Below are 268,927 nucleotides of genomic sequence, written 5' to 3'. Positions count from 1 at the left end.
TGGTGCATTTGCTTATTTATTTATATAAAATTGTGTGTGTGTGTGTGTGTGTGTGTGTGTGTGTGTGTGTGTGTGTATACACACACACATATATATTTTTTTTTAAGACAAGGTCTTATATATAGAACAGTCTGGCTTGGATCACACTATGTAGCACAGATAGGCCTCAAGCTCACATAATGCTCCTGGTAGCTGTTGGTGAAAGGTGAGGTGTTCTAGAGGCTTACTGTGCCACATATTGCTATGCACTTCTGTATTCACTCACGACATATGTGGACTGGGTGTTGCTATGGGATCCCTGGAAGGCAAACTCTGAAGTGTAGACTGGTGGGCAGGAGATTACTTATTTGTTTTTTTAAGTTTTATTTATTTGCGAGCAGAGACAGACACAGAGAGAATGAGCATACCAGGTCTCCAGCCACTGCAAACGAACTCCAGATGCACATGCCCCTTGTGCATCTGGCTAACGTGGGTCCTGGGGTATTGAACCTGGGTCCTTTGGCTTTGCAGGCAAATGCCTTAACCACTAAGCCATCTCTCCAGCCCCAGGAGTTTACTGATGAAAGGTCTCAGAAACCTGAGCTCTGAGGTGGAAGGAAGTATAAGTCCCAGGAAGAAGCTGGGCTGAAAGGCAGTTTCAACAAAGTTCCTGTCAGTGGGCTTGGGGCTGAATGGCCTTTGGAGTGCTTCAAGTCAAAGAAAATGGCATGTTTCTACTTCTACATCAGATAATCATTGGATACAAACTGATCCCAGAAGATAGCATGACCTTGTCATGACCTTGAACTAGGCCAAGAGCCAGTAGGACTAGAGTGTGTTTCTTGGTATTCTGCGTTGCCCAGAGAGGACCTTTTGCAGTGGGCTGTTCTGCCATTCTAATGGCTTCACCGTGGCTCTTGGGAAGGGGACAAAAGTTTGGGGAGCTATCTCCCTCTCCAGATATGCCAAGCTCTCCACTACGAAGGGGCTGTTTTGTCTTCAGAAACCATCTGGGGCTTCCCCACTAGAGGGTGCTACATTCTTACTGTAAGGTCCTGAGAGCCTGAAGCTGCCAGCCACATGGGAAAAGGATCTTCTTTGTGGCTTCCTAAAACACCCCTGGAGTCATAACAAAGGTAGTATGTGACAGAGGCCTCACCTCCCCACCCAAGTCCAGCCTGACTGTGTGTTCCTTCCAGTGTTTTTAAATACAAATACTACTGAGCTCAGTGCTGGTCTTAGAGCAATGAGTATCATAGTCTCTACTACCAAGACAGGCCAATGGGAGAAGACAGACCCACAAATAGGCCATTACAAGGTAGTTCCAATGGAGGCCACGGGTGACGATTAACAGCAGAGATTGCTGTGACCCAGTCCTGGCTCGGCCACTTGTATGAATGACTTTGGGTAAGTTACATGATGTTTTCGAGCCTCAGTTTCTTTCTCTCCAGGATGGCAAAAATAACAATCGCTACTTTTCAGTGTTGCCCTTGTAAAGCGTTTATCAGGGCACCTGACATATAGCCATCAATTGTAAAGGCCGTCCAGTGACATTATTGGGCTACAGGTGAAGGGCAGTCAGATTTTCACCAAAGAGGTGACATTTCTCCCATGCGCTGACCACTGATCCTTCTTGGACTGGTGTCTTTGCTGTCTCCTCTAGATTTCAACCTCTGTTGCTTTAGGTATCTGCTCAATTACCTACAACTGGGTAAAGGTGTTGTTAGGTCATCTGACCGCCAGGGGGCAAGTGTGCCACTTAATGAGCAAACTAAACCCAACAGAAACAGTCCTACCTGTTAGGGGGGGGAAAAAAACTGAAACGCATCCACCTGTGGATTACTACTGCCCAAATTCTTTCAGTTATGTTCTTTCTTCTCCTATTTCACTCCCCAACCACACACCCACGATACAAAAATACAAACAAGAAAGAAAAACAAGAAACGACCCTCTGGACTGCACTACATGTGCATTACTGATCCTGTTTAAGAAAGTGGCTATAGCTAGGTGTGGTGGTGCACACCTTTAATCCCAGCACTTGGGAGGTAGAGGTAGAGATCACAGTGAGTTCGAGGCCAGCCTAGAGCACATAGTGAATTCCAGGTCAGACTGGGCTAGAGTGAGGCCCTACCTCGAAAAACCACAAAAGAGAAAGAAAAGAGGCTAATACTCGGAGGAAGAGAATCTCTATGTGCTTGAGAATTGGAATTGATCCGTGGGTTTATTGTGTCACTCTTTCACATTCATCTGTCCCATCACATAGTACAGCCCTGCTTCTCTGGTGCAGTGTAAACCCCACCATGATCTCTTCAGTGTCCTGTGTGTCTATACCAGACAGTAAAACTCAAGCCACCTCTGTGTCCAGTCACTCGCAGGTCTCTGAATGTATGTCTCAGAACCTGCCTCTCAATTAACAATCCTTAAACGTCCAGTCTTAGGACTCCTTTACCCTCTTAAAAAATTCGTTAAAGAGGGATGGAGAGATGGCTTAGCAGTTAAGGCACTTGCCTGCAAAGCTTAAGGACCCAGGTTCAACTCCCCAGAACCCACATAAGCCAGATGCACATGGTGGTGCATGCATCAGTTCATTTAGTGTTAAACATGGTGGCATGTGCCTGGAATCCCAGCACTTGGGAAAGGGAGGCAGAAGGAGCAAAAGTTCCAGGCCAGCCTCAGCTACCCAGGGAGTTTGAGAACAACCTCAGCTGTATGAGACCTTGTCTTAAAATAGAACAAAACAGTACAAAAAAGATGTTATATCTAGGAAAAGTTTACCATGTTAGAAACCCAAACTGGAAATTTAAAGTACATATTTATTAAATTTCTAAAAATAGTAAAAATGGATTTATTAGATGGTAACATTAACCAATTTTTTATTATTTATTTATTTGAAAAAGAGAGAGACAAAAGAGGCAGATATATAGAGAGAACTGGTGTGATAGGGCCTCTAGCCACTGCAAACGAACTCCAGGCACATGTGCCACCTTGTGCATCTGGTTTTAATGGGTCTTGGAGAATCACACTGGGGTCCTTAGGCTTTGCAGGCAAGCACCTGAATGGCTGAGCCATCTCTCCAGCCCAACATTAACCAATTTTTATTAACAACAACCATTCTCCAAAGCAGAACTAATTTAATGACAAGAGGGTACTGTTTTTCAAGCCTCTTTAGTGTCTGATGTGGTAGAGGGTAGCTAGATTTTCCTATCAGCTTCAGCATTCAACCTGGCCTGAACATGTCATCATGGAGCCTCTGCAAAGCTCCACTGTACACTTGGGAGAATGAGACTAAAAAGGCAAAGAGTATCTTGGGTTATTGTTGCATGACTTAAAAACAGCTTTGATCTTGCAGGGTGTCAGAACAAGACCCATAGGAGTGCCTAGACTAGACTTTTCTACAGGCCGCCTTGGCCCAAAATGCTCTTTGCCCTTCATCCTTTAGCGTTCTCAATAAGACAACCTCCTGTCACTCCTTAAATTTGCAGTTTAGCCAGTGTGGTAGCACACACCTTTAATCCCAACCCTCAGGAGGCAGAGTTAGGAGCATCACAGTGAATTTGAGGCCACCTTGAGACTACATAGTGAATACCAGGTAAGCCTGGGCTAGAGTGAGACCCTAGCTCAAAAAATCATACACACACACACACACACACACACACACACACACACAACTGCAGCTTAGACTTCACGGTGGTCACACATTCTTCCCTGACATTCACCACCCTGTACCCTCTGCTTGCCCAATTTGGGTAAACTTTCACTCTTGTTCTATTGTAGAATGCAGCATGGTGTATGTTTTAAGTTTCCATTTACCAGACTGGAACAAAGTATTGAGATTCCGTAGATGCAGCCAAACACCTGGATGGATGAATGCATATGACACAATGTGCTGCCCGCTTCTGTTACCCTCTCAAAGATCTGCTCTTCACAATGAACAACAAATTCTTTTAAAGTTCTGCTGGAAGCCAGATATAGTGGCACACACCTGTAATCCCAGCAAATGGGAGGCAGAGGCAAGAAGATCCCAGGGTCCAGACTAGCCTGGGCTTCTTACTAAGACTCTGCCTTAAAACAAGCAAACAAGCAAGAGTTGCTGGGGTCCCTGCTAGGAAATGAGATGGAAACATTTATGCAAATATAAACCTTTCCCTTGAACTTTTGAAACTGAGTAGTTTAAGTCCATGTAACTTCAGAAGCCACACGCTAACTCTGCTCCCCTAAAGCCTCTGCCACATCTCCCCCATTCTCTACTGGGCCAATTTGTTTTTGTGGACCAAAATGCAGAACTTATGTATACCTACTCATATTTATCTGACTTAATTTATTACATGTTAAGCTACTCAGATCTCTCAAGTCTTCATTTTGTCATCCAATATCCATCATTCCTCCTGGCCTTGCATCTTCCAAAATTTAGATCTTTATCCTATGCTCTAAATTGAATGAGACAGAGCCAGCCAGGGTCAGCTGTCCTGCAGGTTAGCCTTAGCACATTAGCCGCAATCTGTTTAGTTCAGTGTTGAAAACCCCTTGGTGAGGGAGGGAAAGAGATGGGTAAAGAAGAAGGGGAGTCTCAGATAAAGAGAATGATTGAAAAGATTCAGCTGTCTGCAGGAATGTGGGGAGCTGTTAAAGCTCTCAGGACCCAACGGTCACACCCCAAGTCTGAGCAAATGTCTGTAGAACTAGAACAGATCAGAGCCCAGGGTCAGGAATCCCAGGTTATTAAACTCAGGAAGGAAAGGGATCAAGTATCAAATTCCAAGCTGCAAATCCCTTCTGAGCTGGACCCAGGGAGAAGGCATGGCCTCCTAGGTCCTGGTTGCTGAAAACAGGAAGATAGACAGGAGTTGCAGGCAGACTTGAGACACTGGGCAGAGCTCTTCTTAGGTATCCAGACTTTGGTGGGGAGGGGAGAAATCAAATACAGCCAACTTCATAGCCCTTGTCTTACTTTATTTTGGGTTCCCTTCTACAGTTTTAAATATTTTTTTATTTTTAAATCTTTATTAGCATTTTCTATGATTATAAAAAAAATCCCATGTTAATTCCCCCCTCCCCCCATACTTTTTCCTTTGAAATTCCATTCTCAATCATATTACCTCCCATTCACAATCATTGTACTTACATATATACAATATCTACCTATTAAGTACCCTCCTCCCTTCCTTTCTCTTCCCTTTATGTCTCCTTTTTAACTTACTGGCCTCTGCTACTAAGTATTTTCCTTCTCACGCAGAAGCCCAATCATCTGTAGCTAGGATCCACATATGAGAGAGAACATGTGGCACTTGGCTTTCTGGGCCTGGGTTACCTCACTTAGTATAATCCTTTCCAGGTCCATCCATTTTTCTGCAAATTTCATAACTTCATTTTTCTTTACCGCTGAGTAGAACTCCATTGTATAAATGTGCCATATCTTCATTATCCACTCATCAGTTGAGGGACATCTAGGCTGGTTCCATTTCCCAGCTATTATAAATTGAGCAGCAATAAACATGGTTGAGCACATACATCTAAGGAAATGAGATGAGTCCTTAGGATATATGCCTAGGAGTGCTATAGCTGGGTCATATGGTAGATCAATCTTTAGCTGTTTTAGGAACCTCCACAGTTTTAAATATTTTTATTTATGTATGTATTTGTTTGACAGAGAAAGAGGGAGAGAGAGTGAGAGAATGGGTGCTCCAGGGCCTCCAGTCACGGCAAACGAACTTCAGACACGTGTGCCCCCTCATGCATCTGGTAATGTGGGTCCTGGGGAATCGAACCTGGGTTGGCTTTGGATTGCCTCTGCAGGCAAACAATGCCTTAACCACTAAGCTATCCCTCCAGCCCTCCCTTCTGCATTTTTGTACCTGCGCTCAGAATCCTACTGAGCCTTTGCAGAGGCCTTGCTACCCAGACCCAGAGCCATTTAATTAAAACGGTGAACACTCTTTGCAGCCAGGTGAAGGAACAGCAGGTGCTCCACTGTGGTCAGCACCTGATCCCATTTCTCCCACTGTTTCCAGGATGCTTCGATAGATCAAGCTATCCCCGTGGTAGGCATCAGGAAAGGTGTGGAAGGACCGCAGGCAAGAGGGCCGGGGATGGGAGGCAAGTGTCCTTCCTGTTTCCTCTGCTACCCGCCCCCAGTCCCACTGATTTACATGCCTTACCCCCTCCTACCCAGGAGACTCAGGGGCGCAGGGGGAACGGATCCTGAAGCAGCCCTGGGTGATAAAGAAGGGATGGGGGAGAAGTGATTAAGGAGCTGGGGAGAAGCCAGCTGCACTTCCTCCTTGATAGGGGCCGCACCCACGGGACTCCCGGACTTCTGCTGTGTTTACAGGAAGGTGGCAGAGGAGTGAATAAGGAGAGCGGTGAGCAGATTATCAATGGCTTTGGCAGTGTTTTGTCCTGGAAGATGACCGTTCATTATTCGTTTGGTTGTTTATTCATTCACTTAGCAAACATCCTTAACTTCCACTACCACAGACCCAGCACGGTGCTGGGTTGTGAGGACCACCTATGCAGATCAGCTCCGTGGACCTCTCCACCCCCTCTTCCACCTGCCTCCCCAGCCTTGAGTGGAAAGGCCAACTAGTGAATAAGTACACGGGCTTCAAAAGTTGGCCATCTTGGGTTCTAGTGGTGTCTCTTTGGCCAGGTAACCTTGGGGAAAATGGCTGGAGCTCTAGATCTGTTTCCTCATCTGTGAATGACAAGGCAGGATCTGTAAAGATAACACAAAGAAGGCTTTTCAACATGCTGCCTGGCCTTGTCTAGGGTGGCAGTTATGGCAGCAGAAACAGTTTCGCAGGAGGAGATTGGGGCTGTACAGTGCACATTCTGTGGCTTTTCTGTGATGAGTGCCATTATTGTCTTTGAAAAAGGGTACCGTGAGGACTAAATGCAGAATGCGCCTGGCTCATCAGCCAATGCTAGCTACCCTTTACTGTTTTGTTCTCAGTGTCCTCTGGAGAGCCTCAGCTCTACCTGTATATGCTCTCCCAAGCCTCCCCTGCCCCTCTGCCAAGCTGGGGTTACAGGAGGTGGGCGCTGGAACTCACAGGTTAACGTTTCAGACCCTTTCGTGTTAAAGTGCCAAGTGGGCACGCAACCAGGTCTGAGGACTGCAACTCACCCAGGGCCAAGCCTTGTGTCCCCAGCCCTGCTTGCTCTCCAGCACCAGAGCTGAATGGCAGCTTCTGTGGAGGAAGGAGGATCTGGTGGTAGAGAGGCAGCTTAGGGCCACCATTATCTTAATGCCATTATCTCCTCCTGGCAAAGCCCTCTCCACCCATAACCCCCAACCGAGATGACAGACCCACAACTGTCTCCAACTGCTCTGACTCAGGATAAGGTTAGACCCTGTCCTCGCTGCCACACACCCTATGGCCACCTCTTCCTCTGCCTCTTTGGGAGTGAAGGAGCCAGGGGGTCAGGGCCTCCCTGGAGCCGGCAGGCCGAGGACCAGGGTGACAGGGGCCTCTGACAGATATCTGGGGGTTGTCCTCTCTCCTACATTCAGCCTTAACATTGCTGCCTCTCTCTTCTGCAGTGTCTCCATTTCTCTCACTCTTCTCTTTCCCCACCCAACAGCCCCCAAGCTGCACACCTGGCTCCCACATCAGATAACCAACCACAGGAGCTCTTCTCACTCAGCCTGCTCTTGGTAGCTTGTTACCTCTCACCCTCTTCCTCCCTGCCTCCCCCACTTTCTAGCTCTTGATGCACCTAGATAGGCCTGGAGAGGATCAAGGAGGCCAAAGCCCAACAGGGGAATGAGTGTGAGAAGCAAGCCTTCCAACACAGGGCCTGCACACATGGCACCAGAGGCTGGAAACGCTATGTGCCTTGTGTCAGTTGGAAATAGTGATGGGCGGGAGGGTGGGGTCCTGAACCAGGCCTTAGGGTACGACGAAAACCCAGCCTGATGAAATGAGGGGGTGGGGACTCTCAGAAAGTCACAACCTCGGGGGCTAAGGGTTCCACAGCATCTTTTGTTGGGGGGGGGGGAGTAAAAAAATGCCACGTCCTTATTCCAGAGCTTTCCACTTCATGAGGCTTATCTCAAGTCCAAAGGCTGATGGATGTCCCAGCAGAGCTTCCCACGACCAGGGGTGGGGCAGGAGTAGGGATGTAACCTTGACCAGCACCAGCTCCGTCCCCCTCACCCCAACAGTCAGTAGAGTCGTGTAGAGGAAGGGGGGCTACGGCAGGGCATGTTAAGAGCTGCAAAGCACTGTGGGAAGGAGGGTCCCAAGACTTAGGGAGAAGGGATGGGGACTAGTGGATGTCTGGGGGCTAAGGTTGGAGGTTTTAATGCCTCTTGATAACAAATGAATCATAGGCAAATGATGTGGAAATGATGCCGTAAGTGAAGATGTGTTATTTCAAGGTCCCAGGGGTGGGGAGGACCCCTGAGGTTGCTGGGGCCAGATGATGCCTATAGGTGGGGCCCAGGTTAGTTCCTGCAGGTGGTAGTAGAGGTGACAGGCACTCATGTCTCCTGTCACCTGCAGGGAGACGTGGAGTAGGTAGCCAACCCTAGCCTGCCCATGCTCTCCACAGAGCAGTACAACCCTCACAGCTCTTCGGCTCCTTGGCAATACACCAGCCCTTTCCTTTCCTAACCTTGCTGTGGCCTCTTCTGCATACACAACAAACACTGTTCCTTCAGTGTGCATGCGTGTACACACACACACACACACACACACACACACTTTAAACACAGTTTCCATCACAGGGCATGCACAAACCTATATTTTCCCATGATGCTATGATACCTTCATAAACATCTTTTTAATGGTTGCATAATTTTTTAGTCAGTGGAAATACCATGCCTTCCTTTACCATTTTCCCATTGTAGGTGTTCAAATTATTTCTAATTTTCAATATGACAAATAGTGTAATGGTGAACCACATCGTGCCCATATTCTAACCTCATCCCTAACCTTTAACTACAGAAATCTGGCTTAGGGCACAATAAGTAGGGTTACTAAGCAAAGAATAAAAGAATGTTTCGTACTTCGTACTGTTTATTGCCAAGCAGACTTCCAAAGCCGCTTTGCCGTCACTAGCAGCTTGCCCATGTTGTCTCCCATTCTCACTGTGCTTAAAGCAGCGCCCACCTTGCCTTTTTTTAATTGGCAACACTTTGAGTACCTTCAGATGGTACATCCCCTAACTGACTTACTAGCTATGTTTCCTCTGATTCTGAAAAGGCTTTTTTCTGTATTTTGAGCTTCATTCTACTCATGCCTTAAGGTTATATGTCAACTTGTGTGTGTTCTCTGGGAGAAAGTCCTTCAAGGCTTGTCAGCTTGTCAGTTGCCATAACGGTACATCTCTGCTTCTGGACATTCTCTTACACTTTAGATCCTGACAGGGAACTTCTTGATTCATTAAATCCCTCACCACAACCTCACAGACTTCTCCAACTTCCAACTCCTCAGCCTATCTGAAACCACAGCTCACTGGTGATCCCATTTATTCTTCCCTCCCCTCTGGAGCTTCCCTCTGCATCTTTTTTTTTCTTTATTTTGCAAGCAGAGAGATAGAAAAGAAACACACAGAGAGAATGAGTGCACCAGGGCCCCCACCTGCTGTAAATGAACACCAAGATGTATGCACCACTTTGTGCATTGGGCTTTATGTGGGTACTGGGGAATCAAACCCAGGCCATTAGGCTTTACAGGCCAGTACCTCAACTGCTAAGCCAACTCCCCAGCCCCTCTCTGATTCTTTTGTTTGTCTTCCCAGCACCTCAAACTTTACTTGTTTATTGCTTGATGCTTTATTTCCTCCAAATTTGCTGATTTTCCCTAACTCCACCTAAATGCCTTTGGATTTAGAGTTGGCTAGGGAATCCTATCACTCTTCAGCTCAGAGGACTAAGTCAGGGAAGGAGCTGAAAAGACAGGCTGAGGGACAGAATATTGCTGTGTGACTCAGTTGCCTTGCTTGCTTATAAATTAGAACTGATTCCAGATCTAGAGATGTTTGAAAGCCAAATGGGTAGCCATCCTCTTGGGAAAATCCACCTTTGATATTGATCTTGGCTTTTTCCTCCTGGCCTCTTGGAGCTTCTTCAATCTATTAAGAAGGAATGAAGAATGAGTTTAGCTAGAAGTTATAATACTGGATTGTCCTATCCCTACAGTAGCCAACAGGCTCATAATGGCTGTTGAACTCTGCAAAAGTGGCTAGTCAGCACTGAAATATGCTGGAAGTATAAACATACACCCTGGATTTCAAAGACTTGGTATTAAAAAAAAATCTTAATTTTCTGCTTTGGAGCTGGAGAAATGGCTTAGCAGTTAAGGTACTTACTTGCCTACGAAGCCTAAGGACCCAGGTTCCATTCCCCAGTTCCCATGTAAGCCAGATGTTCAAGGTGGCACATGTCTGGAGTTCATTTGCAGTGGTTAGAGGTCCTGGCATGCCCATTCTCTCTCTCTCTAATAAATAAATAAATTAAAAATATTTAATTTTCTGCTGCGCATGCTGGTGCATGCCTGTGGTCCCAGCTACTCGGGAGACTGAGACTGGAGGATCGCTTGAGTCCAGGAGTTCTGGGCTGTAGTGCGGTAGGCCCATCAGGTGTCCACACTAAGTTTAGCATCAATATAGTGACCTCCCGGGAGCTGGGACCACCAAGTTGCTTAAGGAGGGCTGAATCAGTCCAGGTCAGAAACAGAGCAGGTCAAAACTCCTGTGCTGATCAGTAGTGGGATCATGCCAGTGAATAGCCACTGCCCTACAGCCTGGGCAACATAGTGAGACCTGATCTCTGAAAATAAAAGAAAAAGAATATTTAATTTTCTGCTTTGATCATATACTAAAATGATATTTTCAATACGTTAAGTATATATATTATTTAATTAATCTTTTATTTGTTGTTTCTTTGGTATGGCTACTAGACAATTTCAAGTTGCACATGTAGCTCTCATTCTGTTTTTATTAGACAGTGCTGGTCTAGATCCACTCAGCAGGGGCAATGCGGGTACAGGCTGAGCAGGCAGTGACAGGCCATGACAGATGCAGGTGCCAAGCTTCCTGGAGGTGTGGGCCATCCAAAGCACCAACCAGATGTTGGCAGACTATTAGTGGCAAGTCATCCCTTGGCAAAGCAGAACAATTATTTTCTGGATAATTCTTCAAGCCTTCACTTCACCAAGTCCTCTGATCCTATGAGCATATCCTATGTGTAGATCTGAGTCAGTGGTCCCTGAGGACCCCCCAGTATTTTGGCCCTCTTCGCTTCAATAGCCCACTGGGCAGTTCTCCACCATTCCCTTTGAGCCAGGCCTGGCCCACTCTCACAACTTCTCCAGAAGGTTGGAAGCATCCTTCCTCCTGCCTAGAATCCGCTCTCCCACCTTCTTGGGCTTAGGCTCAGCCCACCTGCCGCATGGGAGGGAATGAGAGAGCAAAGTGGGTTCATCTTGACCTTGGACCTCTAAATACACTGCCTGGGTCTCAGGGACATTTTGTACTGTGTCTAAGGCCTAACCTTCCCCATTGTTCCACTAAATGGGAACAGAAAGGAAAGAGGAAGGGACAGGAGACACGGGCTCACCCCATCGGGCTGCCCTTTTCTGTTCTCCCTTTCTTGCATCCCCGCTGAGCCAAAGGAGGGTAGAAACGCGGCCCATCTGCCTGCGTGGGCCTGCCCCGCCCTCCTGTCTAAGTAACTCCACCTCTCCCAGGTCCAGGCGGGTTTCCTAAGGCTCCAGGCAAGTGGGGGGAGGGGGAGCCACTCCTACTTTCCCAGCAGCTGCCACTGCCTCTTCCTGTTTTGCTAAAACTCTGGCTCTGGACCCAAGGGAGGAGGGGGACCTGGCCTGTAGCTCCCACCCTCCCGAGGTTATCCTCATCCCCCCCTGTTCTCTGAGCTGGTTATTTATAGCCCCCAGGCCCTGCCTAGGAGCTGGCCCTCTCCTCCCTCAAATGTCAGCAGCTGTGGCCATTGCCTCAGGGATGCAGCCAGATGTGCAGATCACTCCAGCTGTGCAGTGCCAGGATTTGAGAGAGGAGGCCGGGCTTTTCTGAAGTTCGTCTGACATCCCCAGCAGCCTGGTCCAGGCTCCCCTCAAGGCCAAGACAAGCCCTGAGTATCTCAGGAGGACAGAAAAGGTTGTGCCAACTTTCCCATTTTCCCTAGCCTTGACAGGCTGCCCTACGCACCCTAGAAGCGTGTTTGGACTCTGTAGGCCAGACTCGTTCGCTTGCATAAATTAGGTCAATGCTCATCTTGGGACTGAATTTGTCGAGAAGGAGCAGACAGGAGCCTGATTCTCTTCTACTCCTGATGCTGGCATCCGTTCGCCAGCCCTAGCAGTGTGTCAAGCACTGTGCTCAGCACTGCACGTCCTGGTCTCGGGGGCCTCCCTGCAGCCCTAATATGGCAGCACAGCAGGCCCCAGTCTGCAGACATGGGAACCAAGCCTCCTCCAGTTTAAACAACTTACCTAGCATCCTGCAGTGAGGAAGCAATGCATTCCAGCCCAGGACTCCTGATCCTTGCTCTTCGCCACAGGGCAACAACACCTCCCCCGTCCGTTCCTGTGTGACATGTCTCTGGAGTCTCAGGAAGAACTCTGGAGCCCTGGCTGCAAGACTCCCAAGGAAAATAGGTGTTGACTGCACTAAGTCTTCCCTCTGCTCTCCTACTCACCACCCCTAGATTCGTTGTTCTAGGCTCTCTTGGATACTTGGTGAAGGGAAAGCAGAACCCCTGCCCACCTCACAATGGTCTGATGATCTGTGGAGCCCCCTCCAGTTGGGAACTTTGGGGTCTCTATAAGTTACCTCCTTTGCAACCCATGTTGCTGGAGTACCTCATTCAACAGTTTTCGGAACTCTGGGTTCTCTTCTTGGATTGTACCCCATTCCTTGGGAGATGCTAGGTCCCTTCATGGTAGAGATGGTGGCTTATCTTGTCTCTGCTCGGGAGCCTGGTATGGTAAACCAGGCCAGAGCAGGTGCTCATAAGGACACACAAAAAGTAGTGTAAAGGGGCCAGGCCTGGTGGCACACACTTTTAATTCCAGCACTTGGGGAGGCTGAGGTAGGAGGATCTCTGTGAGTTTGAGGGCAGCCTGAGACTACATACATTCCAGGTCAGCCTGGGATACAGTAAGACCTTACCTCAAAAATAAAAATAAAGAAAGAAAGAAAGAAAGAGCGTAAAGGGGAGTCTTCATGGGTGGGTTATCTTATCAGCTTAACAAGGACACCCCCACTTACCTCAGCTTGGCCACCCTCTAGCCCATATCCCCTTCACTTCAGCCCCTTGACATCTTTGCTGCCTCTACTCCCCACCCCAGTGTATAGAAGCATAACTCAAAGAAACTCTAGAAAACACTCCTGGGGGAGAAGAGCATGTCCTCAGGCCCAGGCCCAGGCCTTCTCTCCTGAACACTCTAGGGCTGAAAACACAAGCCCTCAAGGAGGAGCTACTGAGATTGATAACAGAATGGGCTCCTTCTGTAGTCAGTACAAGCACTGGCAACGGAGTCCTGCTGGGAGACAGGGCAAGGCCAAAGTGAAGCAGGCCAGTGGGTGGACCACAACATCCCTACAGGGGCCCACTGGAGCGAGTAATCTAGAGCTGGCTGCAGAAAAGCATTTTGCAACTCAGATGAATTTCTTCTCACTCATGATTAGAGTATGGTCCAGTGGCTGCCTCCCTGACCGTAATCACTGCTGGCACGGGCATCTCGGGCTGGGCTACTGGGCTGTAGAAGGAGCACTGACCTAGAAGTCTGGAGGGCCGAGTCCTCTGCCTGCTCTCACTGCTGATTAACCATTCACCTCAGGTAAGCTATTTCTCCTCATGTCCCCAGTTTCCTCATCTGTAAGAAGGATGGTGTCGATTAGATCGGGGGTGCAAACCTTACCATATAGTAGAATGACCCCATAGCTTTGAGATTATGTCAGTTTGGGGGACCCTGTAAACTAGATGACCTTATAAATCTCTTGCAGATTCTAGTAAACAAGATGGCCACAGGCACGAGGGTTGCTTCTCTAGGGCTTATCAAAGAGCATCTTACCCATGATTATTATTTTATTGCTGTGCTGTCATAGAAGGATGTGGTGGTGCCCCGCACTGTCTGTTCCTGGGTGGAGGAGGGCCTGGCTTCAGGGGTCCAGGCATTCTTCAGTGCTGGGGGTGGGGCTGGAAGAGCAGAGGAATGGGAAGCCTTCCCTGGTGGGTGGGGCCTTTTGGCAAGAGAAGCTTGCTCTCCTCCTGGGTGGAGTTTGGCTAGATGTGCTTTGGCATCAATTTCTGGGGCTGAGAGAGTCTCTCCCCACCCACCTTCCTCCCCCACTTTCCCAGCTTAGCTGCTCAGCCCCAGGGACTGCCCCTTCTACCCTTCCTTTCCCAACTTCCTGCCCAGGCTCCCTCCAGCCCTTGCCAACCTCATTCTTCAGCCTTGCTAATCTGTTTGTCACCCCTCTGCTTCCTAGCCTCGCCCTTGCACATGCCATTCTCCCTACCTGGAATGTCACCCCCCCATCTCTACACTCTCCCTACCTGGAATGTCACCCTCCCCCCATATTCCTGCGCTGATTCACACTTCTGGGCTCCTTCAAAACTAGCTCAATGCTCCACATCTAGCCCATGTTCTATACCAGTCTCAAGGCTCTCCTCTTTGCCATATATTCATTTATATTTAGAATGACAGAATCAGAAAATGACTTTAGACACAGAAAATGTAGAGATGCTCAAAATCAGTCCCCTCCTCTTGTCCCTGTAGTAGAGAAGAAAACTGAGGCCAGAGGCTGTGACTGGGCCAAGATCACATAGACCAAGAAATATTTTAGATAGTTGGCTTTCTAAGAGGCTTTTAAGTATGGTATGTGTTTGTTTGGCTTCCTCAACACATTGAAATCAATATGAGGGCAGCCCTGTATTTTTGTTTTTATCTTTAATGGCTTTTTAATCTCCACATTCCTCTCTCTCTCTCTCTCTCAATCTCTCTCTGTAGGTGTGTGTGTGTGTGTGTGTGTGCGTGTGTGTGTGTGTGTGTGTGTGTGTGTGCGCGTGTGTGCGCGCGCGCTAACCAGGAGCTACCGTAAACAATTGATATTTTATAGGCTATGAGGACATTGATTCCAAAGCTCATGGTGGTACTATTCAAGCTGCGGGAACACACAAAATAAGACAGTGGTACAAACATTTGCCGATATTTCTCATATGATTTCTGACAAGCTCTGTGAATTAGGTAGCCAAGATCTTACTGTTTTACAGAGCAGAAAATCAACACTTAGAAAGGTAGCACCCAGGAAGTTCATGACAAAACTGGGCCTAGAACTCCAGTTTCCTGATTCCCAGCCAAGAGTCCTGATACCCACAAGGATTCTTTTCCAATTCTTTTCTTATGCACCTTATTGGGGACCTGGGGTCATCAAGTAGGTGACTTCTGCCAACGTTTGCATTAATTACATCTTCATCTTGGGGTTGAGGGTACTCTCTGCCTGGTTTCCTGCCCCTCCCCATCCTGTCCCAGTGTCTTCTCCTTGTCTGTCCCCACCACATTGCTGGCACACGTGTACACACACACACACACTCAGAACTGCAGGTGTCTAGGGCAACAGACCACAGGGGAAACCACATCACCTTTGTTGACTCTGAAGGGAGGTGAGGAGATGGGAGAAAAGACTGAGTTAGTTCTTCACCTGACCCATTCATTCCCCATGGTCATCTCTCCTTCCAACCTGAGCCCTCTGGGCTGGTAGTTGTGGCTGAAGCATTTTCTTGATCTGTTCATTCAGCTCTGGCCTAGAACCATGTGCACTTCTTGTCTCAGATCCTGAAATCATAGAGAGGTGTCTACCTGCCTGCACCCCAACGCCATATCCCCAACTCTTCCCAAAACAGTTATACAGTTGGTCTTACCTGTGCAATGCAACACAGAAAAATGGAGGACAAAGATGAGATCACATGGGTCTGTGATGCAGAAATGTGGTCTCCAGAGTGATATGCATAGATCAACAGAGGCCTCAAGAACCCAGGCTACTGTGGAACATAAGACTCTGGCTTAGCTTTTCCCCTTTGGACCAGCTCACAGAAATTACATATGGGTTCTGAGTCAGACACACTATAGATCAAGCCACTTACTGACTTTGGTTTGGGCAGATCATTTTTTCTTTCTTTCTGGACTTGTGTGTGCTCACTAAAACCATGGGGATAATAGCGAGACAAGTGAAAAGGTCCCAAACAGCATGTAAGACATAGGAAACGCCTAAATTTTCCTTCCCTCCCTCACTTCATTTCCCCCCTTCTGTTTCTTATGTCTGGTCTCAGGAAGCTTTCTATTTAGAGTTAAGGACTTAACCTCCTCTGTTAATCTGAAAGTCTATGACTTGGCATTTGATCGTAGATCAGAAGGTGAAGAGTAAGGCCCAACCCAATCCCATGCAATGCTGTCCCCTGACATCACTCTGACCTTGGGGAATGAGTATGATCTGCTTGGCTTTGTGGCTATTGTAAGAACATGTGCAGGCTGGGGGCAGACTTGTGGCTGTAGCTACCACATTTAGGAGATTGGGCCAGACATGGGCTCAGAGTCCTGAGATTCATTTAGAATTGACGTCTTTCTGGAACTTTGAATTCTGGCCCCGTGTAGATTCCCAATAATATGTCTTGAATGAATGAATGGCCTCTAACTTACTTGTGTAACTTTGGTCAGCTTTCTTCACTTTTGTGGACCATATTTTATTCATGAGTAGAGTAAGGATTATTGTTAAGAATAAGTGATTTGAGGGCTGGAGAGATGGCTTAGCGGTTAAGCGCTTGCCTGTGAAGCCTAAGGACCCCGGTTCGAGGCTCGGTTCCCCAGGTCCCACATTAGCCAGATGCACAAGGGGGCGCATGCATCTGGAGTTCGTTTGCAGTGGCTGGAAGCCCTGGCGCGCCCATTCTCTCTCTCTCCCTCTATCTGTCTTTCTCTCTGTGTCTGTCGCTCTCAAATAAATAAATAAAAAATAGACAAAAAAAAAATTTGAAAGAATAAGTGATTTGAGCTGGAGAAATGACTTAGCAGTTAAGGTGCTTGCCTGCAAAGCCAAAGGATATAGGTTCGAGTCTCCAGGATCCACATAAGCCAGATACACAAGGTGGCACATGCATCTGAAGTACATCTGCAGTGGCTGGAGGCCCTGGAGCACCCATTCTCTTTCTGCCTCTCCCCCTCCCCACCCCGCTGCCAATCTCTCTCTCCTTTTTACTTTCTCTTTCTCAAGTAAATAAATAAATAAAAATATTTTAACAATTAGTGATCTGATATTTGTCTAGGGGCTAGCCCAGAGCTAATACTGGCAAACACTTGGAATAGGTAGATCAAGGAAAGAAGAGAAAGAGAAGGTAGGCACTGAGTCCCAAAGGGAAGCAGAGAGAAGCACTGCCAGAAGATCTCAGGGAAGACTTGAGGAAGCCAAGGCAGGTCCTCTGGGGCCAGTTTCTTGTAACAAGTGTCTAGTTGAGCAAGCTGTGAGAGGTCTGGACTCAAGAGCCTTTATAAAAAGCCTCCCATGGTAACCAGCATAGAGGAGTGAGGAAAGTAGCCGACATTCTTCTGCTTTATGTCTCTAGGGGTTCCTGGAAGATCTCTAACGTATCTCAGCAGGGAATATGTGACTTAGAAACTGGCTTAGGACTCCACTGTGGGACAGGAGGCCAGTGGAGTGGTGCATAAGATTGGCCATGGAATGAGGGACCCAATTCAGCCTCCAGATACAGGTTGCACATACTGTGCTCCTTTCTGCCTACAGTTTGGAGGCAGGGAGTCCTGGTGTGTGTAGAAAGCCACAAGTTAGGGGCTCTATGAACACAGAAAGGGTGTCAGACATATCTTTGTTCTAGTCTTTTACCTAGTTCTGAAGTTAGTGATCAGGGTTAAGAAGAAAAAGCAGATTCACAAACAAATACATGAATGATGCACCTGGCAGAAATGAACAAACAAGCACAGAGATAGCTATAGAGAGGCAGAGGAGCATAAGGGGCTACAGGAAGGAGGTGGCAAAGGGGCAGGCTGGGGGGCTTCAGTAACCTGTGGTTTCTTTTTCTTTCTTTCTTTTTTATTTTTCTTCTGGAAGCTGTAGGCATCAAGGAGGGACTTGGAAGGAGGATGATCTGGTTTGATGGGGTGCTGAGGAGAAGAGAGGTGTCTTGCAGAGGAAGCGTGAGTAGTCAGTCACTGGACAGAGTATTGAATAGGATTAGGGGTGTTAAACTGGAGGGTGGTTTTTTTGTTTTGTTTTGTTTTTCGAGGTAGGGTTTCACTCTGGCCCAGGCTGACCTGGATTTCACTATGTCATTTCAAGGGTGGCCTCGAACACATGCGTATCCTCCTACCTCTGCCCCCTGAGTGCTGGGATTAAAGGCATGCGCCACCACCATGCCTGGCTCTGGAGGATGATTCTTAAAGGCCCTGCGTATTTGTCCTAATACAGCAAATAACATAGAGTTAGAATCCTGTGCAAAACAGTACAAGAAATGCAACCACTGCTTTCAAGCGAGACATCTGTTAAATGTTCACGAGGGAGAAGAGATTGGGACTAGTAGAAACAGTGCTGGGATGGCAGCGCGCAGTGGAAGAGGCAGTTCCTCTAGCTCTGATATCAGAAACCCACTAGAGAAGACAGTGCAATCGCCAGTCTAGGGGAGTAGGAGGACTGCAGCAGGAGAAGGGGACTGAGGAACAAGGAGGGGAAATGACAGGCCACGGTGGGAGGTATGAAGTCACGGTGGGGAAGAGCTAGCAGCCAGCTCTGGTGAATTAGCAACAGTAACTAACACCACTGAGCACTAAGAACCAGAAGGCACCGGGCAGCAATGTGTGGGTTTAGGGTGGTAACATGTCGTAGGAGAGCTTGGATGCCAGGGGAGAAGTCTGTGGTATAAGGTAACATGTACAGAGGGGTTAGGGTCAGCCGCTGAGTATCACAGGGAGCTGTGACCGAGGCAACAAGAAGTCTGTGGTCTGTTCATCAGCAACATGGCTAAATCTTTCGAGGCCACTAAGAACTGGTAGTTCCAACATGACCTGGCTCACTTCGGGGGTCTGCCTCAGCTTCTCTTTCTGAGTGACAGGGTGGGCTGCTTTCCTAGGCACGTCACATGAGAGGGAAGCCCAGCGTTCCTGCATAGACCACCTCGCTCCTTCCCAGTTTTCTGACACGAAATGGATTGCTCGAGAAGACACACTGATGGGCTCCCTGAAGGAAGCACTCCAGGGAGGTCCTTAGCCTTTGACCCTTGAATCTGACCTTCTCTTCAGCCTAAAGGGGGACCAGGGGAGAGGTGGAGAGGGCAGCTGTGCAAAGCCAGCCCTGAGCTGAGTTTATTAGCTGAGGGAGGGCTGGAGGCGGCTGCATTCCGACTCACGGACTGGAACATTTCTGTGATCCACTGTAATGCACTGGGGGACACTGGGCACATTGCTAAAGTTTGACTCATAGGGACCAGGAACGGGGAAGGGGGGGCCATTGTGGAGGGTGAGGAATGGAAGAGAGGAAGAGGAGAGAACAGGGAAGGAAATCCCTTGAGAAATTTCTTTAAAAAAAGAAAACTTTCAAAATCCGCACCACCCCCACCCCCTTTTTCTTTTAATAGGAACAGGCTGGACCCTTCTGTTCCCCTCAGCAGGCATGGGGGGAGGGGGTGCCAGTTGGGGAGGGCCGGGCAGTGATTCAAATCAGATCCTGGAACTTTCTTGAGGCAAGTCCTGCGTGTGTGTGTGTGTGTGTGTGTGTGTGTGTGTGTGGTGGGCGCGCACGCTTCCTTGCATGGGACTCCACGCGTGTCCTCCTCTCCCCACGTGTGGCCATGTCCGTGTGGACCTAATGTGTACATAGGTGTAAGCGGGGGGGAGGGGAGGCCGTCCCCCAAGTGTGTCTGCGTAAATCGCCTTGGCCTGTGTAAACATGGATGCGTGCTCGGGTACGCCGTGTGTGTCTGCGAGGGTGCGTGCGCTCAGGTATCTGGGTTTCCGGGAATTGTGCGCGGGTCGGGCCGAGTCCCGCGTTCCGGGTTTGGCGCTGCCTTCGCCCCCGCCCCGGGGCGCCGGGATCCGGCCGCGCGCGGTGCCCGCCGCCCGCCGCCCGCCGCAGCGCCGCACCGAGCCGTGGAGCGGTGCCTGCCGGGGTGCCGAGTCCCCGGGCCGCCTGCGCCGGTCCCCTCCCTCCCCTCCCCCTTGGCCCGCTCTCAGACTCAGATAAAGCATTTCCTTCCATTGTCATCCTACCCGGCCGGCCGGGCTGCCAGGGCCCTCCCCCTTTCGGCCCCCTCCCTTCCTCTCGCCGTCTCAGTCGCTCTGCAGCCTCCGGCGACCGGGGGGGATGTGAGGCCGGAGCCCCGGCCCCCCACCCCACCATGAGCCCCCCGCTCTGAGGGCCCCGGCCCCTTGGATGCACAGCCCCGGCGCTGGTGAGTACTGCGCGGCCGCCCCCGCCCCGCCCTGCCCGCCTGCGCGCGGCACCCTACGCCAACCGCCCGAGCTCGGGCTCCGGCTGCAGCTCGGGCTCCGGCCCAGCGTGCGTCCTGCTCGACCGCGCCCGCGCCGCCCGGCTCCGCGGGACTCGGCCGGCTCCTGGCCCTTGTTGGTTCCGGGACCCGTGCGCTCGGGCCTCCCCCGGGGCGCCAACATCCGCCCGCCCCGGGGCAGCGACCGGCCCGAGGGAGGCTGTCGGAGGCCTGGGGCCGCGGGTGAACGAGCCAGGCTTTCCATCACCGGCTTCCCGGGGATGATCAGCCGGAGGTTGGAAGGGGGGGTGGACCGGGGAAGGCAGGGACGGCCGCCGAGGCTCGGGGAGGGGGCGGTGCTCCGGAGCCGAGGTTTGGTAACCGGAGGGCAAAGGGCTGGACCCACTGAACTGGGGCCTGACTTGTGCGGCTGGACATTAGCGCCCCCATTCCACAGAGCCGGGCTGGGCCCCGTTCAGATCCTGTGGCTGGGGATGCTGTTCCCTTGGAGCTGGGAGGGTCCCCGGCTGGGAGGTTTCCTTGAATCACCCTCCCACCCTTGCTCACTTATCACGGTGAAGTGAAGAGACACCTGTACCCAAGTGAGCTGTGGAGGGCAGTGCCAGTAGGGGTTCGGGAAGGTAAGGGGCTGTAGACAGTGTACTGAGAGAGGTGGGGATCTGCCCCCCGACGCCCGATCCGTTAGTTAATACTGGGGCTGTGAGAGCGGGGCAAATCTGGCAACCAAGCTGGGTTCCCACTATGGGAGTTTCTCAGCTTGCAGGTTGAGAGAAAGCCTTCTGGATTCTGCAGGTCACCCGGCGCTGCTCCCACTGGCTTCCCTCTAGAGGTCTGCCCATTTGGGTCTGCCTTGTGGCCAGCCGTTGAGGCGCTTCAGTCCTTGCCCTTGCCGGCTGTCCAGCATTCTCACAAAGGCCGCCGGCATCTGGACGCCGGCCTTCTTGCTGCTAACCATCCCCACCCACATCTCCAACTGAACATCTGTTTGAAGCCCAGCTCTCTGCCTACCAGTTTGTAGGACGAGGATGAGGCATTGGTCCTCAGTGATCCTGATGGGAGCTTAACATCTGGAAACAGACCCAAGTTCTCCAAACTTGAACTGGGTCCTGTGGAGACCTTCCTTAAGTCCTCTATCTAGCCATCAGGATAAAGGAGACTGACTGTGGCTGGTTCCCTCCCACTAGTGGGTACTTGGGTCATCCATTTTTTCTCCCACAGTACCCCAGAGGTTGCTAGGTGGCCAGACATGTCTCCCTCCTTATGCCAACTGTCTAATACCTTCCCAAGCTTTTCTCCAGCTTCTGCAAACCGTCTCTTCACTCCTCCCTGGACTCTGTAATTTTTTTTTTATTTATTTGATTTATTTGAGAGAGAGAGGGGGTTGGAGAGAATGGGCTTGCCAAGGCCTCCAGCCACTGCAAATGAACTCCAAATGCATGTGCCCCCTTGTGCATCTGGCTTATGTGGGTCCTGGGCAATCGAACCTGGGTCCTCTGGCCTTGAAGGCATGTGATTTAACCGCTAAGCCATCTCTCCAGCCCTGTGGACTCTGTAATTTAAAAAATATTTTTATTTATTTACTTCAGAGAAAGAGAGAGAATGGGCATGCCAGGGCCTCCAGCCACTGCCAATGAACTCTAGATACATGCGCTGCTTTGTGCATATGGCTTACGTGGGTCCTAGGAAATTGAATCTGGGTCCTTTAGCTTTGCAGGCAAATACCTTAACCCCTAATCTGTCTCTGCAGCCTGATATTTTGTTTTTAATGTTTGTTTATTTACTTAAGAGAGAGAGAGAGAGAGAGAGAATGGAGGAGAGAATAGGCATACCAGGACCTCCTGTCACTGCACACAAACTTCAGATGCATGTGCCACTTTGTACATCTGGCTTTGTGGGTACTGGGGAGTTGAACCAGGCCCATCAGGCTTTGCAAGCAAGCACCTTTAACCACTGAGCAATCTCTCCAGTACTTTTTTTTTTAATTGTGGAGAAAATTTTAAAACTGTCTTACATGTTTTCTCCCCTTTGATCAGAATATGAAACTCTTAAGTATAAATGATTATTCTTGACTTGGATTATAATGACTCAATAGTGTTGTCCATCCAATAATACAGGTACCTTGCATTATCTCAGATATATAAAACTGATATGGAAAAAAAACTTATATAAGACCCCTCAATTACTAAGTGTCTTCTCTGCAGTCATGGCTGATGGAAACAGAGGCACAGAGCAGTTCTGTTGTGTGGTACCTAGAAAACCAAGACTAGATCAAGCCCTAGACCCACTTGGAACTGTTTGCTTACCTTTAGTTCCTTGGTTTCCCTCCGAAGTTGGAAGCATAGTCAAGTTCAGAGCTGCCTCTTGGTGTTTTACCTGGAATGGCTGGGGGCAGTGTATGCACCTGAACCTCTATCCCTTAGCGAAACCTGCTGGGTGGGTGTCTCCCACGGTCTTAAGCTGGGATCCTGAGGCAGGGAAGGTTACATCTCTAAGCAGGTAGTGACCACTTTGACACTTAAGCTTGGTTTTCTACAATTAACATGGGAAGAAAATGCCAAGTCCGCTTCCATGAACATCGAACAGGAGGGCTAACCACAAATGAGTCAGTGTTCAGTGTGTGTATGTGTGTGGGGGGGGTTACAACCTTGTCTTAGAAATAATGGACCACATCTTTAGTCCTTGGTAGCTTTTAGGCACTGAAGGAGAGGAGAGTTGGAACTCTCTCAGTGAGAAGGGCCTGGAGAGTGAGGACCTTCTTACAACTGTAAGTGCATTGCAGGACCTGGAAGATGGCAGCCTTTGCAAACCACCTCCTCTTTCTTTTCTTTCTTCTGTCCTTTCATTAAGAACTGGTAGTTTTGAAGTTGGAAGAGGCCTGAGCAGAGATGACTTGATGCAGGGTCCAAGATCATCTGCCCAGGGAATGACAGCAGTCAGACCTTGTGCCTCTGCCTGTTCTCCTGGCCTGGACCCAATATGGGCTTGGGGCCTCCAGTGGAGTGGAGCATTGCGGGCCCCAGAGCCAGAGCAGAGCCCGTGGTTGGGGGAGGGCCTGTCCCCCTGGAGGGGGAGGCTCCGGGGGACTGTGAGTTTGTGTATGTTGGATTTGTTCACTAGATGGGGCACTTCCTCTGGGGCAGGAAGCCTGATTTCCTGTGGTGGGGGGTTGGTAAGGGACTATGAGTGGGGGGCTCAACTCTGGGCCATCTCTGTTGTTTGGAACTACACTGGGGCAGAACTTTTGCTTAAGCCTGCTTCCCCAACCGAGAGGAGGCAGGAAGGAGGGTGCTGGCTAGGAGGCCCAGGCTAAGGATAGAGAAGGAGGCTTGAGTGCCATGAGGTGGGGGTGGGCCACACAGCAGGAAGCCCGGTCAGCAGGTGACCCTGCCGGGTATTGTGTTCCTTGTAATATTTTCCCTGTTTCTGTGGTAACCTTCCCTGGGGGCCTTAGGACTGCAGGAAGGTGCCCCAGACAGCCTTTTCCTTAGTGGCCCACATATTAGGAGGAGTCCCTAGATCTAGCTACCCCCTAACCCTTTGGTTCCCAAGGACTAGGTCCTGGGAATATAGGCAAGTGGTCTGACTGAGGAGCACTGACTTGGGAGCTGGGCAAAAGCCCCTTGACATCTTCTTGGGGGCAATGGAAGAGAGGTGAGCTGGGTGTGGGGAGGGCTTCAGGAAACTTAAGATACCAACTTCAGCATCTGCCTCCTCTCACCCCATCTTTCTCGACACTGCCCTCCACCAGCCAGAAGATGTTGGACATTGTGCTACTGGGGCCAAGGAGAATGGGTGGTAAATGTATAAGAAATACTTTCCTTGGCAGAGCACAGCTCCTTGGAGTCTGAACTTATTCCCAGAGGCAAAATAACTTCACAGTAATGTCTGTCTAGTGTGGGTCTCCGTGTGATATGTAGGCGTGTGCACTGGGAGTGTGGTGGGTGTCCGTGTTTGCCTGGGGCTGTAGATGGCGATGCGGTAGTTCTGTGGCAGTCTGTGATCCATGTGGTGGCTGTGTGTTGGGTGCTTGGGTCGTGTGCACACATGTGGTACAGATGTGCATCATTGCTGTGGTGTGCACCTTTGCAATTTATGGCTCTGTGTGGGGTGTACAGAAGTTGTGTACAGGCTTGGGGTGATGTATACCTATGTAGCAGTTGCTCTTTCATAGAAGTCCAGATGTTGCTTTGTAAAGCACCATCCATGGTTTTCAAATGCCAGTTATTGGACCAGTTGCTTCCAGATCACATGGGGAATGTGTTAAAAACATCCTTGGGCCCTGTTCCCACCATCTGTCAGAATCTTTAGGGGTGGACCTAGGAACTTAGACTTTACTTGCAAAACAGGTGGCTCTGGTACCAAGCTGAATTTGAGGAGCACCCAACTGAGCCAGCTTCTGAAGTTTTTTCCTGTAGAGGAGAAAGAGGCTTGCAGAAGGTGTGTAGTTTGTCCAAGATCACAGGACTGTTCAGAGGAAGAGCCCAGACACAGCACATGCCTTTCAAGACTTGTCCAGGATTCTGTGCCCACTGGGAGTCTCCCTGTGTGCACATGCGCACCTGTACACACATCCACACCCCCTGCGTTGAAGGGGACCAGTGAGGATTGACATAAGATGCTGCCTCAAAGAGGGGCTGACTTTCCCTTGGGGGTCTGGTCATGCTGACTGTTCTGTCACACTAAGCTTCCTCTTCCTCGGAGAAGCATGTTGAGTACCAAACCTTAATGATGGGTATTGGCAGCCAAGGAACTTTGTTACGGGCATGATCCCTCAGCAGTGCATCCACTTGTTGGAGGCTTGCTGAGCACTTCTGTGTGCCAGGCACCGGGCACAGATGTGCAGAGCACACAACAGTGCGTGACTGACCTCAGGAAACTTCCACTCTAGTGGAGGAGACAAGTAGGAACAAGTAAGCAAGTAAAGGAGTGAGTAGATGAATAGTTACACATGGGGTTACATCCTACAAGGAATGAACTGGGTGCAGCAATACAACATAACCAGGTGGGACTTCCGGAGGGTGGCATGGGAGGCTTGTCTGAGATGGCACCAATGCCTTCTGTCCCGGACTGGAAGTGAACCTCCAGAACTTGCTGATCCACATTCGGGGAGCTCCCTGGGTCCAGGTGAGGGATCTAGGTTGAATAGTAGCTGGGGAGCCAGACTGCTGGCCCCTCCTGGCATGGACCATAGCAGACACTCTTTTCTTCCAGCAGCCCCCACAGGTGGGCAGAGAGGGAGAGAAGCAAGTATAGCCAAGCAGGGCTAAACTTCAGCTAAAAAGTTGGTCTCTTGCTTGGGGCTCCCTGAAGCCGTAGTGAATCTTGGGAAGAAGCAGTCTCTTTCCAGGAGCTCCCAAGCCCGGCCCATTCCTGACCCTCCTGCTTACCTTCCTCCCACAACATTCCCTTCCTACCTCCCCACCTGGGGAACTACTGTGTCAAGTCCCTCCCCCCTGGGTCTAGCCTGGTTGCCTCTGTGGCTACTGGATTTATTTATCTGACTCAGGAGTCACCAAGGAGAGGGTGGTTAAGTTTTGTGAGGACTTGAGTCCTGGAAGAGAAGATATAACCGGAAAGGAGTGCAGTGGCAGGAGCCAGAGGGAGCATACCTGGAGAGAATACTGTTCACTATGGAAGAGTGTGGAGAAAACTTGAGCCCATACAACCCTCTACTTGGGCTCTCTGGAGCCTCTTTTGTGCCTATGGCATTTGTTCCTCAAGCTGGATGAATCTGAGAGATCAGAGGGGTCTGGTTCAAATCACCTGCTACACTTCCTCTTGAAGGAAGGGCCCCTTGGGTCCACCTGCAGTGTCCATCCCCCTCCGGCAGTGGGTTAACTTTCACATTGGCAACATGGGCCTAACCTTCCTGCACTCTGCCCGCACCCTCTCACCTCCTGCCTCTGCTGCTATGAACGCTTTCCCCTGGAAGACCCAGAGCGGCCCACTGGCAGCTGGCACAGAAAGGTGCCTTGTTCTTAGAGACCAGAGGGCGTCTAGGAGCCCTCCAGAAGAGAGGAGGTCTACTTTCCTTCACTCTGCATGTTGCCATCCTTCACCGGGCCTCTTTTCAGGGGGCTCAGTGCCCTCATTCTTGGGCCCCTACTCCCCCTCCCTGGTTTCCCTGCTCTAGCTGTAGACTCCTAAATGAAGGAGCGCATTGGGCCCTATTCAGTCCCCTCCCTGTCTCCAGGCCACTTCCCTTGCCCCCGGCCCTTGCTTGTAGCAATGGGAAACCCTGGTGGTCAGAATCCATGGGTTTTGAAGGCCAGCCTCACCAGCTGGCATTAATCCCTCTCCATGTCCACAGCCCCTAGGATGGCCAGGAGGAAGGAGCACGGGAGGTACAGGTTTGGAAAGACTCCGAGGTGGGGGAATTCGGAGGCGGCCTTGTTTTGCTCGCCCCACAAACCTGCCCTTCGGGACATCCGCTGTGCCCGCTCAGGTTGTAGGACTGCTCTCAGAATGACAGACTGGTGGCACCCGGTTGGGGCAGGGGTTGGGGGTGAAGGGGGAGCCCCAGGCAAGGGGGAGCTGGAGGGTTAAAAATAGCAGCAGCCGGGTTTCGGTTAGCAAATGTGGAGGCGGGGAGCTGGAGGCGGGGCGCTGCAAACTGGGCAAACAGGGCTGTGTTTCCCCTGGGTCCCTGGTGAGTCACAGTGGAGAGCTGATGAGGTGCACAGCACCCCCACTCCTCGGTGGGCTCGGGGCCCCAGGGAACCAGAGCCAGAAGAGGTGTGTGGCTTGCCCTTCCAGGCCTCTGGGCTGTCATGAGAGTTGTTTCAGGAGGGTTGTATGACTTGGAGAAACAAGTGTGCCAGAAAATTCTGAAGCCTTAGACCTGGTTTGAACGTTATCAGAAAGACTGTTTGATGAGACTGCTGAGTACACTTGCGCTTTGTCTTTTTGTATTTTCTCATTCGAGAGTGTAAACACTTGGTGGATTTGGAGGCACCCTCCAGATGTTAATTCTCACCTCAGACTATCCTTTGCTTGTGGCAAAAATCTGCAGGAGCACTTCCTGTAACAACCAGAAAGAATCAGTGGCCTGGATGGAATCCCCGTTTCTCCTGCAAAGGCTAAGCTCCACCTTGGGCACTTTCTTCTCTGTGCCTCACTTCTTCTTCCTTTTTTCCTCAGTCATGTGAAAATGATTTTGTTTTCAAGCTCATGGAGTTACTGCAGAAATTAAAGGAGATCATGTAAGTCATGTTAGCATCATGCCTGGTAGGAAGTCAGTGCACACTGAACACTCATCCTTGTTATTGATGTTGTTATTCATATTTTTGAAGGTCAGGGATAGTGAATGCTGAAGATTTGACAAAAACTGGGACCAGCCCCAGTTCACAGAAAAAACAAAACAAAACTGGTGTTTTACAGGCCAAATTCCCTGCTCCAGATTCCCCCACCCATGAGGGCCTAGAACAGCAGGAGTCTGTAACCAGCAGTGACAGGGTGGACCCCAGTTTCTCTTGTTCACTCCCTTCCCTGAGAGGCAGGGTAAGGAAAGACCCCAGCCCAGGGAGAGCCTGGGACAAGCCCTCCCCTCTCCCCCATGGTCCCCGAGGTGGAGTGCCTTGCCAGCATCTGTTGTGGTGACCTTTCTTTTAGCTATTCTCTGGCAGGTTTTAAAAGGACTGTGAAGCTGAGGAGAGATGGGCAGGTCAGTGACATCAGCAGTGAGTATTCCCAGCACAGTGGCCCTGAAGAGGCATGAGACATTGCTTTCAGGAAATTGTCATTATTAAACAAACCAACAGGCATTCATTAAGTAAGGTCTGACTTTATGCCTAGCCTGGACTAAGCCCTTGGCATGATCACAAGAGGCAGAGATTGCTAGGTTGTAGATAACATGGATCCTGGGCCCAAGAATATGTGGAGGACTTACATGAACTATTTCTCAAGAGACCCTTAGGCCAGTCTTGAGTCTGCTCCCAGGAGCAACCTGGCTTCGCATATGTGTTCGTGCGCGCGCGCGCGCGCGCGCGCGTGTGTGTGTGTGTGTGTGTGTGTGTGTGTGTACACACTGCCTTGTTATTGCCGAGGTGCTTCTTGTGCATCGTAGAAACAGACAGTGCAGAGCAACGTGTTTCCGCGGAGCTCCCTGCTGTGGGCCCCGCTGCTCACCTTGCCCTCCCTCACACTTGTGTGCCCTTCGCAATGTCCTTTTTTTTTTTTTTACCTGGATGAGGTCACACTGCACTTGCTATTTTTCCAGTCAGTGACCTCAACCTTCCAGTGCAGAATTGGCATCTCATTCAGTCCCCAGTTGGCCACAAATTGTCCTTGAAGTTACTTTGTTTAAAAAGCAATGCTCAGAACCTTCCTATCAATGGTAACTGTGGCTGCAGAAGGGAAGTTAGTCACTGCAGACTTCTGCCATCTTCCAAAAGTAACAGACAAAAAGAGGGGGATACTGAGGCATGACTGTATTTGAAGACCTTCTGGTACCTATGATCAGTCAGATTGAATGTGGTATCTCCATGAGGGCCAACATTCATAGCTTGTTGCTATTCACAGATTGAGTACCTCCCGTGTGCTTAGTTTGTACCAAGTGTCCCATCCCCAGGCCAAAGTGATGCCAGGGTCTGGGCAGTGCCCTCTGCCTTCCTCACCCAAGCGCTAGCTTGGCTGCGGACCCGGTCCACAGTAGTCTGCCCTGAAGGTGGATGTTTCCCTTTGAACTAGTGAGTGCCTCACCCTTCCACCTGCCTGTGGCCCGCCCACGGGTGAGACCTGAGGGTGACCGAGGGGCAGCCTCCTTCCATGGAAATTCACACTGAGTGCCACTCCACCAGACCACTGGCTCTGGTTATGCAACTGGAATTTTCTACGGGGCTTAACAGTTTCCAGAGTGCTCATTCACAGCCTCTGATCCTCCAAGGCAGCCCTGGGAGGTCTGCTTGTTTAGTTATACCCTGCTGGAGGCAGCTTGCAGGAAGCACAAGAAAATGGTAAAATGAGTATTCAAGAAGCAAGGGAAATACAAGATGAATGAACAAGAAAATGGAGATGGGGGAGCCTCCTGGAGAGAAAGGACAGTGAGGGACACAGGCAGAGATGTGATCTTTTCATTTTTGCTATTGTTGATGGGTTTGGGATAGAACATAGCATGCTTTGTGGGAACATGCTGATGCTGGGAGTCACCTCCTAGGACTGTACTGTGTGTTGTATGTCCCCGTGGTGGCTTCACTTCAGTACCTACTAGGAGGTGTCCACACCAGTGATTGTGAGCTTAAGTTCTGTAGTTCTGTAAACCCAGAATACCATCATACCCACATACCGTCCCTGTAACCTCAGATAGTATCCTCTTTTTCTCTCCTCTTCCTCCCCCACTTTGCACCGGGAGCCAAACCCTTGGCTTCTGTTGTGCTAGACAGACTCTCTATGATCAAGTCAACCCTTGTCCTCTGCAACTTTCTTAACCTCTCTAAGCCTCAGTTTCCTCTGTAATGACATCTACCTAATAAGGCTTTTTTTGTAGGACTAGATGAGATGTTACATGAGTGAAATTCTTAGCACAATAGCCAGCACTCTGTCTGCATTAACACACGGTCATTGATCATTATTAATATTATTAACTAAAGATTAGAGTACTATGCCAATTCTTACTAGTATAACTTGGACCTTTTCCCTACAGTCTCAGTGACAGGCTGAAGGGCCAGTGGGCAGCACAGGCAGGAAGAAGTGCTGGAAAGACCTCTTTCCTGGTATACCATACACAGGCAGCAGAGCGAACAGGAGTAGGGTGTACAGACAGGCCCAGCTGGGCTAGCAACCTTCAAGGGGAGAAGGCACCACCCCGCGAGGCAGCCCTGGGGTGGTGACTGTGCTTCCTGCTGGGGCAGGCACTTGAGATAGGCTGGCAAGGACTGGCTGCTGGTCGAAGTGGGCACCAGCCAGGAGGTGGGGAGGGAAGAGACGAAGGCTGAAGCTGATAGATCCTAACCTTGTAGCCCCAGGTTACAAATGGGACCTCCAATCTTGCCTGCTAAGGTTTTCTTTAATTTTTTTCAGAATTTTATTTTACTTTCATATTTTTATTTACTTGCAAGCTAAGAGAGAGAGAGAGAGAGAGAGAGAGAGAGAAAGTGAGTAGGGGCTCACTAGGGCCCCTTGTCATTGCATTTAACTCTAGACATATGTACTACTTTGTGATTTGGCTTTATGTAGGTGCTAGGGAATTGAACCCAGGCCACTGGACTTTGAAAGTGAGCTTTTTTCTTTTTATTTATTTACTTTTTGTTTTTGTTTTTCAAGCTAGAGTCTCATTCTAGCTCAGACTGACCTGGAATTCACTGTGTATTCTCAGGATGATCTCCAACCCACGACAGTCCTCCTACCTCTGCCTCCCGAGTGCTGGGATTAAAAGACGTGTGTCATCACACCTGGCTTGGAAAAACTTTTGATCATGAGCCATCTCCCCAGTCTTAAGGATAGTTTCTGTAATAGGAAAAGATAGTGGTCAGACTTCTATGTGTACTTTCTATCCTAGGGATTAGAGCCACTGGAACATGGGAGTTGTGGAGAAGGTGGAACTTCTATCCGAGGGCCTTCAGGACCTCACAATCCAAGGCTAGTCCAGACTGAGAAGCTTGTCTACTGAGGAATCCCCTAGGTAGGCTGGGCAGTGCAGAGCAGGCCAAGCCCCAAGGTAGTCCCTGGTGATGGGAAATGGATGCAGGCTACCTGACCTGCCACCCGAGGAGGTTGCAAGACCTACAGGTTGCCTACTGGTCTTGGAAAAAAAAAAAGTCTCTCTGGAGTGTGATGCCCACGAGCCTCAGCCATGTGCAGCCCAGAATGGCCTGGGGTGGAAGACCTGGGTGGGTAACAAGGAGACAGGGCAGGGGACATCGTCCCACCCCTGGGGAAGCTTGGTCTACCATTGCCACAGTTACGTCTGCTTCCTGTTTGATTCATCTCAAACAGCAGAAGTTGGAGGGGGGTAGACACAGACTCCAAGCTCTGGCCACCACTATGTGGGGCTGTTTACAACAGCCACATGTGGGATTCCCAGAAAGAGACTCCAAACCGGACATCCTGCGGCTGCAAAATACCCAGGTGTCAAGAACTAAAAATAGCTGTCCCAGAGCCCCAGCCACCCAGAGGTGACAGGGAAGGGGCCTGTTCACTGTGTAGGGAGGCAAGAGGGTGGCCTGCAGCCTGCATCCAAACCCCTACTCTTGTGGTGCCCAGTTCAAGCCTTGCAGCTGACCTCAGGCCTCCCTCCAGGCAGGCAGACGTCCCAGGCTGACTTACCTACCAGCTGATCTCCTGCCAGTCTCTAGAACCTGTGCAGCTTGTTCTGGGATACCCGTGAGAGGCTGGGGTATGAGCCTAGGGAAAGGATGCAGGGGTGCCACTGAGCAGGGAAAATGGAGCTCTTCTGAGACCCCAAGCCGTGCCAGTAGTTCTGGTCATTGCTTGGTCTCTACCAAGTCCAGTGGCAGGTTATCTCCACAGTCAGCCAGTGGTAAACAAGGTGTCCTCTAGCCTGTATAGGGATACTATTGTCTCATTGTGCTTTGTGGGCTGTGAGCTTTTCCTGCCTTGTGCTGTCCCACCCTGGGAGAGTGGAGGTGCTAGGGCAAGCACAGGCATGTGTTAGTTGAGAGCAGGATTGTAAAGCTACTATATCATGTGGCCTCAGGTTATTTGATGCTATTGGGTCTCAGTTTACTCATCTATATAATGGGGATAAAAACAGTAACTACCTCATAGGCCTGTCACGAAGGTCAGGTAAGGTAGCAGATGTAAGGCACTTGGAACAATTCTTGGTAGTTCACAATTCAGGTAGAAGGGAGAGGGAAGCCATGAGTTGGGAGAGGTGGAGAGAAACTGGGGCTAGGCTATGCCTGGGATATACATCTGTGGTGGAAGAGGGAAGGTGCGTAGGGACCAGACTGATACTCTCATGTTTGAAGGGATCCTGGGACAAGTGAGGGGCAGACAGGAGGAAATAGCAGCTGTGGCTATAGGCATGGCAGCCTGTAGGCAGTCTGATTGGCGGGGAGCAGCTGAGGAGAGCCAGGTGAAATCTTATTTTTGTTCTCCTTGCCTGCCTTTAAATCAAAGTCCTCAGTACTGCAGACCCTCACTCCCTTCACAGTTTGTGGCCTGCCAGGCTTCCTGTGGTGGGCGTTTCAGGACGCTGTTAGCCCACGGGTTCTGGATAAATCTCAGCAAGAGGCAATTCATAGCCAAGATAGTGATGGAAAAATTTCTTGAAAGGGGCTGGAGAGACGGCTCAGCAGTTAAAGGCACTTGCTTGCAAAGCCTAATGGCCTGGATTCAGTTCCTTAGTCCCCAAGTAAAGCCAGATGCACAAAATAGTCTATGCATCTGGAGTTTGTTTGCAGTGGCAGGAGGCCCTGGCACACCCATTCTGTCTGTATCTCTCTCAAGTCGATAAATTTTAAAATTTTTGGAAGGAGATACAAGAAATTGGTAAAAAGAGTGATTCAAGAGAGGTTCTAGGGAGTTGGGGAGGTGTGGGAGACATATTTCCAGGCTTTTTTAGGTGCTCTATTAATTTTTGCTTCTGTGTATAATGTATGTATATATGTATGTGTATATGTATGTGTGTAATGTGTGCATGCATGTATGTATGAGTATGTGTGTGTGTATGCATGTATGTATGTGTATATGTATGGTGTACAGTGATGCTCCATATGCTTGCCTGTGGCGGAGGGCACTTGCCTGAGGTGACCAGAGCAGAATGTCACATGTCCTGCTCCATAACTCTTCTGCCTGGTCTTTATTCTGAGCCAGAGTCTCTTTACTGATTCCAGAATTCTCAGGGCTCCAACAGTTCTCTGGTCTCTGCTCCCCTGAGCAGTCAAGCATGGCCATACCCCGTTATTTACGTGGGATCTGGACATTCAAGCCCTGGCGGCCTCAGGCTCCTGCAGACCCCTGTGCTTGTGCAGGACACACAGCTAACCACTGAGCCATCTCTGCAACCCTAAAAATGATTTTTTAAGCCTGGCACATCTCGTGCATAGAAATATATGTTCCTTTTAATACTTTAAATATTAACTTAAAAAATTATTTATTGCCAGGTGTGGTGGCGCGCACCTTTAATCCCAGCACTCAGGAGGCAGAGGTAGGAGGATCACCACGAGTTCAAGGCCACCCTGAGGCTACGTAGTGAATTCCAGGTCAGCCTGAGCTAGAGTGAGACCCTACCTCGAAAAACAAAAACAAACAAAAAGAATTATTTCCAAGAAGAGAGATACAGAAAAGAGACAGACAGAGAGAATGGGCATGCCATGGTCTTTAGCCCTATAAATGAATTTAAAAATCAACTAAAGGGCTGAGCCTAGTGGTGCATCCCAGTACTCAGGAGGCAGAGGAAGGAGGATTGCTATGAGTTCAAGGCCAGCCTGAGACTACATAGTGAATTCCAGGTCAGCATGGGATAGAGTGAGACTCTACCTTGAGCCCCTTAACCCCCCAAAAATTAAGTAAAGGAGTATAGGGACCTCACAACTATAGTCTCAGCACTTCAGAGGCAAAGCCAGGAGGATCACCGTGAGTTCCAGTCTAGCCAAGCCTACCTAGTGAGACCCTGTATAAAAAACAAACAACAAGGCTGGAGAGGTGGCTTAGCGGTTAAGATGCTTGCCTGCAAAGCCAAGGACCCAGGTTCAATTCCTCAGGACCTACGTAAGCAAGATGAACAAGGTGGCATATGCATCTGGAGTTTATTTGTAGTGCCTGAAGGCCCTGGTGTGCCCATTCTCTCTCTCTCTCCCTCTCTCAAATAAATTAAAATTAAAAATATTAAAGAAAAACAAGAAAATAAACCTTGAAGAGCCAGGTGTGGTTCTGCACATTTGTGATTGCATCACACAGGAGGCTGAAACAAGAAGATGGAGAATTAGAGATAGCTAGAGCTACATAGATTTAATATTGTGAGCTCTATTTCGTGGGGTGTTTGTTTTTGAGAGAGGGGGTCTTCTTATGTAGCTCAGTTAAGCCTCAGACTCTCGAGGACCTCCTGCCTCGGCCTCCTCAGTGCTGAAGTGCAGTATGCACTGCCATGCCCAGCAATGTAGGCTATATTTGAAACTTCTTGAGAGTGGGAACCAGGTTTCATTCATCCATTCGTCTCCTCAGCCCAGAGCTTGGTGGCCTCTATGAAGGAGTCAGCTCCTGTATTTGGGATCTGCTTCTCATACTGGTCTAGACTGGCCTGCTTAGACCTCCTGCCTGCTGGGTGGATGTGACCTTGCACCCTCCTCATCTTCCCTCCTCTGCCGCGATAACTTTGGCCTGAGTGGTTACTAACACCCGGCAGCTCCTAGTGTTACTCAGAGATTCTGGTAGCCCAATACCTGGAAGAGCTGTCTCTCGGTGCTCAGCCCTCACCACCTTAGAGGTCTGACAGCCATGATACTCCTTCTCCTCTTCACATATTTTTGGATCTTCCTGGAGCTGTCACCTTCTCTGCCAGCCTTCACTAGGAGTCAGGCTTTGCCCGCCAGTGTGAAAGATAGAGACTCTGAAGCTGCGGCCCTGGGTGTGAAGGGGTCAGCCTTGAACCCAGACCCTGGCCTCCTACTTCTGCCTGTTCTCCCCTTGCAGTTAAGGCCCAGCCTTCTTGTAGCTTCATTTTTAGCTAGAAGTCGGGACCAGGGAGCTGGGAGTCGTTTCAACAAGCACATCAGAGATGCGGGGAACAGGTATCTGGGTGGCAGTGATCCTTAGAAGCCTTGTCTCTTAACACAGGAGAGAGGAAGAATACAAAATACCACAAGGTAACAAACACCACAAAGCTTCTGGTTATTAATTTTCCTCCTACGTAAAGAGCACATGGTGTCCAGAATCTATGGTGACCAGGGGTACAAGACACACAGGATCTAACAGCCCCCAAACATAATGGCTACTGACCAGCCTTTAGCCAGGAGCAAAAGAGAAATGAGAGCATTCCCAGTAAGCAGAGGACTGTACATCTGTGGGAGAGGTAGTCTAGAAACCTCTCAAAGAACTAGGTCCCACAGGAGAAATTAGAGACTTATCATTCTTGTGGAAGGGAGTATGCTTTGGAAATAGGTATTCCTCCAGGATCACAAACCTTGAGAAGTATTCATGTCTTGGGTGAGGGTGGGGGTCAAGAGAGAGTCACTAACAGGGTCCACTATCATGTGCCCAAGAAGGAGCTAGTGCAAATAGGAAGGTTGACAAATGACACCATAGAAACCCTGATTACTGACATAGTGATTGTATGGGACATGAGGAGTGAAGAGGTCAGGATGACCTCACACTGCTTGAGTGGACCTCGAAGGATAGACAGAGTTAATAAGTAGCTGCCATGTCCCCAAGGAACTCTGTCAACTGAAGCGTGAGTGCTAGTGTTTGAGGCCATCAGTAGGAGTCCCTTGTGCCTAGAGCTGCCTGAAGCATAAGGCTAGAGAGTGGCACCTGCCACTTAGCCTTCAGAAGGTAGCCTTCTATATCAGGTCCGGCCTGAGAAGCTTCTGTGTGGCCACCAAATGCTATTTCCAGAAAGCCTCCCATCACATGGCCCTGAACTGGGACAGTAGGAGGGAAACGTGTACACTATAGAAAGGTGATCTTAGAAATCACCTCTGCTTCCAGCCTGCCTTGTGTTCTCCAAGTGTCTTTTTGTTGCTGACAAGCCTGAGGTCCTATTCTAGTTGTTTATGTTATGTGGGTTGGGGTGCGGCCGTGGTGTTGGCTAGAGGCCACCCTGGGTTTCCCCTCACATGTTGTCCACCTTGAGTCGGGGTCTCTTACTGCCCTGGAACTCACCAAGAAGGGTAGATTGGCTGGCCAGTGAACCCCAGGGATCCATCTACCTCAGTCTTCCTTCTCCTTAGTGCTGGGATTAAAAGTACATACCACGGACTGGAGAGATGGCTCAGCCATTAAAAGTGCTTGCTTGTAAAGCTAGCTGCATGAAGTGGCGCATGTGTCTGGAGTTGATTTGCAGTGGCAAAAGGCCCTGGTGCATCCATACTCACTGTCTGTCTCACTCTTAAGTAAGTTAAATTAATTAAATATTTAGAAAAAAAGTGCACACTACTATGCCTAAGCTTTTTTAACATGGGCTTTGGGGATCAGTCTCAGACCCAGCCACTTCTCCGCTGCCACCAGATCCCCTTGATGTGCCTCAGTGACCCAGTCCCTCCCTGCTATGGAACCCATTCCTTCTGTTCCTCTTTCTGCCTGGGAGGTTTCTGAGCAGAGGCTCCCCTTCCCAGGCCTGCTCTCCCCAGCTCCCTCCTGACCTCCCAAGCCACACATTTCCCTTGGGCTATTGGAAGCCTTCTTTGGCTGCCCAGGGAAGATGGTATCAGACCACATCAGGGGGAAGGCTGAGGGCATTGTTGGTTGAGCTGGGGCCTCCGTGGCTTCCTGCTGTGGACTGGGCCCAAGCAGCTGAGTATTTGAGTTATTCAGTACTTGGCAGAGGAAGAGGGAACCAAGGATCCCTCTTAGACAGTGTGGAGTGGCAGCGAGCCTGCCTAGTGTAGCCTTCTCCCCTCCCTTAACCCTCTCTGCTGCCTCTTCACTGCACCTTTCTCCCTACAGATGGGACCCAAGTGAGCCCGGGTGCCCTCTGCCCCAGTTCTCCTGGCACAGGTAAGAATCAAGCCTGAGAGACGCTGGAGGGTGGAGGACAAGGGTGAAATAGGCCCAGAAAGTCTGAGGGGTTGGAGAAATGAGGGTCTACCTGGGTCAGAGTTGGGAGGTTGGGGTTCTAGGGAGGGGACAAAGCTGGAACTCTGGAGGGATGGGGTCAAAAGAGGCGCCTTTGGATTCAAGCTAAGAAGCATGACAGGAGAAGGAAAGCCAAGGTGCCCGCTTGTCTTAGTTAGGTGCAGTGAAACAGGAAGGAAAGTGGAAAGCTAATATTTACACTCAGACCCTGCCCCACATGAGGTAGGTACTGGGCACGGTGTGCACTTGTTTTCAAGTCATTCATCCTTCTGTGGACACAGCAGCTCTTGCAGAGTGGGTAGATGTCTCCTGCTGATCTGGCAGGAGAGGAAGTACCCTGCCCCTCACAGCCCCGTCGCCACCCGTGCCTGCTCTGCTGTCAGGCCGCCTGGGGCAGGATTGGAGTAGACTTGCTGCTTCTGCTTAGGGTTAGGACATACCCAAGAGCTGGTCTGTACTGGAGGTCTGAGGCCTCCCCTCCCCACCTCCTGAGGGCCTAGTGCTTCCGTGTGGCAGGGCTCCTTGCTTCAGTCCTAGTTAGCCAAAATCTTGGAAAGATGACCTGCAAATAAAAGAAGAAAGAATGGTAGAATGCAACATGTGACCAGTGCTAAATGAGTGGAACCTTATTCGTGAGTTTAGACATACATTCAGGAATCATTAATGAACCCCATCTGTGTGCCAGACCCCCCCCCAGCATTTAGGAGGGACATCAAGGTTTGTTCACCTATTCCATGTTTATTAGTTACACTATGCCAGGTTCTGTTGGGAATCAGTGGGCACACCAGAGCTTAGCCCACCTCAGGGTTTATTGCACCATAGGCAGTCAGTGTGAAGTCCCAAGAAGGGATGCTGCGTGCTGGCCCGGGCCCAGGTAGGGGAGATTCCAGCTGGACTTTGAGCAATGGGTAGAGTTTAGAAAAGTGCATTGTAGGAGTGAGAAAAATACTGGCAAGGAGACACTGTGAGCCCAAGTCCGGAGGATAATTCCCTGCAATAGCCTTGCCTCCCAGCATCCCAGCATCCCTGGCCTGGCCAGCTGGCTGCCCTGGCATAGCCCCTGGTCTGCCGGTGAGCTATAAATAGCTCCTGCACCTACAGCCTTGGCAGGGTGCTCCCAGTGTAGGTGCTGACGACACTGGAGAAGAGGCAGCCCAGCCTGCTGTTCTTGCCAGGCTAGGTCCAGAGCTGCCTTGGAAGGATACCAGGAGCAGGTTCTACAAGCATGGAGTGTCCGCGAACTAAGGAACCTGCCTTGGGAACAGGGCCCTCTGGGCCCTGGTTGTCTGGCCAGGGATGGCTGTGAGCTCCAGGCATCACTTCTGACTGAATCCTAGGACCACAGCAGGATAGAGTGCAGACAGTGACTGAAGGCCTGGGAAGCTCATGGGGCTGGAGGCTGAGAAGATGGGCCTATTTGCCGGCCTGACGGTCCCCTCTAAGCCCTGCTCACCCCCTCGGGAGTGATGAAGGGAAGGAAGTACAAAACCCAGGATGGCATCACCATGTCACTAAACCCTGTAGCCCTCAGCCTTAGGTCTGTGGAGGGGCATGGTGAGGGGAGGTCACCATGCTTACAGTCAGATGGCTCAGTTCAAGCCACCACTGACAGGGACAGCCCATCTGTCGTCTGCGACCTTTCTCACAGGTAGAATGGAACCCACACCCACAGGACTGACTTGTAGGACTCAGGGGAGGAGTTAGTGAGGAAAAGGCCCCCTGAGGGTGTTCTGCTGGTGTTGAGTCAGCCCAGAAAACTTGTTAGGCTGTGATCAAGTTCCTGCAGACCAGCCTTCCACCTGACTCTGTTCTGTGTCCTAGGCTGCCCCACACTCTGTGAAGACACGCCGGGACCTCAGCCCCAGCCCATGGACCTGCGAGTGGGCCAGCGGCCCACCTTGGAGCCCCCACCCGAGCCCGCGCTGCTGAGCCTGCAGCGCCCCCAGCGCCTGCACCGCCACCTCTTCCTAGCAGGCCTGCAGCAGCAGCAGCAGCAGCAGCGCTCGGCTGAGTCCATGAGGGTAAAGACCGCTCCTCTCACACCCCGGCCATCCGCCCTCCCCAGTCTGTCAGACCTTAGCTCAGTCCTTCACTCCTGCCCTTCTGAACTGCCAGCCCTGCCCACAGCTCTCAATGGACCCACCAATGCCCGACCTGCAAGGGGGCCGGCAAGAGCAGGAGCTGCAGCGACTACTCAACAAGGACAAGAGCAAGCAAAGTAAGGGCGGGGCCTGCCTCCCGGAGCTCTCCTGGGTGTCCACAGCCCACCGTGGGCCTGGGAGGAAGAAGTGGGAGGGTCACTCATCTGCTAGGATGCCCTCTGCTTGCCTAGCTCTTCCTGTGAACAGAGGCAGGCACGGGGGTGAGTGGAGGTTTCATAGGAACGGTGGGCCGTAGCCCTTAGCTCTGTTGCCTGAAGAGTTGCTGGAACACCGTGTGCTAGAAATGTGGACCAGGCAATGGACAGAGAACGTGCCCAGGAGGCCACCTATCCACCCACTCGCAGTCCACTCAGCTCTGTGCCCCTTAGGTGCTGTAGCCAGCAGTGTGGTCAAGCAGAAGCTGGCTGAGGTGATCCTGAAGAAGCAGCAGGCAGCTCTGAAGAGAACAGTGCATCCCAGTAGCCCCAGCATTCCATGCAGGTAGCTCCTTGTCCCCACTGTCCCTCAGGTCCTTGCTGTGCCTCCTCCTTCCACATGCCAACCTGACACTTGTTTCTAGGCATGAATGCCTCCAAGTCCCTCTCAATATTGCTGCTCTCCTCTGACTTAACTCTCTTCCCTCATTTCACCTGAGGCTTATTCATATAGACAGAAGTTCCTGGAACAGACTCCTATCACAGGAGACACAGAGTCCCCAGTGGGGCTCAGAGCTGTACATTAGCATGGGCGGCCATTGCTGCCACTTGGAGATGCCTCCATTCCAGCAGCTGGCACACTGCCCCAGCTCTGTTAGAGGCCGCCTCCCCACAGGCATGTTCAGGAAAGCTCCCCACAGAGCAACGACTCAAAGCCTTTGGGTATCCTGCTCCTCTGAAGTGGCCTTGACACTCACTCCACAGAACTCTCAATCCCTTGGACACGGAGGAAGCTGCCCGCTCCATGCTCAACAGCTTTCTGCTTCCTGTGCCCAATCTGCCCACTGACCCCCCTGAGCACTTCCCCTTGCGTAAAACAGGTGAGCAGGACACATAGGCAGGGACCTATGTGGGGAGGATTATGTGAAGACCCTTGGATTTGGGTCAGGAGTGCGGGGTTGGGGAAGACTGGGACATGGGACAGGAGGCACATGGTGGTGTTCTCCTTTGTTCTTCCTCTTCTCCTCCTCCTCTTCCTCCTCCTCCTTCTTCTTTTGGTTTTCCAAGGTAGGGTCTTGCTATAGCCCAGGCTGACCTGGAATTCACTATGGAGTCTCAGGCTGGCCTTGAACTCACAGTGATCCTGTACCTCTGCCTCCCGAGTGCTGGGATTAAAAGGCGTGCACCACCACATCTGGCATGGTGTTCTCTTTTTACCCTCCCTCACTTTAACCCACAAAGATGACTTGGGGGGGGAAAGGGGATAAAGGGCAGAGGCAGACGTGGGGTGGAGTGACATGAGTGCTCCCCACAGTGTCTGAGCCCAACCTGAAGCTACGTTACAAGCCCAAGAAGACCCTGGAGCGTCGCAAGAATCCCCTGCTCCGAAAGGAGAGTGCCCCACCCAGCCTCCGGAGGCGACCAGAGACCTTTGGAGGTGAGAGCCAGCAGGGCTTCAGATCTGCTCCCACACAAATCGGGGTCCCCCCAAGACCATCGTGCATGATGTATGGGGTGCATCCATACACATTATGGGGTGAGTTGAGGCTGAAACCCATCCCCTGCTGGGGTGGCTAAGATGACATGTGCTCAGAAGAGGGCACTGTGAAAACAACTACCCAGGGATGATGTGGGTTTGCTGGCAACCTGCTCTTCTGGGAAGAGCGCAGAAAGCAGAGGCGCCTTAGAAGGAAAGAGGCTGTGCCTAGGGATCCTGCCCGGGGGACCTGGCTGCACCTCCTGCCCTGACCATGCCTCCCTTTCTCCCTACCCCTCAGACTCCTCCCCCAGTAGTAGCAGCACACCTGCCTCAGGGTGCAGCTCCCCCAACGACAGCGAGCATGGCCCCAACCCTGTCCCAGGCTCAGAGGTAAGGCTTAGAGGTGGGGACTAGGATCTCGGGACAGTTTTGAGGTTTAACCTTTTTTCCAGCAAGCGTTCAATCTGGCCTGCGGCTGCAGAGTATGGGCAGTCCCACCAGGGCCTCCTGGGTGATCTGGGGATGGTATGCCAGGGGTAGGTGTCTGGGACCTAGTGACCCAGTGCCCTGCTCCTCATAGCAGGTGCTCTTGGGCCAGCGGTTGCGGCTTCAGGAGACTTCTCTGGCCCCATTCGCCTTGCCAACAGTGTCCTTGCTGCCTGCTATCACGTTGGGGCTGCCCGCCCCTTCCAGGGTGAGTGGCTGGGGAACCTAGAGCCCACTCCAAGCTCTTCCAGCCTCTTTCCTGCTCTTGTCCTATCGCCTCATCTTCACTGGCCTTGGCCATAATCATCTCTCCCCTGATTTCTCTCCTCCTCTCCCCCAGGCTGATGGTGACCGCAGGACACATTCGACTCTGGGTCCTCAGGGTCCAGTCTTGGGAAGCCCCCATGCACCCCTCTTCCTACACCGTGGTCTTGAGCCCGAGGCTGGGGGTACCTTGCCCTCTCGCCTGCAGCCCATTTTCCTCCTGGATCCTTCCGTCTCTCATGCCTCCCTATTAACTGGTGAGTTGCAATGCCTCTCCTAGAAGGGGCCATATTTTTGCACTCTGCCAAGGGCCAAGCTTGTGGAGAGACCTGCCTCCATTCCATGACCCTGACTCCTTTTATGGCTCCCATAGCGCCTTCCTTATTCCCACCCCATTTCTTTCCAGTGCCCAGGCTTGAGCCCCTGCCCTTCCACTTTGCCCAGTCCTTACTGACCACCAAGCGGCTTTCTGAGTCAGGCCACCACTGGCCGCTGAGCTGGACCTGCTCAGAGCCTCTGCCCCCCAGCACCACTGCCCCTTCCCTGTTGGGTTCCCTGCAGCCATGCCAGGAGCAGCTCAAATCTCACGTGCAGCTGATCGAGGTGAGGGGAACTGGGTGAAGGAGGTGCTGAGGCAGTACTGTAGTGGACTCCTGGGAGTTGAAGGAAGAAGGGGGATTGAGGAAGGGCAAGGACCTGGCAGGCAAGAGAGAAGGTAGCTGGTGGAGTCCTGGAGAGAGAAGTGGTGGCCTCATCCACTACACCACCTCCCCCATCCCATGTCTCAGCCAGCCATCTCCCCTCCCCAGAGGCCAGCCAAGACAAGTGAGAAGCCTCAGCTGCGGCAGATCCCATTGGCTGAGAACCTAGAGACAGACAGTGGGAGAGTGGGGCCGTTGCTGGATAACAGCCCGGAACACCGGGAGTTGAGCCATGGGCATCCTGAGGGCAGGGGCCATGTTCCTCTACAGCAGCACCAGAAGGTAAGCCATGCCCCAGGGCCCTGAAAAATGGAGTCACTAAACCTGGGGCTTGGCACAGGATGGGGAAGGGAGGGAGATATGATATAATTGCTCTAAGGCCCATGGTTGCCCTATCAGGTCCTTGAGTGCAGAACCACACCACAGCCCTGTGCAGGCATGTGCTTGTGGACACACACACACACACACACATTTATACACGTACACATGTACACATGCACCCCACCCCAACAGCCTGTCATCTCTGGGTGGAACTATGTTCCTTTTCTAACTTCTTGGCTTTCACAGAGCCACACATGCTCCTCCCCTCATATCCTCCCTGTGACCCCTTGTTTTGTATCCGAGGTGGCTAGGACAAGGGGTAGGACAAAGCCAGCTCCCCTGCACTTGAGCCAGATTCATACTGTGAGTCAAGACACACACTAGCTAGTGTGGGTTAGTTGTTAGGGCCACTGTGACAAGAATTACGCGGGTTGTTTTGAATGGCAAGAATTGATCACCTCAAAGCTCTAGATGTTGTGAATGAAATGAAGGTGTGGGGGTGGGCCGGGGCGGGGTGGGGAAATCTTCTGAGGACAGTGGGGAGTAGCTGCTTCAGGGCTCTCTCTTTGGCTTATTGCTGACTTGTCCCCGTGTCTTCATCTGCCAAATTTTCTTTTTATAATGACAATAATTTTTTTTGGATTAGAGCCCACCCTAATTACCTCAACATAACTTGGTTATCTCTGCCCATCTCCAAATTAAGCCCATTTTGGGGGCGCAAGGGGTTAAAGCTTTAAGCATATGAATTTAGGAGATGCCATTCTGCCTGTAACACTTGGTAACAGTCCACACATGTGTAGTGACTCACATAGGTCCCCATGTTTTTGGCCCATAGCACAGTCTTTGGAGATGAGGACGTCCTGGTAAGAGTGCACCCAAGGGCCTGGGGAGCATTGGTGGGACAGAGTGCTTAGTCTGGGTGCAGGTCTTCAAGAGGCTGCTGGGAATAGGAGACTCAGAGTTAAAGGCCTACATGGAAAGCGAAGCTGGGTGCATCCTGGAATTTCTCCAGTAAATGGGGCCTGGCTAGAGATTCCTGAAGCCTTGGGCAGGAGTAGACTGAGCAGATCTGAAAAACCGGACACTGTGGCCCTGTTTCCTTCAGATGTTGCTCTGGGAGCAGCAGCGACTAGTCAAGCAACTTCCCCAGAGAAGCACTCGGGACTCGGTGCTTCCTCTGACCCAGGGCGGACACCGGCCCCTGTGCAGAGCCCAGTCTTCCCCAGCTGCACCCACTTCCCTGCCGACCTCAGAGCCCACCTGCCAGGCTCAAGACCCCGCCCGCTCCGAGACCCCCTTCACCACAGGTAAGACCAGAGTGAGACCAGTAAGAAGACACGGGGAGTGGGGGTTGGGAGCCTGAATCCATGTCTGTGCATGGGGCTCTTGGGCGAGTGTCGGAGGACACCGAGCCCTGTGTTGGACCCCACAGTGCCACTGAAGCAGGTGATTACACCAAAGTGCAGGAAACCCAAAGTGGTAGTGACCCACTTGTGGTCACATTGCATACTGGCATACAGGCCAGATTGGGAATTCAAATGACCTTCCACTGTGTCCCAGCCCTTTAAAAAAAATGACATTATTTACTATTACTGTGTTTGTAAAAGGAGCTCAAAAATATTTTGAAAAGTGTAGGAAAACATCAAATTCAGATAAAAATTACCAGCTAATACTCTGTCACCTCTTGAGTTTTATTGTATTCTAATTCAAGCTTTGTCCTAACCATTTGCCTCAAGGATGTTAGCTACACTTAGTATCACTTTTCGGTTTTTTTGAATCAGGCTCTCACTCTGTAGTATCAGCTGCCTTTGAATCTGCAAGCAGCCCTCCTGCCTCCACCTCCGTTACTTCTTACTCGTTGGGCATTTGGATTGTTGTTGTTGTTGTTTTTATTTTAATTTTCTATGTCTAAGACTTTACTCATGTCTGGGATTATTTCCCCAAGGTCACTCTTAGAGAGTGGTATTTGCAGATGATGACCTGCCCACCAGTGGTATGTGCAAAGCCCACCTCCAGGAGACTGTACCAGGACAGGCTGAAATACAGCCCAGATACCCACAGAGGGTTAGCTCTAGGACCTTACCCCATAAGGGAACCAAAACCCACAGATGCTCAAGTCCCTCATGTAAACTGACATTGTATTTGCATATAACCTGTGCCCATCCTCCCACATATTTAAATCACCTCTCTTTCTTTTAATAATGAAAACAATGCAAATGCTATGTTAATAGTTGTCATGCTATTTGCATATTGTCTGGGGAATAACGAAAAATATTTCTGAGTATTTTCCTCGTGTAGTTGGGAGACTATGTAGGCTCTGTCTGGAGCTGTGTGTGTCTTGTCACAAGGCCCAGTTGCATTGTGGGTGTCCCGCCTCCCAGTCTTAGAATTCCTTTGGAATTGTTTCTCCTCTCACTGCGTTGGGAATCTCTGGGTTCGTGACATCTGCAGGAAGACATCCTGTGTTGAGTCTCCTCGGGTGTACAATCTGAGCCCTCAGATGCTCAGGACATGTGCTAGGCCACACGAGCAGTCAGTGCGCTGGCAAAGCAGAAGCCACACACACCTCTGTGAACTGCTACGGTGTGTCCATCAGACTAAGGCCACTTAGAGAACCATGTGCGTAGGGAAGTGCGGGACAGGCTGGGCAGAAGGACAGGAAGGGAAATGCAGACACGCGTGGCTCCGTGTGGGTCCGTGTGGGGGCAGGCTGTGCTCCGTCGGAAGCCATGGTGGAGCCTTCCCGGGATCCTGGCCCTGACCTCTGCTCCCGGCAGGCCTGGTCTATGACTCCGTGATGCTAAAGCACCAGTGCTCCTGTGGGGACAACAGCTGGCACCCCGAGCACGCGGGCCGCATCCAGAGCATCTGGTCCCGGCTGCAGGAGCGGGGCCTCAGGAGCCAGTGCGAGGTGAGGAGGCGGGGCACCGGAGGGAAGAAGGGCCGAGAAGGCCAGGGGCCAGCAGATGAATGGGTGGGTGCTGGTGGTAGCCGGAGGGCAGGGCTGAGCAAAGCTCAGGAGCTCTGTGGACCCTTCCTCAGTGTCTCCGAGGCCGAAAGGCCTCCTTAGAGGAGCTGCAGCTGGTTCACTCCGAGCAGCATGTGCTCCTCTATGGCACCAACCCGCTTGGCCGCCTCAAGCTGGACAATGGGAAGCTGACAGGTAGGGCAAGGGGCAGATGCTATCAGTCCCTGTGTCCCCCAGGCTTGCCCACCTCACCCACTTCTGTGCTCTCTTGACAAACCTCTCCAGCTTTCTGGACATCCCCATGCCAGCTTGCTGCCCTGGTCCCACTGCTGACCACCTCCACCTCCACCTCTTGCTGCACTGTTCCTCCCTCCACACCCGCCCAGCCCTCCTCTCAGGGCTTCCGTGCGCCTCACTCACATGGCCTGGGCCTCTCCCCACAGGACTCCTGAAACAGCGTGTGTTTGTGATGCTGCCCTGTGGTGGGGTTGGGGTAAGTGTGCCCAGGAATCTCCAGCAGGCATGGCCATGGGCTCTCAGCTCTTTTCCCTTCAGTTCTCCAGAACCAAATCCGTCCTGCCTGTTCTTGTAGTTCTTATAGCCTGGGTAGGGACTCTGCAATGATACCTCTCTGGCTGGCTGGAAGCTCCATGTGGACAGGTGTCTCCCAGAGCCATCAGTGTCCCCTAAGTGCAGTGTCAATGCCTTGCACTTAGAAAGCCTTCAGTAGACATTACGTGAGGCTCAGAGGGCAGGGCCATGTTGGGGCTTGGGGTTATGTACCTTTATGAGACCCCAGTGGCCTGATAGTGACCATTCTGTGTCAGCTTCCCAAGCTGTTCTACTTGCCTTTGAGTGGGCCTCTTGGGCACTGCAGGTGTCCCTACCTGGTCCCGAGATTTTGGATGCTTGGTGTGGGGCTGCAAGGGAACTTCCCATGTCCTTGGAGATTCAGGACTCCCCCGCCCAGGACACAGCCCTCCAGCTCCCTAGCTTTGCTCACCCCTCGCCTTTGGGTGGCTTTCTGCCTCCTATGGCATGGCCCTCTCTGTCTCAAGAGGTTCCCCACCACAGTGTTAGGTAAGGACGTGGAAATGGGTGGAAGCCAAGTTCAGGAGGGCAAGTGGGAACTGTCGTGGGGGGCTGTTTGGGAGCCAGTCAGTGCCCTGTTCACAACTCCCCATTTCTTACCACTTTCTGGTTTTTCCAACTGTTGTTGCTTCTGTTTTCTCCTCCCTCCTCTCCCTCTCTGTCCTTCTTTCTCTCTCTCTCTCTCTCCAGCCTCTTGCGACTCTCTTTGCCTTCTTCGCCTCTCTTGGTCTGCCTCGCCCTCCCCATCTCCCCATCATGCCCTCCCGGCCCCTCCCTAGCCTTGAGGCCCAGGGACTGGGTTTGGGGGGCCTCCAAGCCTGGGCTAGGGGCCCTGAGTGGAAGACAGTGGTGCAGACGGCCCCTCCAGCTCCGACAGTCCTGCAGGGCCTGAGCAGAGTCAGCTGGGGCTTAAAACCCCTCCGGGCCCAAACCCCAATCCCACCCAGGTAACGCCATGCCCCCTCCCCTGACCAGGGAGGCAGGCAGAGTGCTGGCCACACACATGGGCTGGTGCTGGGACTTACGCTGGGAGCAAGTCCTGCTGGGATTGGGGGACACAGGAGGCCTTGCCTTTGGGCGGTGGGGCACTAGGAAAGGCAGCGCTGTCTGCCCAACTCCCTGCCCCTGGGGTCCTGGCCGTGGGGTGGGTACTGCCTCACTGGGCTCTGGCTCCTGTGGGAAGACTTAAATGATGTGGGTCCTGACTCTGGCTCCCACAGGTGGATACTGACACCATCTGGAATGAGCTGCATTCCTCCAATGCAGCCCGCTGGGCCGCAGGCAGCGTCACAGAACTCGCCTTCAAAGTGGCATCTGGAGAGCTGAAGGTAGTAGGGTGCTTGGGTTGAAGGCTATCAAACCACAGAGAAAGTGCTAGGGGTTGGGGCATGGTGGGTCCAGACCCCCGACTCCCAGACTTCTTGCTATAGCATTTGGGGAGGGAAATTAAAACCTCTAGGGACCAGGGTATGAGGCTTAACTCAGGAAGTTAAGGCACTGTGTCCATGGGCTCAAGAAGACACAGGATCCTGACCATTCAGGATCATTTAAGACCTACTGTGTAGCTGTAAGGGCATCATAGCCTTGTACATAGGCCCTTTGGCTCCTCCTAGGCCTGGGTTGATGTAGAGCAGGCTGTGGTCATGCCCATTGCTCTGGGATGGGCACCTTAGAGAAACTTGCCCTGTTGTCTGGGAGCTTGTTGCCCAAGGCAGGCGTGGTGTCCTCAAGGTCAGAGGGCTTGGCAGTACTTTTCACTCAAGGTCACAGACTGTTTTCAAATCCTGGCTCTTTTCATTGGCACCTAGGTGACTTGGGATTAAGTTGCTTAACTCATGTAGGCTTTGGATTTCTCTTCCTTTGTAAAGTGAAGATGGAGACAAGTTTATGCTGTGGCAATATTGTAAGGATGAAATGCAGTATTTATACAGTGCTCGGTACAAGGTGGGCATGTGGTTTTACATATTAGTCAGAAGTTGTCATTGCTGAGTGATTGCAGCCAGGTCACACCAGAGAGGGGTTCTGTGTTCAAGTCCAGCCTAAAAGCCACAGGCATCCAACATGGAGGCCAAGGTCTGGACATTTCAGCTCCAGCCTAGACACAGTGGACATGCTGATAGCTATTTCCATGTCTTCCTTCTCAGAGAAGGAGGCTAGAGTGGGGAGCAGGCTTAGGCAGGTATAGGTCAAGGGCTGTTTGGTTGATAAGAGCACTTTCCCATTACAGAATGGTTTTGCTGTGGTGCGGCCCCCAGGACACCATGCAGATCATTCCACGGCCATGTAAGTCATGAGGGAGGCCTGGGTGGGGGGAGGTGGGGCGGTCCTAGAGCCTTCCTATAGCCCAGAACTCTTCTGGGAGTGGAGAGGCAGGAGCATAGGGAGGAAAAGAGGCAGGACCTTCTTTCTTTCTCCCAGGGGCTTCTGCTTCTTCAATTCAGTGGCCATCGCCTGCCGGCAGCTGCAACAGCAGGGCAAAGCCAGCAAGATTCTCATTGTTGACTGGGTAGGTACTGGTTCCTAGTGCCTTCAGACCCCAAAGCCTGAGGAAAGAGCCCTGAGCTTGAGAGATGCAGCTGTACGTCTTAGTTCTGCTTGTTCACCATGACCCCAAGTTTTCCCTTGTGCAAAATTTGGGTGAAGACAACACCCATATCACAGAGCTGCTGGGAGGCTCAGAGAAGATGGTTTATGGAAAGCCCCCAGTATTAACAAGCTTCTGCAGTCAGCAGTGCGGGAGCTCTCATTGACTGCTTTTAACCTCTATTGGTGTGTGTTTTTTTTTTTTTTGTTTGTTTGTTTTGTTTTGTTTTTGAGGCAGGGTCTCCCTTTAGCCCAGGCTGACCTGGAATTCACTATGTAGTCTCAGGCTGGCCTTGAATTCACAATGAACTTCCTACCTCTGCCTCCCAAGTGCTAGGATTCAAGTCTACCACGCCTGGCCCTACCTCTATTGACTTCCTTTGACATTTCCCCTACATGTAGTGACCATGACAATAATAGCAGAGAGCATCTGTCACATCCAGGCAGTGATAATTTTCCATCTGACCTGACTATGACCCATTTCATAGATGAGGAAAGTGTGTACAGAGAAGTTAAGGAACTTGTATAGTGATTCACTTGTGAGACAGGAGCCTGGGTTTAGAACCCAGCCATGCTTACCCTAGAGGACACACATTGAAGTGCTAAAACCATGTCTGTTCTGCATTGACAGCTGTGAGAAGGGCATCTCCACACAGACTTTGAGAACAGTTGGAGAACTTTGCACCTTGAACCTGTACAAGGTCCTGTAGTCAAGCGCAAGGTCCAGCTCTTTCCACGAGGGACTGTGCCTTGTGTGCCTGCTCTCTGTAACTGAGCTTTGTCTCTGATAGTTTGCACTGCTTCATGATTTTGTACAAGATACAGTAGGAGGGAAATTATATATATATATACATACACATACATATATATATATATACATACATACATACATACATACATACATATATTTAATTTTTCATGACTCATATACATATGCAGAAAATTTCTACATGAATCATACATGCATATATATATGGAGAGAGAGAAAGAGAGAGTTTTCATATGGAAAGATGCCGATCACTGCCAGGCAGAATACCTGGAGCAATTCAACCATGTGATTCTGGGAATCCAGTTTCTTGACTCACTCCTTTAATAAATCTCAATACTAGACTGGTCCCTGACTTGAAAGCCTTCTGTATCCTGGCCTCCACCTCTGCTTCTGTCCCTCCCCTAATCCACTGTTTACTGCCCCGCACAGGACGTTCACCATGGCAATGGCACCCAGCAAACCTTCTATAAAGATCCCAGTGTGCTGTACATCTCCCTCCATCGCCATGACGACGGCAACTTTTTCCCAGGCAGCGGGGCTGTGGATGAGGTAACTGCATGTTGGGTCAGCATCTTCCAGCCCGCTGACAGTCTTCCACACTCTCTGCCCCTGTCACGGTGGACTGTGGGTCCTCTCTCAACCTCCCCATCTGGACGTGAGGAGGCTCGGGGAGCCAGTCATGCATCTCTAGCATCTGTGGGCTCTGCTATCATGTCTTCCTTGCATCTTGTTTTTCAGGTGGGGGCTGGCAGTGGTGAGGGTTTCAACATCAATGTCGCCTGGGCTGGAGGCCTGGACCCCCCCATGGGGGATCCTGAGTACCTGGCTGCTTTCAGGTAAGTGCTGTGAGGGCCCAGATGAGGCTAGCCCAGCACCACCTCCTTTCCTGTCCCTTTTCCCATAGCCCAAGGTTAGAGGTGGTCAGTCAGCTTGCTAGCCTGCCCCTGCTTTATTATTAGACATTATAGACCAGCCCCCAAAGAAGGACAACACACACCAAGAATGAGAAGGTCAAAGGGTGCTTTATAAAGTCAAACGTTACCAAGAGCCAGTGTTCAAGCCAGTACTGGGGATAGCGGGGTGGAGTGAGTAGAACTGCCACCTTTAGTCAAAGAACGCTGTGTGGAAGGGATGGGCCTTGAGAAGAAGGAGAAACTTAGAAGGTATCCTTCAGAGGTGTTCACAGTAGGAGGGAGGGCTAATTCAAAGCCAAAATACCACTCTGAAAGGGGTGTTAGGCTCTGGTAAGGCATTCTCACCTTCTTCACAGGTCTCTGTACTCTGTTTAGGAATTAGATCTAAAAGTCCATTCCTGGAGATTGTCTCTACTAGAACTAATTCTGTAGGAACTCTGGACAGGACTTCCTGGCATCTGTACCTACTGCCCAGGACTTTGAAGCAAACAAACTGGATGCTAGAGTTGGGTTGGGGGCTGACTGGAGAAAGAAGATGAGAGAAAGGAACTCGATGACCCAGCACTTCAGATCTAGTTACCCTGGTCAGCTCTCAGGTGGTGAATAGTGTGATGTGATCAACTAAGGCCAAAGTGCCGAGCATTTCTGATCCCTGAGACTTAGTGGTCAGAGTCTAGTTCAGGTGGCTATGTAAATGTGACATCAGACACAGTCACAGCAATTCCTCTTTTATTCCCTCTCATAACACAAGGTGGCTGAATACTCAAGGCAATGGACTGCTCATTCCCTCCTGATCCTTGCTTCCTTTTTGTCTCTTGCTAGTTAAGTTCCCCACATGGCTGAGTCTGAGGCTGGCATGCTAGGGCCATAGGTGAAGGAAGTAGGGGGTTCTGCTAAGCCTACTGGGAGCTTGAGGGTCCTGGAGTCATGAGGCCAGGTACCTCCAGCAAAGTTGGCAGGAGGGGCTGGCTGGCAGAGGCCACACCGCACTGTGTTGGACCCTGGGTGGTAACATCTGTCCTTGCAACCTCAGGATAGTGGTGATGCCCATCGCCCAAGAGTTCTCTCCAGATCTGGTCCTGGTGTCTGCTGGGTTTGATGCTGCCGAGGGTCACCCAGCCCCACTGGGTGGTTACCATGTCTCTGCCAAATGTAAGAGGACTCTAGCCAAGGGGGGAGGTATGGGGAATGAAAGCCAGGCTGTTGGGGTGAGGACGATATTGCCTGAGTGAAAGGGGAAGGCTCAGAGCCCAGTGGGAGGCTTGGGCCCTGGAATTCCCTTGAACTTACCAGCCTGGAAGAGCCCAGGTCCTTTCCCAGGACCAGGTCCGTTCTCCACAGAGGGCTTGAGCAGGTCAGACCACTGGGAACTTAGTCTGCCAGATGGAAGCCCAGTTGTAGAACTCCCCAACAGCTGTGTGGTTTCCAGGCTGGACTGTCAGCTACTACAGAGGGAGGAGGGAGAGAAGCAGTGTTCTCATAACAGAGAATGCATGGGGACAGGTAGTGTGGCCCAGTGAGAAAGACTCAGGTTGGAGCCAATGCCCTGTATTCAAGCGCCAGCCATTCTGCTTACTAACTGTGGGAACTTGTGTAAGATCCTTAACATCACTAAGCCTGGGATGAAGCAACAAATGGGTTTTGTATGGGGTCCCATCTCTGAGTCACTGTTCGTAAAGACACAGGAAAAGCAAGCAGAAAAATGACTGAGATAGAGACAGACCCACTTCTCCAGCCTCCTACTCTTTCTCCTCCTGACCATCTAGGTTTTGGGTACATGACTCAGCAGCTAATGAACTTGGCAGGAGGTGCAGTGGTGTTAGCCTTGGAGGGGGGCCATGATCTCACAGCCATCTGTGATGCCTCTGAGGCCTGTGTGGCTGCTCTTCTGGGCAACAAGGTGAGCTCCCCCCACCCTCAACCACCCATCCGTCAGTGGAGGCAGATGAGCTCAACTCTCACAGGTCTGTCCCTAAAATCAGGTCGATTGGTGGGATGGGAAAGAGGAAGGAGCAGTGGAAGTTTTCATGCCTGGTGTGTAAGCTGGGCCTGGAGGTCCTTGAGGGACTGGTGTCTGATGGGCTGTGTTCACTAGGTGGATCCCCTTTCAGAAGAAGGCTGGAAACAGAAGCCCAACCTCAACGCCATCCGCTCCCTGGAAGCCGTGATCCGCGTGCACAGTGAGTTTGTGGCTAGGACACCTGCTGGGCCTAAACTTGGCAGTAGTTCTGCGGTCCATGACTCTGGGGACCGAGGTCCCAAGAATTTCATTGCCAGCCAGTCAAGGACACACTGTTGGTCTGGAATAGGATTTCCATGAGTCACCTCAGTACTAGTGGTGGGTAGCCTCTGAGCCCTCCAGATGGACCCAGCAGCACAAGACAGTGGCGTCCTTTAGGCAGGGACTGGCTTCCCATCTTCAGCAGCCAGGCTGATAGCGACATTTGAGCCTTGTTTACCAAAGGCTTGCTTTGCCTGTCCTCAGTGCTGCTTACAGGGATGTCTGGAGAGTGGTTTGCTGGGAGCAGCTCTCTAAGACTGTGGCCACGTAGAAGGCCCACATTTGGGAAGCACTAAAAATTCAGCTTCAACTCAGCACCCATTGAGAACTTTATGTTACAGTTCCAGGTCCTATGCCGGGATATGAAAATGAGTAAAATAGATTGCTCTGTATCAAGGGTTTGGTCTGAGAGGCCTGTGTCACTACAGACACAGCTGATAGGACTCATGGGCTTGTCCCTCACGTCTCACAACAATGAGCAGGATGAGTGCTCCCGTGGTCCAGGTGGGGCTGTGCCGAGCAGTGGTGGTGATGTCGCCCACCCCGCCCCCATGCTCCCTCTTCCTTGTCTCTCTCCCTTCCTTCCCTCCATGCTGGGGACTGAACTCAAGGTCCTACATGTGGTACACGAGCATTGGACACTGAGCCATAATCCCAGCCCACTTTTTGTTTGACTGTTTATTCACATGTGTATATTTTTTTTTTTATCACATTTACCCTCCATTACCTTCTCTTGTTCCCTTCCCTTCCCATTGAACCCCTTCTTTCTCGTTATCCCTGACACAGACATATTTTTTGGTGAACCACTGAATTTAAGCAGGGTTGTTTGCATGAGTGAGGGTGGAAGGTTGCTTGCTGAAGCAAAGGCACCTTACCAGTGGCTATACCACTGAAGAAAATGTGTTCCCTTCCCTCAGCAACTGTTAACTGCCAATAGCTCCTCAGAGGGGTCAGGGCTTCATGAATCCTCCCGCCACCCATGACAGAATCTTGAGCAAGTAACCACATTCTGAGCTCACGAGTACAATGGCCATGTTGGGTCTGGAAGACTGCATTCCACAGCACTCTTCCCCATCCTTCCCATTCTTGCATTCTTTTTTAAATTTATTATTATTATTATTATTATTGGTTTTTCAAGGTAGAGTCTCACTGCAGCTCAGGCTAACCTGGAATTAACTATGTAGTCTCAGGGTGGCCTTGAACTCACAGTGATCCTCCTACCTCTGCCTCCCAAGTGCTGAGATTAAAGGTGTGTGCCACCACGCCCACCCAGCTCTTACATTCTTTCCATCTCATTTATGCAGTTTTCCCTAAGCCTTGAAATGAGATGTCCCAACTAGGAGAGAGCAGTCAACATTCTCTTATTCTCAGCACTTTGACCAATTATAAGTCTGAAGTAACCACTTCAGCACTAATCTCTGGGCATAAATAACATAAATAAACATAAATATGTAAAAGGCAGCTAGGTAGGTACAAAATGTTCATTTAGTAAAACAGTAGTAGCTTCCTTCTTAGGACCTATGACCTCCAGTTACAGACTTTTGATCAGGTTGGCAGTGCCACACACGCATTCCTTCCTGGGGAGTGGGCCTCTAATCCAATCAGATCACTTGGTTGCTTACCCCTGTCACAGTCATGCCACTATTGCACCACTGAGCACATCTTGCCTAGCACGTTGGTTTGGTTGTGTGGTGTGTGGGGTCCATAGCTGGTTAAGACTGTTGCTGACTTTTTCTCATGCAGTAGCCTGAACAGTGCCTTTTTGACACAGTGCAAGCTAGATAGGAAGGAGAAAGCTTGTAGCTCAGTACCATTTTGATTTCTCTGTGTCCTGCAAACAATGCATGTGGTGTCTTCAGCAATAGGGTCTTAACCATCTAGCTTTGATGGGCATCCAAGAATAGTGACAATAACTGGTACTGTTTTGAGGGCCTTAGGTGCCTCCCCATCCAGCAACTTACAGGGAGGTATCCCACCCCTGGCACTGGGGTTTTTGGTGAATAATGTATGGCTTCTAGGAACAGTATTATCTACACACACAGGGTCAGCCCTTGGGTTTTTGATAAAAGGTCTCACTGTATAGCCCAGGATAAACTCTACCTGTGATCCTTCTACTGCAGCCTTCCAAGTTTTGCAGTTACAGGCACGCGTGACCAAGCCTGGTCCACACTGTTCTGTACTCGGGGTGAGCTAGCCACTATGGAGGAGGAGGCCAGGGTTCAGGGCTGTGTGAGCCACTCTGACACAGGCTAGTGGCCCTCCTGGTGCTCTCAGCATCCTCATACCCGTGGGAATGTTCAGAGGTGGCATTTCAGCCAAAAGAGATGAAGATAGGCTTGGGAATCGGTGAAGATGCCCTGATAGCCATGCTGAACCTGCTCTGTCCACTGTTTCAGCCTCAGGAAAGAGTTGTGCTGAAAGGTAAAGGCAGCTAGTAGCTCTGATGCCAGATTGAGGACACAGCCACTATTCTGGGCTCTGGACCTGAGTCACCAGCTTCAACATTGGTTTAAGATACAGGTTCAAAGAGCTGGTCTCCCCCAACCCTTCTGACCTTGCTTCTGGCCTTAGGTAAATACTGGGGCTGCATGAAGCACTTGGCCTCCTCTCCAGACTCTTGGTTGCCCAGGGTGCCAGGAACTAATGCAGAAGTGGAGGCTGTGACTGCACTGGCATCCCTTTCCGTGGGCATCCTGGCTGAAGACAGGTAATGCCAGACCCTCAGCCCTAGGCCCTCCAACCCCTTTGGTTTCTCCTAACTTGAAGATCCCAGAGCCCCCTCTAAGGAGGACAATGAGGGAAGCTCCACTAAGGCCGAGCCTGCAATCCCTGGCCCTCCAGCCTGCAACCCTTGTCCCACTTCAGGCCCTCCGAGCAGCTGGTGGAAGAGGAGGAACCTATGACTCTCTAGGGCTTCGGGATGGGCCACCTGCCTTCCGGACACAGCTTTCCTCACATCTGCCACCAGCTCTGTTCCCAGTTCTTCAGAGACCCTGTGGGCAGGTAGTCCAGGTCAAAGCCCAGCCTGCCTTGAAAGCCACCCCAGGGAGCTTGACAGAAAGCCCCTGGGTCTGAGATGGGGATCAGAGGGGAGCCTGGGAGGGAGACAGGCTGGGCACCAGGGCCCATTAGGCTCTGTTCAGAACAAATTGTAGCCCTCCCATGTCTAGGCCCCTAGCTGTGGCCTCCATCCCTCAGGACTGCACAGAGGAGGACTGGCTCAGGCAGGCCTACCCTTAACCACTATTCTTGGCTCGGCAGACCCCAGACTTTGCACACCGCCCCAGGCTCCATGCAGAAATGTGAACTTGGCCTCAGCCAGGATGGCCCTTCCTGAGTTCTGAAGGGCTGGAGGAGCTGGGGGAGCCAGGGGGTCCCCTATGCCCAAGTGCAGGTAGTCTCCTTCTCACTTCTTTCCTTGGATGCCGCTGGAGGCTTCTCCACACCTCTGGGCCCTGAGAGCCGCTCTGAGCTGCTCTCCCCGTGGGCAGTCCCTTGCAAACTTCTCATCTATCTGGTCGCCGCCCTGCCAGAAGTCGCCCCTTGTGGACCATCTCAGTGCCCTGGTGCAGGAGACAGGTGCTTGCCAAGTCCCGTGCTTCCTGACCTAATGGTGCCAAACCTTCATCTCCCCTCAGAAGCACAGCACAACCCCAGGGATGCCTCGCCACTGCCCCTCCATGAGCCTTCTGTTCGTGGGGTCTCCTTCACCCCAGCTTTGACTCCTACCCCACATAGGGACTAGCTTTAGCTGAGGGGAAAGAGGTGGGAGAGTAAACTGCGGTGGGGAGGGGAAGCCACCCCAGCAGTCTTCAAGGCTTTTGAGGTCCAGGCCTGGGGCCAAAAGTGTGTAAGTGAGCGTGTGTGTGTGTGTGTGTGTGTGTGTGTGTGTGTGCGCGTGTGTATGTGTGTCTTCCCAAGACCCATCATACCTTGTGTATGTATGCATGTTTTTGTAAAAAAGAAAAAAAATGGAGAAAAAAAACCTGAACAATAAATGTTTTATTTGCTTTAATGACCCTGTGAGAGCACTTCCTGGAGGTCAGTCCTAGATCACCAGTGGTGTGCAGGTTGGCACCATGCGATACCCCAAGAAGGGACAAAGTTGTGCTTGGTTTGGCTCCTTCTTGCCCCTTGACCTTCTCCAGCCAGGAAGAATACCCTGCAGCCACTGTTTGCCCCCCTTACGGGAGGAAGAAGGCAACTCGGGGTTGACCCTCCACAGGGTCAGAGGGTCTGGGCAAGGGCCAGCGGAGCCCAGGGAGTGGAGACAGGTGCTCAGACGCAGCTCACCAAGGCCCCTCAAAGGGTCTTGAAGCAGACACTCCTGGCTTAAGTCCTACTTGGTAGATCAGTGACGTCCCAGAAACCATGGCCTCTGTCAGTAAAAGCTCCAGACGCAGCCGTGGTTTCTGGTTCTTTCCTGTTCTAACGTGCCATAACATTTATTTTAAGCATATACTGTGATGTAAGAGAACGGATGAGGCAGCAGGCCAGGACAAGCTTATCCAGCCCAAGCACAGGGAGGTGCCAGTGCCATCAGTGCCTGCCTTTCTGGTTCCAGGAGTTCCCAGCCTGGTTGCCAAAGACCTGGCTCTAAGCCTGGAGCGGTCTGGCCTAGGGGAGAGAGAAGAGGTGCTTTCCTGTTTCCCATCTGCCCTGGCCTCAGTGAACTTAGGGGGTCAGGGTAGATGTAGAGGTGTCTGAGGCTATGCCTGTGGGCATCCTAGCCTTGCCTGGGGCAGGCTGGAAGAACTAGAAGAGGGCTGATTTGGTTGGTTCCCCATGCCAAGAGGCCCAGAACATGAGAGCCCCCCCCCCACCCTCCACTCCCACAGTCCCATCCAAGATGCCCAGCCCCCAAGAAAACACTTGAGGCTGTTGATACAAATGGCCGCTGTATTTTTGCTAAAGTGACAGTGGCACAGATAAGGCAGAGAGCTAGGGGAGGACACAGGGAAAAGTGACGTGCAAAATGGCAACTTAATGTAAAAGGATACATGTAACATAGGTCCCTCCCCGCCCCAAGTTAGATGTGGCATTGGGCCAGTGTACTCGCAGAAGAGCAGAGGCTGTCCTTCCGAAGGGAGATGAAGAAGATAAAAGCTCAAGCGGGAGGCAGTGAGGAGAGCTGGCATGGGGAGGAGATGCCTCATGGTGGGGTATCTGGTGCAACGAGGGGCAGGTGGAAGTGCAGGGCTGGAGACCCACAAGTACCCAGAGCCCATCCCAGGGCAGGAGTACGTGCCCCTCGGTTCTCGGTCTGGCCTCATTCAAAGAGTCTGCTCTGGGTGAGTGACCATATGTGCCACTCAGGAATGGCTGGCTGGCTCTAGCACCCTCAGGAGAGGCCAGTTTTGAGTGGAAGGTGGGAAGAGGGACACTGAAGTTTGCACAGCTCCCCTATCTTGGGAAAAGAGCCAAATGTCACTTCCCTAGAATCAATGATTTCAGCTTCCTGACCCTGGGGGACAACAGGATGGGGTTGCTAGGATAGGATCAGAACATCTCTACTAGAGATTTATTAACTTGATTTGACTTGCTCAGATGCCCACTCTAACCTCAGTGACAGGTCCTGGGGCAGCAGGGACCAAACCTGTTATGAATCTGGGTCACTAGGCATAGGTCAAGACCTCACAGTCCTTATCCCTTGACCCCTTAAGTTCATAACCCTGGCCCATCAAGTGCTAAGAAAACAGATCCATTTGGAAAGGCCTAAGCAACACTCCAGCCAAGCTGATGTGCAGCTTAGCAAGAACCCCTTCCATGGTACCAGGTCTTCCCCAAAGGGGACCAGACAGCTTCCTGGGAAACTGAAGTGGTCCTGCAGTGTATCTGGAGTCTGGGCTTGGAGAAAGGCCCACTTGCTGACTCTGGAGCCAGGTCTTGGTGTCGAGGCCCCCAGGCCACACAGTACCCTCACTTCTGGGTCAGAAGTCGCTGAGGATGCTGATGTCGGCAAAGTCGGCCCGGTAGCGATGGGCATAGAGGCAGAGCAGGAAGGCCCACTTGAAGGAGATGAAGCTCCAGACACAGGACAGGTAGTAGCTGGTGGGGTCTGTGAGGCCTGCAGGGGAGAGGAGCCCATGGTGGCTTGAGAGCCCAGCCCTTGGGCTCTCAGCTAGCCACAGGCTAGGCCCACCTCCCTACCCCACATCCCTGCGGCCTCCTGGCCACTGCATCAGTGCTACCAAGACAGAAGCAGGATACAGACCTCAGAATACTTCAGGCATGAAGGAAGGCCAAGGGTGGCCAGGCGCAGGTCTGTACCAGCCATTCTGCTTTTGTGGCACGCACCTCAAGCCACTTCATCAGACTTAAAGGGACTGAGGAAGACCTGTGGCCACTTCCCGTCACAACCACAAGAGGGCTCTGCCCTCAGTGCTGGCAGTGACTAAAGGTACCAAAATCATTTCATAAGCCATGCTCAACACTTGCTAGTAGTCAAACTGAATCCTCCCAACCCCTAGGAGTAGAGACTTCTCTCCATTTAACAGGAAGAAACCTAAGGCACTAGAGCTCAAATGATCTGTCCAGTCCCTTGGATAGAAGCTATAAACCAGGACTGGAACCCCAGGGTCCGCTCACAAACTGCACCCCCCCACACACACACACACATAGCCCTTCTCCCTCCCTCCTCTCCTGGATGATCCTCACTCTGGTGTCCGGTGATGGCCAATACAAGGGAGGTGCAAAAGGCCGCAATGGAAACGACGGAGAAGAGAATGGCCACGAAGAAGAAGCCCCGCAGCCCCTTGAGCCAGGTCCTCCAGTAATCTTGCATGTACATCACGTGGGTCACCAGGACCCACAGAGCCAGCACACCTGTGGGGATAGATTCAGTCAGCAAGATCCTGCCAAAGGCCTACCATGCTGCAGTCCCCTTTTCCTCACCCTGCCTCTAGCCCAGTGATCCCAGGGTTCTTGAGGATCACTGGGCCAGATCCACTTGCACAATGACACTGAGAAGACTGGCCCTGATGACAGTGATGTGGAGTCTTCCGTGGAGCGTGATGACACCTTGAATGTGGAATCATAAGACTCTAGCTGCCTTCCAGAGAACGGGCATCAAAAGAGATCTGTGAAAATACAAACCATGCCATTCTTCTCCCTAGTTTTTGCTTTTTTTTAAAATAAGCAGTTGCATGATTTTTTTTTTTTTTTTTGAGAAACAGGATTTCAGGTAGCACAAGATAGCTGTGAACTTACGAACCTCTAGCCTTAGCTACTCAAGTGGATTACAGGTGGGCACTACCACACCCAGCTAGAAAATGTTATTTTTTTTGTTGTTTTGACTTTGGGTTTTCCAGGTAGGGTCTCACTCTAGCTCAGGCTGACCTGGAATTCTCTATGTAGTCTCAGAGTGGCCTCAAACTCATGACTGTCCTCCTACCTCTGCCTCCTGAGTGCTAGAATTTAAGGCATGCACCACCACTCCCAAGAAAATGTTATTTTTAATATTTTAATTATTAATTTTTTGTTCATTTTTATTTATTTAATTGAGAGTGACAGAGAGAGAAAGGGCACGCCAGGGCCTCCAGGCACTGCAAACAAACTCCAGATGCATGTGCCCCCTTGGGCATCTGGCTAACGTGGGTCCTGGGGAGTCAAACCTCGAACCTGAGTCCTTAGGCTTTGCAGGCAAATGCTTACCCACTAAGCCATCTCTCCAGCCCTTAATGATTATTTTAAATGTTACTTAAAATGCGTAGAAAGTTCTGTTTTAATTTCTAATATGGTATATGTTGATAGAACATACCTAAACAAAATTTGTTGTGAATTTCATTTCAAGAGTTTTACATATAGAAGTCCTAAAACCAAAAAGTTTGAGAGTCTTGGTAGTCCAGCATGCTCTTTGGGAACATACCGCTGCTTACGCCAAGGCCACAGAAATGAGGAAGAAATGAGGAATCATCTCCCTCCAGGATCCCACACCTATTCCTGAGGGACTATCATCTCCAAGTCTCAGAGTCTATAGCAGAGTTCTTGGGCAAAGCTCGTAAACTCTGCACAGGTCTTGCAGGCCAGCCAGGAGGACCCCCAGGGCAACCAGCGCCCAGGTAGCCTCCTTGCCTTTGCTTTGCTAGGCCTCATGCCATTCCTCCAGTTTGCAGCAAAGGACAGAACAACACCCCAGAGCCTCTTCTGGGGCTGTCCTATGGGCCTGATGTGCACTTCCCCTAGGATGCCAGCTGCTCTCAGCCAATACAACAGAACACAATAAGACCCTCGGTGCCAGGCAGTGACTGCTGGCACAGCTCAAAGAGTGGGATAAATACCAATCCCATTGGCCTAGTCCTGGAGCAGGGCCCGGGGCTGGCAGTGGGGACATAGCAAGAGGTATGGCCAGTTGCAGGCTCTCAGCAGCTGGCTGTGAGGTGCCAGCCTCTCAGACGGCAGCATCCCAGGAGGAAGGAGACCTTTCAAAATAGCAGCTCACACAGGACATGAGCAGGAGTCTCATACATGTACAGATGTATAGACATCTGGCTGGGAAGGTAGTTGTCTGTGGCCAGGATTGAGGGACAGGAAGGGACTCCTTTTTGACATCTTATTTCTTAGGCTAGGTGAAGATAATTCATTAAATTATCTAACATTTTTAACATGTCTAAATGTTTTCATATCTACTTTTAAAAGTTAGGAAGGGGGCTGGAGAGATGGCTCATTTGTTAAAGCACTTGCTTGCAAAGCCAGATGGCCTACGTTTGATTCCTTAGCACCCACATAAAGCCAGATTCACAAAGTGGCACATATATTTGGAGTTTGTTTGCAGTGGCAATGGGCCCTGGCATGTCCACGTCTAGTCTCTCTCAAATAAATAAATTTTAAAAAGATTTAAAGAACAAAACTTAGGGGGATAGAGAGATGGCTTAGCAGTTAAGGTGCAGGCCTGTGAAGCCTAAGGACCCAGGTTAAATTCCCCAGTTCCCACTTAAGCCAGATGTGCAAGGTGGCATGCATCTGGATTCCTTGCAGTGGCTGGAGGCCCTGACATGCCCATTTTCTCCCTATCAATCTGCCTCTCTCAAATAAATATTTAAAATAGAAAAGTAAAACTAGGGAGGGGCGGAGGAATCTAGTCACCACAGGGCTATACTCTGGTGACCAGCTCAGTCGTCCTAATTGTGACAGCATGGTGAGGGACACAAAGCCAGGAGACTAAAAGCCAGAGAACCTGGGCCCCAGCACCACTGCTGCACGTCCCAGAGCCTTTGTGCTGACACGCATAAACATGTGTTAGCTCTGGGGTCCTGCCAGTCTGAGTAAGTGGGAATGCTGAGCTCCGTTCTGTGAGGTCATGAGCCCACCAATCCCATAGGCTCCTCACCTTCCACCAAACTCCACACACTCTCCATGCAGCCCATGCCCACCCTCATTCGTTCCCCACGATTGGCAGCCTGGAATCAGATCCTTCCATCCTTGAGCTCCAGATGGGACACAGCCAACAGCCCTCACCCTTGCGTCAGTGGCAAGCAGCATCCTCAGCATCTGCTTAACCGGCTACGATCTTGATTTTATGCCTGCCACTTACTCTTGAAGGCCTCCCAGGTTTTTATGCGGGGTGAGCTGCTTAGATTTTGTTGTTGTTGTTGTTGTTGTTGATAGAGAGGTGTTGAGGGGTGAATCCAGGGCTCCTAGTACTCTTAAGTATTTGCTTTACCACTCACCTACCCCCCCCCAATCCATATGTGGTTTCTTAAAGGTCCTTAGGGTTGAGGTTTATCACTGAGCACTTTAGGAAATGGTCAGGTAGACTACTGCCTAGAACAGGTCCACTTATCCTCTCTCCATTTGCTAAGCAAGAGTTCTAATAGATGAACTCTAAGATCCTTTCCCACTTAAAGCTTCTGAAAGCCAGCCTAGGGGGAAAATAAGGAGGTCACAGCAGTTCCTCCGTGACTCAGCAATTTCTGGGTTAGGAAATGCTGAACTAGGGAGCTATAATGATGTCATCTCAGGCCATTGGCCATGACCCAAGGGTTCCCCCCAAATTCTCACCCCCATGTATGCCCAAAGGGGATGAGAATAGAAAGAAAAAGATGGCAGCTTGAGGTGTCCCAGGTTCCTGTTAACACTTCTAGTCAAACCTGCTCTAACCTCTGTACCCAAGCCTTCTCTAGGTAAACACATACTAAGTCTAGAGGGAGGCCTCTGCTCACCCTGCCCCCAGCTCTCCTCACTCTTCTTACAAAGAAAGACCATCATCTCCTACAAGTCTTCCTAAGGGTTCACTGAGGAAAGTGTCCTTCCTTGGCACCCTCGAGGGAGAGGTCACTGTACCTATTCTTTCCTTGTGTCCTTTCCTAGACTAGTCTGGGGCTCTGGGAAGCCTGTTATGCCAATTTGGGGCAGTATGGACAAGTCATCAGACCAACCTGGCAGCAAGGCAAGCCAGACCTCACCCTGGCTCCATTCTACCTTTTCTAGGGAGCAGGAAGAACCTCCTAGCCTCTGGGCTCTCAGGCCTGGTCAGAGATAGTACCCCAGTTACTAGGCTGGATAAGGAGGTGTCCAGGAGAAGCACACAGAGCATACACAGACCCTTGGGCTATGGGCTGGGTAGGGGCCCTTCTGTGAGCACATCTCAGCCTTCTTGTACCCTGAGGAAAAGGGAGACCCAGGGCCACAGAGCTCCTCTCACTCATAATTCAAGTGGGAAGAGCCCAGAGCTGGTCAGACTTGGGAGTAAGTTCTCTGTTCCTTTTTCTTGTTGTTGGTCTACTAGACCTAGAACACACATGTGTTTCCCCAGAGCTCCCACAGCAGAGCCACAGAAGGGCTCTGATGCTGCTTCTCTGCAGTCCCATCCTTTTTCTGTCACTGATTTTCTGCAAAGCCACTTTTCCCCAGGTTCCCACCATGATGGGCGTCCTCACTTCAAATTCTCTGCCCACTGGGCACAGGGATCCATAGTCTATTCTACCTCACAGACCAGCATAACCAATGGCCCTATCAAGACAACATAGGAGCTAAACACACTGGGGCTGTCCTCCATGACTCAGCAGCTTCTTGGCCACAAACATGCTCTGTCAGAAGTGAAGTGCTCACAAGTCAGAAACATGCTGACACTTCACCCCAAAAGAGGAAGAAGACTGGCTGCTGTGGACCCCTTGTTGCAACCCACACAGGGTGGGGAGGGTGATGGCCCTGGACTGGCAACTCTTCCCCCACCATCCTCCACCACCAAGCAGTTTGGGCTCTTCCATGGCCACCTCTGGCTGTCAAAGTTCAGACAGACCAGCAGGGAGATGAGCGTTTCTGTGCCAACTGACTGCTGCCAAGCTCGTATCTCTGAAGGCAGCCCCACAGTTGGCCTCCCTCAGGCCCAGCAAAATCTTCAAGAGGAAAGGGAGCAGAGCGGGTCAGAGGGAGGCCATGGCACCACCTGGGGTGCAAGCAGAGCCCTCCCCTGCTCTTTCACAGGCAGCTGGGATAACAAAGCTGCAGGGAGTGGGCCTGAGCGCAACACGCACAGCACAGGGAAGTCAGGTGTATATTTCAGTGACATCTCTACCCACCTTTACTAGACAAAAGAGGCACTGGCAAGCCCAAGTTCACACAGCTAGACTGAACTCGCCTCCACTTCCACCAGGGCAGATTCTAAGCACACCCAGGACTGCCTCCCTCCTCCTGGCCAAGCAATTCACGTACCCTACCAGGAGAGCTACAGAGCCTATTGGAGTGTGAAGGAGCTGGCACGGGAAAGGATCTGTGGTTCTACCAGGAAGCCAGCAGGGAGGACCGGTGGCCCCAGGAAGATGGGGAGTCCTCAGGTGGTGGAGCATCCTGGCAGGCCTGAGAACTCCCAGCTAGGGCCTCCACCTGCCTCCTGCTGGTGAGCCCAGGGCCTTGCCAGGCACTGCTCAGGCTCCTCCGATAAGGCAGGAACCCCACCTCATGTTCCTTTCCTGCCCAGGATGGTACTTAATGTGCTCAGTGGCAATGAACGTGTTTGTTATTTTTAGTTATTTCAGGTTCTGTTGGTGGAAGATTTGTCATCGAACAAGATCGTTTTATATAGAAGTATTATCCTGACATGTACTTTCTTTCCGAAGTCCCTTTTCCACACCCGTTATTTCATGCGGTTGTTGTAACCCTGGACAAGCTATTTACTTACTCTAAGTCTCAGTTTTCTTCCCAGTTGTCAGTTACCAGGACTAACATCAGAATTAGATGAGCTAATGGAAGCAGGCTGCTCAACAGTGACTGACACAAAGAAAGCATTGAAAAGATGTTACTAAGTACTTATCATATATTTTGTTATGGACCAGAGATTAAACCACATGCCCAAAGTGGCACAGTAGGTACACAGCAGTGCTGAGCACAGGGCTTCTCAACCACTGGAGTCTCCTCTTTCCTCCTTACCGCACAGAAAGGGGAGTCATGATGGCTTAGCAGACCTCAGCCAAGGAACCACAGTAGGTTGGTAGCAAAAAGGCACCCAACACTGGCGCAAAAGGACATCACATCCTCAGACCCCTAGCTCAGTCCCGGTCTCAGTTGAGGGCCTCTGGGGGGTCAAGGATCCACACGGGAAGAGGCTGGCTGGTGTCTTGCCCAGGAGCTCCCCGTACATTCTATGGGCCTCTTGAGGCACAGGAACCCAGCAGAACCAGTGTGTGCGCTGGAGGACATGGGGTGGCCAGGGAAGCGGACGTGCAGAGGACGCTGTAGTGGACACTGGGCGGAGGGCGGACAGACAGGGTACAGGGACACGATGACCACGGCTAACCCCGTGGCGCGACAGGACGGGCCCAACCGTCGAGGCTGGCTGTGGGCACCCCGGGTCACGCCGCGCCGGGGACATCGGTTCCCGGAGGCCCCGCCAATGCCCCGGAGCCCGGGCCGCCCGGGCCTGCGCCGCCGGTGGGGGAATCGGGGTAAACAAGCCTCCCGCCCCCGGGCCGCGCGCGGCGGCGGACAGCGGCCGGCCTGGCGCCCCACCAGCCCGTCGCCCGCGGCCCCCGCGGTACCTGCGAGCCCCCCCATCGCCGCCGTGGCGGGCTGTCGGTAGACCACCGTCCACACGAAGAAGACGGAGAAGCCGGCCAGCGAGCTGAGGCCGGCGTAAGCGGCGCGGAGGCCGAGCTGCCGCCGGGACGGGGCCATGCGGCTGCGGAGCCCGGCAGCCGTGGGCGAGCGCGGCCGGCCGAGAGTCACAGGTGCCGGGCCGAGCCGGAGCCCCAGCGCTGGCAGCCCGAGCCCGAGCCCCGGCGCCCGGCGCTCCGCCCCCAGCCCGCCCGGCCCGCGCCGCCCGCACAGCGCCCTCTGCGGCCGGAGGCCGTCAGCCCGCAAACGCGACCTGGACGGACGCGGGCTTGGAAGGGCAGCGTCCCGGGCTCATCCCCAAACCCACCTGCCGCGCGGATTACGGTTTGGAAGAGCCTTGGCGGGCCTGGGAATATGTCTTCTCATAACCCAGTCGAGATGATTACTTTCTAAATTTTATCTGAGCAGGAAACGAATTCTCGTTTAAAATGTAACTTATTTCCCGTCATTACATGAAGTGGCCCCTCTACCCGTGCCCATGCAAGCAACCCTGAGTTAACTCCGTGGAGGTCCCCGCTCTCTCGGGCACACACAACATGAAAGTAGGAAGGAGATAGGTGGAGAGAAGGTGTTTAGTGGGAGGGGAATAAGAGGGTTAATGGGGAGTGAATGTGATCAAAATACATTTATGGGCTGGAGAGATGGCTTAGCGGTTAAGCGCTTGCCTGTGAAGTCTAAGGACCCCGACTCGAGGCTCGATTCCCCAGGACCCATGTTAGCCAGATGCACAAGGGGGCGCACGCGTCTGGAGTTCGTTTGCAGTGGCTGGAAGCCCTGGCGCACCCATTCTCTCTCTCTCTCTGCCTTTCTCTCTGTCACTCTCAAATAAAATAAAAAATGAACAAAAAATTTAAAAATACATTTATACATGTATGAAATTGTCAAAATTAAATTAGGATTATATAAACTGGGCATGGTGGCCCATATCTATAATCCCAACAGTTGGGAAGTGGCTGGAAGCAAGGGGATGGCGAGTTCAAAACCAAAGTGGGCTACAAAGAGAAACCCTCCTCTCAAAGACCGGGGCTGGAAAGATGGCTCAGTGATTAAACGCAGTTGTTGCAAAGCCTGCCAGCTTGGATTCGATTCCCCATTAGCCATGTAAGCCAGATGCACAAAGTGGTGTATACATCTGAAGTTCCTATGCACTGGCAAGTGGTCCTGGTTTGCTTATTCATATTCTCTCGGTGTCCTTGCAAATAAGTAAATAAAATAAAAAATACTTTTAAAATACAAAGGCAGCTGGGTGTGATGGCACACACCTTTAATTCCAGGCAGAGGTACGAGGATCCCTGTGAGTTTGAGTTCAGGGCCAGCCTAGGACTAAAGAGTGAGTTCTAGGTCAGCCTGGGTTACAGTGAGACCCTACTTAAAAAAAAAAAAAATACAAAAGCTGGGCATCAGCTCAGTGGGTTGGATCCCTAGGACCACAAAAATAAGTAAAATCAAAAAACTTGCCAGGGACTGGAGTGATGGCTTAGTGGCTAAGGCACTTGCCTGTGAATCCTAAGGACTCAGGTTGAATTCCCCAGTATCCATATAAGCCAGATGCACAAGGTGGTGCATGCATCTGGAGTTGTTTGCTAGACGCCATGGTGTGTCTATTCTCTATCTGCCTTCTTTCTCAATAAATAAGCAAATAAAACAAAATTTTAAAACCTTGCCAGGCATGGTGGTGCACAACCTTAATCTTAGCACTTGGGAGGCTGAGGTAGGAGGACAATTGTGAGTTCAAGCGTTGGCTAAGACTATCATAGTGAATTCCAGGTCATCCTGGGCAAAACCCTATCTCAAAGAAAAAAAAAAACTTAAAATCTAAAATTCGGGCTGGAGAGATGGCTTAGCAGTTAAGGCATTTGCCTGCAAAGCCAAAGGATCCTGGTTCTATTTTCCAGAACCCACATAAGCCAGATGCACAAGGGAGTGCATGCATCTGGAGTTCGTTTGCAGTGGCTGGAGGCCCAGACACACCCATTCTCTCTCTGCCTCTTTCTTTCTCAAATAAATAAATAAATATTTTTTTAAATCTAAAATTCACAGTGAATTTATTAATTCTTTCGACCCACTCCTCTATCAGCTACATTCCCTTCCTCCAGACATTATTCATGCTCAGAAGATTGCTGCATGCACTTGGTCACTTTCTAGCCCCAAACACACCCCTATGGCAGCTCCCCTTTTCTTTTTTTTTTTAAAATTTTTTATTTATTTATTTATTTATTTATTTATTTGAGAGCAACAGACACAGAGAGAAAGACAGATAGAGGGAGAGAGAGAGAATGGGCGCGCCAGGGCTTCCAGCCTCTGCAAACGAACTCCAGACGCGTGCGCCCCCTTGTGCATCTGGCTAACGTGGGATCTGGGGAACCGAGCCTCGAACCGGGGTCCTTAGGCTTCACAGGCAAGCGCTTAACCGCTAAGCCATCTCTCCAGCCCTCCCCTTTTCTTTTATCTAAACAACCTTCCTCTCCAAGTCCTGGAAAACATCTCCCAGCCTTGGTGGAAGGTAGTTCTGAAGTAAACCAGAAGAGTCTACTTCACTCCCTTCATGCTGGGAGCTTGGGAGCTGGCAGGGAAGTCAAGGAAGAACCAGGCCTCCACTTCCGGTATTGAAGCTGCAGGCGCAAGCAGCCTTCCACCACACACCTGCACAAGATAGATAACCACGCTCCTTGTTCCCATTGTCTTTTGCTGCAGCAACAAATTACCACAAATTTAACGGTTTAAAATAAACCAAATGCATTATAGTCTGTAGGTCAGGAGTTCAAATAGGAGTGTCACTGGGTTACAAGCAAGGGGGCTTTTTTTTCCTCAATTTTTATTAACACCTTCCATGATTATAAAAAATATCCCATGGTAATACCCTCCCTCCCCCGACTTTCCCCTTTGAAATTCCATTCTCCATCATATCCCCTCCTCCTCTCAATCAGTCTCTCTTTCATTTTGATGTCATGATCTTTTCCTCCTATTATGACGGTCTTGCATAGGTAGTGTCAGGCATGGTGAGGTCATGGATATGCAGGCCATTTTGTGTCTGGAGGAGTGGCTTTGCAGCCCAAGTATGTGGAGTCTTCAGCAATAGGGTCTTACCATCTGTTCCTGTTGGGAAGCCAAGGGCCTTGGCAATGGCCTGTAATGTTTTGGGGGCATTAGGGACCTCCCTGGCCAACAACTCATTGGAAAGTATTCCATTCCTGGCACTGAAAATTTTCTAGTAACAATTTATGGCTCCTGAGTGTTCCATTGTCAAAAACCAGAAAATTCCATGATTTATTTATATACTCTTAGATTTTGATTAGCCCTGCCTCTACCTTTCCTTTACTCAATCTCTTCCCCTGACCTCATTTTGGGCCTTTTCACCCCCGTTAATCTATTCTTCTACTTACATATATGCAATACCATCCTATTAGGTACCCTCCTTCCTGCCTTTCTCTTCCAAAGCAAGGGAACTTTTAAGGCTGCCTAGCTCTGCAGGCTGTAGGGGACAAGCTGTTTCCCTGCTTCTCCAGCTTCAAGCGGCTGCCCCACAGGTCAAGACTCACCGCCCACACTTCCTTCTTCCACCAATACGGACCCCAGTAATCCAGGACCATCTTCCCAGCTCAAGATTCTTAAACCTTGTCACATTAGAAAAAAACCTGCTGCTGGCCAGGTAATGTACTTACAGCTTGTGGGGACAAGGATGCAGACATCTTGAAGGCCATTATTGTGCCTGTTGCATCCTTCTGAAATGTCAGCTCCATGAGCAGGGACAGTGCCAGATTTGCACCAACACATACCAGAGTATCTGACATGTAATGCTCCTGATGAAAGTCTGCTGAGTGTGAGTGACTGAAGGTGAGAATTAAATAACAACTCTGGGAACTGTACTCAAGGAGCCTAGATAAAAATGACCCATTGTCAAACAAGTTATGTAGGGCTGGAGAGATGGCTTAGCGGTTAAGCACTTGCCTATGAAGCCTAAGGACCCTGGTTCGAGGCTCAGTTCCCCAGGACCCACGTTAGCCAGATGCACAAGGGGGCGCACGCGTCTGGAGTTCATTTGCAGTGGCTAGAGGCCCTGGCGCACCCATCATCTCTCTCTCTCTCTCCCTCCCTCTCTCTCTCTCTCCCTCTTTCTTTCTCTGTCTGTCACTTTCAAATAAATAAATAAAAATAAACGAAAAAAATTATTTTAAAAAAGCAAGTTATGTAAACCACATTTGCCTTACTTCAAAATAATCAAGGGAGCTTCTTTTTTACTATTTATTTTATTTTTCATTGACAACTTCCATAATTACAGACAATAAACCATGATAATTCCCTCCCCATCATATTCCCCTTTGCAAGTCCATTTTTTATCATATCCCCTCCTCTCAAGGGAGCTTCTTTAAAAATTAAAAAAGAGCCAGGCGTGGTGGCGCATGCCTTTAATCCCAGCACTCGGGAGGCAGAGGTAGGAGGATTGCCATGAGTTCAAGGACACCCTGAAAATACAGAGTTAATTCCAGGTCAGCCTGAGCTAGAGTGCAACCCTACCTTGAAAAACCAAACCAAACCAAAACAAAATTTAAAAAGAGGGCTAAAGAGAGGCTTACCAGATAAGACACGTGCCTGCAAAGCCTAAGGACCCAGGTTCCATTTTCCAGGCCCCACATAAGCCAGATGCACATAGTGGCTCATGTGTCTGGAGTTTGTCTGCACTGTCTAGAAGCCCTGGCATGCCCATTCTCTCTCTCCCTCTCCCTTCTATCTCTCTCTCCCTTCTCTGACTCTCTTTCCCTTCTCTCTCTATTCCTTCTCTTTCTCTCTCCCTTCTCTCTCTCTCTCTCTCTCTCTCTCTCTCTCTCTCTCTCTCTCTCTCTCTCTCTCCCTCTCTCAATGATTATAATAAATAAAATTTAAAAATAAAATCTTTTTTAATTTTTAATTTTAATTTGTTTATTTGACAGCAACAGACAGAGAAAGAGGCAGATAGAGATAGAGATAGAGAGAATGGGCGCGCCAGGGCCTCCAGCCACTGCAAACGAACTCCAGACACCTGAGCCCCCTTGTGCATCTGGCTAACGTGGGTCCTGGGGAAATGAGCCTCGAACCAGGGTCCTTAGGCTTCACAGGCAAGCGTTTAACCACTAAGCCATCTCTCCAGCCCAAATAAAATATTTTTAAAAATTAAAAAAGAAATATTGCTGAAGACTCCACATTCTTGGGCTGCAAATTCACTAAGAAATCAAGCTGGAGCTGAGCTGAAAACCACCTCCATGTAGACTAGTCAACAGAAAACTGGGGAAAATTATGCTATGTGCAAGGGAGATAAACAACATTGGGCACTGTAAGCCTTAAGTTTGGCCAGCCAGGCCAAATGAGCCAATGGGTGCAATAGTAGCATGTCTGTTATAGGGGAAACCAATCACTCAGTAATTGGACTGGAGGCCTGCTCCATGGGAGGGAATACGTGCCTGGTGCTGAAAACCTAGTCAAAAGCCCATGATGGGAGGAGGCCATGAGCCCTAGAGGTGTAGCTCCTGCTGGTGTCTGGCTAAAAGCATATGCCCACCAAACTGTCCAGTAAGCACTTTTCTTTTTTTTTTCTAAGTATTTTTATTTATTTAGTTATTTGAAAGGGAAAGAGGGAGACAGAGAAAAGACAGAAAGAAAGAGTGGGCACACTAGGGCATCCAGACATTGCAAACGAACTCCAGGTGCATGTGCTATCTTGTGCATCTGGTTTATGTGGGTACTGGGGACTTGAACCTGGATCCTCTGGCTTTGCAGGCAAGTGTCTTGACCAGTAAATCATCTCTCCAGCACCCAGTAAGCACTTTTCTTGATGTCCATAGCCATATATTAATGTTACTCTCATTTTTGGCTAGTGAAGCATCACTTTTCAGATAGTGGTAACCTCTGAGATGACTCAAAAAGCACCACAGGGCGGAGAAGTAACAGAGGGGTGCTCAGCACTGCAGTATCTCTATCACACCTTCCAAGGCTCAGGATCCATTGTGGAAGAGGTGGCAGAAAGAATGTAAGAGCCAAAGGAAGGGTAGGACTCCTTACAATGCATTCTTCCACACACAAAATAGCCTGGATATCCATGACCTCACAGTGCCTGACACTACCTGCACAAGACCCTCATAATAGCAGAAAAAAATGATGACATCAAAATAATAGTTTAATTGAGAGGGGAAGGGGATATGATGGAGAGTGGATTTGTGAAGGGGAAAGTAGGGGAGGGTAGGAATTATCATGGTTTATTGTCTATAATTATGAAAATGCCAATAAAAAATTTAAAGGCTGCAGAGATGGTTTAGTGGTTAAGGAACTTGCCTGAAAAGCCAAAAGACCCAAGTTCAATTCCCCAGGACGCAAGTAAGCCAGATGCATGAGATGGCCCATATGTCTGGAGTTCGTTTGCAGTGCAGGGGCTGGGGGCATGCCCATTCTCGCTCTCTCTCAAATAAATAAGTAAAAATAAAATATTTAAAAAAATAATCCCAATGCCATTCCTACCTTTTTTGTTTGTTTGTTTGTTTTATTGCGATAGGGTCTAAATCTAGCCTAGGCTGATCTGAAACTCGCTCTGTAGTCCCAGGCTGGCCTCAGACTCAAGGCGACCCTCCTACCTCTGCCTCCCAAGTGCTGGGATTAAAGGTGTGCACCACCACACCCAGCTTCTTTTCTTTTTGTTATGTGTGGTATATATACATGTATGTGCAGTTGTGCAAGTCCTGTGTACATGTGTGGAGGCCAGAAAAGAGGTAAAGTGGCCTCTTCTATTACTCCTCTGCCTCACTTCCCTGAGACAGAGTTTCTCACTGAACCTGCTGCTCCCTGTTTTTTTTCAGTTAGACTGACTGACCAGGGAACCCCAGCCATCCTCTTGCCTCTGACCCCATCAACTCTGGTATGTGCAGCCATGCTCAGTTGTTTTTGTTGGTTTTTAACTTTATTTATTTATTTATTTATTTATTTATTCATTTATTTGTTTTAGCCCAGGATGACCTGAGTAACAGCAGCCCAAGATGACCTTAAAGTCATGGGATCCTCCTATATCAGCCTCCCAAGTGTTGGGATTAAAGATGTTCACCAACATGCCTGACTTCTTAAAATAAAACTTTTGACAGGGTGTGGTGGTGCACGCCTTTAATCCCAGCACTCAGGAGGCAGAGGTAGGAGGATTACCATGAGTTTGAGGCCACCCTGTGGCTACATAGTGAAGTCCAGGTTGGCCTGGGCTAGTGTGAGACCCTACCTCAATAAACCAAAAAAAAAAAAAAATATATATATATATATATATATATATATATATATGATAAAACTTTTAGGGCTGGAGAGATTGTTCAGTGGTTAAAGCACTTGCCTTCAGAGCCTAAGGACCAGAGTTCGATTACCAGTACCCATGTAAAAGCCATATGCACAAAGTGGCACATATACCTGGAGTTCTTTTGCAGCGGCTGGAGGCTCTGGTGCCCCGTTCTTTCTGTGTGTTGTTTTTCTCTCTCTGCTTACAAATAAATAAATAAATAAAAATTACAAGTATAAGTAAATACATTTTTTCACTTATTTGAGAGAGAGAGAAGGAAAATGGGCACACCAGGGCTTCTTGCCACTGCAAATGAACTTCAGATACATACGCCACTTTGCCCATCTGGTTTTACTTGGGTACTGGGGAACTGCACATGAGCCAGCAGGCTTTGCAAGCAAATGCCTTTAACTGTTGATCCATTTCCCCCAGCCCTAAAATAACTTTTTTTTTTTGAGGTGGGGTCTCCCTCCAGGCCAGGCTGACCTGAAATCTACTACATAGTCTCAGGGTGGCCTCAAACTCACAGCAATCCATATACCTCTGCCTCCTGAGTGCTGGGATTAAAGGTGTGCATGACCATGCCTGGTCTCTAAAAAAAGACATTTTATTGACAAGTTCCATACATGTATACAATATATTTTGATCATAACCCCTTCCCATTACCTTCCTTTGTCTCTCTTTCCTGTTGCCCTGAACCTTTTCTTCTTTCCAATTAGTCCCTCTTCTATTTTGATGGGTTTTTTTTTCTCCCTCCTCCATCATCTATGATGGAGTGTTGACCGGCCCAATATTGTGCAGTTCTTGTGCAGGTAATGACAGTCACTGTGGGGTCATGACTGCAGTGACCACTTCATGTGTGGAAAGCAGTGTTCCAAAGCGTTCCTTCCCATCCTTTGGCTCTTACATTCTTTGTGTCCCCTTTTCCACAGTGTTCCCTGAGCCTTGGAGCATGCCCAGGCTTTCACGTGGGTGCTGGGGATTGAACTCAGGTCTTCATTTGTGCAGCGAGTATTCTTAGCCACCCCTGCCCACCCACTCCCCAGACCATTCCCTGTTACAACTATTAAAACTTGAATGTTGGAGTATTTCGTTGCTGTTGTTTGGTTTGGTTGGTTTTGGTTCTTTTTGGTGTTTGAGACCAGGTTTCACTATGTAGCTGTTTGAACTCGTTTTGTAGCCCAGGCTGGCCTAGAAGTTGAGATTCTCCTGCCCAACCTCCCAAGCTCACGAGTTACAGGCCTGTGTCACTAGGTGGCTTGGACTATATTTTTCAAGGAGGGATTTTATTTATTTTTACTTTTTGTATGTTTATATACACATGTATATGTGTGCAAGTGTGTATATATGAGGGTCTTGTGACATTTCAAATGAATGTCCATCCAGCCTCATGTGGGTGGCTGGAGACTGAACCCTGGTCATCAGGCTTTGTAAGCGAGCACGGTTAGCTTCTGAGCCATCTCCTCAGCCATGCAAGAAGGGGTTTTAATGCATGAACTCAGCAAGCAGCTGTCCAGTTGCTGCTGGTGGAGAGTGAGTGCTGGTTGTTCAGGGCACTGTCATGGGTGCCTCGGTGCTGGCCAGGATGGGCCACACTAGGAAGTAGAGACAGCATCTGTGAGGACGGCCCTGAGGAAAGCATACACCATGGTGCAGTGGTATAGGGTGGGGTTTGCGATGCTGGGGTTTGAGCTAGGGAAGGCTTTGAGCACACAGGGCTTTGAATCTTCTCCTAAGAAGGCTACTGCCTTCCTCACAGAGCCAGGAGTAACCATCCTGTGTTCGAGAAATATGGCCTCAGTCATAATGTGACGGTGGACTTCTCAGGACACTAGAAGCCAAGAGATCAGCTGGACAAGTCTTTCCCTCCCAGCCTGAGATGTTCCATGCCTGTAAAATGGGGACAGCAGTGAGACCTACTTCACATTTTTGTGATGAGCGGGCAGTGCTTAGAAATGGCTGACACATCAGGCTCCTCGATAAAAGCCAAAACGGGTTGAAGACATGGCTTAGCAGTTAAGGCACTTGCCTGCAAAGCCTAAGGACCCAGGTTCCACTCGCCAGGTCCCACACAAGCCAGATCCACAAGGTGAAACATGGGGCTGTACATGTACACAAGACGGTGCACACTTCTACAGTTCAATTGTGACACACGGGGCTGCACATGTACACGAGACGGTGCACACTTCTAGAGTTCAATTGTGACACACGGGGTTGCACATGTACACGAGACGGTGCACACTTCTAGAGTTCAATTGTGACACACGGGGCTGCACATGTACACAAGACGGTGCACACTTCTAGGGTTCAATTGTGACACACGGGGCTGCACATGTACACGAGACGGTGCACAATTCTAGAGTTCAATTGTGACACACGGGGCTGCACATGTACACGAGACGGTGCACACTCCTAGAGTTCAATTGTGACACACGGGCTGCCACATGTACACGAGACGGTGCACACTTCTACAGTTCAATTGTGACACACGGGGCTGCACATGTACACGAGACGGTGCACACTTCTACAGTTCAATTGTGACACACGGGGCTGCACATGTACACGAGACGGTGCAACGACTTCTACAGTTCAATTGTGACACACGGGCTGCACATGTACACGAGACGGTGCACACTTCTACAGTTCAATTGTGACACACGGGGCTGCACATGTACACGAGACGGTGCACACTTCTACAGTTCAATTGTGACACACGGGGCTGCACATGTACACGAGACGGTGCACACTTCTACAGTTCAATTGTGACACACGGGGCTGCACATGTACACGAGACGGTGCACACTTCTAGAGTTCAATTGTGACACACGGGGCTGCACATGTACACGAGACGGTGCACACTTCTACAGTTCAATTGTGACACACGGGGCTGCACATGTACACGAGACGGTGCACACTTCTACAGTTCAATTGTGACACACGGGGCTGCACATGTACACGAGACGGTGCACACTTCTACAGTTCAATTGTGACACACGGGGCTGCACATGTACACGAGACGGTGCACACTTCTAGAGTTCAATTGTGACACACGGGGCTGCACATGTACACGAGACGGTGCACACTTCTAGAGTTCAATTGTGACACACGGGGCTGCACATGTACACGAGACGGTGCACACTTCTACGGTTCAATTGTGACACACGGGGCTGCACATGTACACGAGACGGTGCACACTTCTAGGGTTCAATTGTGACACACGGGGCTGCACATGTACACGAGACGGTGCACAATTCTAGAGTTCAATTGTGACACACGGGGCTGCACATGTACACGAGACGGTGCACACTTCTAGAGTTCAATTGTGACACACGGGGCTGCACATGTACACGAGACGGTGCGCACTTCTAGAGTTCAATTGTGACACACGGGGCTGCACATGTACACGAGACGGTGCGCACTTCTAGAGTTCAATTGTGACACACGGGGCTGCACATGTACACGAGACGGTGCGCACTTCTAGAGTTCAATTGTGACACACGGGGCTGCACATGTACACGAGACGGTGCGCACTTCTAGAGTTCAATTGTGACACACGGGGCTGCACATGTACACGAGACGGTGCACACTTCTAGAGTTCAATTGTGACACACGGGGCTGCACATGTACACGAGACGGTGCACACTTCTAGAGTTCAATTGTGACACACGGGGCTGCACATGTACACGAGACGGTGCACACTTCTAGAGTTCAATTGTGACACACGGGGCTGCACATGTACACGAGACGGTGCACACTTCTACAGTTCAATTGTGACACACGGGGCTGCACATGTACACGAGACGGTGCACACTTCTAGAGTTCAGTTGTGACACACATGGCTGCACATGTACACGAGACGGTGCACACTTCTACAGTTCAGTTGTGACACACGGGGTTGCACATGTACACGAGACGGTGCACACTTCTAGAGTTCAATTGTGACACACGGGGCTGCACATGTACACGAGACGGTGCACACTTCTAGAGTTCAATTGTGACACACGGGGCTGCACATGTACACGAGACGGTGCACACTTCTAGAGTTCAATTGTGACACACGGGGCTGCACATGTACACGAGACGGTGCACACTTCTAGAGTTCAATTGTGACACACGGGGCTGCACATGTACACGAGACGGTGCACACTTCTACAGTTCAATTGTGACACACGGGGCTGCACATGTACACGAGACGGTGCACACTTCTACAGTTCAATTGTGACACACGGGGCTGCACATGTACACGAGACGGTGCACACTTCTAGAGTTCAATTGTGACACACGGGACGGGGCTGCACATGTACACGAGACGGTGCACACTTCTAGAGTTCAATTGTGACACACGGGGCTGCACATGTACACGAGACGGTGCACACTTCTACAGTTCAGTTGTGACACACGGGGCTGCACATGTACACGAGACGGTGCACACTTCTACAGTTCAGTTGTGACACACGGGGCTGCACATGTACACAAGACGGTGCACACTTCTACAGTTCAATTGCAGTGGCCAAGGCCAATTTTCTTTCTCTCTCTTTCTTTCTTTCTTTTTTCAAGGTAGGGTCTCACTCTAGCTTAGGCTGACCTGGAATTCACTATGTAGTCTCACGGTGGCCTCGAACTCATGGCGATCCTCCTACGTCTGCCTCCCAAGTGCTGGGATTAAAGGCGTGCGCCACCACGCCCAGCTCACTCTCTCTCTCATTCTTTGTCTCATAAAGGCATATACCACCATGCCCAGAAAGAAAATTAAAAAAAACAGAAGGTAGAATTCGTAGCAGCTGAAGGCTGCCATGACAAGTTTATTCAGGCGAAGACAGAAGGAGAAAGAGGAAACTAATCCCAAAGATATTTAAACTATTTGAACTTAAAGGTCAGGTACTAATTCATTATTAGGGCGGACAGAAAGGAGGATAGTAAAAATATTGCGAATATTGATGATAAATACACAGCTGAAAGTGAGATTAGGCAAGAAAGTAATGAGACAGAATTATGTAACTGCAGCATGGGCCTACTTTGTACAAAAAGGTCAAAGCCAAGCTAAAACTTAAAAAACAAACAACCACTGGAAACAGTAAAGATCTATTGAAGGGCTGGAGACTCGATGGGGTCAGAGGCCAGCTTCATTGTTTATAGTGTGGCCCGGGCCAGGTTCTCCTAACCCAAAGCTGCCCAGAAGCACTCTCTGCCACAAACAGAACAGTCTCTATCTGCACTGTATGAACAATGGTGCCTTGAGTGCTTGATATGTGGCTAGTGTAAATGTAGAGCTAAAATAGCTCCAAGTTGGGTACACCTTTAATCCTAGCGCTCAGAAGGCTGAGGTGGGAAGAGCCTCATGAATTCCAGGCCAGCCTGTGCTACACAGTGTGTTCCAGGGCAGCCTGGGCTAGAGGGAGACCCTGCTTCAAAAAAACCAAAAGAAGAAAAAAAAAGCTGCCTATGGCTAAGTGTCTACCATATTGGAAAATGGGGCTTAAAACACTCAGGACACCTGCTGTTCATGTTTCTAAAGGGAAAGGTGATACCACATAGACTTGTCATAAATATCGAGGGACCACAGTTAAGGAGATCAACATATAACTCAACAAGTGACTAATGTTATGGCTCAAATTTTTAATCATTGAGTCATGGTTGCATGGGATGAGATATACATCAGGAAGATAAATTAGACTGTGATATCTGTGTTAAATTTGATGGAAAAAGAAACTCCTTGTAGAGGAGAAAGATATACAAGTTTATTTTCAGTGGTAATATGTGGAATAATTAAGATCTGCTCTAGAGAGAGTGGTCATGGAATGAAAAAGAAGGAAGAGTTTATGAAGCCACAAAGCACACAGGTATGTAACACACACACACACACACCTCATATCAGCTTCCTCTCCCTGTTATTCTGAGGCAGTACATGCCCCTTCCAACAAAGACAGATACCCTGGGTTGCCGACAAGAACACAGCGACCCTCTCTGCCTGCAGCATAGGCCACAAATGATCACCAATACACACGTGTGCCTCTTCTGGGCCCAACAACTGTCTACAAAGTACACTTCCCAACTTCCTTGAGTTGAATCAATGATGGGATCTGGTCCTGAGCATAGAAATATAGGCAAAAACAACACTTACCATTTCTAGACACACTGTGTGAAAAATTTCCTATATATCCTGAACTCCTACTTCGTGATTCCAGAGGGTGATGTCAACATGATGGAAAGAGCCTTAGGGCCGGGTGATGGTGGTGCACGCCTTTAGTCCCAGCACTGGGGAGACAGAGGTAGGAGGATCACTGTGAGTTCGAGGCCAGCCTGGAACTACAGTGTGAGTTCTGGATCAGCCTGGGCTACAGTGAGACCCTATCTTGAAAAATACAAAAAGAAAAAAAAAGGGGGGCTTGAGTGAATGAATGTTGCACAGCATCCCCTTCTGTCCCCCCGACTTTATCAAGAGCGCACCTTTGCAGTTTTACACCACTGAGCCGTAGGGGTTGTTACACCCAGCCTCGTTATCCATCCCTCATTCCATTTCAGGTCATCTAAATAAAGCCTATCTGGAAAATCTGCTCGAACCATCAACCCTTGTAAGGCACTTCTGAACTAGGCTCATCAATATTGGTGATTCTCATCTCTAGACATGCTGTTTAAACATTTCTTTCCTCACTCCTCCTTTAAAAGGCACATTCCACGCATCTCTCTTCTATTATGTACTGTGTCAAGGATACACCCACTGACTTATCTTTGAGAAAACTGTTTGAGTTTGTCTTGTGAAGGCTTCCTCCTCTCTGTGATCTAACAGAGGGACCCCTACTGTCACTTAGGGCATGCTCTTGTTTCTTGTGACTCCAGATATAAACTTAGATGTTTCTCTTGAATCCTTTCCCCTCCTCCTTCCAATGCAGTTCCTTAGCAAATCCAAATGGACTGGTCTATCCTTTCTTTCCACCCTCAGGGTCACCCTCATCCAGTCATCATCATCACTGCTGACAGCGGCCTCCCAACGGGTCCTCCTTTGCCCTTCCTTCCCCTCCAATTCTGTTTCCATCAAACAACTAGCCTGATAATTTTAAAAACACTAACCACAATATGGTACTCCCCTGCTTCAAGCCTTGCATGGCTGCCCGTAGCTCTTGATCAGCTGACTAATGTCTTGCCAGCCCACCTTGCCCACTTCACTTTGGGCACGCTGCCTTCTGTTTCTCCAGTGTCACATTTAGTCCTGGCCCTAAGTCTTTGCTGTGCTTGGAAAGCCCTCTGAGTGCTCCTAAGATCTATCGTTCCTTATTCAAGCCTCAGCTCAAATGTTCCTGCCCCAGAGATGTGATCTCTGTCCCCATAGCTAAAGCAGGGTCCCTCTATAACACCTTACACTCTGAAATCGTCTTACAAACTTAGTTTTTCCGCATGACCCTGCTATCCCAGCAGAATGCAGCCACCCTAAGGAAGGACAAGGGCTTAGAGATAACTAAGGGTGACCAACTCATCCTGATTCTTCTGGGATTTTCCCAGCTTTACCACTAAAATGCTTATGTCCCATGAAGCTCATCAGTCTAGAGCAAGCCGGAATGGTTAGTCTGTCTGTTGCGTGCCTCATGCTTGCTGTGTCCATAGTACCAAGAATAGCGACAGTTGCTCAGGTAGGAGTAACTCACAGCTAAACGTCTGTAAAGAATTCCTCAATCCTGGCCCTAGGGGGCAGCCTTCCCCAACCTTGTGCCTTCAGCATCAGCTGTGCAGGTCCCTGAGCATCCTGTGTGCCTATATTTAGCTGGTGAGTTCTCTAAGATTCTTCTGCCCAGGCCTTACCTAGTCACCCTGTCTTCTCCCAGCCTTTGTGGGATTCAAACCCGAGCACCTTAGTTATGGCAGCCCAAAGCAGACACAGGAGAAGGAAACTCAACTCTTTCTCCCCCCCTGCTCCCTGCTCCCTGCAGCTTCCACTTCCTCTTGAGGTAGGAAGATGAAGATGAAGATGAAGATGGGGACTACCAAACAGAAAGGACTGGCCTAGGAGGAGCAGCAGGTGGTCTCATCATCGCCTCAGTTTTGGAGGCCGTACCATAGGGTTGGGGCTACCTAGAATGTCTCCTCATATCTTAGGGCTAGAGGGGAGCTGCCTGGAGTCTGGTTTCTCAAAGAGTCCTCACGTACTCTGCCTGCCCATTGACAGCCTCCATTACTTTGGAGAATAATGCGGGAGAGCCAAAGCCTCCAGCAATAGATACCACTTGCTCTAAGTTCTTTTTCCTCCTTTCCTGGTGGCGGTGTTGTGGGGTGGGGGGAGTGTTGATAGATGGGGAGTGGAGGAGGCAGGTTAGCCTGCAGTTCAGCAAAGCATGGACTGCAGCCTGGGGCCAATGGTGCTGATTCACTTGAGTGAGTCCCTGAAGGTCAGGTTTCAAGGGATAGAGGAAAAGGCAGGCTGCAGGGATGAGGTTGGAGGGCAGGAGGGAGGGTTCTAGCTCGTCCCAAAGAGCAAAGGCTGACACAGAGAGAGAGAGATGGATGAATATTCATCTTGAGGTAGGAATTTGGGGGATGGAGTCATGGAGTGAGTAACTCACCTGGAGGCTTCATCAGTACAGTCCTGGCCAGCCAGGATGCTGGGTGAGTAAAGAATTAGTCACTTCTACTTCTTACAGAGCAGACTCAAGAATGCTGTGGATAATGGGCATCCTAGTAGCTATACCGAATTGTTCCCTCTGAAGGAGGAAGGGATGGGCCAGCAGGTAGCTGGGGACATGGAAGTAGATCGGCCATAAAGGCACAGGAAGAAAGACCAATCTGGGGGAACCACAAGAGAGGTAAGAAGGCAGGGGAAGGTGGGGGTTCACTGACCACTCCTACGTAGGGCCACATCCGTTATAGGCTACTTTGTAGAAAGCACTGAGCATTCAAGGTATGCAGCCTGAATGAAGCAGAGCAGCTTCTCTGGAAGCTTGATACTGATACAGGAGGGACACTGTGGGGAAAGGAGTTGGGTGGAGGCTGTCATGGTTTCTAGGCCTAGAAGAGACCTTCCATGAAGGCCAGAGGGGGCTGGGCCTGGGCAGGATTAAAGCCATCAGGGGAGAATTCTTGCAGCATACTCATGGAATTCAGTACCAGACTTGATCCTTCCACTGAAGGTGGATATCCCAGGAGAAGGGTGAGGCTGGGGAGCTGGACGGGCTTCCCATGGCCCTGAGGTGGGAACTCTGAGCAGCCGGTGTTGCTATCCATCCCCCAGGGAAGACTGAGGGAGCTATCTGTATGGGTCTCTCTGAGTTGGACTCATAAACTCCCCTTTCTGGAGCCCTTTCTCCTTTCCCTCTAGCTACCATCTTTGACCAGGGCCTGTCTGGAGGGAGGAAATAGGCAGTAGATCTGGTGCCAGGAAGTCTTTGGACTGTGTAACTTCCTCTCTGGCCCCAGTAATTCCAGAGTAGGATTTGTGGGCTGGGTTGGGTGCTTTCATCCTGGGAAGGGATCCCTATTCCTGGCCTGTTTACCAGAATCCCTCATCCCCCTATCCCCACACCCACTCTGGCTAATATTATGGGCACGACTTGAGCAATCCTCCAGGCCTGGGGAACAGAACTAGGCATCTCATGAGCCCTACCAGACCTTTGCCTTGGATTCTTGCGGCCACTTCTTTCCAGCATCCAAAACCAGAGGACAGGGAGGGCTGCATAGAAGTCATGGGCTCAGCGTGGACTGAGGATGGGAGTTCCAGAGTCAAGGGGTTGAGATGGTACCAGCTGGGGAAGGGCATGAAGCGCAGGAGGGAGGGGACAGTGAGGCTGAGGGAAAGTGGCACAACTGGAAAGGAGCAGCTATTTCTGAGCACTGAGCACTCAAGGTCACGTGGTGTTGCCTGGGCATTCAGGTTCATTTCCTCCCCACCCTCCTACTTTCTTTCCCTTCTTGCGCTCCGTACTCCTCTTTGAAAAGCAGAACCGGGGAGGAGAAAGCAATGACTGACTTCTGGAAGTTCATGTGACATGAAGTTTTCCTGGGTAGACAAGCTGCCCTCACCCGCGTGCCCTTGAGTGGTGCTCCCGGGCCTGCCCTGTCACCACACTCCTGTCTTTTTCCACCTTCCACCTGCCACCAGCACCACCTCAGATCTTCAGTGACTCTTTCCTTGCCTTTGTCCCACCGCAGGAGCTTGCACACCAACCAGACGTGTGTGCTTCTAACAGCATGGGCGATCCTCACTTACCCCAGCAAGCTCCTTGCTGGTTCCCAGCGCTGCCTGTGGGCCCCTCTCGTCCATCTCCCCCACTGAGAGAAGTCAGGAGCTCGCTGCCCTCTGCACCCATTACTGTCATGAGTGATTTGTGAGAGAATAACTGTGACCTGTTAGTCCTAGGAAGGTTTGGCTGGCTTGGTGCCCATCAACATTCCAGCTCCCTGCCTCTTGCCCCCACCCCAGGAATGGGCAGAGGAGAAGATGGGGAACTGAACTGGAACCAGCTCTGGAGGAAGGAGGGAGGCGAGAGTCAGAGGACTTCACCGAGCCAGGAGGCAGAGTGCAGATGAAGGGACCTGGCTCTCCTCTCAAATCTCTCAACCGTGGCCAAGGTGGAAGTCCAGGGACTCATGAGGAAAACGGGCACCACTGTTAGCTCTGCTAGTGCTTCATTTCATGGACGTGTTCCGCAGTCTCACAGGAAGCTTAGTTACAATTTCTCTCAACCTCAAATGATGTGTCCCAACCTTGCGAGCAAAGTCTGCAGCACAAGGCAGGAAAAAAGAGGAAGAAACGATGAGGAGGGAAAGAGATAGCAAGAAACACTTTGAAAATGAACTGGAAAACCATCCCTTCTCACTCCCCCACCCACACATAAGGTAGGCCCATAGAAGTCACCATCTGACTTCCAGGCCATCTCTTCACTTTATTTCTACCCATAATTATGGAGCATCTACTTGGGCCAGACACTACCCTGAGTAAGGAGACAGCAGATAGTGTGTTGGGGAGAGAAGATAACTTTACTAGGTTCTATGTTTCTGAAGCTGCAGAACTGTTTCTGCTGCCCAGTGTTACCGGAGAGTTTCTACCACCTACAATAAATGTTGTCCAATGAATTCAGTACTTTCTTTTTTTTTTGAGGTAAGGTCTTACTCTAGTCCAGGCTGACCTGGAATTCACCAAATACTCTCAGGCTGGCCTCAAACTCACAGTGATCTTCCTACCTCTGCTTCCTGAGTGCTGGGTTGAAAGGCATGCACCACCATGCCTGACCTTCACTATTTTTAAAGGACTCTGCTGTGGGACTGTCTGGGAAGGTTGAAGGGAAGAAACAGAGTAGTTATCAGGGGTGGGAGTGGCTGGAGGGGACTGCAGTACAGCACGTGGTTAGGTATATAAACTCAGCAGTGATGTGACCTTGTGCCGCTTACTTTACCTCTCTGGGTTTCTCTGCTTGCAAATAAGAGCTGTGAGGAAGGTGAAATGACATCTACGAGGTAGCTAATACTAATATAAGCAGGCTACCCACAATATGTGCTGAAAGACCACCAGTGGCCTGAAGCAGGTACAATGGAGAAGGGCATAATGAGGGGACATGAGAGATGTGCCATTGGGTGAACCAGCCAAGCTGGGTACCTGATTGGCTGTGGGGCTATAGGTAGAACCTACCTTACAGGTTCCTTGCTTAGGCAGTACTCCAACTCCAGGAGCTAAGAGAGGTAGGGCCCCCTTGGGACGGGAAAGAAGTGAGGGTACATGGAAGTTTAAGGTGCTGCAGAAATCAGAAAACTGTGGGCACAGAGTGCGCAGAACTCAGCCAAGAGCCCAACATTTTTGGAAGAAACACATCCAAAGTCAGACTGGGGTCCCAAAAGTGCTCTTCACCTACGCCACCCCCTTGACTACGCCACCTGCCTGAAGGGACCTGGAGGGACCAAGGAAGGCTGATTTGGCAGAAGCTCGCTGCAGAGAAGGCCTGGGTCAAGGGGCATGTTGCACTTCTATCACCTGACTGTTCCCCCCAAATCCCAAGAGCCAGGGTACCCAGGGCTAGGGACATGACTCCCGATGTGGGCTTTGCCTCTTTGGAGGAGCTATCCAAATATTTCTGAGGTAGGACTGCAGGATGGCAAAGCATAGACTTGCAACCACTTGGGTAGAATCAGTCACTGATCTATCACTTATGAGTTGGGGGGCCTTAGGCAAGTCACTTACCTCTTAGCGCCTGAATTGCAAAATGAGACAATGATAACGCCATCTCATAAGGTTCTTATAACAATGGAGTCAGCAACTATAAAGTATTAAGAACAGGGCTTGTGTTCCATTTATCACCTCACAGCGATGTTGTCACATGTGCAAGACCTGCACATTATTGGGCCCATCAACATTATGTCAAGGATGGTGGAAGAGGGCAAAACAAAAGAAAAACGTCAAAGTAGAAAAGGGACTAGTGACTAGATGGCAGATTGATGGGGTTCAGTGGAAGAGAGATCTGGGGGGCAAGAGAAGGCAATGGGAGGGGATTATGGTCAAAATACATTATATACATGTATGTCAAAGTTTTTGTTTGTTTTTTGAGGTAGGGTCTCACACTAGTCCAGGCTGACCTGGAATTCACTATGTAGTCTCAGGGTAGCCTCAAACTCACGGCGATCCTCCTACCTCTGCCTCCCGAGTGCTGGGATTAAAGGCATGCGCCACCACACCCAGCTCTCAAAGTTATTTTTAAAACAAAAAACAGGGCCTGGTGCATGCTAACTAGCATTATTATTTATCTTCCTTACACACCTTTCAGACTTGTATTGATAGTCAAGGTAGGGTGAAGGCTGCACCAGGACATAATGTGACTGTCTCTAAGACATTTGGCACGGATGTCTTCCCCAGACATACTTCCTGTCCCCTGCTCCCTTCAGGTCCAGGTTCAGTGGAGTATCTACTGAGCACTAAGAGCACTGGCCAGGCCCCATCAAGAACCTGCCCATCATCTGCAGGAGGCTGGGGCCTTAACTGCTGGCATAGCGAAGATATAAGTGAAGAGCCAAATCCCCTGGGACTCTCAGGCCACCAGTGAATAGTAAGCACCCAGACCAGCATCACAGCTTCCCAGGAGAGGTAATGAGAGAGACAGGGCAGGCAAGTTTAGGACACTTATTTTTGCCTACTTAAATTGCCCATTCAAATATGAGTTCTATTCCCCAGAACCCACGTAAAGCCAAATGAACAAAGTGGCACATGTGTCTGCAGTAGCTGGAAACCCTGGTGCTTCCTCTCTCTCCCTCTCTCTCTCTCTCTCCCTGACATGGTGGTTCATGTCTTCCAGAACTCAGGAAACTGAAGTAAGAGGATCACTGTTTGAGACCAGCCTGAGACTACATAGTGAATTCCAGGTCAGCCTGGGCTAGAGTGAGACCCTACCTCGAAAAAAAAAAAAAAAAAAAAAAAGAGCTGGAGAGATGGCTTAATGGTTAAGGCACACGCCTGCAAAGCCTAAGGACCCAGGTTCAATTCTCCAGCTGCACATGGTGGCGCATGCGTTTGGAGTTCGTTTGCAGTGGCTGGAGGCCCTGGTGTGCCCATTCTCTCTCTCTGTCTCTAATAAATTTAAAATGAAAATAAATCTGAAAAAAAAAAAGTTTACCCTATGTAATAGTTTTCTTGCTGTTGTGGCAAAGTATCTGGCAAAATCAACTTAAGGAAGAAGAGTTTATTCGCTTCACTTTGAAAGTACAGGCTATCATGATGGTGCAGGCATGGCAACAGGAGCGTCAGGCAGCTGGTCACATGGCGTCCACAGTAATGAAGGGCAGAGAAATGAACAATGGTGCCTAGCACACCTTCTCCTCCCCCACCCCCCACCCCGAGGTAGGGTCTCACTCTAGCTCAGGATGACCTGGAAGTTACCATGTAATCTCAGGGTGGCCTTGAACTCACGGGGATTCTCCTACCTCTGCCTCCCAAGTGCTGGGATTAAAGGAGTGCTCCGCCATGCCCGGCTACTTTCTCCCTTTAATCAAGTTTGGGACCCCCAACCCATGGAATGATGCTGCCTGAATTCAGGGTTGGTCATCCCACCTCACAGAAACCATTCTCAGACTCTCACTCTCAAATTCAAAATGCCCTCAAACATACCTAGAGGTTTGTCTCCTAGGGGAGTCTAAATCCCATCAAGTTGCCAATGAAGATTAAGCATTACACTTTGCCTGGCCCCCTTCCACACACACCATCCATTTCCATATCTTAGCACCCTCTCCTAGACAGTCCAGTCTAGGTGAAAAGAATGAGCATAGTGCAAACAGAGCATGTGCAGGATAGCATGGGTGAAGTGGAGCCAGACAACCTGGACTTTGGTCCCAGCCCTTGACAAGTAGTACTTAATATACTTCACACCTCAGTTTCCCTATGTGTAATGGACGATGATGTTTAACCTGCTTCATAGAGTTGTGGCAGGAGTGGGAACATGGAAAGCTTCTGAGAACAGCACCATGAGGCTCTGCTGAAAGCAGAGGGTCCTGGCGAGCATGTGTCCTGCCTTATTCCATAGGATCTTTCCCCCTTGCCCTTAGGGAATAAGAAATAGGGACTTCCTCTTTCCTACCCCATAGCCTGTTTTCATCTGTTTCATCTGTAACACCTCCTAGACCAGGTCACTGTCGCAGGCATCCTGAAACTTCAGTCCACTCCAGGAACTCTTCCCCAAGCACACCTGAGATTCCCCACATGCTATCTTTTTCTGCCAGTATCCAAGCAGGCTACTTCCTTCTTCCAAATTCCCGGAGTTTGGGTGTTGGGCTGGATTCATTCCCAAGGCTGCCCTCCTGCCCCGGAAGTGCGCTAAAATCTCTCAACAGTGTGTCTCAAAGGATGGGCACCACAAATGACCAGAGACGTTTGTTCAAAGTACAGATTTTCCATTCCATGACAGCGAAACTGTTAGGATTAGGGGAGTTAAAGCGTGCACAGTAACAAGTGCCTTGGAAAAACTTTTTTAGATACATGCATATTTTAATCCCAACACTTTAATCCCAGGCAGAGGTAAGAGTTTGAGGCCACCTGGAGACTACATAGTGAATTCCAGGTCAGCCTAGACTAGAGTGAAACCTTACCTGGAAAAAATAAAATAAAATAAAACAAAAAAAGACATACACATTTAAACTGAGATTTTAATGACAGTCATAAAGAAAATAGTGTCCCCTAGGAGAAAATAGGGTCCGATGTGCGCAAGCCTCTGACCCATGTTTTTTCCTGGTTCTGGCGATCTCCATATCAATAGGAAAAGGGAAGGGGAGAGGAGGGGAGGGGTAGAGAGGGGAGGGGAGAGGAGAGGAGGACAGAGGAAAGAGGAGAAAGGAGAGAGAAGAGCAGAGCAGAGCAGAGCAGAGAGGAAACGCTGGGGGTGGGACCTGCGCCCAATCTAAACCCTCATTATCGTCCTGAGTAATTACCGGGCGCCACAGAGGTTGCCATCCCTGGTCACGCTCTCTGTCCACTCGGAAGGAATGGACAAAGCGGGCAGCGCTGGACCACCTGTGAGGCCCAGGAAGGTGCAGGGCCTCGCGGGTCCAGTCGAGCAAGGAGGCTGGAATCCAAGTCCCGGCCCCGACCTGCCCCAGTCAGGAAGCGCTTAATGGGGGGTGTGGACCTCTAAATCGCTGTCTATGAAACTGCCACAAATCCAACCACCTCCATCATCCATTCATCCGGAACGCGGTCCTCTTCCAGCCTCAGTGTCCCCAGCCGTGCCCAGTGTGTTCGTCTGGAAGAGCCACGGTGGGAAGCTCGGCAGGGGGTTCCCCGTAAGAAGGCTGCCCAGTGCCTCGCCCTGGCTCCTGGAGACCCTGAACCGAAACGGGAGGCAGGATGCCCCTGGCCGGGAAGCGGCCCCAGCCCGGATTTCCCTCCCGGGTGGGGCCTCAGTGACTCACTCCCTCCCCCTTCCCCGGTTTCCTTGTTTGCATTTCTCCTCCCGGCCACGTGGCGGCCGATGCAGCTCCGGCCGCCTCTGCCCGCGCATCAGGACCGCGGCCGGCCGGGAACCCAGCCTGGGGCCGCTCCTCTCCCGGAGGGTTCTCTGGCCTCAAGACCCGTGCCCTCCACACACATGCCCCGGAGGAACTCCACCTCCGGCCCGCCCCGCCCCTTCCCCACTCCTACCGTAAAGCCCGGCGCCTCCTTCCCGCCCCCTCGGCTGGCTCCCGGGAGGGGAAGGGGCGGGCGGCGCAGGGGGTGTGACGGATCCCGCCCCGACCAGTGCCAACTGCAGCCCAGCTTCAGCTACCGGTGCCAACTAGCTCTTCTCATCTGGGACGAAGGCGGAGGCTCGGAGTTCCCAGTTTCTGGAGCGGGGTGGGTGGGGGCAGGGGTCCTCCACACCCCCAGCCCTCTGCTTATCCAAGACCAGTAAACCTCCTCCCCAGCCCTGAGTCTTGCTGGCCCCAGCAGCTGGCAGGCTCGGAACTGGCGCGGCTCCCTGTCCCGGAGACTTAAGGCCAGCACCCCTCCAGGTGCCCTAGTAGAGCTGCCTGGGACGGCCCGAGGACCCTCCAGCCCCTGGCTAGAGCCTGCACCACTGCGCGAGGTGAAGAAACATGAAGGTGGGTAAGGTGGGGTCAGGGAGCAGCAGGGGAGGGCGGGAGAGGAAGCCCACGCGGCGGGGAGTTTGGGTGGGAGAGGGAGGATGGGAGGAGGGCTCGAGGCTCAGCTGCCTCTGGGGATCCTGTGCGCGCTCTGCCTCCTGCCGGGAGGGGAGGCGATGCCTCTGGGAGGACTGGGGTTCAGAAGGGCCGGCTCTCTGTGCGCCAACTGGAGAACCCTAGGTGCGCCAGGCAGGCAGGCTGCAGGGAAGTTTTTCCTGTCCCTCCCCTGGCTTCTGGCAGGGCTGCAGCCTGACCTCCGCCTGACCAGTCCAGAGGACTCTGAGGAAGTAGCTCTGCTTGGGACAGTAGCGCTGCCCCAGCCCATGGCCGTCCACCTTTCTCCCAACGTCACAGGTTGGCTGGCCAGGTGAGAGCGGCTGGCAAGTGGGACCGGCTGTGGAAGACAGTCAGGCTCTGGAAGCGCCACAGGTAGGGGGCCTCCCTGACGTGGTGCCCGAGGGGACTCTGCTCAACATGGTGCTGAAAAGGATGCATTTGCCCCGGAGCTGCTCCTACCAGCTGCTGCTGGAGCACCGCCGCCCTAGCCGCATTCAGGGACTTCGCTGGGTGAGTACCTTCCCCCTGCCGGGCCAGAGGGGCCTGGAGTATAGTGGTGGGGGACCAACTTGCTCTGGGGGCCCAGGGTGCACACAGCTCTAGTCTATGTACCTGTTTATGGGGTGCCTAGTAGCCCCACTCAGCTACAAGGGGGTCACTGAGGCATTGAGTTAGGTGATCTGGGTGGCTGTGGGAGATGTGGGGGCCAGGCCCAGTGGGGGTGAAGTAAGCTTGGCTACTGTTCTTGAAATGTCACTGTGGAAACATTTTCCTCTGGAGAACAATTGAATAGGGCCTGTTTTGCTTTCTGTTCCTGGGGTGAGGTGTTCCTGTGGACAGGGCTTGCCATCTGGCCCTAGGTGACTCAGGAGGATCTTGGGAAGTTTGTAGAATGGCAGATGACAGCGGCTGCCTTTGCCAGTGAAGTGTCGCTGAGGCTGCTGAAAATGGGGGACGGGGAGAGGAGGGAGTAGGAACCAGTCCTCAGGAACATTGTCCACAACAATCAGGCCTGACAGTCTCTTCTGCTGAGATCCTGCAGTGTGTGCTGTGTGTGAGAGAGTGTGTTTGTGGGAGTTGAAGGGAAGGCAGGGGCAGGGTGACCAACTTGAGAAAGGTCGTATCTCATTAGCAAGTCCCTTTGAGTAGAACAACAATCATCTTCCTCCTTCTCCTTCCTTTCCCAGTTGCCATTTCTGTTTCCCGAAATAGGCGGTTGGGTTGAAAAAACCGACTGTGTCTAGAGGAGGAGTCCCTGTCAGAACCTCCACCACTTTCTCTTTGGGTCTTTTTAATAAGGGCCTAGGGGTCTTGTTCCACAGCCCCCCCTTCTCTGTTCACCGTTGTAGCCCCAGCTGGGAGCCAGTGGGCTGGAGCCCTCCCTTCTCCCTCCAAGGCTATAATTACTTGAGCATTTCCTGTCCCCTTCCTTGCTTGGAGAAGCTAGGTAGGGGGTTGGAGTGGAAGGTCAGGTACTAGGACAATGAGGTCACTGGGAATCTCTTGGGACCCAAAGTCTGAGAGGCTAGGAAAGAGGCGGGTAAAAGAGGCCGCCAAGCTGTCTTCTGACTCCCCAGAAACCTCAGGCTGAAGGGTCAGCCTACATGGAAGGCCAAAAGGGTGGGGTGGGGACTGCCGGGGTGTGAACGGGGTCAAAGGCCCCTACCTTGCCAGGTGTGGGGGAATGGGTGCCTAGAGGCCTCAACCTACCCTCTCTAATGCCTTTCCTAGGGGCATGTAGGGATGGTTCCAGTCCATTATGCTTGTGTGGTGCTTTCTGGCACCCACAAGGCTGCACCTCTCACCTCTCTTATGGGGTTTGGCCCATGAAGTGCTCCCAGGAAGGAGTAAATGCCAGCAGGGTGTGTGCACATGCAGCCCGAGTGAACATGCTAGAGTGAAGGGGTGAGCCCAGAGCTGAAAGGCTCGGTTATTCAGACCGCACCTACCAGAAAGCCCAGAGGCGAACTCATCACCTACTAGAGAAGAGATCTGAAGATCTTTCTCTGTACCTACCTAGACCAGGACACGAGAGAGTCGCCGGCAGGAAGGTTTGAGATTAGATGCAGAAAGAACTTACCAACTGTGGCAAAGTCATGCTGCAGTGAGTTGAACACCTTTGGAAAATATGAGGGACAGATGAGGTCTTGCGTGGTGTCTGGGAGCAGGAGAAAGATCAGAGGCACCTCTGATGGGTGCCCTAGGCTCAGGGGAAACTGAGCATGCTTCTGTTTACATGACAGTTTCTGGGGAAGAGGTGACTTTATTCTCTAAAGCAGAAGACACACTTTCATCCAACCTGTCCAAATTGTGGTAGTGGCTGATAGTTACAGAGTGCTTGTGTCCTGTGCACCATGGCAGCTTCATCTTTAGCCTATCAGATAATGCTCACAACAGCCCTGTGGGACTGAGCCTCATGTCTTCATCTCCATATTACCGATGAGGAAAGTCCGCACAAGAGGTCAATGGGTAGGGGTGGGCTGCACAGCTGCCAGGTGGCTGTGATGGGCTTTGCATCCACACGCTGGCTATGGAGTTCTCACTCCCCCCTTCCCCAATGCTTTTCTGGCTGCTGAATAGCACTGACCCCTTGGCATCCCTGCCCTATGCACAACCTGTCTGGGACCTCAGCCATGACCAAAGGAACTGATCATGGATCCCCATGCTGTTTCTTCGTGCTTTCCCCTCTGGCGGGGCTCTGGCGCTCAGTGACAGGGAAGGAGGTTGAGGCCAGGCTGCTATGCTGGTGTGGTGTCACCTAGCACCACATCTCCCACCCGAAATCCTTTCAGCCTAGGACTGACAGTAGGTGGGCAAGGACCTTCATCTTAACCCATGCCAGATGCTTTATTCTAACTGAGACCCCCAAACTGATACTCAAGGTCATGTGATCAAGACCAGGACCAGCCACTGTGCATGTTTTGCACTGTGTCAGGTCAAGAGGTGCTCACTGTGAAATAAAGTTAGACAGAGTTGCTGTAGTAACATACTAAGCAGTTACTATGAGCCAGGTACCACTTTACAAGCTTGAGATTGTTAACCTGCTTAATAATATAATACTAACCATAAGCGGTGTGTAGCATTATTGTCATCAACCCCTTTTACAGATGAGAAAACTGAGGCACTGAGAACCTTTTTTCATTAGCACAAGTTCAAACACCCTGGCTGCCATGAAGAACCAACATTTGAAGCCAGGCATCTGGCTGTGGAGGCCACATATTTGATCAGTGCCTCTTACTAACAGTGCCCTCCCTGCTGTCTCTATGCACATGAGCATTTCAGGGACACGTAAGGGCTATGATAGCAAGCTATCTGGCTGTATCCCTGCCCATGGAATGTTCCTGAGGGCAGAATACCTCTGTTGTCTCTGTCCATATCCTGCAGTGTGGGGACAGGTGCTGGCGCTGTGGGAGATGATTGAACTGGTATGGAGGACAGAGGCTGGAGTCAGACAGGTCCAAGTATGAATCTTGTTTACCACCTGTTAGGTCAGGTTATGTAATCTTTCTCTGGCATTGAAACGCAGGCAAACATGTGCTCAGTACTGGTCTCAGAGGCACTGACTGGAATCCAGTGCAGTACTGGTCCCAGAGGCAGTGATGAGAATCTTCACCTTCTAAATAGCAATGTCACCTGGTCTGTGACTTTTGCTTTTATGTTTGGCTTTACTTGACAAAATAAGATGATGCCTTACAGTCCCATCCTTAGACTGTGTTCTCTGACCCTTGTCCCCTAGGGTAGAGCAGGAAATGACTAGCTTGGTCATATGTTTGGTACCTCCTCTCTTCATGTACCCTCCAAGTCAGAATAATGCCAGGAAAGGATGGGGATGTCATTCCATCAGTAGAGTGCTTACTTAGTACGCATGAAGCCCTGGGTTCATTTCCGAGCATCAAATAAGCCAGGTATAATGGCACATACCTGTAATCCCAGCACTGCACTCTGGAAGCAGAGGCAGAATCAAAAGTCCTAGCTCATTCTTAGCTATATCGCAAGTTCTAGGCTAGCCTGGACTACATGAGATTGTTTTCAAAAAATAACAGAAAAACAAATCCAGGAGGGAAGGGTGCCAGTCTTGAAGCCGGGCCTGGGGGCATTAAAGAGAGCTGGGGCAAGGACTGGAGTGACGTGGTTTTTTTTTTCTGGTTTTCCGAGGTAGGGGCTCACTCTAGCCCAGGATGACCTGGAATTCACTATGGAGTCTCAGGGTGGCCTCAAAATCATGGCGATATTCCTACCTCTGCCTCCCCAGGGCTAGGATGAAAGGTGTGCGCCACCACGCCTGGCTGACTTGGGCATTTTGACATGAACAACAAGAAGTCATTAGCACTCAGGCACTGTTTGTTCTGACACAGGGGCCTGGCTGTATAGCATTCCTACCCTTCCTCCCTTCTGGGCTCCTCCTCCTCATTTCCTGTCCTTAAGTCTCCAGGACTCTATGTCTGGCACTAGACCGGGCCCCATGACCAGGGCATAGTTACCCTAGGGACACCTAGTGACTTCCGCTCAGCCCTGGGCCAGATGCCCATGCATGCCAGACCTCAGGACGCTGCCTGGGTACAATGACAAGGTGCCTGTGCCCAGGACTGCCAGCCCCAGGAGTGGGGACTTGGGCCATGTTCCTTCCAGGGCCCCGAGCGTAGGAAAGCCGGAGAGTAAGGGAAGAAGGGGAAGCAGGCAGGTCTGCTGGGTGGAGGAGGTCCAAGAGACTCGTGAAGGACGCTCGAGTGTGCTTATGGCTACCTGACAGTCCTGAATGTACATGGCTGGGTTTCATGAGCACTTCACCTCAAGACTTGTTCTCCCATAAGTCACAGGGGACAGACAAGCCCTGCTCTGCCTATCTTTATAACTAGGATGAGGTGACATCAAGGAGGTAGACCTGTTTGGTAACCGCTAAAGTGCCCTGCTTTGTTAGGGTTTGTAGAGGGTAGGCATCATGTCCAGAGCTGTCTACAAAGTCCAGTGTCCAGGTGGTCAGAAAAAAAAGGGTGATGAAGGGCCTTCATGGCTGACACATCAGGGCACACAGGCCTGGAGTCCCTGATGGCTCAGTGCAGGGGAGCCTTGTTCACCCGTGTTTTGTTTGTTTTGTTTTTAATACTTTTCTTATGGGGTAGAGAGATGGCTTAGCAGTTAAGGTGCTTGTCTACAAAGCCTAAGGACCCAGGTTCCATTCCCCACATAAGCTAGGTCACAAGATGGCACATGCATCTGGAGTTCCTTTGCAGTGGCTAGAGGCTCTGGCACACCCATTCTCTCTATCTGCCTCTCTGTCACTCAAATAAATACATTAATTCAAAACTTTAAATATTTTAAAATTTTATTTATTTTTTGAAGAAAGAGGCAGATAGAGAAAGCCCATGACCAGGGCAGAGTTACCCTGGTTATGTGCCTTAACCGCTAAGCTATCTCTCCAGCCCTGACCATCGTGTTTTGTGATCAACCCTCTTCCCGATCCAATCCTGTGGGCCATCAAGGTCTTACCCTTACTGGACAATGGACCGAGCATCTCGCAGAAGAAAGCAGCCTTCTAGACCACTGCCCCACCCTATGCTTCACTGATGAATAACCATAGTTAACATGCACACATCAGACAATGGTTAAACACTAGCTATGTGTTAACTCATGCAGGCCTTCCAAAAGCTCCTGAGCTGCTATTGTTAGTGCTTTCGAGATTTTGCACAAAAGGAAGACAAGACAAGGAGAGAGCATGCCACTTGTTCAGGGTCACATAATCAGGAAGTGCAGGAACAGGAAACTGGAATCCACAGCTTGACTTCAGGATTTGTATTTTAACTAACTGAACCACGGCCCTTCAGAGAGCCCAAGACCTGCCCACAGCGCTGTGGTCATGCAGTTTTTCAGAAGGCCAGAGATCCACCCATACATAGCCCTGTGTTGCTCGGCCCCTCAGAAAGCTCTAAACCTGCAAATGGCCCTTTAGTTGGTGCCAACCTGGGCTGGGGTTAGGCCTGTGGCCCCAGCCAAGAGCAGATGTTCCCAGTCCTCTTGAACTTCTCACCCCCTGGCTTCTGGGGAATTGCATCTCATGTCTTTCCACTCATTCCAGCTCCATGACCCCCTCCTCCACCAAGTCGCACAAAGCGGCTGTTTGCCGGGCAGCTGGGGCACACATGGGCCCTCAGTGAGCAGAGTAGAGATCTTGGGGTTCTCCCCTGCAGGATTACAGTACTTGGGAGTAGAAAGAGGAAACGTGTCTGCCGAGGGGCACGAGGGTGGGAAGAGGCAGTGCCTGGTGCATAGGGGAGGATGCATTGAGGCCAGGACTGAGAAAGGGTGGGAGTGATTGGGGTGAGGAGGGGTCCTACTCTCTGAGTTTGAAGGCCTTACACTGCTCTGCAATTCTCCCTCCTGACCTCAGACCCCGCTCACCAACAGCGAGGAGTCCTTGGATTTCAGCATGAGCCTGGAGCAGGTACAAGCTGGGGAGGGCAGAACAGAGCGGGCGGCGGGGGAGGGGGGGGAGGGGGGAGGGCAACAGGCTGCGGGGCTCACAGCCTGAGTTCGTCATGCCTTCTCTCTTCAAGGCCTCCACGGAACGGGTGCTCAGGGCAGGGAAGCACCTGCACCGCCAGCTCCTGGCCACCTGCCCCACCCTCATCCGTGACCGAAAGTACCACCTCCGGCTCTATCGGTGAGAGAGGGCCCGTCCTCCCTGCCCCCCCCCCCACTGCTGTCGCTCCTTTCCCACCCACTTCCCAGCATTGGGCTCAGTCCAGCTTTCTAGGGAAGAACTGGGCTTGAGTCTCAATGGCTCGGATCTCCTTTGATTTCTTCTCTAGCCTCCTTCTTCTTCCACAGGCAGTGCTGTTCCGGCCGAGAGCTGGTGGATGGGATCTTGGCTCTGGGGCTAGGGGTCCATTCGAGGAGCCAAGCTGTGGGCATCTGTCAGGTACTTCTTGATGAAGGTGCCCTTTGCCATGGTGAGCTGAGCCCAGATGGGGTGCCAGAGTTGGAGGGGAGTGAAGTGGGCACCGATGGGGGGGGGGATGCAAAGGGACATGACATTGTGGTGGGAGTCTCATACCGGTGTGGCCTCAATTTTCTCTTCTCTGTCATGCTTGGACTTTGGCCTCTCCAGTGAAACACGACTGGACCTTCCAGGACCGGGATGCACAATTCTACCGGTTCCCTGGGCCAGCACCCGAGCCCGCAGGAGCTCACGAAGCAGAAGAGGAGCTAGCTGAGGCAATGGCCTTGCTCTCCCAGAGGGGACCTGACGCCCTGCTCACCGTGGCACTTCGGAAGCCGTGAGTCAAGGGCCCTGACAGCCCCACGTGATGTTTGGCTCAGACCCCTTATGCTTTCAGATTCGTTCGAGGCAAACAACCCTGGCAGGACCATGAGCCCTGAGCTCTGCCTGCATTCTGCTGTGATTGGCTGTGTGATCTTAGTCCTCATACTCCGGCCTGTTTCTCTGTCTTTGAGGGTGTTGGGCCAGAGGCTCCAGGACCCTATCCACTGACAGAGTGTGGGCTATGAGCTCTGAGGCAGGTCAGGGTTCCAATTCCAACCCATCCAGCTACTTGTTGGGTGACCCTGGGCCTCTCCATGCCAGCTTCCTCTCCCGTCAAGCGAGAATAATGGTGCTTGCTTGCGTCACAGACATGCTGTGAGGGAAGAATGAAATAATGCGTGAAAAGTACTTAGCCTGGTGCCTGGCACCTGGGGCTCATGCCACAAAGGTTAGCTGGTTATCAGTAACGATTGACTGATTGATCAGTAGAAGCAAAGTCACCATCTGGCTTCAGGAGGCAACTGGGTGGGATGGCTGGCTCGCCCACGGGACTCGGGGCCACAGTTCTCACGGTCCCCATGGCTCCTGTGCCCACAGACCAGGTCAGCGTACAGACGAAGAGCTGGACCTCATCTTTGAGGAGCTGCTGCACATCAAGGCTGTGGCCCACCTCTCCAACTCGGTCAGTCTGCCTAGGTGTGGGGGAAACACAGGCCTTCTCACCCACTGATTCCCCTGGAGCTCCTGTGCTGGGCCAGGGCACAGTTCCTTCTCTGTGGTTTGAAGGTTTCTACCTAACTTCTTGCCCCTATCCATCAATGTCTTTCATGACTATCTTGTCACCTCTGTCCCCTTGCTTTGTGTCCACCGCAGCCCTGTCTCCCAGCTCCCTGCCTCCCTGCCTCTGAGCTTGCTGCCACTGACTCTTACTTCCTGCTCCCAGGTGAAGCGGGAATTGGCTGCAGTTCTGCTCTTTGAACCCCACAGCAAGGCAGGGACTGTGTGTAAGTTGGCCGGGCACAGGATCAGGGACCACCAGGTGGGTGGTGGGAGGGACTGTGTCTGATCCGCGCCTCTGTCAGTATTTAGCCAAGGGGACAAGGGCACCTCGTGGTACATTATCTGGAAGGGATCTGTCAACGTGGTGACCCATGGCAAGGTGAGTCCTCCCTCTAGCCCACTCTAACCCCTTGAAGTGTCACAGCTCCTTGCTTCCTGGCCTCATAGGTAGTGTCCTTTGCTTGTCCCAAGACTGCTGACCCCACACAGCTTCTGTCTGGGCATGTCCTGGCCAGGCCTGGGGCTGGGCACAGCTGTGACTGAGTCCTGGCTGCAGGGGCTGGTGACCACGTTGCACGAGGGAGATGACTTTGGACAGTTGGCCCTGGTGAACGATGCGCCCCGAGCGGCCACCATCATCCTGAGAGAAGACAACTGTCATTTCCTGCGGGTGGACAAGCAGGACTTCAACCGCATCATTAAGGTGCCACTGGGGTGGGGTGGCAGGGCAGGGGACCTGGGACCAGGCTCCACAGGGAGCCTGTGAAAGAAGCCTGGGATCTGGGGCTGGACCCTACCCCCAATTGGTGGGGAATCAGGAACTGGCGGAGGTGCAGAGAGTGAGGGCTAGGATCCATGGAGGGCACCTGGCAGAGGGGCTCAGAATGGGGGGTGAGACAAAGAGTCAGAGTGAGGAAGGGCTGCGCATCCTTAGAACCTAGTGGACTGGAAGGAAAGAAGTTGCAGAGAGGAAAAAGAGTTTTGTGGGGCTGGAGAGATAGTTCCGTGGTTAAAGGCTCTTGCTTGCAAAGACTGATGACCTGGGTTTGATTCCCCAGCAAAGCCAGATGTACAAAGTGGTACTTGTGTCTGGAGTTCTTTTGCAGTGGCAGGAGGTGCTGGAGTGCCCAGTCACCCACTTCTCTGCTTGCAAATAAATAAATTTAAAAACTAAGGGCTGGAGAGATGGCGTAGTGGTTAAGCACTTGCCTGTGAAGCCTAAGGACCCCGGTTCGAGGCTCGATTGCCCAGGACCCACGTTAGCCAGATGCACAAGGGGGGTGCATGCGTCTGGAGTTCCTTTGCTGTGGCTGGTAGCCCTGGCGCGCCCATTCTCTCTCTCGCTCTCTATCTGCCTCTTTCTCTCTCTGTCACTCTCAAATCAATAAAAATCTTTAAAAAAAAATAAATAAAAGGGAGGAGTTTATGTGCCAAGCACTGGTGTGGTTGCTTCTCCAGGATGTGGAAGCAAAGACCATGAGGCTGGAAGAACATGGCAAGGTGGTATTGGTGCTGGAGAGATCATCTCAGGGAGCCGGCTCTTCCCACCCCCCAGCCCCAGGCAGGAACCGGTAAAAACCCACATCCCTCTCTCTACACACTTCCCACACTTTCCCTTTCATACCCCTGCCCTCAGGCTACCTCAGGGTAAGAGGCACTGAGGGGCTGGAATGCACTCCCCTGAATCAGTGCCCCTTCCCTAAGGTGAGACAGGGCTGGCAAATCAGGAAGAATGGCATGATTGATTGATTATTGACGTCTGCCTGGGCAAAGGGCTGGAGAGGAGGGGCACACAGGCTATACAGATTGGCCATTTCTGCTAGGTATACTGTGATGTCTGGCACTCCAGAGAAGATCCTAGAACTTCTGTTGGAGGCCATGCGGCCAGATTCCAGTGCTCATGACCCAACAGGTAGGAGCAGGAGACATCCTGTCTGTTCTCTGAGTCATCAGGTGGTCATTGCAGCTCAGAAAAGGCCAGGTGCCTGACCTCATAGGGTGCTGGTTTGGTCCATACAGGAAGTTGGTAGGAGATGCTCTTGGCTTGGGTGGGGAAGGCTGGGACTGCTCACCTTGTCTGTGCTGGACTTGTGGAGGGTGCTCCATCTGGGCCTATGCCTGTGCTTTTTAGAATTGGCTTCTGAAGTCCACTTCATCCCCCTTCCTGCCCAACAGAAACATTCCTCAGTGACTTCCTCCTGACCCACAGCGTCTTCATGCCCAGTGCCCAGCTCTGCACTGCCCTCCTGCACCAATATCCTTCCAGTGCCAGAGTGACGGGGGTTGGGGATGGTTATCATGTGAAGGTGAGGGAAGGGCTCCCCATCAACATGGCTGTGCCCATGCCAGGACCAGGTGTCTCCTCAGCTTACGTGCAGCGGGCAGCCCCAGCTGCTTGGTGTGATTCCCTTGACCAGTGTGTACCTTCCACGTGGAGCCCGCGGAGCCCACTGGAGGCAGCGAGCAGGAATGCAGTACTTACATCTGCAACAAGAGGCAGCAGATCCTGAGGCTGGTCAGCCGGTGGGTGGCCTTATATGGTCCCATGCTGCACTCAGACCCTGTGGCTACCAGCTTCCTCCAGGTACCTGGGAGTGAGGTCGGGCTGGCCGAGCTGCCCACGCAGACACAGTGGTGGCTGCGGCCATCTCAGGGAATGAATCTTGGTTCTTGACAGAAACTCTCGGATCTAGTGAGCAGGGATACCCGGCTTAGCAACCTGCTGAGGGAGCAGTGGCCAGAGAAGCGGCGGCACCACAGGTGACCCTCTGACAGAAGTTCATCTGTCCTACTAGTGTGGCAGCGTCCTGGGGGCCAAGTGGCTCATGCTGGTCCATCCAGGGCTGTAGGAGGCCAAGCAGCACAGCTTATTCCAATTAGGTGTTCTTAGCAGCCCCCGCGCAGCATCCTGCAGTCACGTCTGTGCTCTTCTGTGCGTGGCTGAATGTGCCTTCGAGTTACTTCCCCCAACCGGCAACAGTTGTTACGGCTGTTCTCTGTCCCTCCATGCCAGTTCTTGCCAGCCCTGTCCATAGACAGCAAGTTTCCCGTTCCTCTCCAGACATCCCCATGGGTTTGGAGGCAAACCCTCATCTCCAGGCCTAGGCTCCCGTCCACTCCCCCACCACTCTGGCCTTGGTACTTCATGAAGCACAGCCCGTCCCAGTATGATGCCTATCTTGCCGGTCTGTGTGCTCCTCACCCTTGTCTCTCTGAGCTGCTGGGGATGGTGGGATGGGGCCCAGCCTGTTGTGACTGCAGACTGGAAAAGTTTGCTGCCTGCAAGGACGTCCGAAGGCCCTCTCACCCCCCTCCTCTCTTGTTTTGCTCTGCAGGCTGGAGAATGGCTGTGGGAATGCATCGCCTCAGATCAAGGTTCCTGCCCAGTCTCTTGTTAGCATCTCTGCTTGGCAAGCTTCTCCCCTCAGCCCCAGCCAGAGGAACAGTGTGGGAAGGTTCCGCAGCCACGGACATGCACTTTGGCCTATGCTGGATGCTCCCAAGGAGGGCCCTGTATGGAAGAAGCCACTGGGCTCTAAGGCAGCACTGAGGTCCCCACCCTAAGGGCCTTTTAGTCTTTCAGGAGGTGATTCATGCCCATAGTCAGAGCTAAGAGATGAGGCATGGTGGCTGGGTTCACCTCTGAGCCTGAGGGTTCCTGGTAGCCCGTGCTATAGGAGCCCTGGAAATATGAGGCGCCTCCTGGGCATCTAGGTAGCCAGCACGTTCCCCGATGGGGCCGCGGGGCCGAGAACATGTGACTAGCTAAAGTGTTTAGGAGTGGTGGAGGAAGAACCAGGAAGGAAGCAGAGTGGATTGTGGAGAGTGCCTCCCCCTCCTGCCAGCTGGGGACCCTCCCTGGCTCGTTCGGTGCTGTAGGTGAAGCGGCCTCACCTCAGGGCCTTTGTACTCAGGCCTCTGCATGTATCTCTTCCTTTGGCTTTGCCTTACTAGAGCCTCCTTGCTCTGAACTCGGCCACAGGGTGTGCTCCCAGAGTCCCTTCCTCTCTCCCTATTCAGAGAGCACCGCCCTTGCCCATCTGCTCTAGGTGTCTGCTCTGATTTCTTCCAGCACTCACCTCGTAGATTATTCTCCTTGTTTGCTGACTTGGACATTGTGTGTTCCTGTCTCTCGCTTCCCACCAGAATGTCAGCTTTGTGTATGAGGAGCCTCCTGTGTTTCTCTTGGGCTCACCCGCTGCCTGGTCAGGAACCAATGTCATGCCAAGCACAGTGCTAGCTGCCAGAGATGACATATTGGGCAGGGAGGGACATCCTGGTCCATGAGCTCACAGCTGCGTGAGGGGCAGAGCTGTGAAACAACCTTGAGAAGACAGACCCAGTCTCTGAGCAGGAGAGGAAGCACTGACTCAGCATGAGGATCTAGGGACATGTCTCTGGAGCTGAATTGATGCCCCGAGAGGACCCCAAGAGATGAGAGAGTCAGAGGGGGAAGGCCAGGAAGGTGGACAGGATCGCAAGAACCACTGAGGGGTTCAAGCTGATTTGCACTTTGAATAGGTCAGGAGACAAGCAGACCAAGAATCCTTTAGTTTCTGGCTCAGCGTGGCTCTGCTGGGCAGATCAGAGGAGGATGGATACGGCTGAGCGGGAGGGTTGGGGACAGTGGGCAGCGCAGCAGGTAAGAGTTAGGCCCTGAGGCAGGGGTAGAGGGGGGCTTCTTATATGGGAGAGATAGCACTGGGTGACAAGCTCTGGGGAACAGCAAGGAGCCTGGGCCCAGAAGAGCAGAGAGGAAGAAGTGGCCTGGAAGGTGGGGAGAGAGAACCCCTTGGAAGTCTAGGCAACGGTCATAGAGGGGCTTGAAGTCCTTGGGTGAACCCAGCGCTGGTGGTAGCATTCTAAGAGCCATCTATACGCTGATCACACATGAGGCTGTGGGGATTCTGAGGAGGGTGTTTACGGGGAGCAGGAGATCTGGACCAGCCCCAGCCCCAACCCCAACCCCATGCAGATCAGAAAGAAAGTCAGTATCAGACTTGGAAAAAAGCATCAGTTGGCAAGACAGCCCCTTGTTAGGACAGCCCATCAAGTAGGCTATCTGCTGCTTGAGACCCACTGTGTGTCTGCCAAGGAGGGGGAGGTGGACAGGGCAGCTGACAGTGTCGTTGGAGGACAAGAACAGAGGGAGCGCCAGCAGCAGACTGGGATTTCCTGCTCTGCCACTTAGTAGCTGTGTGGCTTTGGGCAAATTACTTACCTTCTGAGCCTCATTCATCACATCTATAAAATGCAAACACGACCACTGGCTACTGTGACTATTTAGATGCTTAGAACAGCGTCTAGTTCCTAGCAGATAGTAGCTGAAGGAGAAAATGGGGCCGGCAGCTGAGGCATTTTCATCTCAGAACAGCTTTGGCCCTGTTTGTGGATGCACCAGAACCCACCTGTGCAGGGCACAAACTGGCCCACCTTGACTTCTGTGTCCCTGTTTCCAGCGACAAGCCCTGCCCGCCGCCCCCCCCCCCCCCGCCCGCTGGATGGTTTCCCTGGCTCCCCGAGCCTTTCTCTCCCTCTCAGGCTCGGAACGCACCTGTTTGGCTTTCCAGTCCTGACGAGCCCCTTCCCAGCAGCATCCGTGCCATCCGAGCAGGGGACAAAGGTGGGTGGCCTAACCAGCCAGGCCCAGGCTGACATGGGTACCCACTGCTGCTGTCACTGCCCTGGGCCCAGGGGGCCATATATGCCGGCTGCAGGCCGTGAGGCAGGTCAGCCTCTTGTGCTCATCTCCCAGACTCAGGGCTTCTTGCCTGACCCTGGACCCTGCCTGCCGGGCCTGTTGGGGTGCCCCATCTTGCACTGCTTCAGCTGCTGTCTATGACCTCATGGGGTGGGTAAATCAGGCACCCAGCACCCATAGCTCAGCCCCACCTCCTTCTAGTCCCCTACGACATCTGCCGGCCCGACCACTCGATACTGACCCTTCACCTGCCTGTGACCGCCTCAGTGAGAGAGGTGATGGCAGCGCTGGCCTGTGAGGACTGCTGGACCAAGGGGCAGGTGCTGGTCAAGGTCAATTCAGCAGGTGGTAAGTCTTGTCTCTGGATTGATGCCTCCTACCCGGGGAGGGCACCCTCAGTTCTACGCTCATATCTGGGAATTAAGACCTGATCGTGTTCATCCCTTGCATCTGTGGGAGGTCTACCTGGCCGCCTCCTGCTGCTTCATGCACAGAACTCTGAGCAAAAGCCATTGGCTCGCTAGCTGTGGTTTCTGGGACCCAGCACCGGGAGCAGTGTGCTCCAAGTCAATATCTGCCTTGCCTCCTAAAGGACTTGGATTAAAATAAATGGTTCTAGAAATGATGTCTGGCATATGCCATCCTTCTTGTATATTCATTTAATCCTAATTAATATTCCTTGAGAGACAAATTTATCCCTTCTTCAGACAGCAACCAGAGCTGCAGGGGATGAAGCGCATTTCTGGGCTCACAGTCGGTGAGCCTGTGGCTGGCCTTTGCTCTTAGGTCACCCTCGCTCGCTCAGTCATTCAGCAGACAGTTTTGAGGGTTAGCTGTGGAGCAGCAGAGCATTGGGTGCAAGAAGCACGAAGCAGCCACAACAGAGGCGCCCGATGGTGAAGGGTAGAGACTGGACTTCCAGAGATGCATTAGAATCCCAGTGCAACCACTCTCTAGATTTCTGATCCTGGGCAAGTTACTTGGCCTTTCTCAGCCTCCATTTCTTCTTCGGTCAAGCGAGCACTGTCGTCAGGCCGGCACGCGGGGCTGCTGAGGCTGTTAGAGAACAGATAATGCGTGTAAGGCAGGCAGCAGCAGCCCAGCGTCTCTGCTTAGACTCTCCTTCCACAAGGATTGTCGAGACCTACTTTCAGAGAACTTGGCATGTTAAAAAACCACTGTTCTCCAAAAAAAGGAGCGACCCAAGCCTGATAACTGCAGCCCAGTAGTCAGGAGTTGTAGTCAGGGAGTGGCAACAAGGGTGGAGATGAGAAAAGCCCTCTCCCTTCAGGAAGTGAGCAAAGACTGGAGGTCACCTGTGTGCTCTGCTCTGGGAAGCACTGCCCTCTGGTGGCCACCTGGTGAGTTACAGTTGTCCAAAGTCCATGTTATATCAAGACTACAATTGCCAGACATCTTGTAGACCACAGACACCCATGCGAGTAACGAGTGCTCGATTACAAATTCCCACTGCGTGTATGTTTGTTCATAGGTGATATATATGTATATATATATACATATATATCACCTATGAACCGGCTTCAAAGGACTTTTTGAATTCATCATACAGGAAGTGATCAGGGCTTGCAAGTCCTACTGTCTCCATTTTTTTTAATTTTAAAAATATTCTATTGAGCCGGGCATAGTGGCACACGCCTTTAATCCCAGCACTCGGGAGGCAGAGGTAGGAGGAGTGCCGTGAGTTCGAGGCCACCCTGAGACTCCATAGTGAATTCCAGGTCAGCCTGGGCTAGAGTGAGACCCTACCTCAAAAAACCAATATATATATATATATATATATTTAGAAAAAAGAAGAGAGAATGGGCATGCCAGGGCCTCTAGCTACTGCAAACAAATTCTAGATGCATGCACCACATTGTGCATCTGGCTTATGTGGGGGTTCTGGGGAATCAAACCTAGGACCTTAAGCTTTGCAGGCAAGCACCTTACCTGCTAAGCCATCTCTCCAGCCCCGCTCTCCATTTTACAAGAGAGGAAACTGGACTCAGGAGGTTGAGCCTCGCCAGCAGTCCACCTGTCCCTCGTGCTGCCTTGGGCAGTGTGGAGGTGTGGACATTAGCACCTGTGCACTTATGGTCCCCGCCCAGAGCTCAACACTGCTGCAAGGAGGAAGCTCCAAGCTAACAGAGCGTCCCAGGCACGGCCCTGGCCTTCAGTTGCTCCTTGGCCTCCCATCCTGCCCTGACCCAGCACAGCCCTTGCTTTCTTTGCAGATGCCATTGGGCTGCAGCCAGATGCCCGTGGGGTGGCCACATCCCTGGGGCTCAACGAGCGGCTCTTTGTTGTTGACCCACAGGAAGTGCATGAGCTGGTAGGGACAGGCATGTTGCCAGCGCCTGGGAAGGACCTCTGGGCGGTAGAGTGGGTGTGGGGGGGGCTGGCTACAGGGAGGGGGATGCATTTGGTTCTGACTAGGTCTTCAGAGGAAAGAGGAAGGAGTGGGCTCTGCCCCATGTGGAGATTCTGAGAAGGAAAAACAGCTGTTCTAGGAAGGGGCTTCCAGGGTACCGGAATCCCACAAGAAGGGGTCCTAGAATCCAGGAGCTGTCAGATGCCCCCTTAGAAAGGCCTAGCTGCCAGCTGCCATGGCCTGTGAAGGCCCCTCCACCATGAAGTGTGTGTCCTTGCCAACCCACTGCCCCTCTGACCGCATGCAGATTCTCTGCCCCGTCCTCGCCCCCCCCCCAGTTCCTTTCTCCCTGTCCTCTTCTCTGAGTACTTTCCCTCCTGCAGACCCCACACCCTGAGCAGTTGGGGCCCACTGTGGGCTCTGCTGAGGTGCTGGACCTGGTGAGTGCCAAGGACCTGGCAGGTCAGCTGACAGACCATGACTGGAATCTTTTCAACAGTATTCACCAGGTGCGGGAGGCAGAGCTGAAGGAGGAAGGCAGTGGGCGGGACGCTGGGTCTGGCTCACACTGACCTGCCCTCTGCCCTCCAGGTGGAGCTGATCCACTATGTACTGGGCCCCCAGCACCTGCGGGATGTCACCACTGCCAACTTGGAGCGCTTCATGCGCCGCTTCAATGAGCTGCAGTACTGGGTGGCCACGGAGCTCTGTCTTTGTCCTGTGCCGGGACCACGGGCTCAGCTGCTCCGGAAGTTCATCAAACTGGCCGCCCAGTGAGTGCTTGCTGGGATGGGAGGAGGCAGTGGTCTGCGGCCGGCTGGAGTGTGGGGATGGCAGGGTGTAGGGATGATAGGCCCAAGGGGATGACAAGGTGTGGGGGTGCAGTGGGATATTAGGGTTGGGGATGGGGAGTTGTGGAGGGATGGCGGCCTATGTAAGGACGGTGGGGTGTGTGGAGACAGTGGTATGGAGGGGATTTGGTGGGGGGGTGGTGATGTGTGTGGGAGGGAATGGTGGGGTATGTGGACACTGCCCTGTGGCCACCCTTTCTCAAAGTAACTCCCTGCCCACTGTGTTGCGAGGTAGGGTCTTGCTGTAGCCCAGGCTGACCTGCGATTGACTATGTAGTCTCAGGGTAGCCTCGAACTCATGGCATCCTTTTACCTCTGCCTCCTGATTGTGGGATTAAAGGCGTGCGCCTCTATACCCAGCCCTCTGTCTGTCTTCTTTTTGTTCCTGGGTCTCTAGAGCCCCTGCCTCCCACTCTGACTGCCCTGCAGAAGCAGTGCTGGCTTGTGTGCCCTGCACCTCGGGCTTGGTGGGGTCTGAGGCATTGGGAAAATGGCTGCTTCCCTAAGGGTGTCTGGGTCTTACGCTCACAGCCTCAAGGAGCAGAAGAACCTCAACTCCTTCTTTGCCGTCATGTTTGGCCTCAGCAACTCAGCCATCAGCCGCCTGGCCCACACATGGGAGGTAGGTGCCCTGCAAGGAGCCATTGCAAAGACAAGACTTTGTGCCAGCTCCTAGCCATGGCAGCTCACTCGCCTTTCCCCTCACAGCGGCTGCCCCACAAGGTGCGGAAGCTTTACTCAGCCCTGGAGAGGTTGCTGGTGAGCACAGGCCCGTCCTTTCTCTGTCAACCTTGGCTCTGGTCTTCTGAGTGCCCACGTGCCTGCCTTGGTCACTTTCATGGTTTCCATACCCACCTAGGGCCTGTGGCCTGTGGATGGGAGGGGGGCTGAGAGTGGGGTATGCAGCATGATGATGGGATCTGGTGCATCTGGTGCCCCTTGATGTTCATGGAGGGAGTATTTGCTCAGGATATGAGACCCTCTGTGAAGACCAGGCCAGACCCAGAGTCTGAGGTGTAGATGGCATTAGTAGGATGCCATGCTCCAGCTGTTTTGCCATGGACTCAGGCTGATGGCCGAGTTGCTGAGGCCATGGGTGACTGCAGAGGGGGAGCTGAGATTCTTAGGACCCTTGACGCTGCCTGCCAGGATGGGTCAGTGGTCCCTCAAGGGACTTTTGGAGGGGTTGCAGTCAGGGCACAATGGTGCCAAGGTATTCTCAGCACAGCCCTGTAGCTCTTGAGAAAACAGATCACCTCTTGAAGCTCAAGAGACAAACTCAAGAGAGGTCAAGAGAGAATTCTTAGAAATCTTGAGGCTCCTAGAGACTAATGGACTGATGAAAGTTTCCTGAGGGCCATGGGAAAACCAGGGCCCTGTCCAGCAATGGCAGCAGCCTCAGGCCCCCTCTAGCCTGCCTTATGAAGTGGCTGTGGAAAGGTAGGGTTTGGAGCCTCTAGCCATGGCCCTGGGGATGGGTGCCTGACTCTTCCTAGGCAGGGCCAGGCATTGGGTGATGGTGGAGTCTGTAGTGGGCTGTCTTGTGTAGGACCCCCTCAGGGTGGTCTCTTCCCTGTCAGGACCCCTCGTGGAACCACCGAGTGTATCGTCTGGCGCTCACCAAGCTCTCCCCTCCCGTCATCCCCTTCATGCCCCTTCTTCTCAAAGGTAGGGCCCATGCTCCCGTTCTTACCTCTATCCCCGGGCGGGTCTAGACCTTCTCTCAACCTTCTGTGATGGGTAGATTTCAAGGGCTGACACCAGGGCGTACAGAGCTGAATTAAGAGCTCACAAGCTGTAAGAAGGGTTAGGGCTGGAATGTGACAGGGTGTCACAGCGGCTCAAGTGGGGGCTGGAGGCCAAGAGCAATGTGGGCGGTATAGGCTCCAGGCTTCCAGTTGTGGGTCCCTCATCTTTCCTGGGCTGCAGAAGAGGAAAGAGTCTTGGAACCTATGAGTAAAGTCATCCCTTTGCAGACATGACCTTCATCCACGAGGGAAACCACACACTGGTAGAGAACCTCATCAACTTTGAGAAGATGGTGAGTTCAGGGAAGGGGGGCTCCCCCCACTCATGTAGACTGGCCGTGTGACTCTGGTCTGGGAAGGGGCAGGGATGAGAGGTGGCTGAAACAGAATCTGAGCCCGAGTGTGGTAACATACACATGTAACCCCAGCACTAGGGAAACTGAGGCAGGAGGATATTGAGTTCAAGATCAGCCTGGGCTACATAGTGAGACCCTATCTCAAAAGACAGACAAACAAACAAAAGGATACTTACTGTTGACTGCTAGTTCTGCTACACACTAGAGGGTCTGCTGCCTGGGGCTGGGCATCTAGTGGTGTGGCAGCCTCCAGCACCCCACGACTGAACAAGAGCCCCTTCCCTCAAGCTCCATCAACCATGGCCTGGATCCGATGGGGCTTGTGGGTGTTCTGGGGGTGAAGTCGTTATGACTTTTATAGTCCCCTAGCTCCTAGGGGTGTGGTGTAAAGGGAGCTTAGACTCCCAGCTCCTGACTCACAGGCCAGGCTCCCAGCCTGCAGGCCGGGTCTCACACTGCTGTGTTGTCTGCAGCGTATGATGGCCAGAGCCGTGCGGACACTGCACCACTGCCGGAGCCACAGCTCTGGTGAGAGGCTGGTGCTCCCCGGGTGGGATTCCCCCCAGGACCCTCAGGGAGCCTCAGGGTGACTCTGACTCTGACCTCTCCTCCCACCCAGTACCTCTGTCACCACTCAGAAGCCGCGTTTCTCACCTCCACGAGGACAGCCAGGCGTCAAGGATTTCCACATGTAAGTGGTGGGATGGGCGGGGCTGACGGTAGTCACCATGGATGGAGCTTCCTGGGCACTTGGCCCTTGTGTACAATACTTTGGGCTTCTGTGAGGCAGGGGCCCCTGTTAGCCCAAGTTGAAGAGGAGAAAATAGCTGGAGCCTTGAGGGCACTCACCTGGCGCAGCTAGCAGTGAAGCTGGAGGCTAAGTGTCCGACTCCAGTCTGCATGCTTGGTTGGACCTGAACGGTATGATGTGGTGTCATCATGGACTGTGACTCATATCACAGTGCATCATTGGCCCTGTGTTCGCAGCTGCATTTACTGTGATAATATAATGATCACCCCTTGGCCCAATCCAATTAGGAGAGCCTGGATGATATCCAGTGTCTCCCACTGTCCAGTGCCTCTTTCCACCCACAGCAGCCAGTACCCTAAATTGAGTTACTCACTTTTAATTTTTTATTTTATGTAACTAGTTTTTTTTTTTTTTTTTAAGTAGGGTCTTGCTCTAGCCCAGGCTGACTTGGCATTCACTATGTAGTGTCAGGGTGGCCTCGAATTCATGACAGTCCTTCTACCTCTGCCTCCCAAGTGCTGGGATTAAAGGTGTGCACCACAACACTCAACTATTTATTTATTTATTTTAAAATATTTATTATTATTTATTTATTTGAGAGAAAGAGGCAGAGGGAGAGAGAGAAAGAGAAAGAGAGAGAATGGGCATGCCAGGGCCTCCAGCCACTGGAAACTAACTCCAGATGCATGTGACCCCTTGTGCATCTGGTTTACATGGGTCCTAGAGAGTCAAACTGGTATCCTTTGGCTTTGCAGGCAAACACTTTAACTGCTAAGCCCTCTCTCCAGCCCCTTAACTATTTATTTTTAAGACAGCATCCTGCCTTATCGTCTGGACTGGCCTTGGACTCAAGATCCTCCTGTTTCAGCTTCCTGAGTTCTGGGATGCCAGGCGTGCATCACCATGCCCAGCAGTTTTTGTTTTTAAATAGCTTTATCGCAAACCCATGCCCCTCTGAGGCCCTTCCTATCTATTACAACAAACTTTGTTTTCATTTTAGATGTATGTATGTATGTATGTATGTATGTATGTATGTATGTGGCTAGCTGGCTAGCTAGCCCAAGCTGTCCTCGAATTCTCCATCCTCCTGCCTCAGCTTCCTAAGTGTTGGGAATACAGACACATATCACTGTATTCAGCTCATTTTAGTTACTTATCAATTTAGCAAAACGGATACTATAGCAAGATCTTGAGAATCATCTTTGTTTAGACTGCACTCTGAAAAAAAACAATAGACTGCCCTCTGAACAGCATAGTTCTGTCTCTCAAATGTTGGGAGGAACTTGCAAGTTCAGTAGTCCCTGGGGACTGGTTAGGGTGGTGGGTGAGGGCAGGAAAGCTGAGGCTGTCCTCTGGAGAGGGGAAGGGTGGGTCCCATGAAGGGGCCATGGTGCCCCCCTGATGCCTCTCCCTCCTGCCAGGCTCCGAGCAGTCCTTAGGCACCCGGAGTCCAGCCAGCACGTGGGCTTATGTCCAGCAGCTGAAGGTCATCGACAACCAACGGGAACTGTCCCGCCTCTCCCGGGAGCTGGAGCCATGAGGAGGGGCTGAAGCTGGAGCAGGCACTTCCTGCTGGGAAAGCCAAGGCCGGACCAAGAGGTCCACAGGCCAGCTACAGCTGGGCAGGGCTCTCCGAGGAGTGGCCTTGAGGCCCTGGTACAGGCAGTGTGGAGGCAGCTGTCCCCTGTGATGACTTGATCGGCTAAGGAGGACCTTGGAGTGGAACTGAGCTGGCTCCAAAGCCAAGGAACAGGGGACATCAAGGCCCTGGAGTGGGCAGGAGAGCCAGAGCAGCATGGACTGTGCTCAGCAGAGAGCTCTCCGCATCAAGGTTGTTGTTTTCCAGATTCTGTGACTCATGGCTCTGCTGCCCAGTGGCGGCCAGTCCCTGCGTTTGTTTTCACGGCGGTCTAAGAGCCTACATGTGTATAGCATGTGTACACAGGGTGGGCCTTGCCCTGGACAGGGGGAGGGAGGCCTGCTTTTCCTTCCACTACATCTGAGATAAACAGCTGTGTGTGGGTGGGGCTGTTGGCTTTAAGTGGTGGTCCCTACGGGAGCTTCATTGTTCTTATAAATTAACAAAGATATGCATGTTCTGATCCAGCAAGGGGGTGCAGCAGAGCAGGAGCTGTGGGGGAAGTGCTTCCAGAGCACTGATGAGCAACTCCTCAGCTGGGTCCAGGTCTCTGGGAATACTGAGCACTGTCCAGATAGGTCCCAGGCTCTCGGGACCCTCAGCTCTCCATGAAGGAGACTATATCAGTCCAGATGCAGCTAGCATTGCCGGCCTTCCTCTTCCCAGCCCCAATCCTCGTTTTCTGTCCTTAATCCTGTTGGGTGACATAGTGGGTTTGAGAGGAGTAAGGAAAGAGACACTGAGGCAGAAAATACCAAGGATGGTTGATCCCACCCACCTAAGGCCTGACAGACTCCCAGGAAATGTCGACTATCCTTGGTGATGAGAGTGGCCAAGCAAGCTCTCTTGGAGTTGATTCCTCTCTTCTGTACCCCTACAGCATAGTCAGGGACTCCATTTACTCTGCTACTCTCACCGTGGAGTCTGGCAGTGGTAGGCACATTGAGTGACCTGAGAGAGACTTCCCAGTCCCAAAGATGACCTTGGGCAGGCTCCAAGGCAGCAGGACCCACAGGCATCTGGAAGAGGCACACACTCACCCTCCAGGAGTGAGGAAGGCAGCGCAGGCCATGCTCTGAGGTTTGATAAGTACAGTTGAGCTCTCACTGCCAGACTCCTTTGTCCAAGGTCACGGAGACATGCCAGTTGTTCCCAGAAAAGACCACAGCTTTTGGCGAAAAGGCAACATAGGGCCATTAAACTTCCAGTCTGACCAAGTTAGTATCCCAAAGAGCAGCTCTCTGCCTTCATCTCTCAGTCTGTGACCTGTGTGTGATGATGGCTACCCAGCTGTCAGTGACAAACTAGGTATCAGGTCCCGGCATTGCCAGAGTGACTAGGCATAGCCCAGTGTCTGTAGCCTGGAGCGAGGGCGGGGTCACCTGGAGTGAAGTCTATGGTAGCATCTGGGATGAGATCAACAAAGGGTGACCAAACAATCTCCCTTGCCTGGGGGCAGGGAGGGGTCTCAGGGGCACCTCAGCTTCCTGAGCTAAGCAATCATGACTCCAGGCCCAAGCCTTAGTGAGTCAGGAGTCCCAAGGAGCTTCAGTGTCCCTGTCAGTGTTTTGGTAGAGACCATGTCATCACAGGCTCCAGGGCATCCATAGCCCAGTGAAGTGACAGACTTTTTTTTTTTTATATAATTAACAACTTCCATGATTGTAAAGAATATCCCACGGTAATGCCCTCCTTCCCTCTACTTTCCCCTTTGAAACTCCACTCTCCATCATATCCCCTCCCCCTCTCAATCAGTCTCTGTTATTTTGATGTCATGATCTTTTCTTCCTATTATGATGGTCTTGTGTCGCTAGTGTCAGACACTGTGAGGTCATGGATATCCAGGCCACTTTGTGTCTGGAGGAGCACGTTGTTAGGAGTCCTACCCTTCCTTTGGCTCTTACATTCTTTCCGCCACCTCTTCCACAATAGACCCTGAGCCTTGGAAGGTGTGATCGAGATATTGCAGTGCTGAACACTACTTGAAGTGACAGACTTTTGTCTTTCACAGACTTGTTTTCTTATCTCTGGTTACACCTATCTCTTGACAAAGTTTTGGCTCTTTTAGAGAGAGGGAGAGAAGTAGGCAGGTAGAGAGAGAGAATGGACGTACCAGGGCCTCCAGCCACTGCAACGCCAGACACATGTGCCCCCTTGTGTATCTGGCTTACGTGGGTCCTGGGGAATCTAACCTGGGTCCTTTGACTTTGCAGGAAAATGCCTTAACCACTAAGCATTCTCTCCAGCCCTCTATTTTTGTTTTGTTTGGGTTTTTCGAGGTAGGGCCTCACTCTGGCGCAGGCTGACCTTGAATTTACTATATAGTCTCAGGGTGGCCTTGAACTCACAGCGATCCTCCTACCTCTTTGTGGGTCGGAGTGTACCGGTGCAGGTGTCCCTGGTACTTGGAGAATTCAGCCATAGAGGAGTAGAGAGAGGGAATGACTTTTTGCTGGAGCCATGATAACAGAACTTATTTTTTTCCTTTTTGAAAATGTGTAGCCCAGGCTAGCCTTGCACTCCTGATGCTCCTGACTCCACCTCTTCAGGAATTTCCTACCAACATGCACCACCGCAACCAGTTTTTTTTTTTTTTTTAAATGTGGTGGTGAGTATCAAACCCATGGCTTTCCAAATGCTGGACAAGTGCTCTAAACTTGTACCAATACTGGGACAAGTAGCTTACCAACCTGACCTCGAGGCAGCACAGGAGAGTAGCGTGGAGGGGCTGAAGGAGTCTGGGTCTTGGCAGTCCTCCTACCTCTATCCCCTGAGTGCTGGGATTAAAGGTGTGGGCCACTACGTCCGGCTGCAAGCACACATTAATGGGCTCTCAAAGCTCCTGGCCCCGAGATGCCGTCCTTTTCCCCCATTGTCTGCCTAGGTGCATGGCTTCTTGCCTCTACTCCTTGAGTTTGGTTATAGTAGAAAGCCGCATTATAGCTTGGGAAGATTCTAATGCTTCTAGTGGTCACTTGAAGGGGGGAAAGGGAATGGAGGCACCTTGAGGCCATGGCCTCAGGGGAGTGCTCCCAGCATGGTCCAGGGTGTTACTGACTGAGGTAGACTGTTGCAGGGGTCCTGGGGAGTCAGAGGGATAGGTAGGGCCAGTCTCGAGCTGGGCTCTGCTAAGGAGTCTGAGGAGGACCCTGTGTCCTGCAGGGAGATCCTGTGTGCTGGCGAGCTCTAGGCAGCTCTGCTCCTCTTCTCTTGGGTCTTTTCTTTACACCAGGCAGCTGCAGGGGACCGCTGTTAATGGAGCACCAGACACCAGAGGCTGGAGCCATGGGGCTATTTCTACTGATGCTAGAAACTTTAGCTTTTCTGGAAGCAATAGCAGTTCTCAGGCTGTAGGCCCTGCCACAGAGCCAGCCAGTTGCTTTGGCTTCTTTCTACGTCAGTGAGAATTGCAGCTCGCTGAGAAGCATCTGACGCAAACATGAAAACGCTTAGTGCTCACCTTGTAAATGTGAACTTATCTTTAAAAGTGTACAATAAACATCGCATTAAGGAGAGTTTAGGGAAATTGACACCTCATGCTTCGCATCTCTGCTTTAGAAGTCATTTTTTTCAAGATGGCCACCCTATCTAAAACAAGCATTTGTGGCTTGTTTATGAGGTTTTTCTTTCTCATCTTGTTCTGTGCAAAGTACTGATCTACAGGTTTTTCAAGTATTAACTCATTCAGGCCTCACAGTAGCCTTGTGGAGGTCTCTTACTTGCTCTATTTTGGGGGGGGATTTTCGAGGTAGGGTCTCACTTTAGCTTCAGGCTGACTTGGATTCTTCTATGTAGTCTCAGGGTGGCCTCGAACTCACAGTGATCCTTTTACCTCTGCCTCCTGAGTGCTGGGATTAAAGGCGTGCACCACCACGCCCGGCTTACCTGCTCTATTTTATATACACAGGGGAAACAGAGGGGTCAGAGAAGTTGCCCAGGGTTGTACAGCTGGTGGGAGGCAGAGCTGGCATTGGATAGGATCAGTGATCTTGGCATAGTACCCTGCTGTCCCCCATTGGCACTTCTCCCCAGCACCCCCATCCCCAATGCTGAGCCGCTTACCTGATGCTTACTGTGTCTAGGATGCCTGGCACAGGGGCACTTTATTACCATTTGCCAGGGGAAGGAATATGTGAGAAAGGAGGAAATCTGCACCCTGACTCCTAAACAACCTAATAACCTGGACAATGCATAGATTTTCGTATGTAGATCAGGAGCTGCTCCTGCTGGCCCCTATGACATGTCACCGTCTCTGTGAAGCCAACACACAGTGACTGTGCCAACACACCTGGGGCGAGAAGCCAGTGATGAGCCTCCTGTCAGCACCTGGCTCCTAGCCAGCCTGGGCACAGCTCTCTCTTGATCTCACCTTTGCTCCCTCCCCTGTCTCCCTGAGCCTCCTTATCTCCGTCTGTCTGTCTATCCTATCCATGTTTCTGGGTGTGTTGAACTCCAGCCACTGTCCTGAGCTGGTGGCACCTGAGGACCTGCAGTGGCAACTGTACTTTACCACCACTGCTGAGCAGTGCAAAACAAACATTGGCGCTGCTGTCTGCTGTTCTGCAAGTTTTTCAAGCGACAGCTCGTTATTCTGGAACCTTCAAAACGCAGGATGAAGTTGTTGACATGGTGGAGACAGAAGATGTTAGAGCCCCGAGTCTTGTCTGGTCCCTGTGTTGGCTGCCCCTCGTAGCGCTGGTGCCAAAGCATGGAGTATTTATCAGTGCTTTTTTTGTTGCCGTAGCAAAGTACTAGAAGCTAGGTAACTTTTTAAAGTGTGATTTTGTTGCTTCATTTTGGTTTGAGATAGGGTTTAACAAACACTCATCTGGAACTTGCTGTGTTCTTACCTCAGCCTCCTGAGTGCTGGGATCACAAGCACACAGCACTACTGGCCTTGAACAGAGGTTCACAGTTTTGGAGGCTGAAAGACCAAGGTCGAGAGATTTCACTGGCTTGGCCCTGGTGCGGGCCAGTGCTGTGTGGTGTGACAGTGGAAACACGTGGGAACGAGCGAGATCAGCACCAGACAGGAAGTCAGCGAAGTACAGAGGCCAGGCTTGCTTCTTTTGTAACCCCCTCCCCCACCCCCACTCTTAATCCCTTCTGAGCCCAGAGTCCCCAGTGAACTCCCGCTATGCTCTGCCTCTTTAAAGACCCACCACCTCTACACTGAAGACCAAACTTCCAGCACACGAACCCTTGAAGGACATATCTCAACCCAGACATAACCGGTCGCTTGAGGGTTTTGGTTCCCCTGCTAATGTCAACTGGCCACAAATATACTTACAAGGTGGCTCTTGTCTGTAATACTAGCATTTAGAAGGTAGAGGCTGGAAAATTAGGAGTTTGAGGTCATCCTCATCTGCATAGCAAGCCTGAAACCCTGTCCCAAAGAAAACACAAATATAATACCCTTACAATATAGCTAAAATAGTGTTTTGATATAAAAATGTCACTTTGAGATAATCCCTGGACCCTTCTTCCACCCACTGCCTACCAACCTCTGACACACGAGCTGCAGCCTTCACAGCTGAGGGCTACCGGGCCCCTGCTCACGTCTTCAGTAAGAAGAAAAGCTCCCCAGTAACCCCATGTGCTCCTGTACTAATTCATTGCTGGGCCCAGGCACATGCTGACAATTTTCTAATACATATGGGGTGGGGGAGGGGAAATGACACTACAGAGCAGTGGAGGGGATCCAGGATCCCTGCCTCAAGGAATGTCTGAGGTGAGACAGAGAAATAACTCGTTCGTGTGAGAAGCTGGGTAGTCGTGCAAGGGTTAACGCACTATGTTGACAGCAAGAGACCTTGTACAGGTGGCAGAATGATGTGTCAAAAGCGCATGGGACAAGGGGCTGGAGACATGGCTTAGCAGTTAAGTGCTTGCCCGTGACCCTGGTTCAAGGCTCGATTCCCCAGGACCCACATAAGCCAGATGCACAAGGTGGCACATGCATCTGGAGTTTGTTTGCAGTGGCTGGAGGCCCTGGAGCACCCATTACACAAAATAAACAAAAGCACATGAAACAGTATCAGGACCAGAGCCCACGGTAAGAGGGCTCCTGAGAACGGCAGAGTGAGTAGCCGGCCGAAGGATGGACAGCCGCTGAGCAGGGAGCAGAGGGCACTCCTGGCAGAGGACACCGTGGGTGTGGCTGGTCCAACCAGATGCGCGGTCTAGGGCTCGGAGATGAGTGGGCCCGGGCGGGGCAGTGAGTGTGATGCTGAATGTCACAGGCTTCCTGCCTGAAGACTTCAGAAGAAAAAGCTTGGAAACCCAAATGTGCTATGCGGCATTAAACTGCTGGGGGAAAGGCATCCCACATGCAGTCTTCCTAAGACACACTCCTCAGTAAGATCTGAGGTAGACGACTTCCTATCCTTCTGCTGGGACCAAGACAGCATTCTCATTCCACAGCCGATGGATGCTGGAGATCTAGCATCCTCAGGTGCCAGAGTCCCTGGAGAGGTGAGTCCAGGCCTCCATGGGCCGGGTCCACCACCAGCTCCTTCCAGGCGCTGCTCCCTGATGAAAACGCTTGATCTTGGTTTTATAGAACCAGGATGGTGGAGTGAGCTGGCATGCATTTGGTCCCTCAGACCCTGATCCTACAGGCCCCTGACTCCCAGCCCAGTGGTGAGTGGGGCCTATTTCCACCAGTGTCTAATGCTGGGCTCCTCTATCTGTGGGTGCTGCCCGTTTCAAGAAGGCCTGGGCCCTGGCCGGTAGCACCCAACATACACTGAGTGCTCAACAGGTATCTGCTGACATCTCCATTCCCCAGATCTCCGGTAGGCGACTGCCTCCCGGAACCTGGCCTTAGCATCTTCAGCCTCTTCCCCTCCCTACACCTCCGCAGAGGCCACACTCCATCATCTCCCACTTCAGCTGGCATTATCATTCACCACCCCTTCACTATTGATCTCCCTGCACCCTCTCTCCACCCAGGTTCCCAGGCTTCAGCCTCCTGGGATCCCACGATGGATTCCTGGAAGCAGCTTGCCAGGGTAGAAGGCCATGTGAGCACCTAGCTGGAGGGGAGCCAAGGATGAGGGGCAGTGGGATGCTTTGTCCAGATGGGACAGTGGGTATAGAAACCTGCTGGAGGGCTGGAGAAATGGCTCAGTGGCTAAGGTGCTTGTTTACAAAGCCAAAGGACCCAGGTTTGATTCACCAGGACCCACATAAGCCAGATGCACAAAGGGGCACATGCATCTGGACTTCAGTTGCAGCGGCCGGAGGTCCTGGAGTGCCATTCTCTCTCTTTCTTTCTCTCCCTCTCTCTCCCTGCCTATTTCTCTCCCTCAAATAAAGAAAAATTTAAAAAATTTAAAAAAGGAATGCCATAAATGCATTCTACTTTTTCTGTGAGCATATGCATGCATACATATGGGCATGTGAATTTACCCACCAGTCATTTCTGCATGAATGGGTTGGTGCATGCTCACTCATTGACTTCAGGGGTCTCACCACCTCCACTAGTTATGTACTTGCCTACATCAATGTGTCATATGTTGTGAAGTCTTAGTAGTTGGGGAAAAGAGCTGTGAGGGGAGATGAGCAGCCCAGAGAGTGTACTCCAACCCTCCCCAGCTATGGGAGGCATTCAAGAAGAGGCGGGACAGGTACTTGGGATCACGGAGGGAGGTTTGAACCCTGTATGAGAAGTGGAATTACATGACCACTATAGTCCCTCAAATCCCAATGAAATCTGAATCTGGATTTATTGCCTCTGGCAGTTCAGATCTGTGACCAGAGGTGTTTAGAGCAGATCTCACCCAAAGATAAGAACATACATGTCCCTAATTTGGATAAAGAACCTGTCAAACCAGGCCATCTTGCCATGTCTGCCTGCATGGGTGATTTTCTAGCTATAGACAAGCATTACCTGTTTTAAACATCTGGCCTTACCTGTCTGCTTAGTCACCCTCTCTCTGGCTTCAAACAGGTGTGGGGCCCCACCTCCTCTCTACCTCCTATCCATCTGGGATCTCTCCCTCCCCCTTCTCTTCCTGGAAGGATCTGGATACACCAGATCCACAAGTCCTGATGTCTTTAAAAGGATTGGCCTGAAGAATCAGGCTCCTTTGAGCTCCGCGCTATTCACCTTCACTCTAGTGGGAAGTCAACATCCAGTCTCCTCCAAATGGGCACCATGAGAGTGTGTGTCCCCCTGATAGTGGCCATGCTCTGTGGCCTGGCCTGGGCTGGTGAGTCGCTTTTTTGGTGGGCATGTGAGTGGAGTGGGTAGGAGTCTTGCCTAAGGAACAGAGGGCTGGGGCACCTGACAGGGTGAACACTGTTCTAAACTGGGGACCACTTTGGCCTATCCTTGCTTGAGGATGCAGGAGGTGTTTCTGGGTAGGCTTGGCAGGGTGGAGGCTGCTGTAGGGCACACTTGAGGGATTAGCCACAAACTTCACTAGTTCTGCCAAACTTTGTACACGACCAAGGTTGTTTTTTCTTGGGGTCACTGTTTGGCGTAAAGGGGTGGAAGCTGCTGGATTGGGGTGTTCTGGCTGCCCTTGGTCACTCTCTCTTCTATTGCCTGGTGATGGGTGATGCTGTCTAGAGTGTTACTTTTCTGTAGGCAAGCCTTAGGAGATGGGCAGGCTCAGGAGGAAACCAGAGCTCCTGACTGAGAGGTGAGCCATGTCCCATTTGTGGCTGCACAAGAGGTCAGAATAATGGATCTGTGTCCTAATATTAGTTGTACTAGTTTAGTAACTGTGCAAAAAGCTGCGGCTGCTCTCTTGATTGGTAATGAGTGGGTTATAGGGAGGAATGCCAAGGGAAGAGGCTAAGCTGAGAGGTGTGGGAAGAATCCTCCTTTGCTCCGGAGACTCAGAGCCCTGTGCCGTTCCACCCTCCTGGGACCCTTGAAAGGATCAGATGTGGTAGTGCAAGAGAACTGTCTGGTGAAGGAGGGAGGCCTCAGCACCTTGGCACTTCATTTGGGGTCTTCATCATACATACTCGGGGGAAGAGCTGACTCGTAGGGCCAATCTCAATCAGGAAGTGGACAGAAAGACTCCCTAGTGGGATTCTTAAATGGAAAGCACTTGGAGGAAGCGGTTGTGCTTAGGCTTCCCAATATTAGATTCACCTCTGCCCAGGATTTAGCTCTGCCTTGGCTCCTGCCGTGGGAAGGGGAAGGTGAACATGGGGCCTCAATCTCAGGCCTGCTGTTTGGAGGAAGGGGGGCAGGCATGTGGACCTAGTGTGGGGTATGGCACCGCGGGACAAGATTGCACTGGCAACATCTGGCCCTGGGGCATACCCATCCCCAGGAGCAAGGCCAGAGCAGCTTCAGAAGGGCAACGCATCAGCTGCTAGGGGTGAAAGCAGGTCAGACGTGGCTTAGGACTGACAGGAGATGAAGGTGGTGTGGGGCGGTATCTGGGGGCAGGATGGAAGACGTCTGCTCATGTCTGTTCTGTCCCAGCACCTCAGAACTCAGATGCCAAACTGTAAACCACTTGGGGGAAATCATAGCCAGCCTCACTCAGGTCATTGTTTGAGAGCCAGGAGCTTCCTAGGACTTGATTCTTTCAAGTGAACAAAGGCAGGAAGCTGTTCTTGGGGATGGAGTTTTTTAAATTTTTATTTATTTATTTATTTATTTATTTGCAAGAGAGGAAGAGAGAGAGAGAATGGATATGCCAAGGCCTCTAGCCACTGCAAACAACTTGAGACATATGTGCCGCCTTGGCTTTATGCAGGTACTGCGATTCAAACCTGAGTCCTTTGGCTTTGCAGGCCAGTGCTTTAACTGCTAAGCCATCCTCTAGCACGGGATGAAGTTTTTGTTTCCCTAGGTCTCAATGAAACAGAAAGAATCTCCCGTCTCCTAAGAGGCAAACATGGAGAATACAGCAACCATCAGAGGGGCTGATGGTTGACACAGAAGGAACCGGTGTCCCCCAAGCTTGGGATCAAACTCTCTTAATGGCCAGTGTGAGTATAGAAGTGATGATGCATTGAAGTTTTAGAGGGTTCAGAGAAATGTAGCTTTTCATGGAGGAGGAAACTAGAGGTGTGCATGGAGAATGGCAGGAGAATACAAGACTGAAGGGAAAAGGAAGGAAGGAAGAAAGAGAGAGAGAGAGAAAGAGAGAGAGAAAAGAAAAGTAAAGTAAAGAAAAGAGAAGAGAGCAGCAGAGGGAAAAGGCAGAGGGGCTAGGGACAGCGGTTGCAGGAGTGGTGGCCCAGGCCCTGGTTTGGAGATTTGGCTTACACCAAGCATTTTTATCAACAAATCAAATCAAAAAGGCCTGGAGCCAAAAGTCAGCGGGGTGGGGCGGGTGTGGTGACACATGCTTTAATCCCAGTACTGGAGGCAGAGGTAAGATCACCATGAGTTCGAGGCCACCCTGAGACTACTTAGTGAATTCCAGGTCAGCCTGAGCTAGAGTGAGACTCTACCTCATAAAAAAACAAAAACAAAAACAAAACAAACAAAAAAGTCAGGGGGATTAGTCACTGAGTATCCCCAGAAGGGCACATCAAGGTGCCTGTGAGGAAAAACCCCTCCCAGCTCTGTCCTCCATGCTCATGTCCCAAGGTCACAGAGGAATGTGAGAACTGAGTGTGGGGTTCTTACTGGGGACAAAACTCTGGGACAGATGACACAGTCCATGCAGCATGGGCCAGCGGGGGTGTCCTTCTGGACACCACAGCCAGCTATTCACTTGTTGTCCTTCTCAACGGCTGCCAACCCTGGGGTGGAGTGAATTCCGTCCTTGGACTCTGCTGAGGTGGCCCATTAAGAGCACAGCCTGATTCGCTTGCATTCTTTTTCTTGGGATGCTGGGTGTTCTGCCAGGCTGGAAGCTGACTGAGTCTTCCTCCTGGGCCAAACGCTTCTTAAAGCTTTTGCATTCAGGTGCCAAGAGAGATGACTTAAGATTCATGAGGAGTTCCTGTGGGTTTGAAGAGAAGTGGCCTTGGGCTTGGTCTCTTTAGGGACAATCCACCAGACCAGCATCCTGTCAGCCTGGAGGCCCTGCAGCAACATGAATTGGTCTCAGAACCTGGGTTAACCTTGACCTGATACCTCTCTGAGGCAAAGAATACAGACTTGTAGTATGAGGTCATCTGGGGGATCATCTGTGGCCTGCCCGGCCCGCAGCGTGGCCCTGCTGGACCAGGGGCGGGGGTCAGCTGATGAAGTCAGTGGATGTGGGCAGGGTCTCTGGGCCGGGGCGATTGCTGCAGCCAGGCTGGACACTTGCCACCTCAAACATGGGTATGGAATGTTGCCACTGTTTATTTACACAACAAATATGGGCACGGCTCTGAGGGTTTGCCAGTGTTAATTCAATTAATTCTCCTACATATTCTGTGGCATAGAGTCCCACATTTTCCCACTTTCATAGACAATGAAACAAAGAGAAAAAGTTTAATAACTTGCCCAAGACCACATAGTTAGAGAGCAGCAGGACCAGACTTCTATCCCAAACAGCTCCATGCTAGAGCCTAGCTCCTCTACCCTGCTGTGCACCCTTATCAGACACTGCATGGCCTCAACCTCAAGTCTGCCAAGAGGCAAAATTGGGATTGTTTCTTCTAATCCATGTACATTCCTCAGCCCTAAATGTCATCTTTGACCTAACGCTATTCCTTACTCGAGTATCAAAGTTGTTATGCTATCAATTTATGGAAGGCCTGAGACCTCCCTGTAGCTCCCTGTCTCAGCCTAAGGCCAGCCCCAACCCAAATTAGGTGTCTGATTCCTCAGTGGCCTGGTTCTGATGCTCACGGCAGCTCAGATTTTATGTTTTGTTTTTTTTGATACAAGGTCTTACGTAGCCCAGACCGAGCTCAGATTTGCTATGCTGCTGAATTTGGCCTGGAACTCCTGATCCTCCTGTTTTACCTCCCAAAAAGCTGGGAATTGTAGACATGTGCCACCATGGCCAGCTTCTGCCTGATCACTTTCCGTGCGGTCCTCGGCCTGACCCCCAAAGCCAGAGTGCTCACCCTCCAGACCTCAGGAGCCTGGGGGGGGGGGGGACAAAGACTGTTACTGCCGAGAAGGCAGGGCGGGAGGAAACAGCTCCCGGCTCGTGTCCGCCCGGTCTTTACTGCTGCGGGGGCATGGTGTGGCCTGGCTTCTTTTCCAGAGTGGTAGTGGGTTTGTACTGCTTTTCTCAAACTATCTTGCTTTATGCTCCTTTTGACCAAAAACTCGCTTCTGTAAACCGTTTGGCTGGAGAGAGGGATGTGGTCTGTGGTTACATAACAGAATCTTGTTCCAAAGCCTCGTTCTCACCCACACCCGCCTCATTCCCCACCCAAGCACAAATTCATCTGAATGCATTCCAGAGGCTGAAAGTGGAAAGATGTAAATGGGGAACTAGGGTGCAGAAGAGAAGGAGTAGAAGGACAAAGGAGCAAAGAGCAGGAAAGAGGCAGGGTGAGAGCGAGGGCACCGCAGAGGGCAGGGGCAGGAGGCGCTGGACAGGCAGAGGCAGGCCTGTGGTGGCTGACGGCCCCTGTGCCGGCCACAGCCCTGTTTTCAGCCTTCCAGTCATTTTAAAAACTGGGAAATGGGGCTAAGGGACAGCTGAGCGGTTAAGGTGCTTGCCTGCAAAGCCAAAGGGCCCAAGATAGATACCCCAGGACCCACGTTAAGCCAGAGGCTTAATGGAGTTTGTTTGTAGTGGCTGGAGGCCCTGGTATACCTATTCTCTCTCTCGCTCTAATTCTGCCTTTCTTTCTCAAATAAATAAATAAAAATGTTATTAAAAAAAATACTGGGGGGCTGGAGAGATGGCTTAGCGGTTAAGCACTTGCCTGTGAAGCCTAAGGACCCCGGTTCGAGGCTAGATTCCCCAGGACCTACATTAGCCAGATGCACAAGGGGGCGCATGCGTCTGGAGTTCCTTTGCAGTGGCTGGAGGCCCTGGTGCGCCCATTCATATCTCTCTCTCTCTCTTTCTCTCTCTGTCTGCCTCTTTCTCTCTCTGTCACTTTCAAATAAATAAATAAAAATAAACAAAAAATTTAAAAAATAACTCTCAAAAACTGTTTCTTAAAAAAAACAACAACTGGGAAATGTTCATCTCAAATTGACAGTTTCTTTTGAAAATCTGGTGGCCAGAGTGGCTAGGGCTGAGAAGCGGCTATGGGTTTCATGCAGGGCATCTCTGTCAAGGGTGTCGCAGCCCGTTCCTCTCCTGCTGTCCATGGCCTGCTGTGTCACAGCTGTCCCCAAAAGGTTCCCCGCCCAGCGCTCTGAGCATGGGGAAGGGGGTCACTGGGCGGGGAGGCTGTGGCCACGCTTGTCGGCTAAAGGCAGCAGTGGCCTTCCGTGCCGTCACGTGGCGCCTGCCCTTGCCTGGGAGCCCTCCTGCCAGAGTCGCTGAGCGCTGAGCGGGTGACCTTTCCCGCCACAGGGAACATGAAGTCGTGTGCGTCTCGCTGCAATGAGAACTTCAGCCGGGATGCTGCCTGTCAGTGTGACCGCCGGTGCTCGCGACACGGGGACTGCTGTGCGGACTACGCGCACCTGTGCACTGGTGAGGCGCCTGCGGGCACAGGGCTGGCAGCGCGCAGCCCCGGTCACGGTCACGTCCAAGCTCAGCCTGCGGAGCGCGGGCCTGGCGTCCGGCGGCCCAGAGGAGGGCGGGAATGAGGAGTGGGTTCCCGGGCCGGGAGAACCCTGAGGGTCAAAGACAGGGTCAGGAATTCGGCCACCACTGGTCTAGGAAGTTCCTAACTTAACATAGAGCAGATGTCATTGACCTGGAAGACCTACCTGCATGGACAGCAGGATTGACAGTGTCTTGACGGCTTCAGTATCTAATCGCCCCAGAACGTGATATAAACCCCTTCGCGCGAATGACAGACATTACTCATCATTCCCTCTTTACATCACACAAGGGTAAGGATGGCAGCAGGGAGCACTCACGCCATCAGGAAGGCCTCATGGCCTCATCCCTGACTGGACTCCTGTGGTGTGTGTCACGCTTCTCTAGAGCGCAGACTGAGCAGCCTTTATCCAAACTGTCATTTCCAGGCCACTGATCAAAACAGGACCCACCTCCAAAGGCCTCTAGAACAGCTTTAAGTGAATATCTTCTTTTCTTTTATTGCAGTACTGAGAAGTACTCAGGTGTGTGAGGCAGGTACTTACCCCTGAGCTATATCCCTAGCCCTTTCTCTGTATTTAAAATATTTTTAAATTTTTGCCCCGGTTTTCTGTGTATGTGTATGGGGTGCATGCATGTATATTTTGTGTTTGCATGTGTGTGGTGTGGGCACACATCTATTTGAAGATGAGGAAGATATGTGTATATATATATTATTTTCATATGTGTGGAGACCAGAGGTTAAAGTTGGGGATCTTTTCCATAGCTTTCCACCTTATTCACAGAGTCAGAGTAGCCTGCCAATGCAGCTGTCTAGCATGCCATCTTTCCTTGTCTCTGCCTCTGAGAGCTGGGATTGCAGGCAGGTCACCACACCCGCCTGGCATTTACATGGGTGCACCAGATCCAAGTTCATACTCTTGTGCTTGCACGCAAGTGTCTTACCAACTGAGTCAGCTCCCACAGACCTCTCTATAAACTTCTGTTTCTGTGTGTGTGAAGGGTTTCAAGTTAGGGCCTGGCTCTATCACAGGCTGGCCTAGACTATGGAGTCTCAGGATGGCCTCGGACTCCCAGCAATCCTCCTCTCTCTGCCTCCCAAGTGCTGGGGTTAAAGGCGTGCGCCACCATGCCCAGCTCTGTTTTTACTTTTTTACTCTTTATTTTGATGCAGTGTCTCACAAAGTTACCCAGCCTGGCAAAGGCAAGACTTGAACTTTCGACTCTCTTGCCTCAACTTGCTAAACAGCCGGGCGAGGCCTGGTAGTACACACATTCTAAATGGATCTAGCTTTTTAAAAAACGCGTATTTGTTTACTTATTCCCTCCTTCCTTCCTTCCTTCCTTCCTTCCTTCCTTCCTTTCTTCCTTCCTTCCTTCCTTCCTTTCTCTCTCTCTCTCTCTTTTTGTTGGTACTGGGAACTGAACCCCTACAGCTTCACATATGCTAATCAAATACTACACCGCTAAGCTAATATCTCCATTTTTAAAGTACCTTTTAAAAATGTGCCCAGTCAGGTGTGGTGGTGCACACTTTTAATCCCAGCACTTGGGAGGTAGAGGTAGGAGGATCACTGTGAGTTTGAGGCCACCCTGAGACTACATAGTGAATTCCAGGTCAGCCTGGGCTAGAGCAAAACCCTACCTTGAAAAACCAATAGATAAATAAATATATACCTAAATAAATAAGTGAAAATTTGCCCAAAGGTGGTGTGGTGTGGAATTTTTTTTTTCAATTTCCACAAACCACCATATATTTATTAGCAGAAGTGCAAATGACCAGGCCCAGAGCTCACTGCTGGAATCAGAGCCTTCCCTCTCCTCACCATTCAGCAGAGACAAGCAGGTCTATTTACCTTGGACTATCACGCTGGCATTTCACGATAAAGGCAAACCCAGCTTGGGAGCCATTTAATCTTTAAGTTTTTTAACAACCATTTTATTTTTGTTAATTTGATGGAGAGAGAGAAATAGAAAGAGAGTGAAGGAGAGAGAATAGGCACGCCAGGGCCTCCAGCCACTAAAAACGAACTCCAGATGCATGCTCCCCCTTGTGCATCTGGCTAATGTGGGTCCTGGGAAATCGAACCTGGGTCCTTTGGCTTTGCAGGTGAACACCTTAACCACTAAGCCGTTCCTCTAGCCTATCTTTAAGTTTTTTATGTGCAGACCAGAAACTCTTTTCCATAGGAAAACACACACACACACACACACACACACACACACACACACACACAACCATGTAATGTTAGTTGGAACTCCAGATCAGCTCTCAAAAGCCCACGCAGTACAAAATGTGTCTGAGTTAAGAAGCCTTTGGATTTCTGACACTTAGAACAGAACTTGACCCCAAGTAAGTGATGTCTATTGGCCAGATGAATAACCTAACTGATCGCACAGTGTTACCCAGCAAATTCACCAGTAGATTCAGGATCCCTGTAACACAAATGCCTTTTCTTTGGTGGAGATGGGGGAAGGAGGACTCCACTATAAGATGACAGGAGCTTAGATTCCCCAAAACATTCCATTCCTCTTCTCCCCTACATGCCCCGTCTGCCCGGAGCCCAGGCTGTGGTCACTTAGCCTTCAGGATAAGGGAATAGAAAGCAAGACAAACAAGCTGTTCTGATAGAGTAGGGCAAGGAAGAAAGGGGAGTTGGTGTCCCAGGAAACAGTTCTTTCTTGTTGAAGACCTGAGCATTCTCCCCTGATGCTGGCCAGGAGTCATGGTAGTGTAACCAGTCAGCTGTCAGAGGTCCTTTCTGCTCTGCCTGGGTAGAAATTGTGGGTAGGCAAGAAAGTTTTCAATGTCCGCAGGTCCCGGGCAGCTGCTCCGTGCTTCCACATTTGATAGCAGGGAGCAGGGCAGCAGCAGACAAGAACAGCAAGAGGTGGCGCCCTCTAGTGTTGCAACTCACCATAGCTCACGTGTGGCTTTGGAGGTTGGAATTCCTCAGCCCTTGACAAGCTGCTGGCATTGCGGCCTGCTGTGGTCTTCACCAAGGCTGCCAACACTCAGGAAGCCGACACCTTTGCTTCTTTTGTGGCTGTTGCTGCTTCTGCCTCTTGTCAAGGCAACGCATGTCCCATGATTCCCCAGTGCTTCCATCAAATAGCCGGCTGTTCCACCCCTTTTGTGGCTCAGCTTTTGCTCCTGTTGCTGCTGCTCTGTGGACTCTGCTGCTGGTTCTTTCTTCATTTTACCAGCTCAGCTACTGCTGCTGCCACCACCCTTTTCTTCCTGTTACCAGCTCAGATGACTGTACTAAAAAGTAAGAAAGAGGTCTGGAGGGATGGCTTAGAGGTTAAGTCATTTTGCCTGCAAAGCCAAAGCACCCAGGTTCAATTCCCCAGGACCCATGTTAGCCAGATGCATAAGGGGGAGCAAGCGTCTGGAGTTCATTTGCAGTGGCTGGAGGCCCTGGTGCATCCATTCTCTCTCCATTTTTCTCTATCAAATAAATAAATAATAAAATATTTTTTAAAAAAAAGTAAGAAAGAGGGTGGGAGAGATAGCTTACTGGTTAAGGTGCTTGCCTGTGAAGTCTAAGGACCCTTCAGTTCCCCAGTACCCATGTAAGCCAGATGCACAAGGTGGCGTATACTTCTGGAGTTCGGTAAGCCAGATGCACAAAGTGGTACATGTGTCTGGAGTTTGCTTGCAGTGGCTAGAGGTTTTGGTATGCCAATTTTCTCCCTACTTTTTCTGTCAAATAAATAAAGTTTTAAAAAGTAAGAAATCAAAGGCCACTCAAGAGAGACCCTGTTTGGATTTTTTTAATGAAAGCAAGAGAGCAAAAGAGAGAGAGAGAGAGAGAGAGAGAGAGAGAGAGAGAGAGAGAGGGAGAGAGAGAGAATTGTGCACATGTTTGACCTTGTGTGCTTGCATCACCTTGTGTATCTGTCTTATGTGGGATCTGGAAAGTTGAACATGGGTCCTTAGGTTTTGCAGGCAAGTGCCATAACTGGTAAGCCATCTCTCCAGCCCAAGTGAGACCTTTCATTGGATTTATCCTTGCACTACCAGGAGAGGCAGCACAGAAGATTGTGTCTCTCACCCAGCTGGTGAAACCTGCTTATATAGCTGGAGAAGAAGGGGTGTTCACACCAATCATAGTAAACCTTTCATACAAATGAAAAAGTTTGTGTTTACCCCAATCATGTCATTGTCCCTTTGTCCTAGTCAGTTGTCCCAAAAGGGGCAATTGTGCTTCTTGAACTTTTCCCACTTGTGACACCTTTATCACTGAGATTGTTTTTTTTTTTTTTTTTTTGGAGACAGATCTATGAAGTTCTGGCCTAGAATTTGCTATATAAACTAATGTGGCCTTCAACTGCAGCAATATATCTTCCTGCCTCTGCCTCCCAAATGTTGTGACTACAGGCATGTGCTACCATGCCTAGCTTGCTGGAGACATTTTTATGTGACCCTAGGTATATAAAAACAGCTATAAAATTTAAAACTGTTTATAAATCATAAAGAAATTTATTTATTTTATTATTTATTTATTTGAGAGAGTGAGAGAGAAAGAGGCAGAGAGAGGAAGAGAATGGACACACCAGGGCCTCCAGCCACTGCAAATGAATTCCAGATGCAGGCACCATCTTGTGCATCTTACTTACATGGGTCCTGAGGAATTGAAACAAGGTCCTGTCTCAAAAAAATTTTTTTAAAATTAATTACGGGGGCAGAAGAGATGGCTCAGCAGTTAAAGGCATTTACTTGCAAAGCCTGAGAGCCCAGGGTTCAAGTCCCCAGTAGCCACATAAAGCTAGACGTACAAAGTGGCACACGCATCTGGATTTTGTTTGCAGTGGCATGAGGCCCTGGCTTGCCTATATTCACTCTCTATTTTTCCTAAATAAATAAATAAATAAAACACATTAAAAAATAGTAAAGTGGTAAGAAATTTGTCACTTAAATTATTATTTTGTTTTTTCAAGGTAGGGTCTCAGTCTAGCTCAGGCAAAGGTGGAGTTCTCTCTGTAGTCCCAGGCTGGCCTTGAACTCACAACAATCCTCCTACCTCTGCCTCCCAAGTGCTGGGATTAAGACATGAGCCACCGCGCCCAGCTAACTTACATTGTTTTTTATTAGTTTTCAGTAACCTGACCTCATGGGAAATGCCCTCTGCTTTCATTTTTCATCCTCTGGTATCTGGAGCTGGTCTACCAGTTACCTCTTGTTCCTGACTGGCTCCCAGTGCACACGCTTGTCCTTGAGGCTGTGGGAGCTGAGAACCAGGCAAAAGGCGAGGGTTGTGACTTCATTTTTCTGCCTTACAGCTGAAGGAGGCCCCTCAGAGCCAAAGGAGGAGTTGCTGGAGGAAGAGGCCCCAGACAGCCGTGAGCCTGCGCCCCTGATGGGAGCCTTCTGGGATACAAGAGGGACGCCAAGGGCGCCACTCCAGTGGCTGTCATCCAGGAGAAAGGAGCTAGGCTAGACCCACCCACCAGGGGACCCCACTGTGGCCCAAGTAGCCACGGGGACAGGTGTCCAGGAAAGAGAGTCTGAGGCCTGGGAGGGAGGTGGAAGATATTTTATTTTTAGAGTGGGAAGATTACAAAAACAACAGGCCAGAAAGTAAAGTTCAGCATCAGAAAGGCCTTCCTGATTCAGGGTGTGCAGGAACTGATTTCGTTTGTTTTTCTTTCCCTGGGAGACCTTTGGGGAGCAGGAGCCGAGCTGGGGGTGGGGGTGTCCGCAGGCGTCCAGCGCGCCCTCTAGCGGTGTGCCTTGTCACAGCACCCCTCTGCCCTCTCAGACCTGTACTCCGCACCGAGCTCCTGCCAGGGCCGCTGCCTGGAAGCCTTTGATAGACACCACCCCTGTCACTGCAACGACCGTTGTCAAGAGTTTGGGAACTGCTGTGAGGATTTTGAGAGCCTGTGTGGTGACCATGGTTAGTCTGCTCCCTCAGCTTGGCCCCAGACCTGCTGATCAGAAACTGGGCTGGGCTCACCACTGTCTGAACAAGCCCTGCGGCACATCCCCATGCCTGCCTCAGCTGGGGAACCTTCCTAGAGGGAATGTGTGGACATTCCGTGGGCATCATGGCAATGATATGGGCTTCTCTTTAGGGCCCTGCCCTGTAATCATTAGGGTTCTGGTAGTGGCCCTCCTCTCTTATGCTGGACTTTAGAGGGTCCCAGGAAGGGGTTTGTATTCCTCCTCAGACAGTTGCCTCCCCCTTTCTCTTCTGCCTCTGAGGCCTCCCCTACCCCAACCCCTTCCAGAGGGCTTCTCCCGCAGCAGTGATGCCATAACCCAAGAGGAGCTGCAGAGCGTCTCTGAGAAAATCTACAGCGTGGACAGCAACAAAGCCCAGAAGAAAGACATCATCCTCAATAGCCAAAACCGCATTTCCCCAGCAGAGGCCGGAGACCAAGTGGACCGCTGCCCAGAGCCGTGAGTGCCCCTCATCCCCCCGCCCACCCCCTGGCCATCGCCTCTGCCTTTCCCTCACCCTTGCTTCCCTGCCTCAGCTCCTTGCTCCTTAAGTGAGGCAGGATCAAAGAAGGGAAAAGTAGGTGTCCAGACACAAGAAGCCACCCCAGTGGGCTGTGGGCGTCCAGTTTTCTGTGGCTAGCCAGACTATGCACAGGCCTGCTCTTGCAAGAGCTGAGACAGAAGAGGAGCCTGGCTTCATGCCTGGCTATCAAGAGCACCCAAAGCTGCCCTTTACTCCTGAGCACGCCTCAGTTGCCCTGGCCTCTCTGCAAGTTTCTGGAAGGGTGTCTATTGCATGTTCAGGCCTCTCAGTTGGTCCCCATCCACCTGCCCCAGGCTCTTCACTTATGTCAACGAGCAGCTGTTTTCCAAGCCCACCTATGCGGCCTTCATCAACTTACTCAACAATTACCAGCGGGCCACAGGCCACGGGGAGCACTTCAGTGCCCAGCAGCTGGCTGAGCAGGGCGTCTTCCTCAGGGAGGTCATGAAGACGGCCGTCATGAGGGAGCTCTATGGCTTCCTCTACCATCAGCGTGAGTGAGACATCCTAGGCCCCACGAAGCAGGCACTCCTGAGGTCTCCATGATAGACAGGCTGGAAGAGCAGTGGGGACTGCATGGAGGCCCGTGTATGTCTTGGAGGGGGTCAGAGACAAAGGAAGCCAGAGAGAGATAAGGATGCTCTGGCTGGCTTGGAAACCACCCCATTGTTTATTGAATACCAGCTGTCTTGTGGGTCTCCTACCCCTTGTTTGGGGTCTCTATAGGGTGTGTCTCTCTCTTCTATTCCCTCTTTCACACAGGGCATGTCTCAGCCACTTCATGAATGCTATATTCATACAACCTGACACCTTCCCATTTTGTCACTGAAGGGCTTGGTGGCCTGCTCTTTTCTGTGAGGGAATAGCAATTGAAAACCAGCAAAGGCTCAGAGAGGACTATCCTACCAGGAAATGCCTCCAGATACAGATAACATGCATATCAGACCAAAAAAGGTTTTGACCACAAGACTTCTTGGCCCAGCATTCTGTTTGCTAGGGTCCTTCAAATTCCTTTCTTGAACTCTGGGCAGCTGGGCTTTGTGTGAGGGGCATCTCTGTTCAGGCTCCCTCCCTGCCCTGAGACTGCCTCTGTGGGGGGAACTGCCCCATTCCATCCCCTGGCTCCATTAAGAGCTGATACACACTGTTCATAGGTGAATTAGGGATTCTCTGGGGTGGATTCAATCCGGCGCTGCCCCCTGGTGTCCACTCTGTGGTAACACATGAGTGGATAGAGAAATGGATGAGCCCTCCCCACTCTTAAATATTTTAAACATTTATTTCTTTCCTTCCTTCCTTCTTTCTTTCTTTCTTTCTTTCTTTCTTTCTTTCTTTCTTTCTTTCTTTCTTTCTTTCTTTGACAGATAGAGAGAGAGAGAGAGAGAGAGAGAGAGACAGAGACAGAGAGAGAGAGAGAGACAGAGAGGAGAAGGAAGGAAGGGAAAGAAGAAAGAAAGAGGCAGATAGAGAAAGAGAGAATAGGCACACCAGGCCTCTAGCCACTGCAAATGAACTCCACATGCATGTGCCACCACGTGCATATGGTTTAAGCGGGTACTGCAGAATCAAACCTGGCTTTTTTGGCTTTGCAGGCAAACACCTTAACCACTAAGTCATCACTCCAGTCCGTCCTTCCCTTTTTCATGACAGAAACAGAGACCCAGCCAGATCAGACTTACTGTGTGAAATATTTTCCCAGGGGAAACTCGAACACATGTCTACCCATCCAGATAGGGCACAGATGACAGACCAAAGCATAATTGCCTCCCAACCAATTGTGGTGAACCAGTGAGTTTATTGGAGTTATTTACAGAGCACGGGTGAGGGGTTACTTACAAGAGCATGGGTGACTCAAGGCAGCTAGATCATGGGAAAACCCACCCTTATGCTGACAACTCAGAGAAGCTACAACTCTGGAGCTCACTGCCCACACCTTGCAGGCAGCTCAGCCAGTCTCTCCCCCCGCAGTTTTTGACTGCTTCTATTTTGGGGAGTTTCAGCTCTCCCAGACTTGTGAGTCCAGCCTGGACCCCAGATCTGCCTATTCTATCACTCTTATCCTCTCTCCTCCTTTCCTGTCCAGATTCAACCACATCACAGGCTCCAGTGGTCTCGTCTCATGCTGGCTTTTAGCATCTCTTCACACATTGAGAGATTGGAATACAGCCCAAAATAATTTTGGTCAGAAAGACTTGGTTTAACTCTTGGTTTTGTTCCTACTGGTATGATCAACAGTGCTATAATTTACATGTGTCCTCCAAATTTCATATGTTAATAATACTTGGAGATGAGACCTTTTGGAAGTGAATCCATTTGTGGATTAGTGGGTTATCAAAAGAGCAACTTTGGCCAAGTGTGGTGCCGCACACCTTTAATCCCAGCAGAGGCAGAGGTAAAGGTAGGGAGATCACTGAGAGTTTGAGGCCGGCCTGGGACTACAGAGCAAGTGACAGGTCAGCCTGGGCTACAGTGAGAACCTACCTCAGAATCCTGCCTCCCGCCCTCCCCCCACCTCCCGGCAAAAAGAGCAGTTTTACTATAGATGTCAGCTTTCATTGATACACTTGCTGTGCCTCGCCATATAATATTATGATGCTGCAAGGAGGCCCTTACAAGAAGCCAGCTTTTAACATTGGATTTCCCTAGCTCCAGAACTGTGAATTAACTTTCTATTCCCTATAAATTACTTGATCTCAAGCATTTTGTGACGGCAACAGGGAGCAGACTAAGAAACCCAAGCAACTTACTTTCTACTCTGAGTTGTATCTGTGAAATCAGGTCTTTGTGACCATTAATGCTTGTGAGGCATCCAAAGAAAATGTGGCTGGCACGTGGTAAGTGCTGGACAACTGTTCTGTTTGTGAAACCATTCTGTTATTTCATGAATATATAGTCTTGTTTTCCAACGATGTTTTAAGTCCTTGAAAGGAGAGAATATTTTTAGTACCTCTTTTGGATCTTCCAAACAGTTCTGGGGAGTCAGCAGCAGCTGATGACTCCCTGGTTTAATGCTGTAGCCCTGACCTTTCCCTTGAGCCTCAGTGGCCTTCACAACATCACTTGGCTATCTAACTGGTATCTACAGAAATCACAGTGAAAGAGAACTCACAGTTCCTGCCTCTTCCTCCAGATCTGTGTCTCTGTCTTTCTCATGCTACAAACATCATCATAATCTATCCAGTTCACACACCCAGAGCCAAGAAGTCAAGTGTGTACACACACGTGTGTGTTGAATGCACACGTGTGCATGGACTTGTCCATGTTAGGCAAGCATTCCACCACAGAGCTGCATCTGTGGCCCAGGAGTTAGATTTGATTCTTCACTTCACCTCACCACTCCCTGCTCCCATGTCTTCCATCACTAATATCTAGCACTCCCACTCTCAAAATATATCCCAAATCTGAGTGCTTTTCATCCCTCCCCCTCTGCTGCTGATAGCCAGGAAGCGTTTCTCAGCTCTGGATGGGCAGAGGTTAGAGGTCAGCACCCAGACACTCAACATTCACTAAAACTCCCCACGCTAGCGACTCTCAAGTTTTTATCTTGTGGCCTGCAAAGTATGATGAGTGCAGACGTGGGAGACAGGTTCAATAAAAGTTTTCTAGAATGTAAAGTCGAAAGCGAAAGTGAAGCAACGGTTCCTAGCTGGTGGCTGCCTGGTGACTTGAGTCAGTTTTTATACCCTTGGGGATGTGAATTAAGTGTCAAGGGAGATGGACAGGATTGGTTACTTGGAATGTACGAGGGGCTTCTGATGGGTTGATGATGTGATGCCCATGGGGGTGTGAATTAGGGATCAGGTTGAGGTAGACTGGACTGTCACTTTGAGTGAATGTGAGGGGCTCCGGACAGGCTGATGAGGTAGACAGAGGATTGGTTTGCAGAAGACAGCTCCAAAGTCACTGAGATGAACTTCCAAATCAGGCACAGTTATGGAGGAAGGGATATTTATTGAAACTTGCAGATCCAGGGGAAGTTCCATAATGGCGGAAAAGCTGGCCTGTCTTCACAGGCTTGGCAGAGAGAGACCCCAGCACCATCCTCAGCACAAGCAAGCACACTTCGGAATGCCTGGCAGAGGTCCGGCACTCTGCACATCTTTAGCCCGGAGTTCCAGATCCACACGCACGCCTTAGGGCCGGACGCTAAGACCTGCCCACAGCTAGACCTCCTTCAGCCAGGGGGCTGCAGATCTAAGTTACAAACTTTAATAAAATCCTGAATATACTGGGGCCCATCCATTCAAACTAGCACTTTGCATTACTTTGAATAGACCAGATAACATCCTCATGAGTCAGTATAAATCAGGTCTTGACCATCTGGAAACCGGGGACTTAAAAAAAAAATTTAATTCCCAGACTCTGCTGTCTAGACCTGTTATAAAGCTACTGTGTTTGTTGGCTCTGTCAGGTCTTAGATACCTGCCTGTTCTGGGCCAGGACTGACTAGCTAGCTACAAAAGAGAAGCTCCTTTACTCCTAATCCCTAACACTACCACACTTTTTTTTTTTTTTTTTTGAGGCAGGGTCCTACTTTATAGCCTTGGCTGATCTGGAACTCACTCTGTAGCCAAAGCTGGCCCTACAACCATGACATCCTCCTACCTTAGCTTCCTGAGTTCTGGGATTACAGGCATGAACCACTGTGCCCAGCACCTCCATCTTCAAATGCACAAAGCATTAGCTTCCAACCTAGTCTCTGTATACACAAACCCTTTTCTTTTAGACATTTTTCTTTTCAAACATTTTATCTATTTATAAGAGAGAGAGAATGAGAATAGGCACACCAGGGCCTCTTGCCAGTGCAAATAAGCTCCAGACACGTGCCATTTTGTGGGTCTGGCATCATGTGGGTACTGGGGAATTGACTCCAGGATGGTAGACTTTGCAAGCAAGCATTGTTAACCCCTGAGCCGTCTCCCCATTGACCTTTTTACATACAAAGCCAGAGAGCTCCTTTAAAAACAAAGCTCCTGAGCTGGGCGTGGTGGCTCATGCCTTTGATCTTAGCACTTGGGAGGCAGAGGTGGGAGGATGGCCATGAGTTCAAAGCCACCCTGAGACTACACAGTGAATTCCAGGTCAGCCTGGGCTAGAGTGAGATGCTACCTTGAAAAAAAAAAAGAAAGAAAGAAAGAAAGAAAGAAAGAAAAGCTCTGTCACATTATTTTGTTTAAAATCTTTCATATCCATCTACCACAAAGAGACTGTCAACTTGATAAGAGGTAGTCTCGGAAGCTAGACTGCATGGGATCAAATGTTACGGGCCAGATCATGTGCTATCTCTTGCACAAGTTTTTCTTTTCTTTTCTTTTTTTTTTGTTTTGGGGGGTAGGATCCCCCTCTTGTCCAGGCTAACCTGGAACTCACTCTGTAGTCCCAGGCTGGCTTCAAACGCACAACCATCCTCCTACCTCTGCCTATGAGTGCTGAGATTAAAGGCATGCACCACCACACCCAACTTGCATGAGTTTTATCACTTTTTTAAAAATTGCTTTTTCAAGGTAGGGTCTTGCCCTAATCCAGGCTGACCTGGAATTCACTATGTGGCCTCGAACTCAGCTATCCTCCTTCCTCTGCCTCTTGAGTACTGGGATTAAAAGCATGCACCATCATGCCAGCCTCAAGTTTTATCACTTTTGTTAGCTTCAGTTTCCTCTTTAAGTTTAGGATAATTAGCACCAACTAATTATGTAAAAAATTCAATGTGAGGACTCAATGTCATGACATGGAAGCACTTAAAACAGTGCTGGGCATACAAAAAGCGCTTAATAAATTTAGGATACTTTTGTATTATTATCAGTTGGCTGAAATCTGACCTTGCCAAGCCTTGTAGGATCTGGGTGCTGCCTACCTCACAGACTTTGCTGTCTTCTCTCCAGATATTTGTATAGAGGCCTCCTGAAGGTTCACTCCCCAAGCCCCTGGACTTTTGCTTTTAGTACAATGTTGCTATGTGGCACAGTCTGGTCTTGAACTTGTGATCCTCCTGCCTCCATTCTCTGAGTGCTAGGATTACAGACTTGTGTCACCATGCCTGGAGTCAGAGCAACCTTCTCAAGGAGGCTTTTTGTTTTTCTATCTTCCTTCCTTCCTTCTTTCTTTCCTTCCTTCCTTTTTCCCTTCCCTCCTCCATCTTTGCCTCTTTATTTTTCTTAAATTATACAAAGTAATAGGTTTCCATATGGCTTTTCCATATGTAGTTTTAGTCAGCCATTCCCTGACTTGCTTCTCTGTCCTCTGCCATCCCTGCTTAAACCTCAAGGTGGCCTTTCTGACTCCTTTCTAGAGATCCCATGATGTAGTCCATTTTATGCTGCTGTAACAGACCATCAACCTGAATAACTGAAGATGAACAGAAATTTATTGGCTCACAGCTCTGGAAGCTAGGAAGTCGAATGAGAAGCAGCTTATAGTGAGGGTCTTCATGCTGTGACATCTCATGCAGGAAAGTGGGGAGAAAGAGCTGAACTCACTTTTGTTCACTTTGGTTTTTTTTTTTTTTTTTTTTTTTCGAGGTAGGGTCTCACTGTAGCCCAGGCTGACCTGGAATTCACTCTGTAGTCTCAGGGTGGCCTCAAACTTGTGGTGATCCTTCTACCTCTGCCTCCCGAATGCTGGGATTAAAGGCGTGTGCCACCACACCCAGCTCAGTTCACTTTGTTTTTGAGAAGGGTTTCATGTAGCCCTACATTGGCTTTGAACTACTGCACCACTTTGTGCATCTGGCTTTTTGTGGGTCCTGGGGAATTGAACCCAGACTGTCAGGCTTTACAAGCAAGCACCTTTAACTACTGAGCAGTCTCTCCAGCCCCCTAAATTCATCATTTAAAATTTTTTTTTATTTATTTGTGGGGAGAGACTGGGAGAGTGGGACAGAGACAGACAGACAGACACATACTCACACAGAATGAATATGGGCATACCAGGCAAACTCCAGATGCATGCACCACTTTGTCTATCTAGCTTTACATGAGTTCTGAGGAATTGAACCCCGGCCAGGGAACATTGCAGGCAAGCGCCTTTAACCACTGAGCCATTTCCTCAGCCCTAAATTCATCCTTTTTAAAGGAACAATTGCAGGGCATGGTGGCACATGCCTTTTAATTCTAGCTCTAGGGAGGAAGAGGTAGGAGAATGGCAGTGAGTTCTAGGCCATCCTGAAATTACATAGCAAGTTCCAGGTCAGTCTGGGCTACAGTGAGACCCTACCTCAAAAAAAGAAAAAAAAAAAAAGACCAGGTCTGGAGAGATGGCTTGGTGGTTCAGGCATTTGCTTGCAAAGCTGAAGGACCCAGGTTCAATTCCCCAGGACCCACATAAGCCAGATGTACTAGGTGGCACATGTGTCTAGAGTTCATTGTCAGTGGCTAAAGGCCTGGGGTGCCCGTTCTCTCTCTTTCTCTGTCCATCTATCTCTCCTTCTCAAACAAATAAATAAATAAGATATTAAAACAACGACAAGCAAAAACAAAACCAAACAATCCTATAAGAAAGAAAGAAACCCTATAAAATGGCATCAATCCACTCATGGGCAGCGCTGTCCTGGCATAACCACCTCTTGAAGTCCCCTGTCTTATTTCTGCTACATTGGGTATCAAGTTTCGAACATATGCTTTCGGGAGACACATTCAACTCATACCACTCCTGACTCCCACAGCCCCTCTACTCATAAGCTCATCTTGACACGCATATGAAACTATTCATTTAGTATTTCCCTGCTTATTATTTGTGTCCTCCCATGGAATGTAAACTGTAGAGACACTGTCTTTGTTTTCTGTGTTAAGTCCTCAGCCTTCAGATCTAGGATTGACCACAGTTGGCTCCCACTGAACCTGTGGATTGAGCAGGTAGTCTCATCTGTGGAGTGAACCCTTGTCATTCCTGCTGGGCTGGAGCAAATACCCTCCCTTGCTTCCCAGAGCCTGGCCCTACTTCCTGCCTCCAGAGTCCTCTGTATTCCTCTCCACAGACCGCTACAGCTCAGAACAAGAGTTTGTGGATGACTTGAAGAACATGTGGTTTGGGCTCTATTCAAGAGGCAATGGAGAAAGGGACTCAAGTGGCTTTGAGCACGTCTTCTCAGGTGCGTTTGCACTGCTTGGTAGGGAAGAGTGAGAGGGAGGAGGGTGAAGATGAATAGCTAAGCCAGGGACAGGACATCCCTGAGTGCTCATGAAGAGGCAACCAAGCCAGCTGGCAGAGAGGGCCAAGTCCTCTCCAAGGCCAAGGGAGGAGAGTCTGAGAGGTCGTGCTGAGGGATGGTCTCTAGAATGTTGAAGAGAGAAAGAAGACCAGAAACTGGGGCTCCCAGGGAATACACTTAGTATGAGCAAGTTTGGGGTGGGGTATGTGTGACTGAGCAGTCCTCTGTTGCCCTGGCTCGGCCAGCTGCTTCTCAAGGAGGCCATAGTGCACCTCCCCATCCTAATTCTCAACCCAAAATGCCCCCATGGAGCATCATCTCGAAGAGTTTCCCAGAGTGGTCACTAGAATCAGCCAGAAGGGATTGAGCCCTTAGCAGAAAGGGGAGGACAAGGATGTGAAGGGATCCTGGAAGTCAGGTGAAGAGCTCAGCAGGTGAACATTCTAGAACTCAGAGCCTAAAGAGGAGAGACAGTCTTGGCAGAGAGTGGGAGAAGAGGGATTGAAGGGAAGGGCCAGGAAAAGCCAAGACCACCTACTTTGGATTCTATTATAGGTGAGGTCAAAAAGGGCAAGGTCGCTGGCTTCCATAACTGGATCCGCTTCTACCTGCAGGAGAAGGAGGGTCTTGTCGACTATTACAGTCACAACTACGATGGGCCTGTGAGTACCTGGGCTGGAAACACCTGCTGGTGCCTAGACTTCCTGCCTCCCCTCTCAGTTTCAGACAGTCAGACCTGCTTCTCACCCTGTCCACAGCAGCTTAAGGGAGATTGTGAATACAGTGTGCTGAACAGGTTTCCCCAGCCAGGAAATGGGCCTCCCTTCTCAACAGGAAAGCCCCCAGAAATACAGGAGGGATAGGAGACAGAGGGAACCATATCCTGGAGGGAAGCCAATGTGAAGGCCAAAGGAGGATTCCCAGACAGGAGGACAAAGACATGCATTTACTCCCTGCCTGAATGTTCTCGGAGAGAGATGGCTGGAACTTTCAGCATGGCTAGTCTGAGATCTTTTTTTTTTTTTTTTTTTTTTTGAGGTAGGGTCTGGCTTTAGTCCAGGCTGACCTGGAATTCACTGTGTAGTCTTAGGCTGGCTTCGAACTCACGGTGATCCACCTACCTCTGCCTCCTAAATGCTGGGATTAAAGGTGTGAGTCACCACGCCCAACTCTGAGCTCAATTTTACATGCTTCCTAAGAAATCTTAGCTGCTTTGCAGCAGGAAATGATTTGGGGCAATAAACTGTCTTTTTGCATGTATGAGGACCATAGAGAAAAGCTGTGTTCTTGTTACTCTGGGTGGGCCATGTGGATGTTGACTCTGGCCTACTTGGCATTAGCAGCTGCAGAGAGGGGGGGAGAGGGAGGGAGGGAGAGAGAAAATGAGAATATTAACTGGGGCTCAGATACCTTTGTACCTTTGCAGAGGGTAGATTGTACCCTCTGGCTGTTTCAAGAAGCCCATGTCCCCAGAAGGCTCCTCAAGAACCTCCCACAGATACTGGCTGACTGTTGACTTCTGGCATCTGCCTGGCTCTGCTGTGGCCTTCACCAGATCCCCTTTGCTGGCCTTTCCTCTGCAGTGGGATTCCTACCCTGATGTCTTAGCCATGCAATTCAACTGGGACGGCTACTATAAGGAAGTGGGCTCGGCTTTCATAGGTAGCAGCCCTGAGTTTGAGTTTGCCCTCTACTCCCTGTGCTTCATCGCCAGACCAGGCAAAACGTGAGTACTGGGCCAGCCAAGGCTACGGGGTCTCTAGCCGTCATGAGTCGGGACAGCATCAGGAGAGCTGGACTCTGCACTCAGTGGCTGGGAGGGCTCGGGCACATCCCTGTTGGGTCTCTTGTGCAGTGAAGTTGTCAGGTTGGCCTGACAGCTGACTGGACTGACACTTCATCTGAGCAGCAGAACCTTCTCCTTCCTTCCCCACAACTGACACCCGGAGCAGGACCTTACTCTACGCTGTCCTGGAGCTCTAGTCCTCCCTAAGACGACCTGGGAGAACCTCAGACCCTAACCACCCCCCACCACCGCAAAGAGAGCAGTTCATGATGACAGGCTTTTATCTTCTCTGTTAATTGGGAACTTTGGGTCCCAAATTAAAATATATATATTTATTTGCAAGGATAGAGAGAGTGAGAGAATGGGCACACCAGGGCCTCTTGATGCTTCAATGAACTTTAGAGGCATGTGCCACTTTGTGCATCTGGCTTTTTGTGGGTACTGGGGAACTGAACCCAGGTCCTTAGGCTTTGCATGCAAGTGCCTTAGCCACTGAGCCATATCTCCAGCCCCACCTTTTTTGTTGATCTTTCAAGGTTGGTTCTCACTTTAGTCCAGGCTGACCTAGAATTCACTATGAATTTTCAGGGCGGCCTTGAACTCAGGGCAATCCTCCTACCTCTGCCTCCTGAATGCTGGGATTAAAGGTGTGCGCCACTTTGCCCCCTCCCTTTATATGAAACAGCATTTCATTATGTAGCCAAGGCTGGCCTTAAATTCCAGATCCTATTGATTCAACCTCCCAGGTGCTGGAGTTACAGGTATGGGCCACCATGGCCAGCTCTGAAACAGGAAGCAAACATCTAATTTCTGAGTGCTTCAACTCTGGAAAGAATGAGGAACACTGTCCCTTAGGAAGACAAAAATTAAGATCCAGGATTTGATAACTTGTGGTACCCAGGGAGTTGGAGTTAAGGTCACAAAACGTTGGCATCTCAGAGCAGGCGTGGTGGTGCATAACTTTAATCCCAGTACTTGGAAGGCAGAGGTAGGAGGATCTCTGTGAGTTTGAGGACAGCCTGAGACCATATAGTAAATTCTAGATTAACCTGGGCTAGAGAGAGAGAGAGAGAGAGACCCTACCTCAAAAAAAAAAAAAAAAAAGTTGGCATCTTTTGCAGTCAGGTTCACATTGCTGGCAGAAATTTACCTGACCAAGAGCAGCTTTTGGGAAAAAGAGGTTTATTTTTCATTTTGGCTTACAGACTCGAGGGGAAGCTCCATGATGGCAGGGGGGAATGATGGCATGAGCAGAGGGTGGACATCACCCCCTGGCCAACATAAGGTGGACCATACATAGCAACAGGAGAGTGTGCCAAACATTGGCATGGAGAAACTGGCTATAACACCTATAAGCCCGCCCCCAACAATACACTGCCTTCAGGAGGCATTAATTCCCAAATATCCATCAGCTGGGAACCTAGCATTCAGAACACCTAGGTTTATGGGGGTACCTGAATCAAACCACCACAGCATCTCTGTCTTGGAAGCTGGAACCTTACTGCTGGGGTCAGCTGCGTCCTTCCTGCTGGGGCAGAGGCAGGGTAGGGTGGTGAGCTCTAATGATCCACAATCTTTCCCCACAGGTGCCAGTTAAGTCTGGGTGGCTATCCTTTGGCCATACAGACCTACACCTGGGACAAGACTACCTACGGAAATGGCAAGAAGTACATCGCCACAGCCTACATTATATCTTCCACTCAGTAGAGCTTTCAGGCAGAAGGGCCATGAGGGCAGTGGGCCATGTAGGATCTAGGTGCCATCTGCTCTCACTGGAGAGGGAAGGGAGGAGCCTGGGAGGGAACACCAAAGCCCACATTTATAAAAGGTGCTTTCAAATCCAGAAATGCCCATGTGGCAGACAGAAAAGATACAAATTTGAAAATGCAGAGAAACAGTGAAACTTTTGTCTTTTAGCAACATGACTAAGAAAGAGTCCCTCTCTCCAGAGAAGATGCCAACTCTTGGTAGCTCTTTGCTCTGAAGTGTTAGACTATGAGCAAGTCCTTGGCCTAATGGGCACCTTTAATGTGAAGGGGAGGGGTCTTCCCCTTCTCCTATTTGTCGGTTGAGGAGAGGACAAAGCTGACAATATCATGACTTTGAAGTGTCTTCAATTGTTCATTGGTGGAATGGCTGGCAGAAATTTAGGGTTATTGTAATGGCTACTACTGGACACAGTTCTGCAAACTGGAATTCAGCCACATGTTGGTTCCCAAGGAAGTTGGGTCACAGAACCAAGACCTGTGGTCTTTCTAGGTTAGATCCTATTGAACAGAGTCTGGAAGAATCCAGCATGGGACAGAGCAGGGTAATGGGTTGGGGCAATGAGTGGTTTGAGGCAGATGGTCTCTTTCAGGCTGGAGTATTTTTGTAGTCAGCTAAGTATCTGCTCCTAGAAGTTTCCCATTAGTAGATGTTTAGTGCAGTTACAGATACATGTTTTGATTTCACACAATATTTTATCTTATTTTATTTTTTGGTTTTTCAAGGTAGGGTTTCACTCTAATCCAGGCTGACCTGGAATTCACTATGTAGTGAATTGTAGTTTCAGGGTGGCCTTGAACTCACAGTGATCCTCCTACCTCTGCCTCCTGAGTGCTGGGACTAAAAGCGTGCACCACCACACCAGACTTACATAGTATTTTTGTTATTTTGAACTAGCCATCTTAATAGGAGGAAGATTTAGCATCAGAGGAAGAAAATAATTTATACTTTGGTGTTATTGACAATTACATTAAGGTTTATCCATCTTCCATAATTTGAAAAGTTCTAGGATGGGAGAGGAGGGTGACAATGGCTCCTTATCTCAACTGCAATGATGCGTTTCTCCTGAGTCCACTGGGAGCCAGATGCTGCCCACAGAGCCAGGCTTGCACCATGCTTAGAGACCTCACGTTTCCAATTAAAGTCAATGAAGAGAACCAGAAATGTGTTTCCTCCTTGTCCATGTTCACCCTGATTGTCAGTCTCCTGGGAGTCTCCGTAGACTGGCAGAGTGTGTCATGAAAGTGAAGTCCCTGATCTCACCAAGTCTCTCTAGCCAAGTGGAAGCAATAATTCTTCTGGGTGATTGTAATATGAAATGAGGAAGGAACACTGTACACAGATCATGGGGAAGGGAATGCCTCTGTCGCAGTCCCCTGGAGCACACATGAGGAGCAGAAGCACACATGGATGGGAGCCTCTGTGGCTGCAGAGGTTGACCAAACTGAGGGAAGAGGAGATGCTCAAGGGGCTTCTCACAGCTTGTTAGGTTTTGCAGGTAAATGCCTTAACCACTGAGCAATCTCTCCATCCCTAGCTATCTCTCTCTCTTTTTTTTTTTTTTTTTTTTTATGAGACAAAGTCTTACCTATCCCAGATGGTCTTAAGCTATGTAACTGAGGATCAGCTTGAACTTTTGATCCTCCTGCCTCCACCTCTCAAGTGCTGGGATGACAGCGATATGCCAACTTGTCTATGAAGTGCTGGTGATTGAACCCAGAGCTTTCTGCATAGTAGGCAAGCACTTTACCAACTGTACATTAGAAGGTATTTTTTTCTCCACACTGACATTTTACCTCAACATGTGAAGCTCAAATTAAGCCACATTCTTCTTTTTTTTCAGTCTCTCATTATTTTATTTTGTGACATATATGCAAATATATGTATGTGCATATTTATGTACTTTCCTACTCCTTGATACCAGAATGTTTAAATTGACGTTTCTTTTTAATTTTTTTAAAATTTATTTATTTATTTATTTGAGAGAGACAGACACAGAGAGAAAGACAGGTAGAGGGAGAGAGAGAGAATGGGCACGCCAGGGCTTCCAGCCTCTGCAAACGAACTCCAGACACGTGCGCCCCCTTGTGCATCTGGCTAACATGGGACTTGGGGAACCGAGCCTCGAACCGGGGTCCTTAGGCTTCACAGGCAAGCGCTTAACCGCTAAGCCATCTCTCCAGCCCTCTTTTTTAAATTTTTATTAGCATTTTCCATGATTATAAAAAAAATCCCATGTTAATTCCCTCCCTCTGCCCCCCCACTTTCCCCTTTGAAATTCCATTCTCCATCATATTACCTCCCATTACAATCATTATACTTACATATATACAATATCAACCTATTAAGTACCCTCCTCCCTTCCTTTCTTCCCCTTTATGTCTCCTTTTTAACTTTCTGGCCTCTGCTACTAAGTATTTTCACTCTCACGCAGAAGCCCAGTCATCTGTAGCTAGGATCCACATATGAGAGAGAACATGAAGCCACATTCTTAGTAAACAGCATAATCAGATTTACAAAATTTAACCCTTTCTCACATGTTGTAGTGAACCTGGATTTCTAGTAGTATCCATTAATTCATTCATACTTAAAAAAGTTTTAATTTAGTTCAGTTTATTTGACAGAGAGTGTGGGGGAGACAGAGTCAGAGAGAGAGGGCAGGAGAGAATGGGTGTGCCAGGGCCTCCAGCCACTGCAAATGAACTCCAGACACATGCACCACTTTGTGCACCTGGCTTTACATGGGTACTGGGAAATCAAACCTGGATTTTTAGGCATTGTAGGCAAGTACCTTAAACACTAAGTCATCTCTCCAGCCCCATACATTTTTATTTTTGAGACAGAATTTCTTTATGTAATCCATGTTGCCCTGAGCCTCATAAGTGCTGCAATTACAGGTCCACATGCTCAATTTTCATTCTCTTCCTCTCTGTGTGTGTTTGTGTGTGTGTGTGTGTTTGTTGAGACAGGGTCTTATATAGCCCATGCTGGCCTCCATCTTGCTATGTAGTGAAGTTTGGCCTGGAATTCCTGGTCCTCCTATCTCTACCTCCCAAGTGCTGGGACTGCAGATGTGTGCCAGCTTTATGCCTTTAAAGAATAGTTATTAAGGGCTGGAGAGATGGATTAGCAGTTAAGACATTGTCTGCGAAACCTAAGTACCCAGGTTCGATTCCCCAGTGTCCACGTAAAGCCAGATGCACAAGGTGACTCAGGCATCTAGAGTTTGTTTGCAGTGGCTAGAGGCCCTGGCACAGCCATTCTCTCTGCTGCTTTCTCTTAAATAAATAAATAAAATACTTTTTAAAAAAAGAACTGAGACAGAGACTGCTGGTTGTCTCTCAATATCTATCTTGCCACTGGCTTTTTGTCCTTATTCAGTGACTCTCCAGTTTTAAGATGAGCACATGACTTCCAACAATAAAAACTGAACTTCCCCTGCAGTAAGGAATGGCTGGCCTTGTACCCATGATCAGTGCCATGTAAGGAAGCATTACTTAAGAGCAGAGGATACTGTTATTTTCATCCTTGCTTCTTCCTGCTGGCTTGATTTAAAACAGGATTGCTGGAGCCTGAGCAACCATATTGTGGCATACGTGAAAAGTCATGTGCTAAAGATAGAGCAGGGAAGCCATAGGATCCTACATCTGACACTGGGATTGTCAACCATTACTGGGTTGTTTCTATTTGGTCTTTTTTTTTTTTAATATTTTTATTCGATTTTCATTTATTCATTTGAGAGACACAGACACAGAGAGAAAGAGGCAGAGAGAACCAGAGACAGAGAGAGAATGGGCGCGCCAGGGCCTCCAGCCAGTGCAAATGAACTCCAGACGCATGCGCCCCCTTGTGGGTCTGGCTAACGTGGGTTCTGAGGAATCAAGCCTCGAACCCGGGTCCTTAGGCTTCACAGGCAAGTGCTTAACTGCTAAGCCATCTCTCCAGCCCCCCCCTTTTTTTGAAGGTAGGGTTTCACTATAACCCAGACTGATCTGGAATTCACTATGTAGTCTCAGGGTGGCTTCAAACTCACAGTGATCCTCCTACCTCTACCTCCCGAGTGCTGGGATTAAAGGTGTGCACCACCATGCCTGGCCCCTTAAGTTACTTTTATTTTGAGATTCTTGTCACATAAAACCAGATGGTACAGAATCCTTGTAATGGGAAGTTTCCAGGTTCATAATTTTTTCCCTGGAGCTAGTTACTTGGCAGCTAGGTATGGTGGTTCATATCTAATGATGTAAGAGGATCAGGAATTCAAGGGCTGCTTGGGCTACAGAGTGAGACCTTGTCTCAAAGAAACAATCCTATAAACCAACCAAACAAACAAAATGTTACTTAGCCAATGCCCCTTCTTAAGATTCAGAGTAATTGTTAGAATCTTTCATTTACACTGTTTGAATGAGCTCAGCAATTGTTTGAGATGCGAAATTAATAACATCCACAACCAATAATTGCAGTATTTCACTGCTGTAACAGTAAATTTGTATTTATTTCCAGTGACCATTATGATTTCAACATTAAACCACATAAAGAGATTGTCTCTTTGAAAATAACCATTTTAGAGATTAGCAATAAAAAATTGAGATGATTGGGAGTTACTTTTGGAAAATAATAGTAGACATACAAGAAGGCATGGCTACTCATTTCATTGAAGACAATCATCAATAGGAGTAGAGGCTTGCATGCCACCTAAAAAGGAGGTAAACCCAGTGTGGTGGCGCATGCCTTTAATCCCAGCACTCAATGGCTGAGGTAGTAGGATCACCATGAGTTTGAGACCAGTCAGGGTTAGAGTAAATTCCAGGTTAGCCTGGGCTAAAGGGAGACTCTGCCTCAAAAAAAAAAAAAAAGGTGGAGAACAGAGGAAGAAATCCAACATTGACCTCTGGTTCCCACATGCATGGGTACACACACACACACACACACACACACACACACACACACTGTTTCTCTTTCTCTCTTGCACCACACACACTAAGAAAAAAGACTGTTCAACTAATGCTTCTTTCTTTGGTTCTATTTGGTAAGCCACTAAACAGTCTTGTGATTACTATGGAGGGAGGAGAAAATGAGGGAAGAGGAGGAGGAAAAGGCGAAGGGAAAGGGGAAAGGAAGGAAAAGAGGAGGGAGAAGGGGAAGAAGGAGAGAGAGAGAAAGCCAGAGGTTAGGTGTCTTCCAGGATTGCTCTCCACACTATTTACGGAAGCTGTCTCTCCCCTGAACCCAAGGCTTGCTGATTTGGCAGGTCTGGCTAGCCAGCGTGCCCAGATTCCCTGTCTCTGCCTCCTGATCACTGGGATTACAGGCAGGCTCCACACTCATCTGGTATCCACATGGGCTCTGGGGATCCAAACTCTAGTCCTCAGGCTTGTGCCCAAGTGCCTTATCCACTGAACCAACTCCCTAGGCCAGTATCTGTTTTAAAGTGATTATTAATTTAAAAATGTTAGGATGCCTTAAAATCCAGTTATTTCTCTCTATAACATATCACCTACATCACCACCACCATCATTCCATTAGCAAATATTTTGGTGATGTACTTATAGACTTGACTACTGTGACTTTAAAATATGAAGATACCCACACAATGGAAAATGGTGCTAATATATAACTTTATGTCATTATGACACTGGCTTTGTCATTAATCAGTACCTGTGAGAGTAGTTCTCAGCCAGAAGTGAGCAGCTCTAGCCTGTGTTTTGTAAATGTCTGGTGTGGAGCCCCGCCCCCACCCCCCAAGTCAGAAGCTGTAGGATAGGATCCATGAGCTAGTATACCTGAGTGATACTCTCCCAGTGATTCCAAAGTCCATCCAAGTTTGAGAACCAGTCTGATCTTGGGGGTAATGTTTGAGATCATAGAGCTGACCCAGTTTGGAAATTTGATATGTTTGTTTTTGTGGACTTCTAAAATAATAATAATGGTATTAATAATTTTACAAGTTTAAAGTTGTTACAACAATGAAGGTTGACTCACAAAGGAAGCAAAATAAAAGTGTTAAATGCTTCATATTCTTTCTTTTAGATAAACCAGAACATACATAAAGATGGATTTTAGATAATGACACACAACAGATTCATAAGTAGATACTCTTAGAAAAGGAGTTACTTGCAAAAAGTACAAAGGATTTGGCAAGTAAAATCACTTAGAGGAAAAGACAATTCTGCAAAATTGTTGGGCTTACTAAATTACACAGTTCTTACTAGAGAAACACTAACTTTCTGGTATGAATGGGCTACACCATATCGTTAGACAAAAGTAAAGCAAATATCACAGACATATATAAATATATATATTTGATTTATTTGACAGAGAAAGAGGGCGGTGGAGGGGAGCGAGAGAGAGAGAGAGAGAGAGAGAGAGAGAGAGAGAGAGAGAGAGAGAGAGAGAGAGAGAGAGAGAGAGAGAGAGAGAAAGGATGGACACACAAGTCTCCAGCCACTGCAAATGAACTCGAGACGCATGCGCCACCTTGTGCATCTGGTTTACGTGGGTCCTGGGGAATTGAACCTTGGTCCTTTGGCTTTGCACGCAAACGCCTTAACCACTAAGCCATCCCTCCAGCCCATGACGCTCCCATTGCTATCTGCCTCTCCTCTTAAATAAATAAATAAGACAATTAAAATACGTCAGGACGACTGCCCGCTTAGTTACCCAGGAAGCGGGCAAAGCCGCGAGTCCGCTTTCGCTCAGGCACTCCCCGGAGCGGCGGGGCGCAGGGACCTCGCCTGCTGCGCATGCGCGAGCCAGGACCGGGCTCCGAGGGGCGGGGCGCGCGGGGCCTTCTGGGAAGGCGCCGGCCGGGGGCCCGTGTGCGTCGCCGGCTGCGGTGCGTCGCGGTGCGGGTGGTGGCGGCCTGGGCGGGTGAGCGGGCGCTGCCGTTGCCGCCGGCTGCAGGGCGCCCTCCGGGTCCCAGCGGGAGCGGGGGGCGGCGGGCCTAGGCCGGGCGGGGAGGGCGAGCGGGCAGCGCGCTCCCCGGAGGCCGGCCGCGCGCCCCCGGCCGGAGCCGGCACGTTCGGCCCGCGGCGCGTCTTCCGCCCGCCGCGCGGGGCTCGGGGGACCTCGGCGGCGCCGCCCCCTCCGGCGCGGGTGGGGGTGCGCGGGCGGTGCCCCCCGCGCTGCAAGTTTGTGGTCCTGTCGGGCTCGGAGGGAGAGGAGGGCTGCATGTGTGGGGAAGAAGCCGGACCATGGCAGCATCCCACGGTCTTGCTTCACGGTTATTCTGGCTTTTTATTTTTTGACTGCCCAGAAAAGTACTGTACTAGTTTTAGTTCTTGAATTAAATGCAAGTCTGTTACCAAGCATAGACACTGCTTGGAAACAGCTTAAACTTTGTTAGGTTGTTGAGGCCAAGAGGCTGGAGACCTGTGTGCACTTGTAACTACCTCTTCTTTAGTGAAAAGAAGTTTAAATGGTTTATAATCCCTACTTTCCATCTCTCACCCACCCTCCCGTTTAAGGTTTGAATCTCCCTCCACGTTTTGGGGGACCGCCTAGCCCTATCATTCATCCATCCATCTTTCCTGTATTGACCTCCCTCCCTCCCAGCGCTGGACAGGTGATCTATCCCAGCCCTTTTCTAATTTTTTTTTTTTTTTAAAGCAGGGTCTGTTGCCCTTCAGACTTTGAATTTGTGATGCTCCGGTTTTAGGAGGAACTGAAATTATAGGTTGGGCCACCAGGCCTAGCTCAGACGTACTCTGGAACAAGTCTTAATTTATTAAAGACACCTTTAGTCCCATACACTCTCACTGCCGTCTTTATAAACATAAAAATCTCAGTAGTACTGTCATTCTAGATGCCTGAACGTAATGCCCTTTCTTTTCCTCTACCTTTCTCGCTGGTTTGGCACTGTGACCTCTCCCACTTCATGAACTCTCTTCCATGCTGCTCTCGTTTTCCCCCAGCCCCACCTGCTGAGGTTTTCATTTTTCTGATGTTGGCATCTCTTGCTCTTTTCTCTAAGTATTAGGGTTCTTCAGGCTTTGTCCATCTTTTAGTAGTCACAGTGGCTAAGTGTGTTCAAATCCACCTTTTATTGGTGACAGCCACATTTATTTCTCATCCTTTAGTGCTACCTACTGTGTATCTTCTCCTGATGTCCCCTAAGCACTCAAATTCAACATGTCCTAAACACATAATCCAGCTATACAACTCTGAAATCTTTTCCTTTTAAAACTGTATCCCCACCCCTCAGGTTAGCGCAGGCGAACCTGGAAGACACTCTGTAGCCCCAGGCTGGTTTCAAAGTTGGCAAGCTTCCTACTTCTGTCTCCCAAGTGCTGGGATTTAAGGCATGTCACCACAACCGGTTAAGATTGCATTTCTTTCTTTCTTTTATTTTATTTTTTTTGGTTTTTCGAGTTAAGGTCTCACTCTAGCCCAGGCTGACCTGGAATTCACTATGTAATCTCAGGGTGGCCTCGAAAGCACAGCAATCCTCCTACCTCTGCCTCCTGAGTGCTGGGATTCAAGGCATGTGCACCATGCCCAGCTTTATTTTATTTTATAATGAGAGAGAGAGCACGTGGCATGCCAGCGAGAGAATTGATGTGCCAGGGCCTCCAGCCCCTGCAATCGAACTCCAGATGCATGGCCACCTTAAGCTTATGTGTGACCTTGCATGCTTGCATCACCTTGTGTGTCTGGTTTATGTGGGATCTGGAGAGTTGAGCATGAGTCCTTAGGCTTTGCAGGCAAGCGCCTTAACTGCTAAGCCATGTTTCCAGCCCATAAAATTGCATTTAAAATTAAAAAAAAAATTTTAAAAGTTTATTTATTTTAGAGAGAATTGGCGCACCACTGAAATTGAACTCTGGATGTTTGCGCCACCTAGTGGGCATGCCTGACCTTGCACTTGCCTCACCTTTGTGTGTCTGGCTTATGTGGAATCTGAAGAGTTAAACATGGGCCCTGAGGCTTCACAGGCAATCACCTTAACTTCTAAGCTATCTCACCAGCCCTAAAATTGTATTTCTTTTTTTTTTTCTTTTCTTTTTTTTTTTTTGGTTTTTCGAGGTAGGGTCTCACTCTAGCCCAGGCTGACCTGGAATTCACTATGGAGTCTCAGGGTGGCCTTGAACTCACAGCGATCCTCCTACCTCTGCCTCCCAAGTGCTGGGATTGAAGGCGTGCGCCACCACGCCCGGCAAAATTGTATTTCTTAACTCACAGTGGCATCACCAGTGTAACCAGACTCCCATGCAGACATCTAGGACATCATTTGAGTCTTTCTCCCCAACATCTCCACCTAATCAAGTAATTTTGATTTTAGCATTTCGGTCCCTTTACATGGCTTTCAGAATGTAGGTAAGATCTCATGGTCTAACATTTCAAGGTCTGGCTACAGCTGCCACTTTAGTCTCCTACCCAGCTCGTTCTGCAGCTTTCTTCCTGTTACTCTGTTTGGCTCTTTTTTGTTCTTTTTTTAAAAAATTTTATTTATATTCATTTAGTTATGAGAGAGGGAAAGGGTGGGCATGCCAGGGCCTCCAGCCACTGCAGATGAATTCCAGAAGCATGTGCCACTTTGTGCATTTAGCTTATAGCCAGCCTGTGGGGAGTTGAACCTGGGTTCTTGGGCTGTGCAGGCAAATGCCTTAACTGCTAAGCCATTTCTCCAGCCCCCTTCCCTTTTCTTTGGCTTTTCAAGGTAGGGTTTCACTGTAGCCTAGGCTGAAGTGGAATTCACTCTGTAGTCTCAGGATGGCCTTGAATGCACAGTGATCCTCCTACCTCTGCTAGGAATAAAGGCATGCACCACCATGCCCAGCTTCCAGCTCCTTTTAAAATATTTTTATTCATTTATTTGGCTCCTTATTGAAACCCATCCAAAGTTTCAGCACATCTGGGATTCTTTATTACCACCCTGCCTTCTGAATTTACACCTGTCTTGCGAATTGCATAGTGTTTGCATATGGTTCATCGTAGGCCATGCTTTGCCTCCCCACTGTCCACCCAGCAGTGCTTGGAAACAGTCTGGCTGTCACAGTTCAGGGGAGAGGGTAACACTGGCTCCTGGTATATAGAGTTTAGGGGTGTTGCCATCCATCCTGTGATGTACAACAAAGAATTATGTGGTGCAAAATACAGTCCTGGGCATGAGAGGCTGCTTACCAGACTTGGTTACTCAGTACTTCAGCGACTTTGTTCTTCCTTCTCCACTAGACAGCAACCCTTGCTTCGTTTGTGCATTCCTAAATTTTGCTTTGTGGTGTTATCTTTCACATAGTAAGTTCAAGTTATGTTGGGGAATAAAGGAGTGAAGAGAGCTTCTAGGCTGTACTCTTAAACTCTAGCAGTGAGTGGCCAGTCTGCCATGACTTGCCAGTTTTGTTGTTTTTTCTCTTCTTGTGATTCGAGAATGACAGTAGATTCACTTAGATCCTGCTATGCTGATACTGTGTTAGCATCACTTTAGGCTTTCTTCAAGTTTAGTATCTCTTCTGTCCACAAAACTTGGGCGTTTATAAATTAGCTTTTAAATCTGTTAAGGTTTGGAAAAATAAACCAAACATAAATAGTCCCTGATTTGATGGTTTGACTTAGGATTTTTTCAGCTTTATGATGGTGAGAAAGCAGTATGTATCTAATAGAAACTACTTTGAATTTTGGTTATTTTTTGGGCTGTGATAAACACCCTGCTGGGCAGTGACAGTAAGCCACAGCCCCCACCTGCCAGCACTTTCTTAAGAGTCAACAGTTGATACTCAGTGTACTGAGATGCTAAGTTATGTTTGCTAGGCTAGGTATGCTAAATGCTTCTCTTTTTCTTTGTGGTAGGGTCTTATCCCAGGCTGGCCTTGACCCTACTGCCTCAGTTTTCTGAGAGTTAGGCTCACAGTAGTGTGCCATCCCTTTTTTAAATGCAGTTTTTACTGTCTTCAACTTATGATAGGTTTGTGGGGGTGCAACTACTTTGTAAAATAAGAAGCATTTGCCATTCTATTTAATTCTTTAAAAACTGTTATTTATTTATTTATTTGCATGTATGTGCATGTCCATGTGCATGTCAGGGCCTCTTGCTACTTCAAGCATGAATTCTAGATACATGCACCACTTTTTGCATCTGGTTTTGCATGGGTATTGGGGAATTGAACCTGGACTGGTAGGGTTTGTAAGCAAGCACCTTTATAACTGCTGAGCACCCCCCCCCCCAAGCCCCTTACTTAACTCTTATCAGGGGTTGATTATTGAAAACTTTGCAGGGCACCATGACTTCAAGTAAAGCAATTGAATTACAACTACAAGTCAAGCAAAATGCAGAAGAGTTACAGGACTTCATGAGGGACTTAGAAAACTGGGAGAAAGACATTAAACAAAAGGATATGGAACTAAGAAGACAAAGTGGTGTCCCTGAGGAGGTAAATGAAGAATTCCTAAGTTAGTGTGCAGCGAAACTCAATTTAAAATCAGTCATCTTAGAAAATGTCTTATGAAAAAAAAAAAGTGCAGCTGGGCACGATGGTCACACCTTCATTCCTAACACTTGGAGGCAAGGGGCTGCAGAGTTCAAGGTCATCCTTGTCTATATAGCAGTTCAAAGCCAGCCTGGCATACTTGAGACTCTGACAACAAACAGAAACACAAAGTACTGAAATTGAAGCGATTTGTTTCACTATTAACATTTTTAGGAATTGTGCCATTTTCCATGTCTTTATAATAATTGTGTTAGCTATAGTAAGATATCTTTTTTTTTTTAATGTATTTTGAGAAAGAGAAAATGGGCATACAGGGCCTTCAGCTGCTGCAACCAAACTCCAGATGCATGCGCCACCTTGTGTATCTAGTTTATATGGGTTCTGGGAAATCAAACCTGGGTCCTTTGGCTTTCCTTAACTGCTAAGCCAACTCTCCAGCCCATAGTAAGGTATCTTAAAATCATAGTGAGTAGTTACTGAAACGATGACCATGTGATAATACTTAAAGATGAGTAATGCTGTAAAATGTGTAGGGAGGATGCACGTACATACATGAAAGTAATAGTCATGCTTATGTATCATATATAAGTATATTGGCTTAAAAATGTAGGTAGTTCTTGTTGAGTGAAATGTTTTCTTAAGCCTGTGTGTTTAAAATATGCTAGGAGTGGATGTTGTATATAGCAGTGTGTAGGCATGACAGGTTGCCTTTGAACCATAGCTCATTCATTCTGCTGAGGCTGAAGGCCAAATGGTTTTTGAAGTTTGAGTTTAGGATTGTAAACTAAAGATATAACTAGGATTTCTGTGGCTAAACATCAAAGACTGAATTAAACTTTAAAGTACTATTATAAATGTAACATTTGAACATTACATGGAAAATATTTCTTACTTGAAAATACCATTTAGTGAAAATTTCAAACATTATTAGTTACATACAAAGCAAAAGAATGCTCAAAACTTTTCTTTCCTGCGTAGAATTTACCTCCTGTTCGAAATGGAAATTTTAGGAAAAAGAAGAAAGGCAAAGCAAAAGTGTCTTCCAGAAAAACCAAAGAGGAGAACACTAAAAACAGGATAAAATCTTACGATTATGAGGCTTGGGCAAAACTTGATGTGGTAAGTTAATCCAGTTATGGTTTTTTTTTTGTTTTTGTTTTTGCTTTTCGAGGTAGGATCTTTGTAGGCCAGGCTGACCTGGAATTCATGTAGTCTCAGGGTGGCCTGGAACTCACGGTGATCCTCCTGTCTCTGCTTCTCTCTGCCTCAAGTGCTGGAATTAAAGGTGTGTGCCACTATGCCTGATTTAGTTACGTGTTTCTTAATATTTGTGTGCTTGGGGTTCCGAGGTGTGTGGGATTGAGTTCTCTGCTTTATTAATTTATCTATGTATTTATTTATTTGAGGCGGGGGAGAGGGAGAGAGAATGGGTGTGCCAGAGCCTCCAGCTACTACAGACAAATTCAAGGTGTGTGTGCCGCCTTGTGCATCTGCCTTACGTGGGTCCTGGGGAATTGAACCTGGTTCCTGTGGCTTGCAGGCAAGCCCCCTTAACCACTAAGCCATCTCTCCAGCCCATCTGCTTTTCTTTTTAGATAAATAATTTTTGAATAAAATTTTATTGGATTTAGCTAATAGTCACAGAATAAGTGAAAAATAATAGTATTCTTATGTCCTGTGTTTCCCACTACCAGTCTTTGGAGATGGGGGGGGCTCTATTTTTTTTTTTTCTTTTCTTTTTGGTTTTCTGAAGTAGGGTTTTGCTGTAGCCCAGGCTGACCTGGAATTCACTATGTAGTCTCAGGCTGGCTTTGAACTCATAGTGATCCTCCTACTTCTGCCTCCCAAGTTCTGGGACTAAAGGTGTGCATCACCATGCCTGGCCTGAGTTGGGGGTCTTAATATGTAGTCCAAGCTGGCCTTGAACTTGTGGTCCTCCTGCCTGAGCCTCCCTAAGTACTGGCATTACAGGTGTGTGCCACCATGTTAGTTAAAATTAGGTTAATCTTAATCCCAGGAAGGAGGACTTTGCTATTCTAGAACTGAGCCATTGTGTGGTGTGTGCTTTCTGTCTTCCACACATGGTGCTCATTAGAGAATCACCACCACTGCTGTGTCTCAGAACCCTCCTCAGAACTCCAGGGAGCTACTCATAGGTTAGTCTGTGAAAAGGGACCCTATTGGTTCACTTTATTCTGGACTCATAATTTTTTAAATTTTATTTATTTGCAAGCAAAGAGAGAGTGCTAGGTAGCTCCAGGGCCTCCAGCCACTACAAACAAACTCCAGACATATATATGTGGATACTGGGTAATCAAACCTAAGTGGGTAGATTTTTTACAGGCAAGTGCCTTAACTGCTGAGCCATATCTCCAGCCCCTGGACTCATAAATTTTTTTTTGTTTGTTTGTTTGTTTTAGAGGCAGGGTCTCACTCTAGTTCAGGCTGACCTGGAATTAACTATGTAGTCTCAGGATGGCCTGTGATCCTCCTGCCTCTGCCTCCCGAGTGCTGAGATTAAGGCGTGCTCCACCACGCCTGGCTGGACTCATAATTTTTTTTTTTTTTTTCGAGGTAGGGTCTCACTCTGGTCCAGGCTGACCTGGAATTAACTATGTAGTCTCAGGATGGCCTTGAACTCATGGCGATCCTCCTACCTCTGCCTCCCGAGTGCTGGGATTAAAGGCGTGTGCCACCACGCCCAGCAGGACTCATAATTTTTAATAGTTTTATTTATTTATTTATTTGACAGAGAAAGAGGGAGAGAGAGAGAATGGGCACACCAGGGCCTCCAGCCACTGTGAGTGAACTCCAGATGTGTGTGCCCCCTTGTTTATGTGACTAATGTGGGTCCTGGGGAATCAAACCTGGGTCCTTTGACTTTGCAGGCAAATGCCTTAACCGTTAAGCCATCCCTCCAACCTGGATTCGTAATGTTTAAAATGATTTGGTTGGAGGTGTGTGTGGAGGGTATCATGGAGAAATGTGATAACTAAACTTGGAATATACATTCCTTTTTTTTAAAAAGTATTATGTGGGGCTGGGAAGATTGCTCATTGGTTAAAGGCACTTGTTGGCAAAGCCTGGTGGCCTAGGTTCAAATCCCAGGCTACCCATTAAAGCTGGACACAAAAAATGATACTGGTGTACGGGGTGGTGCATGTCTTTAGTCCTAGCACTTGAGAGGCTGAGGTAGGTGGGGGAAAAAAGTGGCAGTGGTGCAAGCGTCTGGTGTTTATTTTATTTTATTACTTTGGTTTTTTGAGGTAGGTCTCTCTTTAGTCCAGGCTGACCTGGAATTTATTATGTAGTCTCAGGGTGGCCTCGAACTCTCAGCGATCCTCTTACCTCTGCCTCCCGAATGCTGGGATTAAAGGTATACACCACCATGGTCGGCTGTGATGTTTGTTTATAGTGGCAAGAGGCCTTGACCTGCTCATACACACATCATTATCCACACACACATGCAAGAAAAAAAGTACTACATAAAAACCAGTTATGGTGGGCTAGAGAGATGGCTTAGCAGTTAAGCGCTTGCCTGTGAAGCCTAAGGACCCGGGTTTGAGGCTTGGTTCCCCAGGTCCCACGTTAGCCAGATGCACAAGGGGGCGCACGCGTCTGGAGTTCGTTAGCAGCGGCTGGAAGCCCTGGCGCACCCATTCTCTCTCTCTCCCTCTATCTGTCTTTCTCTCTGTGTCTGTCGCTCTCAAACAAATAAATAAAAAATTAAAAAAAACAAACAAACAAAAAAAACCAGTTATGGTGGTACATGCCTGAAATCTCAGCACTCAAGAAGCTGAAGCAGGAGGATTGCTAAGAGTTTTAGGCCAACTTGGGCTACATAGCAAGTGTTGTAAGATTTGATTCAAATTAAAAAGTTGAGGAGATAATATGTTCTAGGGCATATTAATAAAAAATACATGATCCCATCATCTAAAATAACTTTCCAGTATTGTTGAAGTTATATGCGTATTCCATCTCCCATTTTTGTGCCTCGTATTGCCAAAGGCAGTGATTCTCAATTTTTAGATTTGATTATGTTTTTTTGCTTAACAGTATTTTCTTTTTTTTTTTTTCTTTTTTGAGGTAGGGTCTCAGTCTAGCCCAGGCTGACCTGGAATTCACTATGGAGTCTCAGGGTGGCCTCGAACTATTGGCAATCCTCCTACCTCTGCCTCCTGAGTGCTAGGATTAAAGTTGTGTGCGCCACCACGCCTGGTGCTTAACAGTATTCTTGTGTCCTTTTTTTTTTGTTTTGTTTAATGTTTTTGAAACAGTCTCATAACCCAGGTTGCCCTTGAACTCACTACATAGTAAAGGATGACTTTGACTCCTGATCCTTCTGCCTCTACCTCTTGAGTGTGGAGATTATAGATGTACACCTTCACATATTTCTATGCAGTGCTGGGTATTGAACCCAGGATTTGATGCATGTGAGGCAAGTACTCTTATCAACTGAGCTATATCCCTAGGCCCTTGTTTAACACTTTCTCTATAATTGTATATAAAGTCACTAAATGTTAAGTGTATAGGTTTATGAATTTTCACTTCTGTATACACATGTGAACCCCCAACTCAGTCCACTTAGAGCATCTCCATCATCCCAGTATCTCTGTTAACCTAATTGATAAGCTAAAAGCAACAACTCTTCTGAACTTACATCTCAGAGATTAGTATTGCATGTTAAGATTTTATATAGATTTAGTATACAATTTGCATTCTTGTATTTGGCTTCTTTTGCTAGCATTCCCTCATGTGATCCATATCAGTATGGAGTACTAGTATTTTGTATGCAGTATGTGAGAAGCAGTATTATGTTCTTCTTCATTGCTGACTGTATTTCATAAGTCTGTGTCCATACTCCAGTTTCTATGCAGTTGGGTTTCCCATGTGGAGTTATTTTGAATAAAATGGCTACGAACATTCTGTCATTGTAATAATTTTTTTTTTTTTTTTTTTTTTGAGGCAGGGTCTTTCTCTAGCCCAAGATGACCTGGAATTCACTATGTAGTCTCAAATTGGCCTTGAACTCACAGTGATACTCCTATTTCAACTTCCTGAGTACTGGGATTAAAAGGCTGTGCCACCATGCATGGCTTTATTTATTTTTTTAAAATATTTTCTAGTTTTTTAGAATTTATTTTTATTTTTTATTTATTTATGAGAGAGAAAAAAAATGGGTGTGCCAGGGCATACAGCCACTGCAAATGAACTCCAGATGCATGCACCACCATGTGCATCCGGCTTATGTGGGCTCTGTGGAGTTGACTCTGGGTCCTTGGGCTTTGCAGGCAAGTGCCTCAAATGCTGAGCCATTTCTCTAGCCCTATAATTTTTTTTCTTTTCATTTTTTCTTGTGTGTGTGTAGGTGCTCTCCTACAGTTGGAAAGGAACATCTGGTGTTCTCCATTACCACTCTGCTCCCCTGCAAGACTGGGGTTACATGTGCCCAGCTTTTTACATGGGATCTGGAGATTCAAACTCTGGCTGTCTCACGTCCCCTCAGGCCCTCATGATTATACAGGAAACATGCTTAACCAGTGAGCCATTTCTCCAGCCCTACTGTGAGCATTCTCACCCAAGTCTTAGTCTTACCTAAGAACATTTTCTGGCTCCTACTGCATTCGCCATTTAGCTTCAAGTGATACTTTTGAACAGCTTTCCAAATAAGTTGTTTTATTTTTGTTATTGAAACCAAAGTTAATTGACTTGAGAAAGCTGGCACTTTTTTTTGCTTTAAAAAATTGTGTGTGTGTGTGTGCATTTGTATGTTTGTGTGTGATGATGGGTTTGCTGTGCACTCATATGATGACTTGCTATTGTTCCAGTATAAGAAGTATACTTGAATTTACTGTTATTAAAAACGATACTTTCTGGGCTGGAGAGATGTCTTACAGGTTAAGGCACTTGCCTGCAAAGCCCCAGGTTTTGATTCCTTAGAACCCACGTAAACCAATTACACATAGTGGCACATGCATCTGTAGTTCATTTGAAGTGGCTAGAGGCCCTGGCATGCCCAATCTCTGTCTCTGTCTCTCTCGCTAATAATAAAAATTAAAAAATGATACTTTCCTGAACAAACAACTTATTCTTGTAATATATAGACTGCCTTCACTTTACCCCTTACCATGAGCCTGTGTCTTTTCATGTCAGTATGTTACAATTTCCATTCCTAAAAGGCATCAGCTCAGATATCTGTATTGTAGAGTTGTTTCTTGCCATCATTTACTTTTTTTTAAAATTTTTATTAGCATTTTCCATGATTATAAAACAATATCCCATGTTAATTCCCTCCCTCCCCCCACACTTTCCCCTTTGAAATTCCATTCTCCATCATATTACCTCCCCATCACAATCATTGTACTTACATATATACAATATCAACCTATTAAGTACCCTCCTCCCTTCCTTTCTCTCCCCTTTATCATTTACTTTTTTAAAAAAGTATTTTATTTGTATTTATTACAGTCAGAGAGGAAGAGGGTGATAATGGGCATGCCAGGGCTTCTAGCCACTGCAAATGAACTCCAGACACATGCACCACCATGTGCATCTGGCTTATGTGGGACCTGGAGAATTGAACCTGGATCCTTAGGCTTCACAAGCATGTGCTTTAATCACTAAGCCATCTCTCCAGCCCTCATTTACTCTTTCAGCATGTGTTGAGTAAGCTTCTGCTGTGTATAGATGATGCCATTACAATTGTACTGCACTGTTTACAGTTACCATGTTAGTGTATCTCTATCTATCTATGTGTGTATATATATATATATGTATATATATATATATATGTATGTATGTATGTATGTATGTATGTGTATATACACACACACACACACACACATATGTATATATAAAATGATAAACTTGTGTATGGTTGAGCTTTAGTGAACTTGAATACCTAGGGACTTAAGGTATTGTGCTATTGTTTAGGATGACCATATGCTACTTACCCTCATTTGATCATTACACATTTTATACTTGTATTGAATATCACATTTATCCTGTAAATATGCACAGCTATTATGTCAATGAAAAAGAAATACTTAAAAAATATCCTACTAGAAATCATACTGTAAGCATATACAATAAAATATCATCTTGAAAAATCCTGATGGAGTCTGAAATTACTAGGAAGAGTATGCATTTATTTCTTCTTTGGTAGAGTCAGTTATGTTTTGGAGACATTGTGAGATAGTATAATAGAATTCTGTGGAGGAGGTGGACAGCCTGGGTTTAGATTCCGATTGAGTCACTAGTTAAGTGAGTGGGCTGACTAAGTTGAGTGTGTTGGTTCCAGGTAAAGAAAATGCTTAGTCATTCCTACCTTCAGAGGTTGTTAGGGTCAGGTATCAGTGGTGTGCTATAAACAGTTTTTGTTACTGTCTTAAAAATAGAAGAAAAAATGTTCTAAACAAGGCAAAAATAAACTAGCTGGCTATCGTGTCACATGACTTTAATCTCAGTACTTGGGATGCTGACATAGGATTGCCATGGATTCAAGAGCAGCTTGGGTTGAAGTAAGACCCTGCTTAAAAAAAAGACCCCCCCCAAAAAAAAAACAAAAGCAAAACTCTGTTGTTGGGTGCTAATTATAGTAGTATATAAACTTTGGAAACTTTTCTTTTGTCATGCTATAATGCCTCAATGCTGTTAGTGTATGGTTTATAGATTCTGTTGACTTAGCTTACTTTATACATTTAGAGTCAGATTCAGCATCTTTATTTTTATTCTATTCTATTTTATTTTTTTGGTCTTTTGAAGCAGAGTTTCACACTGAATCTACGCCAGGCTAGCTTCAAAGTCATGGCAATACTACTTTTGAGTATGGGGGACTACAGGTATAAGCCCCCCTGTCTGGCCAAAATCAGATTATTTTTTTTTAAAGATTTTTTTAAAAAAATTTTATTTGAGAGCAACAGACATAGAGAGAAAGAGGCAGATAGAGAGAGAGAGAATGGGTGTGCCAGGGCTTCCAGCCACTGCGAATGAACTCTAGATGCGTGCGCCCCCTTGTGCATCTGGCTAATGTGGGTCTTGGGGAATCAAGCCTTGAACCGGGGTCTTTAGGCTTCACAAGCAAGGGCTTAACCGCTAAGCCATTTCTCCAGCCCCCAAATCAAATTATTTAAGTAGCTTAGATCTTGGGTTTCTAAAAAGGGGCACCTCTTTTTCTCTGGCTGTAATCTTGACAGTGTTATTTGGATTTCTTTTATAGGTCCTTAGAGTGTGACAATTTAAGTTCTGCTTAGTGTAATTGTTAGGTAATGATGAGCATGGTTCTATTTGATTTCAGGACAGTATCCTTGATGAACTTGATAAAGAAGATAGTACTCATGACTCTGTTTCTCAGGAATCTGAGTCAGAAGAAGATGGCATTCGTGTAGACTCCCAGAAGGCTCTGGCTCTAAAAGAAAAGGTACTTTAGGTTAGCCTTAGCTTCCCTCAGGAGGAAAGTTGTATAGAAAATCATGTGCGTTCTGAACTTTCCTCAGTATAGTTTTGGGGATGTTCAAACCTGAAGCTGTTCCTGGCTATATCCATGTTGGGAGGCTGTTTGCATAGTGGCCAGAAGTACATACTTCAGATTCAGATTACCTGGTTCTAATCATGACAAGTCTTCTCACTGCCTTTATCTTTTCTTAGCTATAAAATGAGAGGAGTATAAATATGTGTATATCATATATTTTATCTCAGTGGTTGATATATTAAATGAATTATATATAAAGTACTTGGACTACTTCAGATTGCACCATAATTTTCAGTAGCATACAAGTCACTTGCAATCAACTTGTAATTGATGGCATAAATCTGTATTTTACTTGATCATATCAAAGGCCATCTCTTGTTACTTTTTGTGATATTTACTCATCTCTTTAAGAGAGACGTCATTTCAATAACACCAGTAATACTGGTTTACAGAAAGGTACATCTCTTTCCAGACTGAATTCATCTTGATGCCTTTTCTTTTGTTGCATTTATCCAGGAAAGTATACTAGGTATTTTACTCATTTTTCTGCCCAAGCTCTTGGATTGTACCATGTGATGACTGTACAGTGCCTTTCAGCATCTGTAAAAGGGTTGTTTTGCTTCATTCTCTTTTTATTTCAGGGAAATAAATACTTCAAACAAGGGAAATATGATGAAGCAATTGAGTGCTACACAAAAGGCATGGATGCTGATCCCTACAATCCTGTGTTGCCAACAAACAGAGCATCAGCTTACTTTAGATTGAAAAAGTGAGGAAAAAGTGAGAATGTGTGTGGGTGGCTTCTGTGTGTCTGGAGATTAACTTTTCAGAAACTTTTGTAATAGACTATGTGGGAAAAATTGTAAATATAATACATTCTTTTGCTCTGTAAAATTCTTATAGCTTATTCATTGTATTTATTTAACCCATTGTAAACATGTGGGTCTGAAACTATATTTTCATAGCTTGCTATCCTAGGTTGTTCTCTAAAAGTCGAGTCATGATGCTCTTTACTTAAAAAGGAAGAAAAAATTAGTTGAGTAAATGTTGTTAGAAATTAATTTCTCTACATTCTTTGTAAAATAACTACTTAGCCACATAGTCTGCAGAACTTTCATTATGGTAAACTTAAAATATGCTCCAACATTTGTTTATGTCATGCTGACTCTGAGTATGTAGTGGAGAGTGGGAAACATGCAGGTAGTTGACCTATCATAATTTTATTTTTATTTATTTATTTATACTGGTTTTTAGAGGTAGGATCTTGCTCTAGCCTAGGCTAACCTGGAATTCACTGTGTAGTCTCAGGCTGGCCATGAGCTCATGGCAATCCATCTACCTTTGCCTCCCAAATGCTGGGATTAAAGGAATGTGCCACCATATCCAGAAACCTATCATAATTTTTAAAGACATACTAAGAAGGAAAATATTCTTACTGTCTTAATTATTGGGAAATAGAAAGATTGGTGAATGAGTTTTTCTTTTTAAATTACATATTTTTTAGGTCTTGAAATATGTTAGTATCATAAATTAAGGGATTACATTATGTAATATTTGGTATCTATAATATATACCATATTTATTTTTTGTTTTTTATTTTTATTTATTTATTTGAGATCCAGAGAGAGAAAGAGGTGGTGGGGGAGGGTGTGCCAGGGCCTTTAGCCACTGCAAACAAACTCCAGATGCATGCGCCTCTTGTGCGTCTGGCTAATGTGGGTCCTGGGGAGTTGAGCCTTGAACCGGAGTCCTTAGGCTTCACAAGCAAGTGCTTAACCACTAAGCCATCTCTCCAGCCCTATATCATATTTTTAAGTTATGAAGAATAATTTAAAATAAACCTACTTTTTACTGGCCTGGTGGCACAGGCTTATAATCGCAACTACTCATGAGGCTGAGCCAGGAGGATCCCGAGTTCAAAGCCTGTCTGGGCTACAGAGTGAATTCAAACCCAGCATGGGCAACTTAGTGAAACTGATCTCAAAATAGAAAATAAAGGGCTAGAGGGATGGCTTAGTGGTGAAGGTACTTGCCTGTGAAGCCTAAGGACCCAGGTTCTATTCTCCAGGTCCCACGTTAGCCAGATGCACAAGGTGGCCCATACATCTGGAGTTCCTTTGCAGTGGCGGGAGGCCCTGGCACACCCATTCTCACTCTCTCAATCTCTCTCCCTCTCTCTGTCTCAAATAAATAAATGAAATAGATAAATAAAAAAATGTAAAAAGAAAAGAAAAGAAAAAGGCTGGAGATACAGCTCATTGGTGGTATGAACATTTTGTATTAGTGCTAGGTAATAAAGTATGCAAATGTGTGGCTATGGAGGGATACCTGATGGTCATAGCCCTTAGATACGTTTCATTTTCATTTGCATTGTACAGTGCCTGTGCAGTATTCCTATCAACATGAGTCATGAGTATAAAATGTATTACATTGTGTTCTTTAAAAATTTTTGTTTGAGCCGGGCATGGTGGCGCATGCCTTTAATCCCAGCACTTGGGAGGCAGAGGTAGGAGGATTGTCGTGAGTTCGAGGCCACCCTGAGATTCCATAGCTAATTCCAGGTCAGCCTGGGCTAGTGTGAGACCCTACCTCGAAAAACCAAAAATAATTTGTTTATTTATTTGAGACAGAGAGAGAGAGAGAGGGAGAGAAAAGGGCACCTCCAGGCCTCTAGCCACTGAAAACAAACTCTAGACACATTTGCTACCATGTCCGTCTGGCTTATATGGGTTCTGGGAAATCAAACCTGGGTCCTTAGGCTTTGCAGGCCAGTGCCTTAACTGCTAAGCCATCTCTCTAGCCGTTCTCCCCCTCTTTTTGGAGACAGGCTGTGGCTTTCAACTTGCCATATAGCTAGGATGACCTTAAACTTCTGGTCCTCCTGCCTCCACTTCCAGAGTATTGGGATTACTCATCTGGTTTACGCAACGCTAGAGCTTGTGCATCTAGACAAGCATTCTTCCAGTGAGCACCAGCCCCTCCATTGTGTCATAATTTGTACTTGTTTTAAGGTTGACCCTGGGGCCTCATAGATGCTAAGCAGGTGCTATACTGAGCTGTATTTTTTAAATTATGAACAAAGTGGAACCTCTTTTTTATATGCTTGTTCATCACCTCTCCATAAAATGCCCATTTAAAAAAATATTTTGTTTTTATTTATTGGACAGAGGGAGGGAGGGAGGGAGAGAGAGAGAGAGAGGGAGAGAATGGGCACGCCAGGGCCTCTAGCCCCTGCCAATTAACTCCAGACACATGTGCCCCCTTTGTGCAGCTTAACGTGGGTCCTGGGGAATTGAATCTGGGTCCTCTGGCTTTACAGGCAAGCTCCTTAACTACTAAACCATCCCTTCAGTCCGAAATGCCCTTTTATTTTGTTTATTTATTTATTTTCTCAATTTTTATTAATATTTTCCATGATTATAAAAAGTATCCCATGGTAATACTTTTTTTTGGTTTTTCTAGGTAGGGTCTGACTCTAGCTCAAACTAACCTGGAATTCACTATGTAGCCTCAGGGTGGCCTCAAACTCACAGCAATCCTCCTACCTCTGCCTCCTGAGTGCTGGGATTTGGCTCGAAATGCCCATTTTTATATGTTGGCCATTTTTCTGTTAGACTGGCTTTCTGTTGATTTTTTTAAAAAGTTATTTATATTTGTATTTTTTGCACATGCTAGAGTCTCTTGCTACTGCAAACAAATGCCCATTTAGCTTTATGTAGGTGACTGGGGAATTGAACCTGGGTCAGCAGACTTAGTAAGAAAGTACCTTTAACCACTGAGCTATCTCACCAGCCCTAGATTTTTTTAAAGTTCTTTATTCTGGAAACCAATTCTTTGATACTATGTATAGTAAGTATCTCTCCATCCCTGTTTGGAATTCCATAAAACAAAACAAAACAAAAAAACCAGAAGTCTTGTCTTTTAAATTGGCATTATTTTCATTGCTAAATTTGGATAATAACTGCACTTCATAAAATAGAGTATTTTATTTTATCTTATTTTTTTCATTTTTTTATTGACAATTTCCATAATTGTAAACAATATCCCATAGTAATTCCCTGCCTCCCTCCACTTTCCCCTTGGAAACTCCACTCTCTCCATCATATACCCTCCCCGTCTCAATCAGTCTCTTTTTTTATTTTGATGTCATGATCTTTTCTTCCTATTATGCTGGTCTTGTGTAGGTAGTGTAAGGCACTGTGAGGTCATGGATATCCAGGTCATTTTGTGTCTGGAGAAGCACATTGTAAGGAGTACTACTCTTCCTTTGGCTCTTACATTTTTTCCTTTGGCTCTTACATTTTTTCTGCCACCTCTTCCACAATGGACCCTGAGCCATGGAAGGTGTGATAGAGATATTTCAGGGCTGAGCACTCCTCTGTCACTTCTTTCCAGCACCATAATGCAATTTGAGTCATCCCAAGGTCACTGCCATCTGAAAAGAGAAGGTTCTCTACCAAAAGTGAGAATAACATTAATATATCGGTATGAACATTAAGAGAAGTGCTTACTGGGCAGTTTGATGAGTATAGTATATACATTTAGTCAGACAGCAGCAGATGTTATACCCCTAGGGCTCATGACTACCCTGTTTTAAGTTTTCAGTATCAGGGATGTATTACCTCCCATGGAGTGAGCCTTCAGTCCAATTAGAGGGCAGTTGGTTTCCACCATGACAGATGTGCTACTATAGCACTCATTGGTTCATTTGGCCTGGCTGGCCAAATATAAGGCTTGCAGTGTTCACTGTTGTGTATCTTCACTGTTGATTTCTTTCTCTCCCATTGAACTGCATGTAGCTTGGCTTTTTTCTAGCTTTCTGTCAGCTGGTCTACATGGAGGAAGTTTTCAGCTCAGCTCCAGCAGGGTTTCTCCGTGACCTTGCAGCCCAAGTATGTGGAGTCTTCATCAATAGGGTCTTACCATCTATTCCTGGTGGTATACCAAGGGCCTCGGCAATGGCCCCTTAATGTTTTGGGGGCATCAGGGACTCCCCTGGCCAACAACTCACTGGAAGGTATCCCATCCCTGGTACTGAAAATTTTCTAGTAAAAAGCTATGGCTCCTGTGTGTTCCATTGTCCAAATAAAATAGGTTACCATATGACTTATTTATATCCAAAATAGAGTATTTTTAATAGAAATTTTAAACTTTGATATATCTTAATGTATTAATATTTTAAAGATTAGCACTTTAAAAATATTTTTTAAAAGTGTGTAGTTTGAGCTCTTGGTCTTTTGCATTTTCTAAAATTTTTAAGCTTTATTTTTCACATTCATTTTATATGCTTGAGGGTGACTTCTGATTTCACACTTGTCAATGTGGGTATTACAATCCTTCCAACTTAATGGAGTAGCCATGTTTCCCCCATGGATGTACAGTATTACTGTTGTATGTCACATTTGCATGGATCACTTTCTCATCTCTGTTTTTGACATTTATTCCATACTTTCATTGTTAGCATTTTAACTGTATATCTTGATTTTTGGTGAAGAGCATGTTCATTCTCTGATTCTTTGTTTTGTTTTAAAATATTTAAATATTTTTATTTATTTTTGAGCAGAAAAAGGGGGGGGGAGAGGCCTTCTGCCACTGCACACGAATTCCATATGTGTCCGCATGCATGAGTCACTTTGTCCATCTGGGTTTACTTGGGCACTGGGGAATCGAACCTGGGTCATTAGACTTTGCAGGCAAGACTTAACCACCGAGCACTCCATGATTCTAGCCTTCTTCCTCATTCTTTATGAATGTATTCTTGGACTTTGCTCAGTATTACACAGTGTATAATCATCTCAGCATCCTGTTAAGAATTTTGATTAGAATTATAGATGTTAGAAATAATTATAGTATTCATTGTACTTATAGGTCAGTGTGAAATTTCTCCACCTTAATATCTCTCAAGAAAATCTTACAATTTTCTACATCTGGGTCTTGTATGTCTTTGTTAGTATTTGTGTGTGTGTGTGTGTGTGTGTGTGTGTGTGGTTTTTCGAGGGAGGGTCTCACTGTAGCCCAGGCTGACCTGGAATTCACTTTGTAGTCTCAGGGTTGCCCCAGTCTCACAGTGATCCTCCTACCTCTGCCTCCTGAGTGCTGGGATTAAAGGCACGTGCCACCACACCTGGCTCCTTCTTATTTCTTACATTAAAGGGAATGTTAGCTGGGTGTGGTGGTGCATGACTTTAATTCCAGTGCTTGGGAGGTAGAGGTAGGAGGATTGCCGTGAGTTCAAGGCCACCCTGAGACTACATAGTGCATTCCAGGTCAGCCTGAGCTAGGGGTAAGACCCTACCTCGAAAAGAAAAGGGGGAAAAAAAGGAATGCTCTTTGAGCTTTACCATTAAGAGCTATTGCTGGCTGGGGCCTGGGTAAAGTGCTTGCTGCACAAGCATGAGGACCTGAGTTTGGATTCCCTAGCACGCATGTAACATGTTGGGCATGGCAGTATACATATCGAATCCCAGTGCAAGGAAAGTGAAAACATATCCCTAGGGCTTGCTGGCAAGCTAGTCTAACCCAATGGATGAGATCTAAGTTCATTGAGAGATCTTGTCTCAAAAACTAAGGTTGCCAGGTGTGGTGGTGTATGCCTTTAGTCCCAGCATTCCTGAGTCAGAGGTAGAAGGATCTTTGTAAATTCAAGGCTAGCCTGAGACTATATAAGTGAATTCCAGGTCAGCCTGGGCTAAAGTAAGACCAGTCTCTTCCTTGAAAAACCAAAAATCTAAGGTGGAGAGTGACGGGAGCAGGTTTGGAGGTGTAGCTTAGTAGTAGAACACTTTCCTGGTATGTACAAGGCCCTGGGTTTGATTCCCAGACTTGGAATGGGGGAAAAAACTTTTCTAGTTAGCTTCATTAAAGTAGGAAATACACCTTTAATTGGGAAGTAAATCCTTTCTTAGGAATTTTTGAAACAGATTTTGAAGTTTATTGAATACATGATATTTATTACTTTCACGTATTTTTTTCAACTGCAGGTTTGCTGTTGCTGAGTCTGATTGTAATTTAGCAGTCGCCTTAAATAGAAATTATACAAAGGCTTACACCCGACGAGGTGCTGCTCGGCTTGCTTTGCAAAAGTTAGAGGATGCCAAAAAAGGTACTAACCTTCTGAGTAAATCATTATCTAAACATTTATTAATAGCTTAACACACAATATACAAAGAACACTGACAAGGTATTCTGAGATGGTTCAGTGGTTAATGATGCTTGCTTACAAAGCCTACCAACTTCGTCATTTCCTCAGCCACCCATGTAAAGCTGAATGGGCATTAGTTTGCAGCAGCAATAGACCCTAGCATGTACATACATACATACATACACACACACATTACAAATAAATAAATAAAAGTTAAATACTCAAAATGTACAATAAATAACTATCTTCAGAGAGATTCCATAAAGTATTTGAATAAAGCTTTTTTTTTTCAGTATAAAAAATAACTTATTTTGGGAAAAGAGGCATTATTTGCCAACAGTTATACTTTGTTTCAAAGTCTTACTTTATCATATACTATCCCACCAAGTATGACTAGTATCTTCTCTGATTTTCTGTTTCTCATTTGTAAAATAAAGATGAATTAATCTTGGTTGCTGTGAGTCATGAGGTAGCATGTGTAAAGCTCAGCATGTTTTAATCATAGATAATTTTTGTATATTCTACCCCTTGTTCTTTAGAAATAGAATTGGGTAGTATAAGCTGTGAAGTATAAATAAAGCTGGTAGGTTTCTACTGCTTGGTTTAATGATGTTCATCTTATATAACAGATAAACCTTCTAGGGCTTGTGGACAATGGTTTCTTAAAAGGTTTGTCTGCATTGGGAAAGAATGAAGAAAGCCCAGTAGCTTAATAGTTGCTGTTCTTCATATTCCCTTTGGATAACTGCTTATTTACTTATTTACTTACTTACAAATGACTACTGATATGTATAGGTTTAAAAATACCTCCCTTTTCAAATATTCTTTTTTCTTTTTCAAATTTATTTTTATTTACTTGAGAGAGAAAGAATGAGAATGGGCATACAGGGCCTCCAACCACTGCAAACAAAGTCCAGAAGCATGTACCTCCATATGCATCTGACTTTACGTGGGTACTGGGGAATTGAACCTGCGTTCTTAGGCTTCACAGGCAAGCATCTTAACCATTAAGCCAGCCCTGAAATATTTTTTTATCTTCTGTTTTACTTAGATTATGAAAAAGTATTAGAACTGGAACCAAATAACTTTGAAGCAATAAATGAACTCAAGAAAATTGATCAGGTAAGCAGTAACTAGTAACTATGTAGGTGCTTTAGTCACGTAGGGTCTCATATAGCCCAGGCTGGCCTTGAGCTCTCAGCGTAGCCAAGGATGAACTTTAGCTCCTTATCTTCCTGCCTCTTCCTAAGAATTATACACATGTGCCATCCACACTTGCTAGTTATGACCTTTTTTATTTTTTCGGTTTTCTGAGGTAGAATCTTACCCAAGCTCAGGCTGACCTGGAATTCACTGTGTAGTCTCAGGGTGGCCTTGAACTCATGGTGAGCCTCCTATCTCTGTCTCCCAGGTGCTGGGATTAAAGGCGTGCGCCACATCAGGCAATTATGACCATTTTATGAAGCACTTTGAAGCATTTTGTATAAATTCTATAGCTCTCTATTTCAGGGTTTTAATATGTACTCCAGTCTGGCTTCAAACTCACCATGATCCATCTGCCTCAATTTCCTGAATGCTGATTAACAGGTGTGTGCCACCAGACCTAACATTTCTTTTTTTCGTAAGTCTTAAAAAAAATTTTTTTTGTTTAGTATTTATGTATTTGAAAGCAGGAGAGAGAGAGAGAGAGAGAGAGAGAGAGAGAGGGGGATTGGGCACATAAGGGCCTCCAGCCACTGCAAATGAACTCCAGATGCATGTGCCACCTTGTGCATCTGGCTTATGTGGGTACTAGAGAAATCGAGCCTCGAACTGGGGTCCTTAGGCTTCACAGGCAAGTGCTTAACCACTAAGCCATCTCTCCAGCCCCTTTTAACTCTTTTTAAATATATTTGAGAGAGAGGCAGATAGCGAGAAAGAGAGAGAATGGGCGCAGTAGGGCCTTCAGCCACTGCAGATGAACTCCAGACACATGCACCATTGGCTTTGCAGGCAAGCACCTTAACTGCTAAGCCATCCCTCAAACCATGTGTACATTTCTTCTTTTAATTTTTTAAATTTTTTAAATTTTTTTTTTATTTTGTGAGGTTGAGTCTCACTCTAGCCCAGGCTGACCTGGAATTCACTATGGAGTCTCAGGGTGGCCTTGAACTCACGGTGATCTCCTACCTCTACCTCCTGAGTACTGGGATTAAAGGCGTGTGCCACCATGCCCAACTTGTACATTTCTTAATATAGAAATTTTGTAATTTTATTTTATTTATCTTTAAATATTTCATTTATTTGACAGAGAAAGGTAGAGAGAGAAAGAGAATGAGAGACAGAATGGGCACGCCAGGGCCTCTAATCACTGTATATGATTTCCAAGGTGCATGTGCCACCTTGTGCATCTGACTTATGTGGGTTTTGGGGAATTAAACCTGGGTCCTTTGGCTTTACAGACAAATACCTTAACCACTAAGTCATCCCTCCACCCCTGTAATTTATTTTTATTTTAATTGAGATCTTGTCATTTTATTTCTGTGTACTATTGAGTTTTACCAACTAAATTTGTAAAGTAAAAGTAATATAGGGAAATCTAAAGAGCCCTAATTGGACATCATTTTATGTTTTATTATTTATTTGTTTATTTTTTGAGGTAGGATCTCCTTCTAGCTCAGGCTGACCTGGAATTCACTATGCAGTCTCAAGGTGGGCTTGAACTCATAGTAATCCTCCCACTTCTGCTCCTAAGTGCTGTGATTAAAGGTGTGTGCCACCATGTCAGGCTTGGTCATCATTTTAAGTGTTGACAGAGATCTTTAGAACTACTGATACTTTTTTCTAAATGGCAATTTAAGAAAAAAAATAATTATTTGAGAGAGAGAGACAGAGAGAAGAGATATATAGAGGGAATGGGCACACCAGGGCTTCTAGTCACTGTAAATGAATTCCAGCTACATGTGCCACCTTGTACATCTTGACTTCCATGGGTACTGGAAAGTTGAACCTGGATCCTTAGGCTTCACAGGCAGGTGCCTTAACCTCTAAGCCATCTTACCAGCCCCAATTATTTTTTCATGACTGTTTGTGTGCTAAATCTTTGCACGTTTATTTCTGTACTTTATTGGTTACTCTAACTTTGCAGTTTGTGTGTTAGCAAAAATAATACTAGCCGGGCATGGTGGCAGAGGTAGGAGAATTGCCATGATTTCAAGGCCACCTGAGATTACATACTAAATTCTAGGTCAGCGAGGGCTAGATCGAAACCCTACCTTGAAAAAACAAAACAAACAAACAAACAAAATTAACTTGTTAACAATGAGAGAATAACTGTTCCTGGTGGCTCATTGTGTTAATCCTAGCACTGAGGAGATAGAGGACACGAGAGCCCAAATTTGGGGTCACCTTGTGCTATGTAGTGAATTTAAAGCCATTGTGGGCTAGCCCATATCTTAAAAAAAATTTATTTTACCTAGATATAAAATTAGTGGTGTGATAGTATTGAACAGTTGGATACTCCTTTCATTTTGTCTTTGACACATTGAGAACATGACAGTGATGTGTCTGGCTTTAGTTGGGTGCGGGAGAATCAAATTCAGGCCATCAGAATTTGTAAGAAAGCACCTTTAATTGATGAGCATTCCAACCCAATCTGCTTTTAAATATTACTATTACTTACATAAAACTTGTTGGTAAATATATAAACTTTATTATAATTGTGAGCTGTATATATTAACTTGGGTATTGTTTCAGGTCAAATAATTCCATTTGGGAAATTTGGTGATGTGATTTCAATGTAATTATTATTATTATTATTATTATTTTTGGTTTTTCGAGGTAGGGTCTCACTCTAGCTCAGGCTGACCTGGAATTCACTATGTAGTCTCAGGGTGGCCTCAAACTCTTGGCGATCCTCCTGCCTCTGCCTCCCAAGTGCTGGGATTAAAGGCAAACACCACCACACCTGGCCAATATAATTACTTTTATGGTTGTAAACAGCTACTAGAAATAGTGCCTAGCCTATATAAAAACTTAGCAAAAATTTGCTGATTAAGTAAATGAAGAATGCTTTTACTTGATAGTGCTTATTTTAATTAGAATATAAAACACTAAATTAGTTTCACTTATATGCACATAAGTGTGCTTTTTACTATACTAATTACAAATAATGAAGTAGAGTAGAACAAATGTTACTTCAGTTTTTTGAGTGTGGTAAAAGTATGAATATATTGTAGTATTTCACATTTTAAAGCCAAGTGTGGATGCGTCTAGTATTTCTTGTATTTTAGCCGCATGCTTTGTCTTCTAGGCTTTAACATCCAAAGAGAACTCTTATCCAAAGGAAGCCTCTACACTGATTGAACCAACTGAAGGAAGCAGAAAACAAATTGAAGAACAGCAGAATAAGCAGAAGGCCATTGCAGAGAAAGATCTGGTAATTCAAGAGATTTTGTCTGACGTGTTATGTTTCACTGAGTGTTTACTGTTTGTTCTTTATCAGTTACGTTTCTGTAACTGTAATCATTTTTACGTTTCTCCTGTAATATTAAAATTCTTTGTGAGCAGGAAGTGGAAATTAAATACATACCTCTAAGCCTGCTAATTCAAAATTTGAATTATTGATGACTTATGCACAAAACAGTTACAGAAACATTTAAGTTTAGGAAACAAATTACATACTTACATATAGACAATTACAAATTTAACTGGCTAAGTTACAGTTCATTTTTATAATGTGCTTAATTCACATAAGACCACTTCTGACTGAAATTTTTTATAAGTCCTCAGTTGAGAAGATGTAATGTTTTTAAAGCTTTTCATGGTCCACAGAGGATTCCTAGTAAGTGGTATGAAATCATTAATTGTGATGTTATTTAAATGATTATCAATAAATGTTACATTTTAGTACAGTTTTATTCTTTACTGAGTCCATGTTACTAAAGTGGACCATATAATTCCAGTACTGTGTTCTTTTACCAAATTGAGTTTAGAGCTGGGTGGGGTGGTACACATCTCTAACGCAGCACTTGGGAGGTGGAGGCACAAGAATATGGCATTCAAGGCCATCCTCAGATGTACAGTGAATTTGAGCCCAACCTGAGCCTTATGAGACCCTTTCTTCAAAAAACACCCCTTCCCCCAAGAAATCAACTTTGAAATTCTTTTGTATAGTTTCTTTTCTTTTTCTATGTGTGTGTGTGTGTGTGTGTGTGTGGTTTCTGCATGGAATGGTGTGCCCATCTGCTCACCTGTGGCTAGAGGTGCTCATTTTTGGTGGCTGAAGCCAAACAGTGGGTGTAATGTCCTATAGCTCTTTTGCCCAATTTTGGTTTTTATTTTATTTTTATGTTTTATTATTTGAGAGAGAAAGAGAGAGAGACAGACAGACAGACATAGAGAATATGTGTGTATGAGTGCCAGGGCCTCTTGCCACTGTGAACAAACTCCAGATACATGCATCATTTTGTGCATCTGCCACTGGGGAATCAAACTCAGGTGGACAGGCTTTGCAAGCTCCTTTGACTGCTGAGCCATCTCTTCAGCTCCCTTTTTTTTTTTGGTTTTTCAAGGTAGGGTCTCACTCTAGCCCAGGCTGACCTGGAATTCACTATGGAGTCTCAGGGTGACCTCAAACTCACGGGGATCCTCCTACCTCTGCCTGGGCTGGGATTAAAGGCGTGCGCCACCGCGCCCAGCTCCCATCTTGTTTTGAACTGGAGTCTCTTTATTGATTCCAGAGCTTGCTGGACTCGGATGGTTCTCGAGTTTTGAGCCACAGCTCCCCTGTGGGACTGGAGATATAAGTGTATGTATGTGGCCATGCTCAGCTCTTTATGTGGGGGATCTGTAACACAAATGCTGGCAGTCTCAAGTCCTCATGCTTGTCTAGGAAGTACACTTAATTAAGGAGCTATCTCTCTAGTCCTCTTTTTTCTTAACCCCTTTTTCTTCTCTTTTCTTTCAGAGTTAGGGATCAAAACCAGGGTCTTACTTATGCTAGGCAGTTCTACCACTAAACCACATCCCTAGGCCAAGTTTTTCTTTTTTTTTTTATTTTTCGAGGTAGAGTCTCACTCTGGCCCAGGCTGACCTGGAATTAACTATGTAGTCTCAGGGTGTCCTTGAATTTACAATGATCCTCCTACCTCTGCCTCCCAAGTGCTGGGATTAAAGGCCACCACACCTAGCTCCTTGGCCAATTTTTGATCAGTTTCTAATATAACAGAAGACTTAGTGTAACTATTAAGCATTTATTAACATGTGTTTTTCAATTTAAGCTTGTATAAAAATTTAGTAAAATAATGAATGATAAGTAATATAAAAATACACATTTTTAAACTTTTTAGTGCTGAAAAGGAGAATAGCACACTTAAAAAAATCCATACTAATAAATACTAAAGCATGTTTCATGAACCAGATTTTCAGTAATTAAAATATAATACATTTATTGATTTAGCATTTACATTTGGCATATTTCTTAAGATTTTAATTTAGTTAATTTTTCTGCATATGTTTTTTTTTAATATCCAAAATAATAGGGGAATGGATTTTTCAAAGAGGGAAAGTATGAAAGAGCAATTGAATGCTATACTCGAGGGATAGCAGCAGATGGCACTAATGCCCTCCTTCCAGCTAACAGAGCAATGGCCTATCTGAAGATTCAGAAGTAAGTATTGGGTATATTTTAATGCTTTTGGGGTGAAGATTTATCATAAGTTGGCATATTAGTTATCCAGTGGTGAAATTTAATTATTATTATTATTTTTTTTTGGTGGTAGTACTGGAGATGCATGCTAGGCAGGAGTTCTACTGCTTAGCTATACTCCAGCTAATTGATTTGTTCTTAAGCTTTAAATGAAATTTAAATTAGTGGGAAAAAATTAAAATAGGGAATATGTGTACATGTGGCATAGTATGTAACCTGTAAATATATATATATATTTATATACACACACACACACACACACACATTGTTGTTGTTGTTTGTTTCGGTGTTTCAAGGTAGGTTCTCACTCTAGCCCAGGCTGACCTGGAATTCACTATGGAGTCTCAGGATGGCCTTGAACTCATGGCAATCCTCCTACCTCTGCCTCCTGAGTGCTGGGATTAGAGGTGTACCACCAGCACGCATGGCTTTATCTATGATTTAAAAAACAATTTATTGACAACGTCTATACTTATAGACAATAAACCGTGATTATTCCCTCCCCACCCCCACTTTCCCCTTCACAACTCCACTCCCCATCATATCCTGTTCCTCTCTCCATTAGTCTCTCTTTAATTTTGACACCATAGTCTTTTTCATGAGGGTCTTGTGAAGGTATTGCTAGACACTGCGAGGTCATGGATATCAAGGTCAATTTCTGTTTGGACAGTTGCTTTGTAAGAAGTCGTACCCTTCCTTTGGCTCTTACATTCTTTTTGCCACCTCTTCCACAGTGGACCCTGAGCCTTGGAGGATGTGATAGGACACTCCTCTGTCACTTCTCAGCCTTTTGGGTCATCCCAGTGGTCACTGACATCTGAAACGAGAAGCTCCTCTAGCCAAAAGTGAGAGTAGCATTAGTATATGAATATGAACATGAAGTGCAGTGCTTTCAGGGCAGTTTGGTGGAATTATATGCATTTAGCCAGACAGGAGCAGGCTTTATACCCCTAAGGCTCATGACCTCCCCTACCATAGGCTTTTGATTAGGTTTTCAGTACCAGGCATGCATTCCCTCTCATAGAGCAGGCTTCCAGTCCAACTAGAGGGCAGTCAGTTTCCCCTAGAGCAGACATGCCACTATTGTACCCATTCTGTCATTTGGCCTGTCTGGCCAAACTTGAGGCTTCCAGTGTCCACTGTTTTCACTGTTGATGACTTCTGCCTCACATTGGGGTGCATGCAGTCTAGCTTTTTCCAGCTTTCAGTTGACTGGTCTATAGGGAGGTTTTCAGCTCAGCACCAGTTTGATTCTCAGTGACCTTGCTGCCCAGGCATGTGAAGTCTTCAGCAATAGGGTCTCACCATCTGTTACTCATGGGAAGCCAAGGGCTTTGGCAATAACCTTTAATGTTTCAGGTGGAACAGGGACCTCCTTGGCCAACAGCTCACTGGAACATATCCCATCCCTGGCACTGAAAATTTTCTACAACCAATCTATGCCTTCTGGATGTGCCATTATCCAAAGAAGTAGGCTTTCATATGTCTTATTCATAGTATCTTGTATTTTGATTGACCCTTCCTTACCCTCCTCTTACTCAGTCTCTTCCCCTGGCTTCACTTAGGGCATTCTATTCCCTGTAGTCTGTTCTTCTACTTACATATATACAATACCATCCACTAAAGTCCTTTCCTTGCCTCCCTCCCTTATAGCCTTTTTCTAGTTTACTGGCTACCAATTTTTGGTTCTAACTCATACAGAAGTCTAAACATTTGTAGCTAGGATGCAAATATGAGAGAGAACATGCTTGGGCCTTGGTTGCCTCACTTAGTATAATCCTTTCCAGATTCATCCATTTCCCTGCAAATTTCATTTTTCTCTAATGCTGAATAGAACTCCATTATGTAAATATACCATATCTTTATTATTCATTCATCTATTGAGGGACATCTAGGCTGGTTTCATTTCCTAGATATTGTGAATAGAGCAGCAGTAAACATGGTTGTGCACATGTCTCTAAGGTAGTGAGAAGAGTCATTAGGATATATACCTAGGAGTGCTATAGCTGGATCATATGGTAGATCTATTTTTAGCTGTCTCAAAAACCTCCACACTGATCTCCACAATTGCTGTACCAGGCTACATTCCCACCAACAGTGTACAAGGGTTCCCCTTTTTCTGCAACCTTGCCAACATTTATTGTTATTTGTTTTTGTAATGGCAGCTATTCTTTTTTATTTTTATTAACAACTCCCATGATTGTAAACAGTATCCCATGGTAATGCCTCCCCCCCCCCACTTTCCCTTTTGAAACTCCACTCTCCATCATATCCCGTCCCCCTCTCAATCAGTCTCTTTTATTTTGATGTGATGATCTTTTCCTCCTCTTATGATGGTCTTGTGTAGGTAGTGTCAGGCACTGTGAGGTCATGGGTATCCAGGTCATTTTGTGTCTGGAGAAGCACATTGTAAGGAGTCCTACCCTTCCTTTGGCTCTTACATTCTTTCTGCCACCACTTTCACAATAGACCCTGAGCTTTGGAAGGTCTGATAGAGATGCTGCACTGCTGAGCACTCCTGTCACTTCTTTCCAGCACCATAATGCGATTTGAGTCATCCCAAGGTCACTGCCATCTGAAAAGAGAAGGTTCTCTACCAAAAGTGAGAATAACATTAATATATCGGTATGAACATTAAGAGAAGTGCTTACTGGGCAGTTTGATGAGTATAGTATATACATTTAGTCAGACAGCAGCAGATGTTATACCCCTAGGGCTCATGACTACCCCTGTTTTAAGTTTTCAGTATCAGGGATGTATTACCTCCCATAGAGTGAGCCTTCAGTCGAATTAGAGGGCAGTTGGTTTCCACCATGACAGATGTGCCACTATAGCACTCATTGGCTCATTTGGCCTGGCTGGCCAAATATAAGGCTTGCAGTGTTCACTGTTGTGTATCTTCACTGGTGATTTCTCTCTCCTATTGAACTGCATGCAGAATGGCTTCTTCCAGCTTTCTGTCAGCTGGTCTACATGAAGGAGGTTATCAGCTCAGTTCCAGCAGGATTTCCCAATGGCATTGCAGCCCAAGTATGTGGAGTCTTCATCAATAGGGTCTTACCATCTATTCCTGGTGGGAAACCAAGGGCCTCGGCAGTGGCTTATAATGTTTTAGGGGCATCAGGGACCTCCCTGGCCAACAACTCACTGGAAGATATCCCATCTCTGGCACTGAAATTTTTCTAGCAACAATCTACGGCTCCTGAGTGTTCCATTGTCCAAAATCGGAGGATTCCATATGATTTATTTATATCCTCTTGGGTTTTGATTAGCCCTCCCTCCACCTTTCCTTTACTCAAATTCTTCCCCTGACCTCACTTTGGGCCTTTTCACCCCCATTAATCTATTCTTCTACTTACATATATACAATACCATCCTTAAGTACCCCCTCCCTAATTTTCTCTTCCCTTTATATCTCTTTTCTAGCTTACTGGCCTGTGCTACTGAGTTTTTTCCTTCTCACATAGAAGCCCAGTCATCTGTAGCTAGGATCCACATATGAAAGAGAACATGCAATGCTTGGCTTTCTGGGCCTGGGTTACCTCACTTAGTATAATCCTTTCCAGATCCATCCATTTTCCTGCAAATTTCATAACTTCATTTTTCTTTACTGCTGAATAGAACTCCATTGTATAAATGTGCCATATCTTCATTATCCACTGATCAGTTGAGGGACATCTAGGCTGGTTGCATTTCCCAGCTATTGTGAATTGAGCGGCAATAAACATGGTTGAGCATGTACTTCTAAGGAAATGAGATGAGTCCTTAGGATATATGCCTAGGAGTGCTATAGCTGGGTCATATCGTAGATCAATTTTTAGCTGTCTTAGGAACCTCCACACTGATTTCCACAATGGCTGGACCAGTGTAGAAGGGTTCCTCTTTTTCCACATTCTCACCAGCATTTATGGTCTTTTGTTTTCATGATAGTAGGCAATCTGATAGGAGTGAGATGGAATCTCAATGTAGTTTTAATCTGCATTTCCCTGATGACTAGGGATGTAGAACATTTTTTTTAGATGCTTATACGCCATCCGTATTTCTTCTTTTGAGAATTCTCTATTTAGCTCCATAGCCCATTTTTTTAATTGGCTTGTTAGACTTCTTATTATTTAACTTTTTGAGTTCTTTGTATATCCTAGATATTAATCCTCTATCAGGTATATAGCCTGCAAAGATTTTTTTCCCATTCTGTAGGTTGCCTCTTTGCTTTATTTACAATGTCCTTTGCAGTACAAATTCTTTGTAATTTCATGAGGTCCCAGTGGTTAATCTGTGGTTGTATTTCCTGAGCAACTGGGGTTATATTCAGAAAGTCTTTGCCAAGACCAATATGTTGAAGGGTTTCCCCTACTTTTTCCTCTAGCAGCTGCAGGTCTGATGTTAAGGTCTTACTCTATTTGGACTTAATTCTTGTGCTTGGAGAAAGAGAAGAATCTATTTTCATCCTTCTACAGATACATATCCAGTTTTTCCAGCATCATTTGCTGAAGAGGCTGTCTTTTCTCCAATGAGTATTTTTGGCATTTTTATTGAATATCAGGTGGCTTGATGGTAACTGTTCTGACGCGAGTGAGATGGAATCTCAAAGTAGTTTTAGTGTGCATTTCCCTGATGGCTAAGTATGTAGAATACTTGTTTAGATGTTTATATGCCATAGATATTTCTTCCTTTGCAAACCCTCTATTAACTTCCATAGCTCATTTTAAATTGGATTGTTTGATTTCTTATTCTTTTGTTTTTTTTAGTTCTTTGTATATTCTGGATATGAATCCTCTGCCAGATGCACATGGTGGTGCATGTGTGTGGAGTTAGTTTGCCAGTGGCTCTGGCATGCCCATTCTCTCTCTCCCTTTTTTCTCTGTGTCTCAAATAAATAAAAATAAATTTAGAAAAATATTAAATTTCTCATTGTAGAGATCCTTCACTTCCTTGGTTAGGTTTATTCCAAGGTGCTTTATTTATTTATTTATTTATTTATTTATTTTTGAGGCAATTGTAAATGGGAGAGATTCCCTGATTTCATCCTCTACATGTTTGTTGTTAGTATATAGGAAAGCTACTGATTTCTTTGTGTGCATTTTGTATCTTGTTACATTGCCAAAAGTGTTTATCAGCACTAACAGTCTGCTGGTAGAGTCTTTAGGGTCCTTTATGTATAAAATAATATCATGTACAAAAAATAATAATTTGATCTCTTCCTTTCCAATTTGTATCTTATCTCTTTTATGAGTATCTCTTGCCTTATTGCTATAGCTAAGTCTTCCAGAAATAAATTTAATAAAAGTGGGGACATTGAACACCCTTGTCTTGTTCCAGAAGTTAGCAGAAAAGCTTCAAGTTTTTCCCCATTTAGTATTATGTTGGCTGTAGGTTTTTCATAAATACCTTTTATTATGTTTAGATTTGTTCCTTCTATTCTCAGTTTCTGTAGGAGTTTTTAAAAAATATTTTGTTTATTTTTTATTTATGAGAGAAAGAGAAAGAGAGAGAGGCAGACAGAGAGGCAGATACAGAGAGAAATGGGCACGCCAGGGTCTCCAGCCACTGCAAACAAACTCCAGACGCATACGCCACCTTGTGCATCTGGCTTATGTGGGTCCTGGAGAATTAAACCTGGGTCCTTTGGCTTTGCAGGCAAATGCCTCAACCGCTAAGCCATATTTGTAGCCCCTGTAGGACTTTTACCATGAAGAGCTGTTGGATTTTGTCTAATGCCTTATCTGTATTTGTTGAGGTGGTCGTGTGATTTTAGTCTTTCAGTCCATTTATATAGTGTATTACATTTAACGATTTGCATATGTTGAACCATTTCTTCATCTCTGGGATAAAGCCTACTTGGTTGGGGTGAATAATCTTTCTGATATACTCCTGTATTCTGTTTGCCAATATTTTATTGAGAATTTTTGCATCTATGTTCATGACTGAGATTGGTCTGTAATTTTTGTTTTTGTTCTGTCTGGTTTTGGTATAAGGGTGTTGCTGGCTTTATAGAAAGAGTTTGGTAGAATTCCCTCCTTTTCTATTTTTTTTTCAAGGTAGGGTTTCACTCTAGCCCAGTTTGACCTGGAAGTCACTATGTAATCTCAAATCTCCATATTTGTTATAGGTCTATTTAAATGGTTTATCTCATCTTGATTTAATTTTGGTAGGTCATATGAATCAAGGAAATCATCCATTTCTTTCAGATTTCCAAACTTGGAGGCATATATGTTCTCAAAGTATATCCTATGATTTTCTGAATTTCTTTGGTATCTGTTTTAATGATGCCTTTTCATCTCTAATTTTATTAATTTTTTTATCTTCTCTCTTCTCATGAGATTTGCTAAGGGTTTATCAATTTTGTTTATTCTTTCAAAGAGCCAACTCTTTGTTTCATTGATTATTTAGATTTTTTTTTTTTTGTTTCTGTTTCATTAATTTCTACCTTCATCTTTATGATTTCTTCCTGTCTACTGATTTTTGGTTTGCTTTGTTCTTCTTTTTCCAAGGCCTTAAGGTGAAGCATTAAATTGTTTACATGTGAACTCTCTATTTTCTTAATATAGACATTTAGAGCTTTAAATTTTTATTTGACTAACTGTTTTTCAGTGCTAGAATTTCTGCCTGCTTTTTCTTCAGTATTTCTATTTTCTTATTTATGTCTTATAATGATCACCTTATTTCATTAAGCTGGTTTCCTGTGTTCTCTTGGAATTCCTCCAGGAGTTTGTTTTACTCTTTAATTCCTTTATTTTCTTCTTTGATTCCTTTGATTTCTACTTTTATTTCTTTGAGTATAGATAAAATCATTTTTTAAAAATTTTTTGTCAGGCATTTCTTCTAAAACAATGTTATTGTATTGTTTTGATTCTTTGTGTTTCTTGTATTATAATGTAGCGATTTTTGCATCTTGAGTTGATTTGATGATTGGGTGTTCTGATTATCTGTGGTTCTCTTAGACTTGGAAATCCAACTTTATGTACCTTCAGAGTAGGAGTTTATGATGTCATGAATAGCTCTTGTACTCCAGTCCAACCACAGAAGTAATCCTAGGTGTTGAGTTTGCCTGCTGTTCAAGTGTTCTAGTGGGCTGGGTGGATCAATTTACTGGCAAATTCTAAAATTCACAGTATATACATTCAGTAAAAACCAGCACAGAGTATACCAGTGTGGGGATTGAAACAAATAGCCTTATAAAGCCCAAATCACTAAGGGTGTGTGTCACTCTACACCCTTAATCCTTTCTGCTGGGAGGTTGAGATTTCTGTTCTGAAATGGGTTTTAGGTCAGCCTGGGTCTGAATCAGACCCTGCCCCCAATAATGACAGAAGCAAAAGACAAAAGGCCCCATGAATCTGAAAGCATCAAAGGCAACAATAGTCAACCCCCAAATACAGCTTAATTGAGAATGGTAAAGCCAACCAAGAATATGTAACCTATCACTTGCCCTGACATGGAAAGAGAGATTAACTCTTCCAGTGCAGGCCTATGTGTCTGCTTTTTTGTCAGCCTGGTTACCTTTTGGGTTGGCTTCCAGTCTCACCAATGCTGAGTGCCTACCTTGATCCCTCCGTGTTGTGCTGTGAATCTGGTGTTTTGATCACCTGTGCTGGATGCCCTGCCACAGGAGGCTGAATGCGTTCTCTGGAGGGTTGTGGTGCTGCCAGATGGGGACTGGGAGAGTGCAGGAAACCTGGAATTATACTGGAACTGCTCAGCTGGCCCCACCCGTGTCCCCTTCAGCAGCTCCTCAGCTGATCTCTGCTGTCTCCCCTTGAGGTTTCTTGACTTTGCAAGGAGGCTGATGAGGTTGGAAAATCCCCTTGTTTGGTCTCTGCTCTTGCAGCTCGGTGCTGGGTGGGTGCGGGCTGCACAGCCAAGTCTGGGTCCACAAGCGCCTCTGGGATTCTGGCTGGTTTCCCCCTTTCTGATAGATCTTCATCTCTCCTGCTTCTCCTCTGTGGCTGATGAAAACCTATACACTTTCACTTTTTGGACGAGGAGTGTATTTTGCTGTGGTTTTGCTTAAATCTTTCCCTAGGCTAGATCGGTGTGACTCCTATGCAGCCATCTTACCCAGAAGTCTTATCTGTGATTTTTATTGGTGACAGGATTATAGATACTGCTTTTATTAGTGTGGTTGGTTATCTCTTTTTTGATTTTGATTTTTATTAGTTATTAAAGACAGACAGAGAGAGAGAGAGAATGGGCATGCCAGGCGCTCTAGCCACTGCAGATGAACTCCAGATATATGTGCCACCATATGCATCTGACTTACGTGGGACCTGGAGAATCGAATCTGGGTCCTTAGGCTTCATAGGCATGCACCTTAACTGCTAAGCCACCTCTCCATCCCAGTTATCTCTTTTAATAATTGAAAGAAGCTAAATTTTGTGTCAAGATTAGTGAAAATGCAGATGTAATTTTTATCCCCATCCAAATTTTCAGATTTTCAGAGGACCTCAGGTTAGGAAACTGTGTCACAGGGAAATTTTAGACTCAACTAGAGATACATCTTTTTTTATTTTTTAATTTTTTTCTCAAATTTTATTAACATTTTCCGTGATTATAAAAAATATCCCATGGTAATACTCCCCCCACACTTTCCCCTTTGAAATTCTATTCTGTCATGTCCCTTCCCCATCTTAATCAGTGTTAGAGATACATCTTTTGGTGATTAGTTGGGAATGGTCAGTTGTTTCTTAATAGCTTATGAATATTTTGATCTTGGTATTCAACAGTTATACATTGGTTTAAATATTTTTAAACCTGAATTCTTTGGTTTGACTAATGACAAGAATAATACCTTCATAGGGGTGAGAGATTGTATCTGTATTTACAGTGCAAGCTCCTTTTTGTTAACTTTATTGCCTTAAGTGATAATCACTTTAGCAGCATAAATTATAGAAGGTTAGTAGAACATACTTTAAATTCAAAGAAAATATGACTACTTGTATTTTTTGTAGTATATAATTTAGTTTCACACTTAATATCACAGCTCTCTTCTGTATGTGGAGGCTGTTGTCATGTGTTGTAGGTTAGATGAGGAACATAAGAAAGAGCAACTTTCCCAGTTTGGGTAGTTCTTTGTTTAGCTAACAGTCTTGTATTATAGCTTGAATTCCCACAACTGTGTGTCAAATCAGACTAATAAGATTGATTAGTAGTGGGAACGGGAGAGTCAGCAGTGGGGTAGTTTTGTTTATAGGTGTGTGGAGAAGCAGGAGGGTGTAAGAAACTCACCTCCTTAGACTGGCCAGTACTTGCAGAAAACACACTTTCAAGAGGTGGTAACCTATTAGTAGTTGGCATCAGGGAAATCAGAAGTTTGGAGCAGACTTTTAGTCCTCCAAGAGCATGGATCCAGATCAAAGCTGGGTCCCATTTTTTTCATTTATTTATTTTAATTTTATTATACTGGTTATATAAAGCCTCTTCCCCTCCGGTTACTCTCCTTTGTTCTGATCCTGTTCTTGAAGTGGAGTGATTTAGAGATAGGATAAAAGAAATACTAGACTTAGGAAACAGTACTTAGGGTGGTCCTTCAAATAAGGTTGTTTTAGCCATTAGAACTAGAAGCCAATTAAAGCTTGGCATGATGTAGGATTCACTGCCTGCTGCTTGGGAGTGGATGGGCATGAGCTAGAGGAGAGCTTGAATAAGATACATGACTGACATCAGAGGAAGCTCAACACCAAGGGATGAGACTGTTTTATGAGCCTTCTCTATTATTATTTCTTCTTGTTACTAGTTTATATTTCCCACCATCTAAAAGGTATTTATAAGTTAGATTTTTCTAAGTCCAGTTTACACTCTGAGTACAAAAGGTATAGTTAGTGATTTAATTTTATTTTTATTTGCAAGTAGAGAGAGAAGGGGTATGTCAGGGCCTCTTGCCACTGCAAACAAACTCCAGCTGCATGCACTGCTCTGCATCTGGTTTTACATGGTACTGGGGAATCTAACCCCAGGCCTTTAGGCTTTGCAGGCGAGCACCTAAATCTCTGAGCTATCTCTCCAGCCCAATATTTAGTGATTTTAAAATACTTTCATGAAGCCGGGTGTGGTGGCGCACGCCTTTAATCCCAGCACTTGGGAGGCAGAGGTAGGAGGATCTCTGAGAGTTCAAGGCCACCCTGAGACTACATAGTGAATTCCAGGTCAGCCTGAGCCAGAGTGAGACCCTACCTCGAAAAACAAACAAAAAAAAAAAAAAAAAATACTTTCATGAGTCTGTTGCCATAGAAAAAAAATCATCTATCTTTTTGGAAATATAGAGTTTTTGAATTATTATTGGATTTATTTGTAGTTCTTCAACATATGTTTCAAATATGTAATTAAAATATCTTCCTAAATATGTTTTCTGAGTTTTCTTTGAATTACAGCATAGTTTTCTTTTTAAAAATATTTTATTTATTTATTTGAGAGAGAGAGAGAGATTGATTGAGAGAGAGGCAGAGGCAGATAGAGAGAAAAAGAGAATGGGCATGCCAGGGCCTCTAGCCACTACAAACAAACTCCAAACGCATGCAGGCCAGCAGGCCCTGTTACTCTCTGTCTTTGTGCCCCCCAAAATGTAGTCATGCATGACCTACTCGGCTTTTTTGTTTGTTTGTTGTTGTTTTTTCAAGGTAGGGTCTCACTGTAGTCCAGGCTGACCTGGAATTCATTCTTCATTATGTATTCTCAGGCTGGCCTCGAATTTACAGTGATCCTCCTACCTCTGCCTCCCTAATGCTGGGATTAAAGGTATGTGTCACCACACCCGGCTCCCGCTGTTTTTTTATGTGGATGCTAAGTATTAAACTGAAGCCCTGATGCTTACATGGCAAGTGCCCTCACCTGCTGAGCTATTTACCCAGCTCCATTAAATTGCTTTGTATTTGGTCACAGCAATAAGAAAATAACTAACATAGGTGTTTAAACAGTTGAAGAAACTAAGTTTGGGGGCTGTGGAGATGGTTCAGTGGTTAAGAGCACCTGCCTCCTAAGTGTGAGGGCCTCTTGGGCCGAAGACTGCTAAGGTTGACTACAGAAGCCATGTAAAAGCCGAGCATGGCATGCATATCTGTAATTTCAGCCCAGGAGGGAGGGGTAGGAGAAGAGAGAGGCATTTGCTAGAAATTCTGATTTGTTTTTTTAAAGTGAAGTTTTAAGGTCTGTTCTGAGGTTAGGATGGCATTAATGTAGGCTTTTGGAGAATACCATCAAAGGATATTTTTTAAAATATACAAGTTTTCAAACTCAAGAAAGTAGAAGTCCATGGACCTGTCATCTAGGTTTAACAGGCTTTACCCTTCCCATGACTGATAGTAAAGCAAGTCACAGGCAAGCAATATTTTATTCCTAAAGAAGAGGGTATTTCATAAGTAACTCTATTACCACTGTTACTCCTGGCAAATTAACAGTAAGTTGTTACTATCACAAGAGAAGATCTGAAGATTTGTTGTTGTTGTTTGTATGTGTGTATGTCTTCTGTGTGTGTGTGTTCTAAGCTCTTAGATCTTTGTTATCATAGACCAGTGTCTATAGGTGTGAGTTGTTGGTTACATGGCTGAGTAGTATTTATGCAAAGTATTAGAAGATAGGTTATCACATACATAATGAGCCTTTAATTTTATGTGCGTTGTTTTCCCTTAAGTGATAGGTACTGTGGATGCAAATGAAGTTTTATTAGGAAACAAATGCCAATTGTAACATTGAGGAATGGAGAGATGTGTTACCAGCAATGGTATTCTTTTGTCTTCTCTACACAGTACTTTCTCTCTCTCTCTCTCTCTCTCTCTCTCTCTCTCTCTCTCTCTCTCTCTCTCTAAATTTGAGAGGAAGAGGGAGAATGAATGCACCAGGACTCCAGCTGCTACACATGAACTCTAGATGCATGCACCATTTTGTGGACCTGGCTTTATGTGGGTACTGGGGAATTGAACCCAGGCCATCTAATGTTGCAAGAAAAGTGCTTTTAACCACTGAGCCATGTCTCTAGCTCTTGTTCTTACATTTTACCATCATGAATTCATCCTTCTAGTAGACTCTTAACTTTTTCTTCCTTATTAGATTGTTCTAAAGATTTAGTGAGAATGAGGGCTGGAGAGATGGCTTAGCGGTTAAGCACTTGCCTGTGAAGCCTAAGGACCCCGGTTCGAGGCTCGGTTCCCCAGGTCCCACGTTAGCCAGATGCACAAGGGGCGCACGCGTCTGGAGTTCGTTTGCAGTGGCTGGAGGCCCTGGCACGCCCATTCTCTCTCTCTCCCTCTATCTGTCTTACTCTCTGTGTCTGTTGCTCTCAAATAAATAAATAAATAAAATAAAGTTTGGAAAGTGTTCTAGAAAAACACTTCCCAGTTAAACACCGTTAAAAAAAGATTTAGTGAGAATGAAAAAAAAAAATTATGAATTTTTATTTTATTTATTTGAGAGAGAGAGAGAAAGAGGAGGTAGAGAATGGGCACGCCAGGGCCTTCAGCCACTGCAGACAAACTCCAGACACATGGGCCACCTTGTGCATCTGGCTTATGTGGGTCCTGGGGAATTGAACCTGGGTCCTTTGGTTTTGCAGGCAAACAATGTAACTACTAAGCCATCTCTCCAGCTTCAGGATGAAAAATTTTAATATTTTTTCTCATTGAAATTATATACCTGCTTTTAAAAATACAAACATACTTAGCTGAGCATGATGAAGCATGCTTGTAATTCCATTATTTGACTTGACATGTTGAGGTGTAAGTTCTAAGCTGCTTGAGTTATATAGTGAACTCACAACCAGCCTAGGCTAAATACAGTAAGACTCTTGTTTCAGAAACAAGAAAACAAAAAAATCAAAAGAAAAAGAAACCCGGTTTATATAATTTTCATGTTTTACTGAGCTGCTAATTTTTTCATGTTCAATAGGTATGAGGAAGCTGAGCAAGATTGTACACAAGCTATTTCATTAGATGGATCCTATTCTAAGGCTTTTTCCCGAAGAGGAACTGCAAGAACATTTTTGGGAAAGATGAATGAGGCTAAGCAAGGTAAACTTTGTAATAACTGTCACATTCATCTCAGTGAGACATCCAAGGTACAGAAGCAAAGATTTCTTTGTAGCTTTCCTACAGTTCAAGGATAATGAATTAGCAAAATGTACTTTCTTTCTACAGTTTAGATGAAATTTGAAAATCTTTCCTAGTGTGCTTGATTATACTTGATAGTATTCTCTGGCTAACTGCCAATCACAGTGAACAAAAGACTTGAATTCTACCTAAATAGGCCAGAATGAGATGGGACAGAATCAGCAGCTAAGGGATAGAGAGGAACGTGAAGGCTGTAGTTAAGCCTTTTTCATTTTTTTTTCTTTAAAGCTGAGTAGAACTCCATTGTATAAATGTGCCTCATCTTCATTATCCACTCATCAGTTGAGGGACATCTAGGCTGGTTCCATTTCCCACCTATTATGAATTGAGCGGCAGTAAACATGGTTGAGCATGTACTTCAAAGGAAATGGGATGAGTTCTTAGGATATATGCCTAGGAGTGCTATAGCTGGGTCATATGGTAGATCAATCTTTAGCTGTGTTAGGAACCTCCACACTGATTTCCACAATGGCTGGACCAGATTGCATTCCCATCAGCAGTGTAGAAGGGTTCCTCTTTTTCCACATCCTCACCAGCATTTATTGTCATTTGTTTTCATGACGGTAGCCAATCTGACAGGAGTGAGATGGAATCTCAATGTAGTTTTAATCTGTATTTCCCTGATGACTAGGGATGTAGAACATTTTTTTAGATGCTTATACGCCATCTGTATTTCTTCTTTTGAGAACTCTCTATTTAGCTCTATAGCCCATTTTTTAATTGGCTTGTTAGACTTCTTATTATTTAACTTTTTGAGTTCTTTGTATATCCTAGATATTAATCCTCTATCAGGTATATAGCCTGCAAAGATTTTTTCCCATTTAGTAGGTTGCCTCTTTGCTTTATTCACAGTGTCCTTTGCAGTACAAAATCTTTGTAATTTCAGTTAATCTGTGGTTTTATTTCCTGAGCAATTGGGGTTATATTGAGAAAGTCTTTGCCAAGACCAATATGTTGAAGGGTTTCTCCTACTTTTTCCTCTAGCAATTTCAGAGTTTTAGGTCTGATGTTAAGGTCTTTAGTCCATTTGGATTTAATTCTTGTGCATGGAGAGAGAGAAGAATCTATTTTCATCCTTCTACAGATACATATCCAGTTTTCCCAACACCATTTGCTGAAGAGGCTGTCTTTTCTCCAATGAGTGTTTTTGGCATTTTTATTGAATATCAGGTGGCTCTAGCTACCTGGACATATATCTGGGTCCTCTATTCTGGTCCATTGATCTACATATCTGCCTTTGCGCCAGTACCATGCTGTTTTTCTTACTATGGCTTTGTAGTATAGGTTAAAATCAGGTATGGTGATACCTCCCAACTTATTTTTGTTGCTCAGTATTACTTTAGATATTCGAGGATTTTTGTGATTCCAAATGAATTTTTGGGTTGTTTTTCCTATTTCCATGAAGAATGCCTTTGGAATTTTGATGGGGATTGTATTGAATGTGTAGATTGCTTTAGGTAAGATTGCCATTTTCACAATATTGATTCTTCCAATCCAGGAACAAGGGATGTTTTTCCATTTCCTAGTCTCTTCTGCAATTTCTCACTTGAGTGTTTTATGGTTTTCATTGTAGAGATTCTTTACTTCCTTGGTTAGGTTTATTCCAAGGTACTTTATTTTCTTTGATGCAATTGTGAATGGGAGTGATTCTCTGATTTCATCCTTTGTATATTTGTTGTTAACATATAGGAATGCTTCTGATTTCCGTGTATTTATTTTGTATCCTGCTACATGGCTGTAGGTGTTTATCAGCTCTAACAGTTTGCTGGTAGAGTCTTTAGGGTCCTTTATGTATAGAATCATGTCATCTGCAAATAATGATAACTTGATTTCTTCCTGTCCAATTTGTATCCCTTTTATGTGCGTCTCTTGCCTTATTGCTATGGATAAGACCTCTAGTACTATGTTAAATAAAAGTGGGGACAGTGGACACCCTTGTCTTGTTCCTGATTTTAGTGGAAAAGCTTCCAGTTTTTCCCCATTTAGTAATATGCTGTCTGTAGGCTTGTCATAAACAGCCTTTATTATATTAAGATATGTTCCTTCTATTCCCAGTCTCTGTAGGATTTTTATCATGAAGGGATGTTGGATTTTGTCAAACGTTTTCTCTGCATCTAATGAGATGATCATATGATTTTTGTCCTTTAGTCCATTTATATGATGTATTACATTTATCGATTTGCATATGTTGAACCATCCTTGCATCTCTGGGATAAAGCCTACTTGGTCAGGGTGAATGATCTTTCTGATATATTCTTGTATTCTGTTTGCCAATATTTTTTTGAGAATTTTTGCATCTATGTTCATAACGGAGATTGGTCTGTAATTTTCTTTTTTTATTCTATCTTTGCCTGGTTTGGGTATCAGGGTGATGCTGGCTTCATAGAAGGAATTTGGTAGGATTCCTTCTTTTTCTATTTCCTGGAAAAGCTTAAGAAGCAATAGCGTTAGTTTTTCCTTGAAGGTCTGGTAGAATTCAGCAGTGAATCTATCTGGGCCTGGGCTTTTTTTAGTTGGGAGATTTTTTTTTTTAATTTTTTTTTTTTTTTTTTTGGTTTTTTGAGGTAGGGTCTCCCTCTAGCCCAGGCTGACCTGGAATTCACTATGGAGTCTCAGGGTGGCCTTGAACTCACGGTGATCCTCCTCCTACCTCTGCCTCCCATGTGCTGGGATTAAAGGCATGCGCCACCACGCCCAGCTAGTTGGGAGATTTTTGATAACTGTTCAGATCTCCATGCTTGTTATATGTCTATTTAAGTGATTAATCTCATCTTGATTTAATATAGGTAGGTCATATAAATCAAGGAAATCATACATTTCTTTCAGATTTTCATACTCTGTGGAGTATATGCTTTTATAGTATGTCCCTATGATTTTTTGAATTTCTCTGGCATCTGTTGTGATGTTACCTTTTTCATCTCTAATTTTATTAATTTGTATCTCTTCTCTTTCTCTTTTGGTCAGATTTGCTAAGGGTTTGTCAATCTTGTTTATCCTTTCAAAGAACCAACTCTTTGTTTAATTGATTCTTTGGATTGTTTTTTGTTTGTTTGTTTGTTTCTATTTCATTAATTTCTGCCCTAATCTTTTTTATTTCTTCCTGTCTACTGATTTTTGGTTTGCCTTGTTCTTCTTTTTCCAAGGCTTTAAGGTGAAGCATTGGGTCGTTTACCTGCGAATTTTCTAATTACCTAATAGAGGCACTTAAAGCTATAAATTTACCTCTTAGGACTGCTTTCATTGTGTCCCAGAGATTTTGGTATGTTGTGTTCTCATTATCATTTGATTCTATAAATTTTTTGATTTCCTTCTTGATTTCTTCACTGACCCGTTCATCATTTAGTAGTGTATTGTTTAATTTCCATGATTTTGTGTATGCTCTATAGCCTTTCTTGCTACTGATTTGTAGTTTAATTCCATTGTGGTCAGATAGAATGCAAGGAATTATTTCAATTTTCCTGTATTTGTTAAGATTTTCTTTGTGTCCTAATATATGGCCTATTTTAGACAATGTTCCATGTGCTGCTAAAAAGAATGTATATTCTGCAGCATTTAAATGAAATGTCTTATAGATATCTGTTAGGTCCATTTCTTCTATGACCTCATTTAGTCCAGATGCCTTTCTGTTTATTTTTTTCCGGGATGTCCTGTCAATTGATGAGAGTGGGTGTTGAAGTCACCCACTACTAATGTGTTTGGTGTTACCTGTGACTTTAGTTCTAATAGCGTTTGTTTGATGAATTTGGGGGCCCCCATGTTAGGTGCATATATGTATAGGATTGTAATGTCCTCCTGTTGGAGGGTGCCTTTAATCAATATATAGTCACCTTCCTTATGTTTCTTAACTAATGTTGGACTGAAGTCTTCCTTGTCAGATATTAGGATAACAACCCCTGCTTGTTTTCTAGGTCCATTTGCTTGAAAGACTGTTTTCCAGCCTTTCACCCTACGATAGTGTCCATCCTTTATAGATAGGTGGCTTTCTTGGAGGCAACAAATTGAAGGATCCTGCTTTTTAACCCAGTCTGCAAACCTGTGTCTTTTGGTTGGGGCATTGAGGCCATTGATATTAAGAGATAATATTGAAAGGTGTATATTCATTTTTGCCATATTTTTGTAGTTCTTCTGGTTTTACCTTTGCTCTCTTGTGTTAGCTAGTGTTTGAGTATTGATTGTTTTTTCCTGGTTCCTTATATGTGTGCTTTTCTTTTTCTTCAGCATGGAAGATTCTTTTAAGTCTTTTCTGTAGAGCTGGTTTTGTCTTCAAATACTCCTTTAGCTTGCTGTTGTCGTGGAATGTCCTTATTTCTCTGTCTATTTGAATGGATAACTTTGCAGGATAAAGTAACCTTGGTTGACAGTTGTTATTTTCAGGACTTGGAATACATCATTCCACACCCTTCTGGCTTTTAAAGTTTGTGTTGAGTAATCTGCTGTAAGCCTGATAGACTTGCTTTTGTAGGTAACTTGATTTTTCTGTCTGACTGCTTTCAATATTTTTTTCTTTGGTTTCTGTGTTTGGTAGTTTGATTATAATATGGCGAGGAGAGGTTCTTTCCAGGTTTTGTCTGGCTGGTGTTCTAAAGGATTCCTGTATCTGCATTGGTACCTTTCCCAATTTGGGAGAAGTTTTCTTCTGTGATTTTGTTGAAGATGCCTACTATGCCTTTGGAGTGAAATTCTTCTCCTTCTACTGTGCCCTGAATTCTTATGTTTGATCTTTTCATAAGTGTCCCAAATATCTTGAAATTCCCAGTTATACTTTTCTATTAGTTTGTCTTTCTCTTTGTTGGACTTTATTAGATCTGCCATCTGGTCTTCTAGCTTAGATATTCTGTCCTCTCCTTCATTCATTCTATTGGTGAGATTTTCTACAGAGTTTTTATTTCATTAACTGTTTTCTTCATTGCTAGTAATTCTGACTGATTTTTCTTTATTATTTATATTTCCTTATTTATGTCTAGTATTGACCTCTTTATTTCATTAAATTGGTGTCCTATGTTTTCTTTGATTCCTTTGATTTTTTTCTTTGACATCTTTGAACATATTTATAATCATTCTTTTGAAATCTTTCTTGGGCATTTCCTCTAGCTCATTCTCACTGGAGGTCATTTCTGATGTATTAATACTTTTTGGTGGATTTATATTGTCTTGATTTTTGGTGTTTCTTGTGTTATAATGTATATATTTTTGTATCCTGGATTATTTAATGATTGGATTTTCTAGTTAGCTGGGTGTTATTAGATGTATCAGACAATCTGATGTTATATAACTTCAGGGTAGGAGCTTAAGGCTTTAGGTGTGGCTCTCAAGACTCTCAGAGTATTCATCCATGAGTAGGTATTATGACAACCAGATCCTCTAACTGTCCCTTAGGGTGTGTGGTGCCCCACCCACACCCTTAATCCTGACAATAAGGAGGTTAAGATTTCTGATCTGTTGAGGGTTCCAAGTCAGGTTGTGACCAGGTGAGACCCTTCCCTGGTGTAATCCCAGTTACCTCTGCTCCTGCTTGGGTCCCCTGTCGGCTCAAGTAGGTGTGGCCAGGTCCCTGGACCACTACTCTATTCACTGGAGCTGGGCACTGGCGGTGGGGGAGGGGAGGCTGCCAATGCTGCTATAGTTCTCTCGCTGGTCCACGTGTTCTTCTACCTTGTAATTTGCTCCTCCGTTGTTCACTGCCGCTCTCTCCCTTCACGTTTCTTGAGTTTGCGGAGGGCTCCGGTGTGAGTGGATGCTCCCCTTGCCTGGCTTTTCCTGCGGCTCAAGCCGAGCCTGGCTGCTTTCTGGTGTGCTGCGGTGTTCGGCGGACCTGCCGGAGCTGCTTCTGCCAACCTACATGGGCTCTGGATGCTCTGGATCTCTCCTACTTCTCCACTGCTGTTTCAATTTCCTATACACCTCACTTTTTAGTAAAAGTGTATATTTTGCTGAGATTTTTTTTGCCCCCCCCCACCCCAGGCTGCTCTGGCGTGGTACCTACGTCGCCATCTTAACTGGAAGTCCTCTCATTTTTTTTTTTTTTTATTTGGTGTATGAGATGGAGTCTCTCACTGAACCAGGAGTTGTGGTTTTGTCTTGAGCTCCAGTGATTCTCCAGTCTTTGCTCCCCGTGGGACTGAGGTTTCAGATGTGTGTGGCCACACCCAGCTGTTTCCATGGGTGCTGAGAAAATTAACTCAGGGTGAATCAGGCCCTCTTAGACCCTCATGCTTGCTAGGCAGTAAGCCATCTCCCCAGACACCCCATTTTTTATTGATGTTTTTTCTTTGAGAGAGAGGGAGAGAATGGGTACACCAGGGCCTCTTGCCTTTGCAAACAAACTCCAGAGGCATGTACTACTTTGTGCATCTGACTCTACGTGGGCACTAGGAAATAGAACCCAGGCAACCAGGCTTTGTAAGTGTCTTTAACTGCTGAGCCATCTCTCCAGCCCCCCCCCCCCCCCAATTCTTGATATACATTTTAGTTTTTGCTTTTTAGTAAACTTGTCTTTTAGGTACTTGTTTTTGTTATTCTCAAAGAATCAACTTGATTCTGCTGTGTGTGTTCTTTCATTCATTTCTGCCCTTTATTCCTTCATCTTTAGTTTAATTTAATTTTTTTTTATATTTAAGTTAATTTTTTTTTTTTTTTTTTTTTTTGAGGTAGGATCTCACTCTAGCTCAGGCTGACCTGGAATTTACTATGGAGTCTCAGGGTGGCCTGAAACTCATGGCGATCCTCCTACCTCTGCCTCCTGAGTGCTGGGATTAAAGGCATGCGCCACCACACCCGGCTTCATAGTTTTTTAAATTATATTTTAGTTATATATTTGAGAGACAAAGAAAGAGGCAGAGAGAGAGAGAGAATGGATGCCCCAGGGCCTCTAAGCCACTACAAACAAACTCCAAACTCAATGTACCACCCTGTGATCTGGCTTTACATGAGTACTGAGGAATAGAATTTAGGTCCTTAGGCTTTGTAGGCAAGTGCCTTAATCACTGAGACATCTCTCCAGCCCTGATTTAGTTTTAATTGTATTTTTTGCTAGGATCTTTCTCCTTTATCCTAGGCTGGCCTTGAACTCACTATATAGCCAAGAATGACCTTTATCTTTTGATTTTCCTGTCTTTATCTCCTATATACTAGAATTATAAATGTGTATCTGGTTTATGGAGTGCCCGGAATTGAACCCAGGGCCTAATAATGCATGCTAGCCAAGTACTCTACCAGATGAGCTACACCCCAGCATGGCTTATGTACCATGTGTTCAAGATTTATACATATCATAGCATATATATTAGAATTTCTTTTTTTTTTTTTTGTTGTGTTTTAGAGTTAGGGTCTTTCTGTAGCCCAGACTGACCTGAAATTCACTTTGTAGTCTCAGGGTAGCCTTAAACTCACTTGATCCTCCTACCTGCACCTCCCATGTGCTGGGATTAAAGGTGTGTGCCACTATACCTAATAAGAAGTGCTTTTTTTAATTTCAGTTTTTTGAGTCAGAGTTTTGTTTTTTAGCCTGGAACTCTCTATATAGATGATGCTGTTTTCTAGTTTACAGAAGTCTACTTCTGCTGCTGAGAGCTGAGTTTTAGGAGTGTGCCCCCATGCTGTTTTATCCCATTAAAACAGCTGAATAGGGCTGTGGAGATGGCTCAGTGGTTAACATGCTTGCTTGCAAAGTCTGCTGGCCATGCTGTCTTTGTTTCAGTTCCTCAACACCCACATAAAGCTGGAACACAGACACATCCAGGTGTCGTGGCACGTATTTAACTCCAGCACTCTGGGGTGGGGGGCGAGCAGAGGTAGAAGGATCACTTTGAGTTCAAAGCTAGTCTGGGACTACAGAGTGAGTTTTAGGTCAGCCTGGGCTTGGGTGAGACCCTACCTTTTTTTTTTTTTTTTTTTGAGGAAGGGTCTCACTCTATCTCAGGCTGACCTGGAATTCACTATGTAGTCTCAGGGTGGCCTCAAACTCTCGGCAGTCCTCCTGCCTCTGCCTCCCAAGAACTGGGATTAAAGGCGTGCGCCACCATACCCAGCTTTTTTTTTTTTAAAAGCTGTCTAGTATTGTAGGGTATGGAATTCTCTTAGATTCTGTCTTACATTTGGGGAGTTTCTCCATCATTTGTGGATAGTGTGGACTGAGGTTAAGTTTTAGGTTTTGGTGAGGGTCACAGGAAAGTTGTAGTTCTCAATTGTAGATCTGGTAATGAGGTATACTTAAAAATTCATATAAAATGACTAGAACAGCTCTTTATAAATGTTTAGTTTTATTACTGTTCACTTATTGTTTAGTGTGTTGAGTAAAATTACTTGATATGAAAATGGGATAGGGGCTGGGGGCTGGGCAGATGGCTCAGTGGCTAAAGGTGCTTGTTTGCAAAGCCTGTCAGCCTGGGTTTGATTCCCCACACCCACATAAAGCTGGATGCAAAGTGGTAACATGAATGGCAAGTGTTCAGTCTTATACCTATACAACTAAGTAAAAATTTAAAAACAGTATTACTGTTAGGCATGGTGATGCTTGCTTGTAATTCTATCACTTGGGTAGTGTAGGTGGGAGGATCAGGAATTCAAGGTCATCCTTGGATAAATAGCCAGTTCTAGGACAGCCTAGACTACATGAGACCTGTCTCAAAAAAGACCAAAAAAGGAAATGGGGATTACTAATTATGCCATGTCTTGAACTTGAAAAAGTAATTTTATTACTTTTTTTTAAATAAATTTGCATTTAGATTTTGAAACTGTTTTACTTCTGGAACCTGGAAATAAGCAAGCAATAACTGAGCTTTCTAAAATCAAAAAGGTAAAGTACTTTCTTCATTAATATATGGTAATATTTTCTTATATATAAATATATTTATTGGTTACATAATTAAGAATATTTGGAGAATTATGATTATAAATCTATTTTCCAGGACTTAATTGAGAAAGGACATTGGGATGATGTCTTTCTTGATTCCACGCAAAGACACAATGTGATTAAACCCATAGATAATCTACCTCGGCTTGGATCAACTGTAAGTAAAGCACTTAATTTTTTCCTTTCCCTTTCCTCTTTTTTTTTCTGGTCAGGTACTCACAGCAATCTATCTACCTCTGTCTTCCAAGTGCTGGATTAAAGAGGTATGCCACCACATCTGGCTCATACATTTTAAAATATTTATTTGTGTGTGTGGCATGCCAGGGTCTTTTTGCCAGTGCAAACACATGCCCATCTGGCTGTACATGGGTGGTTGATGAATTAAAATTGGACCAGCAGGCTTTGCAAGGAAGTGCTTTTAACCACTGAACCATCTCCCTAGCTTCCCTGCCTTTTAAATGTCAGTGTAATATTATTAGGATGGAAGGAAAACAAATGGTTGGATTCATAAACTTAAAAAATTTTGAAAACACTTCCTGGACTATTTAAAAGTTCTTCTAGGAAATACTTCATAGAATTTATTGATAACAAAATTAGGGAGAATTCAGCTTTTAGATTTGAGAAGTAATTAATACTTAAACAATCCATATATATATATATATATATATATATATATATATATATTTTTTTAAAGTGTAATTGAAACAAAACTCACTTGTTTCAATTGAGTTTTATTTTATAATTTGGGTTCATCTTAAAGATATTGTTTATATGCAAATATTTTGAAATCTGGAAAACTTTTTCTTTTTTTTATTCCATATTATTTATTTATATCCTCTTAGTTTTTTTAAAAATTTTTATTAGCATTTTCCATGATTATAAAAAAATCCGCCGGGCGTGGTGGCGCACGCCTTTAATCCCAGCACTCGGGAGGCAGAGGTAGGAGGATTACTATGAGTTCAAGGCCACCCTGAGACTACATAGTGAATTCCAGGTCAGCCTGTGCTAGAGTGAGACCCTACCTTGAAAAAACCAAAAAAAAAAAAAAAAAATCCCATGTTAATTCCCCCCCCCCCACTTTCTATGCATTTTAGATAAGATATATTCAAGTAACATAGGTTAACCCTTTCATGCAGTTGAGAAAAAAGTTACATTTTATGTTCTTAAAGATTTGAAATTTTTTTAAGCCAATTATAAATATGGTAAATGAAATTATCTCACATTTAAAGGTAATCTTATCAACACAAATACTAATTAAAAGTAGTTTTGCCAGGCGTGGTGGTGCACGCCTTTAATCCCAGCACTTGGGAGGCAGAGGTAGGAGGATCGCCATGAGTTTGAGGCCACCCTTGAGACTTCATAGTGAATTCCAGGTCAGCCTGGGCTAGAGTGAGACCCTACCTCAAAAAATAAAAAGAAAACCAACAACAACAACAAAAGTTTTATTTATGTGTTGTAGGTATGTGTGAGTGTGTATGTATATGGGTGCACCAGGGCCTTTTTTGCCAACAATCCATATTTTTTAATGTAAACTAATTTATGTTCAGATGTATGTTCAGAGGAAAGCTGACTATTTTCAGGTAGGGTTTCACTCTAGCCCCAGTTGACTTGGAACTCACTCTGTAGGCCCTGGCTGTTCTTGAACTCAAAGTGATCCTCTTACCTCAGCCTCCAGAGTGCTGGGATTTAAAGGCATGTGTGATCCACACACCCAGCTCTCCCCACCCCTGGGTAGGGTCTCAAGCCTGTCTTTTCTTTCTTTCTGCTTCTATATATTATTATCATGACTTTGTCCTCCATCTCTGAAATTATTCTTCTGCGTGGTCTTATCTGTTGATACTGTTTTTTAAAAAAAATATTTTATTTTTATTTATTTATTTGAAAGAGAGAGAGTGTGTATGAGAAAGAGGCAGATACAAAGAGAGAATGGGTATACCAGGGCCTCTAGCCACTAACAAAATCCAGAAGCATGTGCCACCATGTACATCTGGTTTACATGGGTCCTAGAGAATTGAACCTGGTTCTTTAGGCTTCACAGGCAAATGACTCAACCATTAAGCCGGCTCTCTAGCCCAGATGCTGGTTTTTTTTTTGTTGTTGTTTTTTTGTTTTTTTTTAATTTGACAGGCCTTCACAGAAAATACCAGAGAGGATTAAGAAACAGTGAAGAACTTGGATATCAAAGAAAGGTCATACATGTAACAAAGCGAAAAAGCATCCCAAAGCAAGACACATGTAGGAAACAAATAGGAAAATACCCAGGCAGAAGGAAGTTCCCCTGTTCCAGCCAAGCCCGGAAAGGGGAGTAACAGACTTATGCACTGGTGTTCAGGCAAAGCCACAGGAAGAATAGAGGGCTTGCCCACATTGTTAGGCTTTGAAGGCAAGTGCCTTAGCTGCTCAGCCATGTTTCTAGCATATATATACACACACATATACATACATATATGTGTACATGTGTGTGTGTGCATATATATATATATATATATATATAATATTATTTATTTACTAGAGAGAGTAAATGGGTATACCATGCCCTCTAGCCTCTGCAAAAAAACTCCAGATGCATGTGCCACCATGGCTTATATGGGTAATGGGGAATGAATTTGGGTCCTTAGGCTTTGCAGGCTAATACATTAACCACTAAGCCATTTCTCCAGCCCTGGTATATTTTCTAAATCCTTCCTTTCTATATGATATCTTTTATGTTTACTCCTGTTACCATGCTGCACTTTCTTTCATTTCTCCCAGCCATCACTAGTGGCCCTAAGTGACTTTTTTTTTTTTTTTTTTTGAGGTAGGGTCTTACTCTAGCTCAGGCTGACTTGGAATTCACTATGTACTCTCAGGGTAGCCTTGAACTCACAGCCATCCTCCTATGTCTGCCTCCCAAGTGCTAGAATTAAAGGTGTGCACCACCACACCTGGCTTCTTTTTTTAAAAAAATTTAAGACTGGGCGTGGTGGCACATGCCTTTAATCCCAGCACTAGGGAGGTAGAGGTAGGAGGATTGCTGTGAGTTCAAGGCCACCCTGAGATGACACAGTGAATTCCAGGTCAGCCTGGGCTAGAGTGAGACCCTACCTCAAAAACAAGCAAACAAACAAAAAAATTAATTTATTTCTTTGACAAAGTGAGAGAAAGAAGCAAAGAGAGGGAGAGAATGGGCATACTAGGGTCTCTAGCCACTGCAAACAAACACCAGACACATGTGCTCCCTTATGCATCTGGCTTACATGGGTCCTAGGGAATGGAACCTGTGTCTTTTGGCTTTGTAGGCAAGCACCTTAACTGCTAGCCATTTCTCCAGCTCTCTGTGACTCTTAGTGGTACCCACTAATCTATACTTGACAGAGATGTTCTGTCAGGAAATATGTTAATTTGGATCATATTTACATATGTCAATGAAGAGATTTGGATTTAAATGGGACCACATTAATTTGATGTATTGCTTGTTAGATTTAAAGAAAATTTATTTATTTTTATTATTTGAGAGCGACAGACAGAGAGAGAAAGAGGCAGACAGAGAGAGAGTGGGCACGCCAGGGTCTCCAGCCACTGTGAATGAACTCCAGACACGTGTGCCCCCTTGTGCATCTGGCTAATATGGATCCTGGGGAATCGAGCCTCGAACCGGGGTACTTAGGCTTCACAGGCAAGCACTTAACTGCTAAGCCATCTCTGCAGCCCAGATATATATTTTTTTAACACTAGCACATGTCCATTTTTGGTCTACATTTCCGCAAAAACTGTTACTGGTAGAATTGTGAGCAAAGCAAAGGCTTTAAGCATAACTTGTCATTGACAAGATTCTATTACAGTTTTGGCTGTTAGCCTTTTCATTAATATGCATTCATCATTAATACCCAGTTACCAGTAGATCTTACATCAGCTATATTAATAGAGCATCTGATTCTAATATTGATTTTTAAATATTTTATTTATTTGAGAGAGAGAGACTCAAGAAAAGTATGGGTGTGTCAGGGTCTTCTGCCACTGAAAACAAGTTCTAGATGCACGTACCACTTTGTGTGTCTGACTTTAATGGGTACTGGGGAACTGAACCTAGGCCATGAGACTTTGCAAAGTCTGATTTAACCACTGAGCCATCTCTGTAGTCCCAACATTGAATTTATTATATATGTCAGAAAATTTTATATTTATAAGTTAGCTTATGATCCTAATAATTGATACTTGGGGTATATTGAGAAGAGTTTTCCTCCTTAAAAAATTTTTTTGAATATGTCCAAAAGTAGAAAAAATAAGCTTCTATTTTCTGTTACATAGCTGCAACAATTGGCAGTATTTACATATTTTAAAAGGTGCCTTTTCTTACCTATTTCATTTTTAGCATCCCTGGTAGAAAAGTAGCGTCTCAGTGTATATCTGTATGTATTACTGTGATGATATAGAGAAGAATATTGTACTATTTTATTACATACAAGAAAATAACATACCCTGAGGAAGAAATTGGAAATATTTGATATTTGTAATCATTGAAATAAACAATAAGTACTGTTTGTTAAAGTGAAAAGGCATTTTGTATGAACTTTGCTAACTTAGGGGTTACGTACTTAGAAAATTACTCTGGTTTTCATGTTCGTCTGTTTCATGTGTAGTATTGGAATTGTCCGCCCTTGTTCTGCTTCCTTCAGTTAGCACATAGCATTGCTGTGGATACAGATTTTTCTTTCATTGCCTCCAAGGTAGAGTCCAAAGCCCATAGTGTGCACACAGGCTCTCAAGCAGCCTTCCCGGCTTTGTCTGTACCAGTCTGCCCCTCTGTCCACTCCATTGGGCCACTCCCTGCCCATGATTGTACCGTAGCCTGTCTTCTCCTTTGACATTCCTTCTTGTGATTTCTTGGCATTTTGTGCTTTCACCATTTGTACTTTTACCTTATAACTATTATTATGTATCTCTTCTCTTTAGATCTTCCTTGGGTAGGTGAATAGCTTTTTTTATTCTTTGTGTTGTCAGACAGAGTGCATTAAGTTTGTCTAGTCATCAAATTAAATTTACTTATAACTGGCATATTGGCTGTAAGGACATAGCAGTCTTTTTAATTTGTGACCCCTAAGATAGGAAATCTTTAGTAAGTTGATTTAAAGAACTGATTTTAATTGTTTTAGAAACCACTCAAGAAAGTTTTTATTGAAGAAACTGGCAATTTGATACAGACTCTTGATGTGCCAGATGGCACTGCTGCTGCCACAAAGAATAATGGTAGCGATTTAGTGAATGTGACAATGGCTGTAGGCACTGCCGGCAAGAAGAACTCAAGCCAGGATGACCTTTTGCCTGCCAGTGACACTCCAAGAGCAAAAGTATTGAAAATAGAAGAAATCAGCGACACATCAGCCCTGCAGTGAGTAGAAACACTGTTATTAGATAAGCAACTAGAATGACGAGTATTCCACTAGAAAATTGGCATTGCTGAGACTTCTGACTAATTTTTAAAAAATTTTTTCTTCATTTGCAAGCAGAGAGAGGGAGGGAGGGAGAGAGAAGAGAGACAGAGAGAATGGGCATGCCGGGGACTCTAGCCACTGCAAATGGACTCCAGACACATGTGCCCCTTGTGCATCTGCCTTATGTGGGTTCTGGGGAAACAGACCTGGGTCCTTTGGCTTCACAGGCAAATGCCTTAACTGCTAAGCTATCTCTCCAAACCCTCTAATTTTTAAAAATATTTTATTTATTTGAGAGAGAGAAAGAAGCAGATAGAAACAGAGAGAGAAAATGGATACACCAAGGCCTCTAGCCACTACAAAATCCAGACACATGCACCACATAGTGCATATGGCTCTATGTGGGTACTGGGGAATCTAACTCAGGCCATCAGCCTTTGCAAGCAAGTACATTAACTGCTTAACCATCTTTTTATCCATGAATAGGTAGCTTTAAAAAAATAAGCAATTGTTTTTTTTTTTCTTGAAATACCTCGAAACTGTGATAATCCAGATTTATGACAAAATTAGGTATTACAAAGAGATGGTGTCCTTATAGGGTGGCCCAGCTAGTCACCCAGCAGGTAGAGTAGTCATTACATAGCCAGATGTGAGCATTTGCAAGGGCCTAGTATATTTTGCATAAAAATGTGTATACATATACACACATCCCACAGTTAAAAGAATTTAATACTTGCGAATTGCAAATCAAAAACATAATATTGGGGCTGAACTGATGGCTCAATGGTTTTAAAGTAGCTTGTTTGCAAAGCCTGACGGTCTGAGTTCGGTTCCCCAGTACCCATGTAAAGCTAGATGTAAAGTAGTGCATGTGTCTGGAGTTCGTTTACAGCAGTAGGAGGCCCTGGCAGGCCCATCTGCCCTCCCTCCTTCCTTCCCTTCCTTTCTCCCTTTCTCTCTCAAATAAATAAATATATATATTTTAACTTTTTTGAGGTAGGGTCTCACTCTAGCTCAGGCTGACCTGGAATTCACTATGCAGCTGGCCTCAAATTCACAGCAATCCTCCTACCTTGGCCTCCCAGTGCTGGGATTAGAGGTGTGTACTACCACGCCCACCTATTTAAAGTATTTTTTTCCTTTTTGGATTTTTGGAGGGTTTCACTGTAGTCTAGGCTGACCTGGAATTCACTACTTAGTCTCAGGGTAGCCTTGTACTCACAACTATTCTACCTCTGCCTCCTGAGCGCTGGGGTTAAAGGTATGTGCCACCATAGCTGGCCATAAAATATTTTTTTTAAAAAAGAAAACAGTATCAGTAAAGTCCTTTATTGAGCTTTGACTGCTTTTTTGTTTCTAACCAGTTGATTAATGCCTCTGAAATATTTCAGACCTCAAGTTAATTCAAAACAGGATGTATGCCAGTCTTTCAGTGAGAAGGTTTCCATAAAGGTAGAACACGCCTGTGCTCAGTTCCCCACAGCTGTCATGCCTCCGATTCCTGCCAACTCGTTCCAGCTTGAATCTGATTTCAGGCAACTGAAAAGCTCTCCAGATATGTTATACCAGTATTTAAAGGTAAGAGCGAGGAAGCCAGGAGTTCTTATAGAAGGCAAAGGTCAAAGAACTTTTGGTCACTGTGATATTTGCTCTTTTATGTGATTGGGGAAATGCTTTCATCCCTTACCTGACATGTATCGTTCTGGCCAGACACTTTGTAAATATTTGTAACTAGGGGACCTTGATGTTCCTCTTCTAAGTATGCTCTGTTAAATTCTATAGTCTAAAACAGTAACTTAAAATCTAATTTTATGTTATCTATACTTACAGAAACTGTCAATAAAAAGTTTTTAAAAATCCAATTTTGTATTTCATAACCTAAGCTTTAATGTTTTATCCTTCAAGACAGAGGAAACTACACTGTTTTCTGTGTGCTCAATAATGCTTGCAATATCTGTATCTAGAAACTAAAATAGACTATCTTCTGTGTGCCCAACAATGCTTGAAATATTTATCTAGGCCATTATTTTTCTGAAAATGAACTATCTGCTTCAAGAAAAAGAATTAAATAGTAAGAATAGATTGGTGTAGTCTTTTTCAAGTGTAATGATAGTAACACTCCTATAATTATGTAATAAACAATTATTTCCAAGTAATTCTATCCGGTAAGCCTACTTGTAAAATCTCTAGTTGTAGCTTGTCTTATTTGCTCATGCCTTTAATCTCAGCACTTGGAGGCTGAGTTTGAGGCCAGCCTGGGGCTACGGAGTAAGTTCTAGGTCATCCTGGGCTACAGTGAGACCTTATATTAAAAACAAAAACCAAGCCAGGCATGGTGGCGCACGCCTTTCATCCCAACACTTGGAAGGCAGAGGTAGGAAGATCTCCGTGAGTTCGAGGCCACCCTGAGACTACATAGTAAATTCTAGGTCAGTCTGGGCTAGAGTGAGATCCTACCTCGAAGAACCCCAAAAACAAAAACAAATAAACAAAATAATGAAACCCAAAGCCAAACAAACAAAAATCTCTACTTGTAGTTACTGTGGCTTGGGAGCTGTCTGGTTCTTGTCTTTCTTAGGGTGTCACCTATCACTTCTGCTAATGAGAATTTCTGGCTAGAATAATGATTACCTCATAGTTCCCTTTATTTTATTCTTTCCTCATAGCTGTATTTAAGTATGGCCTTATCATTCGTCATTAAGTATTTGTACATGGTAATTATCTTTAAGCAATTACTATATATTTTGTATAACATGAATGCTGTCACAATTAAGTTTTCTTTTCTTCACAATTTAATTTTCCAACTTTTTTCCCTAAAGCAAATTGAACCATCCTTATATCCGAAGTTGTTTCAGAAAAATCTAGATCCTGATGTATTCAACCAAATCATTAAAATTTTACATGACTTTTACATTGAGTAAGTTGAAATTTTTAATTTTATTTTTATTGTAATGCAGTGTCCATGATTTTGAATATTTATTCTTTATGTTAATATTTTGTGTATAGCCAAATTAGCTTTCTATTAAGATTTACTGTTTCAAAATTGAAGAAATAACAAAACAAAAAGGAGAAAAGTTTAAAGGGAGGTAAAAGGATGCCTTATTTTTTGTAAAGAAAAGTAGGGTATAAATATGACCTATATTAGAACAAACTAACAGCTTTTATGCTCATGAATATTATAATTTAATAGTATAATTTCCTTAATTGACTTGTTAATTTCTTTATTGAGCACTTAAAATATAGACAAGTATCCTGAGGATAAAAGATCTTATATAAAATTAGAAGTATTGTGTTAGTAGACAGAATTAAATGAGCTATGCTTAACTGATCATTTGTTTTGATATTTGGATTATCTCAGGAAAGAACAACCATCAGTCATCTTTGAAGTCTTACAGAGACTTTCTGAGCTAAGAAGGTTTGATATGGCAGTGATGTTCATGTCAGAACCTGAGAAGAAGAGTAAGTCTGAAGAAAGCAAGCTTTTCCACATGTCTTTATTCTTATATGTTCTTTTATTGCTCAGTGAGTGATAACAGGCATTTATTGACTATTTTCAATGTACAAGGTACATACAATTAAACATAAATTATAATTAGTTAATTCAAGAGCAGTTACAGCTAAGTTGCATTGTCAATCTTGGCAGTATTGTCAAGTGTAGGTCCTGTTGTACTCCTTTAACAAAGGCTGAAGCTGAGGCGTGGAGAGGTTAAGGGTCTTTCCCAAGAAAACTACTGAGGACTTGAAGCCAGGCAGTCCATATTGTAGGTGTCAACTTTTTCTTAGAAAATGCTACAAATGGTATTAGTGTTGGATTTTTTTTCAAGGTAGGGTCTCTCTCTAGTCTAGGCTGGCCTTGAATTCACAGTGATCCTCTTAGCTCTGCTGGGATCAAAGGTGTGTGGCACCATGCCCAGGAAGTGTTGAATTCTTGCCACGATGGAGCATGTGCAAGATCCCTGCCCACAGGAACATGCACTGGACCAGTACAGGTTTTGTCTAATAGGTTCTGTGAGGGGTGCTTTAATTCTCAAAGAAATGCAACACTCAGTTCCATCAGATGGCTTAGTGGTTAAGGCTCTTGCCTGCAAAGCCAAAGACCTAGGTTTGATTCTCTGGGACCCACGTAAGCTAGCCAGATGCACAAGGTGGTGCATGTGTCTGGAGTTTGTTTGCAGTGACTAGGGGCCCTGGTGCACCTATTCTTCCTCTCTGTCTGTCTGTCTCTCAAATAAGAATAAAACTTATTTACTTATTTATTTTGGTATTTTGAGGTAGGGTCTCACTTTAGCTCAGGCTGACCTGAATTCTCCATGTAGTCTCAAGGTGGCCTTGAACTCACAATGATTCTCCCATCTCTGCCTCCTGAGTGCTGGGATTAAAGGTGTGTGCCACCACGCCCGGCAAAATAAAATATTTTTAACGAGAGAGAGAACGATGTATGCTGGAAATTGTGAGGGAGAAGCGTGCAGATAGAGAAACCCAGCACATGTTTAGCTGATGATGGATAGTAGGGTAGAGAGTGGCACCTGAACAAAGTCACATCTCAGCCTAGCGTAAGGGTCAGTTAGAGGAAACTCCAGTTGAAATCAGACTATTTAAAAATAACAGTTACTCAGATTTTGGGGCTATATTTCTGTTTTTAGAAAAAAAATCATTCAAATATAAGAAAACCATTTTTTTGGTGGGGGGGAGCCCGGGCCTGCCAGCGTTTTTAGTTTTGTTTTTGTTTTTGTTTTTTTTTTAGTTATAAAAGTTAAGAGGGCTAGAGAGATGGCTTAGTGGTTAAGGCACTTGCCTGCACAGCCAAAGGACCTCGGGTCGATTCCCCAGCACCCATGTAAGCCAGATGCGCAAGGTGGCACATGCATCTGGAGTTTGTTTGCGGTGGCTGGAAGCCCTGGTGCACCCATTCTGTCTCTCTCACTCTGCTTCTGCTTCTTTCCCTCTCTCAAATAAAAAAAAATAAAATTAGAATCTCAGTTTGCCCTTTCTAGGTAGTTGCTATACTAAACACTTTGAGTTCCTTTTCTTAGTTCCTGATGTTTCCAGCATGACACTGAAGGGTTTGAAATCTGTAAGAAGGATGCCTTTAGTTGGCATGATGACACACCCCTGGAATCCTAGCTCTCAGGAGACTGAGGCAGGGGCATGTTGAGTTTGAGGACAGCTATAGGGAGACTGTATTTAAGAGAAGAACAAAAACAACAATAACAAAAGCTGGGCGTGGTGGCTCATTCCTTGAATCCCAGCACTGGGGAGGCTAAGATAGGGGATTTCTGTGAGTTTCAGGCCACCTGGGCTAGAGTGAGGCCCTGCCTCTAAAAATAAAAACCAAAAATAAAAATAACAATGACAAAAACATATATTCTTTATTTAGGGAAGTGAATACATAATTTAGGGATTTTTTTTGGCATGTGTGGTGTAGTGTGCGTGACGTGGTGCATGTGTGTGCAGGTGAACAGGTCCTACCAGAGGCCAGAGGAGAATGCCTGATCTTCCATTATTGGTTCTCTGCTTCTTTGTTTGAGATGGTCACTCACTGAACCTGGAGCTGCTGGTTTTTTTCTGTTGTTGTTGTTAGATTCTCCAGTCTCTGCTGTCCACAAGACTAGGGTTACAGGCATGCATGGCCATACCCAACTGTTTATGTGAGTGAATCAGGCCCTCATGCTTGTACTGCAAGCATTCTTACCTGTTGAAACATTTTCCCAGCTTCCTAGTGATTAAAAAAAAAAAAGGATTTACCCCGGTGTGGTGGTACATGCCTTCAATCCCAGCACTTGCGAGGCAGTGGTCAGAGGATCGCTGTGGGTTCGAGGCCACCCTGAGACTACATAGTGAATTCCAGGTCAGCCTAAGCTAGAGTGAGACCCTACCTCGAGAAAAAAATGGATTTAGCCCAAAGGTTTCTGTTTAATCTTTTTTTAAGAAATATTTTGCTTATTTGAGGGGGAGGGGGAGTAAAGTAGAGAGAGAGAGAATGGGGTGCCAGGGCATCGTGCTACTGGAAATGAACTTTATGTGTCACTTTTTGCATCTGGCTTTATGTGAGTACTGGGAAATTGAACCCAGGACATCAGGGTTTGCAAGCAAGTGCCTTTAACTACTTAAGCCATCTCTCCAGCCCCGTCTTTTTTTTTTTTTTTTCTTAAATGTGTGTATATGATGCGTGTGTGTGCACATGTGGATGTTAAGGACCACCTCTGGTATCGTTCTTCAGGAACACTGGTGACCTCTTCTGAGACTGAGTTTCTTATTGGCCTGGAGCTTGCCAACTAGGCTAGGCTGGCTGGGCAGGAAGCCTCATAGGTCTGCTGATCTGCTTCCCTGGTGCCACCATGCCCATCATGTTTACATGGCTTTGGGGATTCAGTTTGGGCCCACATGCTTGCAAGGCAGTCGCTTCACTGACTGAGCTCTCTCTAGCCCTCAGCTTTATTTTTGGCTTACCAAAACGCCCCTTGAAATCCCTGCCCAGTATTACTATTCTGACTTTACCTACCATTTTTATTGTTTTGAAGCAGGGTCTCACTCTAGTCCAGACTGATCTGGAACTCACTGTGATTCTCCTACTTCAGCCTCCTAAGTGCTTTGCTTAAAGTTATATACCACCATGCCTGGCTTCTTTTTTTTGCTAAGTCTCTGCCCCAGAATACTGGCATTGCATGTTTTTATTTATAAAACTACCAAACTTACTTTGCTCTTGGGGACTTTGTTTCTTCAGCCTTGAATACCTCCCCACATGTCTTCACCTTCACACTTCGCTCCCTTACATCTTTCAGTTATTACTGCCGTTATCTCCCTGCCTACGGTGACCTCACCTTCAGCTTCTGTCTTCTTACCCTGCTGCCTTTTTCTTCCAATGCAGAGCTGGTATACGCTTTCTGTGTCTGTGTTTATTGCTTCTCTTTTCCTAGAGGGAAGGAAGCTCCCTGAGAGCGAGCTCTATTTGCCTTCTTCCCCAGGCCTCAGTGCCAGTGCTGAGTTTCCTGTCCCTCCAGAAGTTCAAGGTGCTCTCAGAGCCAACAGTGTCTTGATTGGGTCACCACTGTCTGCCTAGTTAAATGTGGGATGCACAGAATCATCCTGGCTTGTCACTTAAGTAGTCAGCAAATGTTTGTTGTTAGCTGTTCTTATTGCCGTTATCATTAATAATGGCTACTAGCTCTCCACTTTAATGTTGAAAGGCATGAAGTGTAACAGTGTTTTCCAGTGTTGAGTGTGGAGTACTCAGTGGTCAGATTTATTATCCCAGCATTTGGGAGAGAGATTAAGGTAGGAAGATGATGAGCCTGATAGGGCCAGCCTGAGCTTCAGAACAAGACCTGTCTCTTAAAAAACACAACCCCCAATGCAACAGCAAGACCCAAAGATGAAGAAAGAATTAGTAGTTATTTTGAAGAATATTATTGGGACTGGAGAAATGGCTTAGTGGTTAAGGCACTTGCTTGCAAAGCCAAAGGGCTAGGTTTGATTCCTCAGGACCCATATAAGCCAGTGCTCAAAGTAGCACATGTGTCTGGAGTTCATTTGCATTGGCGAAGGGCCCTGGCGTTCCTATTCTCTATCTGCCTTTTTCTCTCAAATAAATAAATATTTAAAAATAATTTTTAAAAAAATATTTGTTTATGTATTTGAGAGAAAGAGACAGACAGAAAATGGCAGATTAGAGAGAATGAGCATGGGTGGCAGGGCCTCCTGCTGCTGCAAATGAACTCCAGACACATCCACCACCTGTGCAACTGGCTTTTCTTGGTACTGGGGGATTGGACCCAAACCATCAATATCAAGTTTTAAAGGTTTTGTTCTGCCTTTCCCATCTCCTTTTTTGCAGTGCTGGTGTTCATGTTCAGTCCTAGAGCCTAGAGCATGCAAGTCTTTCCACTGTGCTGAGCTGGCTGCCTCAGCAACAACACAAAGTTAAAAAATGATTAAGCTTGAAAAATAGTTAGCTGAAAAGGAAGTATTAAGTAAATGAAAGTATACTTGTTACACAGGGCAAAAACCTTTTAGGACATACTGAATTAAGATTAATTTGCAGAGCCAGGTGTGGTGGCATACACCTTTAGTTCCAGCACTCAGGAGGCAGAGGTAGGTGGATTGCTGTGAGTTCAAGGCCACTGTGAGACTACATAGTGAATTCCAGGTCAGCCTGGGCTAGAGAGAGACCCTACCTCGAACCCCCACTCCCGCATTAAGAAAAAAAGATTAATTTGCAAAAGGAATGTTGAGGATTTAGGGAATCTTATTCTGCTACAGCAAAATGTTCTGGGAAGAAATAGGAGATTGCGGTACAATTTTTTTTTTATTCTCATAAGATTTTTAAATATATGAATTAGGATTGATAAATATAATTGCTTCATTTGACAGATGAGATTACTCTTGAATTTACATTTTACTTCATGTTTTAAGATGTAAAATAAAATCTTTTTCTTTTTCAGTCATACATGTATTATTCAGTCATTTAGACAAATCAGGATTGAAGGATAATTCTGTTGAAGAGCTCAAGAAAAGATATGGTGGTTAATTCCTGTTTTTACTGAGATTGTTTTTGCCTTTCACGTGTACATTTTTTCCTACTGAAAATAAAGTGTTCTGATTTTTAATAAAATGGAAATATAGAAGACTCATTGGATATAAGTTAATTGATTTAAAAGTGCATTGTGGTTTAACTAGTGAGAAATGTTTCAAATAAACATAAGTTTTTCTGAAAATCAATATGTAAGTAATGAGGTATATTTGTAATGATCAGTATTTTATTTTATAAATAATTTAAAATGTTATATTTAGATAAATTCCTCAGTGTCCTGTAACTGTAATATATATTTCTATTTTCATGAGTTTTTGTATTCAGAAGACAAAGCTGTCTCATTAGCATGTGAATAAAATTATATAGAGAGAATTGAGTAGATGTCAAAGTGTCCCCTTCCCTTTCACCTAGATTAAAGAACCACCTCATCCACAACTGGGGCCAAGCTAGGTTTCTCAACTCCTCTGAAGTTCAAGGTCACCCTTGACTGCATAGAGTTCAAGGCCAGCCTGCACTGTATGAGACTGTTTCCAGTAAGTAATCAATCAGGGACTTCCGATAGTGGACTAGAAGCTGCTTTAGTGTGATCAGGAGAAGTGTCAGGATACGAGAACAATAGACCCCTCTACAGAAAGGAAGAACTTCAGAGATCCACAGAAGGAATGGTAGACAGAACCGAGGGAAATGCAGCACACACAAATACAATCAAGTAAAAAAATTACTAAACATATACTAAAAAAGGGGGAGGAACACCAAGGAAGAGGGTGTTGTAATTACCTTCTCACCGCTGGGACAAAGCACGTGACCAAAAGCAGCTGATGGGAGGAAACTCACAGTCTGGAGGGGAATGGGGACAGATTAGAAAAATATACAACCATATGTATGTGTGAAAATGTCACAATGAAACACATTTTTATATGTTAACCAAAAATTAATTTTAAAAAATGGTAAAAATATTTGGCAAAAAATAGTCTGTGGGAAATTTTGTTTGGTTTTTTGAAGCAGGGTCTTATTCTGGCCCAGGCCGACCTGGAATTAACTATGTAGTCTCAGGGTGGCCTTGAACTCGCAGTGATCCTCCTACCTCTGCCTCCCAAGTGCTGGGATTAAAGGTGTGTATCACTATGCCTGGCTTTAAATATTTTCTCTCTATGTATTTGTCATGGTCTGATTGTCACCTCAAAGTTAAGATATTGAGAACAAATCAGAAAAGTGATGGCATTATGAAGTGTCTTGTGGGTAGTGACTGGGTCATCAGGGTTCAGGATTAGTGCCCTTATACTGAGGCCCCAGAGAGCTGACTGGCCTTCCCTCCATGGGAGGGTAGAGTGAGAAGGCAGGCTGTCACCAATTATCACTTTGCCTTTTCAGTTTCCAGAGCTGGGAGAAATTGTTTATAGGCATTTATGGTATTTTGTAATAGCAACTGGATAATATTAGGATCATTTTAGAATATCTATATCCAAAACAAATATTAAGTCACGACATCAAGGCGTAGAGGTGTGTGTAGGCAGCCCTGCCCTGGTGTTCCTCCTGCACGCAGCTGTGGAGGAGGCTGTGGTTAACACCTGTAGCAGACAGATTCAGATTCACTGAGATGAACTTCCAGAACAGACACAGTTATGGAGGAAGGGATTTACTGAAGCTTACGGATACAGGGGAAGTTCCATAACGGCAGAAGAAGCTAGCCTGCTTTCACAGGCCCAAACACAGAGAGAGAAGTACAAGCCTAGATGTCAAAAGCCACACAGCACAGCACACTTCAGGAATTCCTGCTAGGCACACTTTGCATATCTTTAGATTGAAACCTGAAACCCACCACCACACCTTAAGATCCACCCAGTGATGCTGCCTCTAGTCAGGTGTCTGCAGATGCAAACTACAAACAAACAACTGAATATAATGGGGGCCATCTATTCTATTCAAACCACCACAACACCTCAGGACCCTCAACCGGCTTGGCCTTGTGGGGTCCCTACACCCTCCCTATCCCAGGCTCCAGTGATGTGATTAAGAAGCATATTGAAGAGGAAATGGTCACGCATGGTTGTTCATGCCTTTAATACCAGCACTCAGGAGGCTGAGATGAAAGGATCATGGTGAGTTCAAGGCCAGCCTAGGCTTCTGAGTGAGTTTCAGGTCAGCCTAGGCTAGAGTGATAACCTCAAAAAAAAAACATGTGTTTAAGGGATGGGGAGATTGTTCAGTGGTTAAAGGTACTTGCTTGCAAAGCCTAAAGCCTGGGTTTGATTCCCCAGCACCATGTAAAGCCATGAAGTGGTACGTATGTCTGGAGTTCATTTGAAGTGGCTAGAAGCCCTGGCATACCCATCCTTCCCACTCTTTTCTTGCAAATAAAGAAATAACAAAGGGGAAATGACTTCTTTGCTGGTCTGACTGCTGTGATCACAGCCAGCTAATCAAATGCATGGGAGGCATGTGGTGTGCGGAATCAGTCCTGTGCCTCTGCGGTGACTGGCACTGTGCTTGAGGGAGAAATCACCCGCTTCTGGGAATTATATAGTTAAGAAACTTAGAAGTTGGCTTGGGGACTGAGAAACTAGATGGATGATTAGGGACAGGTTGGGACTCACTCTGGGAGTTCAGCCAAAAACATTATGGTCAGCCAAGGCAGTTAATCACTTGTCAGAGGCAGAAAGACAAATGTTGCATGTTTTCTCTTATACTTGAAGGACTCAGGAACCACAGGAATGCCATGACAGGCTTCAGAGTCACCAGTAGGCCTAAGTTTCTGTTTCCTAGCAAGGTTTAAATAAGAATTTAACTGTTACTGAAAAAGATCACAAATTGATTATGCCACACATTTCTATAGTCATAAGACAAGTTGTCTAAGTTCCTCAAACACACAATCACAATAAAGGTTACCTAATCTGCTTGAACTTCCCTAGCCCCCTGCCCACCAGCTCTGCCCCCAGCATCCTAAGCCTATCAGAAAAATACAAGTGCAGTTACTACTTAAATCTACCAATCATGTAACCATTCCCCTACTTCTTTGTTCAAATCCCTATAAAAAACCTGCCCCCCTGATGCTCAGGGCTCTTGTACGGATCCACTGCATTGGTGAAGTCAAGAGTCTGAGCTTAAGCCTGAAATAAAGCTCCTTGCCTTTGCATACGTGTTTGGTTCTCCTTGGTGGTCACTGGGGGCGCCGAGAACTGGGCATAACATACTAAATCTAGATTTTAATTTGTACATGTACATGCACATACATAGGACATTAAAGTAGAAAGGGACTATGTGATTAGCCAGTCCTGTTCCCCCTTCCCTCTTCAACACAAAAGATCTGCTGGTTACTACTAAACCTTCAATAGACAATCAGTTTAGGACATGTCCAATTATAGGTAGGGACAGCTACAACATACTTAAACTCCCTGAATCCAGCCCTCATTTGAGTTTCCCACTCTCGGGGGCTCCCATCCATGCCAATGTATACTTTCCTGCTTGTCTGATGTTTCTGCTTGTACTGGATCTCTGATCCTGTCTAATAAAGCCTATTACATACACCCACTCATTCTCTCCCACTGCTTTGTGATTGTCTCGCCGTGGCCTGAAGACTGCAATTCTTTGTTGTTTAACAGAGCGGAGCTGCTCCCTCCCATTTTCATGCTCTCTACAAAGAAGCTGGACTGTGAGGGATGCAAGGCTCACGGTGGGGGTGGTGACAGATGACTCTGGAGATGGCCTTCTGGGAACACATGGGGAGGTGGTGTGGAAGAGGTGTGAGGCCTACAAGGATGGGCAGGATCTGGGTGGGTGGAGGAGGGTGACATTGCTCTTACAACTCATCTCTCCTAGCTGCCGTGAGGTACAAGCGGGTGACAAAATGGTGGGATGGCACTTGCTATTGCAGCAGTTTGTGAAGGGCTCATGTACTCACAGACAGCTTGGGGGACACTAGCTGTCCTACAGTGGTCATTTGGTTTGTCTCCTGGAGAATCTTATCTTTTGCAAGAGGACACTTTGGCATTTTGACTTTCTGTTTTCAAAGTACCAAGCTGAGATGGTCGGGGAGAGATTGATTAAGAAAGAAGGCACCCGTGCAGTTGATATGGATAAGACTAAATATTCAGGCCTGTTATATTCCTTCATTGGGTTTATGTCTTCAGGGAGTAAAGGACAAGGACATGCCCGAGTTCTGGGGACTATTTTAATCTGCTGCTTGTGGCTCATTTTACTGTCATTGTCAATCAACCAACCAGTGAACATATTAAAGATGACCCTGGGCTGAGGGCAACTGTTCTTTTTACATACTTCAGGACAACCCATAGGTGGGTGAGGCAGAAAAAGTCAGGAAAAGATGAGGTTAATAAAGATTGGATCAAACCATAAGAAATACTGAAGAGCGTGCAGGAATATTGCTAATAATAAGTGATTCTAAGCTGTGAGAAATTACTGAAATATATGTGTGTTTTCTATCCCCTGGCCAGGTTGCTTTTAGGTCCTGGTCTTGGTACGGCTCCTTCCTACCTCATCATGAGACTCAGCTGCCCAGACAGAGGTGGAGCGGGCATCAGTGCACTGAGTAGCCTTAGCTGCCCTCAGCTGTTGCTACAATGTGAATGCAACCCAACAAAAGCCTTCTAAATTGATTGGATTTTTTTTTTTTTTTTTTGAGGTAGGGTCTCACTCTGGCTCCTGGATCTTTTTTTTAAAAGTAGAATTTCTGGGGCTGGAGAGATGGCTTAGCGGTTAAGTGCTTGCCTGTGAAGCCTAAGGACCCCGGTTCGAGGCTCGGTTCCCCAGGTCCCACGTTAGCCAGATGTACAAGGGGGCGCACGCGTCTGGAGTTCGTTTGCAGAGGCTGGAAGCCCTGGCGCGCCCATTCTCTCTCTCCCTCTATCTGTCTTTCTCTCTGAGTCTGTCGCTCTCAAATAAATAAATAAATAAATAAATAAAAATTAAAAAAAAAAAAGTAGAATTTCTGAGCTGGGCATGGTGGCGCATGCTTTTATTCCCAGCACTAGGGAGGCAGAGGTAGGAGGATCGCTGAGAGTTCGAGGCCACCCTGAAACTACATAGTGAATTCCAGGTCAGCCTGGGCTAGAGTGAGACCCTACCACGAAAAATCAAAAAAAAAGAAGAAGAAAAAAAGTAGAATTGCTGGGGCTGGGGAGATGATGGCTCAGCAGCTAAAGGTACTTGCTTGCACAGGCTTGGGTTTAATTCCCCAGCCACCCACATAAAGTCAGGTGTTTGTTTGTAGGAATAAGAGACCCTGGTATGACACACACACGTGTGTGCGCACACACACACAACTTGTTAAAATAAAACAGATTTAAGGGCTGGGGAGATGGCTTAGCTGTTAAGGCGTTTGCCTGCAAAGCCAAAGGACCTCAGTTCCATTCCCCAGGACCCACGTTAGCCAGATCCACAAGGTGGCACATGTCTCGAGTTCATTTGCAGTGGCTGAAAGCCCTGGGACCCCCATTCTCTTTCCTCCACCCCCCTCTGTCTGTCTGCCTCTCCCTCTTGTTCTCTCAAATAAATAAAGAAAATTTTAAAAACTAGCATTAACAAAAAAAACATCCTGTAGCCAGAATTGCCGAAACAGATGAAGGTTAATGACTGCATCATTGCAGTGACTGTGTCTTAGAGCAGAATTCACAATAACTCTGGAAGTGCACTTGGAGCTTTGTCTCAAAGAATCAGGAACAGAGGATGACATGCTCCAGTCTACATAGTTGTTTTTCTAACCCAGTGTGTCTTGTTTCTTACAACTGTCCAGTGAGATATGTGAATAGTTGCAGTTCATATGAAAACTAAGATTTCGCAAGGTTAAGTTGCTTGTTCATAACAATTCTTGTGACTAATACTGTGTTTGTTTTGTTTTTTTCAAGGTAGAGTCTCACTCTAGCCCAGGTTGACCTGGAATTCACTATGTAGTCTCAGGGTGGCCTTGAACTTGCAGTGATCCTCCCACTCCTGCCTCCCGAGTGCTGGGATTAAAGGCACGTGCCACCATGACAGAACAGTTCACGTGAGTAGTGCTGTAATTCAGAATTCTGTGCTGGCTTCAGACGTCTGCTTCTGCACAGAATACAGTCATGTAGTTTGTCCTGGTCAACTTTTTATTTTGTTTGGGTCTTCTGTATCCTAGGACTTGTCTCAAGTTTGCTATGTAGCCAAGAGTGAGGATCCTCTTGCCGCCACTTCCAGAGGCTAAAGTGCTGGGATTATAGTGCTTATCACTACATCTGGTTTAGGCACTGTTGGGAATCAAACCCTGGGGCCTTGTGCATGCTAGGCAAATACTACCAATTGAGCCGCATTTTCAGCTCCCTTCCCTCCCCTTTAAAAAATACATTTAAACTGGGCATGGTGGCGCATACTTTTAGTCCCAGCACTTGGAAGGCCAAGGTAGAAGGATCACCATGAGTTCAAGGTCATCCTGGAGCTACAGAGTGAGACTCTGCCTTAAAAACAAACAAACAAAAACATTTAAAAATGTTTTTATGTATTTGGAAACAGAGAGAGACAGATAGAGAATGGGTATGCCAGGGCCTCCAGCTGCTGCAAATGAACTCTAGATGCATGTGTCACTCTGTGTATCTGGCTTTACATGAACACTGGGGAACCGAGCCTGGGTCATTGGTCTTTGCAGGCAAGCACCTTAAGTGCTGAGTTATCTCTCCAGCCCATAAATTTATTTTTAAATTTATTTTCAAGCAGAAAAAAAGAAGAGACAGAAAACAGAGCAGAGAATGGCACACCAGAGCCTCTAATCACTGCAAACAAACTCCAGATGCATGCACTACCATATGCATCTAGCTTTAGGTAGGTACTAGGGAATCAAACCTTCATTGTTAAACTTGGAAGGAAAGCACCTTAATTGCTGAGCCATGCATCAAGCCCCTTCCCCTCTTTTTTGAGACAGGGCCTCACTGTAGCCCAGGCTGAACTGTAACTCACTCTATAGCCCAGGTTGGTCTTGAACTCACAGTTATTCTCTGACCTCAGTCTCCCAAGTGCTGGGATGAAGGCATGAGCCACCGCTCCTGGCTTCTGAGGCAACTTTTGGCATCCTCAGCTGCTGAGTGTTCTCTATGGACTGGATGCTAATGCCTTCCTCACATTTCTGTGTTCACATCTGTATGACTTTTCTTATTATTGGCTTCAAATATGTAACCAGAGGTGAGTTAAGAAAGTAAGGGTTTACTTCAGCTTGTGTTTGGACATAACAATCCATCACAGCAGGGAAGGCATGGAGGCAGAGCTTGAGGCAGCTGGTCACGTTCCCTCCTCAGTGAGGAAGCAGAGCTCAGTGGATACTGGTGCTCAGCCAGCTCTTTTCTACAGAGTCCAGGACCCCCTTCCCCTCCCCACCCCAGCCCATGAATGTGGGGTCTTTGCATCTCAACCTAATCAAGATAATCCCTCACAAGCATGCCCGGGCTAGTTTCCTAGGTGATTCTAGGTTCTGTCAAGTTGGCAATTTGTCTAAACTACAGCAAAACCCAAAGGCCCAGTATGATGGGATGTAGAGATGGGGTCTTTGGGAGGTAATTTGGTCTCGAGGACAGAGTTCTTGTGATGAGGTCTGTGTCTATGAGAAGAGACAGGTGAGCACCTCTGTCCTTCCTCTCACCCTTGTGCTCACACTCTGCTCTGAACCACGGGAAAGTGTTAGGAAAGAGCCCTTCACTACCCACCACGTCTCTGGTGTCTTGATCTTGGGCATCTCAGCTTCCAGAACACTAAGAAAGAAACCCTTGTTGCTTAAGCTACCCAGTCTGTTGTTTGAAATGCAAACTTGACAATGACAAATGGGGTCTAGTGTATGTCTGCATATCAGTGGGGTTATGAAATAGGCTTTAAAGAGAAGACTTGCAAAGTGTAGTGCACATAATCTGAAGTTAAATATTTGCAAAATAAATGAATGATGAACGACTGCAAACATTATAGAATGAGAATGAGGTATCCAGATGGAGAGACTTTTCCATTTGGCTTAAAGCCCTCTTCTGAATACTAAAGACCCTTCTCATCACCAGTAGAGATTGTTTTAATTCTCTTTTACAAGATGATGTTTTGAATGCTCCTTCTCTCAATCATCTTTTGAATACCAAGTGAGTGTGGGAAGGAAATTGGCTTCTGGGGCAGAATGTTCTCTTGTTGCTCACTTCAAAGAGGGCCCTGCTCCCCTTTATATGCACCCCACTGTGTGCCAGCCCTGTACTGGGGTCTTTGCATATATTATTTATCTCAGAAAAAGGTGTGGTGGGGGAACAGGTTGTGCTGGGGAGCTAGGGTCAGTCAGAGGCTGGTGATTTTGTCATCCGCGTTCTTCTTTCTAAACTAGCCTGGCAAACAAAATGACCTTCCGGATAAAAGCTATGTGGATGGCAAAGGCAGGCTGATCACAGGCATGCAGATCACAGGCATGCAGTTGATATTACTGCCACCTACTGGTTTGTCAGGAAACAGCAGCACACATGTCTGAATGGAGGCCTAACAAGAAAAATGAATTTTAGTATCTTTAGATACTGGTTGCCCAGTATTGTATGTGTTCTTCCAGCATTTATAGCAAAAAAAAAAAAAAAAAATCTACTATGCATGTGTTGTCCAAGAGGATGCAGCTCCCGGAGGCTCTTTCTATGCCAATCTCCGTGATGGTTGGACTAAGTAGTCAGCAAGCAGGAAGCAATGGTCAGTGTTGATTTGGCTCTTGTGAACAATGGGGTTCACTCTGTCCTGCCACAATAGCCCACACATCTTGGGATCATGGTCAGATAAGGTAGGGAGCCTGGGGATTAGGGTGCAGAGTGCAGAGAGGGAGCACCTCTGAGCTGGCGTTCAGCCCTGGCTGGTTCAGAAGCTCCATCTGCCTGCTTCAAGGAGAGCGCCTTTGCTAGGGTGTCACAGGTGTCTCCAGAGACTTGAAGGGTGTGTGTGAGAGTGTGGGTGTGTGTGTGGTGGGCGTGGGAGGTGAGGGAAGCATTCTTCCTCTAGTACTTTAGTGCATGAGCCCTGAATTTAAAACAAGTAGCAGGCTGAACTTTGCAAAAGAAGAGGTGAGAGGCAGGGGAGATGGCTCAGCCTCAGTGTTTGCCTCACAAGCATGAGGGCCTGAGTTTCATCCCCACGACCCATGTAAATGCTAAGCTAGTCAACACACGCCAGCAATCAAACTCTGGGGAAGCTGAGACAGAGAAATCCCTGGGGCTCACTGGCCAGCTAATCCAGCCCCAGACCAATGAGAGACCAAAAAGAAGCAGGCAGTGTGCCTGGGGATGACACGCAAGGTCCTGACGCTTCCATGTGCACCCTCACACACACAAACAGGCACACACGCCACACAGACACACACATGCAAAAGATGAGATGTCACAGAAATGTGGTTAGAAAGGAGTAGGCAGAAAGGGCTGCCCTTCCTTTGTTGTGTGGGTGTGCCATGGGTAAGCACATGTGCACGGTGGTCAGGCCTCCGAACCACGATCTTCCGTAAGGATCTGTTTCCTCTCTGCTTTCCTTGCCTCTCAGTAACTTGGTGTGACACTTACTTTAGGAGGTCCATTTAAATAAGAAAATATGCTGGATTTGATATTGATTCTCATTGGGATGATTGAATATACATTTCCATAACATCAGAGAAAACCTATAACCATTAAGGTAGATTTTAAATTAGGGTCAAGAAGTCTTTTACAATAACAAAAAAACCAAGTCAAAACTAAGAACTTGTCAGAGTTTTGTGGTCATTGGTTTGATTTCCCAAAAGTACATGTTAAATCCTCTTTTTTTCTAATCTTTATGGCAAGGCTTTTCTGAGTGCTCAATAGCCTTGAATTCTTTTTGATTAGTTCCAGGACTAACCTGTAATTCTGCCCAGCAACAAATGGAGGTGTTTGAGGGACTTATCTGTTCTCTAGCAAAAGCTGGGGTTGACCTTGATTCTCACTTTAACAGCCAGAACAGCCCTGTCTCTAGAGTCTGGAAGTGGTAGAAGCCATGCTCAGCTCTGGCCCTGGATGAGACAGACATCTTGAGGTGCCAGAGGGTGCCTTGTCAAATACATGTCGCACCTGCTTGCTAGAGAGCCTGCAAAGCCTATCTTAGCCTTATTGGAAACACTAACCGTTGTTAGTGGGGGGGGGGGGAGCTTTTCTAGGTAGGATCTCACTCTAGCCCAGACTGACCTGGAATTCACTTTGTAGTCTTAGGGTGGCCTTGAACTCATGGTGATGCTCCTACCTCTGCCTTCTGAGTGCTGGGATTAAAGGCGTGTGCCACCACACTTGGTTCACAAACGGTTTTAAGTTGGTTAACCACTGCCATCATTTGAAAGTTGCACTAGGGCTGGAGAGATGGCTCAGGGTTGAGGTGCTTGCCTGAAAGTGGCACCATATTAGCTAATTGTCCCTTAGCATACATGATCTATCTGATTAAAAAACAAAACAAAACAAAAAAACTTATCACCCTCATGCTCTGGTGAGAAGGGTCCTGCTCAAGTCTAAAGACAGACCTCAGGAGGCCAAAGCCTAGGAGAGTTTAAGTGATTTAGCCAGGGAGATGGAGAGGTGATTTGGAAGGAAGAAGACATGCCTTTCTCCCCTCTGTAGGCTCAGAGTTTCGCCCTAGAGGAGGCTGAGGCGTCAGGCTCATGACTATGACATGTTAATTTATCGTTTCCTGGCTGGGCTTCCCAGGGCTAATCCAGTGCCAGTGCTCATGACTTAGCTCTGGCTGTGTCACCTCAGTCATAACTCAGCTGAGCTTTGAGGAGGGTGACCTTCAGTAGGGGGTAGGCTATAAGGCAGTCCTTTTCTGCCTTCAGCCCCACTGCAAACTCACTATCAAGGCCACCAGAATCCCCAACGTGCAGGAAAGGCAGAAACAAAATCCAGTGAGAAGAATCACTTCCAATTAACTTATACAAATATCTCAGCATCACTAGAGGCTCTGGTGTGAAGGGTCTTCTATCTGTTCCCTTGATCCTTTCTCAAGTCTCTAGAAGACACTAGACTTTTGATGGGTTCCAGTAACGCTTCCCCCACACTATACCCACAAACTGGTTCTGGTCATTCCTTGTCAGCTGGCCTTGATGGTGGCAGGTTTTCCCAGTCTCCCAATTGTACTCAAACTGTGACCTCTTCCCTAGGCCACTGCTCCTCACAGACCAGCTTAGCCCTAGGCTTGGGCACAAATCTCCCAACCCAACCCCATCATGGTGACCCAGAAGGCATTATTGGGCAGAGTTCACTGACATTTTATTGAACCATTGGAAATCTCATTCAGGCATTATGGGACAGAAGAGGACAGCAGAGCCAGGCAGCCTTGCTCCTGGAGCCAACAGGCTGCTGCTCCACACAGATTCCCTGTCTCAGGGCCAGGTTCCTCCTCTACCAGCTGGTTCAAGGCAGGTGAAGTGAACTCTGTTTCCTTCTCTTCCTAGAATGGTCTGTGCAGAGCGGAGGGCCAGCCTGCTCTCTACGGCCAACAGGCATCTGGCCTGGCTCCTGGCTTTCCAGCAGTCACAGGGAGATAGGTAGGCACTTGCCTTAGGTCTGCTTGGCCAAGCATATTGTGCGTTCCCAGGACAACGGGAGAATCTTTCCAAAGGGGAAATGAAAATTTCTAAGAAATTTTAGAAAATGCTTCTGATTCCTTCAGGCTTCTGCTTTGCTTTGTTTCACGCATGACTGGCACAATGGCGTAAGAGAGTTCATCCGCCTTTTGTACTCATTCCATCACTTTCTGTCCATCTCAGAAAGCGTGGTTTGGTGAGGGCAGAGGGGCGGGGGTGCTGGGAAGACAGCTTAGTGGAGAAGGCTCTTGCACTGCAAGCCTGCTTGTCATTGCTCAGATCGCTAGCATCCACATAAAGCCTGACCTAACAGTGGAGCATACAGTCTGTAATTCCAACGTGCCTATGGCAATGAGAGGTAGAGTCAGGCGAGTCCCAAAGCTCGTGGTCCAGCTAGCCTGGCTTCCCCAATGGCCAAGACAAGAGAGACCTGTCTTACAACAAGGTGGTAGAAGGTCAGGAACAGTACCCTGGGGTTATTCCTATCCACCCTCCCATATACACATACCCTGTAATAAACTAAAAAAACAAACCAAACCAAAAAAATAATAATAAAATAAAAGCCTGGCTTGGATAATCATGATGTGTAGTCTCCCAAGCAAATTTCAGCTCCTACAATCTGAAATGTTAGTCAAGTGGCATTGATGTTTGCCATATCATTTTTACCACTTGATTTGTCATTGTATGTGATAGGGCAAGGCTCTAGGACGAAGTTTTCTCTAATCAACCACATGACAACATTAACCATTACCAGAGAGTTTTGATCCAAGTCTGCAAGATTATGTTAACAAGTCAGTTTAAACTCTAGATGACTTGAGTTCAGAACTAAGGTTTTTAATCACTATAGTGATCAACACTTATTTTAATTACATTGTTCTTATCATGTGTTAAAAAGGAAATGCTTAATTATTCTTCGTAGATCTGGCACTTCCTTTTATTTAACCTGGAGCTATAATCATTTTTATTTATTTGTGTTTGTTTAGGTGCGTGTGTGTACGCTTGCCTGTGGAGGACAGAGAACAACTTCTTTGTGACTGTCCTCTTCTGCTTTCTTCTATGCACGGTCTCTGTTGTTTTGCCACTGTGTGCGCCTGTCTAGTCATCCCCACCAGCTTTTGCATTCTCCTGGCTCTGCCTCCCATTGCCATAGACATTTTGTCATTACAGATGTGGGAGCTGGGGAGGATTGAACTTGGAGTGGCAGGCTTGCAAGCAAGTGCTTTTAACCACTGAGCAACCTTCCCAGGCCTCATTTTCATGATTAATTTCTCTTTTTAAAAAAGATTTGTTTGGGGGGCTGGAGAGATGGCTTAGCAGATAAGGTACTTGCCTGCAAACCTAAGGACCCAGGTTCAATTCCCCAGTACCCACATTAGCCACAATCACAAGGTGGTGTATGTATCTGGAGTTCGTTTTCAGTGGCTAGATGCTCTGTGCACCCATTGTCTCTCTCTATCTGCCTCTATCTCTCTGTCTCTCTCAAAAAAAAAAGTAAATAAAATAAAGTTAAAAAGATATGTTTAAAATTATTTATTTATTTGACAGAGAAAGAGGGAGAGAGAGAGAGAGAATGGAGTGCCAGGGCCTCCAACCACTGCAGACAAACTCCAGACATGTGCACCCCCTTGTGCATCTGGTTAATGTGTGTCCTGGGGAATCAAACTTGGGTCCTTTGGCTTTGCAGGCAAACGCCTGAACTGCTATGCCATTCCTCCAGCCCCAGTTACTCTTTATAGACCTGGTATTGCTTTATTTTTTTTCAAGGTAGGGTTTTATTCTAGCCCAGGCTGACCTAGAATTAGTCTCAGGCTGGCCTCAAACTCAGGTCGATCCTCCTACCTCTGCCTCCGGAGTGCTAGGATTAAAGGTTTACTTTACAACGCCCAGCCAGGAGGCACGGGCCCTTTTATTTACCCGGGAATCATTTTAAAGGGCTGTGTCATTAGCTGTGTCCAGGAGATGGCACTGTGCCTTTCGTTTTAGGACTTGCTTGAGAAGTCCACCTGCATAGTCCCATAAGCTCTTGTGTATATAAGAAGGAAGTGCGTTGTGGATTTCCTATATGATTGTTCATTAGTCCACTACACGAGACTTTAGCAGAAATTGAAACTGAATTATAGTAAAGGATGCATGTAAATTCATAAAGAATCTACTTTTTAACTCAATCAAATAATGAACACAATATGGTACTGAATATTCAGGGAGCAAGTTATAAATATAAGAAACCATCAATGCTTAAAATCTTTATATAGACTCACAGAGCTATAAAAAATGAAATAGACCTGCGTTAAAGGAGTTAGGAGTTGGGGGGAGGCAGTGATTGCTATGGCTAGTGAGCAGGAAGACTTCTCAGTGGGAGGTGCTGCTTGAAAGGGTGGCAGGTCATCCTGGATAAACATGGAAGATTAAATACATCTATCTTTTTCTTCCCCTCTCCATGGATCCTAGGAAAACAATAGCAAAGGATTGACAAAAAGCATTTGACTTGTTAGGAAATAAGATATCAGACAAATTTGAAAAGGTGAAGCTGAGGGCATTCTAGAAAGGCTTAATGAAGTATAATGAAGGTGTTATGGGCTGGACTGTATTCTCTTCCCAACCCCCAGGACCTCCGAATGTGACTATATTTGGAAATATGACCTTTTGCACAGTATGTAAAGTAACATCAGGCTATCTTGACAGACCCCAGTCTGATGATTGTGCTTGTAAGAGGGAACCTACGAGCTTTGTGCAGCGGCAATATTGTAGCCAATGCGGTTTATCCAAGGCATGATTGTTGCTAATTGAAAACTTTTCCCCATATCCTGCCATGATGACTTGAAATACAGTTGGCATTGGCAATTTTTGAGAGTCTCTATGGAAACTGAACAAAACAAAGAAGGAGACTAGAGCATCCATGTTCAGAGGCAAGGATGTAGATATCTGAAGCCAAGGAGAGGCATTAGGAAGCTATTTGTCTATCTGACCCCATGATCTTGGCTTCTAGTCTCCAGAATTGTGAAAAAGCACCTCTATTTACATTACCCAGTCTGTGACAGTTTGTTATGGCATGTCTTGCAAACAAATACCAAAATCATGCCACATTGCAGAACCTTTGAATTATAGTAATGGGACCATGTAAATTCATAAAATTAATCTACTTACTTGACTATACAATACCAGGTATATGAAATAGAAGATTGCTACCACTAATTTTGGGAAGTTCTTAACAGTTATTGTTTGCATATTTGAATATTTTATTTATTTGTAAGAAGATAGAAGGGCAGAGAATGAGCACACCAGGGTCTGTTGCCATTGCCAGTGAACTCCAGATGCATGTGTCGCTTTGTGCATCAGGATTTACATGGGCACTGGGGAATTGAGCCTGTAGTGGCAGGCTTTGCAAGCAAGCACCTTTAACAGTTGAGCCATCTCTCCAGCCTGTGTGTGTGTTTCAAGGTAGGGTCTCACTCTAGCCTAGGCTGACCTAGAACTCACTCTGTAGTCTCAGGCTGGCCTCAAACTCACAGCAATCCTCCTACTTCTGCCTCTCGAGTGCTGGGATTCAAGAAGCGCACCGCCACTCCTGGCTTTGCTTCACTGTTTGGTTCCTTTATCTTTCTTGGATCTGCATTATGTATAGGTCATAACTTTTAAAATTATCCTATAGATTTGAACATTTTCTGTTTAATTTTTTTTCTTCCTTTTTTTCTTTATCTTTTAGCTCTGTAAGTTTTGTGTTCTACATTGAGGTATATGTTCCAGTTTGAATTAATTCGAGTGAAAATTGCCCTAGGTCTTTCAGCATTTTGTTGGCTAAGATGGTGAGAACAGGACATTAAGAAAGAAGAGATATCAGAAAATTCTGGAAAGTTGGAGGGAATTATAGATAGGATTTCCATGAGGACACATAATGGTAACAATTGCATACTTAACGCTTGTATTCAGTTTTAAGGAAAAATGTTCCTTCTTTCACCATGAAAAATAACGTTATAATTTTTTTGTATATACTTTGTTAGGTTGAAGAGAGTCCTCTCTATTATTCTCATAGACTTTAAAAAATATATTTTATTTATTTATTTGAGAGAAAGAAAGAGGCAGATAAAGAGAGAGAGACGGAGAGAGAGAGAATGGCACACCAGGGTGTCTAGCCACTGCAAACAAACTCTAGACACAGGCACCACCTTGTGTGTCTGGCTTTATGTGGATACTGGGGAACCAAACTTGGATCCTCAGGCTTTGCAGGCAAACGATTTAACTGCTGAGCCATCTTTCCAGCCCCTAATAGGTTTTGTTTGTTTGTTTGGCTTTTCGAGGTAGGGTCTCACTCTAGCCCAGGCTGACCTGGAATTCACTATGCAGTCTCAGGGTGGCCTTGAACTCATAGTGATCCTCCTACTGAGTGCTGAGATTAAAGGTGTGTGCCACCACACCTGGCTCAACCACCACACATTTTTATGTGGTGTTATGGATTGAACCCAGGACGTCATGCATGCTGGGCATGCACACTGGGCATGTGTGGTGGTTTGATTCAGGTGTCTCCCATAAACTTAGGTGTTCAGAATGCTAGGTCCTCAGCTGATGGAGATTTGGGAATTAACACCTCCTGGAGGCTGTGTATTGCTGGGGGTGGGCTTATGGGTGTTATAGCTAGTTTCCCCTTGCCAGTGTTTGGCACACTCTCCTATTGCGGTTGTCTACCTGATGTTGGCCAGGAAGTGATGTTGATCCTCTCCTCATGCCATCATTTTCCCCGGCCATCATGGAGCTTCCCCTTGAGTCTGTAAGCCAAAATAAGCTTCTTCCCCCCACCCACCCAGCACAAGCTGCTCTTGGTCAGGTGATTTCTGCCAGCAATGCAAATCTGACTGCAACAGCATACACTCTATCAATTGGGCCCTCATTCTTTGAGTTTGTTTTTAATCAAAAATAGATGTTGAGCTAAGTGAGGCATCCATGGCTCAGGGAATTGGGGAAGAAGTAGTGGAAAGAATGGAAGAGCCAAAGGAAGGGAAGGACTTCTTACAACGCTGTCTTCTAGACACAAGGGGGCCTTGATATGCATGACCTATGGTGGCTGACAAAATCTACCCAAGACCTGCATAATTGGAGCAAAAATAAAAAAAAAAAGACAAAATAGAAGAGAAACTAAATAGAAAGAAAAGGTTCAGTGGAGGGCAGATTTGGGAGGGGGCTAATGGGAGGAGACTATGATGATGATTTATTGTCTATACTTATGGAAGTTATCAATAAAAAGTTAAAAAATAGATACTGAATTTTTTCCAATGTCTTTTTCTTCATAGTTATAATTTTTGAAATTAGTCTGTTATTGTGCTGGTTAACATTAGTTCAGCTTCAAGTATTAAGCCTTGCATTTCTAATACAACCCCACTGAGTCATGATGTACAATTTATTTTATGTCTTACTTTTAAATAATGCTGAGTTATATTTGCTAATATCTTAAGATTGTTTTAGTGTGTATATTCATGGACATTGGTTTATAGATTTTTGTATTAGCATAATATAGTTTTCATAATGCATTGGAAAATATTCTGCCCTCTATTTTCTAGAAGAGATAATGTAGAATCTGTGCTTATTCTTTTTAAACAATTTATTTGCATAAAAATAGATTTAATTATATTGTATTTCAAACAAATTTTGCCTTTTGTTTCCTTTCACCTTCCCCCTACTACTGATGCTATCCTCCCCACTATAGCACTTTTTTTTTTTTTTTTTTTGGTTTTTCGAGGTAGGGTCTCACTCTGGTCCAGGCTGACCTGGAATTAACTCTGTAGTCTCAGGGTGGCCTTGAACTCACAGCGATCCTCCTACCTCTGCCTCCCGAGTGCTGGGATTAAAGGCGTGTGCCACCACACCTGGATTACTTATAGAATTCCTTCTGCTTTCATCCTACACTTTTTCTTTTGTTCTCCTTCCCTACTTTCTTGTTAGTTCGTGTTCCCCTCTTATGGTTTTCTGTCTCAATTCATAGTTTATACTCACTCTCACATACCCTTATTTAAAAACATTAAAAGTGAGGATCCAAGGCTGGAGAGGTGGCTCTGTGGTTAAGGTGTTTGCTTGCCTGCAAAGCCTAATTATCTGGGTTCAATTCCCCAGCATCCACGTAAAGCCAAATGCAAAAAGTGGTACACACACCTGGAGTGCCTTTGCAGCAGCTAGAGAGTCTGGTGTGCCTATTCCTTCTGTCTGTCTCTCTTCTCTCTATCTCTCTCTGCTTGCAAATATACAAATGAAAATATTTTTAAAAATTAGGATCCATATACGAAAGAGAACACATGATTTTTTTTTGTCTTTCTGGGCCTGTGTTACCTCATTTGATATACTATTTTCCAGTTTCAGCCATTTTCCTGAGAATTTAATAATTTCATTTTTATTTACAGTTGAATAAAATTGCATTGTGCATATGAACTACATTTTTACTATTTAGTTATCAGTTAATGGGCATCTAGATTGATTCCATTTCCTAATTATTATTAATAGAGCAGCAACGAACATGACTATGCAAATATCTCTGTGGTAGAGTAATAAGTCCTTTGAGTATATGCCCAGGAGTGGTATATCTTGGTCATATGGTAGTTTAATTTTCAGCCTTAAAAAATTATTGTATTTATTTATTTGAGAAAGAGGCAGTTAGAGAGAGAGAGAGAGAGAGAGAGAGAGAATGGGTGTGCCAGGTCCTCTAACTACTGCAAACAAACTTGAGACATATGTGCCACTCTGTGCATTTGGGTTTATGTGGGTACTGGGGGATCGAACCCAGGTCCCTAGACTTTGCAGGCAAGCACCTTAACCACTTAGCAATCTCTTCAGCCCAGTTTTTAGTTTTTTGAGACACCTTTACACTGCTTTCCATAGTGGCTGTACCAATTTATGTTCCCACCAACAATGAATAAGGTTTCCTTTTCTCTATACCTTGCCAGCATTTGTTGTCATTAGTTTCTTGATGATAGTCATTTTGACTGAAGTGAGATGACATTTCAAGGTAGTTTTTCTGTTTTGTTCTTTTATTATTTATTTGAGAGAGGGGGGGCAGATTGGATCTTATTTAAACCTTACTTGTAAAATTTGTTTAATGTGACATGCCTACAGCATGAGAAGAGGGGGTGCTACCCAGACAATTCCCTCTCAGCCTGGGCTGACATCAGTGGAGAAAGGACTAGAGTCTCTTCAGTACTGACTCAGGGAACCGAAGGTTTTGTTTCCCCATGAAGTCTTGACTGACACTACAATATGGGGGGTCTTGTTAATTTCTGAGTGTTGAGCACAGTCTTGCCTGCCCATTAATTCTCTTCTGATGCCACTTATTTGGGGTGAGAGGGTACTCATTACTGATGGAAGAGGATGCAATTCTAGGTACTTCATGTGGTCTCCACTCATTCCTCAAGGTGGGAGTTGCTTGTTACTGACCAACAGCAACCTGATGCTGTCTCCTCACCTGGTAGTGCTCTGGTCCCACACCCTTAGGGGTTGGAGCAGCTCATTAGAGTCTTGTGAGGACAGGAGCCAAGATTCTGTATTCTGCTTCTGCTGGTGAGGATGCCAGTCAGCTCATGGATTTTTCTGCGATGTTTGCTTGGAGTAGAGAAGTTGTCTGAACATATATGTCTGTTTGGCTATTGGTTTCTTCGTCCTGGCTGAGAGAGACAGCTGGGAGGGGCACTTTTTGTAATATTCGCCCATTGATATTTCCAGGTTCTGGTCTCTATAGCTCTATGTTTGGAATGTGAGGCAGAGGAAGCCTATAGAATTATTCATATTCTAGGACCCTAGTCAGTCTGCCTTTTCTCCACTTTTCAGAGTCTTCTGATATTTGATCAACTTGTCACATATTCCTCTTTAGTACTTCTATCTTATAGTTTGTCTTAGGGTCTTTGCTCTTGATATTATGGAACCTAGAATGTTCTTTTCCCAGATCTTCCCAAGATTTGCTGTGGTTGTATGGACTAAATATCCACTTATATGTTACTTTCTGTAAGAAATTTTACTCTGTTTAATTTTCTATAAAGTCTTGGTCTTTAATATTTTCTGACATAGTTACTTATTAGTAGCCCTTGTTTTTATTCTCTTTTTGAGGTATAAACTCAATGAAAATAGGATCATATCCTGTGTTATTCACTAGGATGCATTAAGTAGATGAGTTTTATCAGCTCCTTGTTAGCTAACCACGCATGGTGGTCTGCGTTGAAGGTAAGACAATATTTTGACATATCATTGGATTTGGATACTAACTTTTGTTGTGGATATATTTGACACTTTTAAAAATATTTTATTATTTATTTGAGAGAAGGAGGGAGAGAAGAACAGACATATGTATATATACATATACATATATATATAGAGAGAATGGGTGTGCCAGAGCCTCTAGCCACTGTAAACAAACTCCAGATGCATGTGCCACCTTGTGCATCTGGCTTTAACTGGGTACTGGGATATCAAACTGCAGTTATTAGTCTTTGTAGGCATGTGCCTTAACCACTGAGCAATCTCTCTAGCCCTGAACTAGGATTCTTCACCATGGATTAAACCTTGCTTGTTTGAACACAAATAACACTGGGAAGGGGAACACGAGACATTGATTCTGGTCTGTTGTCTTCATAAGAAATCATTGGTATTGCCCTTCTGTGCTGCCTCTCTGCACAGCCCTAGGACACCATGGGGCCAGGCCTGAGATTGTGGAGAGAAGAGTGCAAAGGAGAAGGGCTAGTGCCCGTGTGTTCCCAGAGCCTGGCTGGCGCAGCTACCTGGCGGCTTCGCGCCTTCTTCCTCCACAGCATGTCCTCTTTATTTGGCTGAGTGGCTCGCTGAAGCCACAGGCATAACTGAGGCCACGCTGCAGAACTACTGAACTTAGAATTCAGATCTGCTCCCAAGCCATTCTCCTCTCCATACCCACGTCTTGCAGTGGTATGGCATCACTTGTGGGGGGCTGGGGCGGGAACATGGTAGGGAAGCAGTGGAAAAGATACAGGGATGGAGTTAAAGTTCCCCCAGCTTACTGTCATACTTTGAGGCCAGTATTGCCTCTGTGGTGCGGGTGTCACCTCCTTGACCCTCTCTGCGTCCTATCTCTCTATGGCACTAAGAGGGGTACACAGATTATCTAGATGAACTGTAGACTTTTTCGATAAAATAAGAACGTTATACAAGTTTTGTTCTTCAGAGACTGAAGAGAATTATGCATTCAGTCAAGCAAGGTGCTATGGTACAGACAGTGAGTGGGGGTAACACACACACACACACACACACACACACACACACACACACACTGAGAGAGAGAGCAGTGGATGCTCACCTCCTCCGGTTTGCACTACAGTCACCCAACATAATGCAGAGACCACTGGTTTTCAGTTCTTGGCTTGAAGTGACTCTAGGGCATGTAGCCACCCAGTCAGTCTCACAGTGCGCAGAGGAGAGATGGCAGAGAGAACTTGGGCTCATTGTCTCAATGTCAGAGTCTCCATCTGCTACAAAGCACATTGTTCTTCTTCCTCAGAGCCGGCATTGATTACTATTTTACTTCCTTATTTAAAAAAATATTTTATTTATTTATTTGAGAGAGAGAGAGAGAATAGACATGCCAGAACCTTTAGCTATTGCAAATGAACTCCAGAAGTGTGTGCCACCTTGTGCATCTGGCTTATGTGGGTCCTGGGGAATCGATCCTCGGTCCTTAGTCTGTGCAGGCAAGGGCCTTAACCACTAAGTCATCTCCCCAGCCCTTTACTTCCTCTTTCAATAGCCACCTATTCTGAGACTATTAATACAAGCCTGAGCAGCACATCCCTGCATGGCTGAGGCCACCTTGGTTCAGTACTGCACTCAGACCAAAACTTCTCTGCAGCTTCAGGTAGAATCTCCTTGCCCACGTGGTTCAGCCGCGGGCACCCTAATTCTGTTTCTGAACAGGCCTCAGACCCAGCCCGAGACTGTCTTCCCTGAATCTTCGCGTGGTTGGCTGCTTCCTTCTGACGCTGCAGGTCTCAGCTCAAATGCTGGCTGAGAGCGGTGCTCGGAGTCACCCGTGCTGAAGTCGCACGCTGCTCTCAGCCACACACCTGCACCCAGGCACCTCCAGACATCAGATCCACAAGTTTTGCTGCACTCTTCATATCATCATGACCTCGTTTATCTTTTTCACGTATTGGAGTAATCATTTTTTGTCTGTTTTTCCATGTCTAGAATGTCAGCTTCTTACAAATAGCAACTCTGTTTGTCCACTGTACTACTAACACTGAGAATAGCTCAGAATAGTCTGCAGTTGCTCAGTAAATATTTGCTGAGCAGATGGGTGGGGGGAAGGACACCCTTCCTGCCTTTGTACTTACAGTCTACAGCTGGTGTGGTATCACAATCACAGTGTAGACTGAAGAATCAGATGCTAGAGGTTTGCATCTCAGCTCTGGGGCTAATGACCCAAAGTCAAAACCTAAAATCTTTATTTTTTAAAAAGGGGGGATAATTATAGACCCTACCTCACAGAGTAAAGATTAAGTAATTAATTTAGTGCTTGGCATGGGGATTGCAACATAGCCAGTGACCACCAATGCTGTACCGGAAGTGAACGCACCAGGTGAGCATGCCACGCAACAGGAAGGCAGTAGATCTGATAAATGGATTGAGAGGGGCTATGGAATGTACGCTGCCCCAAATGAACATGGTATCTAAAGCGAGGTCCATTTCAGACAGATCTCATTAAGGTGCCAGAACCATCCAGTTAAACTCATGACCCAAGTCAACCAGGCAACATTAAGGAAGGACTTTGTTGGTGAGGATCATTGTTGACATGACATCAGAAAGATGTCCAAGGTTCCTTTGCCCCCAACAGTTTTTTTTTTTTTTTTTTTTTTTCCAGGTAGGGTCTCACTGTAGCTCAGGCTGACCTGGAATTCACTCTGTGTTCTCAGGTGGCCTTGAGCTCATGACGCTCCTCCCACCTCTGCCTTCTGAGTGCTGGGATTGCAGGTATGTGCCACCACGGTCAGCTTGCCCCCAACAGTTTTTGTTTTCTTACCTGCAGTCTGAGAATGAGGCTTTTCATTACCGCGGGCCGGTAGTCAGCAGCAGTGGGCACGCTGTGGTAAAGGATGTTGACAAGCAACGTTAATAATTTGATGTGGTGGAGATTCACTGTCTCTCATTTAGAGTCTGGGTCACATTCTAGAGGAAATATTGTAGCCCTTCATCTGCTGTCAGTTCCCATCTCATGCTTCTTTCTGCACATGCTATCTAAATTAAATCTCCTCTCCACTTGGGAGCCCTCTGGCTTTTGGATCCTATTTTTGGAATAGTCTTCAAGGCTTAGATCTGTAAAGGAGGCCCCGGGCTCCCACCATGGTCTGGGTTACCCCGGGCTCTGCCTGCTCTGCACAGTCACCCAGACCTGCATGGCTTTGAAGCTTTTCCTCTCAGTCTCTTTGCCACTGGGAAACTACTCAGCCGGGGACAACAGTGGTGTTTTGAAGCCAAGCCTTTACCCACTAGGAATGCCAGGACCTCTCACATGGGCTCTGAAGCCACAGTCCCAATGACAGCATTAGGTGTCAACCTTTCTGCTTGTCTGGCTCTCTTTTGAATGAGTGAGTGGCGTGACTCTCATCAGGGAAGGCCATGAGATAGCAAGCTAAAGATCTGCACGGGGGAGGAATGGATTGGAAGTTCATATGTTGATGTGATTTTGAATCTCTTATGAAAGGCCAGCTTGACCCTGGACTTTGACGCTATTTTCAGTAACACTTGCTGGTAGAGCAGTTGGGGGAAGTAAGATGCTCCCATGGGCAGTGTGGTTGGGGGTCTTCCTATAAGGCTTCAGGGATCTGGTAGGTGGGGAAGTGGTGGGAACCATTACCTGTGGCTTTGCTTTCCCTGGGAGACTCATGTGTGGATGCTGCTGATCCCAGTGAGTCTGGTTCCTGGGTAGAGGAATTCACCTTTGACACTCTGGCCTAGGAGTGAACACAACCCTTTCTGTTGGCTCCCTTAGCACTTCATGATGAGAAAAGTAGTCTTTTAAATGAGGAAGACACTAGAGTCAGGAGACATTCAGCTTGCACAGCCCAGAGCTCTAATCCCTCCCAGGGTTCCCAAGCCTGTGCCAGACTGTGGTGTTCCCCAGAGGCCCTCTCTTACTCTTTCTGCGTTGCTGTAGTAGAGACTGTAACAAACAGATTGGCAGTCTACTATTAAGGGGTGAGGGTCTTCCTGCTCTGAAAGGTATCACATGGCAACAGAGTATGTGAGTCAGAGCAACCATGCAGACTGAAGTCCTGTTAGAATCAGCATCAGTCCATTTGTGTATGCACGTGTGTGCATGTGCACATGTCGTTGCATGTGCATATGTGTGTGTAGAGGCCAGAAGGCAACGTCAGGTATTGTTACTCAGGAACACCATATACCTTCTTTGAGACAGGGTCTCTTTCTGGTCTGGAACTTGCTTAATAAGGCTTGACTAGCTGGCCCATGAGTCCAGGCATCCACCTCCCCAGCACACTGAATACGAGTGTGTACCACCTCATCCAGCATCTTGTATGGGTTCTCAGGATTAAACTCAGGTCCTTGTACTTTCAAGGTAAATTCTTTATTAACTAAGCTATCTTCCCAGCCCAGCCCATCAGTCCATTTTTTTTTTTTTTTTTTTTTTGGTTTTTCGAGGTAGGGTCTCACTCTGGCTCAGGCTGACCTGGAATTCACTATGTAATCTCAGGATGGCCTCGAACTCGTGGAGATCCTCCTACCTCTGCCTCCCGAGTGCTGGGATTAAAGGCATGCGCCACCACGCCCGGCTCATCAGTCCATTTTTGAGGGTAGAGGACTCAGGATCTAAACATCTCCCATCAGGCCTTAGTTCCCGATACTGTTGCATGGAGGACTAAATTTCTAGCACTTTTTGCAGAGTACATTCATATTACAGTGCCCCCATCTTGTCTTAGATCCTACCTTGCTTCCCTATGGAGGGCACTCCTCTTTTGCTGGGGTCAGAATGGAGTTTACCTGAGACAGTTCTTCAAGGTCAAGGCTAAAGAAAAGTACTAATTTTGCTCTTCTCCTAAGGACTTCCTACTCAGTTTTCTTTTGAAGTTGCACAATAATTTATTTAGAGTTCCTCCTCCAGACCCTCACAAGTCTTTGGGTCATTTTCTCCACTTGCAGATTTTTTTTTTTTTTTTTGTTAGTCCCAGGAAGATGGCTGGAGGTGGCTGTAACTGTCTTGCTTATACTACAAGAACACAGCCGGTGGCGTGGAGAGATGGCTTAGCGGTTAAGGTGCTTGCCTGCAAAGCCTAAGAACACTTGCTTGAATTTCTAGGTCTCACTTCGCCAGACGCCAAAAAGTGATGCATGCATGCCATGTCACATATGCCCACAAGGTGGCACACCCATCTAGAGTTCATTCACAGGAGACAAAAGGCCCTGGCGTGCCCATTCTCTCTCTCTCTCAAAAATAAAAATAAAAATAATAAAAAAGAACACAGCCAGCAGGATTAAGCTCTTCATCAAGGCCTTCACCTGTGCCACCTTCTCTGGGTCCTTCTCCTGGAAGATCTAGCACTGTTCAGGAATAATAGCCCACTGGTGACACTGGACAACCAATGGTCAGCATTGGTTGTTGGGGATGTCAGTGCCGACCTTTCCGGTCATACTGGGGTCCCCAAAGAGGTCAAGGTAATTGTCCTGGATCTGAAAGAACTCATCCGTCTCCAGCAGGATCTTCTTGGCATTAGCATGCTCCTTCCTCCGTCAGCCTCAACAGGCAGCTAGGAGTAGAAAGTGGTCTTAAATGTCACAAGAGACGTGTATCTCTTTTCAGTGATTCAGGCAAGATATAAGTGGCTCTGTGGTTCCGTAATGAGGTCCACGGTCTGTCTAGTCTCGGTCTGATGATAACTCTGCAGCAACAGCTCCAAGGAGTTGAGGTAGAAGGACAACTCCTGGTAGCAGAACTTCAGCAAGAGGCAGTAGATGCAGGAGCAGAGCATCGCTGATGGCCTCCAAACTATGCTTGACTTCTGATAGCGGCAGATCTGTCCCGGATGGGAGAGAGAAGAATCCATGATGCCATCTGACACTGGAGAGAAAACCTGGAGCAGCTCCACACACCCGCCGGTAGTCAGGGCTCCCTGGAGACTCTTGGCATCCTGCTTCCTGGGCTCCACCAGCTCCCAGAAAGTCAGCAGGACAAGCCTAACCCTGGCTGTATTTACCTCCAGGACCCCCCTCAGCTGGGTAATGGCACCTCCTGATCTGGATGACCTAGCTCATCCTCAGTCAGAACCTTGACAATCTGAGAGACGTGCTGGATGAAATCCTGCCTTTCTTGGTTATAAACATCCAGTTTCTGGTTTCCATTTATTCTGAGAAAGGAGCAAAAGGCTCTGTTCTAGGATGTCAGCAGTTCCTCTCAGTTTGTCATTCTTGTATGAAATGGGCCCTTATCCAGCCAGCTAAGAAAATGGTACAGTTTAGGTAAGACTTTTATTAGCTTAAATAAAGCAACTCTATCTGTTCTTACCATGTCTAGTAATGAATCCATACATAAGAATATGGCAATCTGTTTATTTGTAGTTTTTCAGAGGAATGCACTGATAGGAAGAGTTTTCCAAGGGAAAATTGCAGAATGAAGGTCTAGGAAGGTAAAAATTGGAACCCTTTCCCTCTTAGTGCTGTTCTCAGAGGTTATTGTTTTTTCTTTTAGTGTCATTCATCATATTCACTGTCATTCATCATATTCACACATTTAATTCATTTATTGGCTATTTCTAATTATGCCTGTGAACTTTTGCTTTTCAGCAAATCTATATCTTAATCTGTTTGGATTTTAACATCATAAGAAAATAGCATACATTGGGTGGCTTAACACATCAAAAACTTATTTCTCACAGTTTTGGAATCTGGAAGTCCAAGATGGAATCACCAACAGACTCAGTGTCTGTTGAGAGCCACACTCTGTTTCATAAACATCCATCTTCTCTCTCCTTCTCACCAGGCAGTAGGGTGCAGGAGGTGACTGGGGCTCGGTTATAAGGCACTAGCCCCATAAGGTCTCCCCAGTCACGACCTAACCTCCTGTAAATACCATCCCATTGGGGGATTTAGTGGTGGAACCCAAGTCTTGTCTACAGCAGGGGCTTTCCACATGGAATAGAGTGTGGAGAATCACCTACAATGGGAAGACACTTGTTAGGGCAGGTGGAGCAAGGTGCAAGAAAGTACTTCAGCTGTCTGATGAAGGTGGATTAGCGTATTGCGGGATTGGTTGGTTCCCAAGTTTTACTCTTAAAATCAGTTTTTTTTTTTTTTTTTTTTTTTTTAATGAGCAAGAGAGAGCAAAAGCAAGGAAGAGAGCAAGCGAGCAAGTGACAGAGAGAAAGATTGGCATGATAGGGCCGCTGGTATTTTGCAATCGACTTCCAGGCTGTGCATCATCTTGTGAGCATGTGTGACCTTGTGTGCTTGTGTCATCTTGTGTGTCTGGCTTACATGGGTCTTGGAGAGTCGAACCTGGGTCCTTAGGCTTCGCAGGCAAGCACCTTACCTGCCAAGCCATCTCTCCAGCCCTTAAAATTAGTTCTTAATAACTTTTACATTTCAGTGGGCCTCTTACGTTCCTACTAAGACAAATTGAACTTAATAAAGCACTTGCTTTCTCATCCTCTCAACCCCAAACCTGATCAGCCATTCATCCTGAGGTGTAACCAGTGTTACTACACTGAGCTAGCACAACTCCTGTGTCAAACAAAGGTACCTGGATGTAGTTAACCTCTGCTGTCCATTTACAAATCTGGGTGGAAAGTAGCAGCCCATTTCTCTGATGTGGCTGAGACCTGGTCTTGGGGAGAAAACCTAATTTGTAATCCCAACATTGCTCTGTGTCATATAAATACAGAGCACCCAGTTGAATTTGAATTTAAGCTAATAGTGGTTGGGATATATTGATACTAAAACATTATTAGATTTTGCCATCAATTCATATGACTTATTCAACTTCAGATGAATGACAAATATTTTTAGTACAACTTGACCCAAATATTATTCATTAAATGAAATTCGAGTTTAGCTGTATGTCCTATGTCCCTGTTTGCAAATCTGACATTCTACTTTGGACAAGTCATTAGAACTCTTAGACCTTTCAGTGTCATCATCTGAAGGGTAAAGCATAAAGATATTTACTTCAGAGTGCTAAAGAATGGATTGAATGAAAACACCGATCAAACTCATAGATTTCTGTAGTCCTATGCATTGCTAGAACAGGACTATCATATCTAAGTGTACGTTGAGTGACAGATTTGGGTTTGGTGTGCATATTTGTTCATGTGTAAGTGAGGGTGCCCTCGTGTCTCAGTGCGCATGTGGAGAACAGAAGACAACTTTAGGCACTGATCCTTGCCTTCCACCTGGTTTGAGGCAGGAACTCTCATTCTTCACTACATGTGTTCTCCAAATTGCATGGCCTCACACTTCTGGGCAAGCCTCTTGTTAGGGGGCGGGGCACATGGGACAATGCCTCAGAATATACCTTCCTACCCTGTGGCTCTTGTGTTCTTTCCACCCCCTCTTCCACAATGTTCCCTGAGCCTTGGGAAATGTGTTACAAGTCTCCTTTCAACTTGAGCTCTTAGCAGCCTCAGATTTTCTGCTTTGATGGCTTTTGAGTCTCCTCAGTGTCTACCACCATCTTCTTGGAGGTGATTCTCAGGGTAACAGTGAGAGCAGCACTCTCTAGCCAAGAGTTTCATAGCATCCTTCCCTTTTTATTCCATGTGTATGTGTGTGGGATGCATGTGTGGGTGTGCAGTATGCATACAGGCTAGAGTTGAGGTCATATGTGTTCTTCAGTTGCTTTTCACTTTATTTTTGAGACAGGGTCCCACTAAACATGGAGCTCACAGATTCAGCTAGGTTAGATAGCCAGCAGCCCAATGGATTCTCTACCTCCCCAATGCTGGAATTACAAAGCTTGCCACTGTGCTTGGCTTTATGTGGGTTTTGGGGATCTAACCTGAGGTACTTATAAACATGGCCTTTTACCAACTAAGCATTTGGTATGGCAAGCATTTACCAACTGAGCCATCTCTCCAGCCACCCCTATGGCATTCTTCTATGACTTAAATGAGTTAATGAATGTGAAGCTCTTAGCCCTGAACATGGTCTGCCCTAATTGCCCAATCAATATGATTTAGATGTTCCTACATCTGTGCATATATGATGCAGTGTTATCAAAATGAGTCAAGGAGATTTGGAAGTGACTATTTGAACCAAGGATGATTTATTGAGTGCTGTCTTGGGGATAAATACTTAGGGTAATACATTTTGCCTCTAGTTAGTTAGTGATTATCAGAAAGGGACAGGGACTACTAAGTGTATATGGGTAGAACATTTACAAATTTTTCTGAATATGCTAAGAGATGGAAATAATACTTTTCATGCACAGTTTTTAAGAGCCTAAAATGTTTGCCTGGATGTCAGTCTATTTCTATAAACTCAGAAGAAATCAACAGATGATGCCCATGTTTTACTTCAGGCAAAAACATCCTTCATAAACAAGCTGTGGGCCCACTGCAGCCTTAGATGTATTGACAGCCTGAGGCCACAAATCTCCCTGTTTATTAAATGAAACAGATCCAATCTAGGTCACAGCGTTAGCTAGTGGGGAGCTGGCCTTGGCAGATTTCTCTAGATCTCTGAGCTCAGAGGGAGAAAAGAGAATTAATCAAACAAAGCCTGGCAGGGGAGTTTCAGGGTAGGCTCTGATACCTTTTAAAACAGAAAAACATTAAGATATAGCCACCCAGGATAGAAATACGAGCTAGATATTAGCATACTAACAGCAATTTTAGACAGCTTTTGAGCTTAAAAGAATGCAAGTATTTGTTTAACTGCATTTGATGGAGTATCAGTGTTTTCAGGGAAAATGAATGGTCACAGGGAAGCAGGTCCTCAGACACTGCAGCCTGCAGCTGACCAAGCAGCCCCACTTTCTTTTCTTACTGTCTTTATGGTTCAGAACCTGCCCTTGACTTGGGATGCTAAGTTTTCATTACACTGATTTTTCTTATTGCTGTTTTCCTTTTATTTTTTCTTTAAAAAAAATTTTTTTTTTTTTGAGGCAAGCCCAACAGACTGCCTTTTTTATGTGAGATTGAGTTTGGGAGAAAAGAATTGACCCACTAGGGTCTCCAGCCATTGCAATTGAACTCCGGATACAGGCACCCTCTTGTGCACATGTGCAACCTTGTGCACTTGCGGCACTGTGCATCTGGATTACATGGGACCTGGAAAATCCAACATGAGTCCTTAGGCTTCACAGGCAAGCACCTTAACCACTAAGCCATCTCTCCAGCCCATTATTATTATTATTATTATTATTATTATTATTATTATTTTGTGGTAGGGTTTCACTCTAGTCCAGGCTGACTTGGAATTTGCTATGTAGTTTCAGGGTAGCCTCAAACTCATGGTGATCCTCCTACCTCTGCCTCCAAGTGCTGGAGTTAAAGGTGTGAAGCACCACACCGATCTCCCTAAAAATATTGTTATTCTCTCTGACCAATAATTCACACCCTACCCCCCAAACAAGACAGGCTTCTTTCTGTCAAAGCACTTGATTACTCATCTGAAGTAAAAGGTAAGGCCCCGTTGCTGAAATACCACAAACTGTAAACACAGAACATCTAGAGAGCATGCTAGAATCAGGAAGGAAGCCAGTTCCCTGATAGCTAGCACATAAGGAAAGTGTTACATGAGCTGCTGGGGGAAAATTCCCATCAATGTTGTAAACAGGCAGGGGACCCTTCTATACGAAATCAGCCAGCTAGGCAAGATGTACACACATGTGCAATAGTGGCACTCAGTCTATTTGGGTAACCAATGGCTCTCTGATAGGTTAAGAGACCCACTCAGTGGGAAGAAACTCATAGCTGGTACTGGGAACCAAGTCAGAATCCTATGGAGATGAGGGTCATGGACTCTAGTGAGAATCTCCCACTAGTCTTTGGCCAAAAGAGAGGCTACTCTCTTAATTAAATAAAGTTAATTAAATTAACATCTCTCTTAATTATCTATGCTTATCTTCTTTAGCCTATGTTAAAGAAGTGAGCTGCTCTCACTCTCCATTGGAGAATCTATTTTTTCTTTTACAGAAGGCAGTTCAAACCAGGGAGAATCAAAATCCATCAACATGACAAGAAAAGATGGCTGACTCCCTATCATGAGATGAGCCACCTCTGCACATTAGCCAGGGCCCAGGTGACACCACAGAGGAAATGGCTAGTGAAGCAAGAGCGCTGCTCTCACAGTGAGCCTGAGGACCTGTGCCAGCGTGGTCGCTATAGACAACTGGATTTCTGTTTTGAAAGTATTCAAGGTTTCTGAGAGTTCACTATGAAAGTGGACATGTAACACCTGCCAAGGCTCAGTGAACATTGTGGAAGAGGAGGCAGAAAGATTTTGAGAACCACGGGTGGGAGTGAGTGTCCAGAGGCATTGTCACTCCCACAATGACTGACTGCTGCTGCCACAGCTCATACCCAGCAGCACCTCGGCGAATACACTGAGGAGGGATGGAATGGGGGCAGGGATGAGGGGCATGGCACCAACACATGAGCGTTCACATGAAGTTTCTACTTCATAAAATACTTTTATTTATATATGAGGGGGGAGAGAAGGAGTAAATGGGTACATCAGGGCCTTTTGCCACTGCAAATGAACTCCAGAATCATACACCACTTTGCACATCTAGCTTTATGTGGGTGTTGGGGAATTAAATCAAGCTTTAATTTAATTAAAGGTCATCAAACTTTGCTAGTCAGTGCCTATAACCACTGAGCAATCTCTCTAGCCCAAAGGAACAGCAGTCTCTCTCTCTCTCTCCCCCTTTCTCTGTGTGAATGTGTGTGTTGAGACAGAATCTCACTTTAGTAAGGCTGACCAGGCACTCTAGCTCTAGGCTAATCTTGAACTCATGGTGAAGCTCCTACCTTAGCCTTCTGAGTTTTGGGATAAAAAGTGTGTACTGAGCTGGAGAGATGGCTTAGTGGTTAAGCACTTGCCTGTGAAGCCTAAGGACCCTGGTTCGAGGCTCGCTTCCCCAGGTCCCACGTTAGCCAGATGCACAAGGGGGTGCACGCGTCTGGAGTTCGTTTGCAGAGGCTGGAGGCCCTGGCGCGCCCATTCTCTCTCTCTCTCCCTCTATCTGTCTTTCTCTCTGTGTCTGTTGCTCTCAAATAAATTAATAAATTAAAAAAAAAGTGTGTACTACCGTGCCCAGCTCTTTTCTCCTTTTCAATGCTTATGTCTGGTGTTTTTTTTTCGTCAAGTCTTTTCCTCCTAAAGCTTTCAGAATCCAGTTTCCACATGATTGCCTTGTAAGTTACTTTTATACTTGCTAAGGTTAATTGCTGAAATAATTATGCCTTTCTCAAAGTGTTATACCAAAGTATGGAAGGGAGAAGTAAATATCTGCTTGTAATACCTGAAGGGTGATAAACATTTATATCAATCAAGCTTGCATAGTTTGAACTGACATGTAAGATGCCCCTTGGGGGTGACTGATTGTTCTCCAGTAGAACTTGTCATTTCTTTCCCTTTCATTTTTCTTAAGATGCAATCAGTGAATTTAAAATGTGCAAATCAAACATTTTTTTTGAAAAGCAGTAGCTTTGAAGTAATGTAGCTCACAGAAAGCAGATTTATTTTCTTAACTAATGATAAATATTTTCTAATGTTGAAATCTTATTATGTAAGTCTTTCTGATATGTGCAATGGTGCTATGTACTGAATATTTGTGTTCCCATCCCTAAACTCACATATGGAAATCCTAGCCCTGGTTTGTTTTCTTTCTTTTTTAAAAGATTTATTTTTTAATTTATTTATTAAAGACAGAGAGGGAGGGGGAAAGGGAGGGAGAGAAAGAGAATGGGTGTGCCAGGACCTCTAGCCTCTGCGAATGAACTCCAGATGTATACGCCATCATATGCTTCTGGCTTACATGGAACCTGGAGAATCAAACCTGGGTCCCTAGGCTTCACAGGCATGCTACTTAACTGCTAAGCCATCTCTCCAGCCCTGGTTGGATGGTGTTAGGATACAGGGTCTCTGGGAGGTGACCAAGTCATGAGGGTGGAGCCTTCCTGAATGAGATTAGTGCTACTATAAGAAAAATATACCAGAGCTCGCTCTTCCTCTGTTCTTTACTATTTGAGGATGTAGTGCTACAGTCCTCTTAAAATCAGAAAAAGTACCCTACATGACACTGTGGATCCTGAGCTGTCAGTCTGCAGAATTTTGATAGACAAATTTGTGTTATTTAAGTATCCAGTCTATGATATTTTGTAAGAGCACCTCAGATTGTCTGAGAGAACACTGGTACTGGTGTGGAATGCCGCCATAACAAATACCTAAATTTATGGAGTGGCCTTGGAAGTGGTTCCTGGCCAGAAGCTTGAAGCATTTTGAGAGGCATGCTAGGAAACCGCAATGTCACCATGAAGGGACTTTTATGAGTAGGGGAGGATGAGAAAGAAGAAGGGAGCTAGAGAGAAATTTCTTAGAGAATGCATAAATATGAATAGAATGTTGGTAGACACGGGTAGTAAGGGCAGGTCCTTCTCATGATGTCTCAGAAAGCAATTAGGAGCATGTTCCTGTCTGAGTATACCACTCCTCCTCCCACATACACAAAATTCATGAGCTGGAGTTTTAACCCTCAGTTGATAATATTGGGAGGTGTGGCCTTTGGGAAGGTATATATTAATTGTATTAATACTGCTCTAGAAGGGTTTGTAGAATAGCTTTTTATTTCACACTCTTCTGCCATGTGAGAACATGGTGGTCCTCCATTCTTTGTTGGCATGTGCATGTATGTGGTGTATGCATGCACCCATTGTGTGTGTGTGTGTGTGTGTGTGTGTGTAGACAAGAAATGAATGTTGGTTGTCCCTCCTCTGTCACTTATCCTCTTGTTTCCTTAAAATGGAGTCTCTTACTGATTCCAGAGCTTATTGTTTTCACGATCCCCAGCGACTCTCTAGTCTTTGTTCCGATGGGACTGGGGTTACAAGTGTATGGGGCCGTGGGTACTGGGGAACTGAGTTCAGATGGTCTCAGATTCCCCTGCGCCCTAATGCTTGCTTGGGAAGTGCTTTTAACCACTGGGCCATCTTTCCAGTCCTTGGTCTTCTCTTTCACAGGATACAGTGTTCAAGGTTCCACCTTGGAAGCAAAGAGACTGGGCTTTATCTTGCCTGTGAATCTTGATCTTAGAATTTGAAGTCTTCAGAACTATGAGAAGCATCTTAAAATTTTTTTGAAGTTAATTTTTAATCATATAAATATATATTATAGCAGGTTATACTCTTTTATATATATGTGTATATATACATACACACACACACACACACACACACACACACACACACATATATATGTGCTTTTTTAAAAATATTTTTTAAAATTTATTTATTTATTTATTTATTTGAGAGAGAGAGATACACAGAGAGAAAGACAGATAGAGGGAGAGAGAGAGAATGGGCGCGCCAGGGCTTCCAGCCTCTGCAAACGAACTCCAGACGCGTGCGCCCCCTTGTGCATCTGGCTAACATGGGACCTGGGGAACTGAGCCTCGAACCACGGTCCTTAGGCTTCACAGGCAAGCGCTTAACCGCTAAGCCATCTCTCCAGCCCTATATGTGCTTTTTTTAACCCTTGCTCCTACTCCTGTTACCGTAGGAGCCCTCTTCAGTGAGGTTATGGCAGCCACTGTGGGGTCATAAAGGCTTTAGCCAGCTCCTTTGGGCTAGTGGGGAACCAGGCCTCAGGGTACTCTTTCCCACTCTGTGGTTCTTACAATCTTTCTGTCCCTCTTCTGCAATGTCCCCTGAGCAATGGCAGGCCTGTTGGCAGTCTGATTTAGTGTGGAGTTCTCTGAAACCTGTGGATTTCTGCTTTGGAAGGTTTTGATTGATCACCATATCTGTCATTGTCACCCTTGAATTGGTTGTCCGGCTTGCAGTAAGAGAAGTTATTCATGTTAACATTTCCTCTGCAATTTTTCACGGGCCCTGGCAGATGTGGTAGAGGTGGCATGTTCTGTGGTGGGCAGTGGCCTATCTTCTTATCTTATTGATGGATCTTGGTTCTCCTCTGTTTTCTTGGCCATCTGTAAAATAAAGCGGATTCTCCAAATAAGAATGAGAGCAGGGCCAGGCGTGGTGGCGCACGCCTTTAATCCCAGCACTTGGGAGGCAGAGGTAGGAGGATCGTCGTGAGTTCAAGGCCACCCTGAGACTACAGAGTTAATTCCAGGTCAGCCTGGACCAGAGTGAGACCCTACCTCGGAAAAAAAAAAAAAAAAAAAAAGAATGAGAGCAGGGCTGGAGAGGTGGCTTAGCTGTTAAGGCATTTGTCAGCAAACTCTAATGACCCAGTTTTGATTTCCTAGTACTCATGTATGCCAGATGCACAAGGTGGTGCATGCATCTGGAGTTGTATGTAGTAGCTTAGAGGCCCTGGCGTGCCCATTCTCTCTCTCTCCGATAAATAAATATATTTTTTTAAAATAGTGAAAGCAAGCCGGGCGTGGTGGCACACGCCTTTAATCCCAGCACTTGGGAGGCAGAGGTAGGAGGAGTGCCGTGAGTTTGAGGCCACCCTGAGACTCCATAGTGAATTCCAGGTCAGCCTGGGCTAGAGTGAGACCCTACCTCCAAAAACCAAAAAAAAAAAAAAAAAGTGAAAGTAGCTTGGGTTAAAGGGGCTATGCAAATTTATTGGAGATGTGTGTGTGTGAGAATGTGTGCAAGCTCACTCTTCTCCAGAAAGCAGTGGGGACTTCTTTTTGAAGTCTGAGTTTCCAGACCATGGGATTCTGACTTGGTTTCTGGTACCAGATATGAGTTTCCTCCCACTGAACAGGCCTCATGTCCAATCAGAAAGCAGTTGGTTACCCACAGAGGCTGTGTGCTGCTGTGGCACAAGTGTGTTCTTCTCCAGCAGCTGGTTGATTTCATAGTCTCCAGGGTCCACTGCTTATTCATGCTGTTGGTAACTGTTTCCTTCCAGCAGTTCCCACAGGGCTCTCCGGCACTATGAGAGTGAGCCAGAAGGGAGATAGCTTCCCTTTTAGCTCCAGCATGGTATTTTGATGTCCTGTGACCATCGCCTGTGGTGTCTTCAACAATAGGGTCTTACCTGTTATCTCTGGCAGGTAATCAGGTGTTTTGGCAATGGTCTACAGTATTTTGGGCACCTCATAAGTCTCCCTGGCCAATATGAGAAGCAAATTTTTGTTCTGTATAAATTATCCATAATTCTGTTATAGCACCAAAAATAGGATTGAGACCATGCCTGTGAGTCTAGACACTGGCTTAGAACAGAAAAGTCTGTTTCCATTTTACATTCCAGAATCCACTTTTATAAAGAAGTGTAACTAACTCCAACCTAAGCTTTTTAAAAATGTTACTCCTTCTTATATGTATCAAAACTCATACTTAACAATGAGATCTTGGTTGCAAAAGAGGATTTATTTTTGCACCTGCTTTTAATTCTTTGTACATTAGTTCAACAGAGAGAGGTGCAGGTGCTATGCCTAAGTAGTAGAAAAAAAACAAATTAGGCAGCATTTATTTCAAGTTTTAAAATTATTTTTATTTATTTGAGAGAGAAAGAGAGGCAGATAGAGAAAAAGAGAGAACAAATGGGCATGCCAGGGCCTCTACCCACTTCAAACTTCAAACTCATGTACCATCATGTGCATCTGGCTTATGTGAGTACTGTAGAATTAAACCTAGATCCTTTGGCTTTGCAGGCACATGCCTTAACCACTAAGCCATCTTTCCAGTTCTCAATTTTGTTTTAAATAGCACCATTTTCTGTTAATGAAATAAATGAAAATATCTCAAATGAGCATAGCAGAGGGACCAGAACGTGATGCAACTGTGAGAAAAGGAGGAAAACGTGCTGTAGATATGTGGGCCGGAATGTTATCCAGAATGCAGTGTTTAGAATGGAAAGCTCAGAGCAGTGTACACTACATGGCTTTTGTAAGGGAAATTATGGATTTATGTATGATTTTTTTTCTTAAGTTTGCTCCCCTCAAATCACTGGAAGATTTAATCAGTTTCTAATAAAAATGGTTATCTTTTATCATTTTGGATAAGTTGTTGAAATGATGCTTCTTCTACTTGCCCCTCAAATGTACTATGCATTTCTTGGAAATGTTATGTACTCATCAAATTCTGACAGTGACACTGAGAAATGACTACCATTCAATCCACAGACCTCACGCAACTTTCACCCACTCTCTGAAGTATGTTATGCATAAATGGACCATGTTGAGAATCTTTGTTGCATGGAGTGTCCAGTTTCTTTAGTCTCTTCTAGTATAGATACAGTTCTCCTTCATTTTCTTTTCCTTTTTTTTCTTACAAAAATGATTTTATATATTTACAAGCATGCATGCATATTTGCATGCATGTGTGTGTGAGTGCATGCATGCATGCATGTTTATGGTCATGTCAGAGGCTTGCTATTGCAATAGAATGACAAATAAATGTGCCATTTTGGTGTATCCAGTTTTACATGGGTGCTGGGGAATTGAACCTGGGTCAGGCTTTCCAAACAAGTGCTTTTAACCACTGAACCATCTCTCCAGACACCCTTCACTTTCTTGACCTTAAATTGTCTTTGTTTATTTTTATTTATTTATTTGAGAGAGAAAGAGGGAGAAAGAGAGAGAAAGGGAGAGAGAGCGAGAGAGACAATGGACATGCCAGGGCCTCCAGCCACTGCAAATGAACTCCAGATGCATGCACCCCCTTGTGCATCTGGCTAATGTGGGTCCTGGGGAATCGAGCCTTGAACCAGGGTCCTTAGGCTTTACAGGCAAGTGCTTAACTGCTAAGCCATCTCTCCAGGCTAATCTTTAAAGTTTTGAAGACTACAAGTGAATTATGTGGAAGAATGTCCCTTTTTGTTTTTGTACAAACTGTACATTCTTGTCAGGAGCATCACAGAAAGGATGTGTGCACTGGAACTGTGTAAATATCTTGCTGTTTAATATACTTTTGATTAATACAATTATTTTCTATTTTATTCATGGATTATAACATTACTACCATTGTTTATTTTGAGGCTCAAATTGTCCCAGGGTTGACTGTTAGGAGTTCTTCAAGTTGGCTTCTGGATCCTTTTGAGATGATTTCATTATTCCTTGTTTCTGGTACAAGATGTTTTAAATTAATGTACTTTCCCTACATCAGTCCTGGAAATAGTCATTTCTCTAAGGGAACCTTTAGTGAAGAATGGATGTTTAGAAATCATTGCATTCAGGTTTGCATTCATGGCAGAAAACATCCAACCAAGAGCAGCTTGTAGGAAAAAAGGGTTTATTTTTGGGATTTCTCGGTAAAATGGTTGCATAAGAGTCACACCAAACCAGCCTAGGGGAGGATTTAAGCAAAACCACAATACAGCAAAAACACTTTTCTTCCAAAAAGTGAAGGTGTATAGGTTTTTATTGGCCACAGCAGAGAAGCAGGAGAGACAGAGATCTACCAGAAAGGAGAAAACTGGCTAGAATTCCATGGAGGCACTTGTGGCCTGATCTGTGTGCCCACTTAGCACGGTGCCCAGCTTCATGAGCAGAGACCAAACAAGTGGATTTTCTAACCTCATAAAACCTGAAGGGGAGACAGCAGAGATCAGTTAAAGAGCTGCTGAAAGGGATACAGGTGGGACCAGCTGAGCAGTTCCAACTCCAGGCTTCCTGCACTCTCCAATCCCCCAACCTTCAGAGCCATGAACCTTGGGAGAGTACACTCAGGCCCTGGTGACAGGGCATCCAGCAGAACTGATCAGAGCACCAGCTCCACAGCACAACACGGAGGAATCAAGGTGGGCACTCAGCATTGGTGACACTGAAAGCCACTCTAAAACGTTAATGAGGCTGACTGACAAAAATGCAGGTACACAGGCCTACACTGGAAGTGCTAATCTCTCTTTCCATGTCAGGGCAGGTTATGGGCTACATATTTGTGGCTGGCTTTACCATTTTTCAATTACGCTGTATTTGGGGGTTGACTATTGTTGCCTTTGATGCTTTCAGAGTCATAGGGCCTTTGTCTTTTTCTTCTGTCATTATTGGGGGCAGGGTCTGATTCAGACCCAGGCTGACCTGGAACCCATTTCAGAACAGAAATCTCAACCTCCAAGCTGACAGGATTAAGGGTGTAGAGTGACACACACCCTTAGAGATTTTGGCTTTATAAGGTGTTGCAGTCCGGTTCGCACTGCTGTTAGAAATCACCCAACCAAGCGCAGCTTCTGGGAAAAAGAGATTTATTTTGGCTTACAGGCTCGAGGGGAAGCTCCACGATGGCAGGGGGAAATGATGGCATGAGCAAGGGTGGACATCACCCCCTGGCCAACAGAAGGTGGACCACAGCAACAGGAGGGTGTGCCAAACATTGGCATGGGGAAACTGGCTTTAATACCCATAAGCCCGTCCCCCAAAATACACTCCCTCCAGGAGGCATTAATTCCCAAATATCCATCAGCTGGGAACCTAGCATTCAGAACACCTAAGTTTATGGGGGACACCTGAATCAAACCACCACATAAGGTCATCTATCTGTTTGTTTCAATCCCTGCATTCCCATATCTGTGCTGGCTTTCATTGAAATGTGTATATTGCTCAGTTGGATATTAGAATTTTGCCAGTAGATTGCTCCACCCAGCCCACTAGAACACTTGAACAGCAGGCAAACTCAACACCTAGGATTACTTCTGTGGTTGGACTGGAGTACAAGAGCTATTCATGACATCATAAACTCCTACTCTGAAGGTACATAAAGTTGGATTTCCAAGTCTAAGAGCACCACAATTAGAAAACCCAAGCACCAAATCAACTCAGTATGCAAAAATCGCTACATTATAATAAAAGAAACAAAGAATCAAGACAATACAACCCCACCAAAAGTCATAAATATATCAGAAATGACTTACAATGAGACTGTTTTAGATGAAATGCCTGACAAAGATTTCAAAAAAAAAAAAAGATTTTATTTATACTCAAAGAAATCAAAGAAGAAAACAAAGGAATTAAAAAGAAAACAAGCCGGGCGTGGTGGCGCATGCCTTTAATCCCACCCAGCACTTGGGAGGCAGAGGTAGGAGGATCGCTGAGAGTTTGAGGCCACCCTGAGAATACATAGTGAATTCTAGGTCAACCTGGGCTAGAGTGAGACCCTACCTTAGAAAAAAAAAAGCAAAAAACTCCTGAAGAGATTCCAAGAGAACATAAGAAACCAACTTAATGAAATAAGGTCATTACAAGACATGAGTAAGGAAATAGATATACTGAAGAAAAATGAGGCAGAAATTCAAGCACTGAAAACACAGCTAGTCAAATAAAATACTCTATGGAAAGTCTCACCAGTAGAATGGATGAAGGAGAGAACAGAATATCTGAACTAGAAGACAGCATATCATAGAAAGTGGCATATCCAAAACAGTCCAACAAAGAGAAAGACAAGCTAATAGGACAGTATGAATGGGAATTTCAAGATATCCGGGACATTACGAAAAGATCAAACATGAGAATTCAGGGTATAGTAGAAGAATTTCAATTCAAAGGCATAGCAGGCATCAAAAAAAAAAAAAAATCATAGAAGAAAAATTTTGCCAAATTGGGAAAGAAATGCCAATGCAGATACAGGAAGCTTTTAGAACACCAAACAGACATACTCTGGAAAGAACCTCTCCTCACCATGTTATTATTAAACTACAAAACACACAAACCAAAGAAAATATATTGAAAGCAATTAGAGAGAAAAAGCAAGTCACCTATAAAAGCAAGCCCATTAGGATCACAGCAGATTATTCAACACAAACTTTCAAAGCCAGAAGGGCTTGGAATGATGTATTCCAAGTTCTGAAAGATAACAACTGTCAAACAAGATTATTTTATCCTGAAAAGTTATCTATCCAAATTGAAGGAGAAATAAGGGTGTTCCATAACAAAAACAGGCTAAAGGAATTTATGACAACTGAGCCAGCTGTACAGAAAATACATGAAGGAATCCTTCACACTGAAGAGAAAGCAAAGCATACACATGAGAAAACATGAAAAAAAAAATAAACCACATTTAAATAACAGTTAAGACAAGAGACTAAAGGGAAATCAGGTAGCACCACAAAACAAAAAGATTTGCGAGAATAAACATATACCTTTCCATAATAACTCTTAATATCAATAGCTTCAATGCCCCAACCAAAAGACATAGGCTTGCAGACTGGATTAAAAGGCAGGATCCTGCCATTTGTTGCCTCCAGGAAACTCATCTCTCAATAAAAGATAGACACTGTTTTAGGGTGAAAGGATGGAAAAGGGTATTTCGAGAAAATGGGCCTATGAAACAAGCAGGGGTTGCTATCCTAATATCTGACAGGATAGACTTCAAACCAGCAATAGTGAGGAAAAATAAAGAAGGTCACTTTATATTGAATAAAGGCATACTCCAGCAGGAGAACATTACAATCCTAAATGTATATGCACCTAACATGGGGGCTCCCAATTTCATCAACCAAACACTATTAGGCTTAAGGTCACAGATAACAAACACCAAACACAATTTTAGTGGGTGACTGCAATACCCCACTCTCATGAATTGAAGGGCCTCCTGGCAAAAAAACAAAGAGACATCTGGATTAAGTGATGTCATAGAACACATGGACCTAACATACCTACAGAACATTCCATCCAAATGCTGCAGAATATACATTTTTTCAGCAGTACATGAAACATTCTCCAAAATAGACCATATATTAGGACACAAAGAAAATCTTAATGAATACAGGAAAATTGAAATAATCTCTTATATTCTATCTGACCACAGTGGGGTTAAACTACAATTCAGCAACAGGAAAAACTATAGAGCATACAGAAATGCATGGAGACTAAACAGTACACTATTGAATGATGAAGAAATTTTGAAAAAATCAAAAAAGAAATCAATAAATTCATAGAATTAAATGACAGTGAGAATACAACATATCAAAACCTCTGTGACACAATGAAGGCAGTTCTATGAGGAAAATTTATAGCTCTAAGTGCCTATATGAAGAAATTAGAGCCAGGGATGGTGGCACACGCCTTTAATCCCAATACTCGGGAGGTATAAGTAGGAGGATTGCTGTGAGTTCAAGGCTATCCTGAGACTCCATAGTGAATTCCAGGCCAGCCTGGAATGAATGAGACCCTACCTCGAAAAACCAAAAAAAAAAAAAAAAAAAAGAAAAGAAAAAATTAGAGAGTTTACAAGTAAACTTGCCTTAAAGCCTTTAAATAAGAACAAGGCAAACCAAAAATCAGTAGATGGGAAGAAATAATAAAGATTAGGAAAGAAATTAATGAAATGGACCCCCCCAAAATCCAAAGAATAAATGAAACAGAATTGGTTCTTTGAAAGGATAAACAAGATTGATAAACCCTTAGAAAATCTGACATGAAGAAAGAGAGAAGAGACAAAAATTAATAAAATTAGAGATGAAAAAGGCACCATTCCAACAGACACCTAAGAAATTCAGAAAATCATAAAGACATACTTTAAGAATATGTATGCCTCTAAGTTTTAAAATCTGAAAGAAATGGATGATTTCCTTAATTTATATGACCTACCAAATCTTAAATCAAGATGAGATAAACCATTTAAATAGACCTATCAAAAGTATGGAGCCAGGTGTGGTGGTGCACGCCTTTAATCCCAGTACTCGGGAGGTAGAAGTAGGATTGCTGTGAGTTCGAGGCCACCCTGAGACTCCATAGTGAATTCCAGGTCAGCCTGAGCTCGAGTGAGAACATACCTTGAAAAAAAAAAAAAAAGTATGGAGCTCCAAGCAGTTATAAAAAGTTTCCCAACTAAAAATATGTCCAGGCCTAGATGGATTCACTGGTGAATTTTACCTGGTCTTCATGGACAAATTAACACCACTGCTTCTCAGACTTTTCCATATAATAACAAGGAAGGGATTCTACTTGACTCCTACAAAACCAGTATTGCCCTGATACCAAAACCAGAGAAAGACAAAACAAAGAAAATTACAGACCAATCTCCCTCATGAACATAGATGCAAAAATTCTGAACAAAATATTGGCAAACAGAATACAAGAATATATCAGAAAGATTATTCACCCCGACCAAGTAGGCTTTATCCCAGAGATGCAGGGATGGTTCAACATACACAAATCAATAATGAAATACACTATATAAATGAACTGAAGGACAAAAATTAAATGATCATCTCAATAGATGCAGAAAAGGCATTAGACAAAAATCCAACATCCCTTCATGATAAAAGTCCTACAGAAACGGAGTAGAAGGAACATATCTCAACATAATAAAGTTATTTATGACAAGCCTACAGCCCAACATAATACTAAATGGGAAAAAACTTAAAGCTTTTCCACTAAATTCAGGAAGAAGACCAAGGTGTCCACTGCCCCACTTTTATTTAATATAGTACTGGAAGTCTTAGCTATAGCAATAAAAGAGATGAAAATTGTAAAGGAAAAGGTCAAATTGTCATCATTTGCAGATGATATGATTCTATACGTAAAGAGCCCTAAAGACTCAACCAGCAAACTGTTAGAGCTCATAAACACTTTTAGGAACATAGCAAGATCCAAAATAAACACACAGAAATCAGTAGCTTTCCTATATACTAACAACAATCATGCAGAAGATGAAATCAGGGAATCTCTCCCATTTACAATTTCATCCCCCCCAAATAAATAAATAAAGTACCTTGGAATAAACCTAACCAAGGAAGTGTAGGATCTCTTCAATGAGAAATTTAAAACACTTAAGCAAGAAATTGCAAAAGACACTAGGAAATGGAAGGACATCCTATTCTTGGATTGGAAGAATCAATATTATAAAAATGTCAATCTTACCAAAAGCAATCTACACATTTAACACAATTTCCATTAAAGTCCAGTGGCATTCTTCACGGAAATAGAGAAAACAATTCTAAAAGTTATTTGGAAGCACAAAAAAATCCTCAAATAGCAAAAACAATTTTGAGCAACAAAAATAAGGCTGGTGGTATTATACTCAATTTTAAGCTATATTACAAAGCCATAGCAACAAAAACAGCATGGTACTGGCACAAAGACACATCAATGGAACAGAATAGAGGACCAGATGTTAATCCAGGCAGCTACCGCCATCTGAGTTTTGACAAAAATGTCAAAAATATTCTTTGGAGAAAAGACAGCCTCTTAAACAAGTGGTTTTGGGAAAACTGGATATCTATATGTAGAAGAGTGAAAATAGATCCTTGTCTTTCTCTATGCACAAGAATTGAGTCAAAATGGATCAGGGACCTTAATATCAGACCTGAAACTCTGAAACTGCTAAATGAAAAAGTAGGGGAAACCCTTCAACATATTGGCATAGGCAATGACTTTCTGAATATAACTCCAATTGCTCAGGAAAAAAAACCACTAATCAACCACTGGGATCTCATGAAATTACAAAGCTTTTTTATAGCAAAGGACACTGTGAATAGAGCAAAGAGACAACCTACAGAATGGGAGAAAAATCTTTGCCAGATATACATATGACAGAGGATCAATATGCAATATATACAAAGAACTTAAAAGAAAAAAACAATAAGAAATCAAACAGCCCAATTAAAAAGTGGGGTATTTAAGTAAATAGAGAGTTCTCAAAAGAAGAAATACAGATGGCATATGCACATCTAAAAAAATGTTGTACATCCTTAGCCATTAGGGAAATACAAATTTAAACTACTTTAAGATTCCATTTCACTGCTCTCAGAATGGCTATCACTACACTGTTGGTAAGAATGTAGTGTGGTACAGCCATTGTGGAGATCAGTGTGGAGGTTCTTGAGACAGCTAAAAATAGATTTGCCATGTGATCCAGCTATAGCACTCCTAGTTATATATCCTAATGACTCTTCCCACTACCTTAGAGATACTTCCACAACTATATTTATTGCTGCTCTATTCACAATAGCTAGGAAATCCATTTCACCAGCCTAGATGTCCATCCACAGATGAATGGGTAATAAAGATGTGGTACATTTACACAATGGAATTTTATCCAGTGGTAAAGAAAATGAAATTATGAAATTTTCAGGGAAATAGATGGATCTGGAAAGGATTATACTAAGTGAGGTAATCCATGCCTAGAAAGCCAAATGTTGCATGTTCTCTCTCATATGTGGATCCTAGCTACAAATGTATGGACTTATGTGTGAGCTGGAACAAAAAATTGGTAGCATAGCCAGTAAGCTAGAAAAAGTCTATAAGGGAGGGAGAAGAGGGAAAGATTTAAGGGGATGGCATATATATATATGTAAGAAGAACAGATTACAGGGAGTGGAAAGGCCTAAGCGAGGCCAGGGGAAGAGATTGAGTGAAAGAAGGGTGGGGGGAGAGTCAATTAAAATTCAAGATATTCTGAATAAGACATATGAAAACCTACTTTTTTGTATGATAGCACATCCAGGAGCCATAGGTTGTTAGTAGAAAATTTTCAGTGCCAGGGATGGGATATCTTCCAGTGAGTTGTTGGCCAGGAAGATCCATATTGCTTCCATAATATTACAGGCTATTGCCAAGGCCCTTGGTTTCCCACAGAAAATAGATGGCAATACCCTATTGCTGAAGACTTCACATGCCTGGGCAGCCAGGTCACTGAGACGTCAAGCTGGGGCTGAATTGAAAACCTCCTATGTGTAGACCAGCCAACTGAAAGCTGGAAAAAAGCTACATTGCATGCTGCCCTACGGGAGACAGAAGTTGTCAGTGGTAAAATCAATGGACGCTGGGAGCCTCCTGTCAGAATAGCTATCATCAAGAAAACAAATGATGATACATGTTGGTGAAGATGTGGAAAAATGTGCACCCTTGTGCACTGTTGGTGGGAATGTAGTCTGGTACAGGCAGGCTGAATGACTGAGCTGGTGCAATAGTGGCATGTCTGCTGTAGGGGAAACCAACTGCTCTCTAATTAGACTGGAGGCCCACTGTATGGGAGAGAATACATGCCTGGTATTGAAAATCTAATCAAAAGCCTATCTATGGCAGGGGTATAAAGCCTGCCCTTATCTGGTTAAATGCATATATTATGCTCACCAAACTATCTAGTAAGCACTATACTTAATGTTCATATTCATATATTAATGCTACTCTCACTTTTGGTTAGAGAAGCTTCTCTTTTCGGATGGTGGTGACCACTGAGATGTCTCAAAGTGCTGAGAAGAAGTGATAGAGGAGTGTCCAGCATGGAAACATCTTTAGCACACCCTTCAAGGCTTAGGGTCCATTGTGAAAGAGGTGGTGGAAAGAATGTAAGAGCTAAAGGAAGGGTCCGACTCCTTAAAATGCAACTGTCCAGACAAATTGGCCTCAGTATCCACAACCTCATAGTGCCTAGCAATACCTTCACAAGGTTCTCATAATAGGATAAAAAGATGATGACATCAAAATAAAAGAGAGACTAACAGAGAGAGGGAGGGGATATGATGGAGAGTGGTGTTGTGAAGGGGAAAGTAGGGGAGGGGAGGAAATTATCATGGTTTATTGTCTATAGGATAAAGTTGTCAATAATAAACTTATACATTAAAAAAGGTTTATTTTTAGCTTACAGACTCAGGGGGAAGCTCCATGATGGCAGAGAACATGATGGCAAGAGCAGGGGTGGATATCACATCCTGGCCAACATCAGATGGATAACAGCATCAGAAGAGTATGCCAAACAGAGGCAAGGGAAAGCTGGCTATGACACCCATGAGCCCACCCCCAGCAATTCTCTGCCTCTAGGAGACTTCAAGTGTCAAATTACCACCAGCTGAGGACCTAAGCATTCAGAAAACAAAAGTTTATGGGGACACCTGAATCAAACCACTACATTCCACTCCTGACTCCTATAAACTGATAACCATACATGATGTAAAATGTAATGCATTCAGTTAAGTTTTATAAGTCCCACAGTTTTTATCAATCCCAATGATATTCAAACATCCCTGTAGTCCAAAGTCTTTTTTTGTTGTTTTTGAGGCAAGCCCAACAGACTGGACTTCTTAAAAAAAAATTTTATTTATTTATTTACTTGAGTGAGAGAGGGAGAGAGAGAGAAGAAGGTAGATAGAGAATAGGTACACCAGGGCCTCTAGCCATTGCAAACAAACTCCAGATGCAAGTGCCAATATGTATATCTCGCTTACGTGGGTTCTGGGGAATTGAACGTGGGTCCTTAGGCTTTTCAGGCAAGTGCCTTAACCACTAAGCAATCTCTCCAGCTCCCAAGACTGGCCTTTTTATGCAAGAGAGAAAGAGAGAGAGAGAATTGGTGCACCAGGGCCTCCAGCCACTGCAACTGAGCTCCAGATATGTGTGCATGTGTGACATTGCACATTTGTGTCTCTGAGAATCTGGCTTATGTGGGACCTGAAGAGTTGAACATGAGTCCTTAGGCTTCATAGGCAAGAACCTCAACTTCTAAGCCATCTCTCCAGCCCATTCCAAGGTCTTTTGACTGTAGCTGTAGTACCCTGCAAAAAAAAAAAAAAAAAAGAAAGAAAAGAAAAAAAAAATCCCCAAAACAAAACAGAAAAACATAATGGCACAGAATAAGCATTCACACTGCAAAAGATAGGAATGGTCATAGTAAAGGAATATTCAGCCAATACAAGATTTAAACATGGCAAACATCAAACTCTGTAGCGCCAAGTCCAGTTAGTCTAGTCAGTGACAAGTTACCAAGTCCAATAGTTCTAACCAGCAACAAGTCCCTGGAGTTCCAATTCTGCTCCTCCATGTAGGCTACTCACAGTCCCAGAAAACTTCATCTAGTCCCAGCAGCATTTCTTAACAGCCATCCCATAGTCTTGGCATCTCCACTGGGTCTCCATTGCAACCCATGATTTATCCTCATGTCTCCATTGGGTTCCACACAGGCAATTCAACAAGCCTGCTGCACACTGCCTATAGCCATTTCAAAATTACAAAACTGTTCCAAATTCGTTGACCCTCTATTTCCTGCATTTGTTATACTCCATAATACCAGGTGGGGTGCCAATTTGTTAATCCAGGGGAAAATAAAACAGGCTTTGAAGAACAGGACATGCTTTTCAGCATTCAGGCCCCTTCCAAAGAGTCTACATTCTTCCTGTTGTCCCAGTGCAGGTCCGCTGGCCCAATCTCAAAGGTTGTAATCACTCACACAATTACAGCTAAACAGGCAGAAGTTTCAGCCCAAAAATTTCATTTCTGTGCTATATCCCTCTGTTCATACCAGCCCATTTATATGCAATGCAACCATTCACAAGTTCTCAGGACATGGGCATGACAGCAAGCCTCTCACACAAACTGCTTTTAGCTCAGTCCAAAAAGTTCTTTCTCACCCTCACAAGCCAAACCTCACAGTCCATAGTTTTTACTGCATTCAGGTCTTTCAACTCTGACAAGAATAGTCCATAAAGTTGTACTTACAGCACTGCAAGGCATCTCATAGGTCAAGATTTTCAAATTCTTCCATATTCCTTCCTCAAAAATCATCATCAAAAGGTCAAAAGCCACACAATCAGGTTTCTAGCAGCAACAATCCCACTCCTTTGGTATCAATTTTACTGTTGTAGTCAGGTTCACATTGCTGGCAGAAGACACCCAACCAAGAGCACCTTGTGGGACAAAGGGTTTATTTTAGCTTACAGACTTGACGGGAAGCTCCATGATGCAGGGGAAAATGATGGCATGAGCAGAGGCTAGACATCACCTCCTGCCCAACATCATACGGATGACAGCAACAGGAGAGTGTATCAAACACTGGCAAGAGGAAAGTGGTTATAAAACCCATAAGCCTGCCCCCAACAATACACTGCTTCCAGGACCTTCAATTGTCAAATTGCCATCAGCTGGGGAACTAAGCACTCAGAACATTTAAGTTCATGGGGGACCCCTGAATCAAGCCACTACAGATGTGAAGATGTGTGTTCTGGGTATGCTTTCTATTACTGGGGTGTAGTTGCTTTTAAGGTTGTCCCATGAGACAGGTGAATGTGTGCATGTGTTTGTATGCATGTCAATTTCATCTAAATTTATTTATATATGTATACATTTTAAAAATTATGTTGAGGCTGGGAGAGAGAGTTCAGTAGTTAAAACACTTGCGTGCAAAGCCTAACGACCCAGGTTCAATTCCCCAATATGCACGTAAAGCCAGATTCACAAAGTGGCACATACATCTGGAGTTTATCTGCAGTGGAAAGATGCTCTGGCTTCAAAAACTCTTTATCTACATCTTTCTCTCTCTAATAAATAAATAAAAAACTTAGAAAAAAGTCATATTCAGCTTGTTATCTCTTTTCTGCATAATATCGCAAAATTCTAATTTTCTCCCTCCCTATATTGATAATTGCATTCTATGACACCAAGCCTCCCGGTCTCCTTCTACCCCTGCCTATTTGCTTAGTCCTCCATGGAGCTCCTCCATGTAGCTCCCTCCGCTTGTTTCCCTGCTCCTTCCCCATGCAGATGGCCCCTTGCTGTCCCTGTGCTGGGCTGGACTGCACCAGATGTACACATGCTCTGTCTTCTCGTGCTTTGGCTGTCACTCTGTAACACCACATTTATGACACCCCCTCTTACCCTGACTGGGCTCTGGTCCTGTGCTGGGGACAAAAGATGCATATTAGTTTTTATATGATTTTTTTTTTTTTTTGGAGAGATAGATAGAATGGATGTGCCAGGCCTTTCAGCCCCGGTGAACGAACTCCAGACACTTGTGCCCCTTGTGCGCATGTGCTTGCATCACGTTTGCTTCTGGCTTTACATACATAGTGATGCAATTGAAAAGGAGTTCTTAGGCTTCACTGGCAAGAGTCTTAGCCACTAAGCCATCTCTCCAGCCCTAATTTTGATTTTTTTTTTTGACAAAGTAAATATTTTAATGTTCAAAATGGAGCTCTTAAAATGAAAACTACATCTAATTATACATAAAACTGGCAATAAATAGGAAGAAAATAATTATTTAAAATGCTTTAAAAGCTAATGCATAAACTGTGCATGTTCAAAATGAACCAATGAACCAACTAAACAAACAAAACAGCAAGTTATAATTCCAGTATTTTTATTTTGGAATATATGTATATGTATATACAATTCAAATAGGGAATATGTTAATGCTGTGAGCAACTAGTGTTTTTATTATAAAACAATGAACGAATAAAAAGTAAATGTTTAAATTAAAATTCTCATAGCAATAAAATTGAAATGGAAATTGCATTATAAATATATGGTTTTAAAACACATACAAATATGTTCCCCTTACCCCTGTCCTTTGGAAGGTCACAGCAGCTGTGTACTCCTAATACCCAGATTTTGGTCTTTGTGGTAGTTTGAATGTGTGTCCCATAATAGACTTGAGACTTTTTGTTTTTTTATTTTTATTTTTTATTTATTTTGAGAGAGAGAGAGGGAGAGAGAGAGAGAGAGAGAGAGAGAGAGAGAGAGAGAGAGAGAGAATGTGCATGCTAAGGCCTTCAGCTGCTGCAAAGGAACTCCAGATGTGTATTCCCCCTTGTGCACATTTGTGACATCACATGCTTGTATCACTATGTATTTGGCTTATGTGGGAACTGGAGATTCAAACATGAGTTCGTAGGCTTCACAGGCAAGCGCCTTAACTGCTAAGACATCTCTCCTGCCCATGACTCAGGAATTTTTTTTTATTCATTTTTATTTTTTCCTTTCTTCCATACTCACAGAAAATAAACCATGATAATTCTCTCTCCTTCCCCACTTTCCCCTTCACAGATCAACACTCCATCATACCCGTCCCCCACTAATCTCTTTTATTTTGATGTCATCATCTTTTTCTCTATTATGAGGATCTTATGAAGATAGTGGTAGGCACTGCAAGGTCATGGATATAAAGGCCAATTTCTGTCTGCTTGATTGCATTGTAAGCAATCCTACCCTTCCTTTGGCTCTAACATTCTTTCCACTACCTCTTCCACAATGGACCCTGAGCCTTGGAAAGTGTGATAGAGATGTTTCAGTGCTGGGCATTTGTCCATCACGTCTTCTCAGCATTATGGTGCCTTTTGGGTCATCCCAGTGGTCACTGCCATCTGAAAAGAGAAGCTTCTCTAGCCAAAAGTGAGAGTAGCATTCACATATGGGTATGAATATTAAGCAAAGTGCATGTCTTTTTTTTTTTTTCCAAGGTAGAGTCTCATTTTATCCCAGGCTGACCTGGAATTCACTATGTAGTCTCAGGGTGGCCTTGAACTCACAGTGATCCTTCTACCTCTGCTTCCCAAGAGTTGGGATTAAAGACATGCACCACCATGCCTGGCTAAGTAGAGTGCTTTTCAGGGCTTTTCAGTTTGGTGAGCAAAATATATGCAGTTAGCCAGACAAGAGCAGGCCTTACACTCTTAATGCTTGTGATCTCCCCACGATAGTCTTTTGATTAAGTTTTCAGTACCAAGCATGTATTCCCTCCCATAGAGGGGGTTTTCAGTCCAATTAGAGAGCAGCTGGTTTCCCCCATCATAGACATGCCACTATTGCACCCGTTGGCTCGTTTGGCCTGGCTGGCCAAACTAGAGGCTTGCAGTGTCCACTGCTTTCACCACTGATGGCTTCTGTCTCCCATAAGGCTGCATGCAGTGAGGTTTTTCCAGTTTTCAGTCAGCTGATAACTCAGGAATTTTAATAAAGCTTATAACTTTGATTTCCAGCCACCTGGCTGGAAGAGGTGTCACTGGGGGCAAATTCTGGGGTCCAGCCCAAAGGTGTGTTTGGGGGTGGATGTGATCTCCAGCTTAAAGGTGTGCAGAGTGCTTGAGCGCTGTCCGGGTTCCCTGCTGTTTTGCTGTGGGTTTTGCTCTTGCTTGTGGTGCTGGCTGTGTGGCTGCGTCTCTCTGCTTGGATCTGTGAAAGGGGCCCAGCTTCTTCTGCCATCAGGGGAACTTCCCATGGATCTGTAAGCTTCAAATAAATCCCTTCCTCTTATAAACTGTGTCTGGTTTGGAAGTCCATCTCAGCAGCATGGAGCTGACTACAACACTCTTTAAAATACAATTCTCCATTGAAGGGAACCAGGACTCAATGGAGAAATCTCTGATTGTGGGTCCAAGTGAGACACTGTAAAAATTCTACTTGGGATACCTTGCTTAGTGCCAGAAGAAACGCCACTTTGAAGAGCTCTTGTTGGCTGAAGACGAGATTGTTTGAGCTTCATAAATATAACATTACTTGAACTGATCATTATGGTATATGTCTGTAATGTTAACACTTTGGGAGGCTAAGACAAGGTTGTGAATTCTAGGCCTAAGCTACCTAGTGAGACATGGTCTGAAACCAAAACAAACAAAAACATAAAAAAAAGCTGGGCGTGGTGGCGCACGCCTTTAATCCCAGCACTCGGGAGGCAGAGGTAGGAGGATTGCCATGAGTTCAAGGCCACCCTGAGATGGATGACAGAGTTAATTCCAGGTCAGCCTGGACCAGAGTGAGACCCTACCTCGAAAAACAAAAAAAAAAACAAAAAAAAAACCATAAAAAATAAGTAATTGTGTGGGCTCCTGGGTCCTTGGGCTGGCTGAGGTCCCCCAAGATGTCCCAGGCGACCATGGTGGTGAGAATATGAGAATCACTCTCAGGAGACAGTCTTGGTGAACAGCTCAGTTTATTGTCAGGGAAATGAATTTATAAGCAGTTGATGGTGGGAAGAGAGTCTTAAGGGGACTGTATGTACAAGGTTCCTTCCTGATGCCTAATTAGCATATGGGGACATACATTCCAGCTCATAGGCAATGGCAGGGGGATGGGCTGTGCAAAGGTGCTGGCTGGTACCATATAAGGAGTTTCCTAGGTAACTGGCCAAAGGCCGTAGGGTTATGGGCAAAGCCTAAATCTTATCTGAATGTCCAGGTATCCTGTGCTTGGAGAGGGAGCAGCCTTACTTCCTGCTGATCTCAGGGTGCAAGATTTTGTCTGGGGCTCCAGGCTCACTGGTATTACCAAGACTGGGGGAGTATCCTGGTTCTCTACAACCCCAGAGAATTGGGGGTGGAGCTCCCCTGCCAGTCTAGTCCCCAAGATATGACCAAGATGTGACCGGAGCTTCAGGCTACTGTGACCTCTCCATAGCCTGGGACCTTCCTGTTAGACAGCTTAACCCAGGGCCCTACCTATGTCCTAGATAACTATGGTGATTTGAGTATAAAATACCCATATAGCCTCATGTGTTTGATTGCTTAACCTCCAGCTGATGATGCAGTTAGGGCAGGTTGTGGAGTTCTTGGGAGAGGTGGAGTCTTACTGAGGGAAATGTATTACTGGGACAGGCATTGGGGTGTTATACATAGCCCAGTTTGCTTGCAGCACTTAGCTCACACTCTCTTCCTCTCTGCTGATGAGAAGATATGACACCTGGCTGTGCACTTCTGCCATGCTTTCCCCGCCATTATGAAACCTCCCCTCAAGCAAAGCAAAACAAAACACCATTTGTCACCTACTCCCCACTCTGAACAATCATTATAAAACTAAATGCTTTTACCTTGTCAATCCACAGAAGCAGCTGATGATCTCTTTTTCCTTTAACTGCTGAGCTATTTCTCTAGCCTCCTTTCTCTATCTCTCTCTGCTGGCTAATAAATATAAAGGAATAATGGAAATAAAAACATATCACTGGTTTGCAAACCTTTACATAGTATTTGACTGAGGCAAGAATTGTTCAGTGGATGACAGACCCATTAGGTGACATATAGATGAAGACTTTCTCGTGCTATTGAAGTGTCACTCAACAGATTGTTTGATGGTTTCATGGGACATCTAAATCACTCCTCCCATGCTCAGGGAACATTGAGAAAAAGGTATGGAAAGAATACAAGAATCAGGGGCTGGAGAGATGGCTACGTGGCTGCAAAGCCCAAAGACCCAGGTTCAATTCCCCAGTACCCACATAATCCAGATGCACAAAGTAGTGCATGCATCTGGAGTTCACTTGCAGTGGATAGAGGCCCTGGTGCACCCCACTATCTCTCTCTTTCTCTGTCTCATTTTCTCTCTCTCTCTCTTTCTTAAATAAATAAATAAGAAGAAGAATATAAGAGCCATAAGATAGAGAGGAGTATTATGAAATGCTCTTTCACTCATGATGTGGGCATTACACTCATGAACTCACAGCAGCTGTGGTTACCTGCACAAGATTGGGTCCATCAGCATTCCATAATGGATGGACGAGGGTCTTCATGAGGTCCTACTCCTCCCTCAGGAGTTACTGGCAGTTAATAGTTGTGAGGAATAGGGGAGACATTTTTTTTTAGTGGTATAGTCACTAGTAAATTGTCCATAATCCAGTAAATATCCCTCCACCCATGCTGATGCAAGTCACCCTAATTAAACTTAGCAGGGACCAAGAGAAAAACCAAGACATTAAAGTAGAAGGGGGACTAGTGAGAAGAAGAAAGGGGTTCTGTGTCACGCCCGCCTCACCAGCAAGGAGGACGCCACAATCAGGATTCTTCTGAACACACTTTATTGGGGACTGCCAAGCTGCTAGATGCGAAGACCCAGAACCACGGAAGGCAACTGTTTATATAGGGTTTTAGGCTGCCTACCCACAAATGATTGGTCAACTGAGGATATGTGGCCACCAGTGATTGGTTACTTTCTGGATGCCTCATTAGCATCGGCCCACGACGGGTTGGAGCATGCACACTGTGCTTGATTTACACCAGCTGTGACCAAGAAGAGGCCGGAAACCGGCGCCAACTTGTAATGGCCTCTGCACGCTCCTAACAGTTCTGTGGAAGTGGGAAGAGGACAACAGAACAATGAGGGTGCGTGTGATCAAAACCATTATCAAAATACATTATAAACAAATATACAATTGTTGAAAATAAATTAATATATTTATTTACAAGCAGCCCCTGAAAATAAAATAACTACATAAACTTGGCAACGGAGGGATGAGGTTTTTCTCTGGGTTCCTGATAATGGTCAGTTATATATAGTATGCCTCTTGACATGTTCCTCCCTTGAGAAGTCCCAGAACCCTGCCAGCCAGCCAGGACCTTCCAGGTGCCACCCCGCCCCCTGGTGACATTGTGAGGATCAAACATAAATTTAGAACTCTGTCTCTCTTCTACTTAGTATACTTCCCCTAGCAGAGATTTTACATTTGTTCTTTGGTTCAAAAGGTTTTTAGCCCCAAACTTCAGCTACATTGAGCACAACCGACACACGCATCATTAGACATACAGTTATCACTTTTAATACTGAGCCAGTGAAGCAGCTGGCGGCCAGTGTCACTCCTGCCTGACAACTTGTCCTCAGATCAGTGTCACGGACAATGCTCAGACACATGATTGCATGGTAGTGAATAAAGGAACTAAAACACTACCAGAGATAACCTCAGTGTCCATGTCATATGAGTAAAGACAAGGTTCTGAGAGACTGTCTGCGGGCTTCATTATCTTAAGGTGGTGAGGAAAGGTGACTGAGGTGTTGCTTGCTGCCTGTGCTGGTTGCTGAATTGAGAAATATACCTCCTCTTGTTGCAACTTAAACACTTAGACAAGTACAGTTTTTTAAACCTATTATGATTGCCCCCCTCTTCTAACTTAGGTCTTTTGAACCCCAAAGCTGAAATATTGTAAAAACAGATGATATAGTCTCTACCTGATTGTTCTCAAAGTGCCCCAGTCTTGGTAACCACAAGAATTACAAAGAAAGTCATGCACAGTTCATTTGGAAGTCTCATAGCTCCAGTACTAGGTAGCTGTTAATGCACAACAACATGACACCATCTTTGCCAGGCTGTTGTGTGTCTTGCATAAATAAGCACACAGTGTGGCGTGGGACTCACCACAGGGGTGACAGAAGAATCTGGTATGTGGCTAAGGCAGGCTGGAGGGGTCCAGGCCCAATGGGGAATGATCTTTCTTCCAGCAAGTCACTGCCTGGCCTGATTGCCTTAGAAGCATCAGACTCCTCACTGATGAACGGGGCAGTTCTAATGTCTCAGGGCAGGGCATGCTGTATGACTTGATAGTCACACCTGCTATTCACTTAGTGCTTCCCATGGTTCTCTGCTTCCTCTCCTCATCTCTTGTCCATTCTTTCAAATTGCCTAAGGGCAAGAGCAAGGGTAGGTGGAAACTATATAACACATAAGTTTTTTCTTCTGTTTTTTTTTTCAAGGTAGGGTTTCACTCTAGCTCAGGCTGACCTGGAATTCACTATGTAGTCTCAGGGTGGCCTTGAACTCATAGTGATCCTCCTACCTCTGCCTCCCAAGTGCTGGGATTAAAGGTGTGAGCCACCATGCCTGGCTTGAATTATTTTTATTTATTTATTTGCAAGCAAGGAGAGAGAGAGAGAGAGAGAGAGAGAGAGAGAGAGAGAGAGAGAATAAGAGAATATGAATGACTGTGCCAGGGCCTCTAGCCCCTGAAAATGAACTCCAGATGAATGTGCCACTTTGTGCATCTGGCTTTATGTGGAGACTGGGGAATCAAATCAGGTTATTAGGTTTTGCAGTCAAGTGCCATAACTGCTGAGCCCTTAACTTCAGCCCCTAGAGAACATCTGAAGTTGAGTCTGACAACTTTTTTTTTCACCTGAGAAAGGTATAAGTCCTTTCCTCTTTGTGCAGTATGTACTGTGTGGCCTAGCTGCTTTCTCGGCCATTGTAAATCTCCCTGGATGTCAAGCACGTGGAAAAG

General features: G+C 46.4%; 5 protein-coding genes, 1 long non-coding RNA gene, 2 other non-coding genes and 1 pseudogene across 24 annotated transcripts; 5 read left to right on the top strand and 4 right to left on the bottom strand.

Moving 5' to 3' along the window:
- The first annotated feature begins 19,857 nt into the window (after positions 1-19,857).
- Positions 19,858-56,782, top strand: Hdac7 (histone deacetylase 7). 11 transcript variants are annotated; one of them, XM_045153699.1, is made up of 26 exons: positions 19,858-19,949; positions 37,019-37,069; positions 38,969-39,168; positions 39,275-39,365; positions 39,678-39,789; positions 40,209-40,324; positions 40,759-40,881; positions 41,222-41,313; positions 41,507-41,617; positions 41,750-41,930; positions 42,080-42,276; positions 42,462-42,656; positions 43,801-44,002; positions 45,473-45,606; positions 45,738-45,858; positions 46,107-46,156; positions 47,475-47,582; positions 48,482-48,537; positions 48,673-48,760; positions 50,036-50,155; positions 50,345-50,442; positions 51,554-51,672; positions 52,287-52,420; positions 52,616-52,700; positions 55,373-55,508; positions 55,667-56,782. In XM_045153699.1, the coding sequence occupies exons 1-26, from the start codon at positions 19,901-19,903 to the stop codon at positions 55,710-55,712; spliced, it is 3,015 nt and encodes a 1,004-aa protein (XP_045009634.1). In that variant the 5' UTR covers positions 19,858-19,900; the 3' UTR covers positions 55,713-56,782. The 11 variants fall into 11 exon arrangements, with proteins under 11 accessions (XP_045009634.1, XP_045009633.1, XP_045009632.1 ...); XM_045153698.1 differs by having other exon boundaries at positions 41,504-41,617; XM_045153697.1 differs by having other exon boundaries at positions 39,263-39,365.
- An 898-nt stretch (positions 56,783-57,680) lies between these two features.
- Slc48a1 (solute carrier family 48 member 1) lies at positions 57,681-65,927 on the bottom strand. The gene is made up of 3 exons (XM_045153707.1): positions 65,776-65,927; positions 59,459-59,626; positions 57,681-58,868 (listed from the first exon to the last, which is right to left on the bottom strand). Exons 1-3 carry the CDS (start codon positions 65,909-65,911, stop codon positions 58,732-58,734), a joined length of 441 nt encoding a protein of 146 aa, XP_045009642.1. The 5' UTR covers positions 65,912-65,927; the 3' UTR covers positions 57,681-58,731.
- A 7,933-nt stretch (positions 65,928-73,860) lies between these two features.
- LOC123461727 lies at positions 73,861-83,427 on the bottom strand. The gene is made up of 3 exons (XR_006637815.1): positions 83,323-83,427; positions 79,252-79,385; positions 73,861-75,020 (listed from the first exon to the last, which is right to left on the bottom strand). It is a non-coding gene; the product is annotated as an uncharacterized LOC123461727 (long non-coding RNA).
- A 5,636-nt stretch (positions 83,428-89,063) lies between these two features.
- Rapgef3 (Rap guanine nucleotide exchange factor 3) lies at positions 89,064-111,671 on the top strand. Of its 3 annotated transcripts, none has more exons than XM_045152173.1 (28): positions 89,064-89,663; positions 90,060-90,272; positions 96,148-96,201; positions 96,314-96,420; positions 96,588-96,709; positions 96,868-97,036; positions 97,621-97,705; positions 97,967-98,027; positions 98,106-98,182; positions 98,360-98,506; positions 99,262-99,374; positions 99,627-99,715; positions 99,979-100,057; positions 100,228-100,387; positions 100,481-100,563; positions 101,139-101,196; positions 103,345-103,426; positions 103,706-103,852; positions 105,739-105,836; positions 106,259-106,384; positions 106,467-106,648; positions 107,258-107,348; positions 107,435-107,485; positions 108,307-108,394; positions 108,703-108,767; positions 109,304-109,358; positions 109,450-109,521; positions 110,397-110,555. In XM_045152173.1, the coding sequence occupies exons 1-28, from the start codon at positions 89,658-89,660 to the stop codon at positions 110,510-110,512; spliced, it is 2,796 nt and encodes a 931-aa protein (XP_045008108.1). In that variant the 5' UTR covers positions 89,064-89,657; the 3' UTR covers positions 110,513-110,555. The 3 variants fall into 3 exon arrangements, with proteins under 3 accessions (XP_045008108.1, XP_045008107.1, XP_004668599.1); XM_045152172.1 differs by lacking the exon at positions 110,397-110,555 and adding an exon at positions 111,003-111,671 and having other exon boundaries at positions 89,066-89,663; XM_004668542.3 differs by lacking the exon at positions 110,397-110,555 and adding an exon at positions 111,003-111,671 and having other exon boundaries at positions 89,067-89,663; positions 101,139-101,178.
- A 12,960-nt stretch (positions 111,672-124,631) lies between these two features.
- Positions 124,632-144,178, top strand: Endou (endonuclease, poly(U) specific). Its single transcript, XM_045152217.1, has 9 exons — positions 124,632-124,749; positions 130,108-130,167; positions 130,587-130,724; positions 131,059-131,230; positions 131,609-131,808; positions 139,288-139,401; positions 140,017-140,123; positions 141,045-141,187; positions 142,834-144,178. The coding sequence occupies exons 1-9, from the start codon at positions 124,632-124,634 to the stop codon at positions 142,952-142,954; spliced, it is 1,173 nt and encodes a 390-aa protein (XP_045008152.1). The 3' UTR covers positions 142,955-144,178.
- Positions 141,055-212,810, top strand: Rpap3 (RNA polymerase II associated protein 3). 5 transcript variants are annotated; one of them, XM_045153196.1, is made up of 17 exons: positions 141,055-141,187; positions 154,225-154,380; positions 155,416-155,556; positions 162,734-162,856; positions 163,549-163,676; positions 169,888-170,009; positions 171,100-171,170; positions 174,340-174,465; positions 176,570-176,697; positions 189,610-189,731; positions 198,554-198,624; positions 198,737-198,838; positions 203,814-204,049; positions 205,484-205,670; positions 206,912-207,009; positions 207,451-207,551; positions 212,534-212,810. In XM_045153196.1, the coding sequence occupies exons 2-17, from the start codon at positions 154,231-154,233 to the stop codon at positions 212,617-212,619; spliced, it is 1,992 nt and encodes a 663-aa protein (XP_045009131.1). In that variant the 5' UTR covers positions 141,055-141,187; positions 154,225-154,230; the 3' UTR covers positions 212,620-212,810. The 5 variants fall into 5 exon arrangements, with proteins under 5 accessions (XP_045009131.1, XP_045009132.1, XP_045009134.1 ...); XM_045153197.1 differs by lacking the exon at positions 141,055-141,187 and adding an exon at positions 149,785-149,846; XM_045153199.1 differs by lacking the exon at positions 141,055-141,187 and adding an exon at positions 149,845-149,881.
- A 14,073-nt stretch (positions 212,811-226,883) lies between these two features.
- On the top strand, positions 226,884-227,024 carry LOC123461771. The gene has a single exon (XR_006637839.1). It is a non-coding gene; the product is annotated as a U4 spliceosomal RNA (small nuclear RNA).
- Positions 227,025-237,625: 10,601 nt separating this feature from the next.
- LOC101594711 lies at positions 237,626-243,745 on the bottom strand (annotated as a pseudogene).
- A 4,865-nt stretch (positions 243,746-248,610) lies between these two features.
- On the bottom strand, positions 248,611-248,737 carry LOC123461970. Its single transcript, XR_006638013.1, has one exon. It is a non-coding gene; the product is annotated as a small nucleolar RNA SNORA40 (small nucleolar RNA).
- Between the last annotated feature and the right edge of the window lie 20,190 nt (positions 248,738-268,927).

This window comes from Jaculus jaculus, chromosome 6, assembly GCF_020740685.1.
Source record: "Jaculus jaculus isolate mJacJac1 chromosome 6, mJacJac1.mat.Y.cur, whole genome shotgun sequence".
NCBI lineage: Eukaryota > Metazoa > Chordata > Mammalia > Rodentia > Dipodidae > Jaculus > Jaculus jaculus.
This window is presented reverse-complemented; position numbering and strand designations above follow the sequence as displayed.

Excerpts from the sequence above, each read along its gene's own strand:
- Hdac7 (XM_045153696.1), top strand. The coding sequence starts at position 19,901 with ATGCGTGCTCGGGTACGCCGTGTGTGTCTGCGAGGGTGCGTGCGCTCA. Across the intron at positions 40,882-41,221 it reads GCGACCAGAGACCTTTGGAG|ACTCCTCCCCCAGTAGTAGC; the intron begins GTGAGAGCCAGC and ends CCTACCCCTCAG. Across the intron at positions 41,618-41,749 it reads GGCTGCCCGCCCCTTCCAGG|GCTGATGGTGACCGCAGGAC; the intron begins GTGAGTGGCTGG and ends CCTCTCCCCCAG.
- Slc48a1 (XM_045153707.1), bottom strand. The coding sequence starts at position 65,911 with ATGGCCCCGTCCCGGCGGCAGCTCGGCCTCCGCGCCGCTTACGCCGGC. Across the intron at positions 59,627-65,775 it reads GGCGATGGGGGGGCTCGCAG|GTGTGCTGGCTCTGTGGGTC; the intron begins GTACCGCGGGGG and ends CTATCCCCACAG. Across the intron at positions 58,869-59,458 it reads GGCCATCACCGGACACCAGA|GCCTCACAGACCCCACCAGC; the intron begins GTGAGGATCATC and ends TCTCCCCTGCAG.
- Rapgef3 (XM_045152172.1), top strand. Across the intron at positions 100,564-101,138 it reads GAGAAGCGGCGGCACCACAG|GCTGGAGAATGGCTGTGGGA; the intron begins GTGACCCTCTGA and ends TTTGCTCTGCAG. Across the intron at positions 106,385-106,466 it reads TTTTCAACAGTATTCACCAG|GTGGAGCTGATCCACTATGT; the intron begins GTGCGGGAGGCA and ends TCTGCCCTCCAG.
- Endou (XM_045152217.1), top strand. The coding sequence starts at position 124,632 with ATGAAGTCGTGTGCGTCTCGCTGCAATGAGAACTTCAGCCGGGATGCT. Across the intron at positions 130,725-131,058 it reads GAGCCTGTGTGGTGACCATG|AGGGCTTCTCCCGCAGCAGT; the intron begins GTTAGTCTGCTC and ends AACCCCTTCCAG. Across the intron at positions 139,402-140,016 it reads CTTTGAGCACGTCTTCTCAG|GTGAGGTCAAAAAGGGCAAG; the intron begins GTGCGTTTGCAC and ends ATTCTATTATAG.
- Rpap3 (XM_045153196.1), top strand. The coding sequence starts at position 154,231 with ATGACTTCAAGTAAAGCAATTGAATTACAACTACAAGTCAAGCAAAAT. Across the intron at positions 155,557-162,733 it reads CTTGGGCAAAACTTGATGTG|GACAGTATCCTTGATGAACT; the intron begins GTAAGTTAATCC and ends ATTTGATTTCAG. Across the intron at positions 162,857-163,548 it reads CTCTGGCTCTAAAAGAAAAG|GGAAATAAATACTTCAAACA; the intron begins GTACTTTAGGTT and ends TTTTTATTTCAG.